This window comes from Drosophila serrata, unplaced genomic scaffold (genome assembly GCF_035046125.1).
Source record: "Drosophila serrata isolate PLE 108 unplaced genomic scaffold, ASM3504612v1 contig_376, whole genome shotgun sequence".
NCBI classification, from domain to species: Eukaryota; Metazoa; Arthropoda; class Insecta; order Diptera; family Drosophilidae; genus Drosophila; species Drosophila serrata.
This window is the reverse complement of record NW_028257274.1, coordinates 1,277,480-1,494,545: the sequence shown is the minus strand read 5'-3', so window position 1 is coordinate 1,494,545 and position 217,066 is coordinate 1,277,480. Positions and strand designations below refer to the sequence as shown.

Sequence of the window (217,066 nt, the reverse complement as noted above, 5' to 3'; positions counted from 1 at the left end):
ATTTATAATAATTGTTTTACAGGGCTATTACATTTTTCAAGAGTTAATAGCTATAGAAAATTCCATAAATTCCGACGTAAAAAATATATATGTAGGATTGTTTAAGTTTCTTTGCCTTTTGTGATTAACAAAAGTAAAAATAAAAAAAGTAAAAAGCCGAAACACTTTAAGCTAAAAACTTGATTATCAACATTATTCCCTCGCAGCTTAATAGAGTTCTTCGTATATAAATTCAGAAATTACTACCTGCATGCTTCGGTAAACAATTTATATTTACTGCCGAGCTGTCCATTTCGCTTTATCTGCCCCTTATCCCCAGGTAAGCAATATGAAATAATGCCAAGAAGGACACTCTTTTATATACGAAAAATGCGCTGTCGGGCATGTCAAGTTATAGTTTGTCCTGCGGCGCGGAAATGAAACCAATACACTGTGCACAATGCTATAGTACAATGTACATATAGCGTGGCCCGAAAAAGTAGGCAATATTTTGTTATTGTTAGAATGGCATTGTTCGGGGCTGCAACGTATGCCTTTTGTTACCTTGTCGCCGCCATGTCCTTGCGGCGGCAGCAGGGACCTTGAAATGGCAACGCCATCACCAACACCATCATCGTTGGATAGGGTCTCTTTCCGGCTCCGTTTAGTTGCCCCTCTAATATGAAATAAACAAAGACCCGGCAGCGCATTATCCTGATCCAGATCCTGTGCAGAGAGGTGTGAAATTCAATTTCGCCAATTCCAAGCGGCCATTGTTACTGCCCCTCTACTGCTTTCGCTTTCGCCGACGACCGGCTGGCTCTCCTGTCCGTTTTCATTATTAAGGCCATTTTGCGATGGCCCTGTGACTTTTGCCCCGGAGCCAAAGTCCGGCTACTAACTGACAGATTGCCGGCAACGGTTTGAACCTCAGACACAAATTAAATTCCAGTCTCGTGCAGCACTGTCTCTCTGCAAAAAAAAAATAAAAATAGTGGAATAGAAACGAAAGTAACAAAATCAAATAATTGAATTGTGTGCGGCTAGTTGGTAGCTTAAAAATTCATTAGGGACACATGCACGTCGTTGAGTCTGGCTCTCAATCTCGGCATCGAACTGACAACGACCCGAAGGACCTAGAATAAGAGGAAGGACATTCAAATGGAGGTGGGAGGTGGTTCAAATGGAGGATCCCAGGGCAATAAATTTCAAATGAAACCAGTCGATAACATAAATTATAAAATTAGTTTGCCAATGCGTCGTCTAGTCTATCGAGCACTCGTCTCGCAGACAGCAAATAAATTGCAACTAAATTTGGCTCTCTGCGAACATTTTTGGTCAGCTTTTTCATCTTCATTCGGTGGCGAGTCCTTTTATTTCGTGGTTGAAAATTGTAAAATGATTTCGCGTCTACTTGGCATTCAATAAATTGAATTTACGCCCAAGTTGAGTGAATTATTGCATTGCAATGTCATTATGCCGCTTTTACTTAGAAATTTTCTGAAATTCTATGTTCCATTAACTTAATTAACATTTTTCTTGGAATTTTTAAGTGTTTCTAGTTTTTAAATTTTATATACTCATTTTATTTTTACTTTTTTATACATTTAAGATTAAAAAAAAACATTCTTTCTTTCTTGGAAATCTCTCTTAACCTTTTGTTATTTATACTTTTCTTGTAAACTGCAATCGGAATTAAAGTTCTAAGAATAAAAAAATCCTGTGAAGTGATCCAATTAATTGGTACTTTCCCTGCATTTTTTTATGGGGAAAACTCAACGCGTTGTTCATTACGCAACCGGCCGTGAAACATGCAATGTTGTAGCCGACAAAGTGCCCTCTCCTCCTCTCAGTTTCAAAAGAAATACACATAAGAGGCGGCCACTTCTTGGCCAACATGGCGTATGCGGATCATCGCACGGAGTGATGGCCACGTTTTGATTAATTAACAGTTTCCCGGACGCCTCGTCTCGGCTTGTTCATGCATTAATGGGTTTTGTCTAATTGATTTCATTCATGCCGGCCTGCTCGCCCTTTTTGTGGTCTGTAAATGCGGACAAATGTAGGTCCGGCGGCATATGCTGCGTATACGTAATGTGTGTTTGAATAATTAATATGGCAAGAAGGTCAGAGGTCGCAGGAATGATATTTTAAAAGATGTAGGCGGAGAGAGAGAAAGCATTCGGCGTGGGATTAATGTGCTGGCCAATTTTTCATTTCAACACGTGGCTCAGGCAGCCAGCGGAAAAGTCAAGTCCAAGTCAACAGAGCAAAGTCGAAAAGCGGAAAATGGAAATGAATTAAATTAAAATATGAATTGCAGAGAGCAAAGGCGACAGCCAGATCAGGCGATATGGCGCGAGAAATGCAAGAGAGTCCTGGCAACTCCTTGCCATTGTCGTTCCGTTGTTAATGACATGAAATGGATAAAGCTGCTGGCTGCCGACTTTCGCCGCCTGCAACTGACGCTGATATGGCCCTGCTGAAAGCCAACAAGCAATTAAGAAGGCAGCTGCTTAAAGGCCATCTCCGAATCTGGATGGGAATGGGAATGGTATGGAATGGTATGGCATGGAGGTGTGAATCGGCAGCTGTGCCAGTTAAACAGCTGCATCGACTGGCAGACTCCCGAGGGCCATGCTCACTTATGTGTATACACCGACTTGTGCCACAAAAGAAACTTAATTGTTTTTCCCTTCATGCCCCGAGTGTTTGCAGTGAGAGCTGTTAATTGCTAAATGGTTGGATAACTATGATAATGGCCATTGCTTAAATGTGCCAGACAAATCAATAAAATACAGAAACACTCGCAGCCTTGAAGGACTATTTTTGGAAAGAAACTTAGGCAGAAGGTCTTGACTTGCTATATATAATACATATCTCTAATGGAGATATAATGTTTAAGAATATGATATATCTAGTAAATATAAACAATTTCTCGAAAGATTTAAAAGCCTTAGAAAAGTATTTAGTGTTAACCTAAAGCAAAGTCAAAGAAACCTTTTTATTCACTTTAATTAATTAATTAAACTGCAGTTCATTGTAAATGTAGATGAAAATATATCACTCTAGCAGCAAGAATTTAATTACATTTTCATTGAAATACTGCAGAGTTTTAATCAATTACTAAATGTCATTACCTTCATTTACCTTTTCTTTAAACAACAAACTTATCCATTACGTTTTGCACCTGGCTTTTGTATGCCTGCAGCTAGATTACTTTCCATTGCAAAAAGTTTTTCCATCAGTCAGGAAAAGGAATTTGCAAATTGCCTTGAGCAATCGATGGACAACATGTTCAATTTACTAGCTTCGTGTCAGATGTCTATTAATTAGATGAGCTGGCACTTGGCATGGTTTTCATATTTGCTGGCATTTTGCCTTCTGAAGAGTGTGAATGCAGCAAATCGGTGACATTTCTCATCATTTCAATCTAGCCAGGACCCCTCGATTCCCGTTGCATTTGTTGGTCAACAAGCTCTTGGCAACAGAACCGGCGTTCATTATGGTCTTGTTTTCTTTGGCAGCCCTGGCTTTTGCCTCAGATTGGCTTAATTCGGTTTCAGCTTGACTTGGTCCGGTTGGAGCCTGGCATTTATTATGCTGCTGCTGCTTCTGCTGCTGCTGCCCTCAAGGACACCGAAGGCAGCAGGCGGCTTCTGCAGGCAAAACGCCCACAAAAATGTTGCCCGGCATCCGAAGGATGTGTTGTATGTTTGTGTTTGCCTTTTGCTTTGTATGTTCGGCACACAAAGTGTCATAAATTAATTCTGTGTGTGGGTGTGCCTTTGGTGCCTTTTGTTCAGTTTGCTGATTTTGATTGCAAAAATTGTCAACATTATTTCATTCTCAGTTGCATTAAAGTAGAAAATTAATTAACAAAATATTTCAAGCAGATATTTCTGGCAAAAGTTTAAAAAGATTTGAAAGTAGAGAAAAGTAACTAAGAAATATTAGAAATATAATCAAATTAGTGCAATAATCTTTCAAGAAATCATAGAACACAATTTAGCTGCGGTTCAAGCTTAATTCAAAGAAATTTTCCCCAAGATTTCCACTAGAAAACCTTTAAGAAACCTCCCCCATCAACTGGGAATTCTCACTTAAATATACAGCGGCTTTGCTACCAATTAAATGAAATGGAGTATATATAGATATAGTACTTTCGAGGGAAACTGCAGTGGAGAGTAAACGATTCGAGTGGAGCTCGATGATGCGAATGATGCTCAAGTGGATTCTAGTGGCGATGCCACTGACAGCGAGTCCTGTATCCCTGCAACCAGGCTTGATGAACCGTGCCGGAATGCCTCAAAGCGGCCAGAAATCCTTGAAGCAATTTTATAGCTTTCTGTCCTTTTTCCCTTTTGTCTTGGGGAAAATACCTCAAAAATGGTCTTGGGCAACAGCAATTGAAATAGTCGACAGTGGCCTTGCTAATGGAGCAGGACTATCGCTGCCTTTTAATCAAGACCATTGCAATTTGAGGCGCGACTTTAGATTAATCCATTTGACAGCGCCAAGGCTGCATTTATTTTGATATTTATGGCCGGCTCCCTTTTTCACTCGCTGTGCCGCGTAATTGCACAAAATCCTTTGCTGACACAAACACACAGACATGCTTTCAATTGTTACATCACGAGAACTTGTTTGTTAAGCTTTTCGCCCTAAGCCTGCCTCCTGCGTCGCGTTTTTCTGGCCGGGCATTTTCCGAGCAACTTTTTCACTGTTTGTCCCAACGATATGTAAAATGCGTGGCTTATCCGGATTACCGTATGCTGTGAAGCGTACAAACATTAGCACAACTCTCTCCCTATTTTTTTTTGTATTTATTTTTTTTCTATTTTGGGAAAGGCTAACACACAAATAGCAGAGCTGATTTTTAAGCGTTAAAAGGGGGCTGGAAAAAAAGGAAAAGTGGATTGAAATTTACCAGCAATGTTAAACCATTTATTTGGTTACTTACTTTTCAATTTGGAAAGCTAATAAAAGCATGAATAATATTTACAGACCTGTGTAAAAATAAAATCAGCATAACACGAAAGGGATTTTAAGCTTCTACTTGTAAATAATTTATACAACTTGTGTTAAAATTAATAACTATCCCCAGATGAATTCCTTTCTTCTGCAATTTTTTGCAAATAAAATATCCTTGCCATAAATAATATTTTCAGCAGTTTCTGGCTAGTTCCGTGGCCCAGAGCTAAGAAAAGCCCTCAATTCGAGCAATAAACTCCCGGGGAGACAAATATTTATGACCCTGCTGAACTCCGAAATATTTCTCAGCCCGGGGCCTTAGCCAGGCAATTACTCTTTTTTGCTCCAGTTTGTCAAAGAGATTCTTCTTCAGCTGCTTTGTTAGTTGCCGAGGAGTGGCTCTTGAGCAATGGTTGCTCATTAATTCAATTGTTTTCGCAAAATCAGAGAAAGAAAAACGAAATTGGCCTCGGTTTTTTGTTTGTTTTATTGAAGTTTATTACTAAAATTTTAAATTAAAATGTTATTTTGGAAATACATATACCATATACATATACAATTATTATTAGTGTTGTGTAATCGCAATTGGGAATTTCCCTTCCGCCTTTCCTATATCATAATTTCGTTTGCTCGCTCGTCGGATGAGAATGTAAAATGAAATAATTGCATTAAATGTAGCCAAAGCAGACACTATGGTTGACATTTTAATTGGCAAAATGTCAAATATAATTTATTTTGTCATATATGCAGTAATATAATTAAATGAAAATGCGATTTACTCATTTTATTAAGTGGGGAAAATGTTAATCATATGCAAATTATTCGATAGTGAGCATTAAATACGAGTACACAAGCTGCTTTGGTTTTTAAGGAACTAACATTTAACATTTTTTATATGTTTAATCGTTTCTCTTTTTTTTTTTTTTTTGCATATTTCACACGTTTTTTTATATTTTTTTTTTTTGCTTTAATATAGTGAAAGCCCTTACCTAGACTCTATTTTGTTGTATTTATATATATATATATATATATAGATATATATATATATCGTATGCATTGTTTCTTCATAAATGTTTTTTGTAAGTATTAATTCTTTAAAATATTATTATTGTAAATAATTAAAAATGGAATCGCGTAAGTGCTCTATATAAGAAAATCGTTAAGAACTTTCATGGTAATTCACTTGGGTTCACTAAACTCTCGATAATTCTAAATAATTCTATTAATTAGTTTTGTTTCTTTTATTTTTTGTTACCTACGCTATGCCGAATGGTTTTGTCTCTATCCGAGCTAGATTTTTTGCTACAAATACTTTCTGTTTTGTGAATATCAATTGATTTATATCGTGTTGCGGTTTTAGTTTTAATATTTAATTTAGAATCTCATGAACAGTGAGTGAAAATTTGTTCGATTTTCGTTTAGTGTTCGTTACTATTATTCATAATTCGTATTGCCTTAAAGTTACACACATGTTCACATATGTTAATAAACATTTTTGTTTTATTTTTTGTTCAAGGAAAACATCATTAGGTTATTAGCTTAAGGAACAACATATAATCTTTGGGGGGTACCAGCAAATATTACTGTCACAAAGTGCAAAATCACAGACCCCAAAATAAACTCACTGTGACTTTGACATTTGCGTAATATTTGTGGACCTACTAAGATGGAAATTATAAAGCAAAACACTAAGTGAAGCCGGTTTTTATTTAGTTTTGTTTTGCTTTCAAGCATCGCTGGATATTTGGATCCTAATTAATTTCTACGTTCTTCGTTTTTTTAACCTTAGGTGTACATTAGTATGTCCATGAAATGCATTCAACACGAATTCGGTGATATTTATATATTTGGTTTCCCCTTTTCTTTAATATGATTGCGATTCTTATGTACTTTTGACAGCTGGCATTATATCTCTTACAAAAACACTAATCTTCTTTGTGTTTTGTGTTTTTCCTCCAATTTAATAATTATTTTAACACGATTTAAGTAGTAATTTGGCATTGCAATTGTTATTTTGTTGTGAATATGAGTTAGTTAAGCTGCTGGGCGACCTTGCACCCCTATCGTTATCGTTATCATTTTTCGTTTCTGTTTTGTATCTTTTATTTTTATTTTTGGGAAGACAGTCAGAAATACGAAGCCCAAAGTATTAACAGTAAATATATGGCAAAATATACATACATTCAAATGTGTATAATTTATAAATTTTACACCAAAAAAAAACAGATTCAAATGCTACATTTTTGTTGAGTAACTTTTCAATATCTCTTTTTTAGTTTGATTAGGTCCCGTTCACAGAATTTTGTTTGTTATATATATAATTGGTGTAACCAAAAAATAAATGCTAAAGTGGAAATTTTATACATTTTTCTTTGCTGAAATTATTAAAATAAAACAATATTAACTGAAAAGTTAGAGTTAAGAGTTAGTAAATGTGTTCGAGGACCTCTTAACGCCGCGTATTCCAGAGATCGACGAATGTGGGCCAGGCCATCGAAACGAAGGGCAGGGCAAACAGGACGAGGGAGTAGGCCAAATGGTTGCCCGAATTACAGCCATCCTCGGTGCAGCAGTATGTTTGAGTTTCCCAAATTTCTATGGAAACAATTCGAGTAAAATTTAATTAATATTTCATTATTTATTAACCAAAAGGCAAATGTCAAAAATCAATTTATTTTGCGGTGGACTAACAATGATGCCCAATTACATGCTTCAATTAGCTTATTATTTTGATTTTGTGGTTAGCCTAAAAGCCTGATAAATAATGCTTTCACTTACCTTTCTCCTGGCACTCGGTGGCACAGTCACGAACAGTCGACAGCTCACTGACGTATTTCTGTAACAAAAAACAGCAACAAATATATAAATATAGTATATATTAAATGACTCACTTTTTTATGGATAAAAAGTTCATTAAATATCAAACAAGTCCAACTGACAGAGCCATAATATAAAAATCTATTGGTCAACAGTGCGTATGAATGTTATTAAGTTCATTGGGTAAACGCTTGTGAATAGCTTTCCCGATTCATATTAAAAAAAGGTATGTATACGGAACTCATTCATATATTAAATATGAAATTATTTCTGTAATATATTACATATATTATAAATATTTAACTTGGCCAGCATAAGCCTTCATGGCGTATACGTAATAAACCGATTAAAAGCGAAACGAAAATAATACACATCAAAATATAGCGATAAAAGTGGCTTCGGTTTAATTTTCAGTTATCTAAAATATATATAAGTTAAGAGTTTATCAATAAAACATGTAATATTTCCATTTTGCAAATAATGCAATTAATTTCCCATTTAATTTGTGCAGATAAATGTCATTTTGCTCCAAATAACTGCAATTATTTTCCTGAATTTAATAATTTATCGGGTCAAAAGCAGCTTGTAGTTATTTTTTTACACCACTCCTGGCAGAATATAAACTTAAAATAACCGCAAGGCAAGACAAAACCAAAACCACAGACATTTATAGGACTAAACATAAAAAATTTTACGACAGTAATTCGGACTGTGTGAAAGAGGATTAAAAATCACAAGAAACAAAGCAAAGGTTACATGGAGATAGGGGAATGGTTTTTGGGCCATAAAGTTGGCCATCCCATTCAATATGAGCGCTTATCCTGATAAGTAGGTCATAAGTAGGTTATCTGGCTGACCCAAGCAGATTTCAATCTCCCCCCTTAAAATAACCCTCCATCCATACCAGTTACCAGCTTTGATGTCTAGGTAATTCCGTAAGTATACTCTAAAGGAATTATTTATTTTACTCACACACTCTCGGCTCCGTTAGGTTTATTGTAGTCTAAACCACTTTTGATGCTCTTTTAACGACGGCTTCGTGAGTTCAACTGGGGTTCAGGAATAAATAAACGTAAAACACATCGTACTACGACTTGGTAATGTACTTGCAAGTTGCACACAAGCTGCTTTTTAGCATATAGTATATATATAGGAGGTGTTAAAGTTTACGACAACATGAGCCTGGGACACTAAACACACACAGATAACATACGGGGATGGCAAGGACATAAACTGCACACGAACAACAGAACCGTAAGTCCTTGCAAGGAAATTGAAAAATGAGACGCCCCTAAGTAGGCAACACATTTCAGCAGCGCCAACGCCTTGCGGTCCATTAAGCAAATAATAAACATGTTCAATAATTACCCAGGAGTGCGAACTCCAGCCGCAGGACTATAACAACAATGCACCTGCCACTAGCTAGCTGCAACCTGCAACGCAGCAACCCTGCAACCCTGCAACTATCAGACCAGCAATGTGTTCCGCCCGAGGGATAGGCAATACAAAACACGTGTTCACAACAGGAGGCCGCAAAGGATACAGGCTAGAGCAGCGCGGCTCCTGCGGAAGGCAGTCAACCGTGGCGGCTTATGGGGCACTTAAACCGCTTAATCGATTGAGTCTGGGTGTCGGGGAGTCGGGAATGGGCCAATGTGCAACAATCCGAGTCCAGAGAGCCCCGGCTAAGCCATTCCGCAGCACTTAACGACTTTGCGTGCTCACCGACCATTTGTAGGAGCATTTTCGCTGCAGAGCTGCAGTGCCAGGACATCTGCAGCTGGCATCCTGTACCATTGGCAGCTCATTGTTTATGTAACAGGTCCTGCAATGGTGACCGCTTTAATGGATACTACACAAAAAAAATGTATATAAATAGAAGCAGTGATACCAACAAAAGAAACTGTTGAACGATTGAGAGATTAAATTAAAAGAGAATCAATTAAAAGAGAGATTCAATTTAAAAGGTTTAAGGAAAATGAAATCAATTTATAAAGAATATAATAAAATTAATTAAAAGCTATTATATTTGCTGTATCATACTTTTCTTTCAGTGGATTATTCTGCTCTTTGCTAGATACCAAATGTTGTCTTATTAAAATGAGATGACACCTAACTAAGGCAATATATACTATATGTATGCTCGCTCTGCGTTTTCCCTGGCATTGTTTGTGCATAATTTGTGCCGCATATATTCTCGGTGTCGGTGTAAGTAACCCAAGGAAAACAACCCCTCCTAGGAGCACCCAAGGGGTCGTCGAAAGGGTAAGCTCATTATGTTATGCGATGGCACAAATGCGTTTGGCCCCAGTCTAGTCTGGCCCAAATGTGTGGCTGTGGGGCTAAGTAATGTGGCTAATATAGATAATGTGTGGATAATCACATGGGACAAGCATAAGATGGGTCATATTACCAAATATGTTAAGGGGTTAGTTAGTAGTTGCTGAAATCCTTTTGGCAGTTAAGTTATGTAGTTGGGGAATTGTTAAATAATTCAAATAAATGTACAAATATAGGAAAAATTACATAGTTTCAGTAAGTTTATAATTTTACAGGTTTGGTAAGCTAGAACTTCAAGAGAAATATAGTTATAGTTTATTATAATTCCATTTGAAGGGAAAATATATTATGCAATCAGCTGATTTACCACCAAAATGCCAACAAACTTAATTTCCTTTCGCCTTACCGTAAGCCTCATCTCGACCATCTTCAGTGACTCACTTGCAGAGATTTATGCATCTGGCCTAGTTTAAAAATGTGAAATGCGAACAGCAACAAAAAAACAAGGAAAATGTGCCCACTGGGTGGGCGTGGGCCATGGTCTGTCGAGCACGTCGACCAAAATGCAGCTCGGCATGTTATTTGGTTGTTAGGGCAAAAAGTTGCGGGGCCACCAAAAAGAAGAAAACACGAAAAACGTTGAGCAGAGCAATAATCTTGAGACAGGCGGCAAAAGGAAAAGTTCCTGCTCTGGCTGTGCTACTTTCACTTAAGCCAGTTATATCATCTCAGCTTAGTTGTGATTTGAACAAGCGAAATAGCCCCAGACCCCTTTTGCTCTAACCCACCCTCAACTTGGCCAACTCGGGCAGACAGCAAACTGATGACGACGTTGATGATTTCAATTTTGCATGCGAGTGACAGCAAAATGACTAAAAAGGGACCTCAGAGAAAGAAGAAAAAAAACTAAGAGACGCAAGTTGCAGGCGGCACAAAAAGAGCTAAAAGTGGTAATGACAGGAAAAGTACTGCCAATGGAAAAAACGAGGAAAATATAAAAAGAAAAGAAAGGAAGCCAGGATAAGGGTAGGCAGAAATACCCTAAGGACTATTAAATTTCATAATATTAACTAGTTATATGTTTACTTTTAAAGACAACAAATGTTTTTTCTATATTCCTAAATTTGTGCAGATCCTAAATATCCCTTAAATATTTCAAAACTCCATTATTAGTTAACGTATAACATATTTTATGCTATATATCTTTTCCGGAACTTCTGGCAAATAACTTTTATGTGACGGTGTTCAAGTATTATTTATGGGATCGTAGATGACTCCTCTCCATTGGCCTGTAAGCACCATAATACCCTCCATCAAGGGTATAAAAATGAAGATGGAATCGAGCAAAACGACCCACAACGTCATCAGTAGCAATGGCAACGTGGCATTGTGGCCATGTGAGAGTGTGTGTGTGTGTTGGCAGGTTGCAGGCAGCATTCACATCATCCTGGCATCGTCCTTAAGCCATTTATGAAAATTTCAAGTGTTCGGGGCCAGAGGGCACTGAGGGCAAGATGTCGGCATCTTAATCTCAAGAGGAAGATGATGATTTGCCTCAAATCATGTGTGTGCTCCTTGGATGTGCCTGCAGATGTGGCTCTGGTGCTGTGCTCATGTCCTTAATGTCGGAATGGGTTGGGACTAATGCAAGCTTATCCTTATGCATACACTGGAATGATGCACAATTTTTCACAATTTCTATATAATAACTCAATTGAGATTGGCTTCAGGATAATGGCATCTGACTGGGAAATCACGGAGTGCCATATAAATATAGAAACTAGACTCGTTCTCAAAGAGATGAGAAAGCCTTTAAGAGAACTAAAATGTGTATTAAAGAGTTATTTAATTATTATTAAACTGTTGTTCAGCTTAAACAACGAGGATGACCTCGTTAAAATTTCTTTACTAAGCTCAATAAATCCTTTCCCATCTGCCTGTCATTAAAATCATCAACGAATCTGGTCACGAACTCGATTGTGAAATCCACTTCAGCATTTTGGAGGCGCCACAGTTGTGACATTAATTACAAAATCGTGACTTATCAAACGGCAAGCGGCATCTGCACTGAAATAATTCAATACGGATTCGATTTAAACTCACAAACAAATGAATTATTCAAAAGGATCTGACCTCCCTCTCCCCAAAAACTCTTTAATTCAATTTCAAAATGCAATTTCAGGCGTATAATGAAAGAAAGCGATAGAGTCAGTCATGTGAATGCCAAAGAAATGCAATGAGGCGCAAAAAACAAAAAGTGATGGAAATCTGGAAACGTTTGGAAAAATGAACGGGAAAAAGAGATGAATCAAGAAGACAGTTTTTCCCTTTTGCAAAGCAACTTTTTGGGTCTCATATGCATTTTCCCAAGCATTGCCTTCAATTATTAAAGCCAAATTGTTCCCAGGTGTTGTGACAGGCGCAAAGCCATCGCATCCAATCCCAATACCATTCCCCGGAAGCCTTGAGCTCTCGCTTCAGTGGCCACATTGAATGGGCACAGAAAGTTACTCTACATCATAGTGTGCTCCATTATCAAAATGCAATTTCATCAATGCCGGGTCTTTGAGACCTCAAAAAATCCGGCCAGCCAAAAAAAAAAAAGAGAAAAAAAAAGAAAATGTTAAAATGTCTGAAATTTGATTTTGCCTCCAAGAGTGAACGATGCACTCTGCCATGCAGGCATCAGCTTTCAACAGTGGCTCAGTGTAAATCCCGAGACCCCAGGGAAGCCACACTTTAAGAAAATATGCAAGAAATGCCACTAACGTTTAGAGTAATATGTAAATTTATTAATTGAACTTAGACCTACAAGCAGGCTTTGATTATTTCTCTGTAATTTAACTTAACGACTTCATTAATTTAATTTACTTTGTGTAATCAAGTTCCCGAAATGTTCTTTAAAAACTATTTTTGTATATACCCTTTTCGCATCTTAAATAAAATGTTATATGATATTTTTCAGTGTATTTCTCGTCACAAGTCCCATTTAAAGTCCAATCCCAGCCAGAAGCCAGCAGACAGGCCAAGGAGCACAAAGCAGGCAGCCAGCAAACACTTTTTGGTAGTGCAATTTGTTGTTTGCCAGCTAACCAAGGCAACACCATTCGTCCTTTTTGGCTAGAAATGTTATATAAAACGGCGCTTCTATCCATTAGAAAAATGTGTGTGCATATTAAGATCTATTTTGTAAGATATATATAGTCATACGAGTCGTATACGTAATGCAATAAAGTGATTTGGCCACGCAATTAGAAAAATATATAAATAAAACTCATCTTTGATTGACACAAAAAAGCTTTTACAATAAAAAACAATACAAATTAGAGGATATCTGCAGCCTAAAGCTAACATAAAATGACAAATTTGTGCAGCCCACAATATTTTCCTGACACTTTTATTGCTTTTTAAACATGATTTGCCATTTTTCTTGCACATTATAAAAATAAACAAAGCTCGTAAAAGGTTAAGCCCCGCTTTCTAGTAAATATGCGGTCTCATCAAAATATTTTTATCACCATATTGTCCCACGCTCAATTACCCAATTGAAGCATTAAATTGTAGTAATAAAAATAAATTGATATTAAAAGTAAACAAAATAGGTAAGAGAATTTAATGGAACCATTTTGGGATAAATCTGACAGGATGAAATTATTTCCAGCACAAGTTCAAACGGTTCCATCTAAATGTCACATCAGCGGAACTGACCCCAACTCATCTGGGGCAATATTCAATTGGCGGCCCGAGAGATTGCCCTCATCATTGTCCCGGCTCACCTTTTGGCCAGGAAGGCAGCTAGGGGGGAAGGGATTAGCAGATGACCCACATCCACAACGCACAATTGCCACATAGACAGAAAAAGGGCAAATGTTGATGAGTTTGCAATACAACAGACGTGCCACTAGCATCTGGGCCGCATCTTAAGACTTAAGACCATGGCTAAATGGCAGGCAGAGCACACACAATACACACACAAAGATAGACCGGCTAAGAGTTGAAATGCAAATGTCCGATTTGGTTTGGAGAAACGATTTGTGTGTCAGGCAATAATTTTCCGAACGACTTTTGATAGGCGAACGTGGCCCAAAAACCAACAAATGTGAACTAATGCAATGGCAAACGACAATCGACAAACGACAAAACGGGTAACAGCAATTGCATTTTCTTTCTTTTTGCGCTTAGAGATGGTAAAAGTATCAATATAAAGTTCGATTCTATATCGTTTTCGCTTCCTACAGTACAAACTAGTCTGCTATAGTTTATAGTTTTAGGTTTTATATCCACTTCCTTCCTTTAAAATGCAGATAGTAGTATTTAAAATAATTAACAAATCTAATTCTTCAATATTACTTAAGTTATTCAGTCTTTTTTATAATTTCAAAGTCCATAAATGTTTATATAATAAACTAACCTGTATAGACACCGATAGTTTTCCCAATATATCCCACCTCTAACATTTTCCTCTCGACAAAAGTTCTATACAGCAACACCATAACGTATCAGTATCAACCGACAGCCGGAAGCCGGATGTATTGTCATTTATTTACAAAGACCAAAGCTGCGACTGTCCCACACACTTAGTGTCCGGCTATTATGTGTGTTGCGATGCTTCAAAGGATCATTCCAATGGCCACGTGGCAAACAATGGCAACTGCAGTTGCTACTGCAGCAATGACAGTGGTAAAAACAACACACAATACCATACACACAGCTGCCGCAGGAAGCAAATCCGATGGCAGATAATCAAGTGCACAGGCGATAAAAACTACACACATTCCTTCCGCCATTCACTTGCTGGTACATATCTTTACCGAAACTATGTATTATCGATTAGCAAACTCTTACGACTTGTCTCAATATTTGTAAAAAAAAAAACAGACCTTGACTAGCTGACTTTTATAACTTACAAGTGTAAGGAAATCGGTTGAGTTTGAGCATTAAACCACAACATAGAACAAAAACTATTATATATATTATACATTTTTTTGATAGGATATCACCTCTCAAGATGTAATTGATGCTGGATGTCTATATATTTGCATTTCAAGAACATACAAACAGGAAATAGCATGATCCATCTTAATATTATTTATTTATTTATTGCTGTTTTCCCAGAGAGTTCTTTCAACGTAGTACCTTACCACGTTTTGGGGGAATTTAAGACATAATTGGATGGCATTTTGAGAGGCATTTAGCTGCGCACTTAAGAAAAAATTTCTCCCTGATTCATTAGTAAAAATAGTTTTTCGAATTCCAATTGAATAGCTTAATTTGGCAGCCGTTAAATATTCATACATACGAATTCAATAAGGACCATTTTTAGACGCATAAAACTTTACGTCGCCAAGTTTGCCTACGTGAGCAAAAAAGGACAAACTTGGCTTGCATTAATTTGCGTTAATTTCGAGAGAGCCAAAAGTCCAGCCAGCATGCCACCAAAGACTTGAGCAAGTCGTTGGGGGGTCCGGCGGGCACCTCTACTGTAATTAAATTTGATAAATGATGGCACTACGACCTCTGGACGAACTTAAGGCACTGAAACGCCTCCTGGCAGACTTTGGGGGGGTGGTGACAGTCTGGCGGCGAGCCAGCTGGCTAGCTGATTCCAATTCTAAGAAACTGCTCAAGTGTAAATGATCTGCGATTGGCTGGAATTCGATTCGATTGGGCCAATTTTATCGGACTGTTGAAGCACGCAAGAACGTTGACAATTATGCCATAGCCATGCTCTGCTTTATGAGAGGTTTTTGTGAAGGCGGTGTGAGGTATGCCCTAATTTATGGCTGCTAATTTGTCCAAAGCAGCCCCCAAAAGGAAACCTTTGGCAAATTAATTTGCAACAAAACTTGATTAATGTCGATGTTTATGCGGCTTGGCTTGGCTGCGGTGTGGTAGCCTTTTTCCACATGAATACCGAAAAGGAGAAGAATCGGTAATTAATTACACATGGAGCGCCGCAAAGTATGCAGAGAAACCGGCAAGGCTTGCTGCGTATTGCGTATACGCAATGTGACCCAGCTCAAAGGCTTGAACTCAATGCGGGTCCAATGTCCACATGGACAGTACTTATGCACAAAACCATTTAAATTTCAAACAGATTTATGGCTCTTAATTGTTTTTTAATTGCTGCATTAAATGAGGGGATTTTCCACAGCTCTACCTGGTTAACATGTAAATTGCAAAAGTACTCTGATTTCGAAAAATTCCAAAAGCAATAAATAAAATGCCAATGCAGGACACAGCCAAACCGTAAATGAAGATTAGTTGGAAAATGCTTAACTGACACAACGATAAATTTCACACAAAAACACATATATTTTGGCACAGCCAAATATTGGTTTTCACAAAAACACATACACACACCTATTGCGTTTTATTTGTTCATCGTTATCTTAATGTTTATTTTCAATAATATTTTAGTGCAAAGTGCATATATGCAATTATTCATGTGTTTGTATATTGAATAACAAGCGAAATATGTGTCCCAGTTATATAACATTGCCTTTTGTTTACATTCTCGCATCATTTCTCTTTCAAAATGTAGTGTGTAAAAACATTTCCATCAAATTTGCATAAGCGAAACACAAATATAGACTTTAAATGGGCATTATCACACCCTTGGGCCTTTGGCACATATCGAGGTAATCAATCAATTAGGCCATCAATCACCTCATGGGACCAAGGTTACGAGGGAACTATGGGAATTTATTTATTCTGTATTTCCCTTTTGCGGCCGAATGACTGATTGATTGTTGCTGCATTGAATTAAATGAAATTAAAGTGTTAATTTGGTCAAAGAATCCAACGATTTTGGGTTACAGCAGCTTGCTGGTAGGAAATTAAAAAACAATCGACAACTTTTCCGGTCACAGCGGTTGCCCTTCTTAACTTTTCAAGTGCCACAAAATCCAGTGCGAGTCCGAGGTTTTGCTTTTTCGCGGAAAACTTTCACCACCATTTTCTGTTTCAGTTTTAAGAAAATGTACTAATGAAATTTTCGCGACATCTCTGCAGGTATTTTTTTGGCTATTTATAGTTCTTGTTGTTACAGAAACCTACACTTTTCATTAGAGGTGAAAAACTTTTGGAAGTATGTCCCACAAGAATAAGGGGTGAAAGTTGCACTTTTGCCAACAATCCTTTCTCGCTAATTAATTTAGTTTGTTTCTTTGGTTTTTGGGGTTGACATATCGGGGTTTCTTACACGGAGAGAAAATGTCTCCAGTCATATTTATTTGTAATATAGAATTATAGATAAACTTATCCAATTAAAGAAATAAATAACCTAGGATCTGTTTCCCCTCAAAAACATATATTCTATTGTGTTAGTCCCACACCTCTCTCAAAGATTACATTATATATGCTCTGTGGAAATTGCTTGACTTTTCCTGTCCGCAAATTTAATTTCCCATTTAATTGCCACATTTCAAAAAGTTTAAATTGTCATAGATTAAACTTAAAGGGGGATCCCCTTGACAAATGCCTGGAACTTGGCACAGCCTCTGACAAAACTCAACAAAAAATAAAATATACAAATATGTGAAGGCAAGATGAGAGTGACATTCGAGCGTTAAAATTAACGAGTGTCACAATTTACGTGTGTGATTTACGACATCAAATTTTCAACTCCAGCTGGTGGCCATTTTTTCGGGATTTTCTTTTGCCTTTTTTCCCGCCCTCCGGGTATTCGTTATTGTATTGTATTTTTTTTTTTTTTTTGCCGTACCCTCCATTAACCAGTCTGGGCACAAGGTCGCGTGGAAAAACATGAAAAACCACTCGGTAATTACTATAAGCAAGCATTTGTTCGCCGCAGTTTTATTACTTCATACTGTTGCTGTTATTGCCTGTCGTTTGTCAGCCCTACAACGTCCTGCGTCCTGCCTCCTGCGTGGTCCTGTGAAGCGATGCGAAAGTCCTTGCTGCTTGTCGCTGGGCTCGTTAAAATTAATTAACCTTGCATAAATTTTTTCATTAACCAGAAATATGAATGCGTATAAAGAATGGCCTCTACAAAATGCGCTTGATCATTAATTATGTGATTTAAGGTAAAGTAAGGCCGAGGGGTTTCCTCATTAACGATGAGATATAACCAGTATCAGAAATAGATGCACACAATGGGCTTAAACTGTGTTGGCCGCAATTAGCCGGCTTATATGACCAAGCCGAGCTGGTGGTTTAGTTTATTCCGGTCGTAACCGCACTCGCAATCTGTTACTGTATCTATATTCTGCATTTGGGATTTGCATTTGCATTTTGCATCTGGTAAAGTAATGCGGTATCTGGATCTTTGCCACGTTCAACGGTTCCATGTCAGGGCCGTAAAATGCCAGAATCCTAACATTTTATGGCATTATTATTCGCATGTACTCAAGGCACTTGAATGTGGCAATTTATTGTAATTGCACAATTTATGCTGCACACTCTTTAGGTGCCATTCAACATAAACTTGTCAAATACGTGCAGGATTCTCCTTGGGTAACTTTGGGTTCGAGGCTCGAGGAGAGGAGGCCGTGAGGCACAAAAAAGACAAACGATATCACGCTCAAAATACTGCCAGGCAGTTGACACTTAAGCGATTCCAAATTCCATATGCATGTCGCAAATTTCACTTTACATATGCGTACAGGGGGTACTTGATAAGGTGAACAAAGGCCAAGGAATATTTTAAATTTAAGAAAATATTAAAAAGTATTTAATGAAACCAGTTGCTCGCGTATTTGTATTATTATTTACTTTAGGAGTATTCATATATGATATGTATGTATTTATCTCAAGAAATAACAAAAAAGGAAACTAACTAAGGAAGCCGATTGCAGTTTGTAAATGAATTATATGATCGAACCAAAAATTTTTCATAAATAAGTATTCTTTAAATCAATATTAATAGATATTTTTAGATGACAATTTTGTTAACATATCATTGCTTAACTAAGCCAAAAATGCATCAATATCAATTCAGAAAGCGTTGTTATGTTAGTTTTTAAAAGGTTTAAAAATCTGCTTAGTCAGCTTACAATTTTTAAAAATTAAAATTTTTTATTTTTTTTTTACAATTTTAACCCCTTATTATATTTTAAAATTTTGCAAAAAATTCAAAAATTTTATTTTTTGACCGGACATGATTAGATCAACTCGGCTGTTGATGCTGATCAAGAATATATATGAGTTATAGGATCGGAAATCATTCCTTCACATAAATGTAATATCAATGACATATCATAATAATTTAATTACACATCGAAAAATATCGAATTTAAGGTTTAAATTTAGCTCTATTTTATATTATCGTGTCATTATTAATTCTATTTTCTTTTTTCAATTATATTTTTACTCTAATATTACTATACAGTTTTGTTCAGTAAATATTTATTTTTTCACCTCTAATCTTAAAGTATACTCTAAAGGGTACTTACTGTACCCAGTACGTCTGTCAATTACTCTTGTTGCAATTGCCAAGTCAAAGACAGGGACACAGAATGCCATTGTTTGCCACAGCCGCCATTCAAATAATGTCCTTCTAAGCGTTTGTGTGAGCGCGTAAATCATTTTCAAAATGGAAACTGGCACAGAGACATGTGAAAAGTTGATCAAACCCTAACCTATATACAACGGGATATATATCTAAGAGAACCCCAGGAAATTCTGTGAATAACTCACATGCACTCGCAACCGAGTTATTTTTGCTATTTCCTCCCCACTATCTGTACGAAATTTAGTTGCTCGAATTCAGTTCTCCCGCACATTTTTCCGTGTGTTTTTCCATTTTCCTTTTTCCTTGCTAGCGTCTGCTGTTTTTCACTTTTTTTTCCAGAGCATTGCATTTCTATTATCTGTTGTATTTCTTGTATTTCTTGCTCAGCGTTTTGTTCAACTGCAGCAGCCGCTTAACTTGGCTTTCTGCTGCCGGGCAAATCTTTGAAATATTTTAATGTGCTTTGCCTAGATTTATGAAGAGCGTACTCTTGCCTCTTCTCTGTTACTTGCTGCCACTTAAAATCCTGCATTAGCTGTTTGCCGCCTGCGAATAATGCTCTGTTTTATATATGCTTAAATCTCGCCTGCTGCGGTTTGACTTTTGAGCCGACTAACGACTCGTGGGGAGGGAGGGGAAGGGGACCCTTAACGGTGGGCGGTGGGTTAGTGGGCGTGGTCATAGCTGCCATTAAGTGGCTTTGGCTTGCAGCTGATAAACGATGCCAGTTGGCCTGGCCATAAACATTTGCGCCTGCGATTTGGCCAAACAATGAAATATGATAATCTCCCGGTCGTTGTTGAAGTTCATAAATCCCATCGAGTGCATAAATAAACTTCTTGAAAACGTATTTCTTTCACCAGTTAGAAAGATATTAGAAAAGGAAATTTACTTTAAAAAACTACTGCCTTTAGAATAGTAAAATTCTGTTATTAGTTTTGATTAGAATTTTAAAAGAAAGTTGATTACAAATCAATAGTATCTTGGAACTTAAAATAGGTATCATTATCAGAATATAAACTAATCTCTTTAATTACATATTCCCTGAAATAAATTTCACTTTTCCGTTGAATTTAAAATGTATCTAAATACTACCAAATATTATTTTTTCATTTATTCTGTCTGTGTTTCCCCCCCTCACAAAACAAATAACAAAGTTAGACCAAATGCCATGAAATAAACTAAATTAAATAATTAAATTGCTGGTTTACCTAGCGAGCAAACTATTTAATTAAATTTAATTAGTTTTTGCGGTTGCAAATAATAACATTCATTTGCCAAATTGATAGCGAAAATATTTAAACTAATTAACCATTGGCCGGTAGCACAAAAAGGTAAAATGTCCAAAAGTACAAATTCCCTTTTCCCAGCGAAATGATGGATGGAAAGCCCGGAAAATGCCAAGCGACCGAATGAAATGAAAAGCTCAGCCCTAACAGATGATCCTGGCTTGGGAGGGTGTAGAAAACCCCTTACTCCAAACCGGGAAGTGAACGAATTTCTCAACGACTTAAGGCAACCGAGGAGGAGAAAGGCATTAGTAGGATCTGACAACAACGACGACGGGCTAAAGTGCCCCTGGAACCAGGTGAGATGGAGCTATTGCAGCCACGTAAGCACAAATTCCGCGCCATAAATCACGGGTAAACAATTTTTTTCCTACCTTCGGATAAAACAGAGCCAACTGAAAAACACCCGCTCCAACTACACAAAAAAAAAAACACGAGGCAGTTGCGTAACTGGTCAGGACAGGGCCAAGAACGAGGTCGTGTCCGCAAAAAAAGACCGAAATTGTGCCGCAAAAAAAAGGAAACAAAAAAATGGAAAGAGAGTGCTGCGAATTTTCAACGACACAAATCAACAGCGGCCAAATTGAACGTCAACATGACTTTGATTGTTCCCTGCAAAGTGCGAGTCTATGGCCGTTCCTCAGCTGGATGCATATCAGCATCGGTCGCTGAAAAGGCAAACAATCCCGGTTCGCAGATCCCCAACTAGATACTATTTTAGATACCAGGCACTGGGCACTGGGCACTGGGCACTGGGTACACCAGACCAGGCCAGAGTCATCCAGCAACTGCCAGAGCCACTCATCGCCACACGTGCCACATGCAGCCAGTAAAGTTGGAAAAACTAAAGGAATGCACTCTGAAAAATCGTATATAACTTATACTAAAAAATACTTTAACTTTACTTTTACTATTTAGACAAAAAAGCATTATTATTTTTTACAGCTTAAACTGTGCTATATGTTTTCAGGAATCTCTAATCCAAAAACATCCTTTTTAGTTATCTTACTTTCAAAACTTACATTTCAGAAAATATTCTTTAGCGTGTCCCTAGCTTAAGAAGAACTATTGGCCCAGTCAAACACACATATTTGAAATTCCGGCGCACAATTCAAAAGCCGACTATCCTTGGAGCCCCAGGACCTGCCCTACCTTCAACTCAGCCTTTTCACATCCCTCAAAATTTGCTTCAAATGAATGCTAAAAGCCAGTTGGCAGCTGTTTCCTTAAAGCCAAGTCCTGTAACGAGGACCAGGCCGAAAATATGCCAAAATGTCATTCACAAGCATGTGCAAAGTATGTCGTCGTTGTCGTTGTCGTCTCTTGCAGGACACCGAAAAAATAAGGATGCCCAAAAGAGAGGCATCCAGGATCTGTGGCCAACAGACAAACACCTTGGCCAGCAAAAACACAGATTCCATTTCAAAGATTTAAGACAGAGATAAGAGTAATTCGTAGAATAATAGTTTTGTGGAATATCTCGTTTCTTTGGTTAACTTTTGAGAATTCCAGGAAGACATTCGTATATAATTTAAGTTGGAATTCGGGAAATTAGTTTGTTGACATAAAGAACCCTTGGGATTTCTTATCTGGTATGCATAGTGGGAATATTTAAGGATGAATTATTCAACTTGATATGTTTATTTTGAATAAATCGCTTAATAATTCTTTACTTTCTAATCCTAAATCATTCGGATTCATCTTTATGTATACTGTTCACGTCAGAAGGCCCTTCGCGGCGGCCGCGGCGCCGCCTCTGTCCACCGAGCCTCCAAAGCCTTGGCCGCTCTTGCACTCCCGCAAGTCGGCTCTTCGAGCACTGCTCATCGGGCTAGTCTACGCGCTCCCGCGCCCACTCTTCGATGTTCGCGAACGCCCGCTCCCGAATTCCCGAGCTTCGCTCGCTGCTAAGCGAGGTGAGGGACGGCTTGTTCGCGCTCCACTTCTCGGGCCCGCTCTCGCACTGTTAAGCGTAGCTTATCGGTCGGGAGCGCGGCCCTTACATTTAAGCTAGAGTTAGTCTTATGTATGCAGCGCAATAAAGCTGACCATTTGATTTGCCCACGACGCCCCCGTCTTTTACTTTTCACCTTCGCTTGCGACGTGGGAATTTCCATTGGGCTACATTTGACAAAACAGGATCTTCAGCGGCAGGATCGCCCCCCGACAAAACATGGTCCTTCGAGCCGGAGTCCGCTGGTTGTCCTCAAGGCATTTTCCGCCAGAGTTGTCGACTCCGAGGGCCCCAGCGCCCCGGCTCCATTCTTCCGACTTCAGAGTGACTCCAACACCCAGACCCAGAAGGTGTGACCTATGTTCCAGGGAAAACCATCCCCTGCGAAGATGTCCCCGTTTCCTTCAAATGACCGTAGTCGAGAGGTCAAATATCATCCGAAGAAAGCAACTCTGCTTGAATTGTTTGGCACGAGGCCATCAGCAGCGGGATTGCCCCAGTGCCCACTCCTGCCGTACATGCCGCAGACGGCATCACACCCTGCTGCATCCCAGAAGGTGTTCCTCCAGTGTTCAAAATGCTCCTGAACCTTCCAGCCCAGTAACCGCTCCGATCCAAAGGATATCCGCGTTCTCCACGCGAATCACTACTCCCAACGCCTTCAATTACTGGGTACCCTACGACATCAAGAGCAGACGTTCCCGAGGTAATTTATCCTACCCATGCCGAGTCTGCAGCGGAGTCCATCCGCTTCGAAAATGCCACAAGTTCCTCAGGCTTAGTGCTGAGAAGAGGCTCCGCGCGGTGTCCACCAACCGCTACTGTTCGAACTGTTTGGGCCACGAACATTCCCAAGGCAAGTGCCGCAGTGGTGACCGATGCAAGACGTGCAATCAGCATCACCACACGCTCCTGCATATGCCGGGAAGTCCAGTTCCCGCACCCCGATCGCAGCATCGGATGACTCCGTGCTTATTTACTGACCGCTCTTCTAAATGATACTTTTTTTCCAGTCCGCTTCGAGAAGATGCCACCGCTTCGCACCACGCGAACGCTCTGATCAGAGGTCCAATCCAACCGATTCCGAGGTTGCCACCGAGCTTCATCCGCTTCCGACGTCGACGTCACCTCTAGGATCCTGCGCCTCTCCCCGCCCCTCCTCAGCCACTCCACGGCCTCCGTCCACCGCTCCAGTCCGGTGCGCATAGGCAATTTCCGCCGCTAGCCAGGACCCCCTGCAGAACGCGGCAGTTATACAGGACGAATATGTTGCAACCCGAGTAGTTGCAAGGGGGGGAGAATGTTCACGTCAGAAGGCCCTTCGCGGCGGCCGCGGCGCCGCCTCTGTCCACCGAGCCTCCAAAGCCTTGGCCGCTCTTGCACTCCCGCAAGTCGGCTCTTCGAGCACTGCTCATCGGGCTAGTCTAAGCGCTCCCGCGCCCACTCTTCGATGTTCGCGAACGCCCGCTCCCGAATTCCCGAGCTTCGCTCGCTGCTAAGCGAGGTGAGGGACGGCTTGTTCGCGCTCCACTTCTCGGGCCCGCTCTCGCACTGTTAAGCGTAGCTTATCGGTCGGGAGCGCGGCCCTTACATTTAAGCTAGAGTTAGTCTTATGTATGCAGCGCAATAAAGCTGACCATTTGATTTGCCCACGACGCCCCCGTCTTTTACTTTTCACCTTCGCTTGCGACGTGGGAATTTCCATTGGGCTACATTTGACAAAACAGGATCTTCAGCGGCAGGATCGCCCCCCGACAAAACATGGTCCTTCGAGCCGGATAAGGATATCCTTCCGTCCCTTCACCAGCAGTTCCTGGTGATTTTTCCGCTGAGATAAGTATATGCTTGATTCCGTCTTGTTCTCGCTGCCGGTCTTAGACAGTGGGCCGAACATTTAATTTCGGTCGCACCGCTGCAAAATTTATTGTTTTTCGTTCGTGTCAACTCCCCGTCCGAGTTTTCCTGACACCACGGCAGTGAGAAATTCCACTTTTCTATTCGCCTCCGAACTTCGAAACTTTTCCATCCGTGTCCGTTTTGTGTGCGCCGCCATCCTCCTCGCCGTCTCTTCGATTCCCCGTTGTTCATCCACTTGCCAACGGTCGAGGCCTATGTGCAGCCACATACACACACACGCATTCTAAACTTGTGCTAATATTTCCGTGCAAAAAAAGTTCTCCGTGAACAGTGAAATTGTGTTTCAAAAAGAAAGGCATAATTAATATTGGCCAGCCGGTGTGCGCTTGTTTCGGGAATTCACGATATTCACGATGTCACGATATTTTTTGTATGCTGTATCCATACACATTTTTCTGTTCGCACAATTCAATACAGTCCACTTCTCGACGCTCCACTGTGCCAATACAAACCCTACAGTTGTTCAAGAAACAGATTTCGTCAACCAAGGATTTAAAATAATCCGAATTTTATAAATCCTATTTTTTATTTATTTCAATTTACGATACATATATTGGGCAAGCTTCGCGCTATTCTGCGCTGAGCATCGATCTCCAATTACATACATACATATATACACACGCCCGCATAAGGGCATATTAAGTTATTATTTGTCATTTCTTTTTCGTCTCTTTGTGCCTAGAGCGTGTACAAGCACTTGTACTCATACATTTCACAGCCGAACAGTGCCGACGAGATATAATCCGCCACCTACAATTTTAAGGAAATTTCGTGAGCCAAGAATTTTAAATTATCCGAATTTTATTTACCCTATTTTCATTTAGGTGAAAGAAATACAAATTTACACACATACCTCCATACCTACAAGCTTCGCGCTATTCTGCGCTGAGCATCGAAACCCAAACACAAACGAGTGTTTTTAATTGTCTTCGATTTAACCGCCGCAACGGCTGTGTTGTTGCCACCCCTTAAGTTCTTTGGGTCCCTCACTCATCACTGCTTTGCCGACGGCTTATCCCAGTGAGCTCTTCTCCGCGACCAGAAACGGATGTTTGTTTTTTAAATTCTACCTTCTTAGCGTTTAAATAATTAAACATCTACGACTCATAGTTAAACATTCATTAATCGATCCAGAATTTGAATTTAATTAATTAATTTAAGTTAATTAATTTTTAATTCAATCCTTTCAACTGAGTCGCCGCAACGGTCGTGTTGGTTTTTCCTCTGGGTTCTTTTGAGTTCCGCACGGCTTTGCCGACGGCATGACCCACTGAGGTTTTTCTCTCGAACTAAAGCCAAGGGTTTATTTCGACCATTTCATCCGTGATCAATAAATTTGGCAACAATTAATTACTTCCGACCAATACGTTCCTAAATTCGTATTTAATTTATTACGGGATCCATCCACAATTCGTGCCCAATTTTCTGAGCAAAATATAAGCAAACCTCCACGTCCGAAATATATTATATATTCTATAATACACAAGGCTTTTTAATTTCGAATTAAAATTATTCCGGTATTTTAATTACGGGCGATTCCGTCAATCCGGTTGGGAAGATCCCAGTCCGCATTTCCGCGACCCTCTCCGATTAACTTAAAATCCACTGCTCGACTACAAAAATGGCTCAAACCGCCATCGACATAGCGCTGAGGAAGTTTATTGCCACGACAGACCGTGTTAGTCAATTCGAGGCAAAGATCCAACCTCTAGACGCCCCAGAAACCGCCCAGCCCTCTCCTTCCACGTGTAAAGTGCGTCGCGATCAGATTCGCGCACTGTGGGAAAAGGTCGAAAGGGATTACGATATTTGTTCGGATCTTGTTTCGGCATCCGGTGAGAGTAACACCAGCAGGCTAATGCTCCAGTCCAGATATGAGCATTGTTTGTCGGTCTACGAAAGATGTAGTGCCGACCTCCAACAGTTGATGGAAAAGGGATCTTCTCAGTCCGTGCCGATTTCCCCAAACTCGTCCGTCCCAGAGTCCGCTGGTTGTCGCCTGCCACCGGTGGATACCGAAACTTTCGCTGGTGACTGTCTTCGGTGGCCCACATTCAGAGACCTTTTCACGGCGGTATATATCCACAACCCTAGTCTCACCCCGGTGGAGAAATTGTTCCACCTACTATCCAAGACAACTGGCGAAGCGCACGCCATTGTTTCCAAAGCCCCGCTCACCAATGAGGGGTTCGTCGCAGCTTGGCAAAGCCTCACCGACCGCTTCGAGAACCGGCGGTTGTTGGTCAACAGCCAGTTGAAAATCCTTTTCAACATTCAGGCTATCCCCCAAGAGTCCGGCAGCGCGCTAAGGGAGCTGCAAAGCACTATCCAGAATTGTCTAGCGGCATTAGAGATGACCGCCATTCAAGTCGAAGCCTGGGACTGCCTCCTAGTGTACATGGTTTCCTCGAAGCTCCCCAAGCTCACGCTCTCCAAGTGGGAGCAATCTATTCACAATAAGGACAAAATTCCAACTTGGAACGAGCTAGACGCGTTTCTGACCGAGCGCCATCGTACGCTGGAGGCCATCGACGACGTTTCGCCTACCAACTCAAGGCATTTTCCGCCAGAGTTGTCGACTCCGAGGGCCCCAGCGCCCCGGCTCCATTCTTCCGACTTCAGAGTGACTCCAACACCCAGACCCAGAAGGTGTGACCTATGTTCCAGGGAAAACCATCCCCTGCGAAGATGTCCCCGTTTCCTTCAAATGACCGTAGTCGAGAGGTCAAATATCATCCGAAGAAAGCAACTCTGCTTGAATTGTTTGGCACGAGGCCATCAGCAGCGGGATTGCCCCAGTGCCCACTCCTGCCGTACATGCCGCAGACGGCATCACACCCTGCTGCATCCCAGAAGGTGTTCCTCCAGTGTTCAAAATGCTCCTGAACCTTCCAGCCCAGTAACCGCTCCGATCCAAAGGATATCCGCGTTCTCCACGCGAATCACTACTCCCAACGCCTTCAATTACTGGGTACCCTACGACATCAAGAGCAGACGTTCCCGAGGTAATTTATCCTACCCATGCCGAGTCTGCAGCGGAGTCCATCCGCTTCGAAAATGCCACAAGTTCCTCAGGCTTAGTGCTGAGAAGAGGCTCCGCGCGGTGTCCACCAACCGCTACTGTTCGAACTGTTTGGGCCACGAACATTCCCAAGGCAAGTGCCGCAGTGGTGACCGATGCAAGACGTGCAATCAGCATCACCACACGCTCCTGCATATGCCGGGAAGTCCAGTTCCCGCACCCCGATCGCAGCATCGGATGACTCCGTGCTTATTTACTGACCGCTCTTCTAAATGATACTTTTTTTCCAGTCCGCTTCGAGAAGATGCCACCGCTTCGCACCACGCGAACGCTCTGATCAGAGGTCCAATCCAACCGATTCCGAGGTTGCCACCGAGCTTCATCCGCTTCCGACGTCGACGTCACCTCTAGGATCCTGCGCCTCTCCCCGCCCCTCCTCAGCCACTCCACGGCCTCCGTCCACCGCTCCAGTCCGGTGCGCATAGGCAATTTCCGCCGCTAGCCAGGACCCCCTGCAGAACGCGGCAGTTATACAGGACGAATATGTTGCAACCCGAGTAGTTGCAAGGGGGGGAGAATGTTCACGTCAGAAGGCCCTTCGCGGCGGCCGCGGCGCCGCCTCTGTCCACCGAGCCTCCAAAGCCTTGGCCGCTCTTGCACTCCCGCAAGTCGGCTCTTCGAGCACTGCTCATCGGGCTAGTCTACGCGCTCCCGCGCCCACTCTTCGATGTTCGCGAACGCCCGCTCCCGAATTCCCGAGCTTCGCTCGCTGCTAAGCGAGGTGAGGGACGGCTTGTTCGCGCTCCACTTCTCGGGCCCGCTCTCGCACTGTTAAGCGTAGCTTATCGGTCGGGAGCGCGGCCCTTACATTTAAGCTAGAGTTAGTCTTATGTATGCAGCGCAATAAAGCTGACCATTTGATTTGCCCACGACGCCCCCGTCTTTTACTTTTCACCTTCGCTTGCGACGTGGGAATTTCCATTGGGCTACATTTGACAAAACAGGATCTTCAGCGGCAGGATCGCCCCCCGACAAAACATATACTTTTGTTTAAAATCATTTTCCCTGCCAGTTCATGTTCATAGAAAAGTCTAACTAAACACACACCTCTCTCTGGCTGTTTCCATGTTGATTTTGAATGAATCCAAAAGCCAAAAAGAGGTAAAAGTGCAACCATGCATTAGTAAAACGGTTTACCTTTTCAAAAATTTTCGACATTTACAAAATGCAATGCGAGTTTGTTATGCATTTCGCGCTCTTGTCATGCTCTGGCGCCTATCGTTGGGTTCAGGATGTTCAGGGAGGGCTTTGAAGGAGGGGTTTTTGGGAAAGGACTTTAGGGCGGTTCAGCCTTTCACTCTAGCTTTAATCGATTTTTTTGCGCTCAGTTTAGTCAGCTTTTTCACTGGGGAAATGCATCTTAAAGTGTCTCTATTTACCAAATGCAGCCAAACAGAAAGCGGGTACAGTGACAAGTGCATTTAGTTTTGAAAACAAATTGCAGTACCTTCTGATACTTGCACACAGAAAAAAATAAAATTTAAATGTCAAGTAATGAAAAAAAGTTTAAGCTTATTATGCTTGAGGATTTTATAAATGTTTTTAGTGAATTACTTAAGTTAGGCATATAATAAGGGGTTTATATCTAATTATTATGACCAAACTTAAAAGCTATTTATGATACGAGATAGGGACTATAAAGAGACATCATTTAATAGCCAAGAAAATAAACTGCAGTGTTAAAAAAAGGATAAATAATTAATTACAGTAGAACTGTAAAAAGTTTACTTTATATTACAAGTTATACAATAAAGTTCTAAGTAATAGAGTAAGTTTTAACTATCAAAATAAATGTATTTTGTCATAGAAAGAAATACCTTCTCTAACATCAAACTGCACCTTTTTAGAAAACTACAAAATCCTCTTATTAAGTGTTTTGCACTTAAGTCAATTTATTTCCGGAATACAAATGATTCCAGCCCGAATCCCTACCCAAGTCAACTCGCATCCCCAGGTGAGATGACCCTAGTGAATCGCATTAGGATAATAAGAATCCATCTGCGAAGTGCCAACTAACAGAAGGTGCCTCATTCCGGAGTACAAGTTCAAGCTGAGAGCGATGGCAATTACATTTTGCAGTTGTGGGAATGACTTTTTGAATAAGTTAAACAGCTTTAGTATGATTAATATTAATGGCCGTTACGCCTCGAGTTGCCATAAAGCGAAGACTTGCACTCCCATTACGCCTAATGAACCGCAGAGCCCCAGATGGCCAAATGGGCAAAGACAATGCCCCAAATTGCAAGGAGCGACAGTAGAGGCTGTGAGATGAGATGAGCTGAGCACATAAAAACTGCAACAGAATTTCCCATTTTGCCCAAGATCCGTTTTTATGCGTTTTATTATGGCGCAATTCCCCAGCCTCAGACCCAGACATCTGCATGGACCACCAGCTGACCCCACAGATATGATGGCTTACATTGTCGATGGCTTCGTTTATGGCCCACATGGCCCACTTGGCCCACTTGGAGCCCATAGGCGGAAGGATATACTAAAGGACGTTGATCAGGCCTCGGAATTTATATCAATATTGTGAGATTTTGCAACTTGTCACAGTTCTCGAAAGCTGAACCAAATTACATTATACACTTGGGTAAAATACTTGAAAATTGTTAAGAGGCCAACAGGAGGCTTGGTCCTGGTAAAGGACTCGCCCTTTTATTGTGGTTTTCTCCTTTGGTTTCTAACCAAAAGTTTTCCCAAGAAATTTCACATTTTTCTGCAGATTCCCTTTCAAGAGGTTGGCCAATTTATGTTTTAACTTTGGAAGAGTTGAGAAGTTGTGACGTGGAAAGGTGAGGAATACATATGGGAAACTCTGGAATTTTTGAGTTTATAGAAATCTTAGGATTAAGATGCAAAATCTCTTAATTTACTTTCTTTAAATTAATATTAAACTAAAATATAAAATACATTTTACCCCTTTCTACTGTTATTTCTTAAGGTTATTCATATTTATTTTGTACCTTATACTTTTTAATACAAAACTTTACTTTATAAGCACTCAGTTTTCTCTAAAATGTCGGGAAAAGTTTTATTTAGTTAAGCAATATTGTGTCTTTTTTATAAACCTCTTTAATTTTTATAAAAATACATATTTTTTGCCATTTCTTAACTCTTAAAACATTTATTTATTATTAATAACTAAAACCCTTGTTCATTACCATAATAAAACTTTTTCTGTTTAATTTCCTTAATTTCCTAATTCAACTATTGTTTCAGAAAGTATGTTGCCAACTTCGGTTTGCCAAACTTATTTGCCTGCCACATAGTTCTACATATTTATTGTTGTTCCCTGCTGAGGCTGTGTGTGTTTATTGATAACTTTGCTGAAAACTGAGTTTGGCAAATATTTTGATTTGCAATCCCCAAGGGGAGAAGCAACATGCCACCTAGATTCGCATATTGTTTAGTTTTGCCAAAAAGCTCGAAACTTCGGCCTCAGAGAGTCTGACAACTTGATTGATGGTGCCAACAATTTTCATTTTGTCTTTTCAGTTGATTAAAATAAATGACTCGTTGAAGGAGCAGCAAACTGCAAATGCAGTCAGTAAGTAAGTAAGGCCTTGTCAATTAATAACTCGACAGTTGATATCGATGGCCAATATGCCATCGTTTCCGCGGGAAAAACCCGGGAAATACTGCTCGACGGAAGTCAGCAATTTGCCAAGGGCAAGTTGGCGACGCTTTAAGTGACTGCAACGAAATCTAATAAAAAAGAAAATATGCCACTTTTCCTCCGCAGCTTTCCCGCTTGGCCAAACTTTTACTCTGTTTTTGGGCTTCCTTTTTATTCCCGCTGCCACCAGACATTTTCGTTTTTTTTTTTGTGTCAGGATGTCGTTGTCATAAGGAAACTAAGGATTTCCGTTTTGGCTTTGCTACGTAAGACCGAGCATCAGCTTTATAAAAATTTCAGTGGATGTTGTGACACAGCACACAGATACTCACACGCACACTACGAAAAGGGAATAAAAATGAGTGGCGCAAAATTATGTAAAAAGTTTTTTTCGTGCACGTTTAGCCACGCCCCCTGGTTATTAGTTGGTCACAGCTGCTTGCCCCGTCGGCTTTTGTCCAACAAAAAAAACACGTCGCAATGCCACTGCTGAGGAACCATTTTTCATTAAGTTTCTCGCGCCATATTGCCTTTCATAAGTTATATACAAGAAATAAATTTTATTAGTGTCTTGGCAATTGTCTGTCTCATGGAAAAAGAAAATGGTATAAATTTCGAGTCATAAATTATGCCCAGAACTCGAGTGTGTTTCGGTGCTCGATGAACTGGGAAAGTGCCTTTTCCTTTGCCATTGCCATTGTGCCTTTGACGTGAGTCTGGCGCATTATTTAATCCAGTCTTTTGGGGTTTTTTGGGGTTTTTTGGGGGGGCTGGAAAACCTTTATCAACCGCCAGCGGGCTCGTCAGCAGCAGCACAACATTCTTTATTTGACAGGACAACAGCAAAGGGAGATGTGAAACATATAGGCCATTTCAGATTTGCATACGTGACGTATACGTAACGTGGCCGAAACAGAAATACAGGGTACGCCAGTTACAGTGAACCAAAACATTATATTTTCGACTTTCTATAGATTTTTGTATGTTATTTAAAATATTGTCTGTACTAAATAAATAAGTACTTCAAATACTTTTACTTTTGGTAATAGGAAAAAATTCTTTACTTCTGTAGTAGGCTAGCAGAGAGCCCATCTATGTTAAGCCCGTCTATGTTAAGCCAATGTATGTTAAGCCAATGTATGTTAAGCCAATGTATGTTAAGCCAATCTATGTTAAGCCTATGTTAAGAGATGTTAAGATCATGTGAAACAGGAGAAGTAGAACATTCGGTTGCGTGGAGTGTAATAAAGAAGTACGAATTAAAACGCTCGGTTATACCTGCCACACTTCTAATCTAAATTATTAATTAAATAAAAATGGGCATTATATTGAAGAATTTTAAATATATATTTCAAATATTTGTTTATGGAGTATTGTTTTATTGTTTAATGATTTTCATCAAATTTGAGGTGTAGCCATTTTATATTAGTCTTAAATTTTGTGTCAAATTTCATGAAAATCGGACGACTATTATATAGTCCAGAAAAATGAACGAATAGAGAAAAATGCACCTGTGACTGTAAAACTGCAAATATAATATGTAAAGGTGAATGAAATGAAAGCAGGTATTACTTCATTGTTTTTTAACACAAATAAATATAATTAATATTTTTGGGATTCCAAGTCATAGAAGTTCTATCTGCAAGGGTATATAAACTTCGGCGTGCCGAAGTTAGCTTCCTTTCTTATTAATATATTAATATTATATAAAATAATATAATAATTATAATATTGTAATTGCAGTGAATAGCTTACTCTCGCCCTCTCTTTCTGTATGCCTCTGTAAGCCTCTGCCTCTCGCTCTCTTTCTTACTCACAATAACATTTGGTATGTCTGCCTCCCTCTGTTGCAGCTCTAGAGATGGCGCTAACGCTCTCTCTCTCTCTGTTGCAGCTACAGAGGTAGCTCTTTCCCTCTCGCTCTCTTTCTCTGTTATTATTGATCGGGAAGTATAAATAGAGGTTCTTTGATCGCCGCGACCTCAGTCTGTCCTAGGGGTACCTAGTGTTAACATCTTTAGTGATAGTGATAGTGATAGTGATAGTGATAGTGATTACCCTTGGACCTGAAATATATGACGTGGCCAATGGAACACATCCAGATAAACAGGAAGAGATCTTCGACGCCATGATAATTCTAATTGAAGTCACCACGATTATAAGTCGATACTGGAAGGAATTACATCTAAAGTGATAGTGAAAGAAGAACACTTCGATGAATCCATATCGTAAGATGATACTTAATTAACTCACCAGGAATATAACTCTACATCGGAAGGAATTAAGCAATGACGAACGATGATACGTCATCCTCTACTGGGGTAAGTGTTTATTTTGACAAATATATCATTATTATATTTTAAACATTAAGAGAAGCTATATTAGTGATCAGGCCTAGGTCTAGAATAAGTTGTGCTAGCTATGAATTTATTCTTTCATTAGTTTCCTTTTTGCCATGGACCCAATTACTTAATGCTGATCAAGAATTTATACGATTTATAGGGTCGGAAATGGCTCCTTCACTGATACAAATTATATTTTCCTCTGCAATCGATTTTGTGTAAAATTTTATGAAAATCGGACAACTATATCATATAGCTCCCATAGGAACGATCGAGAAATTAATACAATTAAAATTTATAACTTTTCCAGTTTTCAACAGATTTTTATCAAATTTGAGATATAGCCGATTCATATTATTATACAATTTTGTGTAAAGGTCTATGAAAATCGGACTACTAATTAATTCATTTAACTGCCATAGGAACGGTAAAGAAATGAACGTTTCAGAAATAACGTTTTCAGTTTTCAGCTGATTTTCACTAAATTTGAGATATAGCCATTTTATATCAGTCTTAAATTTTGTGTCATATACTGCAAATATAATATGTATAGGTGAATGAAATGAAAGCAGGTATTACTTTTTTGTTTTTTAACATAAATATATGTAATTTTTATTGTATGGATTCCTAGTCATCGAAGTTCTATATGCAAGGGTATATAACCTTCGGCGTGCCGAAGTTAGCTTTCTTTCTTGTTGTCTTTTATTTTCTCTACTTGTGTTTGCGAAATTCCATTGTTCGTTGGAATAATTTAAATTTTAGAATAATGAAGTCACAAAATGTCAGTGCGCGTTATCAAAATCATTTATATGCGAAACAACTTGGGCTGGCCATGGAGGAGAGGTCGACCAGAGGCAGCTCCCAAGCGCCAACTGCCAACTACCAAACTGCCATTTGCCATATTTTTGTGGGCTGGCAGTTTAAATCGCTTACAATGCCTCAAAAAACTGAATGCAAAGACCGAGAGAGATAGTTGGCAGCCCCAACTGGGAATGACAGAATATATATAGTGCATTTATTCCGGACTGAAATAAATGAATTATTATGCTGGGTGTTGAAGAACTTTCGGTGCAGCATGTGTGAGCTGTTAATGGAGCTCAGATGGAGCAGCTCAGCCCCTAAATACTTGATACTTAAATTGAGACAAACTGAAAGGGAGAGATATGAAAAAACTAACAGAAATTCGTTTGTTTCAATTTTTGATTAAATAAAATGTATTTTCCTGACATAAATGCAGCTAAGGAAAACGAATGGAATGAGAGAAAACTGTATAAAGTTTCCTTTTTAATTGAAACAAACTTAAATTGCGAGAAAAGAAATGCTTGTTTTTCAATAAAATAGGACACATAACGGTGAGGAATTTAGTTTATATTTATTTAATAGTTTTGAATTTGTAAACAAGCTAAATTATTGAAAATGTAAACACATTATTCCTTTAAGTTATTGACAGAATCTTTAAAATCATTAAAAAAAATATGATCATTAAAGTCATTTGATTCTGGGAATAGTAAATAAATCATAAAAAAAATCCTGACAAAAAACCATTGCCTACTTATGAGCGCACACTTAGTTCCCACATCGCAAAAAAGGAATTTGCTTTCCTTACCAAGTTTCCTTCCATTATCAAAAACAAACATACAATAATTATAATGATGATCAAATAAAACTGGAAATTAGCCCGAAAGTGAGTTAAGTCAAGCGGAAAATGCGAACAAAAGCAGCTACAACTACCACAAAAAGTGACAGCCGAATTGGCTGAAAGACAACGGCTAATGAGCGTGAGATAGGACATGAGAGAGTGGTGGAGATACACTCCGGGTCTAGTCAAATACCAGAATTTTGGCTTGCGGCAGGACTAAGCGTCTTAGTGGCCAAACAGTAGAAAGGGTAACAGGATGGAAAAGGAATCCCCGTCGAAAGCAAAACAAAAGAGGCCAAAAGCAGATGCCAAGAGAAAGAGAGAGAAAAAAAAAACTGAAACTCAATTGCCGCACAAACTGAGCCGCCATTGTTTTCTTAATTGAGTGCCTCTGTATGTGGGTGTGTGTCTGAGTGTGTGTGTTTACCCAAAGTCGAGTGTATATAATACGTGTGTGTGGAGCAGGACCAACTCTCTATCTGTGCAGAGTCGCTTATCAATTACATTGAATTTATCCAGGCATAGCAGCAGGCTCCCCTTAAAGGAGCAACCCCGCCCAATCAATGGCCGCCGGAAATGATGGCATAGACAGTCACCTCGACTTTCGTTCTCACTTCCCCTGCCACTCTACATCCCTCTCCACTTCCTGTCTTCCGATTTGACGCTGATTTCACAAGTCGCCGCACGGAAATTGCCAGCCCCCATTGCCATTTATGGCTATATTACAAGGACCGGACCCCTGCACTTGAGGAAGGTTCTCCTGTTACTCTCCTTTTATTATATATCTTTGCACTGACTTTTCAAAATCCCAATTCTATGCCAGATTTGTACCCATACCTTCAACGATTTATTCCATTCACGTAGCAGTTGGTGAACAGTTTGATTGCCGCATTGCCATGTAAATCTCTGGGCCTCTAAAAAGTCCACCGAAATCCTAACAAAATCTGGCCCACGTCAACACGCATAATCGAGCTTTTAATTTTGGCCAATAAAACTTTGTCGATTTAATGCCGGTTACGTGCTGGTTTGAACCAAACATAAAAAAATATAGTAATAAAAAGTGGATCTGCGATTGACAGGCAGTAAAAAGAAAACTGACTGGTTTTCCGCTTTTTATTTGCCTAAATTAAAGTTCTTAGGGAGTTATAATTCAGGTAATACACACACATATGATCCAATTTCAACTCGTAAAAGCCAAGTGATCCATCAAGGAAAGTTACTCTTTAAAAAAAAAAAAAACAAAAGAGTAATGAAAAACAAGCAAGTTTTTCTTCATTAAACATCGTGATACCCGAAGCCCGAAACCTCGTGGCAAAGTTTTTGCTGTGAGAGTATCTCAAACTTTTCGCCAAGTTTAGATTTCCGGGCAAACAATTTTATTCACTTTTCTTATATTGGATTGGATTTTATTATTAATACCGTTTGCCTAAGCTGTGGATATTAAGATTATGGCAAACTTTCTGATTCAGTATGAATTCCAAGCAATTTTTATACCACAATTTTATGATAATTTCAGGCGAAAGAGATTGAGTATTTTTGTATTTAAATAAGTAAGTAGAAAATATTTAAGGTAAAGATAAATAACTGCAACTTTTTAAAAAAATAAATACAAATAATTTTGCTTAAAGAAAATGTCACCACAAAATGTCAAGAACTTAGCAACCGATAAAAAGTTTGAAACATACTTTGACATTGAATAATTTTATGATACAGTAGCCTCTTTATCAAATGTCATTTGAAAAATACATCAAAAATAAATAAAAAACACAAATAATAATGTCGGACTCTACTGAAAGTTTGAAGAATGTGGATTATTCAACGGAATTTGTGGTGGAAAGGGTACTGGATCATAGAATACACAAAGGGCAACTACAATATTTGGTGAAATGGCAAAATTTTCCCGAAGAAGATAATACCTGGGAGATGGCTACGGACTTGGTGGATGTTGTTCAAGATTGTGGAAGTCTCATAGCAGCGTACAAAATGCTACAACGTCAAATTAAAGAAAAAGACCTTAATAAAATATATGAATTAAAGGCTAAACGATTGAAAATTGATCCGGGCATTGTGATGGATAGTCCTTTCAATCGTGATTTTAAGGCCAAAGAAATATTACAAGGATACAATGACAATGGTGAAATCTCTTTCTTGATCAAATTCTGGCATCTAAAACAACCCGAAATTGTGCCGAGTTGCATTGCTTATGTGGAAATACCCCAAATGGTTTTTCGTTTCTATGAAATGCACTCCAATTTTCCAAGTTCCCAGACAGCTTTGTGAGTATTCAAAAAACTACCCAATAAATAAAGTTTAATGATTTTAAAATTACAGAGAGGATAACCAACAAAGGAATTCATATATATAACACTTAGGCCACAATTAAATTTTCAAAATGTTTATTATGTTATTGAACGTTTTTTTGCGGACTTTAAAATATATATTTTTAAACCATTGTTGCATTATTAAATTGTGCCACTTTGCTTTGACATTGCAAATATTAATGAAGGCAGAATGCCAACTTTTAAGTGATTTTGGGGGCGTGTTTGTCCGTGGGGCAGTGTAAACATTCCTAATTGCAACAACAATGGCGGCAAACAGCGGCACCACTGCCATCTACGACAACCAGAAATGAAGGCAAAATATTTGCATTCCGTTTTTCCGGCCATTCCCTTGTCTCTCTCTCAGTTTGTGGAGAAGCTTTTCCGGACGGACTTTGCCCTATATATTCGTGTTTGTTTTTTGGCACTTGGGTTTTTAGCTGGTCCCTTGTTCTAGAAGGCACAGGCACGTAGCCACAACAGCAGGTTTTTTGTCCCTGCCTTCTGCAGCTTAACTGAGAATTGATACTACAATAGTTGACAAAAGGAAGCCTTGAAACTCCCTATAAGTGGAGGTCCTTGCACAGGAAAAATCTGGGTATAATAGTGGGGAAATTAATACATATAGAAGTTGTATTTGTAGCTTTATTATTTCATCATCTTTACCTTCTAGTAATCCCTAGATCCTTAAACACACACTGTAAAATACCCAGAAGTTTCCTGTTTTTTTATTTATTTCTCACAGTGCCCTAGATTCGTTTTGTTCAAAAGGTAATATAGCGTTTACTACTGATTCGAACTGCAAGACAATTGGAATTGAGAACAAAACAAAAAATTAATTACGTGCCTAGGCGTTGGCCGTATCTCCCACTCCACCCAGCGCTTTCGCGTTTTATTCTTTAATTTTTTTTTGTATTGTTTTGCATGAGGTCAAGGGTTAAATACACAACCATGCATACATGCAGGCCGTGTATTTGTTTACGTGCTCACCGACCCGACCCCATCAAAAACAATGGACTGCTGCCATTGTTTTAAGCAAAAGATGTAGATTACGTGTGTGAATAAGGAGAGCGAGCCTTCTGCTACCCTGGAGCTCATTATCGAAATTATGAATTATGCAATGGACGAGTGCCTAACCCAAACCCCCTCCCCTACTAATTTGAATATAAATGTAACTCATAAATATATATAAGACGATTCCCGGCAGACGGCGCCAGGCCAAGTAACTTTGTTGCGTCGCATAACTAACATAAAACAAATAATCAACAAAAACGCCAACTACTTGGCCGAAAACACGACGACATCAGGTCAAGCAGTCAAGACAACAACCGCAGTAGCCACTGGCTAAGGAACACTTCAACTTTTATGGCCAACAGCCAAGGGGAGAGCAAAAAAGGTTGCTTAATATTTAAACAAAAGTTTTGTTTCATTTTCTGCCGTTTTGCGTGCTGCAACAAATTTTTCCTTGCTTGTCCACTTTTCGGGGGTGGCAGCATCATCATCATCATCTTCATCATCAGCATCACCATCGGCAGCATCACCATCAGCATCACCATCTTGGCATTCTTCTGGGGCTCTTTACTTTTGCGGCTTGGCATAAATTATGCCGCTAATTAAGTGCCTGTGAAGCTGTTAATAACAAAATGAATGGCAATTATCAGGCGAGGCGACGGCAAGAAAAAACGGAAAGATAAAAGCTAAAACATAAATACCCAAGGTCTGGCGAAGGCAAGTATTGTGTTTCCTTTGGCAGGCTCATCACAATGGAAGATCCTTTTCAATTTATTGGTTGACATTTAAGCTAAAACGCTTGTGGGCATTGATTTTTAGCGTAACTTTAGCGATATAGAAGAGGCAATAATGCGCATATTTTTTCCATCTTATTTGAGTAATTAAGTAGCTTATCCTTTAGGTCTTTTATTTTACTGTAATATACATATGTATACCCCTGCAAGGCATTCTAATTTTATTCAGAAGCTTGAAACGCAGTGAAGGACTCATTTGCGACCGTATAAATCATATATATTCTTGATCAGCATCAGCAGCCGTGTCGATGTGGCCATATTTGAAGGAAATTTAATTTTTACAAAATTTTCAAAATTTTAAAAGGGATTACATCGTTAAAATTGTCGAAAATTAAATAAAAAAAATTTTAAACTGAGTATGCAGTGCTATTAATCTAATAAAAACTAACATGGGAAAGCTTTCCGAATTAAAATTAATGCTTTTTTTGCTTAATTATGCGTTTCTTAAACTAGGATTCTATTGAGAAAGTGTTCATAGAATATATTGATAAATATCGATTTCAAAAATATAAATATTTGAAGCTTACTTAATAATGATTTTGAATAAAATCCTATATTTCAATTCCAAATTAAAAATCGGCTTTTCGTTGCTTGTTGTTTTCTTAAATAATATTGCAATTGTTATAGGCAATAAATTATTAAAAAGATTAAAAATGACTTTAAACCCAAACTATTTAATTGTTTTTTATTTTCTATTATATTATTCATAAATAGACAGACCAAAATAGAATTATAAATGCAAATAAAAATAAAAACCATAGAATTTTTTCCCATTGCTTATAAATCTAAACTGCATTTTAAATTAAGTTAACCACTTTAAAAATGCTAAAGAGCTACAAACTCAAATTCTTTGCAATTCTTCCCACTTCACAGTTATAAAATGCATAACTATACATATAAAATGCAGGATTTAAAATGCAAAATTAAAATATAAAAAAATATATAAATAAAATAAAAATAATGCAAATTAAAAATGCAAAGCTTTTTTCCCCATTCCCTCTTTTATTATTCATAACTATACGAATTAAAATATAATTTGTAATGCTTCAAAAAATGTTAAATATTCTCACACTGAAATGATGCACTTTAATCCCACATCAATAAATAAATAGTGTGAATCTATTAAACAACTCAATAGTTATTAAAGAAATAAATATATAAAAAAAAAACTATAAAAATCTGTCATCATAAATAATGCAATCCCTTTGGAGAATCACAAAAAATTAAAAACAAATGAAAATGTGCAACAAAGAGACACTTTTGTGGGGACAATGAAAATGCCGCCGCACTCTCACCATAAATTTGATATCATTTGCTGTTTGCAACGAGCGGCCTGCCAATTGCAATTAAATGCAATTTGTCGGCGGTGTGAAAAAAAGCGCGTCGCATTTTTTCCACAAAAATCAAATTTAATGGCAACATATGAAAAAAAAAAGAAAATGCAGATAAAATTGCACTCAACTCGTTTCCACATTTCATATCGAATAGTAATGTGTGAAAACGGCGCTCGCTTGCCGATTATGAAAGTAACAAAAAGTGTGTTGAAAAATGTTGGTGAAAAATCGTTTTTCTTATTTCCTCAAAGTCCCCCAACACAGAACCACAGATATGCCCCGTGTTCAAACGGAACCCCCAGCAAAAAAGAAAAAAGAAAATGGTAACAAAACTAAATTATGCCCAAGAGGGGTTTGGTATGGGCGGGGAGCATGTTGAAATGAGCGGGACGTGTTGGCAGAAAATAACAATTTATGGCCACCAAATGCCAAAAAAGGAAGGGTGGCCACCCACAGAAGATGAAGCTGCAAGCTGTGCATGGCAAGTAGGTGTTAAATATTTAATGATTGCCAAAGCGCAAACAGGACCAGGATCCAGGATCCACATTGCTCCTGCTGTTGCCGCCGCTGCAATTCGTTAAGTGCTCCGCACACACACACACACACCCCAGACAAACACACACACACACTGGAGAATTGAGTGCATACAATATGCCGCAATTTATGCGCACAATTGCGCTGCCACGCCCACAATCAGGACATGAAGGCAGAGAGTTCTGGGAACACGTGCCACAGGAATAGATCGGGTTGGCGCACCGCTCGACGACCGCAGAACTAATTGAAATTGCCAGAGCTGGCAGTTGGCATTAGTTTACCTGGCTGCCATCATCCTCCTCCTCCTACTTTGGGGACAGTCATTTTCACCCCTTCCCACCACCTTCATCACCTGAAAACAATGAGCCAGGATGCTGAGCATCTTGGGCAGAAATGGGCACACATTGCGTATACGTAACGTGGAAGGTTAGGTAAGACAGAATGTATGCTTGAGGAGAGATCTTAAGCTTCAAAGTGGTTCTAATTATCGATAATGACTTGAATTTAAGTAGCTAATGGAATGGAAATGAATACAATCTTTACATGTTGTAACAATTATTAAATAAAGTATATTTAATTTAACAGGGAGAATTGCATTTGTTTTATTTTTCAAGTTTAAATGGTTGATGAGTTCAAAAACAATAAAAGGTAATACCTTTTTATTTAATAATTAATACAGAAAAACAATAAAAGGTTATACCTTTTATATTATATTACATAATATAAAAATAATTATATAATAAGAATAATTACAATTATTAATTAGTCAATTTTATTTTACAGAGAGAATTTTATATATTTGTTTTTGAGGCTACAGTAAGTAAAGTTGTTAAGTTGAAAAATAATAAACGGAATGTTAAGAAAAGTTTGTTGATTTGAAAAAATTATAATAAAATGAACCTATTTTGCTATAATTTTAAAATTTAGTTTAATTTATTTAACTAAAAGAATTGTATTTGATTTATTTTGAAAGTTTTAATGGCTGATGAGTAAAAATACAATAAAAGGCTATACTTGTTTTGTAATAATTAGTAAATAAAGAGTATTTTTACAACACAGATATTTTATTTATAAGATTTTATATTAAAGTTATGATAGTTTGATGAAGTTTTTACTATTGTTTTCTAGCTTTATTAAAATATAAAACATATTACATAAATTCAAAGGACGTCATCGTTAATATAATAAACCTTACAAGCAATTTATAATTTATTTAAAAACCTATTTTTTTAACAAATAGAACCGTCTATATATTTCCTAATCTTAACTATTCTTCATTTCTAAGAAACAATCCAGCTTTTAATATTACAAATCCAATTTCCCTTTGAAATAAAAACCCAAATCGATTTGCCAAAACCGATTATTTCTTATGGCATTCAAGCCACTCTAAGCTCAAGCAAATGATTCACTTTGTTTTTATAAGCAATTTATCTATTTTTCTTTGTTTTTGTTTTTTTCCCTTGAAACAAAAATTTGTGACAACAGCAAAACTCTCAACGACTTCACTTTGCCACGTGGTATATATGGCCAAAATCGGAGAGATAAGACAAACAGACGGAGGCACACACAATCAATATGAGTACAGGCGAAAAACAATAAAATGGAAACATCAACTCGAGAAGTCATCAATGGTGGAAGGACTAAAAGGAAATAAGGAGGAGGAGTAGCTGCCAGGACAATCGATGCTTTTTTTTGCGCTTCCCCTGGACAATGACAACAATTCACAGCAATGAGCCAAAATGAATGAGTCTATAAATAAATGAATGCAACGTTTCAATTTCGGTTCAATTCGCAAGGGAAAATCAAAGAAAAATGTCACAGAAATTGATCAGTGTCCAAGCAAACTGTTTATCATTTCAATATGATTTTTGTGGCTTGTTTTTGGGGAAATATAAAATGGTCTCTAGAGAAATTCTCGAATTTCTTTGGAGTTTTAGATTTTAAAACAAAAGAAACACTTACCACACAAAACTTCTCGCTCTTCTTGGTGCACTCCTTTAGATAAAGATGGGCTATGTCCTTGGTGTAATTAGTGCAGGGCGTTATAGAGCCCACTCCCTCGTTATATTGCCCACACATGTGACACTTGAGGCCGTCGGCAATTCCCAGGCTGCCGCTGCACAGGACAATGGCCACCAGGAGGGCCAGAGCCACCGTAAAAGGACTGGCCCTCAGATGGGAGCTACAGCTGATGCTGCTGCTGCTGCTCCTGCTGCTGCTGCTGCTGGAGGCAATCGATCCCGGTGGTGCTCTCATGGTTTCTGGATGCATTTCCACTGACGAGACCTTGTCGGTGACAGCGGCTTTTGTTGACATTGCTTCCAGGCTCGACATTTTCATATGAGTTTCTGACCTTTACCACAGAGTTCACACACAGTGACACTAATACACACGCGGACACAGCAGCACTGACAAAGTGACAAAGTGACGGAATGACACACTGATGCAAAAAGACCGAGCACTCACTGAAATTGCTATTTTGTTTTTTTGTTTCTCTCCCAGATCGGTTTGACCTTTTGTAGGGTTTTTGTTTTTGCTTTGGTTATTTTATTTATATATTCATTAATTTATGTATTTTTAAGCTTGGGCTGATATTTGCTGGATATATTCTTGGAAAGACTTTTGCGAAAAATCAAATATTATGTTTGTTTGTGCTTGAATTCTATTAAAAAATAGGAATTTAAGTACTTTAATACATTAGAAACTACACTTAAAGTTTGTTTATTTATAAAATACAATATTTAAGATATATGTAGTTTTTAAACAATTTATAAGTATTCCTGATTTAAAAGTTTTAAAATAATAAAACTCTATATATTAGTAAGCTAACAATTTGCTTGGCATTCGTGTGTAATTTCAAATCTCATCTTCTCATTTCTTTTAAGCAGAAGGCAGTTCTTATCTTAATATTAATATTATCATTAATATTTAATATAATCTTTTGCCTAAAATTTTGATTTGAGCTACATTTGAATAAATAATTCCTATATCTTAGACATTTTTGTATAATTCAACCTGTTTTAAATGATTTATTTTGGCATTTCATTTAAAGATATTACATTTTTCTCTTTGTAAGAAAAATTTTAACTCTAATTTCTGAATTATTTCAATGTGAAAATAATAATTTCAAGCAAATTCAATGTATTTCTCATAAGAATTTCCAAAATACAAGGAATAACTTTTAAAATTTCTTCAACTTCTATATCAGTATCAACCCTGAACTCTTTTCTTTTTCATTATAGATCACACCCCAGCTCATATTGATTCCCAAACTCAATACTAAATTATTTAAAACTAATATTGCAGCATACTTCCGCACTTTTCAGCTGCTGCACTTTTCGCGAAAATGCAATTTCTCTATCTATTTCCCAGTCAGTTCATGTTGCTGAATAAATCAGAAAGAGCTGTCGATGCTTTGGCCACTTTTGTTGCATCCACCTTTTGTTTGGCGGCTGCAAAAGAAGTGGCAGAAATGAAATGTTACAAATTGCCAGCAGCAGCAGCATCTGGCTGTTGCCACGCCCAGTTTGGGGAAGCCCAACAGCTAAAACCAGGAGATGGATCCTGTAGAGCCATAAGCATGTAGGCCACGACCGCACAGGGCCACACGTATTTCTCGAACTCAAAAAATTGTTTTCAAATTGCTTTTGTTGTTAGTTAAATGCGCGAATGCGAAGGGGTTTTGCGGATTACATGGTGAAGTTTTAAAGGTAGGAAGGGGTGTTTGAAAGTTCTTTTCTATGCGTTCAGGGCTGAGTGTTTCCACATCATTTTTTCTGAAAATACTTTGAGTAGGGCGGACGGGCAGGAGCAGGAGCAAAACCGAAAATCGTATTACGAACTCTCTCATTGTGTGTACGTTTGTTGCCTACTTTTGAGCTTTGATTTGATTTGGTGAAATATGTATGAGAAGAGAGGAGAAGGAGGAGACCCAGTTTCCTTTTTTTCCTAGGGGGAGGACTGGATCAATTTGTGGCGGAGGCCCAGGCCTTTGATTGCAGTTTTTATATATACAATTTTTTTTTCTCTGCAGGCCCAAGCATCACGCATTCGCAGTGTGGCCCTCGCAGCAGCGGCAGCAGCAGCCAATTAACGAGTCATTTTGGTTCTGTCTTTTTATGTGTTTCTGTTTTTTAATTAAACGAATGAATGCAGCCTCATAATAGACGACCTTCCGCATTCTATGCCAGCAAATGGTAAATATTTTCCTCTCTCATTTCTTTTGCCTCAATGGCAAATAACGAAAAACGAACTAGAAAACACAAACAAACAGTAAAATCAACCAACAAGATCTTTCACAGAGATCTATCTGTATTTCATAATGATATTTCAAAGAGATATTTTATAGAGAATGACTACACCATAGTATCTTATTAATTTGAAGCTTATTTTCCAGTTTACTTTCAGGTTATTTCAAGTATTTGATCAGTTTTTAATGATTTCGCACTCAAAAACCACGTTCACCTTGCTTTTGGCTCACTTTTTTTGAATTAATTTCTAACTGCTTTCAGCTTAAGTCCGCCCAACCGTGCGTTCCGTCTGAGTTGAAAATGTTGACTGCAGTGGCAGGAAGCTGAAGCAACGGTCGCCGCAGCACCATCCGCAAGAAGCAGAGCGAAAGCAGCAGCCGACGGGGCGGATGAGTGATTCGGCTCGCGTCGCCTTCGTATTGGTCCAGTTGAGCAGTGGCTCTCAAACTGTTTACTTCTTCATTTTGATGGTGCAGGTGGACTCTATTATTATTACTAAATATTTATTTGGTGGGGAAGAATTCATAGAATATATAAAAGCAGTTCTTCCTTTGATAAGCGTTTTATGGTATTTAAAAACTATTATTTAATCATATAAAATATCATTTATTTCAATAAAAATCACGAACTTTTCTCGAGAATAGGTATATTAAAAAAAAGTTGAAATTTTAATAAAGTTTCAATTACTATATAATAAAAATCCAAACATGTGTTAGAAATTCTATTTTTTTATTATTTACTATTAAGTTATATACATTAATATAACTTTTAAAACAGTTTACTTCAGATTTTATTACAAAATATTTCTTATAAAAGAAATATAAGGTTTAATAAAATTCCAATTAATGTAAATTTTGATATTTAAATTAATATACAATAGTAAACAGTCTCCAAAAACATTAATTTGTTTGTATAATTATTTGATATAATACATATATACTCCTTAAATAAATTTTACTTTTTAATCATTAAAATTCAAACCTTTGGTGGCTTTTAATCTTTAATGTTCGAAAGTCTAGACTTATCTTTTAACATTAGTATATAATATATATAAATTCAATAAAGAAATTAATATAAACTTAATTCACATCAAAAATTTTCAACATAAAACAAAATAAATATAGCCCAAAACTTAAAGAAATCCACTTACAGTTTGATGAATACTACTAACCTAGGTTCCTCCTTGGACACTGCTTTAATCTTCATGCCTAACGTAAACAGGCGCACTGCTTAACACTGCTTACAAAGGCGCCGGAGTAATCTAATTTTAAACAACTTAAAAATATGCCAAATTTATGGGCACAAATAATATTATTTAAGATTTATTAGCCCCCCACAGTGTTTTTAATAATAATCGCACAGATAATTTGCTTATCGGAAACCAAATGGACTCTTGCAATCACATTGATTTATTAATCAGGTTAAATTTACATTCAATTTACTGTTCAATCTGTGACTCAGCCAATATGATTTGATTGCGAGCGATCCAGTCAATGTACTGGCTAACCTTGCAGTAGACACCAGGATAAGGGGCCACAGTGCAAGGCTTGACGCTCCAGGACACAATGCCCACCTGCTGACCTTGATAGATCAAAGGACCACCGGAATCCCCACTGCATTGACCCTTACCGCCCTCATCCACACCACCGCAGATGTGATATTTGGGATCCGTTTGTCCTTCATGTCGCAGAGTGCACTCCTCGTCCGAGTAGATCTTCAGAGAAACCTCCTGCAGAGTCTCCTGAACACTGCCATAGGTCTGCGTTAAAATCGAGTTAATTAAATACGAACTATAAGAAAAATCACTTAGAAACCCACATCATTATAACCCCATCCAATGAGCACGCCTTGGACACCAGCATTGGATTCAGGAACTACAAAGGCCGAAGCTGGCAAGGTTACGGGAGCCACATGGATGCCATCGAAGACAAAGGGCTCTGCCACCATTAGCAAGGAAATATCATTGGCATTTTGCCGCCAAGGATCAAATTCCTCATGCTGGATAATCTTCTTCACACGGACCACGTTGGGACCCCCAGAACTAATATTGGTCACTCCATACTGCACCGAAAAGGACTCCACCGAGCGTCCATTGGTGCAGTGAGCGGCGGTCATCACAAAATGCTGGGAAATAATGGAACCACCACAGGAATGAGAGCCATCCGAGAAGCGCAAAGATACCTGGAATTAAGAAAGATAAATATATTTTAAATATATTATTATTAAATGTTAAATATATATTATTTAAATATCGGACTCACCACAAAGGGATACTTCTCCACGGTGGAATCTGTTCCATTGACCACTCTCCCATTTGGAGGCGCGGCCTGGCCTAATGAAGTAAAGGCCAGGAGAACGATTATGCCCAGACAGAGATCTTTATTCGGCAACATTATTTTAAATTAAACATACCTCCCTGGGTTGGTTACCGCTTTTTATAAGCTTCTCGTCTTGGTTGATTGTGTCCCCACATTAATATAATTTACGAAGTGCAGATAGAAAGTGATTAAATCTGCCGTCATTGATATAAAATGGCACTTGTCTGGCTATCAAATAATAATTTAAATAAAGACCAACGGAGAATAGAAATAGGAGCTTATATACTTGATTGCATATATCTTATATATAATCAGAAAGTTTTTACCAAAAGATTGAAAGTGTGTTGCTTATCAATATGTTTTAATACCCTGTAACCATGAGGGGGTATGAGGGTATTATCACTAAGCGGTCACATAGAATTTAAGCAAAAGACTAAATATGCAGTCCCAAACCCCAAAAAGTGTATATTTTCTAGACCAAAATCTTCAGACGAATCGATTTAGCCATGTTTGTCAGTCAGTCCTTCCATCTATCTATGCATTTGAAAAAAAATAATTTTAGAGACTATATAAAATAAAGCTACAAAATTCGGTTAATACTTTCTTATGAATTTCACATTTTATTGTATGAGAAAGTCATTTCCGACTCTATAAATCATATATATTCTTTATCAGCATCAAAAGCCAAGTCAATTTAGCTATGTTAGAAAGAAAAAACAAAATTCTAATTTTTTCTAAATCTTACATCATTAAAATTGTCAAAAATTTCAACAAAAAATGTTAATTTATTCAACCTTAAACTTAATACGCTAATTTGTTAAATGAATAAAAACAAACACAGAACTGCTTTCCAAATTAAAAATTAATGTATTTTTAGCTTATTTATGATCAATTTTCTGCAAGGAACTTTGACTTCCTTGCTCGATTTAAAAAAGGATAGACGTAAAAGATTATTGAATTTTTGGTAGATATATGCTCTTAACAAATTCACTTTTATTTTAAAATTCAATTTAAATAATCTTTCCAATTTATACTAACAAAGATAATGACATGCTTATCCCAATACAATTTGGTTCCTCTTGATCCAGTCAATGTACTGGCTAACCTTGCAGTAGACACCAGGATAAGGGGCAGCAGTGCAGGGCTTGATGCTCCAGGATACGATGCCCACCTGCTGACCTTGGTAGATCAAAGGACCACCAGAATCCCCACTGCACTGACCCTTGCCGCCCTCATCCACTCCTCCACAGATGTGATGTTTGGGATCCGTGTTTCCCTCATGCCGGGCAGTGCACTCCTCATCCGAGTATACCTTCAGACCCACCTCCTGCAGGGTGCTTTGGATAACGCCGCCAGTCTGGTAGGGATTTCGATTTAAATATATTATATAATTCTTAATTAAAAATCATCTCTAAACTTACTGCATTTAAACCCCAACCGATGAGTACGCCCTCACTGCCTTCCTGCGTTTGAGGCGTGGCATAGGCTAATTGGGGCAATTTTACAGGAGCAACAGTGACACCATCGAACTCCAATGGTTCCTCCAGCATCAGCAGGGATATGTCATTGGCATAGTTATTGTAAGGGTTATATCCCTCATGCTGGATGATCTTCTTTACACGAACAACAGTTGGACCCTCCGCACTGATTGTGGTTACTCCATATTGGACACTAAGCTCGTGAGCAGAGGTTCCATCGGTGCAATGGGCGGCGGTCATGACAAACTGCTTGGAAATGATGGAACCGCCACACCAATGGGAGCCAGAGGGACCACGAAGGGAAATCTAACAAATAAAAGTTAGATAGGATTACGAAAAAAATTAATTTTTCTTTTCAACTTACCACAAAGGGATATTTTTCCACATTGGAATCCGTTCCATTGACCACTCTTCCACTCATTGGCAGGGCCTGGCCAATGGAGGTAATGGCCAGAAGAACGATTATGGCCAGGCAGAGGTCTTGTTTTGGTAACATTTTGGAATTAAACGTGCTTTCATGGCTTGGCTACCGCCTTTTATAAGCTTTTCGACTTGGCCGATAGTGTCATATTAATATAATTTACAAGCAAAGATAGTCTGTGATTAAATCTGTCGTCATTGATGATATAAAATGGCACTTGTCTGGCCAACAGGCGATTTAAAGAAAGACTAAGGGACTGTTTTTATAAGAGATTGTAAGCGTGTGGCTTATCAATGTTTTGCTTTTATTATATTGATTAGTTATTATAACCCTTTATGGTAGTTGATCTTGTTAAGAAAAACTATTCTATTGTTTTCACTGCCTTTGATTTCTAAAAGGAAGTTCTTACCAAAGCGAGTGGTATTTCCCTCCCATAAATTCTTTTTTTTTTTGTAAGCTTCTTAAAGCTAATAATACACACATATATCAAATCCATTTAATCAGTGATTTATTGCTGGCTTATATCAATTAACCGATAATGGGTATGACTAGGCCAATATGATTTGATTCTTTTTGATCCAATCAACATACTGGCTCACCTTGCAGTAGACACCAGGAAAGGGGGCCACAGTGCAGGGCTTGATGCTCCAGGACACAATGCCCACCTGCTGACCTTGGTAGATCAGCGGACCACCAGAATCCCCACTGCACTGACCCTTACCGCCCTCATCCACTCCGCCACAGATGTGGTATCTAGGATCTGTTCTGCCCTCATGCCGGGCAGTGCACTCCGCATCCGAGTAGACCTTCAGACCCACCTCCTGCAGATTGTTTTGGATGTAGCCACCGGTCTGAAAGGGATGTCCTTATTAATATATTTAATAATCATAAATTATTTTATATAAACTCACCGCATTTAGACCCCAACCGATGAGCACTCCCTCACCGCCAGCGTCTGTTTGAGGTGTGGCAAAAGCAAGCTCGGGCAATTTCACGGCAGCCACAGTGACGCCATCGAATTTTAAAGGTTCCTCCAACATCAGCAGGGAAATATCATTGGCATAGTTGTTATTCGGGTTATATCCCTCATGCTGGATGATCTTCTTGACACGAACGACATTCGGACCTGCCGAATTGATGGTGGTCACTCCATATTGCACACTGAGCTGTGCAGCAGTGCGTCCAGCGGTGCAATGGGCGGCAGTCATGACAAACTGCTTTGAAATAATAGAACCGCCGCAGGAATGGGAGCCAGTAGGACCTCGCATGGAAATCTGAAGGATATGATTCAGAAAAATAATAAAAGATTTAATTTCCTTTTTAAATTATTAGAAATAAATTCAAAAACCTTAATAGAATCACCACGTTTAACTGCATTAAGGATGATCCTTGGCTATTTCCTTTCTACTCACCACAAAAGGATACTTTTCCACACTGGAATCCGTTCCATTGACCACACGGCCCAATGGGTGGAGCTGCCTGGACAACGCCTGCAATGGCCAGGAGGGCAATTCCTACCGTCAGGTTAATATCTCCACTCGACCACATCGTTAGACTAAATTAGCGCTCTCATCGGCCTGACGGTCGCCTTTATAAGTTTACCGACGACGACATTGCCAATTTAAGTAGATTGATTGCAATCATTTACGGCAGGAGATATGGCCATAGATTGTACCTGTTCGATTACTAGAGAGAGAGAGAGAGCGCCACTATCGCGTAGATCAAAAGACCCTTGTCCGGTTATCGTTAAACCATTTTAATCAAATTAAACACAATGAACAGAATGATATACAATCGTGACAGATCTGAATGGCCAGGGAATGTGTGGGTTCTCCCCAAGGTGCGCTTAAAAAAGATAATTATAAGGGTTTTTTTTTTAAAAAAAACTTAACAACGATTGTACAGCCTCAGGCAGGCAAATGGGTCAGTATACAGTAGGAAAGGCCATTAGGATTAAAAACAACCAAACATAGAATAGATATTGGGAGCGTTACAAAACGTTGACATGGTCCTGTTCTACATAGTACATAGAAAGCGAGTCTAGTGTAGACATATGTATGTGTATATGTATATCTGTATATAAGTAGTATATAAGATCATAGAAGGCTACGTGACTAGGCGACTACAAAAATACTCTAACAAATGGCGCACCAGGCGCCGGAAATTGCTCATCGATTTTAAATTTGTTATTAATTTTGACTACTGTATGCTGCAGCTGCGTACCGTTGACAGCTTCTGCTCCTCCTCGTCCAGGTTCTTGGTGCTCAAAATGCTCTTAATGCTCTCTGCCTCCTTCATCCAGAATTCCAGCTATAAATAAAGTCAATTAGAATTCTGTTTTTATTAGAAGCTACAAGCTCACCTGTTGCAGCAATAGGTTGCGACGTTCGCCCTTTGGTTCATTGTTCACAAACGGCACCAGAATGCCCAACGCTGAGGTATACGATTCCAAGGCCGCATCCAGTTTGCTCTCATAAAGATATAGCTCGGCTTTTCGTCCGATTTCCAGGCCAGTCTTCAGGGACGGACTTGAGTTCGAAAGGGCAACTAAGAGCAAAGAATTTAGATATAATTTAAATTAATCTCAAGCTACACTTACAAAGCTGCTTAAAGCGAGCATCTGGTTCCAGCATTTCTGTCACTTTTGAGCTACTCGGCTGTGGTTTAGCCTTCTGTGCAGCCTGTGGTGTAGACTCTGTGGCGTGAGCCGCCTGCTTTTGCCGCTGGGCCAACATCCTGTACTCGTCCTCGATGATACAGTTTTTGATCTCCTCTGCTCTCTTCATATAAGACAGAGCTCGATTCCGGAGGGCCAGACGCTTGGTGGCGTCCGTCTCCTCCGTAATGAGAGGCACAAAATACTGCAAGGCACTGCAATAGAGATAATAGGCCTCCTTGTAGTTGTGCTTTTCATCGTACGAGCACGCTTGGGTAACCAAATCAATGGCCTTTTGCAGAGTGTGCTCCGTGGGAAAGGTCTTCAGATCGAGGAAAGGATGGGCAAAGAAATCTGCAAACGAAATGCGCGCCGTGGGTTCGTGGGCTAGCAGGCGGCGCAGGAGATCGTGACACTCGTTGCTAATGCGAGCATTGGGTGGCAGTGTTATTGCCTCGGCATTCTTAATGCGCAGCAGCAACTCTTCAATGGTTCGCGAACTATACGGCGCCTTGCCGAAGAGGCACTCGTACAGGATCACGCCTATGCTCCAGAGATCCGCCTTGGCGTCGTACTGATGTTTTCGTACAATCTCTGGGGCCATGTAAAGCGGAGATCCCTTCAGCTGTTGATTGATCTCTCCCAACTTTAGATGCTGGGCAAAGCTATGGGAATTAATAATTATTATTATGCTGTTTTTCTTTGTTATAAATATTCATATTTACCCAAAGTCGGCCACTTTGAGGGACACATTATTGGCTCCCCGGGTAAGCAGCAGGTTCTGCGGCTTCAGATCAAAGTGGGAGACATCATTGGCCCGCATATACTGCACTGCTGCTGCCAGCTGGCGAAGAAAGTAGCGACAGGTGCTCTCTGGCAAGGCCTTTTTGGTTCGTATAAAAGCGGAAAGATTGCCGGCATTGCAGTATTCCAGGACAATGTAAATATTTCTGAAAGAAATAAATAATATGTTAATAAATACTATATGAAAGTACTTCATTCTTTCTTATAAACTACAAAAGGTCTAAGAATTCTCTTTTAGAACAACTTAAATTTTATTTTTTATAGACCACAAAAATAATATTTACCATTTAATTTATTAAAGTCATGTCATATAGCAAAACAACCCAACAGTTGACCTAGTTATCCCCTAAGCATCTCTTTTACACCTAACATAAACCCTATAATTCTTCTGGCCATGGTAACCCACCTTTCCCTATAACCTTATCACGCTTAACCCACACACATCTAACCCAAGAATGACTCATTCACATGGCTATAAGCTCTCAGGATATAGGATAAGGATATAGCCCCCTTGGGTGGGCTCTTACTTGTCGTCCCAGAAGAAATCCTGCAGGGTCACAATGTACTTGTGCTTGAGATCCCGCAAGAGGCGTATTTCCGTGATTAGGTTCTCCCGCGAGGATTGCGATAGCGTCGACATTTCCACATACTTGATGGCATGATAAGTGCGCTGTTTCTGGAAAAGATAAAGGTCCTGGATTAGTGGTTCCACGAATCTAGAAAAAAGATGGGTGTTCTCATTCGTTGTCGCACTTTATGTCGCGCCTTGTAGACGGTTGCATAGCTTCCTGCTCCAAGCTTTTCGAGGATTTCGAAGTCTGTGATCTTCGGCAGGGACATTTGGAGGAAATCATTTACAAAATTTACAAAAAATGTATGTTTATGTTTTTTATTAGAGCTGGGAAAATATCGATGGTCCTAACGATAATAGAGATGGTTTTTAGGTTAAGCGATACATCGATTTCAAACATCGATGTAATCAAAAATATATTTATTATTGTTATTTTTATTGTTTTTATTGTAAATAATACAAAATAATGCTAATAATACATATAAGTGCTAAATTTCTTAAATTCCCGGGCTTTTTTAACAGCTGTCAGCTGTGCATATTCGATAACACTTGTTGCTCTATCGTTATTTTCGGAAACCTGCTTCGGTATCCCTGGAACTTCCATGAGTTGGCAGCGCCGTTCTGTTTTTTGTTTTTAAATTGTTGTGAAGTGATTAATTTTTCGTTTTTATAAAGGTAAATAAATGCAATCTCGTATTCCAAATAGTTTTTTATAAACTTTAGCTGTCCGACAATAAGTTAACAGTGAAAGATTTGAGTTTGTGTAGAGTTAAAAGCGTTAAATTCGCCCTCAAAGTTTTCGGGAGCTCCCAAAGCCCAGCTTGACACACCCAAAATAACAAATTAAGCAAACACGCCCTGGCTCATGAATGAAAAATGGAAAATAATACTTATTTTGTTTAATTTTATCCTCATCCTGTAGTAATTAATTGGATATCGGTAGGATATCCACAATTTACCGCCCGTGACGTCACTTGCAAGGCTTCAAGATGAATTACGGCAGGAAAACGCCTTCCACATATCGCTCGAATCCGTCGGTTTATTCCCATGCCACGGGAAGGTACGTCCCTTTTTTTATATGTTAATTGGTAGTACTTAATCATAATATATCCCTTTCAGATCCTCGACAAACCTGCACTCGAAGATGTCCCGGTCCACGCGATCTGTAAGGATTCCCTGGTACCAACGACCGTTGCTAAAGAATAACCAATATATTGACATACAGAAGGGCGCCATGCTCATCGGATTGTTTGCCATTGTAATGTATCCTTAAAAGAATCCTATTTGCCTTTAATTAATGAAAAACTATCTCTAATTTTAGTTTCTTTCACTGTTTACCATTGCCACGAGCATTTTCGACATCTATTGTTATGCGATGGCTGCGCCAGGATCTACGCATTATGGCTATTATATTATATCCTACGAATTTGTCTATGTGGGCAACAAGCATGGTACGACTCAGACTAAGAATAATATCTAAAATGTAATGTTTTATTGTTTTTTTATAAAAGTTAAGTCTGGTTTTTTAGGAGATGGAGTTTTATATTTTCAAATCAGTATTATAATCTCCTCTTATCGTCTTCCAGTTCGCAACATGCTGATTGTCTTTGCTCTATTCTCCCTAATCATGGCATTAATTAATTTTGTGACCAGCGTCCTGCTCTGCGTGGCTCTGCGCAAGGTAAGTTTGATTTCAGGATAAATAGTTATAAGCATGCGAATTCATTTACATTTCTCATTGCCCGAAAAAGCAAGAAAAACTGGGAGCAAAGAAACGCTTACTGAGCAGAAGGGTAACACAAATGCATACCCGCACCAATCATAACCAAGAAATTAGCACTAAAAACCATTGGCCATATCTCGCCTCTCAAAGTAAAATCTTTTTATTTTAATACTTTTTACAAATCTTTATTTAGGAATACGAGAAGAAGGTCATGCCCTGGCTGTGGACCTTTGCCATTTTTACTGTATGGCGAGCTTTGGCTTTGATTTTCTTTGCCATTGTCAATGATTTGTACTTTGCCTACAACGTGATCATGGTGCTGCTATGGAGTGTCTTTTGCCTAGTTTCTATCTACGGCTGGGCTGTGGTGTACTCGCTCTTCCTGGAGCTGGTGGATCTCACCAAATTGGAGGACTTGGCCCACTTGCGCGTAAGTATAAAGATTATTATGTAGCTCCAAAGATAAATATTTTATATGTTTTATATCTACCATTTTAGATGGGCACAATGGCCTCGCTGCACGCGTCCACGGCTAATTCCCTGGCTGGCTCGCGGCCAACCACTCCTCACAGCACCGTGTCTACGATGCCCGTGGGTTAAATAAGAGAGTATTTTCCAAATCCAAACCTGAAAAAATGGAGCTCACAACGAAAACTGCACAAGACATAACACCCGATGCTTCTTCGTACACAAAAACACACATTTCTTAAACTATTTTGTACATTCCATCCACCAGTTCCGTGCCTTAGAGAAACCGTATCTCGAAATACCACAAATTTTATACACGAATCTGCGTAATTTAGTTGTAAGTCAGTCGCATTCCGTCCAATTGTCGTATGTTTTTGTATACATGTATACTGTTGATGAATCTCTGCCTACATATCGTGTTTTTTATATCCATATATACAATATATATGTGAATGTACAACCTGAATTGTAGCCTATGTATCTAAAATAATAAGCGACAAAGCAATATGCAAAATACAAAAACCCGAAAATACATATGTACAAGTCTAATGACATCTCTCGTGAGACCATTTTCCGGGCGTTAACCAAAAGAACGCCCACAGGGGACATCCATTCATCATGATTGGAAAATCCTCAGGCATCCATTAGTATTTTTCATCTTTTCGGAGAAAAGTTGATAAGGTTTTTAAAAACTGGATTATATATTCCCAAAACTAGTAATTACTTTTTCGTGGTTGATTTATTAGATTTAATTCCAGGAACTTAGTTTATAGTTTTTATATTTCAAGATGTTATAGTTATATATCTTAGAAATATCCTTATATATCCATAACTTCAAGTATATTTCAGACTTCCTACTCCAGGATAATGACAATATTTTTGTGTGAACCCCTACAAGTGGGTAAATGTGATTCCCCTTCGCATCTGAAATTCCCAGAGAGTGCAAGTATTCCCCATCGATATCAGTATTTGAAATACGATTGCTGGACTTGTTGTGTGTGTATTTGCATCGTTCAAAGTCAGTGCTCTGGTCATTAACACCCGAAATTATGGGCTCTCCAGCCCCAGCCCCGGCACACACACCGCAAAGTGGGGCACTTCAAGTACACACCAAGTGAGGGCACTAATACAAACAGTCTCGCCGTGGGATGTGTGGAGGCCAAACAAAGTTCAATCAACTGTTTTTGTTAATCACTCCTTGGATGACGACAACTCTGGTGATTTCGTAGTGCCCAGTGCCAGTGTCAGTGCCTCCCTCCCGGAGGAGGAGGAATGGTTCCCCGTTGCTGGTGGTTAACCTACCCTTTCCCATAGATATATTTCCGTATCTGTGACACTTTCTTGTTTTGGATTCTTGTACTGATTTCCTCTAGCGAAGCATTCAAAGCCAAGTGGGGTAATTCGGAACAATTGCAATTGGGATTCAGCTGGAAAACAAACTACGTCATCAAGTGGCGTTTCTTTGTAGCCTTTGTGGGTTCTTTGGATAGAGTTGGTATCTTATTTAGCTATTTATAAGACATTAGAATTCTTAAATGTGGATAATATATAAAATTTATATTTTTATTTTTATAGAATTCATATTTATAGCCTTGCAAGGTATTATAATTTCAGTCATTATCGTGTCATATTGTGAAGGAGTCATTTCCGACCCTAAAAATCATATATATTCTTGATCAGCATAAATAGGCGAGTAGATCTAGCCCTGTCCGCTCGAAAAATAAATTTTGAAATTTTTATTTTAATTTTATAAGGGGTTACATCGTTAAAATTAAGAAAACAATTGGACAAAAATTTCCTTTTTTTTTAATTTGAAATTGAGTATGTAGATTTATTAACCTATTAAAATTTAACATAGGAAAGCTTTCCGAATTAAAATGAATGCTTTTTTGGCTTAGTTGTGCGTTTTTTAAACTTGGATTTGTCGAAAACTTGTTTGTTGTAACGTGCGTTTCCTGTACTTTCCAATTCTAGCTATTATAAAGCCATTACTGACGGCTTTTGTTTGTTGTGTGTTGTTGGTAGAACGCAATTTGTTGCATGCGCCGTTGGCTTATCCAGAACCGGAGAAGGAAAACGTCAGCAGAAAGCGCTACGCAGCAGCAGCAACCCCATAAGCTTGGACAGCAATAACAAAGCATGACATGGCACAGGGAGGTGGGAAGTGGGGTGTGGGAAATGGAGGGCAGGAAGGCAGTTAGCAACGATTCATTGTTTACTGCAGTTGCGATTTGCTTTGCTACGCATTAAAGTTCAACAAATTGCGTTGTCTCCAGGTCCTGTTCTCATGCTCTCCCACTCTCTCTCTCTCTCTATCTGTGTACTGGCTGGTTTCCCCATCACTCGCACAGCTGTTGATCTCGGCGAACGGTAAATGCCGCCGCCATCGTCGTCGTGCACCTGTCTCGCTCCGCAGCAAGTTGAATGCACCAAAGCGCAATGGTATGGATATGGCAGAGCGAGAGGGCGCGTGTGCCAAAAATATACCAGGCTTGTCCATTCCGCTTCCCCCCTCTCTTTCTACCAATTTAGAAATGTGTTGTTTGTTGTCCTTTTTGGCTGCTGCTTCTTCTCTCTCGCCTGTCCGATGCACTCACTCTCCCACAACCTTGTACAGTGTGCGATGTACATGTGCCACATGTTTACATAAGTATACAATAAGTAAGTGTGCAAGCACATACTCTATTTGTAGCTCCATAATTTCACACACTGGGAGAAATTCTTCTTTAGTTTTTTAATTAAAAAATTACAAAACATTAATTTGATTAAAATTATTAATATTAATTATTATGAATAATGGATATTCAATTAATTTATTAAACATTAGTTATACTCGCCAAAAACTGACAAAAATCTATTTTTTCCGCTGAATTAAATAATAATACATCCATACATAAACACATACTCTATTTGAAGCTCCATAATTTGCATACTGGTAGAAAAATGTGGGAGGTTTATTATTTTAAAAAGGAATATATCAATATTAATTATTAGGAATGATTAATTAATTATTATTAACAATTGAGACTCAGTTATTATATTAAATATTAGTTATACTCGCCGAAAAATTACAAAAATCTGTTTTTTATGCAACTATTTTTTTGATAAATTAAATAATTTAAAAGTTATGAAAACAAGGGAGCTTAAAATAACTTCTGAATATTATAGCCAACCGATTCTTATGAAATTTAGTAAGTGGGTAGACGAATCGGAAATATACCAACTTTCAAATCCTGGATATCGCAGGTTTGAGTACTATGCAGTTTTTAAGAAAATATTGTGACCACAAATTGAAATTTAAAGAATTTTTGATTTACAATGATATTAGATTAAAAATTTAGTAAAATTACAAATACCTAAGGTTTAGTATGTGTTATACCCGCCAAAAAATTAAAAAAATTTATTTTTTATGAAAAATATTTTTTGCTAAATTAAATAATTTAAAAGTTATAAAGATAAGGGAGCTTAAAATATTTTCTGAATATTATAGCTAACCGATTCTTATGGAATTTAGTATGTGCATGGATAAAACTGAAATATACAAACTTTCAAATCCTGGATATCTCAGGTTTAAGTACTACGCATTTTTTCAGAAAATATTGTGACCACTAATTGAAATTTAAAGAATTTTCGATTTACAATGATATCAGATTAAAAATGTTGTAAATTTACAAATACCCAAGGTTTGCATAAATTAAATACATAGTATGTACATATGTATAAACATTATTAATGTTTATGATTTCCTTGAATAATAATGTATTATTCTTCATAAAAAAAATTTTTTTTTCATATGTACATATATGAAAGCTTGTATTGCCTTGTGGGCAAATTTAAACTATTATTTTTTAAATCGACGTACTAAAATAGATAAGCATATAAAGTGCCCCATAGATTGGAGGTCTCAAGAATTTTCGTACTTCATCGCGGACAGACAGTGAACAATTGTAAGACGCACCTTGTTATCAATCACCCTATTTTTTTGTTCGCTTTTTACGCATTGTTTGGTAGCACCTTTGTGACTCTTTCTGTTGCCATCTTACCCCACCTCCCGCACAATTGCGTTTTGGCTTTGTGGCTAAAAACGAATGGTAAACAAACTGCAACGCAACGGTTAAATGCGGACTCACCACGCTCTGCTCTGTTAGCCCTGCATGGAAGAGAGCACACTTCCCCCACGCCCCCACCCACTCTCCTCTTGCACTGTTATACTATCTGCTACTTCTCACCACGCGCGGCTGTTATGGCTAAAAACAGGAAATAATTTTCGTTTCGTTTTCTATAGAAAACACTGCTGGCAGCCGTTGCGTGTCTGATTTTATATATTTTATTTTTAACGCTCTGCGACTTTATACTTTATACTACACATCGCAGCGTTCGCGCACTTGAGTTTTGCCTTTTTACGTCTCGTATAATTTTTGAGTTTTTCTGCCCGTTGCTGTTGCTGCCTTAGCTGTAACCTTGCCTTTAAGTTTATAAAGTTCGTTAACATTAGCGCTTATTTCAATTTGTTATTATTTTTTGTCAGCTTTTATTATTTATCAGCGGCAAGGTTAATGCAGAACCAATTTCGTAGGCAGGCGCGACCTTTGATAGCCAAAATAAACACACAGATTATATCGAGAAACTTCCCAAACTGGATCTTAAGCAATACTTCATAGTATTTTTTATATAAACACGATCAGGTTGAGCCTATGACCTCTAATTAAGCGAATTCTTAGCCCCACACTGATTTTGCATTTGCCTTTGCATTTGTTTTGTGAGTGATCGGGGAAAAAACACAAAAGCATTTATAGCTAATTAAAAGTAATGTCGAATGTTGTTCTACACTTAAAAACATTGGGTTTAGTATATTTCTATGCAGATTGTAATGTATAGTTTTAAATCAGTAGTGTGGTTAAAATGTTATATACTGCTGAAAATATATTAGTTTAATTATTAACCATCAAAGTGAAACACCACAGTTGTCTTTACCAATAAGTATCTACATATATCAAAACAAAACTAAATTTAAGAAAATTTAAATCGAACAAAGTGGACCAAAGAACAGATGTATCCCACTGTAGGGTACTCGGACAAAAAACAAATTGCAGGCCTGTTAACCTGTGCGAAACTCACCACGGCCAACTACAGCAATTTCACAATATGGCTATGTTATTGAGCGAACTACAATTGTTCAAGACAAAGCAATTGGCATGCGGAGAGATGTACTGGCGATTTCAACATAATTGCTTTTGTTCACAATGGTCGAACGCATAGAAATTGATATAAAAAATGATTTTTTAAAAGTGCGCAGTTTGCATTGATGACGCAGCAGCAGCGCAGTCGAACGCTCTCTTCCGCTGTTAACAACGCCGCGCTCTCTCGTGCTCCCTCTCACGGATGGCGAACAATATGGCGTCGTCGAAATTGTGTCGTCGCCTAATTTAAAATCATACGAAAACCATAAAGATTATTAAAAGCGCATATAAAGGGTTGCGAAACGCCCAGTAAGCATAAATACTAGCTGCTTTTTGGCAGGATCTTGGATTTTATTTAGTTGCAGCACCCTACGCTCTCTGTCGCTGCATTGGTCTTTTGTCTTTGCCTCCTCCTCTCCGTCGTTCTCCCTTCCTACGCCTCTTCTTCGCATTTGTCTTATTGTGTGTGCACTTTGCACTGTTTTTTCTTAAAGGGGCGCTGTTACTTAACATAGTCGGGTGTTTTCGGTGGAAATACGCATTTTCGACCATCTTTGCTCAAATCACATTTAATTTATTTCCTACTTGCCTCTCTCCGTTGACTGGCGATTTCTTTTTAGCCCGTCATCCTCTCCCTCCCCGAGCACTCACCACACCAGCCAACGGTGCTCTCCACGAGTTAACAGCGCTCGTTTCGTGTAGAGATGGGCAAGTGTGCTGGATCTGTGTTCGTGTCACGAAATGTTAGCGAACACAAATAAAATAAATAAAAATTAAAAAATAAAGTGCATATGTGGAAATATATAAACAAACTTTTAGTAATATAGTATAAGTCAAATATCAAAAACGTTTAATTATTTATTTTTTATAATAGGTCAGCATTGGAGATTGTGTATATTTTAATCCCCTAAATAAAATAATAGTATTTGTATAATATTACATGACAGAAATCCAACTTTTGATAATCATCATTGTACAATTAAACGCCCCCAACATAGTTCGTGCATCGTTCTGCAGCGCTGACAGAGAAAAAGTAGCTCACGCACGCATCGCTAGATTGAAGCCAGCAGAGCGCTCTGCCGAGTTCACCACGGGCTAGCTGCAAACGCTTCGAGTCTGCTCATTTCAGTTCGAGACTTTAACCAACAACATCCAACAACCTCTTCGAGACCAGGACCAGTTTCACTTCGCGTTTGGAGGATAGGATCAGATCCACGTTGGTTTTTGGCTTCAATTACCCACAACTGTCATTGTCAGCGACTTGCTAACTAATCGAAAGAATTACTGTAGAATAAAGTAAAGAAATCGCGCTCCCCTCCCTCTCTCTCTCCGCCCGTTCGCCTTGTTCGCTGGTGTGTGCGTCGCGATAAATCAGTAAATTCGAAATCGGAAAACTGCCAGCGTTTCGCTCGCAGCTGAGAAAAACCGCAGGACGCAGCTCTCCTGCACTTAGCGTGTCGTCGTGTGCGTTACTTGTGCCCAAGGAAAATCGAAAAATTCTGCTTGGTTCCCCGCAAACGGAGAGAAACCGTTTTAAAGAGCTAATGCAAACGAAAGAATAGAAAACAACTGCGTCGTGCACCATTTTGTGATATATTATTTGCCCCTTCTCCTGCAACAACGATCCCTGTGCAATTCTCTGTAAAAAAAATTTTAATAATTACTAGCAACCAATTTAATTACTGCGAAACCATCAAAACGAATTATTTCCAACAACTGTGATCCGAACAAAAAACTCTGAGTTTTTGTTTCAAGCCTGTGTAATTTCCACGAAACGGATTGGAAAAGTAAGTGAATTCAATCGAGAAAAAAAAAAGAAAATTATAAATTATTTCATTTTCCTCTTCGCTCGCCTACGTTGCTAATTCACCACCATTTAATTCCCCACGGTCACACGTTCTCTTCACCACAGCCACACCAATACACACGAGCGGGCCTACGTCACATGTGCGTGAGTGTGTGTGTATGTCTGGCAAGCGTTGCCATGTCGCGCGAAATACGAAACAAAAACTGAAGAAAAATAAATAAATAGCAGTGGAAAGGAAATGTAAGAGAGCAGAGAAAAAGGATTTATTGTTTCCCAATTGAAGAAATCTTAAGAATCTTGTTTTGCAATGAAAAGTTTGAATTTAATATCTCGAACGGGAGAGATTATTAAAAATAATTTATTAATTAATCAAAAAATAATTAATTTTCCTGATTGGTCTTTAACCTTTTTAATCAGATTCTTTATCTTGTTTTCCTTAATATTTTTTGCTATGTGCAGCCAGCAGCTGCTGTCTAACTTTTATTTTTGGGTACTTTGCCAACGGAATATTACGACTTGCCAAAAGAAAACTTAAACTAAGGCGAAAACCCAACCGCGAAGGACGTCGCCCGCTGATAAGTGAAAAACAAATGACTGATAGCTCAAGTACATACACACACACACACGCTCGAATGCTGACAAAAGATATCGCATAATTTAGGCAACATTTTCCGCATTATCGCCGCCCCTAACTGAAATTTCTTTATCTCCACCACTACTTTTTATATTTTGTTTTGTTTTCTTTTTATTTATACTTTTTTTTGCCTGCAGTGCGTGACTGGAATTTTTGCTCGCTCACTTTTCGGATGACTCATGCTTAGACCCGTATATACAAACATATTTATATAGCGAATTTGAATTATCTACGGATTCTTATCAGCAGCTGCATAGGGGTTTCGGGTGCGATGGCAACCCTAGAGGCAGCAGGGTGCTCGCTCAGCTGATTTGTATTTTTCCCATTTTCCATTCCCTTTTCATTTTCTTGGTGACTCACTACTTGCCATTTATGTTTTTCCTTTTTTTTTCTGTACGAACTCCAGCTCACCTTGTAACAATTATAAAAGAGTACATACATATATTGCTGCATTTTTTGTTTGCTTTTTTTTCTGTGTTGCTTTTTGCATCCCACACGTGTCGTGGGGTAATCGTAAACTTAGTTTTTTATTTTTCTTCTATCACAAAGCCTCCGCTTTTGTTTTGTATCTCCGCTGGGGCACGTTTTCTGTCATGCATCCATATAGTGAATTTCCACACGTCGCTCCGTATTCTCGGTAACTTAGAACCTGTATCTGAATTGAACGACTTTCTTGAAATTTCTGCGGCCCATTTCGCCATTTTCCATTGAATTTTGTGTTGAGAGAGATAAGAGAAGCGAAAACGATTCGAAGCGCTAATTATTTTTGATTGACTCTCGGCAAGCAAGCAGACATGTTTACGAGTGAATCAGAAAGCCAGAGCGTAGTAGGAAACACTTGAATTCATTTTAGTTGATCTTTGTTCAAGGCGTTTTCTTCGCTGAAATTGGCAATTGATACTTGGCCCCAAATGGAGAATAATAATAGTCGCAGCAAGTAGAGATGGTAATATCATAGATAAGAGTGATACTATTAATATTTAGCCTAACTAAAAGTTATATTAAAAGAGTAAAAACCCGTTATATAAATTCAAGTTCAAAGTTCATAGATTACTAACGTATTTGTTTGTTTGTTTAATCACTAGTGATTCATGGAGTAAGTGAGTAAGGGAAATTGTTTGTCACGTATAATGTTTGCAGAACCTTCCCGATCCCGAATGACTAATCCCCACCTTTCTTGGCTATTGTTTGCTTCAAATTCGGATTCTTGGCAAAAGTCGCAAAACAACAACACGTGTCGTTGTCTCTCGCTTAATATCTAAAATTATAAAAATTGATATTCTGGCGAAAACAACAGACAAAATAGCAGCAGCGCTTTTAAACAAGTTTTTCTGTCGTTCGAATGAAAAAAATCAAAAACAAATGGGAAATCAAAATGAGTTAATAAACATAAAAACAAACAAATCGCCGTCTCACTTACTAACAATATATGTACATATATTTAGCATTTTTCTATATATATTTATCCGTTGTGTGTACCCCCTTCCCCATTCCGTAGACGCTCTACGCCTTTTATTTTTCCCCATTTATTATTTTGTTGTTGTGGCAAATGCTAAATGCTTTTATATAAACAACACACAAATACGACTGATAAGCGTATAGAAAAAAATATCAGACGTCTGACGTTGGACGCGTGAATGGCCGCGGCCTCATTTTCAGTTTGGGTTTGTTTATAGGTCGCGTGTGTAAATGGATGCCGTGGCACCCGCACCCCAGAATACCCCCTCCCCCCACAAACCACCCACCCACCCAAGCATATGGCATCACGATCGGAGCTTCGGTTCTGTTCGGTTTTGTATCGGATCGTTTTCTCGGGGCTTTTCATTATCTTTTGTTGCCGTTTTCGAAATGTTTTGTGCGGAGCAGTGAGTGCTATTTATAGACACTCTAATCCTCTATACTTGATCTTCTTTTTGTCCGTTGTCGTTGTGTTTTCATCGTATTTCTTTCTCTCTATTTTTTTTTTTAAGTTATGCAATTTTTTGTTTTTGTTTTTGTTGTCTCTCCATTCATCCATATGTGCTGGGTGTACAGACTGTACCTCTATTTCGAATATCCAATGAAAATGGGCATTAAGTATGCACATAAATCTGATATATTTTCTTTTTTTTTTGGGCAACACAATTACGGCGATAAAATGCGGGCGTATAGATCCCAAATGTAAATTAATTTGGTGTCTGCATAAATTGGATTAATAGTGAGTGGATGTCATCAATCAATGGGCTCTTGCATATATTATCCCCAGAATTTTCTTTATCAATGATATGCATACATACACGTTGTTTATTCGTTGGGAGAAAAACAAATAAAAATAGACCAGAGCCACCAAAAATAGTGCCAAAAATATTTAGGTCAACTCATAAATTTCACCTAAATCTGTATTATTTTATTTGATTTATTTTTCCAATCAATGGTATTGAGCTATCCTTGGCTGCAAGTCCTTGATTGTCTAACATAGCCGCTGTATATCAACTTTAATGCAATTTTAATTTCCTGGCTTTGTGTATGAGGAAACCGCAAAAACGAATAAACAAGACACAACAAAATAATACACAAAATAAAGCCACAAAGAGAAGAGACCTGGGGGGGAAAAAATAACAACTAAAATAAAAGCCAACAACTGGCTCACCTTGTGGTTGGTCGAGAGCTACAAATTTTCTATCCAACATCGATTTTCCCATTGCAATGTCTAACCTTTCTCCTCCCTATTATTGTTATCTATTTCCCCCCTAGTTTGTTTTTCCTTATTTTCAATTTTCTCTTCAATTTGCCGTACAGGTTTTCATTTTTTTTTCTTCTTCATCTGGTGGGAATCGATTTAGGCGCTCGATTGGTTTTTAAGCCCCCCGCCCACGAATTAAAGTTGGTGCCCGATGGCAAAAGAGGAGAAAAAGCTCTCGCCAGCAATTTAAATCGACTGGCTTTCCTTTATTTTCCTTGGATTTTCCTAAGCGCCGACAAACACAAGCATGTCTGTGCCTGTGGCGCGCATATTCACCACATCTGGCAACCATGGCGACCGTTAACTTCCCTGCACCACACCGCCCTGCCTCGTCCCGCCCCGCCCCATGAACCGTTACTCCAGACAAAATGAAAAGCGAAACTTTTCCTGGCCCTGCCTTTTCCTTTGTGCTGCGCTTCCTTCGACTGCCTCGCCCTGTTCACTGGACTTCTTTGTCTCGCCTTGGTCTTCAGTTCATTGCCTTTCTTTGGCCGAAGAGAAGAGAGTATAAAAGCAGCTGAAAGATGCGTCCAAGAGGAGTCAAGAAAGGAAAGCAACAGCAGCAACCACATCCAATCTGTAATGCATAAATCAATAAAACCAACGGATGCACACTGCTCCGGGTTTATAATGTAAACGAACTAAAATGCCACCGCCCAAAACAAAGTCATCATTTCATCTTGGCTCTGACTCAGCTGCATCATTAGCCTTCAGCTGCTCAACTCATCTCAGCTGAACTCATCCCATTTGAACTCGAAGAGAGATATTCATTCTCTCGGTTCCCTCGACAAAGTTCAAGCGCCAACGGCAAAGTTCAATAGCACAAAATGGCAGTTTGCAAAACGAATATTACTCGATTTACAGGGGAAACTCCCTAAAAGCTTCGTTATTTAAAATTTTAAATTATAATATCCTGCAAGGGTATAAATAGTATTTGATATATTATCTTAAAACTTATTGATAATATAGATAGTTATTAGATTGATCCCTTTATCACTCATCTTAGTAGTTCGTCTCAACGAAGCTTGACTGTATTTTCATCTAGCTTTAATTCCATCTTCCACTCCATGACTCAAGGCTTCCGCATCTGTCATTGTTTTGCTTTTGTTTTCGCATTTTCCGTCAGTCTGTCAGTCATTCAGTCAGTCATTGAAATGACCACAGTCTTAAGTCTGCAACAAGCTCAACGATTTCCAAAGCTCAGTAGAGAGAAGAGTCTTTGAACGGCCTTCGCAGATTGTTGTTCCTATATTGTACACATAATGCCAGCCAGCTCGGATCTCGCTCGGTTACTTCTTCTTTGTCTTGGATATATCTCTCTTGCTTGTTGTCGTTTTGTTGTTTGTTTTGCTCCTTTGTGCACTTACTTTTTTGTGAATTCTATAAAACTGGTTTCTCCTGTCTTTTCGGCGTACTGCTGAATCGCGGCCATAACACCGGAGCTACGAACTCCATTCCACTGCCATTTTTACACTCTGCTACCCGCTTCAGCTCCAAATGCTGGCTGGCTGTCTGCTTGGGTGATTTGATTAGCCCATAAAGCCCATAACAACAGCGACTTGGAGGTACAGTGGGTTCAGGTTTTTGTTTACCAATTTGTTTCGTCACTTGGTTCTCACTGTATTGCAACATTTCCCCCGACATCTACGCTATTTTTACCCCTGACTTGTTGCCCGCATTTTCCCATTTTTCACACTTAACGCAATTTGTATTAAATTGACTTGCTCAAATGGAACACAATAGCTTGACATTCTTTGGGTTTTTGTAATATTTTATATATTATTACTCAAGTTTATTAAATATAAGCTATAAGCATATGAAAACTATGCGAAGTAATTAGGTAAACAATTATATAGTTGTTTAAAACATATTATAAATTTGTTATATTAAGTTTAAAATATCTATTTTATATTATACCCGTACTTTTTTTTTTCGTGTGACCGCATTCGACGCCCTTCGGTCTTATGACACTGTAATTCTTCTCATTTTATTGCTGCAATATCAATTTGCCAATTAGTTCCGCTTCACACGTTGGCTAATATTTAGTACTCCACTATCTTGCCTTTGTCCCACCTCTTGTTACTCCTTCTCCCGCCTCTCTTTCTGCGCCTTCTGGTGGAGCTCCCCTGCAGCGTTGCCCCATATGACGATCTTCATCAACATCGCGGTGGTGGTTGGTTTCATGGGTTTGTCAACTCTCCGCTCTCTCTTTACCACTCCACTGAGTGCGTTCTGTTGGCGAGAGGAGAGCCGCTGAGCTACTCTTGTGGAGCAGCGTTTCATATTTCATTTTCCCATGCGATTTTCATTAATCTTCAAGTGTCTGGCTGAGCGCTAGTGTGTGTGTGTGTGTGTGTAAAGAGCAACTGAGAAAACTACTTTATAACAATTTAGGGATTACTAGGGGGTGGAGGTGGAGGGTTTGGGGTAAAAGATCTCCTTTTCCCTTGCACGCAGACTGACAGGCATTGTAACTGCACACCTTGCTATTTGTTTTCTTTTTTCCTCGTCTTTTATTTGTTGTTGTTGTAGTTTCTGACCTGTAGCAGGCAGTGTAGAAAGAAGAGAAGAATAAAGGAGAAGAGAGCAAAAGTTGTGGTGACTTTCGCTGCAAAAAGAGCGGAGTTTCGCAAGGCCCCCCTATAGTCTTGGCCCCCCTGTATCTTCTCTTTCTCGCTCTGCAGCCTTTCCGGCCAACGCCTGCTCCTTTTATTTTTATTTTTATGGCTACTTCTGTTGCTGTTTGCCTTCTTTCATTGCCTTTGCTGCACACACATACACACACACTTGCACATAATTCATAAAAAATGGTTGTGAATTATTGGCGCTCGTAAATTCTTATAAATGAATTTTTTAAATATACGAGTTCGGTCAGCAGCAGTGAGAAAAACCGGGTTCGTTATGGTTAAATGCAATTCCGCTTTAGTCATGTTAATTAATTATGCGTTTGAGTTTTAAATCACTTCAAACACTGTCCCTTAGCTATAAATAAATTATATATTTGCCTCTGCCAAGGTCAGTTATTAAAGCTAACCAAAAGGTTAAACTCCACGTTGAACATTAAAGAAAATTGACTTTAAACACTAATAAGATTTTAGCATTATGTTGCTTTTTGTAGTAAATTATTTTTGTTTATTTAGTCATTGTTTATTTTTAAAGTAGTGCTTAAATTTCATTGAATTTAAGACCTCAGCTTCAAGAAACATTTTTGTTTCTAAGAAAACAAGAAAAATTACGTCACGTACTTGCTATTTGAGCGTAAAACGTGTCCATTAAATCACGTGGAAAATTCATTTGAAAAATGCAGGCAATTTAAATCGATCCATGAGTAAGCTGGGGTGTGTGTTTTATCGCATAGTGCAAACTATTTTTATTTACAAAAAATCACCATTGTTTTTGTTCTACAAAAAATACACAGCGACTAAAACTAATGGCTTTCGTCATTTCATTGTGGATTCAAAAAAGGAAAGGGGAAGCACACACTCGGCAAGACTTGACTCGTTTCGATAGGTAAATAAACGTTGCTTACGATAGCCTTTTCGATAACGATTGCTCACAGTCTGCACTTAAATGTGACAATCTGTTTATTGCTGCCGTTTGCCGAGTGCCTCGCATCTTTGTGTGTACGTTTTGTGTGTTTGCTCCTCATCCACCGAAATGGCCGCCATTGTTGTTGACTTCTGTGATTCCTTCACCTCTCCTTTGCCTTTGTCTGTGCCTGGATTGGACCCAAAGAACAGCCCTGGGTTCAAGGTGAAATCAGTTCAAGTCCGCAGGGCAGCCTGTGTCGTCTGTTTGTTTGTTTGTATCCTGCCACGCAGGCGATCGCTGTACAGTCATAAGTCCAATAAAAGAACGGGCTCTTCTACAGACTCTTGCCAGGAATCATAATTTCCCAATTATAACATCCTTGTAGATTCCATCTTTAGGAAGCTACACTGTAAGTATCTGTCCAGTTTTAACCCTCCAGTGCCTCATCCCTTCTCTGGTGTCTTTCCAGTCTTCAAGCGAAACAAATCAATAGGTGGCTCGGTGGAACAACCCTCTGTTTTTGAACTTGTACTCTCACATCCAAATACGAATCCGAAACCCAGGCATGTGCACCGAGTTTTTTGACCTATCGCACATCATCGCATAGCATTTTGTTGTTTGGTTCCCAGCTCTGCTCCGTGTGTAATTTTGAACAGGTGTTTCCAAGCGCTGTCTCGGTTTTTTTTTGTGGTTTTGTTTGCTGTATATATACACATTCGGTATGTACGGGAGTATTAATCCTAAGCTGCCCTGCCCCGATGTCTGGGATCAGCCTTTTTTTTGCCTCTTTAGCTGATAGGTTTATTTCTCATCCATTTTCGTATTACTTTTCGGGGGGGGCGTTATTCAGGTTTTAATATTTATTCTTTTTTTTTTGTATGTTGCAAAAAATTGCCGGAAACAAGAGAGGCCGACGATGCTGTCTGGACTGGTCTGGTCCCGGGCTCTTGAAGCGATCATTTATTATGGCGAAAATAACACTCCTTGAGTTCTGCTCAAATGTAGTCGTCATATGATTTCTCGCCCGTTCATAGTTTGTAATTTATTTTGATTAATGATGGGCGGCACCGACTCACGCTCTCCTCCACTTTGTTTCTCCTATATTTTCTTTGCAACTTTTCCGTTATTTTTTCGAATTCAAGTCTAATTTTAAACCAACTCCCATTGGCACGCTCTTTGTGTATACTCGTATTTATGTTGGGTATCCACAACATTTTGATTGATTGTTTAACCAATTTTAAAGCGATTCTGACTTGAATATCTCTATTTATTGGTAAATACACTTTTTACAGACCTTTTAGATACAACTTGTTGAGCAGTATATATAATATTTTTGCAAATGTTATAAGTAAAACTGTTGAAAGAAAGTACTACATTATTTTGAAAAAGTAAATAAAATAAAAAGCATGGGTTAATATCAAGCCAAAGAGCGATTAAAGGGTTAAAAGAAGGCTTAGGGGTTAAGCTGCTGCTTGAATGACTGACCGGAAGCTCTCCACATTCTTTGAAGCCGAAGCTTAAGGCCTGAGCTCTCCACTCAAGCAGCCATCTTGGCTTGGCTCTACCGCCATCCTGCCCCCTCCCTTTCTTTCTGCTTCTCCCCACGGCTTTTGCTGTCTCTATCTGTTTCCAGCGCTCCTTTTTGCGCACATTTTAATAAAGTTTAATAATTCAATGCGCGCGGTCGAGCCGCTGATGTTGTCTCTTTGTTGCATTTCATCAGCATATGCATGTTGTTGTCGCTGCTGTTACTGTTTCTCCTTTATCGCTGTTGTTGTTGTTTGTGTTGTAGTCGCGCTCATTAATATGCAAATGTGAGTCAGAAGTGCGGTTGTTGCTGTTCATGTTCTTGTTTTTGGAATTCTTTCTTCTCTTACCTTTTATGCTTGCCCATCATCATTATCATCATCGGTGTCTCCGTTTCGTGTCTCTTTCCTGTTGTAAATTTGAGTATTTTGAATGCAGGTCAACAGCACATTAACCTGTGTATGTGTGTTTGTGTGTATGTAATTTGTTTACTGCTGTCCATTTTATTTTTCTTTGGCTTTTATCAGAGTTTTTAAATTACCAAGTAAGCTGTTTCGGTAGTCGACTTTTTGATACCGAGTTACAGGTATTTCGCTATGCGGTTTCACGTCCGCTATGAAAGATAAGTAGAGCAATACACAGTGAGAAATTGGTAGAAGTTTTGGTATTATTTACAATATTATATTATATTTACATTTGTTAGCTACATTTTTGCAGTGTAAAATCAGACAAGTTGCTCAATAAGTATGCAAAATACCCAAGAATTTTATTTAAAGCCGTTTTCGCCACCCTCTTTTCTGTTTCCTTGCATAATAATGCTGTTTCTACATTCTTTCGTTCTTTCTTGCATTGTATTTTTTTGCAATAGCAACCACGCGCCAATTTTTTCATTGTTGCTAATTGGTTTGCACTTAACACTTGCATTTATTTTCCTTTTTTTTTATATTTTTTGTTCTTATGCAACTCATACAAATGCGCATTTGGTGGCTATCGGCTGCAAATAGTGACGTCACGCGCTGATGTCGAATGATGTCGTCATAAAGTTTGCCCCGAAAGAATCATATGATTTCCTATTTGCTTTAATGGCCAACACTTTAACATACAGCAACAACAACAACTACGACAGCTCAGTCGCTCACACACACAGAGACACTCACTCACTCACGCTCGCCAGATAACAAAACGAATTCGCTTAAAAATAGCAGAGGTCGTTGGGTCCGGGAAAGGGGAGGTGCTGCGGCGGCGGATGAAGACAAAACAAAATAAATAAACTCTATACATATGCACAGCTTTTATTTGTTGGCCACAGCAGCGGCGCGTGCTTGTTGACGTACATACAAATGTATGTATGTACATATCCATCTACGTACATCAGCCCTGGCTCTCTTTAACAGAGAAGGAGAGTGGGGAGAACTTTGCTCTCTGCCACTCTCTCTCACTCTCTGCCCGCAGCTTGGCCTGCCAATTGTTGTGTGGGGAATTTTTTCTTTTATTGTTGACATTTTGATTAGTCCACCTCCTGCGAGAGTGTATGAGTGTGTGTGTGTGGGGTGGAAAGAGGCGGAGGACAGCTGTTTTGGCTTTGCAATTAAATGACAACAGCAGGAAATCGAGCACACACACACACACACACACACACACGCAAACAACCACACTTGTACATTGCACTTTATTTGCTTGACAATAAATCAAAATAAATTTTTAAAAGCAAAAGGCAAGGTAGAAAGAAAAGAAACGCAAGGAAATTATTTATGACTGCGTTTACCAGACAAAAACAACTCAATAAAAAGGCACCAAATTCAAAGTTGTACAGTACTTCTTTGATAAGACAAAATTCATAACCATTCCTCTCATTAAACTAGTATAATTTACAAATATTTTAAAACATTTTAAATTCTGTCTGTATTCACAAATGTTAATATTCCTAGTAAATTCAAGGAACTCTTCACTGTATGTAAACGCCTCCATATGTCCACCACACCTTGATGTAAAAATGTCAAACTCACCACGGCAAATTTTACGCTCTCTCAACAAAAAAGAGAAAAACATATTCCCCATGCTACGTTGTAAATGTAAAAGTTGTTGAGGCCATTTTTTTGTTTTACCAATGCCTCCTCTGTATTCGGGTAAAAGTTTTTGTGGTTGGCTTCAAAAGTTGTGCAACATTGGGAACTCCCCCCTAGAGTAATTTAAGCCATTTACTAGTTTGTAATTTATGCCAGCCTGTCGTAACAGCACGGAGTGGCGCTGCTACGTTTCTCACCACTAAGGTCAAATTTTTTATAACAGAATCCCCACTCCGCAGTCCCCTCACACTGTTGTGCACCAATACATTCGTAAGCGCTACGTGTGCCCATTTTGATTCTCGCCCCAAGCTCCATGGCGTCGCATTGAAAATAACAGTAAATGTTATTGTGCCCATTCTCCTCTTTGCTCTGTCCTCGCTCGCTCGCTCCCTCTTTCTCTCTAGCCCTTTTCCTTTCTCCGTCTCTCCTCCTTTGTTGGCCATGTAACTGATGGTTCAATCTCCACCTTCTTTGTTGTTACTGGTGGATGGCTTTTACCATTTTGCCATTACGTTTTGACTTTGCTTTTTGCACGGCGAGAAATTTGTGCGAAATTTTAAAAGTTTTCAAATAAAGTTACATATTTCAAAAACTCATAACTAAGCCAAAAAAGCATTAATTTCAATTCTGAAAGCTTTCCCATGTTAGTTTTTATTAGGTTAATAAATCTGCTTACTCAATTTAATTTTCCTTTTTTTTCTTTGTAAATTTTTGAAAATTTCACGATGTAACCCCTTATAAAATTTTGGAAAATTTTCGAAAATTTATTTTTCGACCGGACATGGCTAGATTGATTCAGATGTTGATGCTGATCAAGAATGTATATGATTTATAGGGTCGGAAATTACTCCTTCACTGCTTTACAAGCTTTACACGTAGAATACCCTGCAAGGGTATAAAAATAATAATATATTATAGGTTCCTTGCAGTATGGCCTTTGTTATTTGTTATTATTATTTGAGGCTTTTTAATTTCAAGTGTACATTGTAGCCAATATGTTTGTATATCTCTCAGATTTCGCCCATAACTCTCTCTCACTCCGCTTGTGGTCTTCTGATGGATGTGCAACTCGGCACGTCAACTCTTCGACTTTGAGAAAGTAAACTGATCGCGATAAATCGATACTTGGCTGGAATTCTCTGTTTAATCGATCGGCGTAAACAATTGAATGTTTTCGGGGAATATACATATAACAAATCGTGGGGAAACCGTTAGGTGTGAGGCTGCTTTAAATTCATTAAACATAAAACCAAACTCGTTTGCTTTACTACCACTTACTACAGAGCTCGTTCTCTGTTTCTTTTTTTTTTCGGTTTTTTATTATTATTTTTATTTATTTGTTTTTTGGTGGGAAAACTGGTTTAGGCTCGATTTTCCTCTCGCAACTGTGAGTGTATTGGTGCGATATGCTTGACAGCCTTGAAGAGAGCAAAGCGAGAGAAAAAAATAAATAAAATAAGAAAACAAACATAGTCTTACTTGTCATGTTGCCTTTTGTTGTTGCAACATTTATTATACCTCCAAACATACATATGTATGTACAAAATATATATATTTCCTACGTGTGAGTGAGTTTGTTTATAGCCAGTGTTGCAATGCGGTTCAATGCAACTTTGTTGCAGATAATCAATATCAATCTTTGTAATGCACTTTAATTGCCATCATAATTTTGTTTTGTAGAAATTGAAAGGAAAAGAAAAATGTTTAAGCACTTTAACAAAAAAAGGTTAAATTACCAGAGAAAATTTAATTTAAAATAAATATTTTAAATATGATGGGAATACAATTTGATTTAGATTTACATTCCAGAGCGATCATTTATCATCAGCAAACCTGTATTTTTATCTACGATTTCTGCTTAAACTTTACTAACTTGATCTATAACTTTTTCTTTCGATTTATTGCAGATCGTACCGCGAATTATTTGCAGTCACGAAGCAAAACACAAGCGCAGCCTAATAATTGGACGAACTGATTAAACAACAGTTAAACTAAGCGCCGCAAATCAACAGCAAAAATAAAAAGTACAACAACGGCGGTTCAACAGTTGCGAGTTGCAAGTTGCTAGTACATTGCACGTTGCCAATTTGAAATTGCACGCTTCCACGACTGAGAGCAAGCAGGAAGGAAAGGAGCCACCGGTGCCGCTGCCACACACAGCAGGAAGAAGCCGAAGAAACTTCGCTGGGCGAAAATCCAAGAGGAAACAACCAATCCGCATCAGCACACTCACAGAGGCGCTCTAGCCAGCCATGGAACGTGAATCCAATCCAATGCAACCCATGTGCCGCTCTGGTTGCGGCTTCTATGGTAACCCTGCCACAGATGGTCTCTGCTCCGTATGCTATAAGGTATGTTCTTAATCATATCTCTCTCGAAGCTCACATGTATTAATTGTTTCCACATTTTCGATCACAACAGGACTCGCTTAGAAAAAAGCAACAGCCACCTGTGAGCAGCACACCTGTCTCCGTTCCAAGCCCACAACCTAGCCCCACATTCAGTCCGGCCATTGCAATCACCAACACCGCACAGCCCACAGTCACCAGTTTACAACAGCCACACAACGATGTTAAAGAGGTGAGTGCGTTGCGAAGGACTTGCAGGATATACGGAGAGACTACTTTGGGAATTTCTTTGAGTTTTATAGGATTAAAGCTTAGATTATTAGATATAAGGCAGGGTCACAAGATATAATGGAAAGAGCCAGGCAGAATGTCTTAGTAAATCAAATCAAATCAAATCAAATCGATATACTTTTGCTTACAATTTCTTAATAATCAGATTGGCCTGGCATTTAAAGCTTGTTATATGTAAAGTGTACGTCGCATTCGTTAGTAACTCACAAATTCTGTTGTTTTTTGGACATAAATTCAGTGTTATCTTAAGTGAAAATTGTTTCAACATTATATTTTTGTTTGTTGTTTTGCGTTTAAAGTCGGGTATATCCAAGGAGTTTCACCTGCACTTTTTCAATTAGTTCTCTGTGTGTTCTTATTGTTAATGTTAATTTGTGTGTGTAAGATAATACTGATGTGACTCCCACCGGCTACGCTGTTGCAATTTTATACCAGGTAAAGTCTTGAATTACAGACACTATCCAAGGAGACTTGCTTCCCAAAATAACCACGAAAAATCGGTGCGGAAAATATTAATTGGAGCGAAAGAGGAGAAGTAGGATCTAGAGTTTACCCAGAGAGATAGAAGTGGTGGCTAAGATTTAAAATTATTTTGTTTTGCCATCAAGTTGTGTACATATGATGAGCAAATAATGCATCAAGCTTGCAATTTCTTATATTAAATGTTCTTCTGATTGGAGCTCCTAAGAATCTTATGCCCCAGATATATCTCTCTAAGTTACCTCTGGAGTCTCCAAATCAAAACAACCTAACGTTTTCGTTTTGTGTCACTTCATCTGGCATTCCCATTCGATATTAGTTAACATTCCTTTCGGCTCGGAACTCAAAATTTTCTGTGATTTCGGCCAGTTATCGAAATTTAATAAAAAATATTTAATTCGCCGAGATGGTTGTATTTGGTGCTTCGCCTCAAAAGAGATCGGGTCGCGTTCCGTCGTCAAAACTCACTCCAGTTTCTGCATCGAAATCTAAAATTGGATCCGCTACCCTTCTGGCAGCGGGTCGTCCTACGCGGAGAAGGCCAGCGATCGGCAGTAGTGGAGCGGCGAAGCGAACCTCTGCCGGTGCGCTAACCAATCTGGGTGGACGGCTGGCCAGTGCGCCAAGCCTGGGCATGTTCCATAGTTCCAATTTACTTGCGGACCCAAAGGGTACTACTGATTGCTCCTCTTACTGGGTCTACCGGCGTCGCCCAGACGCACTAACCTCGTTTCCCACCTACACCTCTCTCCTCCACTTTGATGCGATGCTGCAGCACAAAAAACAGCTCTTCGCCAGCCACCGATACCGCCGCCACGACCTCTCCGCCGAGCTGCCGCCGTTTCTGCTCTGCAAGCCACCTCTGCACCCGCCATTGGACTTGCTGCCAAGGCATCTGGTGCCGGGCCAGTAAATTCCGCCATCCCAATAGCTCCAGCTATCCCTCTTCAGACGTTGCTTCCCAAGAAGAGTGCGCTATCCAAGCGGGCATTGAGCGGAGGAAAGGCTCCGGATACGAGTAACCAGACCAAGCGGCGCGTCAAGTTTTCAACCAATGTGAGTGCACAATCGACGGATACAAACATCACTGCCAAGAAGTCGGTCAGAATTGGGGAACTTCAGCAGAAGAAGCGGGTCAAGAAACTGAAACGGATTCGATCGCGACGGGAAGGTGGTCACGGTGGCAGTGGCATAACACCGATCACTAGTGGCATACTTACCACAAGCCCCCAGGATATTACCAAACACGGGACCATTGTTGATGTGGAACCCTTGACTCCAACACCACCAGCACCCCGTATTTTGCGCCTCAACGTTGTGGGTAAATCTTCACCGGCTACAGGGAAATCTTCACTTCCAACCGCTCTTCGTCGGAAGGTCAAGAGAACTAGATCATCTGTGGTGCAGCAGAAAGCCGCAACAGGAGCAGTAGAAACGACAGCGAAAACAGGCAGCGTCACAAGGATCAGGAGAAGTGTCAAGACTAGACCAAAGGTGAAGACCAGTAAGATTGGTGCCGGCAGCAAACATACATTGCTGGAAACTAGTACCCATTCGGTGGTGGGCAGCAGTGCGGGATTAGTGACGCGCAAGAAAACAGTGCCGACAACTGGGGTTAAGCGACGGACAAAAGCACAGCCTATCAATGGGAGCCGAAGCTATGGAAAAGCCTGAGGGGAAGGACGATCAGCCTGAGAATTCTGCGGAGAATCCGCAGCAACTGACGTCTTCGCCGCAGCCGCAGCAGAATCAAATGCAGAAACGTGCCCGTAGTGCTTCACCCGATGGAGGCGATACTGCTTGGGAGAGACCGCCGGTGGCACCAAATTCACCAGTTCGTGTGAAGAAGCGGGTAATCATCATCTAGCTCATCGTTCGACACTCTTGTCCGTCCTGTCATCCGCTAGGCGAGTCACAAAATAGATTCCAACTTAGCTGATTCGATAGGAATTTTTGGCGGGGCGCCCAGGCGCAACCGAGGCAGCCGCCAAAATGAGACACATCACTCTCAGTATTCGACACAGCGAGAACACTGGCTGAACATTTCGATGAAACACAGTCGAAATCACTTAAACTTGCTTTTACAATAAAAAAAGAAAGAATAATACGAAAGAAAACACTTTACAAGGCTTTTTCAATGCACTTTGAGGACAACAACGACGAGGAGAATGTATAGTGGGGATAAATCTTGTGGAAACGTACATTATATATATCTTAGGAACTATTTTGTTGGGAAATTTAAATGTTTAAGACAGGTTACACATTTAGAAATGAATTAAGAGCTTGGTTTAAATGTCTGAAGTAGTTGTTCAAGTTAGATATCCCTAAAGAACTGACCGCAGCTGTGATGATGATGATGATGATGATGCGAGGCTGCTGTTAGTGCTAGTGATGTTGTCATGCATTTTTGTCATGTGATTAACCTTCATGTTTTTGGTTTCTCTTCCCATTTCCGTACAGAAAATCACCGATGAAGCCGCCGCTGCTGCCAAAGTCAATAGCGAAGCCATCACATCGGCGACTGGTCCAAACACTTCCACACAAGCAGCCGCCTCGGCCAACGAGGAGGATGACAAGGACAAGGAAGACGATAAGGATGCCAAAAAGAAGAAGAACCGATGTGGCGAGTGCCGCAAGAAGGTTGGCCTGACCGGTGAGTCTATAACTTGATTTTCATTATCCCTAATAGGATTACTAATGAGAATATATTTCCCCTATAGGTTTCCAGTGTCGCTGCGGCGGTCTGTACTGTGCCGTGCATCGTTATTCTGATAAACATAACTGCACATTCGATTATAGAGAGCATGGCGCACAGGAGATTCGGCGCAACAATCCGGTTGTCGTTGGCGAGAAGATTCAAAAGATTTGAATTTCGATATTGTGCCAGTAACAGTAAACAGTAGCCGTAGAATGATAATAACCAACCTACACATAATAAGAGTATATATATATGCTACGCTATAAAAAGAAAAACCCACAACCAACAACAGAAGAAGATGAGCAAAGAGCCTAAACCCACACAGAAACACACATATAACACACAAATCCACACAGAGAGTAAAAATACTATATATATATATAAATCGATATAAACTGTAATTATGATGTAAACAAACAGCAAACAGGCAACATTAGTACAGAGAAACAACAACCAAATACCCCGCAAAACTGCAGCAGCAATATCCTGGAACAATAACGGCAACCAATTCGATGCTCAACACCACCAGCCACGTGCAGTACAAGGAGCAACATGCAACATGCAGCAGCAACATGCAGCAACAGCATGCAGCACCTTTCTACATCTTGAACCAGACGCGTAACAGCGTTAGCGCAAAGTGCAATCAACAATCACGACGGCTGCAGTGGTTATTGTAGCAAGCGGCCGCAATATAACAACATCATTCATCCATCCATCATCAAGCAACAAGGAACAAAAACTACAAGCAGTACAACAACAATTACTACAACAACATACCGATGGACCTTGGTCGCCTGCTGAGCTGGGGCTGAATGAAACCGTCTTGAAGGAAATAACAACATCAACAACAACAACAACAAGAATTGCTACATCAACAACAGCAGCAACAATAACACCTTTTATCGACTAGTGTTGAAACATTTTATTTTTTCTTGTGTTATTCCAAAAAAAATACAATTTGCAAATTGTTTGTATTTAGCTAAAAAACACACACACACCGCCACATTTACAACGACAAGCAAGCACACAACAAAATCAACCATTGTTACCATGTTACATACAACGCAACAGCTTTTAAGTAAGACGATGTGTGTCTTTTGTTTTTGTAATTCGTTGGAGTGTATTAAATAATAAAAAAAAAATAAGAAAAAATATGAGAGTATATAGAAAACAAACTTCAAGAAATGGTTAAGAACAAAATTTAACAAACCCCCAAACCACACAAACACAACAACACACACACACACCAACCAACTCTTTCTCAATTCTTTATTATCAGCTACTAAAATGAAGAAGAAAAAAACAAAACAAAAAACAAGTATATATTAATTAATTAATTATGTATATGTATTAAAAAGAGAGTAAAAAGCAAAGAAAAAAATATGCAAAAATTTAAGCGTAAAAAAACAACAAAACCCTCACCATAAAAACAAAAACAAAAAAATGTAAAAAAAAGGAAAACAAAAACAAAACAACCTGAAGAAAAGAAACCAAGAATAACGCAATTGTGTAAAAGAGAGAGCTCCTTAAAAACAGTTTGCTAAAAAAAACCAAGACCACGCCAAGCCAATAAAAAGTGCGAGAAAGAGAATTTGTGCGAGCGAGGAGAGAGTTAAGGGAGAGAGAGAGCAAGAGCAGGGCGCGTTTAGTGTAAAGCAACTTGGAGCATAACAACTCCCTAATTTAGAGATATATAAATATATAATTATGTATAATTAATTAGTGAATCAAAGCAGGCAAATGCAGTGCAAGCGGCGTTTTTTCTTCGTTTTACGTTTTACCATTTTTGAACCCCCCAAAAACCTCCACTCCTTATCCCTGCCCCTCTAACATAAAAAATTGAATTGATTTTAATTTTTATTATTATTTTTTCCGATGAATTATATACATTTATATGCATAATATTAAACTATATCTCTACTACATCTACATAACTGGTAGGCTTACATGTATAGTTTTCTTTTTTGGGTTTATGCACGTTAAGGCGAAAGATTTAACTAAAAAACAAACAGCTAAAAAAACAACACATATTCTATAAATATAGAAAGATCGAAAGAAAAATCTGCAAACACAAAAAAGAATAAAAAATGCAAAATATACACACAATAAATATATATGGTTCATCTTTAGATTTCTTTATTGCTTTAAGCGTTATTTAGTTTTTCTTTGTTTATATTAAAAACACACACACACAACAAGCAAACAGTTTTTATTTCCGCTTTCTCTTCATTTTGTAGTAAATAATTTACAATTTTTATTCAAAACCAATTTACACCTATGCAAATATAAATTTAAATCTAGCAATAAATTTTGTTGTTAACCCCCTCTAAAAAAACCTTAAAAAACAAACAAAATGAAAAAAAAAATCAAAAAACAAAATTTTAAGTAAATCTAAAAACTTATCAATAACAACAAATGGAAATATTGCAATAAATTTTGATTCTACAATTAAAAAACAACAGGAAAATTCAAGAAAATCCCTCACGACCAAACCAACACACACAGAACTGAGTGAAATCGTTATCCCTTCGCAGGAAGCAAAATAAAAGCCGACACCAAACACTCGCCTTTAACCAAACGCCTTTCTCCACAATTTTGAGATAAGAAATTGATTACTGGCAGAACCAGATCAGTCTCTAGTTAGCCAAGTGCCTTTGGGTCACCAGAGGCAAGGCTAGCTACGGGTTGATTGGAGGAATCCGATCCTGAAGCGGGTCCCTAGATCCTAGAGATCCTCTTTAGGCTCCATAGATTCCAGAACAAAGCAATCCAGCAATAGTCAAAGTCCAGCCGTAGTCAAAAAACATTTGAATTGTACAAAATCAGAAAGTTGAAAATGAGAGGAAATCAACAAAACTTCAACTAGAAACCGACTTCAATATTTAATTACTAACAAAAGATGAAAATCAAGTGTACAGAGCAAGATAATAAACAAAAAGAATGCAAGATATTAGGGCAACAAGAACAGCAAAATGTCATTATAATTTTTAATTTTTTCCACCATAAACAAAAAGGCAAACACCACAAACACTTTACACTTATACGTATATCATAATTTAATGCATTATAAAAACAAAAACCTTTAAAATTAATTAGTAAAATTGTACACCACACACAACAAGGGGGAAAAGAGTTTTAAAAGAGAATTAACAATACAAAAGTTCAGCACAGTTTACAAAATGTTTCAGTAATAACTTTAAATGATAAATAAAAGTAATAATATTTACTTGAACCAAGTTTCTGTATTCTTTGCATAGTTGTAGGTTTTCATTTTAAAATAATTTTAAAATAATTTACCATAATTTACAATGCTTTAGTGTGCTTTTAGTTGAAATTGTGTTTATATGTTTAACGACAACAAAAAAATAAGAGTAAAGTGAAAAGGCAAATAATAATTATAAAACTAAGCGTAAATAAACAAAAACTTTTATTATTATTAACCAACCAACGTTTATTCTAGTAGTTTCTTATTAATAATATTTACCATTACCATTAATTATTAATTATATATATATATACTTTTTTTTTGTGTGCACACCTCTTAGTCACTTTTGCGCTTATAATCTAATCAAGCCACACAAACACACATATAAACCCGAACCTGATCCTGAATCCTGATCCTGATCGAGAACCCATCCACCCGGATCTTGTTCCGCCAAAATGAAAAAGAAACTCTATTTGTGTTAAATCTTTTGCAATTGCTAGCCGAATTTGATCATTGTTTGATTTTTACTTTTTTGGAATATGTGTAAACACTGTTTTGTAGAATGGAGGAGAAGCGGAAACGGAAACGAAACGAAATTAGTTGACATAAGCGTATGAATGGGATATTATTATTATGAACCTTATGAATGCATCCAATCTATCTACAGCCACTTTATGCGTATATAAATATTGTACTAACGTGTAATTTGTAATTAAATGCGAAGAATATCTGCGGCCAGGTGAGAAGATTGATAGAGCGAACGATAAATGGAGGTGGTAACAGTGAACATATATTTAACACAGAAATGGTAAAGCTAGAAAATCTAAATAGAAATAGATATATATATACATGCATATATACCTATATATATATATGAGCCTCAGATCTGAGCGTATATAAGAGCAACAACTATTTTAATTAAACTTAAACAAATGCATAAACAAATACAATAAAAAAGAATAGAAGATAAAAACAAGAGCAACCACAACAAAATTCAGTACGAAAAACCAGAGAAAGAGAAATAAAAACCCAAAATTAACTTCAAGATTTATATAGCTAACTAAAAGAGATAATGAGATAATGTTCAATAAATGGCGATTATATAATTTTTAAAAACAATTTGCATGTTTTATTTGTTCAACTTCATTTGGCAAAAGAGATTCCTCCATTCTTTCTGCTTTCCCATAAAAAACAAACCAAAACCCAAGAAGCCAAGCCAAGCCAAGGTGCTAAGTAGAATAGAAACAAGGATAAAGATCGAGGATAATGGTTGATCTGGTGGAGAGAAGAAAGGATTCAGTGGCTCTGGGGATCAGCTTCGCAGTAAAATGGTTGGTTCGTTCATGCAATAGTTATAAAAACCTTAACTAAAGTCACAGCAAGTGTTCAAAAGTAAAACTCAGTAACTACCTAAACTCAGCAAGTAAATTGTAAAAATAATAATAATGACATTTTTGTGTGTGCTTATTTCGTTATAATAATTTGTAATCAAACACAATAATACAACTAATCAATTCATAATGCTACAAAAAAGGAAAAGGTTTTGGATCGGTAATAGAATATATATATCGAAATGGAAACAAAAAGAGAGATATAATGCAAGCAACAATTTCAAATATTTGGCAGATTCTTCGCGAAAGGCAAATCTATTAATGAATGCGTAGATCTAAGGAAAATCGAAGGAAAATATATATAAACAAGATATATATATATATATATATACAAGATATAACAGTTAATGAATGATGCAGCAGCAGCAGCAATGTCGTAAAAATAACAACAACAAAATATATCTTAAGTATAAATGAGTATATATATATAGACTATATCTGTATATCTGATAAATGAGAAATCGCTAAAACTGATAAACTTAAACCTAAGTAAAATTAAAAAGAAAATACAAAAGAAAACAAAAAAAACACGGAAAGAAATGGAACTAATAAAGAGAATTATTCTGAGAAATATAAAAAAACACAAATGTGCGTTGTCTTATTTTTAATGGAGAAATGTTTTGCTTAAATGTTAATGGATCACCTGCTCTTATTTAGCATTTCAAATTGACTTTAATTCTTTATAATGAGATCTAATGGAGGCAGTCAACAAAGCCATTGCAATCTCTCAAGTGATTGTGCGCAATAAAATACATATATTTTCCAGATAAGAAAGCGAAAAGCAACTGTAAACATTTATCTCCCAGCCTGGTGAGGAACTTCAACCCAAAGAACCGACAACTCTCTGAGCTGCAAGATCAGTTCTCCTCTGTCTTTCAAAGCATTCGGTTGATCTTAAAAAATATCTCTGGAGCAAAAACGAGAGGTGACCCACATTGAGAAGCTGCCAAGATGTCGACTGTGCAAACCGGTGAGTTACAGAGATAAGCTGATACTCTGGTTCTTATCTTTGCTCATCAAATATTAAAATTTTCTACTCTCTCTCCTCTATTAAGTTCTGGGTACCATTACCCCCAACCTTCTGGGTCGTACTCTGACCCATGAGCATGTGGCTCTGGATTTCGAGCACTTTTATCGTCCACCTCCTCCGGACTTTGAGAGCGAACTCAAGGCCAAGATTAGCATGTCCACCCTGGGCTATGTCCGTCTGTATCCATATTCCAGCAAGGAGAACGTGAGGTTCTATGATGGAGATGCTCTGGAGGCTGCCAAGAAGGATGTGCTGCTCTACAAGAAACATGGTGGTGGTAGTATCGTGGAGAATAGCAGTTATGGCTTGAAACGCAATCTGGAGTTCATTGTGGAGCTGGCCAAGAGCACAGGTGTGCATTTTATAGCCGGTACAGGTCACTATATCCATGCCATGCAGGATGCCAGTCATGCCAGCTTGAGTGTAGAGCAATTGAGTGATTTGTACTCCAAGGATATTATTACGGGTCAGGAGGTTAATGGCAAGATGGTCAAGTGTGGCTTTATAGGCGAAGTGGCCAGTGTCTATCCCATTCATGGTGAGGAATTATAATGTTGAGTCTGTATTTCATTTCTCATTTGTTAATTATTCTCTTCAGATTTCGAAAAACATTGCATCAAGGCAGCTGGTGAGATCCAGGAGGTCCTGGGCTGTGGTGTTTCCATGCATCCGCATCGCGTGACCCAGGCACCCTTTGAGATCATGCGTCTGTACTTGGAGGCAGGTGGCAGGGCTGACAAGTGTGTCATGTCTCATTTGGATCGTAAGTCTGACTCCTACATACTTCTATATTATATATACAAATTCCCTATCTTCTAGGCACCATCTTCGACTTGGATGAGTTGTTGGAGTTTGCCAAGCTGGGCTGCTATATCCAGTATGATCTCTTTGGCACCGAGTGCTCCTTCTATCAGTTGAACACCAATGTGGACATGATCTCCGATGGCCAACGTATCGATAATCTGATTAAGCTCATGAATGAGGGCCTGGTGGACAAGCTGCTCATGTCCCACGACATCCATACAAAACATCGATTGGTAAAGCTAAAATTATCTCGATTTTATAAATATATTTTCTAACTCTATATCTCTTTCTATATATAGACTTCCTATGGCGGTCATGGCTATCACCATATTCACACCAATATTTTGCCACGAATGTTTGCCCGCGGCGTAACTGTGGAGCAAGTGGAGCAAATGACGGTCACCAATCCGGCCAATTGGCTGGCCTTTAACCCCTAGTTGTTGTTTTGGTAGCTTCTCGTTCCATTTTAATTACGGCGCGGATTAGATAAGGCCTTGTTATTTTGGCAATAATAAAATGGGCGTGCCTACGAATTCAAAGTCTTATCAGTTTTTGTTTTTTAATTACGACACCAGTTTTTGGGGGCTCGTGCATGAATTTTGTGGTTGCAATTAGTAAATATGTTATGGATTGTTGGACTAACATTAATATTAATACTCTACTGTAATTGCATTTATTTTTTAGTATGCAATTTGTAAGGGAATAATTTAAAACCCAAAATAAATGAAAGAATTATATAAGAAAAGGTGGTAAATAATTGAAACTAAACTTTTATTATAGACAGATGTTTAACAAATTAGCTTAAACATTTGCATTAATATTTAAGGTATACCAACTCTTAAGTTGGGAATTATAGCATGGTGCAAGGAATAAATAATTGTTTTAAATTATATAGCATATATAAAAAGGTAAGATTACTTAAAATTTATGATAATAAAATAAATATCAATATAGAAATTATGCAGTCTTAGTTAAAGACAAAAAACATTAGTTCTAATATCAAAGGGAATAATACCAAAGAGCAAAATATGTAAAAGAACTGAAGCTGCACAGAGCCTGTAATTACAATTAAAATAAATCCTAATGAGTAGTTTAATTCATTCTTTTTATTTTGTTTTAGTTTACAAAATCAAACTTAACTAAAAACTAGAAGAATCCTTAAAAATTTCCACTGTTTCTAAGCGTAGATAACACTATAATACACACTCTTATCGATTTTGACCCGTATTATGTGAGATATAAACCAACTACCCAATTCTTTGGACTTGTTTCCCCACTGAGAGGGTTCGAATAGTTCCGATGATGTTGCCAAAAAAATAAAACAGAGGGAAAATAGCAAGTACAAACGAAACGTTATCGTTGTTATTGTTTGCCGGCATAACCTTATCAGGTCGTCGTCAGGCCAGGTCCCATAAAGTGACCAGCCGGCAATCGGTACGGCAAAGGTGCCGTATTTTTACGACCAGTCCGCCAATACAGTCTCCTCATCCATTTTCCGGCGGCTATATATACCAGTTTCAGTTATTGTCGCATTCAGCAGTATTCAGCAAGCAGTCAACATCAGCGGTTATCCTCAGAAAAAGTGAAATCAGAAAGCTAAAACCATGTCCCAGGCAGTGATTACGGATACACCCCAGGAAGAGAATGATTCAACAACCAAAACCAACGGTTCGACCGAGAATGGCAAGGTGGAGGATCTGAAGAGACCCATACATGTCTCCGGCGGAGTGGAGAAGATCATAGATCCGTTCTGTAATCCGGACAATCCTCAGAGAATATCCTTCCATGATGTGACATCAGCGGCTTTTCTTATACGTGGTGGAGTGGAGCGTACTCCTTGTCCGGTATTATATTTCTATATATGTATATATGTTATATTATTTTATGGGATATTTCCTATAATGTGAGAGTAAATTACAGAAATCCACATCATCGGAACTTTATGGCATGGATTTGTATTTGAAGAAGGATTTCCTGCAATTCACGGGCAGGTAAGTTGTGGGGGAAACATGTATAGGAAATATATAGAACAAGAAAGAAAGTTTTCTTGAAGTCAATGCTTGTAAAACATTACAGTTTGCAATTACTAATTCTAAAATAGTCGAATTTTTAAACCAACTTTTACGAAATTTTCATATGACAATTTTTTCCCCAAATCAAAGTTTAAAAAACTCATAACTAAGCCAAAAAAATTATTAATTTCAATTCGGAAAGCGTTCCTATATTAGTTTTCATTAGGTTAACAAAACTGCTTACTCATTTAAAGAGTTAAAAAAATTAAAATTTTTGTCTTTTTTTTTTGACAATTTTACCAATGTCCCTTATAAAAAATTTGAAAAAATTTAAAAATTGTATTTTTCTTCCGAAAACGGCTAAATTGATTCGGCTTTTAATGCTGATCAATAATACATATATATGATTTATAGGGTCGGAAATGATTTCTTCACTGGTTTACAAGCTTCTGAGTAAAATAATACTTTTATAAAAATTTCTGAGTTGGAATATCATATATATGAAATATATAGAAATTTATTAGGATTTATTTAAGAAATTATACAGCTGTTAGAACCCCTTCAAAGAATTCATAGTTTCACTAAAAACTTATTAGTGTTTTCCATTTCTTTTGATATATTTCTGAATTTATGGAAAATACTATTTTTATTGTTTTAGTTTTCATTTGTCATAAGACCAGAAAAAAGCATGCTAACATCCATTATTGTTCCGATAAAGAATACTAATTTTGGAACAATCTAATAGTCGAATTTAATGACCTCATTAATAGGTTTATATAAACTTTATAGAACGGGGTTTCCTGTTAAAGTTTTTATTATTTAAACTTTTTTTTATTTACCCAACTAATACACATAAATTACAAAATGATTAATTCAATGAATTATTTTCTTTATTTACTTATATTATTGATGGGAAATTCAGGTCCAAAGAGCATTTTACTTGTGCTTAATTATTGTATTTTAATGATTATAATCTAGAGCTTAGCTGCATATTAATTATTGTCTGGAGGTTTAATTTAAAATTTCAACTGATAAGCTACTGTCTACACTTGCATTATAATGTATTTTTCCATTATTTGTTAATGTATACAACAGTTCACTAGCTTTTTGTAATTCTCTATTATGATTAAATGATTGAAAGGGGCGCGTAAAATTTTGGCTATACATTTTGGCCAAGATTCGATAAGATAAGTGTTAATTGGCCGATATGGTTCGATGGGGCAAATTAATAACTGTTGCTAATTGATTTTTGATTTCATGATCGCCATGACGACTGACAAGCAAATTTATTTTCTTGACAGCTTCAAGGAGCGTGGCGCACGCTATGCCTTGTTATCACTCACCGAGGAGCAGAAGAAAAAGGGTGTGATTAGTGCCTCCTTGGGCAATCATGCCCAGGCTTTGTGCTATCATGGCTGGAAGCTTAATATCCCGGTTACCGTGGTTATGCCCAAGGCAGCCACAATTATGAAGATCCAGAAGTGTCGCAAATTCAAGGCCCGGGTCATTGTCGATGGCAATGATATGGGTGAGGCCAAGTCTCTGGCGTTGCGTATGTCCCGCGATGAGGGTTTGCTCTATGTGAATGGCTACGATCATCCGCATATAATGGCAGGACAGGGTACCATTGGTCTGGAGATTCTAGAGCAAGTTCCAGATCTGGATGCCGTGGTGGTTCCTGTGGGAGGAGGTGGTCTTATTGCAGGCATTGCCACTGCTGTGAAGGCTATTTCTCCCAACACTAAAATTATTGTGAGCATTCTAAATATTCTTCTTAGTTGTTTCTTTAATATTTATTTAAATATTTCAAAGGGTGTGGAGTCTGAGAAGTGCGCCAGTTTCTCGAGAGCCTTGGAGAATAATGGCCCCATTCACACTCCTATCAAGAACACCCTGGCCGATGGTTTGGCTGTGCCCAAAGTTGGCTATAATGCCTTTGCCACGGCCAAGCCACTCATCGATCGCATGGTGGTGGTCAAGGAGGAATGGATTGCAGTGGCCATTCTCCGGCTGGTGGAGGAGGAAAAGTGTGTGGTCGAGGGAGCAGGTGGAGCAGCCTTAGCTGCCATTTTAGCTGGTCAGTTGGATGAGCTTAAGGGAAAGAAGTGAGTGTGAATTCAATATATTATTACACAATTTATGAATTTAAATCCTTCTTCTCCAGAGTTGTGATCCTTTTATGTGGCGGCAACATAGATACCACTGTCTTTGGACGCTGTTTGGAGCGAGGACTGGCCGCTGTGGGTCGCCTGGTCAAGTTCAATGTGGAGGTCAGCGATCGTCCTGGCGGCATTAATGATCTGTGCGCTCTGCTTTATCGCGTTGGTGTCTCCATCAAGGATATTATGCATGAGAGAGCCTGGCTAAGGGACATCTACACTGTGGAGGTGAAGGTGGTGTGTGAAACTGTGGACTGGTCGCACAGTATGGAGCTGAGGGATGAGCTCAAGAAGTTCTATGCCAAAGTGCAGTTCTCCGATGTCCCAATGGCCCTGACCCAAGAAGTCAAATCGTAAACGGATCTTTTCTCTATATATATATATATATATATATCTATAGTGTATATAGTACACATATGATTTATTCAAAAAACTTAAAACTTAGAGCTTAGTGGCTTATGGGTATGTAAACTATAATCGTAGTCGAAGTAGAAATGTAAATTAGGCGTAAATAAATATACATAAAATACAGAGTCTAGAAATGAATTGACCAACGTAAGGATTTCATAAGGATACTTAACTCAAAACACAAACAACTAAGAATATAGAAATTCACAAGCTTAGGACTATAATGCAGTTCGTTCTTCCAGCAGACACACAATATCATCTTTATATTTTGTATTGTTTTTATTTTTCGTTTTTTAAGATCTCTTTGCGGTTTTTGGCACATTAAGGATTCATTACATACATACACAATCAGGATCAGTCAGACAAACACACTTAGTACGATACGAAATTTACAATTACATGGCTAGAAAATATATATATATATTTCGTCTCTTTATAAATATTATTTTATGTGGTAAAATGTATAGTATAATTCGTTATCTCATAAATACAGGCATCTCGTTGTTAAGTCCTTCCCTTGGACATGACGTACTTTAAAAGCGCTGACTAAACCTACATTGAGTATGCTAAGGGACGTTTTTTGGATGGATGCTCTCTCAGTGGCTGTTGTCCAGGCGCAGGATCAGGGCATCCACCACATTATAGATCTCATCGAAATGCGGCCGGGATTCGGCATCCGCTGCCCAACACTTGAGCATCAGGCGATACATTTCCGCTGGTGTATTCTCTGGCGTTGGCATGCGATATCCTTCTAAGCGAAAGTTTAAATCAGTATTATGTTTATAAATAAATTATAAATATAATTATTACCCGTATCAATGCGTTCTCTGGCCCGGGAATTGCTCATGCCGGAGTATGGTGTATCCCCCTTGGAGTAGATTTCCCACATGAGGATGCCATAGGACCAGACATCACACTGGGAGGTGTATTTGCCAAAGTTTAAGGCCTCCGGAGCTGTCCACTTTACGGGTATTTGCTTCATACCATCGGATACTAATTTAAAATATATAATTTTAAATTTAAATTTACTTTTTATTAGTTTTATACTTAATAGATTCCCACCTATATACTCCTCTTCCTCGCGTGACATGCCAAAGTCAGAGATCTTTACACAGTGCTCCAGGTCAACTAGGCAATTACGTGCTGCCAAATCCCGATGAATGCAGTTCTTGGACTCCAGATAACGCATGCCTTTTATAATATTAATAAAATATATAATATTAGTAATTGAAATTAAATTTTGTAGGATTTTTAGCAGTCTCACCTGCCGCTGCATCTCTGCACATGCCCATTTGCTGGCGATTTGTAAGGCCATTGGAGTTTTTACGTAAATAAGTGAGCAGGGAACCTCCTGGAAAAGATGGAATTTTAAAAAATAATAATATTAAAGAAGATCTAAGAAAGACTTGAAGGATAAGCACACAATGTTAAAATATTTTCTATACAAAAAACAAAGAATTTTGAAACCTACCCAGCACCAATTCCATCACAATCATTATCGGCTGCTTTTGTACACAAATGCCAATTAATTTCACAATATTTGGATGATCATATTGTTTAAGGATACGTCCTTCCTGCAGGAATTTACGCTTCTGTTCATCGGGCAAAGTCATGCGGCAGGTTTTTACAGCTACATCCAGTTTTGTGGACTTTAGTTTGGCCTTGTAAACATCACCAAAGTTGCCCTAAAAAACAAGCAACATATTAATAAGAAGCACTAAATAAATATGAATATGAATAAGTTAATTTACCCTGCCAATCCTCTCCAGCAGCACCACATCATCGTTGCTCAGTTCCCAGCGTTCCCTGCACACCGGTCGCCTAAGGATAGCTCCCGACTTGACCGTCACTGGCAACTCGGAGTGATATTGATGCATAATCAGTTCCTGGATGCTGGCAAATGGTGGACCCTCAAACCGGAAGTTACCCTCACCGGTGGTCTGGACAATGAAGTGCTTGTGGCCATTCCAGCAGACACTCAACACAATCTGACTTTCCTCATTGCGGATGGTTTCCCGGACCAGGAAGTCGCCATCGTTGTTTAGCAATCGAACCACTTCCTCCCGAGGCAGGACGCCATGGAACCATTCCTCCTCGTACAACGGACGATTCGTGGATAAAGATATCTGCAAGATCCAGAGAATTAACAAATCTATATACCATAGTCTTAGGCATAAGATTAGTGTCAAGGCATGCAGAAGACAGAACACAAGTGAAAAAATAAAATAGCGCGTCATTTCCACATTTCCAAATGCGGAGCGGAAATGCGTGGGTTGCAGTAGCTCAAACAAAGATACAAACGATTAAATATATACAAAAATTAATTATAAATTAAATACTGTAAGCAAAGAAAGGCTAATGAAATCAGAAATCTATATGTATATATTGTTACTACATTAATGTGGAAAATCAAACTTTTCAAGGTTGTGCCGTATGATGACTCACAAATACTTTGGATTTGGGCCGCTTTTTTCGGGCCGGTGGCACTGGGCGACCGGCAAAGACAAGTGTCTCAAAGATGCCACTACCCTCGGCTCCACCATAGATGCTGCTCCTTCCCGAAGCAGTGCTGCTCATGGTAGATCGATCTCTCCCACCCGGAACAAAATTACTACAAAAAACTGCTTGAACTTGCGCAATTGTTCTTTTAGAAAATCCGAAAAGGAAACTGAAATAGTCACGCGTCGTTCTGTCAGAACACTTTTCACTGGCCAAAACCAGACGCCAAACATTCGAATGGGCCAGATTAATGGCAACTGCCTGGCCCCGGTGTCCAAACAGATCGAGGAGAGAACTGAAAGATATATAAACGCTTTATGCTCTTGGTTGAACTTGTATCTCTTGCCTGATCTTGTTCTCTCTTAGTCTCTGTCACGCACAAGTAAATATAGCCATTGGAAGGGTGGAATATATTATAGTTTTAACGAAATTGGGATACTCTTTCTAGGGGTTTTTAATAATAAATATTTTAATAATATATAACTATTGATGGGAAGGATTTATAGAGTTGTTTTTCCATTTAAATTCTGGTTTAAAGATACTTATTTCTTATTTTTGATTCTTAAGGGGTTGAAAACCCTTTAAACAGTATCTAAAAGTTTAAAACACAAAGTTTTAGATACCAAATTCTATATAAATTTGGTCATTTATTTACGACGTATAAATTTCAAGCATATTTAAGATACTTTCTAATCTAATCTAAAGGTTACGTGTTTTTCAACTATCATAATAAGCTTTTATATTGAAACGCTTCTGAGGAGTTATGGCAAGAAAAATCGAATGAAGAGTTGAAAACAATTCCTAACTTACAATAAGTTCTGCTTTCAATATTATTAGATGAAGGTATTATAATAAGAAAAATATTTAATAGAATTTAGACACCACAATTTTCATTAATTTATAATTATCAAGCTACAAATGCAGAGGTTTCTTAATTTTTAAGTTTATAATTTTTTGTAGATTGCAAATAAACTTAAATATATTATTTATTTTTATATTTTCACTAAGGAACTTTGGTTTTTAAGCTAAAAGACAACTATATATCCTATAAAAACCATCATAAAACAAAATCTAAAACCAGAACACACCTCTTAAATCTCTCTATCCCCCACAGAATAAATTTGTGTGTAAGGTCACCCTGTGTTTTATTTTTATACCGTCCGATAATAAAGCTCTTTCCTCATGCTCTCAATACTATTGAAAGGAACGTGCAATTTTCAATCAAACAACATGCAAAATTGAAAGAGCAAGCAATGTGAGGCGATGCCAAGCGATGCAATGTGGTTTCTGTGAGAAGGTGGCGCCTGATGGCGCCCAGTTTTGATTTAGATACTCTCGGCTACGGTGGAAGAGTGATGCTCTTGGTTCTCAGATACGGATACGAATGCAGCTAGAGATTCAGATGCAGATGCTGGGAACTCACACTGGCCGCCAGGCTGGGCACACAGTAGCAGTGATCCTTCATGCTAAGCACATCGTCACTGCCGCTATCCTCATTATCGTTATGATCATCATCATCCTCGTTCTCATCCAGCTCCCCCGAACTGGACTCGAACTGACGCTCCTTGTGACCGGTTTGGATTTGGACGGATGGCTTGGATTTCTGCCCCGGACAATTGCAGAATTGATCCTCTCGAGTTGATTCCTCCGACTGATCCCCTTCGAATTCCCGGGCAAAGTCAAAGACACTCTTGCTGGGATGGATGCGTCTTCGCTTGGTGCACTGTTTGCAGGGCTTGGAACGTTTCAGCTGAAAGTTGAGCAGCTTGGAACGGAATGTGTTGCGAATGGCTTTGGATTTCTTTTGGATTTTGGGCACCTTGAATTTCAGTCTTGACTCCTTGGTTTCCTTGGACGGTGTTGTCGTAGTAGTCGTCGTTATAGTTGTGGTAATGGTGCTGGTGATGATCGTGGACTGTGAGGCACTGTGATTGCTATTGCTGCTGGTGTGATTATTATTATTGTGACTGGAGGAACTGCTGCTGTTTGTCTGACAATCACTACTGCTGGACTGGATCTTCTCCGGATCCTGTTCCTCGCTGAGGGTGCTACTCTTACCCATTCTCACCAAAGGACTCTTTGAGAACTCCTTGAGATTACTGAATATATTACTAATGGACTTTTGGGTGAAGGAGAGTGATCTTTTCTTGGAGTGACCACCCATATCCTTTGAACTTAGCTGCGAGGATCGACACTCAGAGCTAGAGCTGGAACTCCGCTTGGTGTGGCTATCCGGATCTTTGGTTATCTTCCGGGATTGCACTGGTCCCTCTTCGGCGGACTCTATGGCATTCACATCATCGCTGGTCTGGAGATTTCTCTTCAAGCGATCATCCAAAACACGATTCAACTCATCAATCCTGTCAAGGTGAGCATCGATGGAGTTCTGTGGCGCCGCTGTGGCTTGATTGATCTCTATTTTAACCTGCTGTTCCCTCTTTCCGGAAGGAAACTGCTCGTCTTCCTCTGCATCACTTTCCTGTCTGTTCTCCTGACCCTTCTTGCCCAGTTCAAGATCCGCGTAGATGTGATTGTTATTGGTGTTAGTAAGAACAGCAGCGGTTAGCTGGGTGAGCGGAGCGGGTGAGATTATAGTAGCCACCGGCAACGGCTCCAGTGGCTCCTCATCCTCACCCAAACACAACATGGAACACTGGGTACGGCGCAGGCGTGGCAGGGCAGGAGGCGTGGACCCTAGCGAGATCTCCTCACCCAAATAATGGACACTGGCCGCCAAACGCAACGGATGGTTAGTAATGGTCTCGTAGCGTGCAGGACTCCGGGTATCCCCATTACCCCCAATTACCGACAAGGATCCAAGGCTCTGGGAGCGTGGTTGCATCTTATTGAAGCGTCCTTGACGGGATCGTGTCATGGGCGTGGCCGGCTGTGGCGTCGACTTTCGCTTACAATGGCGTCCACGTCCACGGAGAAGAGTTAAAACCCCACCACGACGCATTAGCTCATTCATGAGACCCAGCCCAGGTGAGCTGGTGGAGTTGGAACGCTGCTTGGTTAGGATGGGTGTTATGTTTGTCAAGGAGTATGGATGAGTATGATGTGTATGAACAGAGGGCGGCATCCAGAGAGAGAAAGAGATTAGATTAGATTAGACCTTCACCACCTACAGCTTACAAACTAAACCAAAACCCAGGGATGTATCCTTTCTATAATAAGATCACACTTACCTGTTGGTCATTGTTGTAGCCATTCTCTATGAAGTTCTGCTCGAGGGTAAGATGATCATCGCATCCTGAGGGCAGCTCCTCGCAACCCACCTCGTTCAGGGCACACTTGATCATGTCCACCAGCTTTTGTTTCTGCTTCTCCTGACAGCGCAGGGCATTTAGATCCTTGGACTGTCGGCTGTTAGTAGGGAAATGTATATATATCTTTCTCTCATCATATTTTTAAGGACCTTCTCTTACCACTGACTATCCTTGTTGGACTGAATGCCATTGGATGTATTGCTGCCATTAGAAATAATGCTGCCATTGGCCACTGGTGAGCCACCATTCACATGCTCAATCATCTTCAGCTGCCTCTCCTGACACTCCTTTACAGCTCCCTCCAGTTCCAGGAGTCGATTCCTGAGCCAGTCTACTGTAAGGTTATCCACTGTCAAGGTGCTGGACTGTAGTTTGCCGGGTATGTCCTCGATGAGCGCCTCATCGAATTGAAACAGCAGCGGGGTTGTGGGGGAGGTTCTGTCATAAATTTAAATATATTTAATAAATAACTTAAGAAATTCTTAATTAATTAATACACAATGCTTACTTGTGTTTCTCGGTAAACTCCCCATATTCCTCAGTGGGATTAATGCCACCTATCACAGTGTCGATGCGCTTCTGTATCTCCTTGTACTTGTCCGATGTGAGATCACCATACTGGGAAGCCTCTTGGAGGATATTACGCCACAGCAGGATGAAGCTTTCTTGAACAGATTGCTGATGCTCTAGGAGACCTGGCAGCAGGACAGTACGAAAATCCTTTTCCACTTCAATTGCCTCTGTGATGGACAAGACGTACTCGTTGTGGGTGAGATGAAGCTTGCGGCAGGCCTTTTGGTACTTGTCTCGGACATCGTCCAGCTTGCGGCCACTGCGACCGGGTGCTGAGAAAGAAATTCCTTTATTATATACATCTATTTAATTAAATAATTATCATGTAACTTACCCTTGATATAATGCTCCTCGAAGCGCGTGCGCAGCGCCTTGTAGCCCTCCAAATGTTTTTGGTATTCGCTCTTCTTGCGCACCACCTCATCGGTGAGCTAAAAATGTAAAAAGGAAGCGAATTGTGGTTTAATTTTTGTTGGGGTTTCTCTCTGATATATATCACACATGTGAGTGTAGTGCCATTAGGGCACTTTCCCAAAAAAATGTATATATAAAAGCCGGGCTCATTACATCATGATTATCGTGCTCCACATGCGAGTAATCGCATAATGAAGCCCAGTCGCGTCCCCTCTATCACCAGTGACAACACCTATCTGCTCCATTGAGTATCTCTCACACTTTCTTTGCTAAACATTTTCTCACGTTTGCATATTATGCAAGGTACACGTCCGACCACAACAAGTACAAATAAAAAATAGCTACACAAATGACTGATAAGTGACTGGGCAAAAGGATTGCATTATGCAGCTGAGCCAACATCCAGCATCTCCAGCTAGCCAGTATCCCAGCATCTCAGCATCCGTTAGCAGTGTCAACAAAATCCACAACGACTTTGTTGCTGAGGACTGTGAATGCCAGCTCAAGTCGGGCTTGAGTCCCAGCTGAACCTGAAGCTGTGCACTGGAAAAAACATATTTCTCCGGCTTATTTAAGAAATATATTATAAAATAAAGAGATATTAAAAAGGATGTACTTTAATTAAAGGCAAAAATAACTAGAATCCTACTTGGATTTATTATAAAGAAGTACTTTTCAAGATAGGACACCTTCTTTCTTTACTTAAGTCTCGAAAAACCTTTATCAATCAACCCTAACAAGCTGTAAATAATATTTAATAAAATACTTTATTTAATGCCCATAAATATTCCAATTGTTTTCTGTGTAAATTATTTTGTTTTTGTGTAGCTAAAGCCACAAACTAATGGCAACCAAGTGCAGTTAGTCAAGCAGCTGCAAAGTTGCTGAGTTAAGGTGGCATAGACATAATGCAGCTGATGCTGTGTTAGAGCACAGTGGTTAATAATAAATAGAAGAAAGTAAAAAATATATTTAAAATGTCAAATATTGTAGTAAAGAAATAAATGTTTGATAATAAATGCAATAAAATATATACAAGACTTTATTTAGTTATTGAATAACTTTTCAAGTAAGAAGACTGCTAAATAAAATGAAATATAAATGTGTTCCCATAAACTTAATTACAGTTGAATTAATTAACTTAATATCAAAAGGTTAAAGAGAAGGTTATACTTGAAATTAAAGAGAAAGATACAATCTTTATAGTTTTTCCTTTAATTTATTCTGTTTGTAATTTGTTCACTTAAAATTAAAGAGTAATACAACTGTTTTTATTTAATCAAAATATAATGATACTAAAATTCTGTGAAAATATAAGTAAACATTACTTAATATACATATGCATAAGCAGATTTTAAGAAATCAGTTGATTTTAACAATTAAAGCAAGTGTAAAAACAAGCAAACAAGGTAAAAAATCGCACTTAATTTTATGACCACTGGCAGATTTGTAAAATTAACCAAAAAAAAAACCTAACTTCCCACATTTAAGTGCTGCGTATGCTTTGCTGGGAATTAATAAAATATAAATATAATCAGCAGCTAAATAATTCAATTTTAAGTCAAATTAGCATTTATTGAAAGCTTATAAGTATTGTTGTAAGAAATACATATAAGCTTATCAGCTATTTAATTTAATTTTATTTAAAGTCAAATTAGCATTTATGAAACCTTATGAGTAGCCACAATTTCCCAGCATTTTTCCATAGTTCCCAGCCATCGGCTTAAGCCTGAGGAAACCTGAGCCGCTTTTTTCTACCGTTTTGACTGTGCATATATTAATTGCAGACACTTTTGCACATTTCCATTAAACACGGAAGACGGCCAAAGAAATGCATTAACTAATTGAATGATCAGACAAAGCCTGACTAAAAGAATTTGCAAAATAAAATGGCAAGGCGAGCGAAAAACAATTTGATCGTTGCGAATGCGTATATAAATTGTTGACCCAGTTAGTGGATTTGGCATTGAAAGTGTTATTGTAGTTTTATTGTTGTTCTCGAGAGTGTTTTTTTTTCCCCCAGAGAGTTATCTTTAAATTGGCTGCAATCTAGACAACTTGTTGCTGTCCAGGTTCGACGCTGATTCCCTGCCAAAGCTACGTAATAACCAATTCTGTAAGGTTCTGGCTTGTTTCTTTTTTGGCTTATTTGTTAGTGTTCTTTTTTTCGGCAAGTGGTTAAGCAACTTTCAATGCCTCTGCAGCTGCTAATTTGCCTAAAAAGTTGTTTAGAAAGAGAGAGCGAGTGGCGGGGCGGACCGACGACAAGTAAAAGAAATAAACATGGCTCAAAAGTGGGTCATGCGCGCCGTATTTCTTACTTCTTGGCGGCTAAAAACAAAAAAAAAAAAACCGTCAATAGCGTTTCAGTTTCGGTACTACCAACCTCCACCACACCTCACACATTGTTTACAAATGATTGCCAATTTTTTGTTGTTTTTGTATTTTTCGTACAGAATCTGCCGGAGTCCGAGGAAAGTTGCTAATCCGCCACCTGCACTCCGCGTTCAGTCGAAAAACTTTCTCGATTTTCTCACGGGGGAAATTTCATTCGATATTTATTCAGTTGCTTCTGCTTCTGCCAAGAGGGGACAACGCACAGTTTAAGAATCTGAAATAGTCGAAAATCTATATGCAAATGCGGCGATGACCTAATGGAAATCTGTGACAAGTGGTGCCAGCTGGCACATTTTGCATTAATCAGCTTGATTCTTCTTTGCCTTTCGATCCGATTCTCTGTAGAATTAGACTTTTTGCAAATTATATTTTTCGTTTCTTAAAAGACATGTACAATTAAGCGGAAAATGCTTACCAAATTAAATGATAAATTAAGCTGGCAATGCGGTCCTATGATTCAACATTTAATAATTAACATATTCATGTCAATAAGCTTTTGGTTTTTATGACTTGTCACAAGATGACTGTGACATTGTCTTAAAATTTGTCCGCTATTTTTTATTGTTTAATATAAGATTGTTGTTGGATGGTTTTTTGATTTATATTGTATTCTTTTTTGCTAGGATTTTTTTGCAGTTTGGTTTATTTGTTTAGAGTTGAGCTAACAGTTTGGGGAATTAATCATAAGTATGTGAGTATCATATTTGTTTAAGTATGTATTTTATTAAATAATATAAAGAAACAACAAAAAGTTAGAAAGCTAGAAAATATTGATAAGCAAAAGTTAGCAAGAAAATGTGGCAATAAATATGTTTAGAAACATCTTTGAGTGCGGCCAAAATATAAGTAAATGTTTATCGTTTAATAACTTTTTTGTATATTATCCAATTCTGTTGATATTTTAGAGACAAACAACTAAATATATATTATTGATATATTTATAATAATTTACTGTATAATTTTAAATCTATGGCTTTAAAAAATATAGCAAATGCTGATTTTTAGAACATACATACAAATACCAAGATAATATATATACTTTTTATTTCTTCTATAATTTATTTTTTATTTCTTTCCTCTATTTCTCAAAGTGTATACCCCTATACATTGTCACATACACATCATAACAATAAAAAAGCACAGCTCAATCAAGCGAAATTCAATTCATGTCTACACTTCCAAAGAAATTGGCTTTAATCAAAATAAATTTGTCAAATGTATTGCGGAATCGTGATGCAATAAAAAGAAACCGACCCGAGAAAACCGACTGAGAGAGGGCAACACAAAAAAATGGAAAACAAGTCAAAAGTTAAACCCTAGACGGGAGTTGGTATATGTATGTATATTTTTTATTTTCTTGAATTTCGTCAGCGCGTGAGAGTTTTTCTTGGCCAGAAAATTTGAATATGAAATGTCGTCGGCAGCTGCTGACAAGTCGTTGTGGAAATAAAACGATAGGAAATGCCACACGCGTCTGGGATTTTCCTTTGTTGTGGTTGTGCCTGACTTTTTTTCTTCTTTTTTATTTGTGGTGGGGAAATCAAATCGGGAGTTTTCAATAAGTCAGCGCCACAGCTGTGGTTGCATAAGCGCTGACAGCATTGACAATAGTAATAATAGTAATAATAATAGTAATAGTGATGTTTTATGAAACAATTGAGATGGTTTAAACATTGGCAATTGCGAATTATGCAAATTTGTGACCGTTGAGTGAGATTGTGTTTCCGCGGACCAGGGATTTCGAGTAATTTAGACTGGTCTTGGTCGTGGTTCGTGCCTGGGCTCTGGCTCTAACTCTAGCTCTGGGCCTGGTCAATGAACCAACCGGCCATTGGCCAGCACCGGCTGGCCCAACAATGGACACGCTAATATTAACGACCAACCCGTTTTGATGGCTTTAACTGTAATCGCGCCAAAAGCAGTTTTTGCTCCTGTTGAATTCCCCTGCCTTCATTTAAAAAGGCATTCAAAAATTTTGGTCGCATAATTGCCACGCAATATCTTCACTTTCAGTTTGCTACAGTTTATTTTTTTTATTATTTTTCTTTTCTCGTTGCCAATAATATTTGCCAAGTTTTTATTCACGTTTTTGCTGTCCGTCGTGTTGTTTTTTGCACAAAATTTGCATGCGTGCCAAGTGAAAGAAGCATGACGAAAGGTTTCGCATTTAAATTGAATCTGCCAGCACTTTCTATTTCAGTCGGAACTAAACAGAAAATAAAGACAGACAAAAGAATAGAATGGCGAAATTGACGATCGCAGTGAAAGTGTCTTCGAATTGGCCAAATTGGCCTCGAGTTTGCGAGAGCAAGTTTGTTGCCTGAGTCTTTCGTTTTTTCCGTGTTTTTTTGGGGCCTGCCACCGCCATGGCCGCCACCGTACCGGGAGGTCTCAATCGACCCCGGGAGAGGCTGCAGAACGACTTTTCAATATCCAAAGCCACCTACGTGTCGCTTGCAACTTGTTTTGCATGCGGAGGGATACATAAAGACACATATACATAAACGCACACAGTCACAGACCGGGCCGTGCGAAATCCTGCAACCAATCTTGCAGATCGTTCCAGGGAACAAGCATAAATTTTAAAAGCCGAGCAGATCTCGAAGGAAAAAAGTTGTAATAACTCAGGGAATACCCTGGAATAGATGGATATTATATTACTGAGATATGCAGGAATTTATTCATTGAAATATACATATATAGAAGCTATTTAATAAAGTATAATTGTTTATAGAAAGTGTTAACAATTTAGTAATATTTAAAGAAGAAAGAAATAATACAATATAATACAATAAACCTTAAATAATATAATATTACGATGTTATACAGTATAATTTAATAAACCTTGAATACTATAATATTACGACTGTAGTAGAGAAATTGAAGAAAATTTTTTTAAGACTCCTAAGGGTAGTTTCCTTGAATTTTCATCACATAAAAAGGGGATTTCCTTGTAAATATATGTTTAATATAAATAAATACTTAAAGAAGTATGTAAAATAATCCTTATTAATATAAATTAAGTATACCAGCTAACTAGGAAGTCATAGTTTAACCTTATTAATATACTATTTAAAAGAATTTATTTCTAAACCCCTAACACTTAATTTCTTTAAGTTTTCATCTTAAAATCCCTTAATATTTCTACATTCCCTTAACTTTTCCCTCACAAAACCCCTGAATTTTCCTTGTAGAATAAAGTAAACCCTTAATAACAATTTTCTATTTCCCTTTTTTTTTTTGCAGTTTGTAAAAACAATTTACCAGCTTTTCGCAAAAGTCCAAGTCTGAGCCAAAGTCTGAACTTGATCCACAACCGGGCCCAGCTGCGCTTTTGATGTCAAGGGAGCAGCAGTTCGCACGGCTCTTTCTCTCCTGGGCCAGGTTATTACGTCGCAGCAGCAGCAGCAGCTAGACCAGTCCAAGACGACTGGCTTTTGTTAATTTATTTTTACTGCTCCCCCGAAACATGATGAAGTACTTGCAGCAGCACCGCTGCGCCTGGCCAAGAAATTAAGTTGCAGTTGCAGCGCTGCCGCCTGTGCCCGGAGCCAAGTGGCAGGTACAAAAGCCCCGACTCGACTCTTGTCTTCGATCCATAAAGTATTTTCTGGCGAGGCGCAGGCGCAGGCGCAGCAGCTAACGAGACGGAGTTTGGAGGTATAGGTAACCCCTTCCCCGTCCCCATTCCCATTGCCATTCCCCATCCCAATCCCTGATTCCGGGCCCAATACGCTTAGCCCTCGGGTTGGGTTCTTTATTGTTTTCTCCGCACCTCGAACCGTACTGGGCAGCCGCAGTTCCTGAAAGCCAACAGTGCCCCAGCCCCTTGGTGTGCATGTTGCAGACTTGTTTCATAACTGGTCCACGATTCTTGGAATTAAAGGAACAAAGGCTGGGGCTGATTTTGATTTTGACCGACAAACGTTGTCTGCGCTTGTTTGCCGTTGACTACGTTTCTCCCCCTATTCAGCGTCATAGTGCAGTGAGAAAAATAAGGGTTTATAAAGCCTTAACAAATAATTTAATATAGGAAATTATTGTAGATATTTAACAAAAATTTATAAACAAAAAATGAGTGTTGCCTAATGTATGATATTTTTATACCCATGTACAGAGTATTTTAATTTTAATCAGAAGCTTGTTAGGTAGTGAAGAAATCGTTTCCGACCCTACAAATCACATATATTCTTGATCAGCATCAACAGCCGAGTTGTTCTAAGCTTGTTTTAACGAAATTAAATTTTTTTTAATTTTGAAAATTTTTTAAGGGGTTACATCGTTAAAATTGTCAAAAATTGGTCAAAATTTGGAATATCTTAAAATGTTAAATTAAGTAAGCAGATTTATAACCCCCAATAAAAACTAACATAGAAAAACTTTCCGAATTGAAATTATGCATTTTTGGCTTAGTTATGAGTTTTTTAAATTTTGATTTGTCATATTGTCAATTTTCATATAAAAATATAGAATGTGAATTAAGCTTACTTAAGATTGATTTTCAATACAATCTTATAATTCAACTGCAAACTGCTTGGATATATAAACTTTGGCTTCCCAAATGTAGTTTACTTTTTTGTAAGTATCTTATAAATACTCTGAAAAGCATAAATATAATATTTTTACCTGACTTAAGCTGTATTTTATGTTGCAACCCATATTAAATTAAAAACTTTTAAGATTTCGAAATAAAACTAGTAAAACCTACATTGCAAATGGATTTCAAGATCTTTAAACTTTACTTGTTTTAAGACTCTTTTTCTAAAAACTTTGTTTAAATAAATGTTGTGACTAATTGACCCATATCTACCCAATTTTTCGCTCTCTGTACCGCTGCCCCTCTTGGCTGTTTGTTCAACTTCCAGCCAGCTCGAACCGTCTCGGCGGCCTGCATCTGGGCAGAGGGCAGAGTGTACTTGAAATTGACTGAAAAGATACGAATGTGCCGCACATGCGCGTAGATTATAATGAGATAAAGGCGCAGCCAGTCGGCAGGCAAAAAAAAAAAACAGAGACAATACAGAAAAAAAAAGGGTTAGCAGACAGTTCGTTGCCTGGCGTGTTAGAAAACCTTTTTAACGCGCTCTCCGTTCGAGCCGGCAAATTAATTTTTTTTATTGCGCCTGGCCAAGTCGCAGCTCCAATTAGAACTCGTGCAATATGAGACAGGGATTTCTTATTTTTATTATTTTTTATTTGGTGTGACTACCAGACACGAAGAAGCGTTGTTAACACTTGAACGATCTTTGGCACTGCTCTGGTTTCAAGTAAGCCAAATTAGTATTCAATAAACGTAACTTCTGAGCCGGAATCATTAGCCAAATTGGTCAAGACCAAACTAGGGGAATGGCCATAATATCTCTCCTATATATATGTTTTTATAGAGATATATGGGAAAGTTCAAACAAAACAAGCGCCACCGTCACGGAGATTTGTTTTTGCTGTTTTCCTGTTTTTTATATTGTTGCTTTTGGTTTTGGTTTTTGCCAGAGATCAACATTCAAGTTAATTTCGCGGAAAAGAGATTGGCAAAAAAAAAGCGAGTCTAGAAAACATAGAGTAGAGCAGAACCGAGAGGGCAAAATACAAAAATTCACACACGAGATAAAAATCACAGCAGCAACTTCAGACGTGAGCTTCAGTCTCTGTCTCGGATGCTTCTAGTATTTATTGTCATACATAGTCTGTCACTTCTTTTAATTGTTTATGGCCTTGTTAAGAGCACTGGCTCGCTGACTGTTTTTGGCCAGCTTCGTTATTGTTTTTTGGCATTTCTCGTACCAGCCACAGCGAGGGCGATCAACTTTGTGTCGCTATTACTTTGAACGTAAATTAAAGCGAATGGGTCAAGTTATTAGAGGTGAAAATGTAATACTCTTATTGGTTAAAAAAAAGCTTAACAAAACATATTAAAATATTACATTTTAAGAGTTTTTACAAAATATTTGAATATAAATTCGAATTTATAGCTTTTAGTAGGCATGTATATCGAGAGTCCTTCCTGGATGATCTTTCAATCATTTGATGATCATATCGAAAGTATCGTATCAGTATCGATTTATCAATCATTTTTGCACTCCTTAGTTTACTAAAGTCTGTATAATTTACAAAATTGGTGAACTTATAAGCCAAAAGACAATTTAATAACAACTTTAATACAATTGAATTTGGCATTAAGACTTGATTTTCTCTGATACTTTCTCTAAAATATTATCAAAAATACCCTTAAGCTCTTTCAATTTCCCATTTAATTCCTCTTCATATCCCCACAAATCTCTTAACCCTATTATAATACCCCTAAGGTAGTGTATAATGAATTCTTTTGAATATACTAAGTGGAAATATACTAAGAACCGAAGCGGCGAAAGAACCTTTTTGAGGCAAGTGCGCATTAACCGGTTTATCGGAAATAAATACAAATGCCTGAAACCAAGTCACTGCTTCATATACATATATAAAAACATATATACCTTACATTCATATCTATCGCTTCAACGTCATCGGGCTTTCTTACGTACTGCTCCACTTCTTGCTATAATTACCTGATAATCAAAGCCTCATTACGTAAATTGGCAATTAGGAGCCTCGCATTGATACACTGATTTGTCTTTACTTTTGCAATTTACTTCATTTAGATGGCAATTATGTGATTGCTTTCATGGAGCTGCCTGTCTGTCGGTGGGCGTGTTCCCATTTAGCGTTGCAATTTTCCAGCTATTAATGTTAATGCAATGCCAAAATGCACATCAAATCATAATCACAGACGGTCTGTTGGAGTTTTTTTTTATTATACCTTGATTTCTTGTCGGCTTTCCAGCACAAATTAGACAAAGTCGACTTTCACGCTCGAAAGTTTTCGCTTAAGAATTTCTCTTTCGCAATAATTGACTCCAAATCTCTTCAATTAAGTATTTGCGAATGCCAAGACGCGACGCGATACAAGATACAAGATGCAAGAGATGCCGAGAACCAGAAATAAACTCAACACCGGACTTGGACTTGGACTTGCTTATGGACTTCTTTATGTTAGTTTTATTTCTCAACTTGTGTGTTATTTTTTTTGTTTTGTGTGTGTTTTTTTCAGGTTTTCTGCTCCACTTTCTGCTCGTCCCGACACGCTGACGCTGACACGGATGCGGATCTGGATGTGCCAGTGGCTGTGGCTTGTGTCTCTGTAAATCCGCAAGCGAAACAAGTTCAGCTGACAATCAACATCACTTTGGCAAATCTGGTGCATGGAAAACCCCCTCTCCAAAAAAGATCCCAAGAAATATCCCCCAGAAAAGTGCAAAAACCCATTTCTGGTATTTGGGGTTTGACCTTACTGGAAACTGCTAATTTTTAGTTGTTTGTAATACCAACTGTTATTATTGCTTAATAATTTTATGTTGGCACGTTTCCCTGCTTCACTGGTGGCCGTCTTTGTTGGCCATTGACACAGTCCGCTTTTTGTACTTCCTTTTCTTTTTGGCCATAAATAATCGCAATCTCGTTGTGTGTGGCCGGTTCAGTTTGGTTTCTAGTGGCACTTTGTCACTATTTTGTATCTTTGTATCTATGTATCTATGTATCTCTTGTAGTGTTTTAGTTCAAACACTCGCCTTGACCAAATTGGTAAAAAGGGTGGGCCAAAAGTGTGGCTCCAAGTGCTTTTCGGCCCGAGTTCAATGTCGTATGCAGCTGTGGCCTACTCCTTTCCCTGTTGCCCTCTGTGTGTTTTGTCCTCAATTTTAATTACCAAAAGTAATCGAAAAGTAAATAATTATCAGGGTGCGGCGGTAAAGAGCCAGAAAAATGGTTATTAATATTGGAATTGGGCTAATAGCAAGGGCGGCTATACATTTGGCGGATAATTTTTAATTAGCTTGCAGGTAATTGGATGAAGAGAATAACATGTGTAAGATAAAAAGAAACATGTGTTTTGTTATAAGAGCTGTTTTCATTATAGGAGATATGTATTTAAAGATCCATATAATATAGAGAAGACAATCAACATAAAGTACTTAAAATATTTGAAAATGTTTAATATAATGTAGAACCTTTATAATAAATATAATATAAAACTACCTTTAAGCTTTAATTTGGTATATTATTTTGTGAATTTCTCAACTCATTTTTAGTTAAAAGAAAACCTAGTTATTATTCCTTATTTTACCTAAAACTTCTCTAAAAGAAAATGTCATTTCAAAACCTTTTCCTAATGACCCTTAATTTAAAGCTTTTTCTTTCTGTTTTTCTTTGACATAGAATTTATTTTTTACCCTCTTTCCGTTCCATTTATTTTTAAACATTTCGAGTTGACTCACTTTTCTCATGTTTCATCATAATTCGGTCTCTCACGTAACTTTCGCACTTTCAATTCGTGAATGAGCCCATCCATCAATTAACACGTTATAAACTCTTGAATATTGGGCATATAATGTACAAACGTCTGCTCCATTGACCCCAATTGCATTTTATTTTATTTATTTGATTTTTTTGGGGAATTTTAGAAGCAACCCTCGAGCTTGAAATGATTTGGCCTTTATGCACTTTTTTTCGCTTGCCTGTCATTTTCACTGTTCGTTGCATTTTGTGTTACCTTCGACCCCGTGGGGTTTCCAGCCCAAGCAGATGCTTTTACCTGTCTGAACAAAGCACTTGAAGATAAGTTTGAACCTAACTTAAATTTAAAAAAACATATATAAAGAATTATATGCTAAAAATGTGGGGAAAGCAGAATATAGTGTACAAAAGACTTTAGTTTTTCGTTCCAGAAAATTGAGTAGCGCTAAAAAATACCACAAATGATAAAATAAAATAGTTACAGATAAAAATGTAGATATTAGAAAAAAATTTGGAATATTTTTCGTCCTCTCCTAGGCACTTATCTATATCGACTTTACTGCAGATGCCAATCTAAAACAAAAGTCTCCCTCGGTACATGGCAAACTTCAAACTAATATAATTAAACTTTTTAAACAGTGTATAAATAAGAAAAATATAATTTTCTGTAACCTCAGCTTACCTAAAATTTTTATATAATATTTTTTTTTGACAGTGTATCTTCCCGTTTCTCAAATACCCCCCCGCTCAAGCCTCTTTCGATTGCGTCAACATCAACACTTGGCTGGCTGTTCAAGTACATTTTAATGAGCGCAAACAAGACCATTTCGTTGTCCTTTTGTTCCAAAAGCCCTTGCCCCTCCAACGAGAGTCAAGCCTTCAAGGTGATTTTTGTCGAAAGGAAATCGATTGATTCAATGGGGTACACAGGTGTGCTGAGGTGAGAGAGCTGAGACCCGAGACCCAAGACCTTACCACATCAGCACACGCCGCCAGTTGACATGACCTGTGCCCACACTTCTGTGGCTTCTCATCGAGCGATGGATGATGAAAGTGCCTTGGCGGATTCAAGGTTCGGTGTGATTCCCTTTTTGCAAATTTGAATATAACCGACTGACGTAGTCACTGGGACCAAGTTTGGTCTCTTTTCTTTTCTGCTCTGGTGCACTGCGCCATTTATGTATATTTATAGTAGGCAGCTATAAAATCTTTCCGAGCTTTCAAACCAAATACAATTGCGATCCTATTAATTCTCTACTTGCAGCTGTCGCATTTACCCCATTGCATTTATTAAAAAAAAAAAATAATATCACTTTTAGTGGCACACGCGGCGGCTACGTAATATCCTATTTTTAATGACAAACAATACTATTTATATGTAGTTTCCCCAGCCATTTCAGCGAATGTTTTTGTGCAGCATAAATTAGCCACGGAACTGAGAACATAAATTTCACTTTTGGCAAGCAACAATAACAAAAACAAACAAATTTTCCGAATGACGGAAAGTAAAAAAGAACAAAAACCGAGGACAAAGAGCAAAAAAAAAAAGGGAAAAGAAAACATTTTATTTTATATAGACGTTAAAGATCATAGAGACACACAAAGAATCATTTAAAATGTGTCAGTATTTGTTGCTAATATTACAGTATGATTTACTAGATGGAACAGTGAATGTATTTTATGGGAAATATTATATTATATTATAAATTGTAGAATTTAGGGATTAAATTTTGGTTATTTATGTTTATCAAAATTAGGTTGTTGTTTATTATTTAATACCATTGTTATTTATATTTTAAAAGGAGCATACGAGAACCTAGATACTGTATTTTAGTCAATATATTATCTTATTCTACCCTAATCTCGTTTTAAAGGTAATTTAATCATTGTTCTTTGGAATTTCTTTTCCCTAGCTTTATACCACATTTTTACTACCCTTTCTCCGCTTTAGAAATTTAATTTCAATTAGTCATTTTATCGATTGTTTACTGTGGCCAGCTTCCCCAGCCATGAGGTGGATTCTTTCGAGCTTGCAAAGTTTTTATTTTCAATTTGGCGCCATTCCAAATTAGCAAAACCGAATTAACGCAGACACAGTAAACACGGCCAGACCCGCCCCATCCACCATCATCACCATTTCCCTGCCTTTATCTCTCGTTGATTTTCAATTTTCCACTATATTCTCTTCGCCACATTCTATTTTGCCGACGGAGGCAGAGGGAAAATTCTCGCAGAGCCAACGCTGCGTATGAGCAATGAGTGAGACGAGGCAGAGGCAAGTGCAAAGGAAAGCGCCGCTGGGCTGCTTTTAGCTTTAAACATTCAACAAACCGTCAACAACATTCTGCGCGGCATCGTAAAAAGCCAAAAAATATTACCAAGGAACTGCAAATTAGCGAGGGGAGTATAAGAGCGACACAAAACTTGAGGCATATTCCATGTTCGGGGAGGATCCGCAGAAAAAAGGGACGTGAAAAAATCTGAATGCGTTTCCAAGGAAAATGCCGGCGACGTTCCTGCAGGGGGGAGGGGGAGGAAAAGGGGGCGTGTCTGTTGGAGTTTCTCGTTGATTGCCGACAGAACGTTCCGCAAAATTACATTTCCCCTTTGGAATTTTTGCGAACAATAATGCGTTTTGTTAATGGCGAGGACGCCACACCATTATCCTATGCCGATTTCATGGCAGACAAAAATCCCCATTCCATATCCATGTCTGGCATAACTTTGCCCATTAGGTCCTAGTGGTGGCGGCATAAAATGTCCATAATTACGGGTTTGCGCCAATTTAATTGCTGGCAGTGACACTTTTTTTTTGTGGGTTCCACCTTCTACATTAAATTTGATTAAAGTGTTGCCGCCGATGGTCGCCGTGTGGTGGTGTGGCATTGATTTATGGCCACCATTAGTTTAATCAAAATCGGTTCAGCGACTTGAATCTCTGCTGGAATGATTTTGCAATCCATAAATGAAATTTTTCCCTCAACAAATGTTGCCACAAGTCTGGCTGGTCGTGTGTCTGGCCCTCTGTCTGGGCCAACAAACCAAAAGGCAAAGAGTTAAGGGCCAGGCTGTAACCAATGGACATGGCTACATGACACGAGCGAGAAATTTGTTGGCACTTGGTTAAGCTTTGGCAGGCAGAACAGAGACCATGTCGTGGGAGGATGTAGAGAGAACAGTAGTTTGGGAAAATTGGAAACAATATTGGCGGAGTTTGTAAATTAAATTAAAGCTACTGGGAATAACAGACAGAAAACTATAAGTTTTTGATGAAATTTTAAAGTTTCAGCGAAGAGGAAAGTTTTTGAACTAAGATATCTTTTGAAGTTAAAGTTCCTTCAATATATTACCTTCAATATAACCTCATAATGGATACAAATGCAAATAGTTATGCTTTTAAGTTGTTTCTTTCGCTATTTTTCTGTTATAAAGTTAACTAACTTTATTTTTTAAATGTGCTGCATCAAAATTGTTTTAAAAATGGCATATCAGTAATTTGATTCTTCTGTTGGTTTAGTTCTTTCTTTAAAGTATGATACCTTGCTACTTTTCATATAGTTCGAATATATTTTCTAAGGATTACATATGATATTTTAAAACATAATTTTAAAATGAGTATTGTACATGTCGCCCTTAAATTATAAGTTTCTTCATAAAATTCATAATTTCTTATCATTTAAGGTTCCAAAAATGATTAATAAATCTTATTTTTTACCATTTTAAACCCTAATTTCCCACTTTTCTCCCGCTTCCACTGTACCTTGTTGACATTTTTGGTATTATTAGAATTTTCAGCCAGGAGGACACTTTGCATGTGGACCCAGAAAGTTCGCCTTTTATGCATTTGTGGGCATCCGGAACGGAACTCATCTGGCTGATGTCCTGTCAGCCCCGCCGCCATTCACTTGGCAGCCCGTCAGGCCCTGATCCTTGACATTGCAGTCTGCCTCCTGTCCTGTCCTGTCAGCCAACCCCTCAGTTTCTGCCCTTTATTTTTGCGGTCGGAACGGACAACAGGCTTAACTCAATTTGCCACCGCAAAATCGGACTTCCCAAAAAAAAAAAATTAAAATGCAAACGAACGCGACACGTGCGGGGTTAGAGGTGTAATCCCCCCTTTTGCAATGTGTGTGTATATCATTTCTTTAGAAAATTAGCAGCAATGAAATAGCTATAATTTGTCGTCATTTAGCGAGCCAGATATACATTTTTTTTCTTGTTTATAAATAAACATTTATTCGGTGTTTTTTTTTTCTTCTTCCCGTTTGAACGTAAACAATTTGGCGGCTGTTTGGATCAAATGAAGGCGTGGGTGTGGGTATCAGACCCAGAAAAAAAGTAATGGAGATACCGCACCTTCGCCCATAAACAAGACAAGAAACTACAAAAGCATCGAAATTCAGCTTGGTGGGGAATCAACAAACATAATTGATGATATATTTTCGACAGCATAAAAAAAAGAAGCGAATTAAAAGCTATGTGAAATGCGAATGAATTAAGAAGAAATCCAATAACGAGGTAAATAAATCAGAAAATGAAAAGCAAGAGAGAAATGTATTTTAATTCGATTTTGCATACTTATAATGGTGTTATTAAAATGAACTAATGACAACTATAAAACCATAACATATAACTATATATATTTTAGGGAAAATTTATAGCTTTTATAGATATTCAATGTTATAAGTCATAACAAACATATTTCCTTTAATGCATTCAAATTATATATATTTTCAATGCTGCTGCGAAAAAGATAATGGGTTTTTCCAGCAGACAAAGCCTCTGCAGACGGATTTTCACCCAAAGCCCAAGTGCCACCAAGTGCATTTGGCGGATGGAAAAGCTACGTCACGTGGAAAATGTCACTGTTTGACGGAAGTAATCATCATCATCAGGGTCGCTGAGACTTTTAGTTTGGCAAACACGTCTTTTTTGCAGACACCGAGGGAAAATATGATGCATTTTAAGATATAAGATTTATGAACATGTTTGTGGTGTGTTTTTTATGATTTTTTGATTATTAGAAATTAAAAGAGCCTGTCTTAAATAGAATTTCAGATATAAAAACAAACAAAGATGTTATTTGTATTTGGAATTAATACAAATTGAATATATAATAATTATAAGACTATAAGACGACAAATATAAAAAGAACAAAAGAAAAGCAAAGTTTGTAAAAACAAAATTTCTATACCCTTGAAGTTTGATACTTTAAATCATCATAACTAAGCCAAAAATGCATTAATTTTAATTCGGTAATCACTCCTGTGTCAGTTTTTAATAGGTTAACAAATCTGCATACTCAATTTAAATTTTAAAAAATTTCAATTTTATTCAAATTTTGATAATTTTAATGATGTAACCCCTTATAAAATTTTCAAAATTTTGAAAAACTTAAATTTTTCTTAAACATGGCTAGATCAAACCGGCTGTTGATGCTGATCAACAATATATATGATTTATAGGGTCGGAAATAATTCCTTCACTGCGTTTTAAGTTTTTGACTATAATTATAATACCATGAAGATATATTTTTCTTTAAATATAGTCTAGAAATCATTACTGAATTTGTGGCTTATTCTTGTGGTACTTTTTCTCCCAGTGCACCCGCACCAACCACTGCACTTATGTCGCCCAGACAATGGTCGTCGATGCGGCTGCATGGCGGGTTAATAGTTCCGCAAACAGCAGAGTCTCTGGCCAAAATCGAAAGTTGCCGCCTGCACGAGGGGCAGATGAGTCAGAGACGGAGTTGGAGTTGGAGTTGGAGAACTGCAGCCGGAACTCGTCAGTGCCGGAGCTCCAAGTGGCGCCGCAGTCTTGGCCATTATGTGGCAATTATGTATGCTAGCCACCCCCCAGATTGTGGCTAAAATGTTGAATGTTGTCCGGGGGCTGTTGTTGGGAAACCAACCCCAGGCGATTGACGCCAGACGCACGCCATGACGCCGCAAGTTTCGTTTTTACAATTCCGTTGGAGTTACCCCCAAAAAAAGAACAAGTAATCGTTATCCAATGCCGCCCTCCCGCTTCTAAAATAAAAAATAAACCCGAAACGAGGAAAAACAAACTTTGCCGCATGTTTGTTGTCAACAAATATCAGCTATAATTTTGTTTTTCTTTTTGGGGGGCGCTGCGTGCGTGTGCAGGCCGCAGCTGCACAACTTTGGAAATCACTGGACTTGGGTAAACTTATGGGCTGTGACTAGCAGATAAACAGATACAAAAGTATCTACAAGTTGCTCCCCATATGTGTGTGTGTGTGTGTCTTGCCTGCAAATTGTGCAGCTTTTGTCGCAATGTCAAGAAACTTTCCAGTTACAACTCCCTTCTGGCCCCCGGAAGTACCCCACGCAGACAGCCAAAACAGTTAAGTTGTTTTTGGCATTTTATGTGCTTAACATTTAGGGATCAAGACGTTGACAATTGTTGGCCAGAATTGGGTACGAAACGCACTTCTGACCCTGTACTTGGCTCAGTTCTGTGGGGAAACCAATTTATCTTTTGCCAGGCGGAACGGTTTCCCAGAGCTGCCACATGTTAGTTTCAACCGTATCGCATTGTTTCAGTGAGACGAGATTACCCACAAGACAGTTCACACAAGTTGGATTTTGCATTAACTTTTTGGGAAGTCAAGCACATTTGAATTTGTACAGGGAAAAAAACGAGAATAAGGTTTTTCGAATGAGAATTTATTTATCAAGAAGTAGATGTATAATATTGTGAAATTTGGTCGATAATTAAAGAAGTCATAAAACGTTGTGTTTAATGCTAAGCCTGTCCTTTAGCAACATAAAGCCACCATGTTTGTTGCTCAGCATGTGCCTAACAACATGTTTCTAGCAACATATGCTTAGCTACATTTTCCTAGCAATACTTTCTTGAGCATTCCGTCTCCTAAGATGTAAGTTCATTGTTTTACTTTTAAGTCAAAGGGACTAAACCAAATATAATTTAATTTTAAAATATATCATTTATGTTTTTACTACAATTTTCTTTGATATTTTTGAACAAGTGAGGTCATTTTCTCAGTGTCTTCCATATTATCATCTATCCCTGGGCGTGTGGCTATTTTTCATTGGGGTAAAAAACTTTGTAGACACTTGAGAAGAACTCCGGGCACAGGTCAATGCAGCTCAATTAAATGTCTGCCTGTCCGAAAGGCTTTTGTGTAGAACCAATTGAGTCAAGTGAAGGGGGCGCCTGTTTTCAGGGTGAAATGGGGTAAGAAATTCAGGGGGGGTGGTGGTGGTTAAAAAAATAACTTTGGCGCCGTCTCCCGCATACGATTTGTATACTTTTAATGGAGAATTCCAAGCGAGCAATGGCCCCCTGTTAAGTATCTTCAAGTGCGCTGCTCTGGGGCGGGCCATGTGCATTTGATAGATACATTTGATGTGGCTACTCGGCTTGCATTGCGATCGGAGTACAGCATTCCCGTATGCCTCCCCTCTAAAAAAACACCCCATATCTTATCGGCTTATCTAAAAATACCAGAGAAAAGAGACGTAGCAGACAGACGACCGATTGTTGACGTCGCTATAAAGATACTACACTTGAATTGAACTTATTGTAATTAATACGAGTGCGATTCGCCGCCGCAGTATTTTCAATGCCAGCCGCTGGAAATGGAAATGGAAATCTATCTCAGGCTGCAGAACCAGACTTGGGCCATATTCTGCGGTCTAGCAAACCGAGAAATATGCGAAGCCCCAGCAAAACAGCCAGCACATGTGTGTGTATAGTGTGGAAAAGCGGTGGAAAACCCACCCGGAAGTGGAACCCTAATGCGTTTTTCTGCGGGGGCGTGTATAGTATGTGCAGCACACAAAAGATATAGAAGAGAGATACATTAAAGCCAATTCCAAATCCATTAGCATTAAGAAGGAAATATCTATACATATGTATGAATGTATATGCAATAAACGACGACGCCCTTAAGTGCCTTCAATTAATAACCAAACAACGCAGTTAAATATTTTTGGGTGACAGTTGGGTCTAAGTGATTGGTAATTTTCAGGGCTTCTCTACAAGTTTTTAAGAGTTATATAGACACTCATTAAGTAATGGCACGGTTCCTGGAATTGCAAACTATTGACATTTTACTATCTTTATGGCAGTAATTAAAAAGTTATTGCTGGCGCACTTGATAGTTTAAAGTAAACTGTTTAAATATGTACCAGAAAGTTTGAGGTAATAAGGAATGTTGACATTATAAAATTATTTAACTTATAATGCCTAGGGGAAATAGATTTATAGATCTTTTTAGATATCTTTGAACTTTAGATTTATAGGAAATATGAAAAGTCATTCTTAATAAGTGTTAAATGTTATTGCTTGACCTTCAAAGGTTTAATTTAGAAAACTAGTTAGAGAATTGATTTTTATAATATGGGTTATTATTTTTTCTATTATTATTAATTTTTAATTAATAAATTATAGTCCAAGTTTAACCTCTTCAAATCCATTCCCCTAGCCTAGCATGTTAATCAATTTCCTTCACTCTCTTAAACATCTGAATTGTTTGCCTGCTCTCAATAATAATAATCTAATGGCAATCCATCAACACTGTATTGCAATTCAATCCATCAACACCATATAGAACCGATTCTGATGCTGCGTGTGTGTACTCTCACAGATACTCACTCACACACACACGGATGCCTACTAACCAACTCGACGACCCATTTCTAGACACTTATTAAATCAACAACACAGCAACAATTCCCCAATGACTTCTTGTCCCCACTCTTTCGACAATAACTCAGGTTTTGTTGTTTGTTGTTGCCCCGTTCAATCCATTGCGCAAATATTACAGAGTCAAAGTCCAATAAAGAAAAGCCAAAGAGGCGAAGGAGAACTAGAACTTGAAGCAAAACAAAAAAGGGGTGCCAGAGGAGAACACTTGTAAAAAATAGGGGTTTAAGTTTAATAGAAAACTGAATTAAGGATATATACAATTATTGAACTTTTAACCTCCATATCCCTCCAAGAAAACCTAAAATATCTGTATTCTAGGTATATTATATCAATATTTGAATATGCACATTTTTTAAGTAAACCTCAGTTTTTCAAAAACCATAACTAAGCCAAAAATGCATTAATTTCAAATCGGAAAGCTATTCTGTGTTAGGTTTTGTTAGGTTAATAAATCTGCATACTTAGTTTTAAAATTTAAGAAATACAAATTTTTATCAAATTTTGAAAATTTTAACGATGTAACCCCTTATCGAATTTTGAAATTTTTGAAAAAATTTCAAAAATTTATTTTCTACAGGACATAGCTAGATCGATTCGGCTATTATTTCTGATCAAGACTATATATGATTTATAGGGTCGGAAATGATTCCTTTACTGTGTTACAAGCTCCTAACTTTGCAAAGTTATAAAAATGATTTTAGAAGATATTAAAAAACATATTTGAATTATGTTAGCAATAACCCATAAATTTTCCAAGTGCATTTCTTGTGTGCCTTGGCTGCTCGAATGGATTCAAGTCAGAGCCAAAAGGCAAAGCTCTACTCATCTTCCACTTGGATCCATTTTTACCCAGAATTTCGTTTAGTTTCTTTTTGCTTTGGTTTTTATTTTTTTGCTTTTTTTTGCTGCTGCTGTCTGCATGCTTTGTAATTTTTATTGCTATTTTGCTAAATTGTTGTCAATTGACTCGAGCTTGGCGCAAGTCTGGAGCATGTGTTGTTGCCAGTTTTTTGTGTTGGGCCTTCTTACTCCTTACTTAGTAGTTATTTATTTTTTTTGATTATACACAATTGTTGTTGCAAATAAATCGCTGAATGGTTCGTCGAACATTTCATCAAACCCATTAAACTTTGAACTGCAATAAACAATTTCGGGCATTAGACATTGTTTAACGATGAGATGGAGAGAGAGAGAGCGAATCGAATCTTCGACGATTTGCTGAAATTTTGATTGGCATTTTAAAATTCGAAATTGAGCAAAACTGCGGCGCAAAAAGACCCGAGTCTCGTTTGCAGCGAAAAATAGATGGATATCTTGGTAAATAAATAAATAAATAAATAATACTAAAGTAAGCTGGTGGAGCAGAGCAATGGCTTTTGTTTTGGTTTTGACAAAGGCCACAGGAAGATACATACATAGATATAAAACAGTAGCCCCCCGGAATACTGTGCCAAAATCATCACAAAACAATCTCCATTTTGTTTTGGGGTCACCGTCAGCCATTTTGGCCATTTGTCGCATATGGCCAGAACGCTGGTCTAAAAGCCAAACATTTTTCATATATGTATCTATATATACATATGTATAACAAAAACAGCAGCTCAACCTTTTTTCGTACTTGAGTGAAGTTCCGCCGCGGCTATTTGTGTCTGTCCAAATGCTAATTTGCTGTCAGCACCCGTGAATATTCACAATATTCAGCCTGTTGACCCTTCTTCATGCCCGTGTTGCTCTCCATCGTTTGAGAGCGTTTTTTGCGATTTTTTCCTAATATTTTCTGCCCGCTGGGTTAATAAACTTGTTGCCGCACGACATGGCTCATAAATAAACACTTCTATTGATTTAGTACATCGTTGGGCAACATCCACAACAAAAGCCAGTCCGATGTTCTCCTTTTTCTTAAAGGTTTTTGTTTTGGTGTTTTTTGTTATTTTGGCGAGTATTTACACGACTCTTTTAAGCTGCTTAAATATGGCCCAGAGTTTGTTTCTTCTTTTCCGCAGAAATATGCTTAATATTTATTTTGATTACTCAAATACTTGATAAATAAGAATGTCGGACAATAGGCAGGCGGCAACAAAATAACAAAAGACGAAAACGACGATGAAGTCTGTGGGCGGAGCTTTGAGTTATAATGATTGTTATTGTGCCTGACTGACTCCTCAATTGTAATCATAAATAAATGTATTTATACACTCTAAAAATTATCTAATACTTTGGAAGGATTTTAAAAGAATTTACTACTAGAATTTTTTCTTATTCCTTTTGATTTTTCATAAGTAAATACATTTCTCAAGTTCAAAGCGGAAATCGAATTCTCAGAAGAACTCAAACAGGAAGTGTGAAATTTAGGCTTATAAACCATCTCAAATTTGACGATTTTATTAACTGATTATTTTTATTTTTCATGGTGCATTATCTATATCTATATTACACCCCTTTCCTTTAAACTCTTACCTTATGAAGAATTGAATTTATACCTTTGCAAAGGAAATATCTTTCGTAATAGCTGGTTAATAACTTTCTTCCTCCAACTGATTATTACCCTGATTTTTTCTCAGTGCCTTCCCCCTTTTGTCAATTCATTTGTCTTTTGTTTTGGGTGCGTCCATGATTGCTCGGTTTAATAATATATCTTAAAGTGAGGATTTAAGGTGTTGTCTGCCACACACTTACGTGATTCAGGCGAGCCGCAATCTTGGCATGCTCCTCCTGGTAGGCTTTCCGAGCCTTCCGTTTGTCCTGTGAAAGATGTGTCAGTTTGTCGCAAACGACTTCCAACTGTTCGGCATTGAATTTGAACTGTTTTGCCTGCTGGTCCAGCTCATCCATAAAGGATCGCCAGGATTTGGTGATCAGGCTGCCTGTAGAGAAATAGAAATTATAGTTAGGTTTTGTATATTAAATTATGATTATAATCATGATATAATACCAAGACATTTTTATTTTCAATATAAGAATGTTTAAAGAATATTTAAAGGTAGTTTACCTATAAGGTCTCTTTATATAAACGCTTCCTTTTTACGAGTTAAATATCAAAAATACTTTATATTTAACTGTTTCAATCATTTTTCTTACTTTGATATATAAATAGATATTTTAAATCTTTTTAAATTACTGAAACAAGTTTATTTTCTAAAGTCCAAAGATCACATCTTACAACCTTCTGGAAGATGTGGCTATCTTCTCCTCCCTAATTAAATAATTCTCTTTTGTTTGCCAGAGATTTGCCCGACTTCTCTTAAGATTATAATACAGTTACATCTTGTTTTCTTTATATAAAGTAAACACCTAGAAAATATCTTTATTAGGTACAGTCTTAATTACCGCAAAATAAACCGCAGCTAATCCACAATTAGCCGAGACTTGTGACTCACTATCACGATTATCTTCGCTCAACAGTTGGGGAAAAGTGCAAGGGAAAGCCACGACAATGAATCATTGGTCTTAAGCCAGAGTTACGCTAATATGACGCAAAGCATATTCCCAACATTTTCAAATGTTCAAGCACATATACATACTTCCGCTGAGCAAGGTCTGCTTTTAGCCAAAAACGTAGATACTCTGCTCAAGTTCACGGTCAAGGTGAGAGGCGGTTGCAGTGGCTATAAGACTATCAAATGGCCCAAACTAAATCATTTGGCTTTGCTTTTGTTAGCCGCCCTGCCTGACTGTGTGTGTGTGGTGTGCGTGCATTCGCATCCAGCGGATACATTTGTTTGGACCATGTAAACAGCGAGGAAAACATTTCCCAAGCCAAAAACTGACACTGACTGGAAATTATAGCAATTTCGCAAGCACATTCGCATTCGCATTCGCCTAGGAAGAATGGAGAGTTTCCCTCCCAGCACCGGAATCCGAGACAGCTGCACTTTGTCGACACTTTGATGAGCTCAGCTGGCAAGTAGCCGTAGATACATGTATCTGTAAGATGCACATGCCGCCAGAACAACACAGAGAAAAAAAAGATATATAGTTAAAGGAAAACCAAACGATATGAGGATATTGGTGGTCCATTTGGTATCTACTATTAGCCATAATTGGAGGGCTAGAAGGAAAAGGACTAGGGCAGATAGAGTAAAACTATAAAGCCAGGTGAAGTTCTTATTCAATTCAAGCTTTTATCTGCCAGTGCAGACAATTACCCGGACTCGGAGGCGGAACGAGAAGTCCTGTCCAGTGAGCGGATGATGATGATAATGATGATGATGATGCCACACAGAGCACGGTAGTTGAAAACGATTTGCTTGTCTGGCGATTATCTCGAATCGTTTGAAATAGTGCCCTATGCGTATTATTCACTTGGAAATGTGATCAAGTCACGCGATTGCCTGGTCAGTTTCCGTCTCTGCAGCCTGCCAAAATTCACACCAGAAAGACCTGCAGTCTTTGGCAAAGAGCCGTAAGATTTACAAACCGGGATGCGGCGCCATGCACCCTTATCCGATACCCATTGACGCCATCAGAGGGTATTAACACTGTCATCCCTGGGCTTATCTCAAAGCAGCGACTATAACTGCCGGACATTTACCCTGACTAATGGATGGATATGCCAGGCCAGGCCAGACGATGCTGTAACCGCTTGGACCCTGGACCACCCAGTGAATTAAATGAGTAATGCCCCCAGAGGTCAGGCAGGTTCAAAGCTATTTTCTATATTTATTAGGGCCATATGTTAATACAATTTATATGTTTGAACATATGTCTAAAAATTCGTAAAGAAATGCTGCTAATAAATTTAAAGAAACCTGACTGGCCGTAAAGTTATTCTCTACACTTAAGACCCAAGCACTTCTGTGCCTATCATTAAGCAAATATTATTGAATATCTAATCTTATCAGAGATTGGAGAGGAAATGGCTCTTGTCTTACCTTGCATTTCGTCAGCCCGATCGATCTTTAGGCCTTGTTGGGCCACAGCTGTCAGGCCGATGGCGTATTCCTTGTCGCACTTGGCCTTCATTTGTATGGATCGCTTCATGGTCTCCATGAGCCGGAGCTCAGCATCCTGGCGCCCAATTAGCGCCTCGTGGGCGGCCCGGCTTTGCAGGGCCGATGAGAAACCCATCCTGATGGCGGGTGTGGTCTGATCTCGATCGATGCTTCTTGTATTTTTGTTCTCTGCGAGATAATACGGAATGATTCAGAGAACTCGGTGTTATCGGTGGGGAGAAGTTTTTGCAGTTACGTGGGGAGGACTGGGAATGGTATGGGGAAATGGGGAAATGGGGACTGAGACTTCACAAAGCACACACACAGGAAAAAACACACACACACAATGCACTCACGAGGAAAAACCGAAATGAACGGACATATGGCAAACACTTGTTGCATGCCAATATATATATATTTTTATTTTTTGTTGGTGGGTTTAACTCGTTGACGCCTCACTGAAGTTAATTATTTATGTGGCACACACACTCACACTTGGTTTTTTTTTATATTGCAGCCAAAAAATAAACTTTCACATAATGACATTTCTTGTTATGGGTTTTTTCTTTATACATATTTCTTGTACGATTTTTAACGTTTTGTCGCGACATTTACTAATTAGACTCGGCTTTTGATTAACGACTTGATTCGAGTCACTATACTCATTTTCTCATTCGCTAATTAACGCATCTTCCGTTCACGCTCACGGCTGCATAAATGTATATATTTATCTTTTGGTATTTTGAATGCAACAGTTGTCTTCACTTGAACTTTTCACCACACCAATGCGAGTACCCAAGTATATTTTCCAAGGCAAAAAGCCATGCCAGCCATGAGCTGTGGCGCAGTTGTGGCTAACTCCTTGTTGTTTTGTTGTCTTGTTGTTTTGGTTTCAAAGAAAAAAACTTGTTTTTCCCGCTTGCTGGGCGAGCAAACAAAAATAAACATTGCCCCGAGAAAGAGACGGTAAGGAAACTCAGCAGGCAGGCAGGCAGGCAGGCAGTCAGTCGGGCAGGCAGAAGGTGTGTGCGGCAAGTACGTGTATCTTACAGATACACGGATGCGCCAGAACAGCAACTTGATGCACTGCCTGTATGTGCGTGCTGCTGCTGCTGCTGCTGCAGTTTCTTGGCCAACTCCAGTAAACGGGTTAGGCAGCTGGGGGAGCATGAGCATCCCCAGAACCACAAAACCAGAACCACCACGGCACCACCGCCACCGTTATATAAATTAAAAATGTAAATAACTATTTCAGCGGTGATCCGCTAGAGGCAAATAAATCTTTCCCAGGTGGGGTTATGTGACTTTTGGGGCTGGGGGGGAGCAAGGGATCTTGAGCCACATTTACCTCCGACCCTAAAGCTGGTCACTTGCAATTTTCTTGCCTAATCAGAGCACAGTTCTTGACACAATCATAATTCTATATATATTCGTATATATAGATCGTTATCTTTCGTTTCAAAGGCTTTATCAGGGATAAATTTTAAAATTTCGTTGGCCCAAGCACTTCACATGGCCACGCGGGGCAAGCAAAAACGGCGCACAGAATCGAATTGAATCGAATTCGCATCGAATCGTAAACGTATCAAGTTTAAACTTTTAAACCAGGCCCAAAACGATGCCAACCAGAAAAACCCGCAACCGTAACCGGAAACCGAACCGTCTGCCTCGAGTGCTCAGCGATAACTGAGCGGGCCGGCAGCCGATGAACGCTGAGCGGACAACTCGGCGAATGAGTAACGCGAGTTGTTGAGAGAAAAACAGAGAACCAGAGAAAGGCAATGAGAAAATGAGAGAGAGTGGGAGAGAGAGAGCAGGAGGGAGAACCGGTTGTTTGCTTTCCCAGCAAACATTTAAACAAAAGAATAGTCTCTATTACCAAGGGGTTTTCCTGGGGATTAGGCTTGTTTGTTGACTTTTGCCTTTTGTCTGCCGCAACCCTCTTTGGCAATGGTCTTTCATTTTTGGTCAGTTTTTAGGTAAATTTTCATTATTTAAAAACTATTACTTAAGGTCATTTATAGAAAAATAAATTATTTATTGTATTAATATAATAATTAATATCTTTTTATAAAAAACCTTTTGGATATTTCATTTAATTTCATTAAAAACGCAATAAGACTTTTGAGTAAATTTCAAAAGGCTCTTAATATTAGAATAATAAATGTTAATTGTGAATTTATTGATAAAATAACACTTAATTATTAACACTACTTAATATGTATACCCTTTCCTCAAGTCCCTTAATTAAAAAAATTATTTAAGCTTTTAACGGACTACAAAAGTATTTTATTTCGAACTAAAATGCCGCAATCTGAACGTCCAAAGGAAATAGTATATATATTATTATTATATATTATTAACCGAAATATATAGTATATAAACCTAGTAGATATAGTATAGTACATAAATATAGTATATATATAGTATATTATAATAATAGTATTATATTTTAAACCTAAGGATATAGGATTTTATATTATAAATCTTTGAATGTAAAAAATAAATTCAATTATACATTTATTTTTGGTATTAAGTTGACAAGCCATAATTATATTTTTTTAAATATATATAGCAGTGCAGATTAAATTTTTTGACTTCCATAAAATTTTCTAAATAAGAATTTAAAAAAAAAATCGTTATAAAATACGCTTTCCTAAATTTCTAACTCTCTTATCTCTCCCCTAACTTTGTCTCCTTTTGCACAGAGACAGCTGTAATCGGAGAATTACCAAAATTTCCGCACTATTAATTACGCAGGTTCAGCACTTTTTGGTTGACAGCTGCCAGGATCCAAGGGGAGGGTACATAGTCCTTGTCCATCCACCCACCCACGCCATGGTCGTCCTGGTAACGGAAGCAGCTGTAATGTAACCAAAACAAAAGCTATGATAAACGCTATGCGCAGATCTACCCTTGACTCGTCCTCGCCAATCCATACCAAGTGGGCTATATCCATTTAATTTTTCCGCTCCCCCCTTTTGGAACGAATCCTGCCAGCTTCACGATAAATGTGCAAATGCATTTGCGCATCAAATGCAGTCATACCAATAAATTCATTAATAAATGGGAAAGTGAAAAGCGCAATAACCTTACCATCGTTCCTGCTCCTGGTCTTTGTTGTCCTTGTGTGGTCTACGATGGGGTCCTGGTCCTGGTCCGGGTCCTGTTCGCCGCATAATGCAAACACTGTTTAAAAAAAGTCAGACGGTTCACTTTAGTGCATGGAGAGAAATTTTAACATAGTTTTGAATAAATAATAATAACAAAATATACTAATATTTCTTTTATAGAAAATATTATATATTGAACAAGCTCTAAATGTCGCTTATGTGTTTGGTCTTTTAATTTATTCTCTTAGTTTTGAATATTATTATTTGATTTGAATATTAATTGTAAATACATTTTTTTAAACGCTGATTTAACTTTAATAAATTGGTTATACAAATACTTATTTTATACCAAAAAGTAACAATCTTTAACTTGGAAAGTGATAAGTTCCAGTCATAAAATAACCATAACATAATGCATATATAGGAAGTTATTAGAAAAGAATTAATTTCAGAAAGAACTTTATTTTGCCTTATAAATTTACAACTAACATTCGATGATTACTTTTCCAGTAAATCTTTATTAAAATTACTATATATTTTAAAGAATATTTACCAGAAAAATAATCACATTTTTGTTGTGTGTGGCCATTCCACTTCGTACTGCAGCACCCCATTCTCTGGCTGAATAATGGATATTGAAATCGCATTGGTACTTGGAAAAGGGTGTGAGAAATTGTACTTTATGCCGATTAATGCTGCCGTGTTGGAGGACAAAACCCCTGACCAATGGATTTGATTGCCGGGGAAATGATGCACCACCTTCATCCTCATCCTCATCCTCCTCCTCCTGGCTTTCATGTCCTGCTCGTCCTCTTGGCCAGACAACGTCTCTGGGCCAGCCTGTTGCCCATGTATCCGTCTCTGGCTCGGCTTGCTCTTTGTTCCACCAGCCATTCATCTCTCCTGCTGCCTCTGTTGTTGTTTTTCATTTTGTGTGTTTGTTGTGTGTGTGTTTTCTTCTGGGTTTTAGGGTGTTTGCCGTTGTCTATGCACCAGGACCGGGTCCGGGATCCGGGTCCCGGTCCCGGTCTGCTGTGTTTATTTTAGTTGAAGCCAGACGAGGGAAAAAAAGAAGAGATTTACAAAGGCGCCTCGGCCTCATAAAGTATTTAGTGAGACACCGGGGCACTTTCCGGTGTCCCTATGACTTGACAGGATTTTCATTTATTTGCAGACATCACACGCACAGATCCAACTCATCTCCGAAAAATTGGGACACAGGCGGCCTGAATATTTTCTAATTTCTAATTTAAGCAGACAAGTGGGGATCGTGACGCATAGCTGCCGAGCATTGTACATACATAAATCTCTTTAAATGTCCCATTAATGTTTGAGATGCTTTTGCAAGTGCAATTTCTCGCAGCGGATATAGGGCATCGGTTACAGATATAGTCTGCTCTGTAGAACCAAATAGAACCGGGAGGCAACAGTTGACTGGCAATTGAAGCTAATGAATAAATTACATATGTACATGAGCAGGGAAAGACGACAGTAAAATTGATGAGAGAAGTTCAACATGGGTCGAAACTTTTATATATATATTATATAGAGCGCTGAACCAGAATACTTCGGAACTGACAAACAATAGATGACCAACTGGAAAATTGTGCAATAATATGACAGCAATAAACAAGGGCTTGATGCCTTGGCACTGAGCAGGAATATCAAAACAAAAGCATTGGGGAGATATTTAACAATGGATCTGTGAACTGGAAGTAAGAGGAACTTGGGGATGAGAATTGTAGTATTATTGTTATTTTTTAAATGGTAAAGATCATAGTTGATGGAAATGTGCTAAGCTGGATCTATTAGGTTGCCTCAGATACTTACGTATATGTATATCCTAGAGATACATTTATAAGATGTGAGATACATTTATAAGATGTGAGCTACTCTTTAAGCTCTTTAAATATATTTATTTGTTTATATTGATATACAATTATAACAAGATTATATAATATGAGATGAAATAAGGATTAGTTACTGAGTACTTAAAACTAAACTAAAACCTCACTTCCTGTATTACTTTCTTATAAAGTAGTGTGTAAAGATAAACATATTTATACATTTTACAGAACAATTTAAACAAATATTTTATCAAAAATATATAAAAATAAAAAATTATTAATGCAACCTTTACTTATTTAAGTATTTCCTCTTCGATACTTGCATTCTATGCATTAATATCTAAACTGATAGTCCAGTCCAAGCTGTCTTCCAACTTTGAGGTGTTTAAGACTAACACCTAGGTATCACTTTTTCACCTGATATTTCACCCATTCGGAGATACCTCCTGGCACCTGCTTAACATTCCAGTCAGATGACGGAGAGAACCTATAGCTGGTGGGGGTCTCGTCTCTCCAATACCAACAACTCTCCTCTTTCTCTCCTCTTTCTTATGCCAATTTGTTGCTATGCCCCAAGAATTTCATGAATGTGAACAACAAAAGACAAGTGCAACGGCACGGGAACAGCAATAAAGAAACGGTAGAAACGCCCAAGAGAATGTACTGAGGAGGAGCTCATTTATGGAAATTATTAAGTGCAACCAGTGACCAAGTGGTGGCCATTGCCTCTCCCTCACAAATAGCATTATTATGCGTAAATATTTTAATGGAAGGCACAGGGAATGGGTACTGAAACAAGGCAATAATTCAAGAAAGTTTTTATTAATAAGAAAACGGAATAAAACAAAGTATACAATGGAAAATTACAAGACTTTCAATGGGGAAACCTTTACATTTCTGTCTTCTTATAAAAAGAGTTCTTCCAATTCCTCTTTACTTATTAAAATATTATAATAATAGTTGGAATTTTACTTAGTTAACTTTTAAATTGATAACCTTAAGCCATACAAGGTGTAAAACCACAAGGAATTCCCTTAGTATCACAGCTTTTAATGGTCACAAACACAGGGTATAAAACTATACTCTATAAATATATATTCTGCTATATACATTATTTAAATATTTATGCAATAATAAATATATATCTGACCTAAATCACCTTTATTTCAGAATCATACAAAGTTTATAACCCTATTGGCCTTGGTTATTGCAACTTTGATTCAGCGCTTCTTTTAATTAAAATTAATTAATGGCAATTTTTACTCACATGTTCTCTTTATCGTCTGATCTTTGCCATGCAGTTAAATGCTTAAATAATTATAAGAATACTTTTAACATAAAAACAAGTCATTTAAAAGTTTTAAATCTCGAAACTAAGCTAAAATAGCATTAATTTTAATTCAGAAAGAATTCATATGCTTGTTTTTATTAGGTTAATAAAAATGCATACTGCTTTTATTGTATTAAAAAATTTAATTTTTGTCCAATTTTGATAATTTTTAGGATTTTAACCCCTTATAAATTTTTTTTAAAAAATTCAAAAATTGATTATTGGCCCGACATGGCTAGATCGATTCATCTTTTGATGCCGATCATTAATATATTAAGTTTATAGGGTCGAAAATGACTCCTTCGTAACATTTTAAGCTTCTGACTAAAATTAAAATACCCTGAAAGGTTATAAAATGCTCATTAATTCAAATGTTATTCGTGGTAATGCTTTCCTTAAAGGTCAACCAATTACAATTAAAATGTATATATTTAGCCTAATGAAATAACTGAAAAGCCTCTTCATTATCTTATAATAAGTTGAGACACTGAAAATTAATTATTTATACTTTTTAGCACCCTGCCTAATTATTCACAAGCACGTAATAAGAGGCAGCAGGTGTGTTCATGGTAAAAAACCTAAACCACAAACTATTCTTACAGGATCTAACATCTATAAATGCCTCTCCACTTGCCTAAGGAAACCTCAAAACGTTTTCGTGATGGAACCAGTGCACTACAATTACGAGGACTTTGCTTGGCTGCCCACTGTCGTGTTCCGGATGATGGGCTACGACATGCTGGGTGTCCCTAAGACTCGGCTCCGCCGGATAATGATGCGACTTTATCGCGTTCTGTGCCTCGGTTGCCATGGCTTCTGTGTGGGATTCATGATTTTCCGAATGGTGGAGGGCAAAACCATTAACGACGTCTCGCTGATCATGCGCTATGGAACACTGGTCACCTATGTCATCAATTCGGACACCAAGTACGCCACTGCCTTGCAGCGCGGCGCCATCCAGAGCCTGAATACCAAGTTGGCAGACCTGTATCCAAAGACTACGCTGGACAAGGTTTATCATCGGGTGAATGAACATTACTGGTCCAAGATGTTCGTCTACCTCATCCTCTTTTATATCGGATCATCTACAATGGTAGTCATTGGACCGATTATAACGTCGACTATATCGTACTTTGCAAACAGGGGCTTTACCTACATGCACTGCTATCCCTACTTTATATTCGATCCCGAGAAGGACTCTGCATGGATCTACGTGGGTATTTATGCCGTGGAGTGGCTGCATAGCACACAGATGGTTATATCCAACGTTGCTACGGATCTCTGGCTGATTTACTTTCAAGTGCAGATAAATATGCACTTAAGGGGCATTATACGTTCGCTGGAGGACCATCAGCCCAGTGTGGACCGTGAGGACGAAGACCGACGATTCGTGGCAAAAATAGTGGATAAGCATGTGTATCTTGTCGAGTGAGTGAAGTAAAAGTACATGGGAATTCATTAGAGATTATGAAAATCGAAATTTTCAGGCTACAAAACGATCTCAATGGCATCTTTGGGGGTTCACTGCTTCTGAGTCTGCTGACCACAGCCTCTGTTCTTTGTACGGTATCGGTTTACACTCTGATACAGGGGGTCACCCTAGAGGGAGTTACCTATGTCTTTTTTATTGCCACCTCGGCCTTGCAGGTGTTTTTGGTCTGTTACTATGGCCAAGAAGTGTTCGACTTGGTAAGTTCCTCCATAATTGTTGCTAATACCTTTATAACTTGGATCCTTTGTAGAGTTCAAACATAGCACATGCCGTTTACAACCATGACTTTCACAACGCCTCCATATCATACAAAAAGTGGCTGCTGATTATTATCATCCGGGCCCAGCAGCCCGTAGAGCTAAGTGCCATGGGTTACCTGCCCATATCGCTGGATACCTTCAAGCAGGTAAGTTGTAACTTTATTAGTGTTGATCAGCAGGGTCATAAATCCGCTGTTCCTCTCAGGTAATGAGCGTCACTTACCGTGTTATAGCCATGCTTAGGCAGATGATTATGTAGGCGAAATAAAATCACAGATTTTTGCAACTCTAACCGCTTTAATCGCACGCTACGCTAGAACCTACATAACTCCAGATCACTTGGGATCCGTGGGCAGCTTGAAGCCCACCAGATCGGCGGTGTCCCTTACGGACCGCTCTCCCCTCCCATGGAACTCCTTGTACAGCTCCGTGTAGTTTCGCTGGCTACTGAGGTAGGTGAGGTACGTCTGGCCCAGGAAGATGGCCTCGTTGCGGGCCTTGCAGAGCTGCTGGTCCGTCGTCTCAAACTTCTTGTACTGCGCCAGAATGTAGCGCGCGGCCAGGTTGTCCTTAATGCAGCCATTCGGCGAGGCCTGTCTCAGCTCGTGGAGCAGGGAGCGCAATACCTTAGTACCTGACATTCTGCACAAAAGGCAAATATTTAGTTGGGAGCAAATCAAAACAAACGGCGACTTACGTGATTTTTCTGGAAAGCAAAGAAATGCTGTCAAACAGCTGTTTCCTGCAGCGTTGCCACTACGACGAAATAAACATCATTAAAAGTAGCTGAAATAAAATCACTTAAAAAAATACAAAAACAAAATGTTTACCTTTACTAGTTTTATTAAATTAAATCTAATTTTGTCATATTTATTAGAAAAAAAAACATTATTTCAAAACTCTGATGGAAATAGCTGCCAGATATGGAGCTGCCACCTGATGTAAAAAAAAATCCAACAGGAAATTGCAAAAATGACTCCAATAAGATGCAACTTCCACCCCTCCCTCACACCGTTAGACTCTTACAAAATAACTACAAAATCGAGTATCAAATCCAGTTAGGAAAACCATTTTATTTTAAAAGTTATTTAGCAGTCAACTAAAATCGTCGCGCGTTCACTTCCTGGGCTTGCCACCGGCAGCGGGCTTCTGACCGGGCTTCTTGCCAGCGGGTCCCTTGCCGCCTGCTCCAGCCTTGGTGACCTTGCCGGCTCCGGCCTTGCTGGTCTTGGTGGCGGGCTTCTTCTTGGGATCGGGCTTAGCCTTGGGGGCCTTCACCGGCTTGACGAGGGCCTCGCGCTGGCTCTTCAGGGCCTTGACGATCTTCTGCTCCTCGATGAGGAAAGCGCGGACGATACGCTCGCGCAGGCAGCCGTGGCAGAGGACTCCGCCATAGGTGCGCGACACGGTCTTGTGGCGCTTGGACAGACGGGGACGCTCGCTGGGGCGGGTGGGGGTGATGCCCTTAAGCTTCTCCTTGCACTGGCCGCAACGGGGCACGGTCTTGTTCTTCTTCACGTACTGGTACACCAGACGACCACCGGGAGTACGCACACTGGAAAGCAAGGGATACAATATTACACTCTGGCGACTATGTACGATGTGGGTTTTAAATTACATGCGCCTCTTGTTGGAGCGGGTGTTGTAGGACAGGCGCCTACGGAGCGTCAGACGTTGGACCATATTGTTGTTGTTGCTGCTGGTAGCCACAATCGGAATCCGTCGGTGATATATGAAAAATCGGAGTAAATCATTGTTAGTTGAATGTTACGCAAGTTCGGGGGCAGGCGGGACAGCATTTTGTGGTATATTTCAATTGTTTAATGGCGAATTGCGGCAATTTTCATTAAATTTACAAAATGAACACGTGCGTACCTCAACAGATCGAAACTAGAAAGAAAGTTGGCAGCCCTGGGGATTAGCGAATTGAACTTGGCTGCGCTTCCTGCTTTTCAGTTAGAGATGAGCGTTTTTGGCACGACCTGGCCAGTGCCGGGCGGACTATTTAAATTTGCTTTATAACTATCTATGTTACCATTTATCATTAGATGTACAATAATTTTACCGTCAATTTCCTGCATAATTTTATCTCAATTAAATTTAATACATGTACAGGCTAATAAATAAATATGTTTATTGTTTGGGAGCAGGGCTGGAAAGCCAAAGACCATGTCCACCTCTACTTTCAGTACTCTCCAGCACTGGCAGGCTACAGCTGAACTGGCAACACTATATCGAATACAAATACATACATACACTATCGTTTGGCTTTAAAATAACAAAAAAAAAAAATACATCAAAATAAATATAATTGAAAAAGAAAAGATGACAGAAGGTAAGTTTAAAAAAGACTATATTTATATATTTATATTTCTAATTAATTTAACCCCAAGGCAACAACAGTAATCAACTGGAGAAGACCCTCCAAGAGAACACAGATCTGCAAAACGTGTTGAACAACTTCGAGTCCACAATTGCAGTTCTGGAAGCCGATTTGGAAAAGGCGCTAGCATTCCAGAATGGACCTAAATTATCCTTGGACGATCAGATTAAGCTGGACACCTATATAGCCTATTTAAACAGCACTCTGTTTTGGATAAACCTGAAGATTCATGGTGTGGATCCCGCGAAGCATCCTGTCCTCCACGATTTGGGGCGTTCCAGAGAAATGCTGGCCCGTGATAAGGAAATAACCGCAGCACTGAATGCCCCACGTTTGGATGTTCATGCAGCCAAGAGATTTATTAAAGCTGGCATTGGCAAGCACACGCGGTTTATTGAAATGAATGGCGTTATAGTCACGGAAGATCAATATAATCGCAGTCTGGACGAGAGTGGGAAGGGAGATAACTGACAAGTGTTGTGTTTGATCATCCTATTAGAGTACACAATAAATTAGATAAGATTTTGCATTAACAAGTACGGAATCTGGATTTATTCTTTCTGCGGGGCTGAGAAATAAATTAATCTGGCAAGGCTCCTTTTATTCGTGACTGACGGCCTTGCCAGATCAGTTGAAAACCAGAGGCGGAGTAGATGAATTAGTTTAATGGGGTATCTTTATACACATGCCATTGGAAAATGTACATTACTAGAATCCCTCTTTCCACGTCCATGCGATCACCTGTTGTTTTGTTTTGCGGTGCCAGTTGTTATCAGACCGCAAACAGATAACATTTAACTGTAGCAATATGAGCAGGGCAAGCAACAGTAAGTAGTTCTTAAACTCAAGACGACTGCTAAGACTATATTTAAATTCCCATAGTAATGCGTCTGGTGCTGCTGCAGTTGAGGGGTTCTAAGGACAAGGTGGCCAATGTCCAAAATGCAGCCAGCAAGATGGAGGCAGCGGTCAAGGAGCACCAGCCGCGTTTGATCACTCTACCGGAGTGCTTCAACGCCCCCTACGGCACCAAGTACTTCCGGGAGTACTCAGAGACCATCCCCGATGGCTACACCTCACAGCAGCTCTCGAGTCTGGCCAAGAAGCACCAGGTCTACATCGTGGGAGGAACGATCCCTGAGTTGGGCGAGAACGATGCCATCTACAATACGTGTACCGTGTGGTCACCAACTGGCGACCTAATAGCCAAGCATCGCAAGATGCATCTGTTCGACATCGATGTAAAGGGCGGCATTCGCTTCAAGGAATCGGAGACTCTGTCTGCTGGCAATGACTTCACCACCATCGATGTGGATGGTCACAAGATTGGCATTGGCATCTGCTACGACATCCGGTTCGAGGAGATGGCACGGCTTTACCGCAACGCCGGCTGCGAGATGATCATCTATCCGGCTGCCTTCAATATGACAACGGGTCCTCTTCACTGGGAACTGCTGCAGCGAGCTCGGGCCAACGACAATCAGCTTTTCGTTGTGACCACATCGCCAGCTAGGGATACTAGCGCCGAGTATGTTGCCTATGGCCATTCCATGGTAGTGGATCCCTGGGCAAAGGTGCAGCACAGTGCCAGCGACGGCGAGGAGTCTGTAGTGGCGGACGTCGATTTCTCTCTGGTGGAGCAAGTGCGGCAGCAGATTCCTGTTTTTAGCCAGCGTCGTTTGGATTTGTATGCCACTGAAAAGAAATCCAAGTAGAGGAATTTATAAGGGATAACATAATTCCATTTGAAGGCCCATGCATTTATAATTGTTGATTGTTTATAAAATTTATTACACCTAAACACACATGTCACACACAGATTTCCTAAGATGGATAAATTATTGCTGTGCCTCTCGTTGAGGATTATCGCTAACAGTCGCCTCCGTGGCAGGGGATTGCACATAGTGAGGCCGTTGGGCCTGGTCGAAAAGAGCTCGTATGGCTTCATCGGTGGCCATCAGGGGTTGACTGATGAATTCCAAGGCCTTAAGAGAGATAAAATCAATTAAAAGCTCATGACAAAATAACTTTTTGCTACTTACCCTGACTGCATACTTCTCCGCCTCGCAAAGCGGACTTGTACTGGCACTGGACAGCTTGAGGGTTTCCTCGGGAATCCCTACGCCTGTGTGCAGGACCATGCGTTGCAGGATGTTCAGGTTCTCGGCGCTCAAGCTGATCACATCGGTGGCGGGCAGGTTAAGGTAGCGGATCTTGGCCAGGAACTTGAGCTGTTTAAGCATCTCCAGCTGCATCTCCCGAATCTGATGGGTTGCGTGCAGCAGCTGCTTTGTTGACTCATTGAGCAGTTGGTTCTTCTGAGTGAGATCGGCCTTCCAGCGGGCCAGCTCTTCGACCATGACGCTGCTGGCCAAGAACTTTGATCGCCACACCTCGCACTGGCCGGCGAGGAACTCGATCTGTTCAGTGTGAGTGGTAAGGTTGTTGGCGGTGTCCAAGAGCGCCCTTGCCAGCTGCAACTTATCCTCCGTCAAAACATTAACCCGTGTCTGCAGATCCTCGCCGACGGAGGCCACCAAGAGGCTTTTAAGTTCACTGTTCACCTGCGTCTGGAACTTTGTTTGCGCCTGAAAATAGTCCCTTTCCTCACGCATCTTGGCCAGCTCTTCCTTGAGCGTGGCCAACTCTTGGCTGCTGGCTGCGCTGGCCTCGACGTTCTTCGGTTCCACGTCCAGCTCTTGGGTCCGTAAAGTCGAAACCTGATCCACCAGAACTGCAATGTCCAGGTTATTCTTGTCACGATGAATTTTATGCTTGTTCCCGGACCCAGGGACCATGGGATTCACGGCACCAGGATACGGCTCAAAAGGCACAAACTTCGGGGCCTTGGTCTTCTTGTGCTCGGGTAGGGTCTCATGACTGGTGACTAGTCTTGGTCGCATCTGTACCAGTTCGCCCTTGGGCATCGCAGGAGCCAGACTCCTGGTAACAATGTCGGGGCGTCTGTAGAGGGTGTGCAGGCCTGGAAGTGGTAGATTGGAGCCGTGGCCACTGCTCGTGGATGTTTTCCTGCCCATCACCGCCTCCTGAACCACCGTGCTATCTTTGCGATGGAGCTGAGGTCTCTTTGCCTTTGTGCCCACATCAGCACTCTGGTCGATTTCACCCTCTGTTTTGGCTACCAAAGTGTTTTCCGGTTGTTCCATGCCATCGCCGCTGGTGCGACAATCTGGGGATTTGTCCGCCTGCAAGGCTATGACAGCAGTCTCCATTTTTTGGTCTTGGCAGTGCCAGAAACTTAAATTCGTATAATTAAAATTAAGAATTTCTCTGGCTCTTGCCAGCAAAACAAAAACAATGGCGGGACTGCCAACTTGATGCAAAAGGGGCAGAGCAAACAAGAATGTTATTCTTATTGCAAATAGTTTTGAATTGTTTTGAACTAAGAAAGGGGTTTTTACTTCATAATATATGTGAATTAATTTAACAACTATATTTTTGTATTAGAAAATCAGAAAATGTTGAAAAATCAAAAGAAAGGCGCCCGCTCAACCAGTGTGACCAGCTCGGGCCATCGCTAAAATGCAAACACTTCCGCAAACTGTGTATGGTACTTGGCCCCCACCCACCCACGTTCATACTAGTTTGATAAAGTCGCTTCACGATTTAAATAAAACAAATAAATAAAACGGCGAGCAGAGAAACGGTTGCCTGGCACTGCAACACTTCGATTCTGCCGCTGCGGAGCCCCACTACCCCACCCTCCCGGGCCGTCGAGCGCCAAAGCATGTCAGCTGTGGAGGCAGCCGAGTTGCTGAGGAAAGTGAATGAGAAAATCGATCTTATAGAGCCAACCACCGGGAAATTGTTCTTTGAGCACAAATCGGAGCTGGTTTTTTGCCGGCCGCACCTGATGCCGCTGAAGACCCAGGCTCTGGAACGACTCGAGGAAATGCATCGCGAGACTGCGCGCCAACTGCAGAAGAAACGCAGTAGCCAGAGCAACCCAAGGAAAAACACCGAGCCGGCAGGCTCGCAATGAATAAGGTCGTAATCACTGAAGCATAGCCGTTTAGTTCACACACACACAAGTCACACAGCACTCGCACACACACACACCGAACTCGGATTACTGTTTGGAGCAGCAGGCAGGATTCTAGACACATGGCTTATCTGCTCACCTTCGGCATAGTGGCCGCCCTCTTTCTGGCCAGCATCTCGCTGTACCGCTATGGAAACATACCACGTCAGCACATCCTGGTCACCCTGTCGGTGCTGACCGCCTGGTGTTTCTCCTTCCTAATTGTCTTCACCATTCCGCTGGATGTGACATCGGTGAGTTTGTGGTTCGGGTAGCGAAATATATATATTTTTGACGCATAAAACTGAAGTGTAGTAGTGATTATGGTTTTTCCATTTCAAATGTTTTTAAAGTTTGTAAATACCAATGTTATTCGTGCCATATGTATAGTATAATATTGCTTTTATCCATATGGATTGTGTAAATGCCTAGATACCATTTCATTAAGTTAAGAAGTAAAGTGAACTAAGTCTACATCTAAAGGAAACAATTAAGTTAAAACTGTTTCTTTTGTTAAAAACATCTGTGAAAGAACTAATTCAGTTTTACCAAAGACTTTTTAGGCCGCAATCTAATTGTCAACATTTTCCGCTGATTTTGTTTTGAAATTTCTTATCTTTGAATGAATCACCGCTGAAGTTTTCCCACCATTTAGTCTACATTGAGTTTATAATGCGTATAAAAAAATAGTCAAGCGTTTTATTATCTACTATAAAATTCTTCAATTAATTTATTAATATTTTTGATTTCCCTTGCAGACCCTTTACCGCCAGTGTTTGGAAGAGCATCGACCCACTCCAGCACCCAGTAATGTCTCCACAACACAGGCCAACGCCAATGTCACGCCGCCGCCCGAGTGCCAGGAGCCGTGGGGCATGGTGCCCGCCTCCGTGTTCCCCAATCTGTGGCGTATCATCTATTGGAGTTCGCAGTTTCTCACCTGGTTAATCATGCCTCTGATGCAGTCATATCTAAAGGCAGGCGACTTCACTGTGAAGGGAAAGCTAAAGTCGGCACTAATCGAGAATGCCATCTACTATGGATCTTACCTGTTCATCTGCGGCGTTCTGCTCATCTATATAGCAGTCAAAGGTGAGTCCTTGGATTGGCAAAAACTAAAAGCAATCGCCTCGTCCGCCTCCAACACCTGGGGTCTGTTTCTGCTCATTCTTCTGCTGGGCTATGCTCTGGTAGAGGTGCCACGGTCGCTGTGGAACAATGCCAAGCCGGGATTCGCACTGCAATACGCCTACTTCAAGGCGGCCAAACTGAGCACTGAGAAGGCGGAGGCCGAGGAGCATGTCGATGACATTTTGGAGTCTCTGCAGTGCATCAGCCGTGTGATACCCAACAATCACGAGCTGAGACCCTGTCTGGAGACCATTCTGCGCAAGGTGCCCATCGAACTGCAGGAGCGAGCCAGCAGGAACTTTGCCCGCACCGGAGGCAGTGGCATGGGAGCCACCAGCTCCACTATATTACCCTCGGAAAAGGCGCTGGTTCGCATCCATAAGCAGGTAATCAAATCCCTGCAGACCCTGCAGCGCACCGAGGCCCTGTGGAGCGTTCAGGTGCAGACGGTGTTGCATCTGGAGGATGTGGCCAAGAATATTCATTCGTCGGAGCGACGCTTCAAGTCGGAATTCCCGCGCCAACGGACACAGCTGGAAAGGATATGCTACAGCGCCACGTTGCAGTGGTACTGGGAGTGCTTACTGAAGGCGCCATTTCTCAAGACGCTGTGCGTTCTCACCGCCACCATGTCCGCCATGGTGGTGTGGAGCGAGCTAACATTCTTCAGTCGCCATCCAGTGCTCTCCATCTTCGCCAACGTGATCTATGTGGCCAAGGAGAACTACGACTTCTTCACCATCGAAGTCTTCTCGATGGCAGTTCTCTGCTACTTTTTCTACTGCACCTACTCGACTATCTTGAGGATTCGCTTCCTGAACCTGTACTATTTGGCGCCGCATCATCAGACCAATGAGCACAGTTTGATTTTCAGTGGCATGCTCCTCTGCCGCCTGACGCCGCCCATGTGCCTCAACTTTCTCGGTCTCATCCACATGGACACGCACATTATTCCCAACCGCATAATGGAGACCGTTTACACGCAGATAATGGGACACATGGATGTCATTGGCATCATCTCGAACGGCTTTAACATCTACTTCCCCATGTGCATGCTGGCCTTCTGCCTGGCCACCTGGTTTAGTCTGGGCAGTCGGGCCCTCAATGCACTGGGGTTCCAGCAGTTCCTGCAAAACGAAACGATTGCCACTGAGCTGGTGCAGGAGGGAAAGGATCTGATAGCGCGTGAAAAACGTCGGCGGCAGCGTGCCGAGGAGGCAATGACAAGACGACGCGACTTTAACCGGCAGGAACCGGGATTGGGAGGCGGCAGCGACTATCTGAGCAAGTATCGAAGTGGAGGAGCCGGCACCCTGACTGGCGGTCGCACACCAGCAGATGGACTGTTGCGTGATGGCGACGGCAGCTTTGACTATGCGGCTGTGGCATCCTCGTCCGCCCTGGGCGTACCCAGATCTCTGTCGGAGGAGATCAACGACCGGTTCGGTGTGAGCACCCAGGTGCAGGTTGGATTCCGGGATCCTGACTACGAGCCGGAACACGACCGCCGCATCATGGGCCCACCACCCAGGGGACTCTTTGACGATGTCTAGACTCGAAAGTGGATATTTTATTTCAAATTGTAACCAAGTATCTCAACGCCTGCAATGTTTCGTAGCATATTTCGTTCGCACATGAGTATTTCTGCTGCTGTTTGCTGCTTGTTCCTTTACACCCATGTACACCATTCGATGAATAAACAACTAGAGAGGATCCTTGTATCTCTTGCGGAGGGTGTAGCTGTGTGTAGGCTTCTTTGTTGCGTCGTCCTCCTGACTGACATCGATGCCACTGTCGTCGCTGATCTGGGACGTCGATTGCGCCGAAGTTTCTGCTTCTACCGCAGAGGAGTTTTTCTCATTTTGTTCGTCGTATTGCAGCTCCCGTAGCTCCTTTGCAATGCCCGGATTTCTCAGCAATGTGACGAGATGTGGTGTAGAACGTTTGCGCCGGCGCATAAGGGCACTGCGAGACGAAGTCGGAGTTGTTGGTGAATTGCTATTCTTTTCTAAGTTCATTTTCTCCAATCACTGCTTTTCTTTTTGACAATAATAATTGACAGTTGGGTGGCGAATGGTTGCACACGGCAAACTTGTGATAGGATTGACACTTGCTGTTTATTGTCCGACAACCCTATTTTGTAAAAAATTATAAATTTGTTTTTGTTATTTGACAGTTTTACAGAGTGAGATTCAGGTACATGGTCCGAGTGTACTTTAAGCTCAACGGGATATTAATGGGAAATTTAATAAATAAATTCATATATGGAACTTCCCTACAGCGTGCTCAAGAGGAAAGCGATGTATTTAGTGATTGTTCGATTCCAAAACGTAAACATTTATTATACACATGGTGGTAAGATGGTAACAGTTGTGCAGCATCAAAAGTGAAATGGTATATGGTTAATCGTGTAATATTCACCTAGGAGCGAGCATTGTATTGCATTGCCAACAAAATAATGTAGAAAACTGTGTGTGTGTGCTCGATTTAAGGCTGCGCAAACTGGTGATAGGTGGCGTTGATGGGTCGGGGTCAGTGCAGTGTTGTAGTTTGTGGTTTTGCTTGAGAGGCGTGTGTGCAGGATTGTGGAGCAGGTTTAAGTGCAGTGCGTGTGTGAGGCTTAGGAAAAATGCCTATTCATCTCCGCCGCCCTCTTCGTCCTCGTCGAATTCACCCTCCTCATCGGCGGTGGCTTCCTGGTATTGCTGGTACTCCGACACCAGATCGTTCATGTTGCTCTCGGCCTCAGTGAACTCCATCTCGTCCATGCCCTCGCCGGTATACCAATGCAAGAAGGCCTTGCGTCGGAACATGGCGGTGAATTGCTCCGAAACGCGCTTGAACAGCTCCTGAATGGCCGTCGAGTTACCAATGAAAGTGGCCGACATCTTGAGGCCACGTGGCGGGATATCGCACACGGCCGTCTTGCAATTGTTGGGAATCCACTCAACGAAAAAGCTACTGTTCTTGTTCTGTATGTTAAGCATCTGTTCGTCCACCTCCTTCATGGACATGCGTCCACGGAAAATGGCGGCGACCGTTAGGTACCGACCATGGCGGGGATCACAGGCGGCCATCATGTTCTTGGCATCGAACATCTGTTGGGTCAGCTCTGGAACGGTCAAAGCGCGGTATTGCTGCGATCCACGCGAGGTGAGAGGCGCGAATCCAGGCATGAAGAAATGCAGCCGGGGGAAGGGGACCATGTTCACAGCCAGCTTCCGCAGATCGGCATTCAGCTGGCCGGGAAACCTCAGGCAAGTGGTCACCCCCGACATGGTGGCAGAGACCAGATGGTTGAGATCTCCATACGTGGGTGTAGTCAGCTTCAAGGTACGGAAGCAGATGTCATACAGCGCCTCATTGTCAATACAGTACGTCTCGTCGGTATTCTCCACCAGTTGATGGACGCTCAGGGTGGCATTGTACGGCTCCACCACGGTATCGGACACCTTGGGCGATGGCACCACCGAAAAGGTGTTCATGATGCGGTCGGGGTACTCCTCACGGATCTTTGAGATCAACAAGGTGCCCATGCCAGAGCCAGTGCCGCCACCCAGCGAATGGGTTAGCTGGAAGCCCTGCAGGAAGAGAACCATGCATATTTCTGGTTAGAAATGTCAGTAGGCTTTGCGAAAAAAAATACTTCCAAGGTGACAGATGTCATTAAAATGTATGAAAATTCAAGACCCCATCCCAATTTCCATAATCCACTTACCTGAAGGCAATCACAGCCCTCCGATTCCTTCCTCACCACATCCAGGACAGAGTCAACCAGCTCGGCTCCCTCTGTATAATGTCCCTTGGCCCAGTTGTTGCCGGCACCCGATTGGCCAAAGACAAAGTTGTCTGGCCGGAAAATCTGTCCAAAGGCACCGGAACGCACCGAGTCCATGGTGCCGGGCTCCAGGTCCACAAGGATAGCACGCGGTACATACTTGGCACCGGTAGCCTCGTTGTAGTAGACATTGATGCGCTCCAACTGCAGATCACTGTCACCATAGTAGGTGCCAGTGGCGTCTATGCAGTGCTCATCGGATATCACTTCCCAGAATTTACCGCCGATCTGGTTACCGCACTGACCGGCCTGGATGTGCACGATTTCACGCATATTGTCGGTTTGAGGAAAATTTTCTTTCGCACGATACGACAAGAAAGTTGTTTTGGAAAAATTAGGCAAGTGTTTTTCGAGGAGCAGAAACCGACGATCGACTGATTTCTTTAACGTACAATTTTTCTAGTTTTTTTTTTATGCTTACATACACGTGTAACTTCTAGCTGATTCGGAGGTGGACTGAGGTTAGCAAGGGATTGTGTCTCCGAAGTTTCATAGTTCGCCTACTGCGATGACCGGGTTTTGGGTTGGATTCATTTTTCAAAAATCACAGCTTACTTGTTTTAGGGCAAAAAACATTTAATAGTGCTTTGGTTAAAACATCTTAGGGCTAAAATTCGAGATGGGATGGGTGACGGAGGGGTCACCACAAAACCTTCTAAGGCTTCGTTGGGCGCCCAACCAGATGATGTGATTGATATTGACATGGGTCCTTGGAGGTACCTCCTTTGTAAATGTGTGTATATGGGGGAGTGGGTCGATTATTGTGGGGAATTTCTAGTATATAGATAGTAGTCTATCTCACTTCTTGAGTAATATAAATTTTCCTTTAATCAATCTGTTAAGGTTTATGTCTTCCAAAGTCCCAAACGTATTTAGGCTTTTTGTGGTATTTTAAAGCTGCTAAATTTGCTTAATTATGTGCAGTTTAATCTATTTTTGATCAACTTCTATATATGTTTTTCCTATCTTCATTCACAATAATCGACCCATCCACGTGTAAATATCTGCGAAGGGAAGGTTCGTCTAACAACCAACGTTTCAAAACCGGCGGTTGGGTCTCTACAGGATTGTATAACTATAGTTCGGCTCTGGTTCCTATATAGAGGAGTTCCACAGCTGGCTGTACGGATATCAGACGGAGGCGCGCTTCAAGCAAAAGGTGCTCTCAATGATATCCGTGGGTTGGAAGTCCGGATCAATGAACTGCTCATGGTTGAGGCATCGAGTGCCGCCCATGCAGGTGCAGGAGCACAGGGAGGCGGTCTCATCATTCTCAGTGGTATAGTTATTCTCCAGCAGCTTGCCATGCATATTATACGTGGACTCATCATCAAAGGTCACCGGCTGAGCATTTCCAGCCAAATTCTGGGCATCCTGTTCATCCCTCTTGGCATCCTCCGCTTGCCTGGAATGAAACCCTCATTAAATTTAGTTCCTTTTTATATTAAATGTAACGCACATGGTCATGAAGCGTAGCACCAACAGATTGATACTGGCAGCCACCACAGCCAAGCCGAAGAGGATGAAGACCAAGCTCAGGGCCACATAACCTGGCTTATTGGTGAGAGCCTGGTCATTCTGCAGGGCCACATAGTCCCCAAAACCGATGGTCGTCAGGGTGACAAAGCAGTAGTAGAAGCTGTCAAAGTAGCTCCAGCCTTCATAGCGGGAAAATACTGCCGCTCCGGTGGTGATAATAATCGAGGAGAGCATGCCCGTGGCCAACATGAGGTTCATCTCGGTGGCATCCGTACACCGAGCTCCGCTGGCCCTCTTTGCCCGTCTTATGATGACCGAAGCGAACTTGTTAAGACGTTCACCAATCGACTGGAACATCACCAGGCCCAGAGGAATGCCCACCTGTGGAGAGATTGGTATTATTGGAGGTCAAAATGAGTATTTTCAGATTACCCACCATGGCATAACCCATGCAAAAAGCTTTTCCCGGAATGGTAACAGGTGTGGAGTGTCCATAACCTAAAAGTAATTATACAAAATGAATGTCAATGGTAAAGGAGCTCAAAAACTAGAAAGCAACTTTAGTAGGACAATGTTTAATTGAATTAAAAATTATATTAATATTACCTATCATGGCCAGGACAACAGTGCTAAAATAAAAGGCGCCTGCAAACTTCCATTGTGGCCCAGCTTTGTGCGGTTTGTTTTCAATTATAACGATTTCCATCACCCGGAAGTCCTCGTCGCTCACATTGTATTTCTTGACAAAGTTATTCTTTACAGCTGCAATGTATTAATATATTTAAATAAATTAAATTGAATAGTTAATATACGTGTCACCTTGCAGGAACTCCCATCGCTTGGCCTCCGTTTTTGATTCCAGTGAGTCGAAAACCGCTGCTCCAATTAGGAGATAGGTAAAGGTGCACACCACAAGTGAAAGGGTTCGAACGTTTTGTCGTTTCATGATTATCTTGATTAGTTATCCCCTCAGGATCTAATTAGTTTAATATCCTGTGTGAAAGGAAACCTTTTCCGGGCGCCTTTTCGTTACATGCGAAGATGCTCCATCTGATAAAATCGATATTAGGCAGGAAAACAAACACACAGCATCCGCAATCTAGAGTATTCTCTTAAAACATCGGGCCAGCAATCCACATGTCAAATAAACTTTAAAACTTGTTTTCTTTTTGTAACTTTAGGTATTTAAGCCGCATATTTAAAGCTTGAGCAAAAATGTTTATCCTATTTCGTATAGATAACAATATTTCCGTTATTGTTGCAAGGCCAAAAGCAGGGTTGTCAGGTTAGCTAATTTCAGGCTATAATGAAAATGGCAAAGCTTAATTAACCGGGAAGTAGCTTATAACAAAAACATTAAACTAAAGTTCGTTGCTATTGGAATGTAAAGGTGTGTATGAGCTAAGTCATATTCATATTCCTAATGGGAAAGTAAATTGGGAAAGAATTCCCAATTGGTAAGTTAAATCAGTTAACAGAAACTCTCTCGTTCTCTCTGTTTAACATTTTTGGTCTATTTTTCTCTCTGCTTAACATTTTTGGTATTTTTATTACAACCTGGGGGTATAATTAGTCAATAAGTTTTCGGTCACACTGAACGAATTTGTTTATGCGAAAAAACCACGCCATTTCCAAGCAATTGGAAATTTGTTGTTGGGCTGCTGTCTCTGACGTGACCGTTTCCATGTTAAATTAACCGGAAAATGCTGCGCATACGTCGACGCTTAGCTTTGGTGATCTGCTCCGGCTGCCTGCTGGTCTTCCTCAGCCTTTATGTGATCCTAAACTTTGCGGCGCCGGCGGCCAATCAGAAAAAGGTAAATAAACGTCGGGAAAACTTGCAAAGTCCTAACAAACTCTTCGAACACTGTAGCCGAACTTCATGGCGATCGAGAACAAGTTGCAGCAGCTGGAAAACGGTCTGCAGGAGCACGGCGAGGAGATGCGCAGTCTGCGCGCCCGCCTGTCCAAGTCCTCGGCCAGGGAGGAGCCGCTAAAAATGCCGCCTAAAGTGCCCCGCACGGTGACGCCGGGCCAGTGTCAGGATGTGCTGCACGAGGTGCCAGAGGTGGATGTGCAGATGCTGGAGCTTTATGACAGGATGTCCTTTAAAGATATCGACGGTGGCGTGTGGAAACAGGGTTGGGACATCAAGTACGATCCACTCAAGTACAACGCCCACCACAAACTGAAGGTATTCGTGGTGCCGCACTCACACAACGATCCCGGTTGGATCCAGACCTTCGAGGACTACTACCAGCACGACACCAAGCACATCCTATCCAATGCGCTTCGGCACCTGCACGAGAACCCTGAAATGAAGTTCATTTGGGCGGAGATCTCGTACTTTGCGCGCTTCTTCCACGACCTAGGGGAGAACAAAAAACAGCAAATGAAGTCGTAAGCATATGTTTTTGTTATACTTTGGTGAACATAGAAGAGCAAGTCATTTCGCTTTAATGGCTGCTTTAAACAGCTGCATTTGAAGAACTCTTTGTTCCAAATGGTTCTTTGCCAAAATTATAATTAAACACACCTCTTATTTTCCAGCATTGTGAAGAGCGGACAGCTAGAATTCGTCACCGGCGGATGGGTGATGACCGACGAGGCCAATTCACACTGGCGAAACGTCTTGCTGCAGCTGACCGAGGGCCAGACATGGCTGAAGCAGTATCTGAATGTCACTCCCACCGCCTCCTGGGCCATCGATCCCTTCGGTCACAGTCCCACGCTGCCGTACATCCTGCAGAAGAGCGGATTCAAGAATATGCTTATCCAGCGCACACACTACTCTGTGAAGAAGGAGCTGGCTCAGCAGCGCCAGCTGGAATTTCACTGGCGCCAGATCTGGGACACCAAGGGCGATACGGCAATCTTTACGCACATGATGCCCTTCTACTCGTACGACATACCGCACACCTGTGGTCCCGATCCCAAGGTGTGCTGCCAGTTTGACTTCAAGCGGATGGGCGCCTTTGGATTGAGCTGTCCCTGGAAATTACCGCCGCGTGCCATCGTTGAGGGAAATGTGGCTGCCCGTTCGGAGCTGCTAGTGGATCAGTGGAAGAAGAAGGCCGAACTGTACCGCACCAACGTGCTGCTAATTCCCCTGGGCGATGATTTCCGCTTCAAACAGAACACCGAGTGGGACGTGCAGCGAGTAAACTACGAGAAGCTCTTTGATCACATCAACAGCGAGGCACACTTCAACGTGCAGGCTCAGTTCGGCACACTGCAGGAGTACTTTGATGCTGTGCACCAAGCGGAGAAGGTGGGACAGGCTGCCTTCCCCACGCTCAGTGGCGACTTCTTCACGTATGCAGATCGCTCGGACAACTACTGGAGCGGCTATTACACCTCCCGTCCTTATCACAAGCGAATGGACCGTGTGCTTATGCACTATGTCCGCTCGGCCGAGATGCTTTCCGCTTGGCACTCCTGGGACGGAATGGCCCGCATCGAGGAGCGTCTAGAGCTAGCTCGCAGGGAGTTGTCACTGTTCCAGCATCACGACGGCATCACTGGCACCGCCAAAACGCATGTGGTAATAGACTACGAGCAGCGTATGCAGGAAGCCCTGAAGGCCTGTCAGGCAGTGATGCAGCAGTCGGTCTATCGCCTTCTCACCAAGCCCTCAATTTACAGTCCGGAGTATAGCTTCGCATACTTCACCCTAGACGATTCACGCTGGCCGGGTTCAGGTGTGGAGGATAGTCGCACCACCATCATCCTTGGAGATGAGCTGCCAACCAAGCATGTGGTTATGCACAACACCCTGCCCCACTGGCGAGAGCAACTGGTTGACTTTTATGTGTCCAGTCCGTTTGTCAGCGTCAGTCACCTCACCAACGATCCGGTGGAGGCTCAAGTGTCGCCGGTGTGGAGCTGGCACCATGACACGCTCACCAAGACCATCCATCCACAGGGCTCCACCACCAAGTATCGCATCATTTTCAAGGCTCGAGTACCGCCCATGGGATTGGCCACCTATGTTTTAACCATCTCGGAGAGTAAACCAGAGTGAGTATAAATTGGTTCTATATTCTAAGAGTGAGAATATTTATGAAGATTTCTTTGGGGAGTTTTTATATCTCTTGCCATGTTTTCCACTCGTTTCTTTATCAATATTAATGTTTTAATGATTTTATTAAGAAGTAAAACATTATTATTCACTTAGAAATATTTTTGCTATCATTTTGTTAAAAGCTTTTCGCTTTCAAGGTCATGAACGAACGTAAAAACGATTTCTGTGTACCATCTTAATGGTTTTTTAATGTCATAGCTAATTCTAAGCTTGACTGAATACTTTTTCGATCATAATTATTATTTTATAACCAATTTTAGTGATACAAATTAGATTAGCATATTTTCCTTTAACTTTTATTAACTTAAACCTTCTACTGACTTTACAGACACACATCCTTTGCCTCGAATCTCTTACTCCGTACCTTACCGATATCCGTCCCTTTGGGCGAATTTCCCGAGGATGTGAAGTTCGGTGAGCCTCGTGAGATCTCCTTGCGGGTTGGTAATGGTCCCACCTTGGCCTTCACGGAGCTGGGACTGCTAAAATCCATTCAGCTGACCCAGGATAGTCCGCATGTTCCTGTGCATCTTAAGTTCCTGAAATACGGCACTCGCCAGCATGGAGATCGATCTGGAGCTTACCTGTTCCTGCCCAATGGACCTGCTGTGCCGATGCCGCCCAACAATCCAGTGGTCCTTGTGAGTAAGGGCCAGCTGGAGTCATCGGTGAGTGTCGGACTGCCTAGTGTGGTTCATCAGACAATATTACGTGGCGGAGCTCCAGAAATTCGCAACTTGGTGGACATTGGAGAGCTGGACAACACTGAGATTGTAATGCGCCTGCAGACGCATATCGACAGCGATAATCTATTCTACACGGATCTCAATGGGCTGCAGCACATTAAGCGGCGACGTTTGGAGAAAATCCCTCTGCAGGCCAACTACTATCCCATTCCCTCGGCCATGTTTATTGAAGATGCCAATATGCGGCTAACCCTCCTCACAGGCCAACCTCTGGGTGGTTCTTCCTTGGCTTCTGGCGAGCTAGAGATCATGCAGGATCGTCGTCTGGCCAGTGACGATGAGCGAGGACTCGGTCAAGGAGTATTGGACAACAAGCCGGTGCTGCACATCTACCGTCTGGTGCTGGAGCGAATCAACAGCTGCGAGAAGCCTTCCGAGTCGCATCCTGCGGGTTATCTAACCAGTGCCGCCCACAAAGCTTCGCAATCCCTGCTCGATCCGCTGGACAAGTTCATATTCGCAGAGAACGAGTGGATCGGAGTACAGGGCCAGTTTGGCGGCGATCATGTGTCAGCTAGCGAGGATCTCGATGTGTCCGTGATGAGGCGGCTGACCAAGAGCACGGCCAAGACGCAGCGTGTGGGCTATGTCCTACATCGCACCAATCTAATGCGGTGTGGCTCCACTGAAAATCACTCCCAGAAGTTGGATGTGTGCCACCTGCTGCCGCACACGGCCAGATGCGAGCGCACTACGCTCACCTTCCTACAGAGCCTGGAGCGCTTTGACTCTATGGTGGCGCCAGAGGTGTGCCCCATGGACACGGCTGCGTATGTGAGCAGCCACACTAGCTGATCGTCGCGGATCCATAGGCATGAAGGAGCTAAGGACAACGAGAAGCAGCCCATTAAGGACAATTTATGAATCTCCAAAGCTACAGGCAATCTCAGTTTAACGTTCAACTTAAGCACTGATCGCACCACGCCACACCACAGACAAGACCATGCGTAATCCAGAAATTACGTATCATTTATTTATTTAAGCTTCCTCACCACAAGGGATGGCACTAAAGGTCCCATCCTACCTATATATGACGCAGCAGCGGCTCTTGTGCGCACTCATGTAACCCCAGAATTTACTTTCTTAACCCTTAGGTTTTTACGTTTTGTGATATCCCTTCAGTCCCACAACAAGCAATACATGTCTGTCTTCGGTGTATCCCGTCCCAGGGATACTGCCTAAAAAAGAGAAATCACTAAATCATAACTATAACTTAACGTTTAACTGTAATTGTAGCCTTAGTGATAATGACGCAAATGCAACGGCAATGATATTAACTTGACAATTGTTTGTAACAAATTCAATAAATTGAGTCTCATTTTAAAGGTAATGTTTTTTCGATAAGCAGATTTTGCATAATGATCTTGGGAATAGTATCAGATAATAAGTAAATTATATAGATTTATATGTAACTTTGATTTGGCAAAAAAATTGTCATATAAAATTAATCAAAGATTGCGAATATTTAAAGATTAATTATGTTATATTTCTGATTCGATTTTATAAATTAATTGGCAACTGAGAAGGTATTTTAGTTCGTTTCCTTCCTTTTTCTTATTATTGTTTTAAGTACAACAAAAACTTATAAATTCCATGAAAACTATTCCATTCACAACATTACCAATCTCAGCAAATTATAAAAACTATACAAAGTATAGCCTTATCAGTTCTATTATTATAACTATTATTTTGTACATATTTATTATTATTATCAGTTATTGCCAGTATGACCTACAGAGAGTCTCTTTGCTCAGAGAAGAGAGAGCAGATTGGCCCAGAAGAGAGCCAAGCATCGCAGTTGGAACACTGCTAAGTGAAAAATCCAGATGGAATCCGAATGGAGAGCAAAGTGGTTGTTTTCAGAGAGGAAGAGAGTGAAAGAGAGCGCGAGAGTGGCTCTCTCTTCCAATCTGAAACGGGCAACGAAAGCAAAACCGAATTGTATTTGTGTGGCGCACACACAAAACCAAACACATTCGGCTGGCACACAGATACACAGCGCGCTCTCTCGCAACCACTGACCATCGGAATTTTTCTGTACAGAAACAGAAATCTCAGCAAAGCGAGCTGCTTGCAAGTTTCAGATCCGAAATTCAAAGTTTAGTTGGATTCAGACAGAGTCAGAGCGTCGTCGCCAGTGAGTTTGTTTATGTGTGTTCGCTGCGGGGCATGTGTTTGTCAGGTTCTGCTATAGCAAAAACAAAAACAACAACGCAACCAAACAAAAGTGGTTCGAACCAATTGGAAATTACATAGAAAATATATAGAAAACCAAAAACAACAAAAGAAACCCACATAAATCCCCAGTGCTGTTATATATATCACAGAAATAACTGCTGTTTCTGTTGCCTGCTGGTGATGTTGTTGCTGCTGCTGTTGGACACTGGAATCTAATTAAATTAAATTAAATAATGCACACACGCGTTTTCAAGTGACACGAAAGAATAGGTGGAGGACAAAGAGGAGGGAATAATCAGCGCGTGCATCTGTGTGCTGCGTGTGTGTGTTTTTGTATCTCTAAGCTCCCGTTCTACGTTCTTGAGTTGTTCTTGTTCTAAGTTCTCCTTCTCCTTCTCCTCGCCCTGTGTGTGTGTGTGGGCTTTGCTGGCCGTGTGTGTGTGTGTTACGTTTTGTTTCAATGCCAAAAAGTATCTATGCATGCGCTCGCTAGCTCTCTCTCGCTCCCACCCATCGAGCTGGTTACATAAATACCCGAAGAAGCAGAAGAAGGAGAAGGAGAGAGAAACTGAAATTGTTACAAATTCAATTAACACCTTCCAATTCGAAAATCGTGTCCAACTGGAAACCATGTGTTAATCCATCAGATGTTAGCAACAAAACGCACATTCCACTGGGTTTCTCCTTGAAGGAGGAAGAAAATTAGGTAAAGAGCTAAGGATAAGCTAAGCAAAGGAGAACGCAAAAGTCGGACGAGAACCCGAAAAAAGCGTTGGAATTGAGCAAACGAAATTAAAATCAACGACGTCACATAAAAGTGTGTCACGCACACAAGTTCGCTCTTGCTCTCCGCGGTGCGTGCGTGTGTGTGTGAGCTTTTGCGTCTCTCCCGCTCTCAGTCTCTGTCTCTCCTTCGCAGGCTGATAAAAGGCAACGCACACAGCGCGTATACATAATTTATATATTTTATTTAAATGTTTTTCGTTGAGTTTGCTTGAACGAGTTTTTCTCGTTATTCTAATGCTCCCCTCTCTGTCGCTCCAACTCAGTCTCCTTGTCACGACACGCGCTGCTATGCTGTCTCTTTCTGGCCTCAAACATATGGCCGCGCATTTCTCAATTATTATGTCATAAAAAAACATCTTTTGAATGGCAAATGCGCTGCGTTCAAGGCGACATTTGCAGCCCTCATCGGCGTCGTCGAGCTTTCATCCGCTGTTTGCTTTTGGCACTTGCACAGGAAATGCAAAAGTTTTCAGTGCCCCAAAAATGTCTTGCTCCGGCGGTGTGAGTGTGCAGCAATTTTCCAACGCTGCCATGAAAAACCTAGTGCCCTATTAAGCAAATCAAGAGAACGAGAGCGCGAGTGAAAAGCCCAGCGGGAGAGCGTGAAAAGCTTGCAGCGGCAGCAAAACTTTAAAACAAACAAACGCGAGTGCGCTCACGAATTTTTAAAAATCAATGTAGAAAATGCGCGCAAAGCGGACAAAGAAAACACACACATGCACACGAATACAGCTGCAGATACACGCTGGGGCTGTTAGACAGAAATGTGATCGGCACGTGTACGTGGCACACAGATACGCGAGTGGCTCTCTGCCTCTAGGCTCTCTCTCAGCTACAGAGCGAGGGAGAGCAGAAGAGTAAGAGCCTGACCGAAGAGAGAGCTTCTCTCAGCTGCTGCTGCCACACTTTTCGTTAGAATAAAATGCTAGTATAGCTTTTTCACAGCATTGAAACTCGGGCTCATTTCGAAAAAGTTTGTTGAGAAGACGCCGCGTTAAGTAAGATAAACGGAAAACGGAAAAACGCCAAGCAACAGCGGATGAAGCAGGGGAAGCAGAGAAAGAGAGATAGCAGGCGCCACTAAAAATTAAGCGCTAAGCTTAAGTAAGTCCAAAAAACACATTTTGGTATTGATATTGTGTTGAAATAAGCGCGTGTGTGTGTGAGTGTGCCTACAACAGCGTATGTGTGCTTGTTTTTACATAACCAACAACAACAATTCTGCAACATCAGCAACAACAACAGCACCAGCAGAGCAAATAAACAACAAAAACAAACGAGAAATAAAAACCATAACAAAAGCCTAATCAATCGCTGGAACTTTGCAAAAATAACAATCACAAAATAAGAACAACAAACAAAAGCAACTGTCGCGTCTCCAAATTGAAACAATAATTGAATTAATCAAAAATATATATTAATATTTCTTTAAAGAGTAAAAAAAAAAATAAGTAAAAGCGAATAACGAATAACAAGTACCGTGTACTGAGCGTACTGAGAGTAAGGAGATATCCGCACATCAGCGTTTAAAGAGTACCTAGTTGATCCTTATCTATAGCCACACTCAATTAATTGCAGCTGAATGCACGACTCCTTGCAAAAAGGTGAATATATTTCAAACTAGTCATAAGAATTAAGAGTTTAAGACTAGGCTTAGTTTAAGGAACTATCAGGGTTAGCATGGCATAGGGGCTAAATAGAACTAGCTCTTTTAGGGGGTGCTGGATATTCTTTTAATTTCTATATGCTTTCTAAAAATCACAGTCGAACTTTTAAAACTAAACAATGTTTGATTTTATTTTAAATCAATTTAAATTTTACAGTTGCTTTTTTTGTATATAGAAATGTCTGAGAATTTTAGTAAAGATTACTGAGTTCTGAGAATTATTTTAAAGATTACTGAAAACTGATTACTGCCTAAATTATCAGTATTTTATTATTATGTACTAAATTATATGCTTATGATGGCTTGCATTACTTAATCAGAATTATTATGTTTAAATGTAAGTTTCCCAAGGATAACAAGATTTTCTAGTTTACTAAGAAAACTTTCTTAGTGACTTCAAATTATTCCCATAAATGTTGTAGTTTTATAAGTTCGACTGTATTTGCTTTGCACAACCAAATGAAATAGGTTTCGATTGAGATTATGAGTGTGTGGCATCGGAATGTTCATACCATACACTCATGTTCATATTCACATTCGTACATGGGCATGAATATGTACTGCTGATTGCCCGAAGTCGATCTCTCTCTCTCCCTGTCTCTGTCTCTCTGCCGCTATCTGGCATGCTAATCAAAGTCAGTTGCTCATCTGCTCCACCTCCTTCGCACATCGCCTCCCACCTCCATCCGCCCTTCGCATCTGTGCTCTTTCCTCTTTCCTTTTTTTTTTTTGCGTCTCCGCTTCCTTCGTCCGTTTATCTGTCCGTCAATTTGCTCGTTTCATTCCTAACCCGACACTTGATTCTAGTTTTCTTTTTTTTTTTGTAGTTCGCATTTTCACCGCTCCTCCTCCGACTCCTCCCGTCCAGCTGCTGTTAAATGCAAATAGGCATTAAATTGTCCGCTTGTCTGTCGTTTCGTTTCATTTGCATTCACACCGCTGGCCCCCGTGACCCTCCATTTCCCCCCACCCCACCCCATCCACTTCCACGCCTCCCTCTGCCTCCGCCCCGTTGCGCAATTCGGTGGGGCAGCTCGAAGCTCGCAGCCCGTATGTGGGTTAAACTGCTGCCACGGCTGCTGTTGTTGCTTTTGTTGCTTTTGCTATTGCTGCTGCACCACAGGCCAAGCTTCAAAAAAAAAAGAAACAGAAAAAGGAAGGCTGAGAAGGCGTAGTAGGAGGTGCAAGTACACAGAAAGAAATTCCTTATACGGCTGGCAATAAGCTTAAAAAGCTACAATATTTCTAAATGTTTTAGAATTTCAAAATTCAAAATAAAAACAAAAGAAAATTTTAAATTTCAAATCAAACTCCTAACATTTTAATTAAGGAAACATTTTGTATAGCTTTTCAATACTTTACAACTTCTTAAGGACATTTGTTTTGATCAACATTCTTTTTAAAACTCTAGGAAAACGATGCTTTAAAAAATCCCTTAATTTAATCTATTTTCCTGCTGTATACATAGATGTTTGCAAATCAAATATTAACCAGCTTCAGGATTTTTGAGGATGATCATTAGTTTTCTTTTGGCTTGGTGTAAAAGTTGCAAGGGGACAAAATAACTGGGAAAAATTAACCCAAAACGAAATGAGAAAAGGTTTATGTAAACAAGCGAATACACACACACAGGCGCGCACTTACCAACACACTCGCAGTGACCGTGCTCATGCGAAAGGCACGAAACTGCTGTTAACCTATTTGCCGTAATGGTTACGGCGGTGATTCCGACCCGGAGACTCTCTCGGCTCGGCGGCTAATAAGCCGAGAGTCCCAGCCCCATATTTGAGTGGAAAAGGATGGGGAAGAGGGGGAGGAGCAAGTGGAGGAGGCGGAGTCGATTAGGGTTCCCGAACAAAAGTGAAGTGCAAAACTGCAAACTTGGCGGTAAATTAAAGTGCTCAATGTTCTAGGGAAAATTTCAAAAAAGCTTTCCAAATTGCTTTGCAAAATGAAAACGGATGGAATGAATCACCCCGAAGAGAGATCGGCGACGTAGTAATTTCAAAGGGGTTGAAAATGTGGTCAACACAAGTTTTCCCAATGGAAACTGGAAATCATAAGTGCGCAAGGAGGATTCTATTATTACGCTGTGTCCTATTATCATCTTTTCCTTGAGTATTGTTGCGGGATATTCCCATTGTGTATTACATGGTAGAAACAACATTCTAGTACAATCAGGGATACATAAATAGCATCAGAAATAGAAATGTCAACCCTTGAATTCTAAACCCGTTTAGTTGTGCTTTGTTATACCCTTTGTAGGGTTTTATAATTTTAGTCAGAAGCTTGCAATTCAGTGAATAAGTCATTTCCGACCCAATATATCATATATATTCTTGATCAGCAACAAAAGCCGAATCAATCTAGCTATATCCGGCAGAAAAATACATTTTTCAAATTTTTCAAAATTTTATAAGGGGTTGCATTGTTAAAATTGTCCAAATTTGACAAAAAATTTAATTTTCTAAAATTTTAAATTGACTGTGCAGATTTTTTAACCCAATAAAACCTAACAGAGGAAAGCTTTCTGAATTAAAATTAATTAATTTTTGGCATAGTTATGAGTTTTTTAAACTTTGGTTTTTCTTAAATTTTGTAATATAAAAATAAGGTAAATAAATGCGAATATTTGAAGTTTAGTTATGATTGATTTCCGATTCTATCTTATAACTTGTGAGGGTATACAAATTTTTCTACCCAAATTGAGCTTCCCTTTTTGTTATTTTTATATTATAATCATTAATTAAAGTAAGAAGAACCTTTCTAAGCATCAAAATTGACTCAATGAACAACAGTTAGACTTTCCAATTATACATACATATATTCCTTATAGAACGACCTGCTTTTTAATGGAAATAGAGTATAATGATTAGGGTTAATTGTATACCTCAAAGTTCTGTGAAGCTCGACTAAACGTCATTTGAAAACTGGTTTCTTTCTGTGATTCCCAACTCTGAAATCATTTATATTTTGATTTCTATAATATTCCCGTCTCATTAATCAGCTAATAGTGTCCGACCTGTGGCTGAGCTTTTGATGATTTGTAAACCACCTGATGACGGCCGAGAAAACCTACCAACTTCTCGACCTTGCCTTGCACCATGCCCATAAATATTCAACGATTTTTTAATTGCCTTCAATGCCTTTGCCTCTGAGATATCGCTGGGGCTCTCTCTCCTATACAATAATTGCAGTCACAGTTAATTGGCGCTGCATCAATTGAATGTTATTAGAGGTAAAGCCGCAGTAAAAACAACGAACAAGCAATTACAATTGCCCATCCATCCATCCATCCATCGACTTTGACGCCGTTCAAGTTCACAAACACAGCTTTGTCGTCGTCGTCGTCATCGAGTGAGGCGAAAAAGCTTCAATAACAAATTACTTGCATTTGTAATTATCGAATGGAATACAAGTATTTCTACTCGTCTTCGCTCGGAGCGTTCAATTAAATTACAGTTAATGAAATACGCCTGAGTGACGTAACAATCTCTCCCGTTCACAAAAAAACAATCAGCAGAAAAATGAGCAAAAGTCAGAAGCAAGAAAAAAAAACAAAAGGTGGGCTAAACCATAATAACAATAAGCAATAATCTAGAAGAATTCGCTGCCAAACGAAAATACATAATAGCCGTAATAAGAATCGGTGAAAGAGACAGGTGCATGTATATATTACACATATATGTATGTATATGAGGCCAAGAAGGAGAGGGCATGCCCCAATGTAGGTCTGGCAACGCGTTCAGCAGGTGAGAGGGTAGCAAAGGTAGATAGATGTGCATACCTCAAGCGAAACTATGTTGTTGCCAGTGATGCGAATTTATCTGGGTAATATAGCAGGTATCTGCTATATTTAGTACCCTGTACCACATTTGCGTACTTTTAAAATTGTCTTGGGTACTATAAGTTTATCAAGCTGTAAGCTTAAAATTTTCAAAATGATTAAACTTATTTAGTTGTCATTTCTTAGTGGCTATGAAGATATGGTAACAATCAACAATTTGTTGAATCTTAATGCATAATTTATTGTTTGACATATTTTGATTGATTCAAGGTTAAGGCAATTAATTTAAGCTTAATGGGTTTCCAATATTAAGCTCTGGTGTCATATGATAAATGTAACCTTAAAAAAACTGGTATTTTTGGTTGGACAAATCAAAGAACTTTATTAATAAGTAATGTCAAGCTTAATACATGGCCTTGTTTTGCTATAATTCCCAACTACTTTTAACATTGCAATAATGGAAGCTGATAAAATTGATAAATACTCAATTAAAGTGATAAGCAAAGATGCTGCATTTGATTTCAACTTAGTCTAAACTTAGATCACAAATTTGAAAATAAAATAGTATTTATAATTGTTATAATTATCAATATAAGGTACTTTGGTATCATCACTAATTTTTGCTCATTTCACTGAGACCTGAGGGCTGTAAGGCTGCAAGGGCCAAAAAGGCAAAGGGGGCGTTGCTGGGCTGGCGAATGGATTACATTGTCGCCTGCCAGCATCGATTCTGGCTAAATTGGGACGCTGTTTTTCGCTGTCTCTTTCTCTATCTATCTCTTACACACACACTCTCTCTCTCTCTATCTCTCTTGGCCATTGTGGCTGCCAAAAGTGGTTCTTCTTCCCCTCTTCTTCTGCCGCCTTAGCTGCAAACTGAATTCTGTGCTGCTGCACTTGGGCCAGGCCAATAGCAGCAGCAGTACAGAAGTCTCCTCGACAACAACTGGGGCAATTTTTAATTAAAATGCCAAAAATAAAGCCCAACGACAAATATTTGTTTCATTGTCAGGCTACATAGGGTTGTCAAGTAATGTGATTTAATATTTCTACTTGACTTGTGCCATATTGAAAATGAAAAGTAATCACAGATGTGCTGCTTCTGGGGGTTCCTTTTTTTTGGGACGGGGAAAAGTTCTCACCAGAAAATGGTCTCGAGGCCAAGAAACAAGAGCTTTTAAATATAGAATATGTTTCTTAAATTAGAATATTCACATAGAAGATGGGGAAGGGAAATTTCGAGTGTTAAGTGCTCCTTGAAAACTATAGAAAAGACTTAATATTTTTGTTCAAAATTAGGATATGTTGTTTTATTTAAAATGTATGAAATATAATATTTTGTTATGCCATATAATGCCACTACAAATATATTTTTAAAAGAGAAAAACTTTTTGTGAGCTAGAGGTTTGATTTAAAAATTTCTAGTATGTAAAACAACATGTTAAAAATAATTTGCTCAAAGAAATTCAAATTAATTTAAAGTTAGTGTACTTTAGAATGGAATATTTCCTAGAAATAAATGAGTTAAATAAATAATAAGTGAGGTTTTTGAACATTTACTGTAATTACCAGCAAATATTAGTATTATATCTGATGAAGTTCTCTGAAAATACCCTATGAACTTATCTTAAACAAGCTCAAGGTTACAATATACATTATTTAAAATACTTTTTCAAAGTGTTAAGAAATGAAACAAAGTTTATTTTAAACAACTTATCTTATTCTTAAGATACTTCTTCTGTTGGTTTACACAACATTTTCCCGATTAAGACATAGTCTGCCTTTTGGTAGATCTCGTGATTTTCCAATTCGATGTGAAGTGGCTTTTGTTGAACTGGATGGGGTGGAATATTCATTGACACGTTTATGGCATCTATCCAGGCTACCATAACATCGGGTCAGAACACTTGAGAAGGGGAGAGAGAGGTGGCTAAAAGTGGGGAATATTGGCAGAACCCAGAGAGACAGACACAGAGGGGGGACTTGTTTACTTCGACTTGCCGTAAGTTCTTTGTGTTTGAGTTAGTCTGTTGTTGTTATTGCCTCTGGCTGTCGTGTTGCCATTTGACTGCCTTCGCCTTTATTTATGGATAATTCATAGACGCACCTTGGCGCAGGCACCTGCAAACACGAATTCGATTTGATTGGAAGCGCTGCTAGCTCTGGCTCTGCCCCCTTTTCCAGTACCAAAATCCAAAACGTATACGGACTCTGTGTATTGACGAGCGACCTAGCGACATAGTTTCGCAGTTTGGCTTCGCTGCCCCCCAAGTAATTTACATACACACACACACACACACACACACACTCAGATACTCGGTGTGCACCCACACATGTGCAGCAGGGGGCTGCATGTCTGCTGCTGCCTCAGTGTCTCTTTGTTGTTGCTGTCTCTTGGCCTAATTGTGAGCTTTTGATTTTTGTTTTCATGGGAAGCCCCGGCATTTTGTTCGCTCTCCCTCTCTCTCTCCCTCTCTCTCTGTCTCTCTCTGTTCGGTTGGATTTGGCTTGGCTCAGCAGCATATTGGTTCTTTGGCCGCTGCATATTTTTCACTTCCAATTTTTTTCCCTTCCCCCATTTTCCCTGCTGATACATACCTTGAATGTTTTTCTCTTGTTTTTTTTTTCGTTCGATTTTTATTTTTCCCCTGCAGTGAGTGTGTTCTTGTAGGGCCCACAAAAGTTGCTGCTGTGGCCGCCGTAGTTGTTGTTGTAGTTTATATTTGGCCATATTACGTTGTTTAACCTTCACCCATTTAGGCCACGAAAATATCACGGAAGATGGGGGTAAAACCGATGAAAGAAGTCAGAGAAATAGCGACTGAGTTATATGGACAGGGAACAGAAATATCTTAAAAGATAGATTTATTATTTAGTAATCTTTATAGTAGAATGGAATTTTGGATATGTTTTCCTTTGGGATTTATAGGAATTTATAAAGATTAGGAGTTTTAAAACCTTTAAAAACTTCTTCAGAATCTAAAATAGTAAATCAAATTAAAACAAGCTTACATTTTATTGCTTAAAATATATAGTTTACAGGAAATAAAGTATGAAAACATGCAATTCCATGAATTTAAAGCTTTAAAAATCCAAATATTATGAATTAAATTCAATTTAATACTTCTACATTTTCCCATTATCTTTTCCAAGTGTCTAATATGCATTAGGTGTATAGATAAAATCATATTTATAGACAAAATGTTGGGCCGAATGGCAGCAAATTTGGTTCGTGGTGACAGCACGATGGGCATACGTTGCGTATACGCAACGTGGCCGCAGTGACTCCATTATGCAACGCACATAATCAGCGCTAATGTGAAATTCTAATATCATTTGGTGTACTCATTAATAATTATAATTATGCTGCCACCAGGCACCATTAAAGAAAACCCCAGCAAAAAGCGACAGCAACAGCCACATTAGAGGAAGAGAGATCCCTTTAGACCCCTCGGCTTTTCCGCCAGCCCTAACTCCTGCTTCCGATTTTCTGTTGACTCGACACAAATAGGCGCTCGCTCGCTCGTTTGTCTGATATTTATAACAAACACACGCAGACATCACATCACATCCTTTCATACCATATCCCAACCACACACACACTCATACACACTCGTCATCAACATCACGCTAAACAAAGGCGGCAGCTCTGAGCCAAGTCAACGAGAATCTAAAGCCAAAATCCAAAGCAGCTTACTCCTCCACTTGACGAGGACTACGAGTAGTCGGAGATTTAGAACACTTACAGGGTTGGTTATCTCAAAAATAAGGATAGTTTTCACTTCATTGAGTACTTAAAATGAACATGATTTTAGATTTTGATAAAGGAATGGAATATTTAAGTTTTGTTCAGATATTTGGTATTGTTTTTATTTTGTTCGTACAATGTCTACTATTTATTGATTTAATTGTATAAAAACCAGGAAAAATACTTCACAACCTTCACATCAAGTTCACCCTAGCTTTCTATATATTTGATGTTTTTAATAATATAATTTCTTTCCGTGCCTCATGAGTGGCAAACTCAGTGACATCCTGAAGCTACCCTCCGAAAAAAAATGTGGCTCATAAAAACCCAGCAAATATGGGTTGGCGTGGCTTGATGGTTGCTCTGGGGTTGGGTATGAGGATGGGGGGTCTGGCGAGCAATGAGCATAAATTATGCGCACAAAGAAAAGCGGCGGGAGGAGAGCGGATTGGGGATTCCTGGCGGGGGTTCCAGGCGCCAGCAACGCCATTCACGGGTACGTACCGCCTCCAATTCAGGCTGTTCAAACAGACAACAGAGAAGGGAGTCTTACAATGGGGGAAACCCTTTTTTTTATCTTTACTTTCTTTTTTTTTTTTCGTGGTGATACTTCTCCTGCCCCTGTGCCGCGTGCTCCTTGTTCTGGGGGTCAGTGGGCGGCTCTGGGTATCGCGTGCCAGTTTATTGATTTTCGCTTTCGTTTTTCATGCGGCATGCGACAGGCTCCAGGAGCAAGAACAAGCAGGCCAACAACCAATAATTGTACACACATACAGGACCTGCTTACATATGCTTATGGCCGAAAGTTTACTTTTGGATGGACAAACGCACTGACTGACGGACTGGCGGACATGGACTGACGGGGGGAAAACTCATTTGACAGAAGACAGAAGACAGTCATGTCAACTCATCCGAAAACGTGCCGCCAAAGTCAATGAGGTCGCACTTTGCCTTAGCTGTTGAATCCTTTCTCTGTCCTGCCTCCGCTTTGGCCTAGCCCCGGGGCTTTATTCAGCCTCCTCTCAGCCGCGGCGTCCTCATTCACATTTGCCAGCTGGTTAAGTATGCGCCGTGTTTACCTTTTGCTTGGCATGTCCTTGCCGCAGGCTTTAAAGCCTCGTTTTGCCAGTTGTTCATAATAAAAGTCTTGCCTGGTAAGGAGTTCAGTTAGTCCTTTTTATATTCCTTGCCTTATGGCTTATGACTTTTGCCTCATTGTTGTATTTGCATTCGTGTCGATGTCGCCTTTATTTCACCTCTTTTGTCAACTTCCGCTAATGTTAAGCCGCCTTCCGTTTGCCTCCTGGCACGCCTCCTCCTTGGAGGAAAGGGGTGGCAAAGCCCAGTGACTTTTCCGAGGCAGTTATCAACAGCTCCTGAGCTCAGCTGACCAGTTATCCGCACTTAGCCTGCTCACCTGCTACTGCGATTGTATTTAGTTTGATTATGTTTTAGTTGCTCCCATTTTTTGGTAGTTTTCCCTACCATTTCCTAGTTCCGGGTGGGCGTTCCCTGCTCCCTTTACTCTAGGTACTATATATAGTAGATGTAATATATATACTATATATATTTTGTACCTTTTGCCTTTGCTCTGTGTGTGTGTCAAGCCATTTTGGGGCTGACTGCAATTATGAATTTGGGGCAATTGTTTGGTGTGCACTCGGATGGCTCCATTGCGGCTTTTGATTTTGGGCCAAGTGTTGCCCAGCATGATTAGGGGATTTTGTTGCCATAAAGTACTAGGGTTATTGTTCCATGAGGACTGTCTAGATTAAAGGGAAAAATGGTAAATGTAGGTCCAAAATGATGGACATATCACTTCGTCGGATGACACCACAGTTGATTGATTGATGAACATACATAGAGCTATGACAAGTGCCATTTGGTTAAGTCATATTGCATTTGCAAGTTTCTAGCTCATCATTAGCAGTTGGCTGCCATAAACTTGGCTAACTTTAAAAGCCAGTATTCAGTCAAGTCCGGTTCTCAAAGTGAGTCACCTTTTTACATCCCACTCCCTGATTTTTCACTTGTCCGGGTCTCATTACTCACCTACTTTGGGTGCACATAATTTTTCAATTCCATTTTTTCCCTCACTAGCCTGGGAAAACGTGTGTGTTTTCCACACACACACACACGTACAAACACGCTGACAAGCCAAACAAATGAAACGTTTTCAGATTAGCAATGTCAATGTTGCTTCGGAAATGTCGGGATAAATTGCCCATCAGCCTTTGTCATCAAAAAGTCGAGGAGTTTGCCTGCTGGTGCGTGTGTGTCTCGTCCTTTGGCAGGCCAAAAAAGATTTATCGCACATGATATTTGTCAGAATGCCGTAAAAGATAAAGATACAACACAAACAAACTGAGAGATATATCGGAAGAGAGAGGGGGACAGTGAGTGCTGCTGTCAGCAGATTTTGAATGAGAAGCCTATGAAGAGACGATAAATGAGTGCCGAAATGAGTCTGAAATGAGCAAACAAAGTCAGGCGATGTTCTAACAAATGATTGGGGATTTAGGGTCCTCGAAAGAGGTTATCGCTAGGCACTTGTGGCACCCACTAGAGCCCACTTCTTAACTTCAACTCTAAATAGTAAGCAAGTTGAAGTTTTATCAGCGTCAAGGCGTCTGGGGCGAGGCAAGAGTCGTTGGCGAATCGAAAACACAAAAACAAAACAATTAAGAGCAAAGTGCAGCACATAACGTAAACTATTTACTGATAAGAATATATATACACATATATGTATATATACATATATATATACAAAGCAAGGAAGGGGAGCTGAGCTCTCTCGAAACGGCTGAGCAAACACTTGCAAACTCAGCGACGACGACGAGCAGTCACTCGACAGTTTGTAGATAAAGTATCTACCAGATACGCCACTCTCTCTGCGTACTCTCAGAATCGTACTCTCTCCATTCTCCACTCTCACTCTCTGTATTCTCTCTTCTCTCACTCTCTTTCTCTCTTCGTAGCAAGTGTTTGAATCTCGCAGATACTTTATTTCGTTTTTAATTGTTTTCAGTTTTTGAATTTAGTTGTATTTGATTTTCACATACTGTCGCACTCTCGTCGCCATCGTCGTCGTCGAAGGAAGTGTGGTTTTTAATGTCAGAAGTTTCAATATTTTTGTCAATTTTTGGAAACCCCAAACCAACCCAACCATTCGTTCAAGTGAGTGTTGTTGTCGTGTTAAGTGCTTGGACCCCATCATCATCATCATCATCATCACAATCAACTGACAGTTTTGTTATTTGAGAGCCCCGCAAAGCGGTTGAGAATCTCTTCCGCTGTTTATTCCCGTGAGCTTTTCTGATGTGTGTGCTCTGTGTGGCGCCCTAGAACCAACTGCTCGTCCAGAGGCATTTTAATTAAGCAACAAAACATATAAATCGAATATGCGGGTCGCGTGTTGTTTCCCCTCCTTAGAACTCTTAAATTCCGAGTTCTGAGCAACTTCTGATGTCATTGCTAGCTTCACTTCATTATAACTTCCCAATTGGGTTAGTTAACTCTGTTAACTTCTTCCCCTTTCGATAGATTTGGCCTAAAAGCAAAAACCCATTTTTGCCTGGCTACAATTATCTGTGAGTGTGTCTTATCGACAAACCGAAAAGCAACGAAAATAAACCTTATCGCTGTAGTCTCCGCTCCAGTGATAACAGTGTGTCCCGGACAGGGAGATAAGTTGGTAGGGCCCTATGTGTGTGCCAAGTATGAGTACTCGTTTTGTGGGTAAATTGTATATTTCCTTTCCTCTTCACAGATACAGATATAGTACGTACATATATGAACTCCATGATAAAGTTGGAAAGAAAACGGACAGGCAGTCTAAAAAGGGTGAATGATTCGTGCTTGTTTTAAAGTTTTTTTTCCGTAGAAATTAGATAAGACAATGATGTACATACACACTGCAGTGACTGGGGCAAATTGTGATAGAAAGATAGATAGATAGATATGTATCTTCCACCGTGGATAACCTGCTTCCTTGCTCTATTTTGCCACCCACTTTTCTATTTCAAATGATTATAATTCCGTCGCCAGCGAGGCAAGTCCTTGGACTGATTGGAGAGTGCATTTCATTTCATTTCATTTCATTTCATTCAACGGCGGCAGCTGTTTCCAATTCATCACCATTAACACATTTTCGGCTTGAGTGCATCAATGGCCTTTTTCTCGTTGAAGGAATTCTAATCTGTGGGAAATTCAAGGACATGAAAAATATCTGGGGACTTCAAATGAAATTTGATTTGCCAAGTTGTCGCTTTTTATTATTCAGTGACTTTTGTTTAGACTTCGATGGAAGCCATTTTGTGCGCTTGCCTCGAATTGGAATTCTTCTACGAAACTGCAAAATAAATAACAAATAATAAATATCGATAAACGAAAAACGAAATAGCTGAAAAACAAAGCAACAAGAAACAAACATCGAAAAGCATTAAGTGAATTAATTGAAAAACTGAAATGCCAAACCGAGGCGCAAAAGCAACTGGTTCTCAATGATGATTCCCACTCGAAAAACTCGTTTCTGCCGCATCTTGGCTTAATTCGATCTTTAGTTTCTTGATTTTCGCATTTTGTAGCTAACTAATTTCTTAAGTAAATGCAAATTTGTGCGACTTACCTGTTTTTGTGTTCTCTGGCTGATGGCAGGTGCAGCAGCAGCAGTACAATTGTATCTGATAGTACGCCGCTTTTGTTCGCGTATCTATGTATCTACGCTTGCTTTGCATTTTGCCATCTCTTCGATTTATTGCTCATTTTGCTTTGCTTTCGGTCTCTCTAAAAAAAAATCAAATAAAACGAAGAAGAAAAAACTTATTCAATGGTCAAGGTCGTTTGCAGTCAAATCGACCGCCGCACACACACTTGAGGGGTCTCTTTCGGCACTACCAGCGGACAGATACAACAAATACAATAAAAAAAAACAAGATACAAAATATAAAAACGTTTGTATAATTAAACGCCATTTTAAACAAATAAATGCGCGTTGTGTCTGTCTGTCTGTCGCTTAACGCTGCAGATTTTCGCCTGTTGTTGCTGTTGCTGGTCGCGCTTTTGGTTTTTGTGTCGGCGCATTTTTAATTAGCAATGAAATCATAATAAAAAATAAAACAGCTCATGCATAATTGAGTTGCAAGTTGGGTTTTCATTGCCGTACATACACACACTACACTCACAACCTGCTCAAAGGTATTCCAAAATAACTAAAACAGAGTCAGCTTGAGCTTGGACTTTGATAGAGATGATTTAGATGGAACGAATTTTAAGTAACGATTCATATTTTTATGGCTTATAGTGGGGCTATTAATAAGGTTGGGATTTCTGAAATGTTTAAATTATTTTTTTTTATTATTAAATCTGGATGAATAATGATTAACATATGAACCTTTGCATCTCTAGTTATTGATGGTTTTTAGTACGTTATTAGGATAACTTGGGATATTTTGTGGGGAATCTGCTCATAAAATAACAAATTACTATTACATTTAAGTAGCTGTATGTTAGCTTTAATTAAGATATTTGCTTGTAAATCGTATATACATATATATTTACTATATAGTTGGAGTGCGCAGAGATTTCTCAGCCTTTCTAACCGCATTCTCGCCCATATGGTATCCTTTTTTATAGGGGGCCCCCCCTCCTGCCATTCAATAAAACCATTTCTATGGATTCCTATAGTTCATGCTACTACTGTCGTCTGCTTTCCATCCATTCACAAGCTTTTGATTCAAACTATCTATCAAATCCAATCGAAAAATCCCCTCAAACTCGACTAACTCATTTGCCTGCCCTCCTTCTCAAGTTTTTTGATGAATGTGAATGCCTTTTTACATACACACCCCTCCTCCTACATACACACGAAAATCCTTGCTTTTTTTAGAAGAAAGAAAAACCCCTCCGTTCCAAAATGTCTCGCTCATTTTGTAAATAGCATCCTTTTCTCGAAGTCGAACGAGGAACTCAAATGTTTGTATCTCTATCTAAATGTTGCTCACCTGTCTGTGTGTGTGTGTTTTAATACCACTACTTAATACTTATTACTAACTACAAACAAATCGAGAAATGCATATTGCCACTCTGACAACTGTATCTATATCTTACTTACCAGTTTAATGCCGAATTACATACCTATATATTGCCTAAATGTTTACTGTATGTATGTATATTTATTATTGCTGCATAATTCACTCATAAATATTTTTTTCTTTTTCTTTTTTTTCATATAAACGTTAAAAACAAAACTCGCACATTCCACCACAAAACCACCAAAAATATAAAAAACTTAAAAATGAAATATGAAAATGAAAACATTGCAAAATCTAGAAGGATCGTGAATAAAGAATATATAGAGTAAAAGCGTCAGGCATATTTCGAGTGCGATCGATAGCAAGGACCAAGGACCTCATCCGCATAGCCCATCATACTTCTCTATCTCTCAGATGCCCGTTTGAGGAACAACCCCGATAAGGCATTGCATCGCATCGCATCGCATCGCATCGCATTCATTGGACAAGGACGTGGACAAGGACGAGGACGAGTACTTGGACCAGGGACAAGGACGAGTAGGAAAACTAAAAACCTTTCGCTCTCGCCCGCACCAATAAAATACCAAAAAGAAAACTGAGAAAAACCAAAAGCCAAATACTATCAAGCTGAACAGACGCCTCATTACCAAACATCGAACTGTCGTTTAACCAAAAAATAAAAACACGAATCGAATCGAACTCCAAATCAATTCAATTCAAAGGCAACTCAACTCCAACGAGACAGAACAGTAAACTGTAACAGAAATCCAAAGCAAAAAGCATAAGCAAAAAGCATAAGCATAAGCATAAGCTATAGCTTCAGCTAAAGCAAATCTTCAGTCAAAGTCGATAACCAAAACCAGCAACATTCACTTAAAAATGGCCGAAGACGCTACCATGGAGACATGTCCAAGTCCTGAGATCGGCGACTCACGCAAACGGCCACTCGATTCCGATCCGGAAAATGAACAAACTAAACGCTCACATTTCAGTTCCGGTAAGTTGACCAAAAAATCAAATCGAATCAAATCAATCCAAATCGAAATTCAAGAAATTCAAATTCAAATTCAGCTCCAAAATTTCAATTTCAAAAAAGGATATTTGGAGTAACAGAATATAAGCAGAATATTTGTCAATCGCTCTTGCATTTACCATTATATCGCGCTCTCTCTCTCCTCCTATCTCTCTCTCTATCCTGCTCTAAATATCTGTGTCTATCTATCTATCTATCTACCTCGTTCGTTATCTATCTTTATCTGCCGAGTCGTATATAAATAACACATACAATTTGTTTGCCTAACTCTTGTTTTTTTTTTTTGCCGATCGTGACGTGCGTCGATTCCTGCCCTTCTTTGTTATATAGTCACTACTACTATTGTTGATGTTATTGTTGTTATTATTATTGTTGTTGTCACTGCAATATACCCCCCTTCTCTCACCATATAGTATCTATGATTTCGTTTGCTTTTTTGTCGTTGTCGCCGCTGCCTGTTGTTGTGTGTTGTTAAGTTTTCAATTAATCAGCACGAGAAATTCATTTGCAGTTTGCCCCCAATACGTTCGATGTCAGTTTTGTGCAAAAGCGACACACAGACAGACAGACAGACAGACTTTTGATTTGTAATTAAGCCAGAGATAGAGAGATACATGTATATAGCGTATACGCCCCGAGGTCCCATCCGTATGTATGTATATGAGACATGCCTGGCATGTGGTCTTTTTGCGCAGGATTTGGGCCCAGTTGGGCCCAGTTTGACCCATTTTCCCCACAAACGACCTCCAATTGCAATCCCTGCAGCAGGCGAGAGTCTCAATTTCAGTTTCAGTTTCATCATCAATGGCCTGCAATTAGATACAAGTGCGCTAGGGCCTGAGCCCTGAGCCCAGAGCTCCTCTCTGCCAGATCAGCGGGACAGCTGATGGGTGAGTGGGTCACCATCATTCATATGGAGATGAAGAAGAGCTAGCTCTGTCCATTGCCAAACCCAAAAACTCAAAAACTCAAAACCCAAATCCAAACTCAAAGCTTTTGGAGTCCCCAGCTATTAACTAGTTGCTTTGCATGATTTGCTCGGCTCGAAACCAGCTGGCAGTTCCAAGGTGAGCCAGCGAGCAACGCAATCGAAGTACCTGTCGTCATAGTCACCAAAATAGCAAAAGGTGTAAATGCTATATAGCCGCTTTTGATACTCGATACTCGGTGTGAGCCACGTTTTCGAATTTAACTTAATTTGCTGGCCAAGGCGTGCTAAGATCTAAAAATGTTTGACACTGAGGGAAACCCGAGATGGCAGGACAGTTTACATTTTGCACAGAGCAGCAGGCATCGAGTAATACGTAATCATATAAAGAACATCTACACACTAATTTAAATCGAGAAAAAAATTACAAAAATTCCAACACCCAAATTGATGTAATATTAAAGTACAGAGTCACACATTTCCTCATGTTTTGTTGCATCAAAATTCTCAAGTTCGTATCGAGTTGGAATGCGGAAATTCTGTTCGAGTAAGTTCAAGTTTTGCGTGATGATGGGATACGTTTTTGGTAACAAATTTGAAATTAAACCGTTTTATCAGCTGTTGGCCACTGCACTCGATATATAGTAAAATATATCTATGTGTTCAGCTGGTCATTTGTTATTAATTGGACATCTATTGAAACCCATTGTGTCTAGGCCGGACGCAGAACAGGTCCATGTCATATGCGTTCGGTTTGGATATTTACACACAGTTATTTATTAGTTTTCAAACAATTTATTTGCTTAGCTGCCACGACAGTCGCTCATTTGTTGGTTATTTATTTGCTCTTCACTGTCTCTTGTTTTTATTTTTTTTTCCTCTCTCTGTTTAAATTTTGGTTGTTGTTGTTGTATTTGGCAGTTTTCATTGTTATTTATGGCTGTTTAGGGTTTGGGTTGAGTGTGCGTCAGTCAGGTTGCTGCTGCTGCAAAGGAAATGCAGTAAAAGTGGGGTGGCAGTGGGTCAACCAGCTAGCGAGTCCGCGTCCTGGTCTGGAGCTTGGTCTGGGTGTTACGTAATCAAAGCTGCTGCTGTGCGGGGGTGTTCCATGATGCGAGAGCCAGCTGCTCGCTCTCCTTGCGAGAGAGAGCGACCTGAGCTGCTGTTGGAGCTGCTCGCGGGAAAACGTTGACAGCGGTTGACCTACTTTGATGACAATGCGGGTGTGCAAAGTGTGTGCGTGTGCTCGTGTCCGTGCCCGTGTCCGTGTCCATGCTCGTGGTCTCGTGTCCCTGTTCGTGTTTGCCTAGGAAAATAAGGTCCTGCGCAGTGGTGAGATTTTGTGGAGGCCCCATTCAGCTGCACTGCAGCATTTGGCGCCATTGCAGCCGCCGCAGCAGCCGCAGCTCCCGCCACAGAGCCACATGAGGCAAGTGGCAGAGCAACGTCCTTGAGTGTGTGCCTGCCCTGCATAAGATGGGTGGGCTTTTCGGGCAGCCACCGATGCTGTTGCCTGGCCAAATCTCAAGTGCGTTTACTGCCTCAGGGCTTGGCTTGTTTTGTATCCCCACCTTTCTCTCAATCAGCGACAGTAGTATCTCTCACTCTGGCTTGTGTTTTTGGGTTACCTTATTTTTAGGTGCATGCACCATTGTTGCTGCAACTCAAGTGGCCATCGGTGTTGCATGTGTGTGTGTGAGTGTTGTTGCACTTGCATAGCTTGTCGAGTGGCCTACTAATAACTCGAGTGGCTTTCTTTTAGGGCCAGTGATTAGGACACACACAACAAAAGAAAAATAGTAGTAGAACTAAAGGAGACTAGGCTAGGCCAGGCCAATCAGGATAATTGGGTCATCTCTTCTTCTGTTCTGTTCTGTTCTGTTAAGCTGTTAAATTACGCATACGCCAGGTTGGCAGTTGTCATATTACGTATACGCACCGTGGGCCAGGTTTAATCGCTTAATTAACTCGGTTTGAAATGGTTATTGAAAGGGCAATCGAATTTTTAGTTTGATGTCTAAAAAACGTGACACGTTCACTCTTTCCGCTGTTTGGCTTATCACGTTGACTTCGTTTCGGTATCACATGTTGCCACAGCAGTTTCTATTTTCGACACACTCCCTCTCTTTTTGGGGCTCCCTTTTGGCTAGTGCTTCTTTTCTCTCTCTCTCGCTCTCTCTGATAATGAACCGAGGAGTGACATGGAATGATGTGAGGCAATCAGCCAAGCAGGGGCAGCATTAGATCATACACACACAGATAGCTTCATACATACATACATATATCATCATCTGCCCATGATCACTGTGACTCACAGTTGCCGCCAACATCAGCTCTCCCAGCTCTCCAGCTCTCCCACTCTCCGGCTGTGTGGCTCTCCAGTTGTAGCCGCTCTCCCAATTCTCCGGCTCTCCTCTCTCCTCTCTTCTCCAAACTCTATGCTTGAGTCTGGGCTCCGTCTTTGGAATTCTTCAGTGTGGTTTTGTCGCTCGTTTCGTGCGCTCGCTCGCTGGCATTCGCTCTTAGAAATCGCTTATTATTTTGTATTCCAAATTCATACAACCAACTCCCGCGCAGTTGGCAGCAGCATGTTGTTTGCCAGAACAGCGTCAACGTCCAGCATGCAGCAGGATCTGAGTACAAGCCCCCAACAGCTGGGACACCAGCTCATCCACCAGCATCACCAGCAGCAGCAGCAGCAGCAGCAGCATCAGCTTCAGCTTCAGCACCAGCCATCGTTTCAACTCCAGCCAAGCAGCTTCTGTACGTGCCACCCCCACCATCCATACCTTAGTAACCTAGTATCTAGTATCTTAGTATCTTTTGCACCTGAGCTACAGTATCTCATACACTGACGCTCTCTCCCCCTATCCGTGTTGACCTTGGTAATTAGCGTGTGCATTGGTAATTATAGGGTTTATCTCATTCGTTATTTGCCAGAAGCTTACACTGCGTATGCGTAATATTCCGCCGATATTCGGATTGCCGCAGCAATTAACGTCTTGTCAATTTACTGTTTCGGCGGGGGTTTATCTAACATTTTCAAGGTCGCCTTCGGTTCTCCCTTTATCGCCAACGAATTGGAATTGAAATTGGTTACAATTTTTCCATAAATATTTGCTAATCGCTGAAAGACCGAACCCACTCACACAGCCAGTCTATATGAATTCAGTTCAATGCCAGGCATAATGATTATTCAAAGTGGACAGAAGCCCACAAAAAGCACTAGAGAGACACAGAAACACGACAACTCGAGGTGAAGTTTGACCTTAGCTCGGCTTGAATCGGGCTTTATCAGTTGATTCTTGAAATCAATTTCGAGTTAGTTGACCAGTAATTAACTTGAGAGTCACGCTGGCGAGTACTTGAGCTCCCAAAAAATAAAAAATACAGAACTACAATTGTTGACTTGAAATGCGGGAAGCAAAACGGCGGCAAAACCTAACCTTGAAAAAAAATATATATATTTGAATGTGGGCAAACATGTCTCACTCACTCGTACCTCTGTGTGCGTGTGTGTCTTTGAAAAGGCCAAAAATAAGTTGAGACACTCGGTTGTGACCATGCCCAAACCGCTCAAGTTGCCCCAAAATGAAACGAAATAAAGAAAGAGAAAAAGCCAAGAAAATAAATAGAAATAAAAATCGCAAGCCACTCCAAAGACGTGCGGGCATTTTACTTTTATTTTTCTTGGCAAAGTCTTCTGTGTCTTGGCATTTTTGGCGAAAATATCTTTAGCATTTTGCCCCGAAAAATGTGTTATTTATGCGTGCCAGAAATTCGGAGCTCAACTTTAGCTTCAGCTATTTTCCATAGTCTCAGCTTTGACTTTAGCTTCTGTTTTGAGCTCGCTCAGCTTCATTGTGTAATCTCTCGAGTTCGGCTATTGCCAACCAGTTGTTAATTTGGCTGCCATTTGGCAACACTTTCGGGCAGGTGTTTTTCGCTCTCAGTTCGACTTTAGGCCAACTTCTCAATGGCGAGCACAATAAATCAATTTTTGTTTGAGATACCGAAAGGGTCTGTCTTGATGATCTCATGGAAGGTATTGCCACGTTCGCTGTGACGCCCACTTTTTCAGATTTTCCATCTCTAACATTTATATTTTATTTATCTCTTTGCACATATTTCCTAAAATTCGAATTTAATCATTAATTTGTGTATTTTTTTGTATATATTTTTTTAAACTATTGTTTTGCTTGGCTTGGTAATCCCTCATTTAATGCTTGTGTGGGTTTTCGATTTGAACAACCACGCAGTCAAGGCTGAAGTTCAATCGAAAATTAAGAGTAGACCTTGGGCTATCCCCATTCCATCATTTTCCAGCCTTATCAACGGAGGACTTCCGGTGCTCTTCATCAATTAAAATGCTTTCAATTCGCTCAATTTCATTCTGACCATGATATATATAAATATTTGTTACAGCGTTTCCATTTATTGTGTGTTACATATTATCGTTTTTTATTTCTCGTTATTATTTTGTTATTTAAAACCATTACCGTTCATGCATATAAATGTGCTTGTAATTATCGACGAAAAAAAAGCTCCAACCGTATAGCGCAAATATAATTATAGATACTACACAGAATATAAAAATAAATTGATGTGCATGCCACACACAGCTTAGAGCGGACAACAAAAAATAAAAAATAATAATAACGAACAAAAAGCGACACACACACACCGAGTAAAAAACAGTAAAAAAGTATAAAGTATATATTCTCAATAATCACGAACAGTTGTTTTTGTTTCTGTTGTTGTCCCCACTTAAGCGTGCGATTAGCAAAAAATACAGAAATAGCTATTAAAAAAAATAAATAAGTATAAATATAAAGGCGACGAATAAATCAAAATCTATCCGAAATCAGCAGCGTTCCCACGAAAAACCCAATGAGAACGAAACTCAACCGAACTCAACTCAAATGTGATATAAACTCAAAGAAAAAACTAAACAAATGTAAAGGAAATCAGTTGTGATAAAGCTACGCAAGTAACCAAGTATATATAATTAATATATATGTATATCCAAAAACCGAAAAGTAATTAATCAACCTGAAACAACGACTGAATAATACAAGAAAGGAAAAAGCACCAAGCAAAAGCAAATGCAAATCAACGCAACGCAGCAGCATCAGCATCAGCATCATATAGGAACTGCTGCGACACACCACCAAGAACACCTTCTCCTCGATCGAATCCACCTCCACACCTGGTATTAGCTCCTGAATGGTAAAAAGCCTTGGCTTTGTTTTCTAAATGTCTTCCATAGCATTCTTACTTTGGATGTTGTGTAACTCTATATCGTCATTAACAACCGCCATTCTCAACATGGACATGCCTCTCTATCTATCTATCTCACCATCAAAGCACCACCAAATGTCATCATTACAAGTCCTGTAAAGAAAGCCCATGTCCTGTGACTCAAATGTATATATATATATAATATATATATAGGTTACGAGACAAAAGAATCTGAATCTTTTGCTGAAGCTTGCTGCTGCCGCTTAACCTGTCTCTTGTCTGTCTTACACTACTTCTATATAAACTGAATACTATATATTATTATAATAATATAATATATATACCTCATCGTAATCGTTGTTGTTGTTATCGTACAGAATATATACATTTATATATATATATATCTAACCAGAACCATCAAAATAAACCCAAGACAAGGCACCAAAACAGAAACAACACTAAAATCCAACCGCCATTCAAGAACACCAATATCAATATGTCAATATATCAATATCAGCGCCAGCTATCGAATCAAATCGAATTAATTCAAATGCCATCATCCGGAAGTCGAAGCAACCTACTAAACCACTGCGATGTCACCCTCTATATATCAACCTGATCTCTCTCTCTCTATCTCTCTATATAAAGATATATATTATATATAAAATAAATATATGTAAACTTACAACCACCGCATTCATCATTGAGAGCATTATATCCTTAAAACCAAAAAAACTAAACATGAAACGAGAAGCAATCAAATGCACAAAAAAAGCCTTGCAAACTGCCATTAAACTCGATGTATATTCAGTAATATGCGAGGAAATTGCGAGGCGGAGACATATTGAATATAGAATACAAATTCCATATATCTCACGCCTTCCACCGCCTAATCCATGCTGCGTGTCTGTGCAACCATGAAAAGTCAGCTTAATTAAAAACAAATTTTCCATTTCTTTTTCTTTCGTTTATTGAACAAGTTTAATAATTGGAAAGCGCGTAGAGTAAATCGAAACAGAGTAAAATCGAGTTGAAAAACAGCAACCCAAACAATAATAAATAAATAAGGAATCGAGGCAGATAATCGATACATACATATATATATATATATATTCCAAGAGAAGACTGAACGGGAACTTGGAAAATTCCGCAAAATATGGAGAGTATTATGAATGCGGCCTTGGGTGGAGATGCCCAGCTGTTGATGCAGCATTTGGGCTTTGATTACGAGCAGCAACAGCAGCAGCAACTGCAACCAGAGGCAGAGAGCCCACAGCCACAACATTTCACATACCGATATCAGCAATCAACGCCCACACATATGCAGCAATTAGCTTGTAACTATCAGCCACGACATTCCACCTACAACAACAACAACAACACAGCGTCGTCGCCCTCATCCACACACTCGCTGGCCAGCAGCAGCAACAACAGCAACGACAGCAGCAGCAGCAGCAACAGCGGCAGCAGCAACATCAGCAACATTAGCAACATCAGCAACATCAGCCCCCATAGAGCTGCATACTCATTAGCCGTTCATAGCTATAAGCAGCAACAGAGCCTGGCTAATCCCAACCATGTTCCGCTCCATCAGATGGACCTGCAGCAGTCGTCGCCGCTCAGTGAAAATGGTGCTTCTCCCAATGCCACATCAGGTGCCAACACGCCCCCAACAGTTGTGGCAGCAGCAACAGCAGCAGCAGCAGCTACATCAGCATCAGCAGCAGCAGCGGCAACTGCAGCAACAACGCCCACGCTGGGCAACTATAAGACTGCCTCCTGCTGGTGTTACGGTGAGTCCCCGAGTATATGCTCAAAACTCAAAAATAAAATCAATAAAAAACGCAATCAGCATCAGCATAGAACTATCAAAAGTTGCGCACAACTTCCTCTACTATATCAATATATATATATATACACCCTACATAAAATGTACACCACTTCTCTCTATCTATAACTATCGAGCTCGCTACAAAACCAACCAACCAACCAACCAATCAACAACAGCAACAGCATCAATCACCACGTCGCCTCATTCTAAAAAGCCGCCAGCAACTACTTGAAAAACTCAATAAGAACAATAAGAATAAGACAAAAAATGAACCTAAACAAATGTCAAACAAACGAACCGAACCGAACGTCGCCCAAGAAGCCACCAAAGCTATAAATGAATTATATCCATTAACATTGCGTTGAAAGTTTTGAAAGAGAATAATCCAAATATCACCAAAACATTCAATCCAGCACACATTCCGATATACACACGATATAAAACCAACCAACAAACAAACACTCATAAAAAAAAGAAAACAACTAAGCAGCAAAACAAATATCGCATTAAAAAAAAAGCCTCGAGAAAAAATCAACCAACAAGCAAACTTCCACAATCGACTATATAAAATCTCATATGCTAATCGTACGCTTTAATGTGGGCGTCCATTTCAATTTTGAATGTGCCTTAAAATATTATGTCTTATGTATATTTTGCGTCCACTTTCCTTTAGCATGCCCTAGTGATTCATGTGTGTTGCATAAAGATTTATGGCATGCAGAGGATTTTGGGGGAAAGATTGGAATTAAAAGGGAAGGTTGCTTTAGAAATTAACTTGTATTTTAAGGAGCAATTCAAACACCTTTGTATATCAATTTAAAGAAAGAGTATACAGAAAAGTCTCACTTTTATCGATTTATAAGCTTAACTCACTTTAGAGCAGGTGCTGCCTTTCATGGGTTTCCCTCCCACAGCAAGTGCAGGTCATAAACTTCGATTTATTTTCACTAATGGATTTTGTTGCATTTAGGTTTAAATAGTGTTTCTGCAACACCTCCTTAGAGCTAGCGAATATGGTTTACTTCCCCTTACACAGGATCCAATCGCTTATTCGCGTGTCGCATGTCGCCACATTACGCATACGTCGCGTGGTACGCGACAAGCACTTGAAGCCGCAAACTTTGCTTTAACAATTTGCGTGCTGCAGATTGCTCCTGCTCCTGCTCCTGCTCCTGCTCCTGCTCCTGCTCCTGCTATGGAGCTTGTCGTTAGCCTAGTTTCCCCCAAGCAATCCTGCACACAATGCATACGAAATTAGTCGCCAGTCTGCCTCCTGCAAGCTCCTCCCCATTCTGCTCCTGCAACCGCTTCCTGCATCGCTCCATGGGCGGTCTGCAAGTGTTATTTATGACAGTCACATAATTTAAGTTGCTGCTGCACAGTGTCAACAGCAAGGCAGTCTTGGTCCTTTGTGGCCCATACAATCGCTAAGCAAAACTCTGGCCAACTCTGTTGTTTCCTCCTGCATATAATACCCTGCTCTCCCCTGCTTTTTATTTACGAGACCGCACAATTTATTGTTTTTGCATCTTTTAAATTTTTTTATTTAGACTGCAACCTCCTCCTTCTCCTCCTTCTACGCTCTCTAAGTACAGATAGATGATAGATAACTGACAGATGCGTCCGGCGCACTTTCAATTATTCGAATGCACTGAGGCTGTACTGAGGCGGAAATTGGCCAGCATGGTGCTAAGTATGCGGGGTTTTTCGCTTTCGTTGCTCTCGCTTTTTGCACATTGCAAATTCTTTAGCAAATCGCACATTTTCACACATGCATGTAAAGCAGGGCAAATGGTCCAATATTCAACCAACCAACCCCCGCAACCAACCCACCGCAATGTCATCGCCGCAGAGTGAGTGTGCTGTATCTAATTAGAGAAATACTTTTGAAGGACACTCGACGACGACGACATAGATTTCAAAGGGAGAGGAGCTGGGGAGGAGCCGGGCTAAATTTAAACCAGGCGAGTGCCAACGTCTTGGACCGCCCCAAGTCAGCTCAGGCGACACGAGAGACCGACAGACAGAAGGGTGGATGCATGGTGGCAGCCAGTCAGGTGCAACGTGCTCGGATCACTTTGTTTTGTCTTCGCTGCCTTGCAGCGCTTGTGTAATAGAGCGTCTCCGCTTGACACATTTTATTAATTGAAATTTGTTTGTTTACTGGCGGCGACTTGGGGTCGTCGTTGTATGAGATCATTGCGAGGCTTCACTGTGACCATGCTTTCGTACTTCGTTTCGTTGTATTTCGTTTTTCCCCCATTCATTTACTCTCATATTTATCTATATATATTTAGTACTATATTTGCAAATCCCAACTTATAATCATTGCTTCCGTTCTTCTCTTTCCATTTCAGGTGAGTCAGTTTGTTCTGGAATTGAGGTTGAAATTGAAAATAATAACAATAATCATATTCATCATGGTAAGCTTTGTCACACTTTCATTAAATACCATTAAATCCATCTTTGTCTAGCCAAAAACAAAAATAGATATTAAACCAAAAGAAATATATGAACAAGATCGACTAATTGAAGATTAATACCGAACTAAAGCCGTAGCTCTATCTGTCGTTTTTTCTGTATCTATGTATCTGTATCTGTAACTCGAGCGCGCTTTTTGAGCTTGACTTTGGATAACTGATTTTAATTTTGACCCCACTGACGACCACGACCATTAACCTTCGACCCTTTGACCGACTTTTGCTTTGACTTACATTTTCTTTTTTTTTTTTTTGTGTCTATAAAAAGTTACTCGTTCGTTTTCCGTTTTTTGTTTTGCTTTTGCGATCAGGGTCGGACAGGGTCTCTCTTGACGGACGACCTTCCGCCGGTGGAAGAGCCACAGTGTGTGCCAGGTCTCATGTGTTTCGTGTGTCGCCACAGCATTGTCCGTTCCTCATCCGATCTCACCTCGAGCTCATAACTCCTCCTCATGGCTTGCCACAGAAACAAACCCAACAGACAACAGTCGAACACAACCATATGCCATATGCCAACATAACCCAATCCACGACACGCAGTAACCCATTCCAATCGCTCTGTATGAAGCCACCAAAACAAAAACCATGCCTATAACCAAAACCAAAAAAACTAACTCCAAGAACTCCAAGCGATCGACGCTGAAATGCTGTTATTATTTTTAATTTATAACCTGCCGAATTTGGGCTAGTAACTAGATCTAACCAAGAGTATAACCATAACCAGAGCCAGAACTAGAATGTTTGCAACAGCCGAGGGCACAGACTAACCTCCAGTACCAGTTCAAGTACTATTCCGCTTCCAATTCTAATTCTAACTCTAAATTTTAATTTTTATAATTAAAAACCCGAAAAGAATGATACCCAATGATCTCTGACCTCTGAGAATCAACGAGACTAATGCATTGGTCGCTCTGTGAACTCCTTTTGACTTTTTGCTTGCAGGCGAGACAACGTATCACATGAAAATCCTTGTGCCTGCGGTGGCCTCCGGGGCCATCATTGGCAAAGGTGGCGAGACTATCGCCTCTCTCCAGAAGGACACCGGTGCTAGGGTCAAGATGTCCAAGTCCCATGACTTTTATCCAGGTGAGTCTTTATACTGCTCTATACTCTGGCAGAGAACTAATCTTCTTTTTCATCCTCTAGGCACCACTGAACGCGTGTGCCTAATCACCGGCTCTACGGAGGCCATCATGGTCGTTCTGGAGTTCATTATGGATAAGATCCGTGAGAAGCCTGACCTAACCACAAAGATCATTGATGCCGAGTCCAAACAGACCCAGGAGCGGGACAAGCAGGTCAAGATCCTGGTGCCCAACTCCACGGCTGGCATGATCATCGGCAAGGGTGGCGCCTTCATAAAACAGATCAAGGAGGAGAGCGGCTCCTATGTCCAGATCTCGCAGAAGCCCAAGGATGTCTCGCTCCAGGAGCGTTGCATCACCATCATTGGCGACAAGGAGAATAACAAGAACGCCTGCAAGATGATTCTCTCGAAGATCGTCGAGGATCCTCAGTCGGGCACTTGCCTGAATGTCTCCTATGCTGATGTCAGCGGCCCGGTGGCCAACTTTAATCCGACCGGCTCTCCATATGCCACCAATCAGAACGCCATTAACTCGAGCACCGCCTCGTTGAACTCCACGCTGGGCACCACGATCGGTGGCGCTAGCTCCGCGGCCAGCCTGCTAGTCAATGGCACCGGCATCAATTTGTCTATTAATCTGGGATCACCCAATCCGGCGCCCAATCTAGCTGTTGCCACTCAGCTTTTGGAGCATATTAAGGTGAGTGATTGCTAGAAATCTTTTCAAGTTTCCCCCTATAACTTATACTTACTAAATCTCTGTAGGTTGCCATGCGCGGCTCTGGTTACTCGGAGAACGTGACTACGGATGTCTGCAATGCTTTGGGTGTGCTGGCCAAGTACGGTGTTCTTGGTATGGGTGTGGGCGTGCCTCATACCAATGGCGCCCACTCCACGCTGAGCAATTTCCTTGGCGTCACGACGCTGGACCAGCAAACAGCGGCCGCCGCATCCGCGGCCACCGCCAGCAATGTGTTCGGTGCCGTTGGCCAGGTGAATCTGGAGCAGTATGCAGCTGCAGCGGCCGCTGCCGCCGCCGCGAGCCGGCCAACGCAGTCACAACTGGACGCTGCTGCGGTGCAATTCGATCCATTCCGACACCTGGGCTCGGCCACGGCGCCGGCCACCACGCCCGTCTCCCTGAATAACAACAGTTTCGGGCTGACGGCTGCCACGGGCACGGCGACCACGGCGCAATTGGGTGGACTCAGCAAGAGTCCCACACCGGGTGACCTAAGCTCCAAGGACTCCAAGAACGTTGAGGTGCCGGAAGTGATTATCGGCGCTATTCTAGGTGCGCGTCCTTACTATTATCCCTACTAAAAAAAAAGCTAAGAAAAAAGAAAATTGCAAAAACCAACCAACCAGAGAGACACCGATAACTCTGCAATTTTTATTTTTTTTTCCCCCATCCGCAGGAGTTTCCTATTCCTGTTACCCCGCTCCCCCATTTCCCCAGCTTCCATATAATACACCTCTTTGATTAGCCATTAGAGCCATTAGACATAGACATAGATAGCCAAGAAAGACACTGGCACTTCATTCCCAGACTCATTCCAATGAGAGAGATCGATCAGTTACGTTACCCATTGCATTCCGATAGACAACACATTCTCAGAGCGTTCAGCCACAGATGAATCCATTGAAACTTTTATATAGCGAAATTTCTAGTCAAGTTCTTGCCTCTCACCCATACCCATATCCCAGCACCTGGCCACACCTTGATCCCCGCTCAGACCCCAAAAGGAAAAAAAAGAAAAACCCACTGAAAATTCGCACAAAACAGCAGCAGAAGCAGCAGCAGCATCCGTTAGCATAAGAGTTTAAAAGAGTAGCTTTAGATGTTAGGTTTTAGGTTGAAGACATTCACTTTTTCCCCATCTTGTTTATGCCTAACGAATTTTCTTCTAACACATCGATATACATATGCTATATATAGTTGGCTAGTGCAATTCTTGGGTAACCAGGCGTACATATATTATAATACCATTTTTGTTGGATTTACATTCGTTACATGTTCACGTGCGCAGTTTTAATGTTTACCTCAGTGTCAGTTGTAAGGTCGTTAGGTCATTAGGTTTATTAGGCACCTGACAATCCCCACAGCGTATGGCTATTGATTTTTTGATACATTAATACCTTGATTTGTTTTATTTTTGGCCCGCCCGCTATACTTTCCCCCCTTAATATATATAATTATATACCCCCTATACTACTGATATATATATATATACATACCCATTTTTATTACCCCCACATCATTATATTGTTCTTTAAAGAAAATATTTAACATAAATCTGATGCAAATATTCCAGGTCCGAACGGTCGTAGTTTAGTTGAAATCCAACATGTTTCTGGCGCAAATGTGCAAATTTCCAAAAAGGGCATATTCGCACCTGGCACTAGAAATCGCATTGTTACCATAACTGGTCAGCCGAGTGCCATTGCCAAAGCGCAATATCTAATTGAACAGAAAATCAACGACGAGGAGACAAAGAGGGCGCGACAAATTCCATTAACCACTGTTGTGAATTAATAATATATCCAGCAAACTAAAACAGAACAACAAACAAACAAACAAACAAACCGATTAAGAAACCAAGAAACAAACAAACAACAACAAAAACAAACAGGCAAAGCAAAGCAACAACAACCAAACTATCCCCCAACAACACAAGCAAGTTTTTGTCTTAAAACCAAATTGTTACTTTCTCAAAAAAACCCCAACAAAAAGAAATCACTCGACACACGTAATACAAAACAAAAAACATTATTATAATAATAGTAACAAGGAGAGATAAGAAGGGATAGGAGAAACACCAATTGTTATGCGTGCAGCTAAGAGTTAAGCAATTAATAAATAATAATTATGTATTTGCGAAGAAAACCCCCATCCCTTCCCCAGTACACTTTTTGAGTAAACTCAGTTCCAAGCAAGGCCTTCACCTAAAACGAAACCATTTGCTTTAACTAAAAAACGCGAGAAACGTTATGTAATGACATGAGAAATAGTGAAAATTTTATATAATACACATGTAATACTACTACCTTTTACCTTCTACTAAACATTGTTGCATTTGTTTGTCACACTCGAAATGGAATTCGAATCCTAAATCGAATCGCATTCGAAACTCTTCAAAAAATGTATATCGAAAATGAAAGCTAGATTAGAGAAAGAAAACTGTTTGGGTTTTTGTTTGTGATGCGTATGTTTGCGTTGCGTGTTTTGTTTTGTTTTTTATATACCATATACATGGGATATACATATACGATGATATATGTACCTATGTACACCGTTGTTGAGTCTTGTTTATATATTATATACACACATATAAGCCACCACCACTTACACACAACACCCACACAACCAATAATTAGCATTATGTTGAGCTAAAGTTGAACTGTTTTCTATTATACAATGAGCGAGCGTTTTCAGTGAAAACTTCAGGTGATACTTACCCTCGAAATAAGGTAAATATTTTACTACAATCCTACGACAAAAAACAAAAACAAAAAAACCAAGAAAAAACTGCGACAGGCTAGTGAAAAAATGCAATTGCAAAATAAAATAATAGTAAATAAATAATGATGAGTGACTTTGTTGACATTTTAGGTGCTCTCGTTACCAATTCCTGTTCTTACCTCTGTTCTCTGTTGACCCCCTTTCCATTAAATGCTTATCGCTGTTAATATATTCACCAACGATTTACTGCGACCTCTGTACATTTTGGAACGCTACAGTTGATGTTCTTGATCATGATAATGTTGTCTAGTTTTAGAGATCCGATCGGATCGAGTGGTGTTAATGTGTTGCGCGCGCACGTGAGTCTCCTTTTGGTTATGATTTTGTGCTCCCGATTTGTTATCTCCTTATCTTTTGTTTTCTATATATTATTTATATATAAATATATATATACATTGCGATTTGTTAGCTGCCAGTTTGAGAAACTGCACTTGTTAGTTTTTTAATTTTTTTTCTAATGTCACTTTGCGTTTTGTTAACTCTACATTTCTTTGGTAAATTTAGCACATTTGTTTCTTACATTCTAATTTTAAGTCTTACATTCTCTTTCACCTCAAAAATACATCACAATTATCTTAAAGAAAATACCGATTCTTTGTAAAATATTCACATTATAAAAGCATTCATTAAACAAAAAGTAAAACCACCCAACAAATTTCCCTTGTTAATTTTAAGTATTGTGCAATTATTAAACATTATTTTCCACAAACATTTCACGACGATTGTATGTACATATCTTACCTAGAAACGCAGTGTAAAGACAAGAGATGTTAACATCACATTTTAAAGAAAATTCCCTTAATCATATATAAATATATACACACACAAAGACATACAAAAACACTCACCTGCAGAGAGAGAAATGCCTTACTTGTAATGAACATTTTCTTATTTACTTTATTCCTTACACATAATTTAGTTTAACACATACACACACACATACACACTCCTCTTTCGATTATTAAACAAAGATGAAGCAAAATTTCAATAAAATTTGATTACAAAAAACAACAACCCGTATGGAAACAGCAGAATTATTTATTTTGTGTTTAATTTTGGGCCACCACCAACCCATTACCTTGCCACCAAAACCCATTCACACCCAATCACACACCCACCCACCAGCGTCGCATCACTAACAAAAAAAAAAAAACAAAATTTATATAAATCTCAAAACTACAGTCTTACAACATTATCATGATCAATCAAAATCAACTAAAAATCAGCCAGTCAATCAGCCAGTTTGCCAGTCAATCGTTGCTCCTTTCGATTTCAATCAGACTCGACTTCAACCTCAACTTCAATCACTGAAAACGCTCATCACCGTAGAGAAAGGAAACAAAAGAAAATAGTTAAAGAAACAAACAAACAAAACAAACAAACAAACAAGAACCGCAACCAATCCTAAGCTAAGTCTAAATGTTAAGTTATCAAGTTGTTCTTATTAATTTTTTGCTATTATTGTTAAAACTGACCTACAATTGTTCTTATTTGTGCAATATTTATATAATACGATTAAAATATGAAATCAAACAAAAAACAAAAGATAATTAAAAACAAAACAAACAAAAAAATTGAGAAAATGATAAAGGCGACAAAGTCTATAAGCAAACTAAAGAAGAAAGGAAAGAAAGTAAATTTGAAAGTACAGTCGTAAATGCTAGTGTGCCTTGAAATATGCATTAACATCCAAAAGAAAACAAAACGAAACAGAAAACGTAGGGGGAAGGAATAAAATGATATGATGTTGGTGTTTTATTATTATTATTATTATTATTATTATGATTAATTCATGACTTCATCAAGATAAATCTATCGATCAGGACGCCGAGATAGAGAGACAGAGAGTAATTGCAATAGACCGTCTAGGCCAGGGATCTGAGCTTTCCAGGCGAACAGCAGAATATTCCACAGTGACAACTTTGAGGCATAGCCTATATAACCTACAACAACCAGAATCACAACAAGCATAAATACACAGATCCCCTTCGTCCACCCCACAAATCAGTCAATCAGTCAACCAGCCAATCAGTCAACCAGCCAATCAGTCAACCAGTCAACCAATCAACCTTCCAATCCAAAAGCAACTGAACATTTATTTCGTCTTCTTCGCATTGCGTCAGATCATCGGTATATTGATACCAATATCCAAACTTAAAGCCCTATCTACCTATCACAGATCACAACTCCTACATACGTTCGTTTGTTGACACCCACTCACTCTCATGAAAATGCCCATGAAAATTCACATCATGAACACACATTCATATGAAGAACACCCATGAAAAATACATGAAACATAACCTATACATTCACACATTCGTACTAAATATCAGTATCACATGCGCGTGCTCACTGAGTTATGTTTAATGTATGAGTTTTATATAATATTTAAACATAGTAGAGGATGAGAAGATGAAAAATATAAACACAAATATATATATACATAATATACCTATATTTGTACTGGATCTGTGATATGTATTTAAAACAAAAAACAACAACAAAAAAGAGAAAACAAAGCAAAAATATATTTATTGAAAACAAAGAGATGAGAGAAGAGTCAAACGATACTTGAAGTTAATTATGAAATAATTAATTTTTTAATGAGACAACTAAGAGAAAATGAAAAGCTTTACTTCAAAAGCAACAAAAATCTCCCCTGAAATCAAGTTCTCAATTCATCGATGCATGGATCCGAGATCGAGATCGAAACAGAGATCGTGATCGAGTGCGAGTTCTCGAGGACTCTCGTCCAAATAAACCCCACTCCATAATATGCATACGTGTTCACTGCAAAACTGGTCTTTGCCGATTCTGAAAACTCCGTTTCTCGAAAATAAATGTCAGATTTGTGATCACCTCTCTCCCCCCCCCCCAGCAAGACGATGACTAAATTGGGGGCGTGTGACGAAAGGGAAACCGGAAGCCATAACCGAAGCCGAGCCGAGCCCATAAAAGGATGTGAGCAGATTGCATCCGTTTTTTTTTGTGGGTGTCCTGCGTCCAGCGTGTTCGACGTGTTTTATGCTTGTTTGGATTTTATTGTTTAAATGCGTTTGTTATTTGCTGTACAAATTGAAGCTTCACGCAATCCCCGCCAGCCCCATCCTGGAGTGATATGTGGGCGGTCCTAGCACAGTGTCCGCGTCCAAGTTGCACCCCCTTTCGGCCGCATGATTGCTTAGTGCTAACCATCGATACAACTGTTAATTTTATCAGCACCCTTTACCCCGCCCCCAAAATCAGAAACATTGTCATGCCAATATCACCCCTTTCGCCAATAAACCCCCGCTCCTATTTCGACACCAATCATGTGCAAAAGTAGGAAACTTTGAAACATCGCAGTCAGTTCTTTTCACCCGAGTACACACACAGGAGTTCAGGAATTTTATTATTCATGTAAAAGAAATTATTGAAAGGCATCTAAACAATAACTAAGGAGGATAGGAAGGCAAGAGATATAGGAAGGCAGGAGATTAGCAAGGCAGGAATAGGATGGATAGGTAGAGGAGAGTATAACAGCTGTTATTTCAACGACGGAGTCTATTAGTCTTAAAGTAGTAAACATAAAAGCAAATTTTATTAACTATATACAACATACAATACATAAATATCTAATGTAATTAAAATTCAATTCGTCTTTGAAAATTTCAAGAAAACCCAAAATGAAAACAAAAACCACAACAAATGAAAACAAATAAAAAGGAAAATAAAATCAATAAATGAAAGTAGCAAGGGGAGAATATGTCCCTTGAAAATCCGTAATTTGCTAAAATACAAAAATATGTAAAGAGGAGTTCAATTTATCAATCAAATCTCGTATAGTGCATATATATATTACATACCAACATAAAAACATGCATACTTAATGAGAAAACAAAAAACAACATGAAATATATAAACTTTAATTATGTTATGCTTTGCCACATACACCCACACCCACACTGTTATTAGAACAATTAAACATTAATTATTGCGAACGCATCTAATATATATATATATATATAAATGTACACGACGCGCCCATATTAAATCGTGAATCGTAAGGATCGTGAGGAGCGATATCGGTGGACTAACTAAATCATTATATAACCTCATATAGCATTGTATGTATAAACCAATCGGATTGGCCAGCGGCAGCGGAGCGACCGGACGGACGATCGACGTTCATTGAATGCAGCAAAACCACAACACAGAAGCATACAGCATTAGTGAAATATTAAATACTATATAAATACACATACACTAAAAGTATAAAGAAGTAGTCGTTAGTGTGATAAATACAATTAATATTAATTAATTCAAGCAACAAAATAAATGCGGTTTAACGATTGAAGCAGAAGAACTCGGTGCATCCCGAACTTATCTATTTATTTACCTGCGTTTCCATTTGGCACATATGGGTCTTGCCGATATAGATTTTCAATTCCCAATGAGGTCGATCGAAAACCGAGACATTGTCATAATGCTGGAACGAAGAGTGAAGATTGAAACGATCCCAGCTTAAATCATAACTCATGAAACTACATCACAGTCATAAAATAGGACGAAAAAATTAAATGAAATCTTATTCAATGTACAAAATAGAATCTATTCAATTTCGAATCACAAGAAACTAAAACCAATTTTTCGAATCTTTTTCTAAAAACGCAGACACAGCCAGAAAGAAATGTCAACATTTTTAATTGTCAACCAACAAAAAAAAAAAACAAAACAAAAAAAAAACAACCCAAGAAGTTGCATACGTGAGTACCTTAGGAAACAGAAAACCCAGAAACAAATGTTATATAGAAATTATGGCCGTCACGATATCTAGCCAATATCAGCAGCAACATGTCCCCATTTCCGGTTCCGGTCCAACATTTCGCTCATTATGTAGGAACTCTCTCATTTTATACAATCGATATAGAGTCAATATACAAGTTCGATCCCCATCAGAAGGCACTTCTTTTCAGTCAACGTACTACTACTATTTAGGGAGTAAACCTAGGAACTACGATGAACGAACACAGCAGCAACCACACTTTTCGATCTCTCAATAGTAACATATAGATGGAATTAATTACGAAATCGACATTAAAAAAAAAGCACGGAACATTATATAAAAAACATCATGGGAACTCATTCAAAAGTAAAAGTACTAAATCTTTTATGATTTGACTGTGATAATAATACTGACAAATGGGAGAAATAAAGTCGGAGGAAGTAAACAAATTAAACGTATATAGAGTATTTAAATGTATGTACATACAATGCCGCCTGCCCAAAGGCCTAGGCTAAAGCATATGTAATATTAACCTAGGAGCGAAGGAAGATAATGACAAACAATCCAGCAATCGATCGGAGATGTAGCGAATGATGTTAATTCCATTGCGAAATGCGAAAGAGCAACAAGTTTTACTTATACATATTAGCAAAATATTTAAATAAAATTTTAGCAAAAAACCAAATCCCTTTCTGAGTGCAAATGAACCCAAGGAAACGTAAAAACGAGAAGTAAATCAAGTAAAAATGCAAAATGCAAATCAACGATATTTAGTTATGCTCTATTTACAAAATATAATCAATTGAACGTTTTTTAAAAGAATCAAGTAGCAAAGCAAACGATTTTATAGATTTATTCATTTAGCATTTGAAAATCGCAAGGCCAAGGCATCACACATTTAACCACGATATAAAGTAGGGTTTTCTTTTCTCAATTTCATTTTACGATTTACAAAAAATTAACGAAAACTAAGAAAAAACCAAGCAAGTAAATGGGTTACCAGAAACATAGTCTAGTGAAATCTTTAAAACAAATAAAAAAACAAAATCAAAAGGTATCCCTAAACGAAGATTCTTTAACGTAGCTCATTCAAGTTTTAACAACAAATCGAAGGCATAATTTTTGCAATTAAAACAAAGTAAAAAAAAGACAAAGATTGCGAAAAACCAAAAGCAGTTACTCCTCTCTACATACATATATATACATAGCTATATAACCCCAAAATCATACTCGAACAAAAAATACAAATAAAAACAAAAATTGCAAAATGATGAAAAGAATATTGTGCGAATGACTACAACCTTATGGTAATGACGGCATACCTTGGCCAACACAAACAATAAGACGAAAGCTAAGCTAGGTAGGCGATCGATCGATACCGATGTTAGAGATACAGTACAGAACATGCATGTATATCGAATGTAATAGTTATATTATGTAATGCGTGTACGGCACATCTGTATGTAATAATAGTATTTATAGTAAATTTGTTGAATACATATATACACAGGCAAACACAACCCAATAACACACACAGACTCCGAAAACCGGAAACGCCAATAAGTGCATAAATCTACATACATACATTGCGCAGATAACATTATAAAAAAAGAGATCCGCATCCAGGATGGAAAATTAGAAAAGCAAAGTTAGGACGGTACATGAATGAATTACGTGAATTACACACATTACACATTTAAGAACGATTATATAAAAATGACAAAACTAATAAAAATTATATTATAATTCAATGAGGTTTTACTTCCCCCTGGTTTTGGGATCTGCATAGTATTTATTTTTATTTAATTTTGACTTCTTATTTAGTACACATAAATGAAAATGGCATGTTTCAAATTTCCTTAAAATGTAATAATTATTTCTTGGCAAATTCTGGCGGACAATCTGGTTGCTTGGGATGTGTGGACTTGAAGGCTTCCAGTTCCAGCAGCTCCTTGTCCAAGCGCACTATGGTTGGATATGGGCTCAGGTCGACTTTGAACCTAATGTATATAATATAACCCTTTAAATGTTATTCCAAATGACTATATATATAATGTTATACCTTCTGGCATTGTGCACCTGAGGCACTAGTCAAATATCCGCCATTGTGAGCTCATTTCCCACGCAGTACTTGCCCGCGGATTGGCTTAGTATCCTCTCCAGTCCCCTAAATCCCCGGGATATCCAGTGCTGAGCCCATTCCAGGCTCTTATCCTTTCCGATACCCTCCAGGACCCCGGTATTTTGCAGCGGCTGATTGCCCGAGCAAATGAGCTGCACAATTTCATTGACCTTGGCCCTGGCCAAAGGATCTTGGGGCAGGAGAGCAGGCTGTGGACAAGTCTGCTCAATATAGTGCATTATGGCCACCGATTCGCATAGGGAATGTCCATCTAATTTGTTTTAATTGAAATATAAAATATAATATAATATACAAAATACATTTAAACTATGCTATGTGCTATACTTCTTACCAATCTTTAAAGCAGGAACTTGCTGCATGGGATTCACTTCCAGATACTCAGGAGTATAAGCATGATTGCTGATTGTCTTTATCAAGGATGTAGGTTTAATTTCATAACTTATGTCCTTAAGGTACAATGCTATGCGAACTCTCCAAGAACATGAACTTGACCAGTATGAATATAGTATAGGCTGGGAGTTTGTGGACATATTTCGGTTGAAAATGTGCCGTAAATATGGTGGCAATAAAAGTAACTTTCTTGTAGCAGACATCTTTAATGTATAGGTTTAATATAATATGTTTTTTTTTGGTTTAATAGAAAAATAAAACCGGGGCTATAGGTTGTTTAATTAAGCTGTTTTGATAGAGATTCCAACGACCAGCTGGTTTTAGTTAAATACTTTGTGCTAAGAACTATCGATTACAACTTTGTGTCTATATAAGACCATCCCAAAAGAAGGCTGTATTTTTTGGTGGACAGTTTAGAAAAATATAAAAAACTTTTATATATGTATATACGAATTAATAATATAATATTAAATATTGCCTTAAAATTTCGAAAGAAAAGCTTGTTGATTTTCCCAATCTAAGTAATTAGTAAAATATAATAAAATAAACCCAAAGCACTTCTTTAGTGTGAAGTTTATTTATTAATAGTATATGGAACTGTTACAATATTTCGGAAATTATGCATATTAGTTGGTTTGTATTCAATTTGGTTTTCGTTATCGTTTGGTTTTGGTTTGCGAAAATGCGCAGCTCTGTCGTCCTTTATCCTTTATATATATATTTATTTATTTGTATCGTATGATGATGTGACCTTTGGCGTTCGTCCTTCGACTAGTGCCTTGTACTGTCATGCAAGATAGTAAGTAAGTATAGTATGTACTTGGCATTGGCAGGCTTACATCTACTCGTACAGGGTATATGGAGCTTAGGTTTTTATTTGCGAACAGACTCCCTCACGATTTACTTCAATTTACATCAAGTTGCTATTTAAAATTAGTGTGCACTTAGTTTGTTGGCTTTATCATTCGTCTATGTGCATTGATTCGAGGGAAATACTTGGGATTACGTTACGTTTCGTGGTATCAAAGAGGCATTGCATTGACATTTAGAACCATTAAATAGGTGATCCAAGTTATAGTTCTTCTAAATTACTTATGAGTTATTCATTACTCGATTTAGTGTATAGTTTTGTATGCTGGTATATAGTTTACTTAATTGCTGACTGACGCTTTGTACTTTGTGAACGATTTGTTTAGCATTAAGCCCAACTTTGACATGAAGTACTTATACATACATATCCGTATATCCTCGATCTCTTTCTAAATTTGTTTTGTTTTTAAATCCCTGAATTGAATTTTGCTTTTCGTCATGAATTTGTTATGTCTTTTGTTAGCCTAAATAAAATGCATAAAAATAAGTTACATTTAATATATATGAGTTCATCTTTTAGATCATGTTCACAATGACAAACTAAGGGAATTTGAAGAATCTTTAGTTTTTTTTTTTTAATTATTATTATTTTTAGTTTCTGTTTTCGTTTCGTCTCTGAGAATTTTGCATTTGAATTTCGTGTTGGAATTTCGTTAAGTTATCGATAGTATTTTTATGCATTTATGCATATTTAAATGCTGTTAGCAATTTCTTAAATCACATCCGACTGTTTCTGCTTAATGGAACCTCCTTCGTCCTCCGTCCTCCGTTTTCTGTCTTCTGTCCAATCCCTCCTTCGCCCACCTGCTCGCTGATCAGATTTAAGTATATAGTTTGTCCTGTGCCTGGGGATCACGAACTGCAATTCACTTTTTCGTCTTACGGCGCTTTGCAGTTGGCGTCGGAAAATTCTATTTGTTGGGCAGCTCCGGCGGACAGTCCGGTTGATTGGATGGGTGGGCCGCCCGGAAGGCGGGATTGCTCTCAAGTTCACGATCGATGCGCAGAATGATGGGATATGGGCGCAAGTCCACATGGAATCTGATAATAAATAATAATTCAATTAGAAATAAAGCATAAAGCATAAGTATAAAATCAATTAACGTAAAACTATTTCTCTTAAAACTTAATGAGGATTTTATTTTTACAAAACAAGTATATTATATTATATATCGAGCAAAATAATATTTTCTATATCTGCGCAAAAATTAAGTATATATTCGTAAACTTGTACTGTGCTCTAAATTGGTTTGTCCAAAAACGAGTTAAGGGAGTAACTTAATTGGAATAAATTCCTCTATAATGAAATCTATGGAAACTTTGTGCCAAAAAACTAGTTTTTCATGGAATTTGTTTACAGCAACTCGGTACAAATGGTTGTTATATGCTGATATATATATCTTGGATAATAAGTAGAAACTAACTATAAGGTTTATTAAGTTTAACGCATTAATAAATTGTTGATTGAAGTTAAAATTTTTTGGCAATTTTAAAGAGTATCTTTTTTTTATCCTAAGTAAAGTCTTAGAATTGTTTTTAACAAATGTTTGGTTTTATATGTACATATGTGTATACCCTTATACAATATTTATTTTAATAATGCAAAGCAGTGAATATAAAGAAATTTATTTTTATTTTATAATTTCTTTTCTAATTTTGTTAAAATCGGAGGACTACATATATATTATCGGAGGATATATATGTATACATATAGCTGCCATATATGCCTATCGCTCTCTGTAACTCTGAGGTAGCTCTCTCCCTCAATCCCTCTTTGTGTCCCTCTAGAGACACCTCTTTCTCCCTAGCTCTCTCTGCCTTTCTCTAATGCTATCCCTTACTCTCTCGTTCTTACTTTCTCTATTCTCTTGACTCGGGGACTATAAATACAGGTACTGCAGGCGTGCTGGCCTCAGTCTGTCCGTGGCCGCCGCTCTGGTTGCATCTCTAGTGATAGTGATAGTGATTGTTATTACGCTTCGACCCCAAAAATATGACCAGGAAGATGATCTCTTCAATTATACCATCTGAAGCCTAATTGAAGTAACCAAGTACATAACTCGATGAGAAAACACACCTCAGTGTGTCCTCTACTGCGGTAAGTCATAATCATGACAATTGTATTATGTATACTCATAGGTGCTAGGATAAGGTTCAGGTATAGAGTCAGCTTTGCTATCTATCTGTTTATTTTCCCTTTAATTTCCATTTCTTAATTTTAACATAAAGTGACAGATCAATTTATATTAATGATATTTACAAACTTTATGCTCAAAGTTAATATCCTAACTCAATAATAAGTTATTTGCGAATAACCTTGTAGTCGGAAGCTTATATAAGGGGCTACATCATTAAAATTGTCAAAATTTGATAAAAATTTGAATTGTTTAAAGTTAAAAACTTGGTATGCAGATTTGTTAACCGAATAAAAACTAGTACAGAAAAGCTTTCCGAATTGAAATTATTGGATTTTTGGCTGAGTTATGATATTTTTAAAAACTTTGATTTACCCAAAAAATTAGCATTTAAAAATATTGATTTATTATACCTAGAATACAAATAATTTAGGGTTTCTTGGAGTTTTAAGAAGGCTAAGGCTAAGGCCAATGAAGACAAAAGTCATATATATATTTGATTACCAATCACAATCTTAATCAATAAAGAATCAAACATTTCATCAAAAAAGATCGACAAAACATAGAATTGAATTTACAAAGTTTTGTAAGAGGTAACGTCACTAAAATTTTCATAAATTCAAAATTTGTTTTTAAATTTTTTAAATATTAAAGCCTAGTGGTCTAATATCCTTATAAAAGCCAACATAGATACATACATACTGCTGCCTCTCAAAGTAACATCAAATCCTCAATTTGTTATACATTTTAAACTTAATCATTCTATTAACTTCTAGATTTATAGCCTCATTATATTATATTATTAATCCTACTCACCTGCGGGCATTGAAGACCTGAGGTACGAGACAACAGTCGGCCATGGAGATCTCGTCGCCAACGCAATACTTGCCGGCGGAGGTGGAGAGTGCCTTCTCCACCGCCCGGAAGCCGCGTGTGATCCAGTGCTGGGCCCACTCCTTCTTCTTCTCCTCGCCGACATGGATGAGCACAATGAGGTTCTGAAGGGGCTGGATGCCCGAGCAAATAATCTCCACAATCTCGCGAACCTTGGCCCGCTTGTGGACATCCTGTGGCAGCAGGGGTCGCTGGGGACGGGTCTCCTCCAAATAATGCATAATGGCCACCGATTCGATGAGGGTATGTCCATCTAGGAAAGCGAGTATGTATGATGTCTTATGGAACTTTGAGTCTATCGAACCAACTCACCGATCTGCAGGGCTGGAACCTGTTCCATGGGATTGACCTCACGATACTCGTTGCAATGCTGCTCGCCACCGGATTTGATCAGGCTGATCGGTTTGATGTCATAGGGAATCTCCTTCAGGTTCATCGCAATGCGCACGCGCCAAGAGCACGAGCTGCGCCAATACGAGTAGAGTATTGGCTGTACATCCAAGGAGGAGGCGGAGGCAGAGGCAGTGGAGGATGAAACAAGCGGATTAGTAGACATTTTAGCACAGCGTTTGAACTCAAAATGACGGGTCCGGCCCACAAAGCTCTATTACGAAAACTATTTATTCTAATTCGGAGGGGCACAGAACAGGTTGCCGCTGATAACGAGTTGTATTTAGACTCGGAGAGTCTCGCCTAGTCAAACTGGTTTTATCATTTGCATTTCTCGTGCTTTTATGTTTTGTTTATTTCTTTTTTTTTTCACAGCGATTAAACAGAGCACCACTTATCTTTAAATTTTCACAGATAATACCACTTTTTCTAAGAGATTTTGGCATTCGGTTTCGGTTTCAGATATACCCACATGATTCATGGTGTGCAGACAGGAGCAGAGCCAGCGGCAGACTGACAAAAAAGCACAGCGTCAAGTTTGTCTTGCACCAAAAATAGCGCCCGACAACAGCTGCAGAGCAACAGTAACAGTCGAGAGCAGCAAGGAGATGGAGGAGGGTGAACAATGGACGAGGACGAGGACGAGCCCTAAAATGATATACACACGCAGAGCCCAACGGCGGTTCTGGCGGTTCCGGCCTGTCCCGGTCAGGCCAATCAACCCAGCAGAATCGAGTCTATCGACGTGTAGGGTAGGGACGTTGGTTCCGCCCACTCAAAGATACAGCCACACACAGTGTGTGTACACGGATAGCATAATAAGTTCCCTAAAAGTTCAATGAACTCATGGGAAAGTAAAGCCGATGGTTGGATCCGAATGGCTCCGACTGCCGTCGAGTTCCTAAAAACCGAGTCACGAGTTTCGGGATCCGAGTTGCTGCCAGTGTCCCGAACTGTGTCGCCACCACCCCAAGGTCGGCTAGGGGCATTAACCTTAATCAAGTTGTCGTTGTCGTTGTCCTGAGTCCGAAGCGCGAAGCCAGCGCCAAGGACACGGGACCCCTGCTCAAGAGAATAAGAGAAAATTGGCTCACAAGTTTCGCGATTCGCTTGGGAGAGGGTGTGCTTTCATTTAGGGGTTGCTCGTTGAGTGTCGGCCATTTCGGAGTTTGAGTCAAAAAATATGTTGAGGGTTGTCGAGTTATTTCAGAAGTTTTGTGACAAAAATTCAGATTTTCTAGTAATTCATATTAAGGCTTTCCCTTTAAAAGATCTAGGTTTTAGGGGTCAAATTCATTGTACATTTTTTAATTATATTTATTATTTATACATTTTTGATGTATAAATTTAAAGCTAAGAGACAATTCCTAAGCACCCCAATGACTCAAATTTGAAATATAATCAAAGGATATGCCTTAAACTCATTATACATTATTGCCTTAAGTTTCCTTCTTTATAACGCCAATAAGTAGGCTATATTTTTTGATTTTAGTCCTGGGCAGTTGCTTTGCCTTTTGTGCAATAATTATAGAGTCCTGGCAACCCTGTTTTTGGCAACTTTTGCAGTGTATGTGTACGCGAGGGAGGAAAGCTCACTGCTGTGCGCAAAATCCAAATATGAAAGCGAAGGGTATGAAGGGTATGAGTGCGGCCCAGACTAAAACTGAAGTCAGATATTGCTGGCCGCGTGGTATGAGTGACATTTGCGGGAATGGATTTTCGCCAGAAAGCCAAACACAAGGCGCCAATGACACGCTGGGTAACAGGATTCGATTCCATTTGATTCAATATGCATATCCTGACGATTCACTTACCTTTGCTATGGCCGATAAGGACATAGCGTTGTGGTGGTACTTTGAGTAGTTAATTTTGAAGCCGTTAAGTGCAGATGCACAACCCCGTTGGAGAGTTGAAAAAAATGGTAGGATCCGGGCCGGTTAATCGGCAATTAATTCCAGGGTATCCTGGTTCAATTCACTCGCTAATACACTGCGTACACTCTAATCACCATCCACGGTTATCCCGATATCTCTACGATATATGGGTATATATACGGGGTTTGTTTTTATGGGTGAGCTTCCTTTTGCAGGCGCAGAAATGCACTCAAAACTGAACCTCAAAGTGAAACCGCTTGGGCAAGCGCTAAAGGATAGCGACAGGATATGAAGCCAGGACGCAACTGAACACACTGAACTAAATAAACGAGTGCGAAAGCGAAAGCCAAAGCAAACGCAAAAAGGACAATGACAAAAGCCAACAACAATGCCAGCACAAGAGTGTGTGACTGTGTGCGAATGAGCGAAGGTAAGAGAGAGGTAGGACCAAAGCAAAAGGGAGAGAGAATAATGGAGAGGATGAAAAGGAGAATGTTTTTTTGAAAAGCTTTGGGGTTGCGTCTCCGCTAAGCTTGCGAAGGGGTTAATTCATGTCAATATATACTAACTAGGCACAGTAGACACCCGCAAAAAAGTAATTTATGCTTAAGTAAAAAAATGCTCCTGATTTCGGATGTATATTCGTTTTTTAATAAATCCTATTAATATCCTAACAGGGTATTCCAATTTTAGTTAGAAGCTTTCTGTTTGAAAAATACTTATTATTAAAAAAATGGTCTGTTTTTATACCTTTTTGCACGATATTAGCATTAATAAGAAGCTTATAACACAATGAGGGAATCGTTTCCGACCCTGTAAATATATATTCTTGAACGGAATGAACAACGGAATCGATCTAGCCATGTCTAGTGAACAAATACATTAAGGCATATTAATTATTATTAATATTATTTTAGTCCAAAGCTTTTAACAGCGTCAACAAACGCAGTAAGCAGATTTGTTGGCGCAATAAAGACTAGCACAGAACAGCTTTCCGAATTGAAATTAACGCATTTTTAGCTCACCTATGATGTTTGCAAAACACTGAATTTATACAAAAATAGCCTGATTTTATACCTTTTTTCTGGTTAGTATTATTTTAGTCCAAAGCTTTTAACAGCATGAACAAACGCGGTACGCAGATTTGTAAGCGCTTTAAAAACTAGCTCAGAACAGCTTTCCGAATTGAAATTAACGCATTTTTAGCTCTCTTTTAATGTTTGCAAAACACTGAATTTTTACAAAAATTGCCTGTTTTTATACCTTTTTGCTGGGTACTAGTATTAATCAGAAGCTTATAACACAATGAAGGAATCGTTTCCGACCCTGTAAATCATATATATTCTTGATCAAATTGAAACGCTGAATCGATCTAGCTATGTCTTGTAGACAAATAAATTTTTTCATTTTTCTTCAAAATTGCAAAAAAAGATACGGGGTTGTTACATCATTAAAATTGTCAAAATTTGGCAAAAAATTGAATTTTGTAAATTCAAAAACTGAGTATGCAGATTTGTTGGCGCTATAAAAATTAGCACAGAACAGCTTTTCGAATTGAAATTAACGCATTTTTGGCCTAATTATGATGTTTGAAAAACACTGATTATTTAAAAAGTTCCCTGTTTTTATGCCATTTTGCAGGTTATTATAATTTTTGTTCAAGTCTTTTAGCAGCGTCAACAAACGCGGTACGCAGATTTGTAAGCGCTTTAAAAACTAGCTCAGAACAGCTTTCCGAATTGAAATTAACGCATTTTTAGCTCACTTATGATGTTTGCAAAACACTGAATTTTTACAAAAATTTCCTGTTTTTATACCTTTTTTGCTGGTTATTATTATTTTAGTCCAAAGCTTTTAACAGCATCAACAAACGCAGTACGCAGATTTGTTAGCGCTATAAAGACTAGCACAGAACAGCTTTCCGAATTGAAATTAACGCATTTTAAGCTCACTTATGATGTTTGCAAAACACTGAATTTTTACAAAAATTGCCTGTTTTTATACCTTTTTTCTGGGTACTAGTATTAATCAGAAGCTTATAACAGAATGAAGGAATCGTTTCCGACCCTGTAAATCATATATATTCTTGATCAAATTGAAACGCTGAATCGATCTAGTCATGTCTTGTAGAAAAATAAATTTTTTAATTTTTCTTCATTAAAATTGTCAAAAATTGGCAAAGAATTGAATTTTGTAAATTCAAAAACTGAGTATGCAGATTTGTTGGCACTATAAAAATTAGCACAGAACAGTTTTTCGAATTGAAATTAACGCATTTTTGGCCTAATTATGATGTTTGAAAAACACTGATTATTTAAAAAGTTTCCTGTTTTTATGCCATTTTGCAGGTTATTATAACTTTTGTCAAAGTCTTTTAGCAGCGTCAACAAACGCGGTACGCAGATTTGTAAGCGCTTTAAAAACTAGCTCAGAACAGCTTTCTGAATTGAAATTAACGCATTTTAAGCTCACTTATGATGTTTGCAAAACACTTTATTTTTACAAAAATTGCCTGTTTTTATACCTTTTTGATAGTTATTATTATTTAAGTCCAAAGCTTTTAACATCGTCAACAAATGCAGTAAGCAGATTTGTTAGCGCTATAAAGATTAGCACAGAACAGCCTTCCGAATTGAAATTAACGCATTTTTAGCTCTCTTTTAATGTTTGCAAAACACTGAATTTTTACAAAAATTGCCTGTTTTTATACCTTTTTGCTGGGTACTAGTATTAATCAGAAGCTTATAACACAATGAAGGAATCGTTTCCGATCCTGTAAATCATATATATTCTTGATCAAATTGAAACGCTGAATCGATCTAGCTATGTCTTGTAGAAAAATAAATTTTTTAATTTTTCTTCAAAATTGCAAAAAAAGACAAGGGGTTACATCATTAAAATTGTCAAAATTTGGCAAACAATTGAATTTTGTAAATTCAAAAACTGAGTATGCAGATTTATTGGCGCTATAAAAATTAGCACAGAACAGCTTTTCGAATTGAAATTAACACATTTTTGGCCTAATTATGATGTTTGAAAAACACTGATTATTTAAAAAGTTCCCTGTTTTTATGCCATTTTGCAGGTTATTATAACTTTTGTTCAAGTCTTTTAGCAGCATCAACAAACGCGGTACGCAGATTTGTTAGCGCTATAAAGACTAGCACAGAACAGCTTTCCGAATTGAAATTAACGCATTTTTAGCTCACTTATAATGTTTGCAAAACACTGAATTTTTACAAAAATTTCCTGTTTTTATACCTTTTTTGTGGTTATTATTAGTTTAGTCCAAAGCTTTTAACAGCGTCAACAAATGCAGTATGCAGATTTGTAAGCGCTATAATGACTAGCACAGAACAGCTTTCCGAATTGAAATTAACGCATTTTTAGCTCACTTGTGATGTTTGCAAAACACTGAATTTTTACAAAAATTGCCTGTTTTTATACCTTTTTGCTGGGTACTAGTATTAATCAGAAGCTTATAACACAATGAAGGAATCGTTTCCGACCCTGTAAATCATATATATTCTTGATCAAATTGAAACGCTGAATCGATCTAGTCATGTCTTGTAGAAAAATACATTTTTTAATTTTTCTTCAAAATTGCAAAAAAAGACAAGGGGTTACATCATTAAAATTGTCAAAATTTGGCAAACAATTGAATTTTGTAAATTCAAAAACTGAGTATGCAGATTTGTTGGCGCTATAAAAATTAGCACAGAACAGCTTTTCGAATTGAAATTAACGCATTTTTGGCCTAATTATGATGTTTGAAAAACACTGATTATTTAAAAAGTTCCCTGTTTTTATGCCATTTTGCAGGTTATTATAACTATTGTTCAAGTCTTTTAGCAGCATCAACAAACGCGGTACGCAGATTTGTTAGCGCTATAAAGACTAGCACAGAACAGCTTTCCGAATTGAAATTAACGCATTTTTAGCTCACTTATAATGTTTGCAAAACACTGAATTTTTACAAAAATTTCCTGTTTTGATACCTTTTTTGTGGTTATTATTATTTTAGTCCAAAGCTTTTAACAGCGTCAACAAATGCAGTATGCAGATTTGTTAGCGCTATAATGACTAGCACAGAACAGCCTTCCGAATTGAAATTAACGCATTTTAAGCTCACTTATGATGTTTGCAAAACACTCAATTTTTACAAAAATTGCCTGTTTTTATACCTTTTTTCTGGGTACTAGTATTAATCAGAAGCTTATAACAGAATGAAGGAATCGTTTCCGACCCTGTAAACCATATATATTCTTGATCAAATTGAAACGCTGAATCGATCTAGCTATGTCTTGTAGAAAAATAAATTTTTTCATTTTTCTTCAAAATTGCAAAAAAAGATAAGAGGTTACATCATTAAAATTGTCAAAATTTGGCAAAAAATTGAATTTTGTAAATTCAAAAACTGAGTATGCAGATTTGTTGGCGCTATAAAAATTAGCACAGAACAGTTTTTCGAATTGAAATTAACGCATTTTTAGCTCACTTATAATGTTTGCAAAACACTGAATTTTTAGAAAAATTTCCTGTTTGTTATACCTTTTTTGTGGTTATTTAGTCCAAAGCTTTTAACAGCGTCAACAAATGCAATATGCAGATTTGTTAGCGCTATAAAGACTAGCACAGAACAGCCTTCCGAATTGAAATTAACGCATTTTTAGCTCACTTGTGATGTTTGCAAAACACTCAATTTTTACAAAAATTGCCTGTTTTTATACCTTTTTGCTGGGTACTAGTAATAATCAGAAGCTTATAACAGAATGAAGGAATCGTTTCCGACCCTGTAAATCAGATATATTCTTGATCAAATTGAAACGCTGAATCGATCTAGCCATGTCTTGTAGAAAAATAAATTTTTTCATTTTTCTTCAAAATTGCAAAAAAAGATAAGAGGTTACATCATTAAAATTGTCGAAATTTGGCAAAAAATTGAATTTTGTAAATTCAAAAACTGAGTATGCAGATTTGTTGGCGCTATAAAAATTAGCACAGAACAGTTTTTCGAATTGAAATTAACGCATTTTTGGCCTAATTATGATGTTTGAAAAACACTGAATATTTAAAAAGTTCCTTGTTTTTATGCCATTTTGCAGGTTATTATAACTTTTGTTCAAGTCTTTTAGCAGCATCAACAAACGCGGTACGCAGATTTGTTAGCGCTATAAAGACTAGCACAGAACAGCTTTCCGAATTGAAATTAACGCATTTTAAGCTCACTTATAATGTTTGCAAAACACTGAATTTTTACAAAAATTGCCTGTTTTTATACCTTTTTGCTGGGTACTAGTAATAATCAGAAGCTTATAACAGAATGAAGGAATCATTTCCGACCCCGTAAATCAGATATATTCTTGATCAAATTTAAACGCTGAATCGATCTAGCCATGTCTTGTAGAAAAATAAATTTTTTCATTTTTCTTCAAAATTGCAAAAAAAGATAAGAGGTTACATCATTAAAATTGTCGAAATTTGGCAAAAAATTGAATTTTGTAAATTCAAAAACTGAGTATGCAGATTTGTTGGCGCTATAAAAATTAGCACAGAACAGCTTTTCGAATTGAAATTAACGCATTTTTGGCCTAATTATGATGTTTGAAAAACACTGAATATTTAAAAAGTTCCTTGTTTTTATGCCATTTTGCAGGTTATTATAACTTTTGTTCAAGTCTTTTAGCAGCATCAACAAACGCGGTACGCAGATTTGTTAGCGCTATAAAGACTAGCACAGAACAGCTTTCCGAATTGAAATTAACGCATTTTAAGCTCACTTATAATGTTTGCAAAACACTGAATTTTTACAAAAATTGCCTGTTTTTATACCTTTTTGCTGGGTACTAGTAATAATCAGAAGCTTATAACAGAATGAAGGAATCGTTTCCGACCCTGTAAATCATATACATTCTTGATCAAATTGAAACGCTGAATCGATCTAGCCATGTCTTGTAGAAAAATAAATTTGTTCATTTTTCTTCAAAATTGCAAAAAAAGATAAGGGGTTACATCATTAAAATTGTCAAAATTTGGCAAAAAATTGAATTTTGTAAATTCAAAAACTGAGTATGCAGATTTGTTGGCGCTATAAAAATTAGCTCAGAACAGCTTTTCGAATTAAAATTAACGCATTTTTAGCTCACTTGTGATGTTTGCAAAACACTCAATTTTTACAAAAATTGCCTGTTTTTATACCTTTTTTGTGGTTATTATTATTTTAGTCCAAAGCTTTTAACAGCGTCAACAAATGCAGTATGCAGATTTGTTAGCGCTATAAAGACTAGCACAGAACAGCCTTCCGAATTGAAATTAACGCATTTTTAGCTCACTTGTGATGTTTGCAAAACACTCAATTTTTACAAAAATTGCCTGTTTTTATACCTTTTTGCTGAGTACTAGTATTAATCAGAAGCTTATAACAGAATGAAGGAATCGTTTCCGACCCCGTAAATCAGATATATTCTTGATCAAATTGAAACGCTGAATCGATCTAGCCATGTCTTGTAGAAAAATAAATTTTTTCATTTTTCTTCAAAATTGCAAAAAAAGATAAGGGGTTACATCATTAAAATTGTCAAAATTTGGCAAAAAATTGAATTTTGTAAATTCAAAAACTGAGTATGCAGATTTGTTGGCGCTATAAAAATTAGCACAGAACAGCTTTTCGAATTGAAATTAACGCATTTTTAGCTCACTTATAATGTTTGCAAAACACTGAATTTTTACAAAAATTTCCTGTTTTTATACCTTTTTTGTGGTTATTATTATTTTAGTCCAAAGCTTTTAACAGCGTCAACAAATGCAGTATGCAGATTTGTTAGCGCTATAACGACTAGCACAGAACAGCTTTCCGAATTGAAATTAACGCATTTTAAGCTCACTTTTAATGTTTGCAAAACACTCAATTTTTACAAAAATTGCCTGTTTTTATACCTTTTTGCTGAGTACTAGTATTAATCAGAAGCTTATAACAGAATGAAGGAATCGTTTCCGACCCTGTAAATCATATATATTCTTGATCAAATTGAAACGCTGAATCGATCTAGCCATGTCTTGTAGAAAAATAAATTTTTTCATTTTTCTTCAAAATTGCAAAAAAAGATAAGAGGTTACATCATTAAAATTGTCGAAATTTGGCAAAAAATTGAATTTTGTAAATTCAAAAACTGAGTATGCAGATTTGTTGGCGCTATAAAAATTAGCACAGAACAGTTTTTCGAATTGAAATTAACGCATTTTTGGCCTAATTATGATGTTTGAAAAACACTGAATATTTAAAAAGTTCCTTGTTTTTATGCCATTTTGCAGGTTATTATAACTTTTGTTCAAGTCTTTTAGCAGCATCAACAAACGCGGTACGCAGATTTGTTAGCGCTATAAAGACTAGCACAGAACAGCTTTCCGAATTGAAATTAACGCATTTTAAGCTTACTTTTAATGTTTGCAAAACACTGAATTTTTACAAAAATTGCCTGTTTTTATACCTTTTTGCTGGGTACTAGTAATAATCAGAAGCTTATAACAGAATGAAGGAATCGTTTCCGACCCTGTAAATCATATACATTCTTGATCAAATTGAAACGCTGAATCGATCTAGCCATGTCTTGTAGAAAAATAAATTTGTTCATTTTTCTTCAAAATTGCAAAAAAAGATAAGGGTCATTAAAATTGTCAAAATTTGGCAAAAAATTGAATTTTGTAAATTCAAAAACTGAGTATGCAGATTTGTTGGCGCTATAAAAATTAGCTCAGAACAGCTTTTCGAATTAAAATTAACGCATTTTTAGCTCACTTGTGATGTTTGCAAAACACTCAATTTTTACAAAAATTGCCTGTTTTTATACCTTTTTTGTGGTTATTATTATTTTAGTCCAAAGCTTTTAACAGCGTCAACAAATGCAGTATGCAGATTTGTTAGCGCTATAAAGACTAGCACAGAACAGCCTTCCGAATTGAAATTAACGCATTTTTAGCTCACTTGTGATGTTTGCAAAACACTCAATTTTTACAAAAATTGCCTGTTTTTATACCTTTTTGCTGAGTACTAGTATTAATCAGAAGCTTATAACAGAATGAAGGAATCGTTTCCGACCCTGTAAATCAGATATATTCTTGATCAAATTGAAACGCTGAATCGATCTAGCTATGTCTTGTAGACAAATAAATTTTTTAATTTTTCTTCAAAATTGCAAAAAAAGATAAGAGGTTACATCATTAAAATTGTCGAAATTTGGCAAAAAATTGAATTTTGTAAATTAAAAAACTGAGTATGCAGATTTGTTGGCGCTATAAAAATTAGCACAGAACAGTTTTTCGAATTGAAATTAACGCATTTTTGGCCTAATTATGATGTTTGAAAAACACTGAATATTTAAAAAGTTCCCTGTTTTTATGCCATTTTGCAGGTTATTATAACTTTTGTTCAAGTCTTTTAGCAGCATCAACAAACGCGGTACGCAGATTTGTTAGCGCTATAAAGACTAGCACAGAACAGCTTTCCGAATTGAAATTAACGCATTTTAAGCTCACTTTTAATGTTTGCAAAACACTGAATTTTTACAAAAATTGCCTGTTTTTATACCTTTTTGCTGGGTACTAGTAATAATCAGAAGCTTATAACAGAATGAAGGAATCGTTTCCGACCCTGTAAATCATATATATTCTTGATCAAATTGAAACGCTGAATCGATCTAGCCATGTCTTGCAGAAAAATAAATTTTTTCATTTTTCTTCAAAATTGCAAAAAAAGATAAGGGGTTACATCATTAAAATTGTCAAAATTTGGCAAAAACTTGAATTTTGTAAATTCAAAAACTGAGTATGCAGATTTGTTGGCGCTATAAAAATTAGCACAGAACAGTTTTTCGAATTGAAATTAACGCATTTTTGGCCTAATTATGATGTTTGAAAAACACTGAATATTTAAAAAGTTCCTTGTTTTTATGCCATTTTGCAGGTTATTATAACTTTTGTTCAAGTCTTTTAGCAGCATCAACAAACGCGGTACGCAGATTTGTTAGCGCTATAAAGACTAGCACAGAACAGCTTTCCGAATTGAAATTAACGCGTTTTAAGCTTACTTTTAATGTTTGCAAAACACTGAATTTTTACAAAAATTGCCTGTTTTTATACCTTTTTGCTGGGTACTAGTAATAATCAGAAGCTTATAACAGAATGAAGGAATCGTTTCCGACCCTGTAAATCATATACATTCTTGATCAAATTGAAACGCTGAATCGATCTAGCCATGTCTTGTAGAAAAATAAATTTGTTCATTTTTCTTCAAAATTGCAAAAAAAGATAATGGGTTACATCATTAAAATTGTCAAAATTTGGCAAAAACTTGAATTTTGTAAATTCAAAAACTGAGTATGCAGATTTGTTGGCGCTATAAAAATTAGCACAGAACAGCTTTTCGAATTGAAATTAACGCATTTTTAGCTCACTTACAATGTTTGCAAAACACTGAATTTTTACAAAAATTTCCTGTTTTTATACCTTTTTTGTGGTTATTATTATTTTAGTCCAAAGCTTTTAACAGCGTCAACAAATGCAGTATGCAGATTTGTTAGCGCTATAACGACTAGCACAGAACAGCTTTCCGAATTGAAATTAACGCATTTTAAGCTCACTTTTAATGTTTGCAAAACTCTGAATTTTAACAAAAATTGCCTGTTTTTATACCTTTTTGCTGGGCACTAGTAATAATCAGAAGCTTATAACAGAATGAAGGAATCGTTTCCGACCCTGTAAATCATATATATTCTTGATCAAATTGAAACGCTGAATCGATCTAGCCATGTCTTGCAGAAAAATAAATTTTTTCATTTTTCTTCAAAATTGCAAAAAAAGATAAGGGGTTACATCATTAAAATTGTCAAAATTTGGCAAAAACTTGAATTTTGTAAATTCAAAAACTGAGTATGCAGATTTGTTGGCGCTATAAAAATTAGCACAGAACAGTTTTTCGAATTGAAATTAACGCATTTTTGGCCTAATTATGATGTTTGAAAAACACTGAATATTTAAAAAGTTCCCTGTTTTTATGCCATTTTGCAGGTTATTATAACTTTTGTTCAAGTCTTTTAGCAGCATCAACAAACGCGGTACGCAGATTTGTTAGCGCTATAAAGACTAGCACAGAACAGCTTTCCGAATTGAAATTAACGCATTTTAAGCTCACTTTTAATGTTTGCAAAACACTGAATTTTTACAAAAATTGCCTGTTTTTATACCTTTTTGCTGGGTACTAGTAATAATCAGAAGCTTATAACAGAATGAAGGAATCGTTTCCGACCCTGTAAATCATATATATTCTTGATCAAATTGAAACGCTGAATCGATCTAGCCATGTCTTGCAGAAAAATAAATTTTTTCATTTTTCTTCAAAATTGCAAAAAAAGATAAGGGGTTACATCATTAAAATTGTCAAAATTTGGCAAAAACTTGAATTTTGTAAATTCAAAAACTGAGTATGCAGATTTGTTGGCGCTATAAAAATTAGCACAGAACAGCTTTTCGAATTGAAATTAACGCATTTTTGGCCTAATTATGATGTTTGAAAAACACTGAATATTTAAAAAGTTCCCTGTTTTTATGCCATTTTGCAGGTTATTATAACTTTTGTTCAAGTCTTTTAGCAGCATCAACAAACGCGGTACGCAGATTTGTTAGCGCTATAAAGACTAGCACAGAACAGCTTTCCGAATTGAAATTAACGCATTTTAAGCTCACTTTTAATGTTTGCAAAACACTGAATTTTTACAAAAATTGCCTGTTTTTATACCTTTTTGCTGGGTACTAGTAATAATCAGAAGCTTATAACAGAATGAAGGAATCGTTTCCGACCCTGTAAATCATATACATTCTTGATCAAATTGAAACGCTGAATCGATCTAGCCATGTCTTGTAGAAAAATAAATTTTTTCATTTTTCTTCAAAATTGCAAAAAAAGATAAGGGGTTACATCATTAAAATTGTCAAAATTTGGCAAAAAATTGAATTTTGTAAATTCAAAAACTGAGTATGCAGATTTGTTGGCGCTATAAAAATTAGCTCAGAACAGCTTTTCGAATTGAAATTAACGCATTTTTAGCTCACTTACAATGTTTGCAAAACACTGAATTTTTAGACAAATTTCCTGTTTTTATACCTTTTTTGTGGTTATTATTATTTTAGTCCAAAGCTTTTAACAGCGTCAACAAATGCAGTATGCAGATTTGTTAGCGCTATAACGACTAGCACAGAACAGCTTTCCGAATTGAAATTAACGCATTTTAAGCTCACTTTTAATGTTTGCAAAACACTGAATTTTTACAAAAATTGCCTGTTTTTATACCTTTTTGCAGGGTACTAGTAATAATCAGAAGCTTATAACAGAATGAAGGAATCGTTTCCGACCCTGTAAATCATATACATTCTTGATCAAATTGAAACGCTGAATCGATCTAGCCATGTCTTGTAGAAAAATAAATTTTTTCATTTTTCTTCAAAATTGCAAAAAAAGATAAGGGGTTACATCATTAAAATTGTCAAAATTTGGCAAAAAATTGAATTTTGTAAATTCAAAAACTGAGTATGCAGATTTGTTGGCGCTATAAAAATTAGCTCAGAACAGCTTTTCGAATTGAAATTAACGCATTTTTAGCTCACTTACAATGTTTGCAAAACACTGAATTTTTAGACAAATTTCCTGTTTTTATACCTTTTTTGTGGTTATTATTATTTTAGTCCAAAGCTTTTAACAGCGTCAACAAATGCAGTATGCAGATTTGTTAGCGCTGTAACGACTAGCACAGAACAGCTTTCCGAATTGAAATTAACGCATTTTAAGCTCACTTTTAATGTTTGCAAAACACTGAATTTTTACAAAAATTGCCTGTTTTTATACCTTTTTGCTGGGTACTAGTAATAATCAGAAGCTTATAACAGAATGAAGGAATCGTTTCCGACCCTGTAAATCATATACATTCTTGATCAAATTGAAACGCTGAATCGATCTAGCCATGTCTTGTAGAAAAATAAATTTTTTCATTTTTCTTCAAAATTGCAAAAAAAGATAAGGGGTTACATCATTAAAATTGTCAAAATTTGGCAAACAATTGAATTTTGTAAATTCAAAAACTGAGTATGCAGATTTGTTGGCGCTATAAAAATTAGCACAGAACAGCTATTCGAATTGAAATTAACGCATTTTTAGCTCACTTATAATGTTTGCAAAACACTGAATTTTTAGAAAAATTTCCTGTTTTTATACCTTTTTTGTGGTTATTTAGTCCAAAGCTTTTAACAGCGTCAACAAATGCAGTATGCAGATTTGTTAGCGCTATAACGACTAGCACAGAACAGCTTTCCGAATTGAAATTAACGCATTTTAAGCTCACTTTTGATGTTTGCAAAACACTGAATTTTTACAAAAATTGCCTGTTTCTATACCTTTTTGCTGGGTACTAGTAATAATCAGAAGCTTATAACAGAATGAAGGAATCGTTTCCGACCCTGTAAATCATATATATTCTTGATCAAATTGAAACGCTGAATCGATCTAGCCATGTCTTGTAGAAAAATAAATTTTTTCATTTTTCTTCAAAGTTGCAAAAAAAGATAAGGGGTTACATCATTAAAATTGTCAAAATTTGGCAAAAAATTTAATTTTGTAAATTCAAAAACTGAGTATGCAGATTTGTTGGCGCTATAAAAATTAGCACAGAACAGCTTTTCGAATTGAAATTAACGCATTTTTAGCTCACTTACAATGTTTGCAAAACACTGAATTTTTAGAAAAATTTCCTGTTTTTATACCTTTTTTGTGGTTATTATTATTTTAGTCCAAAGCTTTTAACAGCGTCAACAAATGCAGTATGCAGATTTGTTAGCGCTGTAACGACTAGCACAGAACAGCTTTCCGAATTGAAATTAACGCATTTTAAGCTCACTTTTAATGTTTGCAAAACACTGAATTTTTACAAAAATTGCCTGTTTTTATACCTTTTTGCTGGGTACTAGTAATAATCAGAAGCTTATAACAGAATGAAGGAATCGTTTCCGACCCTGTAAATCATATACATTCTTGATCAAATTGAAACGCTGAATCGATCTAGCCATGTCTTGTAGAAAAATAAATTTTTTCATTTTTCTTCAAAATTGCAAAAAAAGATAAGGGGTTACATCATTAAAATTGTCAAAATTTGGCAAAAAATTGAATTTTGTAAATTCAAAAACTGAGTATGCAGATTTGTTGGCGCTATAAAAATTAGCTCAGAACAGCTTTTCGAATTGAAATTAACGCATTTTTAGCTCACTTACAATGTTTGCAAAACACTGAATTTTTAGACAAATTTCCCGTTTTTATACCTTTTTTGTGGTTATTATTATTTTAGTCCAAAGCTTTTAACAGCGTCAACAAATGCAGTATGCAGATTTGTTAGCGCTATAACGACTAGCACAGAACAGCTTTCCGAATTGAAATTAACGCATTTTAAGCTCACTTTTAATGTTTGCAAAACACTGAATTTTTACAAAAATTGCCTGTTTTTATACCTTTTTGCTGGGTACTAGTAATAATCAGAAGCTTATAACAGAATGAAGGAATCGTTTCCGACCCTGTAAATCATATATATTCTTGATCAAATTGAAACGCTGAATCGATCTAGCCATGTCTTGCAGAAAAATAAATTTTTTCATTTTTCTTCAAAATTGCAAAAAAAGATAAGGGGTTACATCATTAAAATTGTCAAAATTTGGCAAAAAATTGAATTTTGTAAATTCAAAAACTGAGTATGCAGATTTGTTGGCGCTATAAAAATTAGCACAGAACAGTTTTTCGAATTGAAATTAACGCATTTTTGGCCTAATTATGATGTTTGAAAAACACTGAATATTTAAAAAGTTCCCTGTTTTTATGCCATTTTGCAGGTTATTATAACTTTTGTTCAAGTCTTTTAGCAGCATCAACAAACGCGGTACGCAGATTTGTTAGCGCTATAAAGACTAGCACAGAACAGCTTTCCGAATTGAAATTAACGCATTTTTAGCTCACTTGTGATGTTTGCAAAACACTCAATTTTTACAAAAATTGCCTGTTTTTATACCTTTTTGCTGAGTACTAGTATTAATCAGAAGCTTATAACAGAATGAAGGAATCGTTTCCGACCCTGTAAATCAGATATATTCTTGATCAAATTGAAACGCTGAATCGATCTAGCCATGTCTTGTAGAAAAATAAATTTTTTCATTTTTCTTCAAAATTGCAAAAAAAGATAAGGGGTTACATCATTAAAATTGTCAAAATTTGGCAAAAAATTGAATTTTGTAAATTCAAAAACTGAGTATGCAGATTTGTTGGCGCTATAAAAATTAGCTCAGAACAGCTTTTCGAATTAAAATTAACGCATTTTTAGCTCACTTACAATGTTTGCAAAACACTGAATTTTTACAAAAATTTCCTGATTTTATACCTTTTTTGTGGTTATTATTATTTTAGTCCAAAGCTTTTAACAGCGTCAACAAATGCAGTATGCAGATTTGTTAGCGCTATAACGACTAGCACAGAACAGCTTTCCGAATTGAAATTAACGCATTTTAAGCTCACTTTTAATGTTTGCAAAACACTGAATTTTTACAAAAATTGCCTGTTTTTATACCTTTTTGCTGGGTACTAGTAATAATCAGAAGCTTATAACAGAATGAAGGAATCGTTTCCGACCCTGTAAATCATATATATTCTTGATCAAATTGAAACGCTGAATCGATCTAGCCATGTCTTGCAGAAAAATAAATTTTTTCATTTTTCATTAAAATTGCAAAAAAAGATAAGGGGTTACATCATTAAAATTGTCAAAATTTGGCAAAAAATTGAATTTTGTAAATTCAAAAACTGAGTATGCAGATTTGTTGGCGCTATAAAAATTAGCACAGAACAGCTTTTCGAATTGAAATTAACGCATTTTTGGCCTAATTATGATGTTTGAAAAACACTGAATATTTAAAAAGTTCCCTGTTTTTATGCCATTTTGCAGGTTATTATAACTTTTGTTCAAGTCTTTTAGCAGCATCAACAAACGCGGTACGCAGATTTGTTAGCGCTATAAAGACTAGCACAGAACAGCTTTCCGAATTGAAATTAACGCATTTTAAGCTCACTTTTAATGTTTGCAAAACACTGAATTTTTACAAAAATTGCCTGTTTTTATACCTTTTTGCAGGGTACTAGTAATAATCAGAAGCTTATAACAGAATGAAGGAATCGATTCCGACCCTGTAAATCATATACATTCTTGATCAAATTGAAACGCTGAATCGATCTAGCCATGTCTTGTAGAAAAATAAATTTTTTCATTTTTCTTCAAAATTGCAAAAAAAGATAAGGGGTTACATCATTAAAATTGTCAAAATTTGGCAAAAAATTGAATTTTGTAAATTCAAAAACTGAGTATGCAGATTTGTTGGCGCTATAAAAATTAGCTCAGAACAGCTTTTCGAATTGAAATTAACGCATTTTTAGCTCACTTACAATGTTTGCAAAACACTGAATTTTTAGACAAATTTCCTGTTTTTATACCTTTTTTGTGGTTATTATTATTTTAGTCCAAAGCTTTTAACAGCGTCAACAAATGCAGTATGCAGATTTGTTAGCGCTATAACGACTAGCACAGAACAGCTTTCCGAATTGAAATTAACGCATTTTAAGCTCACTTTTAATGTTTGCAAAACACTGAATTTTTACAAAAATTGCCTGTTTTTATACCTTTTTGCTGGGTACTAGTAATAATCAGAAGCTTATAACAGAATGAAGGAATCGTTTCCGACCCTGTAAATCATATATATTCTTGATCAAATTGAAACGCTGAATCGATCTAGCCATGTCTTGCAGAAAAATATATTTTTTCATTTTTCTTCAAAATTGCAAAAAAAGATAAGCGGTTACATCATTAAAATTGTCAAAATTTGGCAAAAAATTGAATTTTGTAAATTCAAAAACTGAGTATGCAGATTTGTTGGCGCTATAAAAATTAGCACAGAACAGCTTTTCGAATTGAAATTAACGCATTTTTAGCTCACTTGTGATGTTTGCAAAACACTGAATTTTTAGAAAAATTTCCTGTTTTTATACCTTTTTTGTGGTTATTATTATTTTAGTCCAAAGCTTTTAACAGCGTCAACAAATGCAGTATGCAGATTTGTTAGCGCTATAACGACTAGCACAGAACAGCTTTCCGAATTGAAATTAACGCATTTTAAGCTCACTTTTAATGTTTGCAAAACACTCAATTTTTACAAAAATTGCCTGTTTTTATACCTTTTTGCTGGGTACTAGTAATAATCAGAAGCTTATAACAGAATGAAGGAATCGTTTCCGACCCTGTAAATCATATATATTCTTGATCAAATTGAAACGCTGAATCGATCTAGCCATGTCTTGCAGAAAAATAAATTTTTTCATTTTTCTTCAAAATTGCAAAAAAAGATAAGGGGTTACATCATTAAAATTGTCAAAATTTGGCAAAAAATTGAATTTTGTAAATTCAAAAACTGAGTATGCAGATTTGTTGGCGCTATAAAAATTAGCACAGAACAGTTTTTCGAATTGAAATTAACGCATTTTTGGCCTAATTATGATGTTTGAAAAACACTGAATATTTAAAAAGTTCCCTGTTTTTATGCCATTTTGCAGGTTATTATAACTTTTGTTCAAGTCTTTTAGCAGCATCAACAAACGCGGTACGCAGATTTGTTAGCGCTATAAAGACTAGCACAGAACAGCTTTCCGAATTGAAATTAACGCATTTTTAGCTCACTTGTGATGTTTGCAAAACACTCAATTTTTACAAAAATTGCCTGTTTTTATACCTTTTTGCTGGGTACTAGTAATAATCAGAAGCTTATAACAGAATGAAGGAATCGTTTCCGACCCTGTAAATCATATATATTCTTGATCAAATTGAAACGCTGAATCGATCTAGCCATGTCTTGTAGAAAAATAAATTTTTTCATTTTTCTTCAAAATTGCAAAAAAAGATAAGGGGTTACATCATTAAAATTGTCAAAATTTGGCAAAAAATTGAATTTTGTAAATTCAAAAACTGAGTATGCAGATTTGTTGGCGCTATAAAAATTAGCTCAGAACAGCTTTTCGAATTGAAATTAACGCATTTTTAGCTCACTTACAATGTTTGCAAAACACTGAATTTTTAGAAAAATTTCCTGTTTTTATACCTTTTTTGTGGTTATTATTATTTTAGTCCAAAGCTTTTAACAGCGTCAACAAATGCAGTATGCAGATTTGTTAGCGCTATAACGACTAGCACAGAACAGCTTTCCGAATTGAAATTAACGCATTTTAAGCTCACTTTTAATGTTTGCAAAACACTGAATTTTTACAAAAATTGCCTGTTTCTATACCTTTTTGCTGGGTACTAGTAATAATCAGAAGCTTATAACAGAATGAAGGAATCGTTTCCGACCCTGTAAATCATATATATTCTTGATCAAATTGAAACGCTGAATCGATCTAGCCATGTCTTGCAGAAAAATAAATTTTTTCATTTTTCTTCAAAATTGCAAAAAAAGATAAGGGGTTACATCATTAAAATTGTCAAAATTTGGCAAAAAATTTAATTTTGTAAATTCAAAAACTGAGTATGCAGATTTGTTGGCGCTATAAAAATTAGCACAGAACAGCTTTTCGAATTGAAATTAACGCATTTTTAGCTCACTTACAATGTTTGCAAAACAAATTTCCTGTTTTTATACCTTTTTTGTGGTTATTATTATTTTAGTCCAAAGCTTTTAACAGCGTCAACAAATGCAGTATGCAGATTTGTTAGCGCTATAACGACTAGCACAGAACAGCTTTCCGAATTGAAATTAACGCATTTTAAGCTCACTTTTAATGTTTGCAAAACACTGAATTTTTACAAAAATTGCCTGTTTTTATACCTTTTTGCTGGGTACTAGTAATAATCAGAAGCTTATAACAGAATGAAGGAATCGTTTCCGACCCTGTAAATCATATATATTCTTGATCAAATTGAAACGCTGAATCGATCTAGCCATGTCTTGTAGAAAAATTATTTTTTCATTTTTCTTCAAAATTGCAAAAAAAGATAAGCGGTTACATCATTAAAATTGTCAAAATTTGGCAAAAAATTGAATTTTGTAAATTCAAAAACTGAGTATGCAGATTTGTTGGCGCTATAAAAATTAGCACAGAACAGCTTTTCGAATTGAAATTAACGCATTTTTAGCTCACTTGTGATGTTTGCAAAACACTGAATTTTTAGAAAAATTTCCTGTTTTTATACCTTTTTTGTGGTTATTATTATTTTAGTCCAAAGCTTTTAACAGCGTCAACAAATGCAGTATGCAGATTTGTTAGCGCTATAACGACTAGCACAGAACAGCTTTCCGAATTGAAATTAACGCATTTTAAGCTCACTTTTAATGTTTGCAAAACACTCAATTTTTACAAAAATTGCCTGTTTTTATACCTTTTTGCAGGGTACTAGTAATAATCAGAAGCTTATAACAGAATGAAGGAATCGTTTCCGACCCTGTAAATCATATATATTCTTGATCAAATTGAAACGCTGAATCGATCTAGCCATGTCTTGCAGAAAAATAAATTTTTTCATTTTTCTTCAAAATTGCAAAAAAAGATAAGGGGTTACATCATTAAAATTGTCAAAATTTGGCAAAAAATTGAATTTTGTAAATTCAAAAACTGAGTATGCAGATTTGTTGGCGCTATAAAAATTAGCACAGAACAGTTTTTCGAATTGAAATTAACGCATTTTTGGCCTAATTATGATGTTTGAAAAACACTGAATATTTAAAAAGTTCCCTGTTTTTATGCCATTTTGCAGGTTATTATAACTTTTGTTCAAGTCTTTTAGCAGCATCAACAAACGCGGTACGCAGATTTGTTAGCGCTATAAAGACTAGCACAGAACAGCTTTCCGAATTGAAATTAACGCATTTTTAGCTCACTTGTGATGTTTGCAAAACACTCAATTTTTACAAAAATTGCCTGTTTTTATACCTTTTTGCTGGGTACTAGTAATAATCAGAAGCTTATAACAGAATGAAGGAATCGTTTCCGACCCTGTAAGTCATATATATTCTTGATCAAATTGAAACGCTGAATCGATCTAGCCATGTCTTGTAGAAAAATAAATTTTTTCATTTTTCTTCAAAATTGCAAAAAAAGATAAGGGGTTACATCATTAAAATTGTCAAAATTTGGCAAAAAATTGAATTTTGTAAATTCAAAAACTGAGTATGCAGATTTGTTGGCGCTATAAAAATTAGCTCAGAACAGCTTTTCGAATTGAAATTAACGCATTTTTAGCTCACTTACAATGTTTGCAAAACACTGAATTTTTAGACAAATTTCCTGTTTTTATACCTTTTTTGTGGTTATTATTATTTTAGTCCAAAGCTTTTAACAGCGTCAACAAATGCAGTATGCAGATTTGTTAGCGCTATAACGACTAGCACAGAACAGCTTTCCGAATTGAAATTAACGCATTTTAAGCTCACTTTTAATGTTTGCAAAACACTGAATTTTTACAAAAATTGCCTGTTTCTATACCTTTTTGCTGGGTGCTAGTAATAATCAGAAGCTTATAACAGAATGAAGGAATCGTTTCCGACCCTGTAAATCATATATATTCTTGATCAAATTGAAACGCTGAATCGATCTAGCCATGTCTTGCAGAAAAATAAATTTTTTCATTTTTCTTCAAAATTGCAAAAAAAGATAAGGGGTTACATCATTAAAATTGTCAAAATTTGGCAAAAAATTTAATTTTGTAAATTCAAAAACTGAGTATGCAGATTTGTTGGCGCTATAAAAATTAGCACAGAACAGCTTTTCGAATTGAAATTAACGCATTTTTAGCTCACTTACAATGTTTGCAAAACACTGAATTTTTAGAAAAATTTCCTGTTTTTATACCTTTTTTGTGGTTATTATTATTTTAGTCCAAAGCTTTTAACAGCGTCAACAAATGCAGTATGCAGATTTGTTAGCGCTGTAACGACTAGCACAGAACAGCTTTCCGAATTGAAATTAACGCATTTTAAGCTCACTTTTAATGTTTGCAAAACACTGAATTTTTACAAAAATTGCCTGTTTTTATACCTTTTTGCAGGGTACTAGTAATAATCAGAAGCTTATAACAGAATGAAGGAATCGTTTCCGACCCTGTAAATCATATACATTCTTGATCAAATTGAAACGCTGAATCGATCTAGCCATGTCTTGTAGAAAAATAAATTTTTTCATTTTTCTTCAAAATTGCAAAAAAAGATAAGGGGTTACATCATTAAAATTGTCAAAATTTGGAAAAAAATTGAATTTTGTAAATTCAAAAACTGAGTATGCAGATTTGTTGGCGCTATAAAAATTAGCTCAGAACAGCTTTTCGAATTGAAATTAACGCATTTTTAGCTCACTTACAATGTTTGCAAAACACTGAATTTTTAGACAAATTTCCCGTTTTTATACCTTTTTTGTGGTTATTATTATTTTAGTCCAAAGCTTTTAACAGCGTCAACAAATGCAGTATGCAGATTTGTTAGCGCTATAACGACTAGCACAGAACAGCTTTCCGAATTGAAATTAACGCATTTTAAGCTCACTTTTAATGTTTGCAAAACACTGAATTTTTACAAAAATTGCCTGTTTTTATACCTTTTTGCAGGGTACTAGTAATAATCAGAAGCTTATAACAGAATGAAGGAATCGTTTCCGACCCTGTAAATCATATATATTCTTGATCAAATTGAAACGCTGAATCGATCTAGCCATGTCTTGCAGAAAAATAAATTTTTTCATTTTTCTTCAAAATTGCAAAAAAAGATAAGGGGTTACATCATTAAAATTGTCAAAATTTGGCAAAAAATTGAATTTTGTAAATTCAAAAACTGAGTATGCAGATTTGTTGGCGCTATAAAAATTAGCACAGAACAGTTTTTCGAATTGAAATTAACGCATTTTTGGCCTAATTATGATGTTTGAAAAACACTGAATATTTAAAAAGTTCCCTGTTTTTATGCCATTTTGCAGGTTATTATAACTTTTGTTCAAGTCTTTTAGCAGCATCAACAAACGCGGTACGCAGATTTGTTAGCGCTATAAAGACTAGCACAGAACAGCTTTCCGAATTGAAATTAACGCATTTTTAGCTCACTTGTGATGTTTGCAAAACACTCAATTTTTACAAAAATTGCCTGTTTTTATACCTTTTTGCTGAGTACTAGTATTAATCAGAAGCTTATAACAGAATGAAGGAATCGTTTCCGACCCTGTAAATCAGATATATTCTTGATCAAATTGAAACGCTGAATCGATCTAGCCATGTCTTGTAGAAAAATAAATTTTTTCATTTTTCTTCAAAATTGCAAAAAAAGATAAGGGGTTACATCATTAAAATTGTCAAAATTTGGCAAAAAATTGAATTTTGTAAATTCAAAAACTGAGTATGCAGATTTGTTGGCGCTATAAAAATTAGCACAGAACAGCTTTTCGAATTGAAATTAACGCATTTTTGGCCTAATTATGATGTTTGAAAAACACTGAATATTTAAAAAGTTCCCTGTTTTTATGCCATTTTGCAGGTTATTATAACTTTTGTTCAAGTCTTTTAGCAGCATCAACAAACGCGGTACGCAGATTTGTTAGCGCTATAAAGACTAGCACAGAACAGCTTTCCGAATTGAAATTAACGCATTTTAAGCTGACTTTTAATGTTTGCAAAACACTGAATTTTTACAAAAATTGCCTGTTTTTATACCTTTTTGCAGGGTACTAGTAATAATCAGAAGCTTATAACAGAATGAAGGAATCGATTCCGACCCTGTAAATCATATACATTCTTGATCAAATTGAAACGCTGAATCGATCTAGCCATGTCTTGTAGAAAAATAAATTTTTTCATTTTTCTTCAAAATTGCAAAAAAAGATAAGGGGTTACATCATTAAATTTGTCAAAATTTGGCAAAAAATTGAATTTTGTAAATTCAAAAACTGAGTATGCAGATTTGTTGGCGCTATAAAAATTAGCTCAGAACAGCTTTTCGAAT

The 217,066-nt window shown here is 38.5% G+C and overlaps 26 protein-coding genes and 2 long non-coding RNA genes across 100 annotated transcripts; 12 read left to right on the top strand and 16 right to left on the bottom strand.

Moving 5' to 3' along the window:
- Positions 1–5,422: 5,422 nt before the first annotated feature.
- On the bottom strand, positions 5,423–45,980 carry LOC110190980 (uncharacterized). 7 transcript variants are annotated; one of them, XM_086839655.1, is made up of 4 exons: positions 45,823–45,980; positions 43,321–43,977; positions 7,732–7,789; positions 5,423–7,548 (listed from the first exon to the last, which is right to left on the bottom strand). In XM_086839655.1, exons 2-4 carry the CDS (start codon positions 43,696–43,698, stop codon positions 7,403–7,405), a joined length of 582 nt encoding a protein of 193 aa, XP_086695781.1. In that variant the 5' UTR covers positions 43,699–43,977; positions 45,823–45,980; the 3' UTR covers positions 5,423–7,402. The 7 variants fall into 7 exon arrangements, with proteins under 7 accessions (XP_086695781.1, XP_086695780.1, XP_020817347.2 ...); XM_086839654.1 differs by having other exon boundaries at positions 45,839–45,980; XM_020961688.2 differs by having other exon boundaries at positions 43,321–43,766; positions 45,839–45,971.
- On the top strand, positions 34,780–37,834 carry HP1e (Heterochromatin Protein 1e). Its single transcript, XM_020961689.2, has 2 exons — positions 34,780–37,643; positions 37,699–37,834. Exons 1-2 carry the CDS (start codon positions 37,144–37,146, stop codon positions 37,730–37,732), a joined length of 534 nt encoding a protein of 177 aa, XP_020817348.1. The 5' UTR covers positions 34,780–37,143; the 3' UTR covers positions 37,733–37,834.
- Positions 45,981–47,046: 1,066 nt separating the features above from the next.
- Positions 47,047–48,001, bottom strand: LOC110191372 (chymotrypsin-2-like). Its single transcript, XM_020962224.2, has 3 exons — positions 47,870–48,001; positions 47,427–47,789; positions 47,047–47,367 (listed from the first exon to the last, which is right to left on the bottom strand). The coding sequence occupies exons 1-3, from the start codon at positions 47,999–48,001 to the stop codon at positions 47,047–47,049; spliced, it is 816 nt and encodes a 271-aa protein (XP_020817883.2).
- Positions 48,002–48,884: 883 nt separating this feature from the next.
- Positions 48,885–49,954, bottom strand: LOC110191129 (chymotrypsin-2-like). The gene is made up of 3 exons (XM_020961882.2): positions 49,769–49,954; positions 49,348–49,710; positions 48,885–49,283 (listed from the first exon to the last, which is right to left on the bottom strand). Exons 1-3 carry the CDS (start codon positions 49,898–49,900, stop codon positions 48,981–48,983), a joined length of 798 nt encoding a protein of 265 aa, XP_020817541.2. The 5' UTR covers positions 49,901–49,954; the 3' UTR covers positions 48,885–48,980.
- Positions 49,955–50,316: 362 nt separating this feature from the next.
- On the bottom strand, positions 50,317–51,388 carry LOC110190998 (chymotrypsin-2). Its single transcript, XM_020961711.2, is given in 4 exon segments — positions 50,317–50,676; positions 50,737–51,099; positions 51,238–51,294; positions 51,296–51,388. Coding segments are annotated over 4 exon segments (801 nt in total). The 5' UTR covers positions 51,374–51,388; the 3' UTR covers positions 50,317–50,373.
- A 177-nt stretch (positions 51,389–51,565) lies between these two features.
- Positions 51,566–54,240, bottom strand: Aduk (unc-51 like kinase 3 homolog Aduk). Its single transcript, XM_020961614.2, has 7 exons — positions 54,039–54,240; positions 53,813–53,961; positions 53,207–53,431; positions 52,425–53,146; positions 52,188–52,372; positions 52,049–52,135; positions 51,566–51,670 (listed from the first exon to the last, which is right to left on the bottom strand). Exons 1-7 carry the CDS (start codon positions 54,123–54,125, stop codon positions 51,572–51,574), a joined length of 1,554 nt encoding a protein of 517 aa, XP_020817273.2. The 5' UTR covers positions 54,126–54,240; the 3' UTR covers positions 51,566–51,571.
- Positions 54,241–54,403: 163 nt separating this feature from the next.
- pasi2 (Protein) lies at positions 54,404–56,581 on the top strand. Its single transcript, XM_020961703.2, has 7 exons — positions 54,404–54,531; positions 54,779–54,916; positions 54,976–55,114; positions 55,178–55,307; positions 55,443–55,537; positions 55,773–56,009; positions 56,078–56,581. The coding sequence occupies exons 2-7, from the start codon at positions 54,846–54,848 to the stop codon at positions 56,177–56,179; spliced, it is 774 nt and encodes a 257-aa protein (XP_020817362.1). The 5' UTR covers positions 54,404–54,531; positions 54,779–54,845; the 3' UTR covers positions 56,180–56,581.
- Positions 56,582–62,349: 5,768 nt separating this feature from the next.
- drn (zinc finger AN1-type doctor no) lies at positions 62,350–80,483 on the top strand. Of its 4 annotated transcripts, none has more exons than XM_020958059.2 (5): positions 62,350–63,014; positions 75,422–75,865; positions 75,936–76,094; positions 79,094–79,286; positions 79,354–80,483. In XM_020958059.2, exons 2-5 carry the CDS (start codon positions 75,767–75,769, stop codon positions 79,500–79,502), a joined length of 600 nt encoding a protein of 199 aa, XP_020813718.1. In that variant the 5' UTR covers positions 62,350–63,014; positions 75,422–75,766; the 3' UTR covers positions 79,503–80,483. The 4 variants fall into 4 exon arrangements, with proteins under 4 accessions (XP_020813718.1, XP_086695776.1, XP_086695777.1 ...); XM_086839650.1 differs by lacking the exon at positions 62,350–63,014 and adding an exon at positions 74,963–75,078; XM_086839651.1 differs by lacking the exons at positions 62,350–63,014; positions 75,422–75,865; positions 75,936–76,094 and adding exons at positions 76,311–76,588; positions 77,409–78,485.
- A 4,024-nt stretch (positions 80,484–84,507) lies between these two features.
- Positions 84,508–86,306, top strand: LOC110191091 (phosphotriesterase-related protein). Its single transcript, XM_020961835.2, has 5 exons — positions 84,508–84,897; positions 84,983–85,495; positions 85,556–85,720; positions 85,777–85,994; positions 86,061–86,306. Exons 1-5 carry the CDS (start codon positions 84,879–84,881, stop codon positions 86,196–86,198), a joined length of 1,053 nt encoding a protein of 350 aa, XP_020817494.2. The 5' UTR covers positions 84,508–84,878; the 3' UTR covers positions 86,199–86,306.
- Positions 86,307–87,208: 902 nt separating this feature from the next.
- Positions 87,209–90,478, top strand: Srr (Serine racemase). Its single transcript, XM_020957528.2, has 5 exons — positions 87,209–87,605; positions 87,682–87,752; positions 89,075–89,525; positions 89,586–89,878; positions 89,938–90,478. Exons 1-5 carry the CDS (start codon positions 87,366–87,368, stop codon positions 90,287–90,289), a joined length of 1,407 nt encoding a protein of 468 aa, XP_020813187.2. The 5' UTR covers positions 87,209–87,365; the 3' UTR covers positions 90,290–90,478.
- FER (tyrosine-protein kinase Fer) lies at positions 90,297–123,186 on the bottom strand. 21 transcript variants are annotated; one of them, XM_020957486.2, is made up of 14 exons: positions 122,797–123,186; positions 121,389–121,637; positions 119,194–119,381; positions 97,016–97,112; positions 96,617–96,953; positions 96,268–96,546; positions 96,028–96,205; positions 94,263–95,846; positions 92,092–92,466; positions 91,812–92,025; positions 91,605–91,691; positions 91,403–91,531; positions 91,151–91,333; positions 90,297–91,091 (listed from the first exon to the last, which is right to left on the bottom strand). In XM_020957486.2, exons 2-14 carry the CDS (start codon positions 121,582–121,584, stop codon positions 90,937–90,939), a joined length of 4,002 nt encoding a protein of 1,333 aa, XP_020813145.2. In that variant the 5' UTR covers positions 121,585–121,637; positions 122,797–123,186; the 3' UTR covers positions 90,297–90,936. The 21 variants fall into 21 exon arrangements, with proteins under 21 accessions (XP_020813145.2, XP_086695766.1, XP_086695764.1 ...); XM_086839640.1 differs by having other exon boundaries at positions 90,297–91,088; XM_086839638.1 differs by having other exon boundaries at positions 94,263–95,849; positions 122,797–123,182.
- Positions 123,187–124,080: 894 nt separating this feature from the next.
- Positions 124,081–124,652, bottom strand: LOC147642645 (uncharacterized). Its single transcript, XR_015273182.1, has 3 exons — positions 124,545–124,652; positions 124,390–124,448; positions 124,081–124,311 (listed from the first exon to the last, which is right to left on the bottom strand). It is a non-coding gene; the product is annotated as an uncharacterized LOC147642645 (long non-coding RNA).
- Positions 124,653–127,201: 2,549 nt separating this feature from the next.
- Or85f (Odorant receptor 85f) lies at positions 127,202–130,132 on the top strand. Of its 2 annotated transcripts, XM_020961773.2 has the most exons (4): positions 127,202–129,166; positions 129,226–129,427; positions 129,481–129,636; positions 129,696–130,132. In XM_020961773.2, the coding sequence occupies exons 1-4, from the start codon at positions 128,400–128,402 to the stop codon at positions 129,747–129,749; spliced, it is 1,179 nt and encodes a 392-aa protein (XP_020817432.2). In that variant the 5' UTR covers positions 127,202–128,399; the 3' UTR covers positions 129,750–130,132. The 2 variants fall into 2 exon arrangements, with proteins under 2 accessions (XP_020817432.2, XP_086695758.1); XM_086839632.1 differs by having other exon boundaries at positions 129,481–129,782.
- On the bottom strand, positions 129,768–130,497 carry LOC110191051 (protein FMC1 homolog). The gene is made up of 3 exons (XM_086839635.1): positions 130,321–130,497; positions 130,188–130,246; positions 129,768–130,132 (listed from the first exon to the last, which is right to left on the bottom strand). The coding sequence occupies exon 3, from the start codon at positions 130,129–130,131 to the stop codon at positions 129,826–129,828; it is 306 nt and encodes a 101-aa protein (XP_086695761.1). The 5' UTR covers position 130,132; positions 130,188–130,246; positions 130,321–130,497; the 3' UTR covers positions 129,768–129,825.
- A 46-nt stretch (positions 130,498–130,543) lies between these two features.
- RpL34b (Ribosomal protein L34b) lies at positions 130,544–131,186 on the bottom strand. The gene is made up of 2 exons (XM_020961776.2): positions 131,109–131,186; positions 130,544–131,045 (listed from the first exon to the last, which is right to left on the bottom strand). The coding sequence occupies exons 1-2, from the start codon at positions 131,171–131,173 to the stop codon at positions 130,607–130,609; spliced, it is 504 nt and encodes a 167-aa protein (XP_020817435.1). The 5' UTR covers positions 131,174–131,186; the 3' UTR covers positions 130,544–130,606.
- Positions 131,187–131,677: 491 nt separating this feature from the next.
- On the top strand, positions 131,678–132,412 carry Rrp47 (Ribosomal RNA processing 47). The gene is made up of 2 exons (XM_020959143.2): positions 131,678–131,825; positions 131,884–132,412. Exons 1-2 carry the CDS (start codon positions 131,816–131,818, stop codon positions 132,342–132,344), a joined length of 471 nt encoding a protein of 156 aa, XP_020814802.1. The 5' UTR covers positions 131,678–131,815; the 3' UTR covers positions 132,345–132,412.
- An 85-nt stretch (positions 132,413–132,497) lies between these two features.
- Positions 132,498–133,674, top strand: LOC110189161 (omega-amidase NIT2). The gene is made up of 2 exons (XM_020959131.2): positions 132,498–132,700; positions 132,756–133,674. The coding sequence occupies exons 1-2, from the start codon at positions 132,682–132,684 to the stop codon at positions 133,586–133,588; spliced, it is 852 nt and encodes a 283-aa protein (XP_020814790.2). The 5' UTR covers positions 132,498–132,681; the 3' UTR covers positions 133,589–133,674.
- On the bottom strand, positions 133,634–135,347 carry LOC110189150 (uncharacterized). The gene is made up of 2 exons (XM_020959120.2): positions 133,916–135,347; positions 133,634–133,858 (listed from the first exon to the last, which is right to left on the bottom strand). Exons 1-2 carry the CDS (start codon positions 135,104–135,106, stop codon positions 133,712–133,714), a joined length of 1,338 nt encoding a protein of 445 aa, XP_020814779.2. The 5' UTR covers positions 135,107–135,347; the 3' UTR covers positions 133,634–133,711.
- A 96-nt stretch (positions 135,348–135,443) lies between these two features.
- On the top strand, positions 135,444–138,759 carry LOC110189138 (LMBR1 domain-containing protein 2 homolog). Its single transcript, XM_020959111.2, has 2 exons — positions 135,444–136,169; positions 136,674–138,759. Exons 1-2 carry the CDS (start codon positions 135,999–136,001, stop codon positions 138,597–138,599), a joined length of 2,097 nt encoding a protein of 698 aa, XP_020814770.2. The 5' UTR covers positions 135,444–135,998; the 3' UTR covers positions 138,600–138,759.
- On the top strand, positions 135,622–135,954 carry BBIP1 (BBSome interacting protein 1). Its single transcript, XM_020959162.2, has one exon. It carries the CDS (start codon positions 135,622–135,624, stop codon positions 135,874–135,876), a length of 255 nt encoding a protein of 84 aa, XP_020814821.2. The 3' UTR covers positions 135,877–135,954.
- On the bottom strand, positions 137,089–139,169 carry LOC110189181 (uncharacterized). The gene has a single exon (XM_086839634.1). It carries the CDS (start codon positions 139,062–139,064, stop codon positions 138,750–138,752), a length of 315 nt encoding a protein of 104 aa, XP_086695760.1. The 5' UTR covers positions 139,065–139,169; the 3' UTR covers positions 137,089–138,749.
- A 182-nt stretch (positions 139,170–139,351) lies between these two features.
- betaTub85D (beta-Tubulin at 85D) lies at positions 139,352–141,284 on the bottom strand. Its single transcript, XM_020959470.2, has 2 exons — positions 140,765–141,284; positions 139,352–140,627 (listed from the first exon to the last, which is right to left on the bottom strand). The coding sequence occupies exons 1-2, from the start codon at positions 141,155–141,157 to the stop codon at positions 139,680–139,682; spliced, it is 1,341 nt and encodes a 446-aa protein (XP_020815129.2). The 5' UTR covers positions 141,158–141,284; the 3' UTR covers positions 139,352–139,679.
- Positions 141,285–141,442: 158 nt separating this feature from the next.
- On the bottom strand, positions 141,443–143,664 carry Task7 (TWIK-related acid-sensitive K[+] channel 7). The gene is made up of 5 exons (XM_020959481.2): positions 143,183–143,664; positions 142,970–143,125; positions 142,800–142,861; positions 142,344–142,744; positions 141,443–142,289 (listed from the first exon to the last, which is right to left on the bottom strand). Exons 1-5 carry the CDS (start codon positions 143,307–143,309, stop codon positions 142,016–142,018), a joined length of 1,020 nt encoding a protein of 339 aa, XP_020815140.1. The 5' UTR covers positions 143,310–143,664; the 3' UTR covers positions 141,443–142,015.
- Positions 143,665–143,773: 109 nt separating this feature from the next.
- On the top strand, positions 143,774–148,518 carry alpha-Man-IIa (alpha-mannosidase 2). The gene is made up of 4 exons (XM_020961924.2): positions 143,774–144,180; positions 144,237–144,763; positions 144,914–146,383; positions 146,776–148,518. Exons 1-4 carry the CDS (start codon positions 144,067–144,069, stop codon positions 147,986–147,988), a joined length of 3,324 nt encoding a protein of 1,107 aa, XP_020817583.2. The 5' UTR covers positions 143,774–144,066; the 3' UTR covers positions 147,989–148,518.
- A 530-nt stretch (positions 148,519–149,048) lies between these two features.
- ps (RNA-binding protein Nova-1-like protein passilla) lies at positions 149,049–185,858 on the top strand. Of its 42 annotated transcripts, none has more exons than XM_086839610.1 (9): positions 149,049–149,330; positions 151,592–151,761; positions 165,689–166,387; positions 172,220–172,563; positions 174,187–174,385; positions 177,846–177,989; positions 178,050–178,690; positions 178,756–179,284; positions 180,306–185,858. In XM_086839610.1, exons 5-9 carry the CDS (start codon positions 174,187–174,189, stop codon positions 180,524–180,526), a joined length of 1,734 nt encoding a protein of 577 aa, XP_086695736.1. In that variant the 5' UTR covers positions 149,049–149,330; positions 151,592–151,761; positions 165,689–166,387; positions 172,220–172,563; the 3' UTR covers positions 180,527–185,858. The 42 variants fall into 42 exon arrangements, with proteins under 42 accessions (XP_086695736.1, XP_086695729.1, XP_020814499.1 ...); XM_086839603.1 differs by having other exon boundaries at positions 172,220–172,580; XM_086839611.1 differs by having other exon boundaries at positions 149,135–149,344.
- On the bottom strand, positions 163,089–164,143 carry LOC147642644 (uncharacterized). The gene is made up of 2 exons (XR_015273181.1): positions 163,986–164,143; positions 163,089–163,709 (listed from the first exon to the last, which is right to left on the bottom strand). It is a non-coding gene; the product is annotated as an uncharacterized LOC147642644 (long non-coding RNA).
- Positions 185,859–188,053: 2,195 nt separating the features above from the next.
- On the bottom strand, positions 188,054–189,365 carry LOC110191003 (putative maleylacetoacetate isomerase 1). Its single transcript, XM_020961721.2, has 3 exons — positions 188,756–189,365; positions 188,344–188,674; positions 188,054–188,281 (listed from the first exon to the last, which is right to left on the bottom strand). The coding sequence occupies exons 1-2, from the start codon at positions 189,015–189,017 to the stop codon at positions 188,373–188,375; spliced, it is 564 nt and encodes a 187-aa protein (XP_020817380.2). The 5' UTR covers positions 189,018–189,365; the 3' UTR covers positions 188,054–188,281; positions 188,344–188,372.
- Positions 189,366–189,375: 10 nt separating this feature from the next.
- Positions 189,376–195,395, bottom strand: GstZ2 (Glutathione S transferase Z2). 2 transcript variants are annotated; one of them, XM_020961496.2, is made up of 4 exons: positions 194,918–195,395; positions 193,026–193,203; positions 192,636–192,966; positions 189,376–190,725 (listed from the first exon to the last, which is right to left on the bottom strand). In XM_020961496.2, exons 1-4 carry the CDS (start codon positions 194,939–194,941, stop codon positions 190,596–190,598), a joined length of 663 nt encoding a protein of 220 aa, XP_020817155.1. In that variant the 5' UTR covers positions 194,942–195,395; the 3' UTR covers positions 189,376–190,595. The 2 variants fall into 2 exon arrangements, with proteins under 2 accessions (XP_020817155.1, XP_020817154.1); XM_020961495.2 differs by lacking the exon at positions 194,918–195,395 and having other exon boundaries at positions 193,026–193,385.
- Between the last annotated feature and the right edge of the window lie 21,671 nt (positions 195,396–217,066).

Excerpts from the sequence above, each read along its gene's own strand:
- FER (XM_086839636.1), bottom strand. The coding sequence starts at position 121,850 with ATGCAACAAGTGTTTGCCATATGTCCGTTCATTTCGGTTTTTCCTC. Across the intron at positions 95,850-96,027 it reads GCTACAACAATGACCAACAG|CAGCGTTCCAACTCCACCAG; the intron begins GTAAGTGTGATC and ends ATCCTAACCAAG. Across the intron at positions 91,532-91,604 it reads GTGCAGAGATGCAGCGGCAG|GCATGCGTTATCTGGAGTCC; the intron begins GTGAGACTGCTA and ends ATATTATAAAAG.
- LOC110191091 (XM_020961835.2), top strand. Across the intron at positions 85,721-85,776 it reads TGTCATGTCTCATTTGGATC|GCACCATCTTCGACTTGGAT; the intron begins GTAAGTCTGACT and ends CCTATCTTCTAG. Across the intron at positions 85,995-86,060 it reads TCCATACAAAACATCGATTG|ACTTCCTATGGCGGTCATGG; the intron begins GTAAAGCTAAAA and ends TTCTATATATAG.
- Aduk (XM_020961614.2), bottom strand. The coding sequence starts at position 54,125 with ATGTCCCTGCCGAAGATCACAGACTTCGAAATCCTCGAAAAGCTTGGA. Across the intron at positions 52,373-52,424 it reads TGCTCGCTTTAAGCAGCTTT|TTGCCCTTTCGAACTCAAGT; the intron begins GTAAGTGTAGCT and ends CTTTGCTCTTAG. Across the intron at positions 52,136-52,187 it reads GCAACCTATTGCTGCAACAG|CTGGAATTCTGGATGAAGGA; the intron begins GTGAGCTTGTAG and ends CTTTATTTATAG.
- ps (XM_020958874.2), top strand. The coding sequence starts at position 173,749 with ATGGAGAGTATTATGAATGCGGCCTTGGGTGGAGATGCCCAGCTGTTG. Across the intron at positions 174,386-176,780 it reads TGCCTCCTGCTGGTGTTACG|GTGAGTCAGTTTGTTCTGGA; the intron begins GTGAGTCCCCGA and ends TTTCCATTTCAG. Across the intron at positions 178,691-178,755 it reads AGCTTTTGGAGCATATTAAG|GTTGCCATGCGCGGCTCTGG; the intron begins GTGAGTGATTGC and ends AAATCTCTGTAG.
- LOC110189181 (XM_086839634.1), bottom strand. The coding sequence starts at position 139,064 with ATGAACTTAGAAAAGAATAGCAATTCACCAACAACTCCGACTTCGTCT.
- alpha-Man-IIa (XM_020961924.2), top strand. The coding sequence starts at position 144,067 with ATGCTGCGCATACGTCGACGCTTAGCTTTGGTGATCTGCTCCGGCTGC. Across the intron at positions 144,764-144,913 it reads AAAAAACAGCAAATGAAGTC|CATTGTGAAGAGCGGACAGC; the intron begins GTAAGCATATGT and ends CTTATTTTCCAG. Across the intron at positions 146,384-146,775 it reads ATCTCGGAGAGTAAACCAGA|ACACACATCCTTTGCCTCGA; the intron begins GTGAGTATAAAT and ends CTGACTTTACAG.
- drn (XM_020958059.2), top strand. The coding sequence starts at position 75,767 with ATGGAACGTGAATCCAATCCAATGCAACCCATGTGCCGCTCTGGTTGC. Across the intron at positions 75,866-75,935 it reads TCTGCTCCGTATGCTATAAG|GACTCGCTTAGAAAAAAGCA; the intron begins GTATGTTCTTAA and ends CGATCACAACAG. Across the intron at positions 79,287-79,353 it reads CAAGAAGGTTGGCCTGACCG|GTTTCCAGTGTCGCTGCGGC; the intron begins GTGAGTCTATAA and ends TTTCCCCTATAG.
- Srr (XM_020957528.2), top strand. The coding sequence starts at position 87,366 with ATGTCCCAGGCAGTGATTACGGATACACCCCAGGAAGAGAATGATTCA. Across the intron at positions 89,526-89,585 it reads CTCCCAACACTAAAATTATT|GGTGTGGAGTCTGAGAAGTG; the intron begins GTGAGCATTCTA and ends AATATTTCAAAG. Across the intron at positions 89,879-89,937 it reads GATGAGCTTAAGGGAAAGAA|AGTTGTGATCCTTTTATGTG; the intron begins GTGAGTGTGAAT and ends CTTCTTCTCCAG.
- HP1e (XM_020961689.2), top strand. The coding sequence starts at position 37,144 with ATGTCGGACTCTACTGAAAGTTTGAAGAATGTGGATTATTCAACGGAA. Across the intron at positions 37,644-37,698 it reads CCAAGTTCCCAGACAGCTTT|AGAGGATAACCAACAAAGGA; the intron begins GTGAGTATTCAA and ends TTAAAATTACAG.
- betaTub85D (XM_020959470.2), bottom strand. The coding sequence starts at position 141,157 with ATGCGTGAAATCGTGCACATCCAGGCCGGTCAGTGCGGTAACCAGATC. Across the intron at positions 140,628-140,764 it reads AGGGCTGTGATTGCCTTCAG|GGCTTCCAGCTAACCCATTC; the intron begins GTAAGTGGATTA and ends CTCTTCCTGCAG.
- GstZ2 (XM_020961495.2), bottom strand. The coding sequence starts at position 193,269 with ATGTCTACTAATCCGCTTGTTTCATCCTCCACTGCCTCTGCCTCCGCC. Across the intron at positions 192,967-193,025 it reads GGTTCCAGCCCTGCAGATCG|ATGGACATACCCTCATCGAA; the intron begins GTGAGTTGGTTC and ends TCGCTTTCCTAG. Across the intron at positions 190,726-192,635 it reads CAGGTCTTCAATGCCCGCAG|ATTCCATGTGGACTTGCGCC; the intron begins GTGAGTAGGATT and ends ATTTATTATCAG.
- LOC110191372 (XM_020962224.2), bottom strand. The coding sequence starts at position 48,001 with ATGTTGCCGAATAAAGATCTCTGTCTGGGCATAATCGTTCTCCTGGCC. Across the intron at positions 47,790-47,869 it reads TGGAGAAGTATCCCTTTGTG|GTATCTTTGCGCTTCTCGGA; the intron begins GTGAGTCCGATA and ends TCTTAATTCCAG. Across the intron at positions 47,368-47,426 it reads TTGGATGGGGTTATAATGAT|ACCTATGGCAGTGTTCAGGA; the intron begins GTGGGTTTCTAA and ends ATTTTAACGCAG.
- Or85f (XM_086839632.1), top strand. The coding sequence starts at position 128,400 with ATGGAACCAGTGCACTACAATTACGAGGACTTTGCTTGGCTGCCCACT. Across the intron at positions 129,167-129,225 it reads AAGCATGTGTATCTTGTCGA|GCTACAAAACGATCTCAATG; the intron begins GTGAGTGAAGTA and ends CGAAATTTTCAG. Across the intron at positions 129,428-129,480 it reads GCCAAGAAGTGTTCGACTTG|AGTTCAAACATAGCACATGC; the intron begins GTAAGTTCCTCC and ends GATCCTTTGTAG.
- LOC110190980 (XM_086839655.1), bottom strand. The coding sequence starts at position 43,698 with ATGAAAATGTCGAGCCTGGAAGCAATGTCAACAAAAGCCGCTGTCACC. Across the intron at positions 7,790-43,320 it reads AGAGCGAGAAGTTTTGTGTG|AAATACGTCAGTGAGCTGTC; the intron begins GTAAGTGTTTCT and ends TTTTTGTTACAG. Across the intron at positions 7,549-7,731 it reads CACCGAGTGCCAGGAGAAAG|AAATTTGGGAAACTCAAACA; the intron begins GTAAGTGAAAGC and ends TTGTTTCCATAG.
- LOC110191129 (XM_020961882.2), bottom strand. The coding sequence starts at position 49,900 with ATGTTACCAAAACAAGACCTCTGCCTGGCCATAATCGTTCTTCTGGCC. Across the intron at positions 49,711-49,768 it reads TGGAAAAATATCCCTTTGTG|ATTTCCCTTCGTGGTCCCTC; the intron begins GTAAGTTGAAAA and ends TTTATTTGTTAG. Across the intron at positions 49,284-49,347 it reads TCGGTTGGGGTTTAAATGCA|ACTGGCGGCGTTATCCAAAG; the intron begins GTAAGTTTAGAG and ends AATCCCTACCAG.
- pasi2 (XM_020961703.2), top strand. The coding sequence starts at position 54,846 with ATGAATTACGGCAGGAAAACGCCTTCCACATATCGCTCGAATCCGTCG. Across the intron at positions 55,308-55,442 it reads CTATGTGGGCAACAAGCATG|TTCGCAACATGCTGATTGTC; the intron begins GTACGACTCAGA and ends ATCGTCTTCCAG. Across the intron at positions 56,010-56,077 it reads AGGACTTGGCCCACTTGCGC|ATGGGCACAATGGCCTCGCT; the intron begins GTAAGTATAAAG and ends CTACCATTTTAG.
- LOC110189150 (XM_020959120.2), bottom strand. The coding sequence starts at position 135,106 with ATGGAGACTGCTGTCATAGCCTTGCAGGCGGACAAATCCCCAGATTGT. Across the intron at positions 133,859-133,915 it reads CGGAGAAGTATGCAGTCAGG|GCCTTGGAATTCATCAGTCA; the intron begins GTAAGTAGCAAA and ends ATCTCTCTTAAG.
- RpL34b (XM_020961776.2), bottom strand. The coding sequence starts at position 131,173 with ATGGTCCAACGTCTGACGCTCCGTAGGCGCCTGTCCTACAACACCCGC. Across the intron at positions 131,046-131,108 it reads CGCTCCAACAAGAGGCGCAT|TGTGCGTACTCCCGGTGGTC; the intron begins GTAATTTAAAAC and ends CTTGCTTTCCAG.
- Task7 (XM_020959481.2), bottom strand. The coding sequence starts at position 143,309 with ATGAAACGACAAAACGTTCGAACCCTTTCACTTGTGGTGTGCACCTTT. Across the intron at positions 142,862-142,969 it reads TGTTGTCCTGGCCATGATAG|GTTATGGACACTCCACACCT; the intron begins GTAATATTAATA and ends AATTACTTTTAG. Across the intron at positions 142,290-142,343 it reads GTGCTACGCTTCATGACCAT|GCAAGCGGAGGATGCCAAGA; the intron begins GTGCGTTACATT and ends GTTTCATTCCAG.
- LOC110189138 (XM_020959111.2), top strand. The coding sequence starts at position 135,999 with ATGGCTTATCTGCTCACCTTCGGCATAGTGGCCGCCCTCTTTCTGGCC. Across the intron at positions 136,170-136,673 it reads TTCCGCTGGATGTGACATCG|ACCCTTTACCGCCAGTGTTT; the intron begins GTGAGTTTGTGG and ends TTTCCCTTGCAG.
- LOC110191051 (XM_086839635.1), bottom strand. The coding sequence starts at position 130,131 with ATGTCAGGTACTAAGGTATTGCGCTCCCTGCTCCACGAGCTGAGACAG.
- BBIP1 (XM_020959162.2), top strand. The coding sequence starts at position 135,622 with ATGTCAGCTGTGGAGGCAGCCGAGTTGCTGAGGAAAGTGAATGAGAAA.
- LOC110191003 (XM_020961721.2), bottom strand. The coding sequence starts at position 189,017 with ATGTCTGCTACAAGAAAGTTACTTTTATTGCCACCATATTTACGGCAC. Across the intron at positions 188,675-188,755 it reads AGTTCCTGCTTTAAAGATTG|ATGGACATTCCCTATGCGAA; the intron begins GTAAGAAGTATA and ends AAAACAAATTAG.